Source organism: Thermobia domestica, chromosome 17 (genome assembly GCF_964235325.1).
Source record: "Thermobia domestica chromosome 17, izTheDome1.hap1.1, whole genome shotgun sequence".
In the NCBI taxonomy this organism is placed as follows: domain Eukaryota; kingdom Metazoa; phylum Arthropoda; class Insecta; order Zygentoma; family Lepismatidae; genus Thermobia; species Thermobia domestica.
In genome coordinates, this window is record NC_137470.1 from 160932866 (window position 1) to 161174972 (window position 242107).

At 36.3% G+C, this 242107-nt stretch overlaps 1 protein-coding gene across 1 annotated transcript; it reads right to left on the reverse strand.

Annotated features, from left to right (window-relative positions):
• Nucleotides 1–64982: 64982 nt before the first annotated feature.
• LOC145674446 (ribosomal RNA small subunit methyltransferase NEP1-like) lies at nucleotides 64983–169118 on the reverse strand. The gene is made up of 5 exons (XM_081744511.1): nucleotides 168690–169118; nucleotides 155737–155889; nucleotides 148139–148229; nucleotides 104359–104570; nucleotides 64983–65173 (listed from the first exon to the last, which is right to left on the reverse strand). Exons 1-5 carry the CDS (start codon nucleotides 168831–168833, stop codon nucleotides 65060–65062), a joined length of 714 nt encoding a protein of 237 aa, XP_081600637.1. The 5' UTR covers nucleotides 168834–169118; the 3' UTR covers nucleotides 64983–65059.
• Between the last annotated feature and the right edge of the window lie 72989 nt (nucleotides 169119–242107).

Consider the following 242107-nt stretch of genomic DNA (forward strand, 5'->3'; position numbering starts at 1 on the left):
GTATGTAAGTCCCTTACTCCACACTAGGTCTTCTTCCAGAACATTTTGTCCGGGGTAGAGACGGCAAAATCCAAATATGAGGTGGCTTCACTGGGTCTATTTAGGTATATTAGGATAGCAATTTATTTTTTCTTAGCTTCAAGGGGATGGTTGGCAAACTCCGGATAGGGAACAAGGCCTGACGAGAGTATTGCTTAAAGAAGGACTCCTCCACACAATAACTCTAGAACGACAGCGTATTTTTGAATTCTGTTTTATTTTTTTAATAAATATCTAGAACAATGATCTCGGCCAAGTTCGTTAATGGAGTCAATCCGTCAACATTTTCACGGGTAACGGTGCTCACCAATGTTCCATTTAAAAACCATGACACTCCATCATTCCCTAGCTTCTATGCAACCACCACGGTTGCAAAGAAATGTTGGTTGTCTATATTAAAGGGGTATGTAGTTTTTCTTACTGAAATTATCTCGGCAAAGTTCCTTAATGGAGTCAATTCGTTAACATCTTTAGCGGTAACGGCGACTATTCATATCCCTTTTAAAATGTATAGCATTCCCTAGCTTCTATGCAACCTGGAAAGTAGTAAAGAAATGTTGGTTGTCTATAATAAAGGAGTAAGTAGCTTTCTTACTGAAATTATCTCTGCCGAGTTCCTTAATGGAGTCAATCCCTTAACATCTTTAAGAGGTAACGGTGATTATTAATATCCCGTTTAATATCTATAGCATTCCTAGCTTCTATGCAACCTGGATAGTAGTAAAGAAATGTTGGTTGTCTATATTAAAGGGATATGTAGCTTTTCTTACTGAAATAATCCAACCGAGTTTTTTAATGGAGTCAGTCCGTTAACATCTTTAGGAGTAACGGTGACTATTCATATCCCGTTTAATACCTGCACTCCCTTGATTCTATGCAACCTGGAGAGTAGCAAAGTAATGTTGGTTGTCTATAATAAAGGGGTGTGTAGCTCTTCTTACTGAAACTATCTCGGCCGAAGTTCCTTAATGGACTCAATCCGTTAACATCTTCACGAATTACAGTGACTTTAACGGTGGCTACCAATATCCCATACCCCATACATGGATAACGTAAGTTTTGCAAGAGCTTCTTTACTGTCTTTAGCTGAGTTTATTATTATTATTATTATTATTATTATTATTATTATTATTATTATTATTATTATTATTATTACTATTATTATTATTATTATTCCCTAACAGCACATTTGATAGCCTCTACGTAGGTAAGGTTATACACAAGACAAGACAAAAATTTCGTAACGACATTCAAAACGAAACAGATGTTATGTTTATGAACCCACATTTAACCGACCGATCTCGATCATTTTTCAACTTAGATGAGGCTCAACTAGAATGGTCCTTATCATTTCACTTTGGCGGTGCAACTTAGGGGAGGGGAGAAGAGATATATAAAAATGATAGAAAATGACCGATACTAGTGTTGAATCCATAGGTTTCGAGGTCACTGATTTCAACAGTGATACTTTCGATGCCGTTTAAATCCAAATTCAGCCCCGCAACTGGGAAGGTAAGAGGGATATATTTGATTGAAATGACCAGTATGAGAGAGTACTTCAGTAATAGTAAAATATGACTGACTAACGGAACATATTAGTATCTTTTTTTTTAACCCAGCGAAGCGGCTAATTGACGCTAGTACTAGAATAAGATAGTTAATTACGACCCTTTTCTGTTTTCATAGCACTATGGAACCATTGAGACGATGGGAGGAACGAACAACAAACCATGAAGAAGAATGACGTTATAAATTGTGGGGACCTGCATCATAGTATCATCTAGATATATTTTGTCGATATTCTTCTAAAATAAAACAAACAAAAAAAACATCAGGAAAACGAATCGTAAATGAATCTCTACATCTGAAGTTCGCAATTATCGAAGAAGAAACTTAAAAGGATACGTTTAGACTAGAAACGAAGAACTGAATATGGAAAGAGAGAACTGACAGTTTTTTGGGGGGGTAAAATTAGTTGTAGGAGAGGACTGAGTCTCCTCGGCCACCCTTAAATACAAGACTAGTGCTAAGTGTTTGAATTTTATTGACTATAGGATATATTAATTGCAATAAAGAGGAAATAACACTAGTCTACTCTGAATAAAACTGACCCATTCTAACTGACAGCAACGTAGTACAGAATTTCTTCTTCTACTAATTACGCCGGCAAATTTTCCTCAACTTTCGCACTTCAAGTTACACAATTTTTACCCATAAATCGAAATTTCTCCTCATTTATCCCTCGTCTGTGAAAATTTCTCATTACTTGACAACACTGATACAGACTTTTCAAGTGACTGCTACAAGTTTGTTTCCTTTCATTCACATCAGAGGCGCTAGTAAAGCACAAAATCATGGCCGACTCGATGTCGCTTCCCTCCCTGTTCTTATAGCTGTTGTTTCGTACCTGATAATTGGCTAATTGATCTGTTTCAACGTTCCTCATTGGCCGTTCCATTCGCGATTGGAGAATGGTTTGTTATTATTTTTACAACTTCCATACTTTTTCACAGAATTAAAAACCAGAATCTGGTTATCAAAAACGAGGTAAACTTTATATGATAGGGACAGTTTACATACCATATTGTGCATGGTATGAAAATGCCTTATTTCGCAAACCGGATTACAACGGTCTTGTCATCTGACTCAAGCAAGCAATCTTATAGAAAGTAAAAAAAAAAAAAAAATGATATGATTGGCTCATGTTTATAATGGACAACTTTTTCGCATACATATATGTATATATTATTTATTCTAACGAATTTGATATAAAAAAGAAATTAATATGAATTTTACTTAAAAATAATATTTATCAACTTGATAGCTAAAAAACGCAGCAGAATAGAATGTGAAACTTTCCAGAGTTCTTACGTTCCTCCGCAACTAGTTTAGAACCATAATAATAATAATAATAATAATAATAATAATAATAATAATAATAATAATAATAATAATAATAATAATAATAATAATAATAATAATAATAATAAAACAACGGAAATAATTTCAATTCGTCTGGTTAAGTAAATTAACTAACTAACTAACTCTATGGCCTATGGAACCCGGAGATTCAATGTCGCGTTCACAAAAGCTCTCCACTGACTTCTATCCTTAGCCAACTGGATCCAGTTTCTACTTTATATTCCTAAATTGGTTAACTAAATTATCGTATTATATTATAGATTGTTTTTTGATGAGAAATTATTCTTCTTGATATATTACTGTACATAGGTTAAAGTTTCATACGATACGTATTTTCAATTATTATTTTCACAAAGGATCAAAATAAGTATAATAAATTAACTTATCTCATTGACATTTGTAAATAATGTTTCTAGTTTTTTTTCATATTTTCAATGTTTACATAATAGTGAAAGAGGCTGAATGTAACAATAAATTCATAGTTGGCAGAGGCGGATCCAGAAGTTAAAACTGGGGGGTTCAGCCAGAAGCCAGATTATGATAGGTATATCATGAGTTTATTATAAACTTTGAAAAAATATAAATAACACTTTAAATTAGTTTCATTACTCAAAAAAACTGGGGGCCTAGGCAGCCCCGGCCCCAGGATAGATCCACCGCTGACAGTTGGACTCCTATTGTAAATCTGCACAAAATATTTCAACTGTGAGCCGATTTTAGTTACAGTAGAGGAAATACTGTTAACTCCAAATGAAGGGTTAAGGGGGAAAAAGGAGGAATGTCACAAAACTGCATTTTCGAGAAAACGGCGTTTTTATATTTTAAACCGCGTAAAAAAGAATAGGATAGTCAAATATTTTGCCCATTTTTACATGGACATTTCGGCATCTACGCATGCATGGTATATACTGTCAAATAGTACCAAGTGTCACCAACAGAAAGCAAAGCACCCGATAAAGCACACACATGGACATTCCTTGTTTTTTTTTCAATACCCTTCTAATATGTTTTATCTATGGAATATACAGTTGAAGAATCAAGGACAAAACATATAGACCCCTATCTGTAATGTGAGAATATATTCTCTGTTGAAGACAATAAATAAATAAATAAATAAATAAATGCTAAGTTATTAGGGCATAGCAAACACACAAATAATATTCTTAAGATATCTAGATGCTCTATATTTTACAAAATTGAAATGGTGTGTTTATCACCCGTAATTTTAAACAGAAAGCGGAAATCACCTTGGGTGACAAATAGCATTTGACAATACAACACTTTTTAAGACTTCTATCACCGCGAAATTAAAATACTGCTAATTTTACAGTAATTATGTGTTATCTTCAAATATATAAAAGATAATCGAAAAGTGAATCAAGACCTCCCTAGACGATGTTATTTTGCATGAGGTACCGTTATCACGAGTCACCTAGTAGCTTTCCGTTTGCAGTTATTTAGAAACGCGAAAATAAATGCCCATTTTCTAAATGGCTGGAAATAGAAAGCAGATAAATGAGTCATGATAACGGTATCTCACGCAAAATAATATTGTCTAGGGAGGTCTTGTTCCACTTTTCGATTATCTTTTATCTATTTGAAGATATCACATAATTACTGTAAAATTAGCGGTATTTTAATTTCGCAGTGATGAGGCCTCTTAAAATGTTTCCTCAACAGCTTGGGTGATAAATAGTATTTGATAACGCAATACTTTAAAAAAAACTTTTGTCTTAACAGTAAAAAAGGAGGGACAATGGCTCAGTGATAGAATACTTGGCTCTAGTGTGTGAGGTCCCTGGTTCGATCCCCGAGCAAGTAAGTTTGTGCAAGACAACATCATGTCTGTAGGTTGTTTCCGGGGAACTCCCGTTTCCTCTCACACCATCATTCCACCAATTATTTCACGATCATTAAATTTCCCTAATCATCCGTCTCCTTTAGCCTAATGGAAATAATCGTGGGACGTTAAACTAAAAGATTCCACTACTTTAACAGTAAAAAAAAAAAGTTTACAATATTTATATTTTCCAAAAGCTAGAATTGTGATTGTTTTGTTATTATTTTCCCAAAAATACTAAAAAGACGATAAATTCAAGTTGAACTAAGGTAGATTTATTTGTTTACGGTTTAACATTGCTTTGAGCATGTAGGTTAAAAGGTTTAACCCTACTGCTTAACATGCGATTCTTATCAAATATACTACTTCCGTATATCGAACCTGATGTGTAATCGAATAATATTGGGGTTAAGATTTAGAACATTTACTGGCAAAATAATTACTTCACGAGCAAACTGGAACGCACGTGATTTACCTCTAATCAATGCTTGAAGTGAGCCGGTATGAGCCGGTTATGCATCCGTAAGTTAGAAAATTAGCCGGTATGGCATACCGGTAAACATAACTGATTTAAATTGTAATTTGTGTTTAGGAAAAAAAAACAGATTTTACACAGAAATAAGAATGACGTTGCCATTGAGTCAACAAATGTGTTTGTACTATCAAAGATTTCGTTGTTGCTGCTTCAAAAGAAATAACAGTTCCATATAACCCTATTCAATGGCAGAATATGTGATCTTTGTCAATATTTGTAGGAGCAATTCTACCCTCCCCATGAAAAAATTCTAACTACCATACCGCCAGCTTAAAATAATTAACCAGGATTCGCCCCTGGCATTGACAGGATCTCTTTTTTTAAAAAAAAAATCAAAATTATTATTTTCACATTGTCTGGACTTCTGTGTTTACAATTACAAAAATAAAAAAAAAGTGTTGACCACGAGAGAAGACAAGACCAGAAGAAGCTTTTGAAAATGGAAATGAGATTAAAATGAGATTAGAAAGAATCATTAAATAATAAAGACAAGACGAGAGTGCCTACAAAGCCTTGAAAACGAGACGAAAAAGCATATGGGCATAAATATATATAATCTACTTAAGGGCCGCGTTGGATCACTATGTTATAAATGCGATGTCTAAGTAAACGTACCATCCGTGTTCTTCCATATTTAAATCGCCGATATGCTCTAGCAAAATCTTGGAGAATCGAAATCATTTTATAAATATTTATTTCTGTTAGGCAGATGATAGTGGGGAATAAAACATATTAATCCTCACTCTCTCTTTCTATAGACAAGATATGGTGCAAAAATGTCAAGAGTAGAGATGCTCTTTAGAGATCTGTCAAAATTACTGCTCTATATGTTTATATTTGTCCCATACCGTCACCTCATCTAATGTCACTTTAAGCACTGACCCTAATAAGCTATAAATAAAGTAAGTTTCACTCTCAGATGATCTTCCCCATAGGGAATATTGTACACTTCATGTACACTTCAACAAATCAGACACATTTTACCGAGATGTTGTTTGTTCGTGACATTGATTGCGAATAGCACCCGCCTCTGTTCCTTCGGCGCCCAAATCTTGTGTGTTACAGGTTTCTTACTTATTCGCTTCGGCTCCCGCACTTACCAGGGAATCATAAAGAAGATTTCTTCGTGCAAGCATATCAACTATAAGGAGAAGTTTACACAAGGGAAAAGAATTTTTAAGGAATGAGGAGGTGTTTTATGTAAAGAAAGACTAGAATATTCGCTGTGTGATGTATACGCATTCTTTAGCAATGCCGGTATGGAAAGGGTAAAAGTAAGAAGTTGTTAATAAAATAGAACTTAAATCAACAAATGTTTACTGTGAAGAAACAATAAGTTTTCACTGAGTAAGAGGTGCCCTCCTATCAGGACCGGCTCTACCACATGTGCATTTGCACGGGGTGATAAGTTTCGAGGGGTGGCAAAATCTTTCATAACTATATTATTTAAAATTGGAAACAGACTTCATGATTATGGTAGTTAAATTCACTGTCATCTTCTATTTGAATACTACAAAAATTATAAATCATGTTTAGGTCGCATTAGTTTAAGGTCACATGGACTGTGCTAAAGCAAATTTTCAGGACCCAACATGAATTGCGTGATTGTTGTCAAATAGAAGAATTCAATTCTCGAACAGTAGCGAACACCTGTTTCATTTAGTTAGTTCTCACAGTTTTGATATGAAAACTAGTTTCGTCTTTGTCACAAACAAGTTCCTTATCATTGAAGGTGGAAACAAGTTTTTTTTTTTTAATTTTTAAGAGATGTAGAACGAAAATCAAGAAATAAGGATAAAAGAGCTAGTTGAACTCGAATTGCAAACTGATATATTGAGATTGAAGCTCGATATTGAATTATATATATATATATATATATATAAAAGGTGACCATCTTTCCTTCGCAGTCGTGTTCGCTTTATCTTTCAGTAACATGATAGATAATTATTTAAAGAAAAAACACACTACGAGATTGTATTTGTCGTGTTTAGGGCTTTCTGAGTGGGAGTGCTGTTTCCCTCCCCTTTGTAGTTCATGATGGGGTAGCATACTTAAAGTCGTGGCTTATAAGATTTATTCTTTCTGGAGAAAGGAGGAGGCGGTAAATGACGCCATTGCACGGGGAGGCAAGTTGCCTACAGCCGACCCTTTCCCCGAATGGTTAATTTTGCTTTTTTTAACTTGTTTTCCCAGGGGCGGACCAAGATAAAATTTTCACCCGGGAAAAGTGATATTTTGGCACCCCCCATAGTCCTAGCCTATATTTACTCTCAACAAAGGCCGATAGTTTGGCACGGCGGTGTCGTCTCTAAGAAATCAAAAGTAAGTGCTGTATATACTGTTCCCTCTCCACTACCACTTTAAAAGTATAACGTATATAAAATCCAATAACGTTCATTGCCTGGGAAAAGTTCACAAAGAACATGGACCGCTATAAACAATACCAATTCCCCCTCTATTCTTCCTTCTACATGCCATGTCTCCATTTGTTGATACATCCCCCCTAGTACTACGAAACTCTCTTTTTCCATGATGGAATGAAAAAAAAAACATAATTGAGGTTACTTTACAAGAATATAAAATAAAGAAGTCAGTTGAAAACACGCTATAAAATTTACTATTTGAGGCTCGTTTTCGCAGTTGCCCGGGTTGTCCAGCCCTTGGTCCGCCCGTGTATTTTCAGATTTCGGGAGCTTTTGGTATATTTTGTGTAAAACTTTTCGCTAAATTCGTCCCCATTTTTTTTTTAATTAGTAAATCATTTACAGGCAATAAAGAATATCAAATATGTAGAAAATGAGCCAGCTAGTATCTAGAAAATGGTATTAAATGACCTAAAACTATATGTAGTAAAACCTGTCTTTAACAGAGTCGAACGGGACTCGCAAAAATTTTCATTAAAGATAGCTTTCCGGTTAACGTAGGTAGTACCATGAAAAAAAAAATGCAAAGGGACATACGGAGATAAAATAAGATGCCGTACGTATCTAAGTCAATTTACAGTGTACAAAATAAAAAACAACAGTACAGATATTAATTTTTTTCAATAATCAAGGAGAGTTTTCTGTACACATCGCTGCTTATCTGCTGAACATTCCACAGAGACTTTAACCTGAGAAACCACACTAAGCATATCAGTGTAATTTTGAAGAAACGCAAATGCTATTTTAAACTTTTGATAGAATCTTGACAAGTCTTTAGCCTATACTCTTCTTTCAACTCAATGCCTTATCTTCTTCCTCCACCTTCTCTTCTCCTTTCAGACTTTCCGTTTAATTCTCAACTAAAGCATGTATATCCGTCGTGACTCATTCGATTTGCACACCACTCTCTATAGATAGATAGATAGATAGATAGATAGATATAGATATAGATATAGATATAGATATAGATATAGATATAGATATAGATATAGATATATATTAGCAAAACAGAGACTGATAGGATGTTTAAAAACTTTCTAAGTGTTGCACTTCGAAACTTCAAATTTTCCTTATTTAGATTTCCGTTGTCCTCGTAATACAGTTTCCCTTTAACGAAGGGAATTTAACACGATTTTTGCCATTAAATTCATGGGACCGTGAAATATTTCCCTTTAACACAAGTTTCCGTTCAATTAATAAAGGGTCCGTTAAAGACCCTTTATATTATATATTATATATATATAAACACGAATACGTAACAATTTCAACACACTATCTGTGTCTTGATCAGACTTCCACTCCTCTTATGAAGATACATCTGCTGCCTTCATAAGAAGTCTGACGAAGATACAGCTAGTATATTCAAACTGTTATGTGTTCATGCTTTTTTTTTGTTTGTTTTGTTTTTTTAAATATATTTTTACAACATAGCCTTGCCCAGTATATTGTATTTAGTTTTACAATACGGAAACAAGGCCTGATAGAATAGTTAAATAAACTAATAGCTGTTTTTAATTCTCTTCATGTAGACCAGAAGTTTAGGTGCCCAGTTTACGACGTCGTAATTGCTATGCACCCAGATTTATACTCTGCTAGCGTCAATTATCCGCTTCGTTGGGTTAAAATAAGAAAAATTAGCAATATGTTTCGTTAGTCAGTTTCTTTTTACTATCATTGAAGCGCTCTCTGATATCGGTGATTTTGGGTCACATTATATATCTCTCCCTTTCCCCAAGTTGCAGGGCTGAATTTGGATTTAAACTGCATTGGAAGTGTCACTGTTCATCACAGCGACCCCGAAAACTATGTATTCGGCATTAATATCGATCATTTTTATATATATCCCTCTCCCCCTCCCCCTCCCCCTCCCCAAAGTTCTACTGTCAAAGTGAAATGATAAAAACCATTCCCGGTCCGAACCTCATATATGTTGAAAATTTGATCGAGATCGGTCTGGTTGTTCAAGAGTCTAAGAGTCACAAACATTGTGACTTTCATTTTTATATACAATATAGATACGAAACGTCTTTGAAATAATAATTAGTTCAAGTAACAAAAGAAATACTGACCAAAGCATAAAAACACATTGTATTTTAAAACTATTATGTGTTACAGTTTCGGATATCTACCATATCCTTCATCAGACACTATGTATACACTATAGAACAAATGAAGATACAGGCATATATGAAGATGAAATTCAAAAAGGCCCTTACAAGGACCTAAAGTAGCGGCAGCACGTGATTGGTTGGAAAATGGACATGGGGACATACGGGATTGGTTGGAGGCTTCAACTAATAGAATTTACACTTTTTCATAAGGATGACTATATATATATGCCTGTATCTTCATTTGTTCTATAGTTGTATATAGTGTCTGATAAGGATATAATAGATATCCGAAACTGTAACACATAATAGTTTTAAAATACAATGAGTTTTTAAGCTTTGGTCAGGAATTATTTTGTTACAATATCCAATACAAAGCTATGGATAGTGTTATTATAGTTCAAACACTAAAAATTCTGATATACTACCTTGCTCACTTTTAAGTTTATAATCTTTTTCATTGTTTATAAGTTATCTACTAATATAATAAAATAGAATAGAATACTTTTATTGTCATTAAGCATATGATTAGGCAATGGACAGCGTTAAAGGATTGTACATGCATGTTTTAAAATATTACACTAGTTACATTCATACTTTACATTGGATACATATATATTACAATAAATTTCACATTCAAAGATATCACCAATAGACAAATAATTTTTGCGTTTCAAAAAATTCATTAATATTATAAAAAGGCAATGCCACTAGTCCTTTATACACCTTAGCTTTAAACTTCTCAATAGCCAAATAATGCATATAAGTTGGTAACATATGCATAAATTTTATACCAGCAATAATATAACTGTCTTTAACTTTAGATAATCTACTATAAGGTGTATTAATTAGTTTGCTCGATCTTGTATTATATGTATGTATATCTTGTCTATATAACATGGTTGGAACATTCTGTTTTGTGTAGATCAATACCAGATAAATGTAAAGATTAATTACAGTCATTATCTTCAGTTGAACAAATAGTGGCTTACAATGTTCATTGAAGGACAAATCACTAATTATTCTTGTGTAATAGTAACACATCATTTATATAACAGCTGTTACCCCAAAATGTTAAACTATACGTAATTATACTTTCAAAAAATGCAAAATATTCAGTTCGTAGATAATTATGTGACACTGTAGTTCTTAATGATCGCAATAAACATATTGTTCTTCATAATTTACGACACACGTGTTGTATATGTGGTTCCTAGGTCAACTTACTATCTAACATAAATGCCAAGAAATTTTATGCTGTCCATACTAATATTAGTGTAATCTTTAAGTGTAAATCTTTTATTTTTGTTTAGTACAAAACCATTATTTCCAAATCATTCTGTGGCTTACATCAGTGTAGCCCTACCTTGCTCGTCCAGGTCAGTCAAATTATTAGCTACGTTCAGAAAGGTTCACCAGCGCACAGGATAGAATTAGCTTCAGTACTGGTAGATTTTTTATTATGAGAATGAAAATTAAAGATCCTAAAACAGAGCTCTGAGGTACACCATATTTAAGTTCAGTTACTTGTAAAAAGTCCCCATTCACATAGACACTTTGTGTTCGAGCTCCTAAATATGTTAAGAAGAAATTCAAACTGTTATGCTGGAATCCATAACCTTTTAAATTTTAATTAAAACATGATATTCTAAACAAATATTTAAACAAGACTGCGAATTGGCTAAACAAAGACCCTTATTGCATCATATAATTAATTCGAGTTAAATAGGTTAAGCGTTTAGTGTTTACAGTCTAACAAAAGGACATTTAAACCACGAAACATCCATGCGCAACGTTACTTATTGAAAGTAGTTTCCAGAATTTCATGAAAGATGCCAAGTTCGTATCATTTCAGGTGCTCTTATACATACGAAGAGGTGATTTTACCCATACATTGCACCATAAAATGGTAAGTGCTTATTTTTCATAATATCTTGCTCAAGAAGGGTTCTTCTTTCTTTCCTCAACCATAGCTTGGTGGGCAAAATGAAAATTTCAGATTTTTCTCTCCCTTAGGAGATCTGTTTTAGACGTTGATAAGGTCTCTTTTTCGTAACTGTATCTAGATGTTCTATCCTTGGTCCTCCTCTTCCTGGTTTTCCTTCTGCCTTTCTCTCTATCAACATGATGATCCAATCGGAGTGCCGAATAAAATGGCCAAGCATACTGTTTCTTCTTTTTCCTATTATCTTCATGATCTGTCGTCCTTCATTAGCTTCCTTTAGTACGTCTTCAATCCTTTTCCTTTTGATCCATGATATGCGCAGCACTCTGGTCCAACAAAAGATTTCAAATGTTTCCAGCTTGGATATTTCAGCTTTTCAAGGAGGGTTATAACTCGTAATTCCCTTTGCGAACGCTACTGCTCAGTTCTAATTAAGCTTCTCGGCCTATAAAGTATCAGTGATGATTTCAGAGGTACTCCACGGAAGGAATCTGTCTGAGTTATATATAAAAAAAAAAAAAAGTCAGCAGGACACATCTCTGATCTTGCTCAACTTGAGGTGCCAGCGTTTTCGCAATACTACTTTCACCACCCGTATGTTGCAAGTCCGTAGGGACAAATGTTATAAAATAATCACTGTCTACACTTCCCTCATGTGAAGGTTCTTAAAGTTGGTTAGTGGTGCGCAAACTTGCAATTTCTTTTCATTTCCCGTGTGATGATGTATACCGGTATAGCTGGGATGAAATATAAAATTATGAACCCCTTTCTGCGCAAAATATCATGCTGTATGCATACCAGCTCTAACTGTAGGTTCTTTCTTTTCGTAGAACTCGGGTGACTGTAAATTAAGAAGTGATAAGAAAAATGTGGAACATTAAAAGAAACTCATCGCGAAACAATGATTAATATTAGAAGACTTTATCAGATGAGACAGGCTCGCCATATTTTTTCTTTGGCAGATATCGAGTCACCACACAAAGAAGTAATGTATGTCACTATACCATTAGGAGTACCCCAATAAGACCCTTTATAGTAAGGTTACCAGTTTTTTTTTTTTTTCAATGAATCCAGGGACGCAATATGAAGTTGTATTTATATTGTATTTTATTTTCAACTTTTTTCACACACTAACTACAAGGATACATACTATACTATGGTAGTCTGTGACTATACATACTGATAGTACGGTTCGGATATGTTATATAGTCACAAGCTACCATAATTAGTACATAGTATAACGTGTGTTCCACAAAAACACTACCTGATTTGAACTGATTGTACAGTGAAAACTTTTTGCAATATGTTTGTAAGTAAGATGTCAGATGGTGTAGTAACTGAAATTTCGTACCATGCAAATATCGACGGGGGGGGGGGCATTGTTCGATATACTCTACAATCATGGGCGCCCGAAGGGGAGGGCAGGGTGGGGCCCGGGCGCCCCTCTGGCTCACGAAAATGTATACGTAATATAGCAAACCACGTATATTAAATACCAGTATACAAGACGTGATACAGCAACCATGGAGATGCCCCTCCCTAGAAAATTTTCTTTGGGCCCCCCTGTCTACAATACTACCAGATTAACATTGCTGCCAACACAACACAAAGTTTTTTTTTTTTTTTTTTTTTTTTTTTTTTTTTTTTTTTTTTTTTTTTTTACTGGCATTATATCAGGTTATTAAATGCTTCAAATTTATATGGATAACGAAAACTTACAATTCGACACTTATTATTCAGTGTTTCAAATTCAAAGACACTACAAAGTCTCAAACATCGAAAAACAACCAAATTTTGGAGGGTTCTACTTTAACGATACTTGTATTTCATCACTCTTTATTATATCTTTATTTGTATTTGTGGGCAGAAGTACTTTTAAATTATGCACAAGCTGCTCAAGAAAGGAAGAAGAAGATTATGAATAAAAAAAATATATAGATGTAATTTCTTTTCTAGTTATCATAGCAACGAAAAAATAAACAATTCATAATTCCGGATCCATCTTGTGTAAACTACATGCACAACTTTTAAGGTGTATAAATGTTTAATTTGTTACACGATATAATAAAAGGTAATATATTGATGCAGTGTACGAAATGTTTTTTGCTGAATTAATAGCCTAGTAATTGATATATAAATTTATATGAACTGTGGGATCTCGTCGTTATATAATTTGGTGGTCCTCGCCGTAGGATTGCTGTTATACTACAACAGTAATTACGAAAATGACACGGACTGGGTAACGAAAACCAAAGTACCTTAGTATTGAATACTAAGGTCTTCATATGAGGCATTTCGAAAAAATAGAAACAAAATTTCAAGGAATTTAAAGCTTGACTTTTTTTTTAAAAAAAAAAAACCTTTATTTAGAGAAAATGTTTATGGAAGTATCACATCCAGATGGTTGACAATACACATAATTATCGTAATGCCGTTTACAGCAATTTTGTATCTCTAACCATTCCCAAGATATGGAAAAAAAAAAATTGGTAAAATTTGATATTGCTTAAAATGGCGTACTTGTGGGAACTTTTGAAAACACTTTTGGATTGTTCGCTTCTATGAAATTACAACAATACTTTTTGGTAGATGTAATTACAACAAATTCTCAAACTCACATAATTTTAAATAGTGTTGCGAACTTCATTAGTATTTGCCGTATCTCCAGAATGGTTTGAGAGTTGCTGTAAATCGCATTATGTTATGTTGTGCATACCTATTAAAAGTCATCTGTGCAATTAGGTACTTATCTAAGCAGTTCTTCGAAATAAAGGCTTTTAAAAATATGAACAAATTTTCAATCCCTTGTAACTTTCCTTGTATTCATTCGAAATCCATCATATTACAATCATAGTATTACACAGTAAGTACTCTGGATGTGCATTGCCCCGTCTATCTTACTTGTGTTGCTACTGCTATAGAGGCCACCAAAAGTTGAATCTTTATGATACTGTAGCGTTCTTGGTTGGCAACACTGAAAATCCGATATTGTAATTTTTTGTTTAACACGTAAATTTTAAATGCGTAATAACATTACGTAGTGCCGTTTGAAGAAATATAACTTTATATTGACTTGGCAACACTTTTAACATGTTGATATCACAAAATATGTCAAACAATGTCCCCTTGCCGCTATTTGAATGGTAAAAAAAAAAAAAAAAAAAAAAAACAGCGTTCTGTGTCTATTAGTTTAATGTTACAAGACTGTATCCAGTTAAAGGTTCACCCTATATATTGTAATAGTAGAATTCTGAGATTTTAAATATTCATTTACACAATTTCCTTAACTTTGCACTTACAATAAGTTTAAGTGGTCTTTTTGTTTGCCTTTACATCACTAAGATAATACACTAAAACGATTTATAAATCTGGTGATTGTCCCTGAGAAATGGGAACATCTGGTAGCCTTATTTTAGAGTGCTTCTACTTTTGTAGGGACTGCATGTTATTTGTTACCTGTTCATCGATTTAGGAACAGTTACCATATAAATGTTAGTATGGCCAGTTACAATTCGACACTGAGAGGAGAATGCAGAGCAACAAGAACATCATTGTTCTTTTCCAGAGATGAAATATTACACGCTACACCTTCGAACACAGTTTCGTGCAAAACAGTATATCTAATTAATAACAATGTTAGTTTTAATAGCTACACACTGCAATTAAATCTTAAACCCAAATAGCTGTGTGTAAGATTTTGTCAAAATTTCACTAGTCATTCACGATAGATTCTCTTTCCAAGGAACTTAAAAAATTCCTTACTAAATTCTCCCCCTCTCTCTATGTGTGAGTGTGTGTGTGTGTGTTTGTCTGTCTGTTTGTTGTTTGCGATTTTTTCAATTTTGAGCCTTATATTCGATAGAGCATCAAAAACTATCTGAGAAAATAATTGAATTCTTCGCGTCGCTCTTACCGTTCCCGAGATATTGGCCAAAAAATAGCCGATTTCCGGACATTTAAGGAGCCATATCCCGGGAACCCTAAGTTATAGAGAGATGGTATTGGTGTTGATCAGCATCTAAGAGGATGGTGAACATTTTGGTACTAAATAGTAACCGGTGGCCTTTGTTAATATCGGTACCAAAATGTTCACCATCCTTTTAGGTATTGATTAACACCAATATGATCTCTCTATGACTTACCGTTCTCGAAATATTGGCCAAAAAATAGTTCCGATTTCGGAAGATTTAAGGAGCCATATCTCGGGAACCATAAGGCATAGAGAGATCATATTGGTGTTAATCAATACCTAAGGAAATGGTGAACATTTTGGTACCAAATAGTAACCGGTGGCCATTGGTCAACTGGCTACCGTTCAAAGATATTGGTCAAAAAAATTTGAATTTCGGGAGATTTAAGGAGCCATATCTCGGGAACCGTAAGTCATAGAAAGATGATATTTTGCGAATTTTTGCGAGAAACAGAAGAATGTACGGATAAAATATTTTCTTTTAGATGTAGTAATAATGACAGTTATTCTTCCCGCTTCATCTCTTCATTCTTTTTAAGTTCGTCCTGGCAATGCTCTTGGAGCATTCTCAACTAATTGATATTCACTACATACACAACATATCCATCTCAAATCTGTTGCTAAGATTAAACGAATTCCTTAATTCTTTTAAGTCAGTAGTTAAGTCTGTGTAAGAACCAACTTATCATTACTTTGTATTGAAGAAAAATTCTACTTGAGATGTCGAACTTCCATTTTTATACCTTCAACTTCTGTGCCTAAAATTCATTTGCCATTTTAGGATTATAATCGTACTATTGTATGGTGAAATATTACAAGTAATCAAATCCGGCATTGTGTCTTGCGATGTACTAGTCTCGGTTCCCAAATCTGGTACTGTCTTCTGTACTGCACCAACTAATATGCTTGTATCAACATTTTATCTTCTACATTCCTGTTTGAAGTTTGTAGGACCTCTTGTGAATTCTCGAGCATCTTCCTGCAAAGATAAGAAAAAAAATATTTATTTTATTATTTTTATTTATTTATTTATTGCACAAATCAATAGATAAAACTTATACACACTACTTGACAATTGCTAAGGAACAACTGATTTGTGCCAGATAGCATTCCCAGCAGCCACCAATTACAGTCGAATGCAATGCAGAAGACGTTGTTGAGCAGGACCTGTTATCTGTATAAAAGGCCGTGCACGAAAGTTCTGTATTCACTCGAAAGTGCATGCAGTAAATAGCGCCCTAGGAGGTGGAACTCAGTTCTATGAAATTCAGTGTGGTGGAAAAATTATTAAGTGCAAAATGGCTTTAAGACAGCATTTGAGTGTGTACGATCATGGACGTGCAGTTGGATGGCTGGCAGCTAGTCAAACTGTCCCTACTGTGGCGACAGCAATGGGAGTGTCGAAAAGTGTCATCTCGCAATTGAAAAAGACCGCGGTGATGTGAAAGAATGCCGGTGGTCGTCGAAAAAAGGACATTCGGGATGCGGTAGGTACAGACCTTCTGTTTGTGGACCACAATGCGCACCCACACACAACCGCGGAAGTATCGGACACACTTAAACATGAATATATTACACGTATGCAATGGCCTGCTTAGTCTCCGGATCTTTATCCAATGGAGTATGCCTAGGATGTCCTTGGCAGACGTGTTTCTCAACCAACTCCCCTCCTCGAACCGTGCAAGAACTGACAAACGCCTTGCGAGAGGAGTGGGACAATATCCCCCCAAGGGCTCCTTCACTAGTCTAGTGGATAACATGAATAACAGTTGCAGAATATGCATTAGTGTCCGAGGAGGTCACGCAATCTTACTGACGTACTCATATCTGCGTCCTGGCAGAAAGACCCATTTTGCGTGGCTGTTTGGACATGCTCCAAAGAGCATGTTTTTCTTTTTTCGTTTTCTTCTTTTTCCATGTGGCGCTATATGTACCGTTTTCATTAGAATAATTGTACACTGTCTCTGTTGCATATGTTGTGCGTTTCATTTCTTCCCTCAAGTCTATTCTGAATTATCCGAAATATGGCACTGTTTTTTAGCACTTGTCAAGTAGTGTAATTAACTATTTTACAAAAATCTTCCTAATTTGAAAATCCAAAAATTAAATTGCAAAATGCAAATGTACCATGAATCAAACTGGGAATCCCATTTTGTTGTCCCAATGTGTATAACCACTATATTTCCCACTCACTGTAAATTTTCTCAAATCTGCAACTTACAGATATATTTCTCTTTCTAGGTAACAAACATTTTCATATTCAAAAAGGTTTATTCCTTTGTAAGTATTGTTAATTTCTGTGTATAATGTAGAAGAGGTGGGGGCATAATGGACACCCTAAGGTTGAAATTGAAATAGCAACGATGCTATGAATGGAAATTCGATGATTTGGCAGCACAATATCCTTTATTCTTTCTTCTACCAATGTAAAGAGTTGAAAGGCGTGAAAGTTTTATCAAACAAGTTGTATGTGCAAATAAATTGACCTATTGTGAATGACCGTTTTATCCCACCCCTGGAGTAAAATGGCCCCATCCTTGGAGCATATACGTATTAACCAAAATTATGTTCTGTTTCGATAAGGAAATGCTAGTTTGCTTATTCATTGAAAATGTTAATGAAACAATGTGTTGTACAACTATAAAACAATGGGCGGAAAACTATAAAAACGAAAATAATATTAAAATAAAAGTAAATGAAAAAGCAAATACGAAGTAAAATAGAGGGGCTATCAAAAAAAAAAAAATTCGAGACTAAGTCTCTAACATGCCAACAGATGACAGAACAAGGACACACGCTCGGTCACAGGGAGCACTGACCTTCATACATCAATGTGTTAAGAGATAGCCTACTGTGTGTATCGGTAGTTGTGCATACCGTGCTATTGCATGCGTCACGCCTTTTGCGATTCTAACATGAACGACAGGCCTGAATGGCATGCGTGTTTCCAGATTGGAAGAACATCAATGGAAAACAAAGAAAGATCAGGAAGACATTTTGGTCCCCTGTACTATTTTAAGGGGCCATTTTGCCCCAATCCTGATATAACTTTCAAAAACCCTTTACCTGCTATCCATCATCTTCCGCAAGGAAATCATGTCAGATTGTTTGATGGCCAAACCTTTCTCACTATCTAAGTGTGTAACATTTTTTATTCAAGTAATTACTTTCTTCAGCAACAGGTAGAATATTCACTACATACCTTATATCGACGTATCATGAAAATGGTGTTTTCCGCTTATTTCACACGCTATTCAAAATAGCGACGTCTCCCTTTCTCAACACTTCGCGCCACACTAACTACGGCTTTGCAATAGTACCAGTTCTCTGTCATCAGAAGAACACTGTTGTATACCGGGGTGACCATCTTGCCCTGGAGGTCATTATGCTCCCACTTCCCCTATAGCTGAAAAGATAAGAAAAGAAAACCTTCCAGTTCATTCATGAACAGAATATAACTGCGATTAAAAATTCAGCACACTCTTCTTTATTATACTGACAACATTTTCTCCCAAATCTAACTAAACATAAGAAAGTAATTTAATTTAATTTAATTCGTAAAAACAACAGGCAAATGACTAATTACAGTTTTCCATCATTGTATGGTAATACACTTTAACATACATACATAATAAAATAATAATATGAAAGCAAAATACACGTTTTATATGTTAAAAATACACATATCACGATAATACAGGATACAGCAAATTTGTATAGAATGAAAATTTTGTTTATAACTAAAAATATCTCTATTTGGATGCCCTTGTGACATCTTATTATACAATAAACACATTTTTCTGACAGGCGATACATCCAGTGCATTAGTCCTTTGTGCTGAGAGATGGAATATACCATAATAGGGTCTCGTTACTTAAGTGGAACGTGAATTTTGATTTCTGATTAAAAAAAAAATATTCTAAATCTATTGTACTATGAATTATTTTATATAAGAAATATAAAATGAAATGAATTCTCCTGCTTTTCAAGTGATTATAATGTATATTTGTTTCAACTACCATCGTAGTTCACAAATTTTGGATATATCTCTGTTTCTTTATATGTCAAAAAGCACACAAATTTATTTAGAATGTTTTCGAATTTATTTATATATTTCTTACTATTAGAACCCCATATTATTGCTGCATATTCCACCTTTTACTGTACATAGGCAGTGTATAATGTTTTGAGGACATTAGTGTTATAAAAATCACTTTCTAATCTCATCACAAAGCCAAGATTCCAGAAGGCTTCACCAATTACTCTATTGACATGGATATCGAGTGATAGGTTTGACTGCAGAGTGACTCCAAGATCAGTAACATAATTCACTCTCAATTGGCGTTTGATTAATAGTATACGCATTGCGCACGTAGTTCGTTTTCCTGATGTATGATACTACTTTGCATTTTTTAAATATTTAGCAGCAACTTGTTTGATTCACATCATTGGGAAATAGCATTAATGTCACTTTGCAAAGAAATAGCGTCTAATTCCGTGGAGATACTGCGATAGATTTTTAGATCGTCTGCAAACAATGGTTTATAGGCGGATATTATTACAGGTGATAAATCGCTAATAAATAGTGTGAATAAAAGAGGTCCTAAGTTTGATCCCTGAGGCACACCAGAGTCTACGACATATTCCTTAGTTAAAGTTATGTAATGCGAAATACTTAGTTGTTGACAAGTGTTCTTGATTAGATAGCTGAATAACATCCAAAATATTGGTAAGTTATCATTTATTCATCTAATCAAGAACACTTATTAACAAGCATTGCATACAATAATGTGTTATCTTGTTATCTGTCTTGATATCTAATCCTATATCATATTCCCATTTCCATGATCTTCTGTTGTAGAATAAATGAACTTAATAATCAAAGAAGAAACTTTATATAACTAGGCAAAATTTCAGAGACAAACTGGGACCAAGCAACGTTACTAACATTAAACCTTGAAATCTTAGTATTACATTAAGAGGAATAGTGGCTCACAGACTTTATAACATTACTAGCAGAAGTCTCTGTTCTTCGTACAGGGAGAGTAAGGTTTTATGAATATCACATTTATACACTCCCATGAGTTGCTTTTCATGGCACACTTTTTATATTCCATCCCCTTCCAAGTGGAAATTTCAGTAATAAGATGTGCATGTCAAGTTTACAGACATGAAATTTGGAATTTCTACCCGTTCTTCATACGGAGAAAATAGATTTTTGGAAAATATTTGAACCCCCTTCTCCCTCATCCCAATCAAAGCGTAAGGATAAAAACATCACCTCTTCACATCTCCATCCTTCACCCTTTCTCACCACATGCCGATGCAGGTTGGACTTGGACTTAAACTGCATCGAGAATGTCACTATTCTTCTCAGTGACTCCGAAAACCACGGATTGGACACTAATATTGCTCGGTTTCTATTATTTTCATATGTCAACCACTTTGTACTCCTACCCCTCACCCTTCACACCAATGAAGGATGAATATGAACTTATTCGGTATCGGGAGTGTCACTATTCATTTCAGCAACCCCGAAAATTATGGATTCGACGTTAATGCCAGTCACTTTTCACAATTTTTTGCATGTCACCCAGTGTCATCCCACTTAAGGGTAATAGGGATTATTAATCCCACAGTATGGCACTGTGTCACTATTCACCTCAGCGACCCCGAAAACTATGGATTCAACATTAATATCGGTTACTTGTTTTACATATCACCCCTTCGTACCCACTAGGGGTGCCAGAAGTGTTTTACCCCACAGTATTTCTTTCTAGATTTTAATTTATATGTGCGTCACGATTGGAAAATTCCTCCAGACATTCCAGAGTTATGCTGGAACATATACACATTCATTTATATATAATGTAGAGTGGTCGAAGTGAGACGGTATTCGGTAGTATGCCATACCGCCTCTGGTTTTTCAGTGTTCAAGACATACCGTCACAGGAGAGTAGATACTAAATACCTTTAATAAATACATTTTTTATAAGCAATAATTGATGAATAGCTGTGCACGTAAAAAGATTTTATTTCTTATCTAGAAATAATGTCTAAGTTGACAACATCAACATTTTGTTTATCATTTTCCTACTTTTGGTCTTTAAAATGAGGTGTCTTCAAAAAAAGTTCATCTAGTTTATATTTTGATGTGCCATATTGAATTGTTTCTTTCTTATATGTGTCTTCCTGTCTTAATCCATATAAGTATCGTGTTTTAAGCACGGGCGGATTTAGGGGTTTCTGATGTGGGGGACAGATCTTCTGGGAATTTGGAGTACCCCTCAGTCGGGTGATGGGTCCGGGAGTTTTCCCGCAGGAAATTGTTAATATAAAAACTCGGTTTTTGAACATTTTCGTGCATAATTCTCTATAATAACATGAGGGGATGTATTTTTTTTTTCCAGAAAGTTGTTCGCGGAGAATCAAAGTTTTCCATGTCCCCCGTAGTTAAAGAGAAGTTCTCCAATGGTTTTTAGTCTTTATGTAAATAGAAATGCAATTTTTTAGGCAACATACCCTCACTGTATTTCAACATTTAGATAGCCGGAATGTCGGGTCAAAATCGTAATAAAATCGTGCCTCTGCTTTTTTTCCACTTCGAACACTGACGTAGATATAAAATACCACCTTAGCCCTCCACGACCCTTAAAACAAAAATTTTCAAGAACGCTGGGACACGTTTCTGTTTATGTTTAATCAGGAGTTTCTGTACCGAGTGTCATGTTGCTAACTTGAGGGGTTCGTAAGAAACTCAATTTTTCGCTAAATTATGACCACCAATACCTCTCATGATATGAATTTTAATGAAAGTAACACGACAAAATCACACGTGATTCGATGACTAACAAGATTTTTTTTCATATATACAGTATATATGTAGATAAATGAGATCAAATATCAAATAACGCTGAACCACGTATTTAATTATTTTAAATAAAATAGCTGATTATCAAATATAAGTTCTCTAAACCTGAGACATTCCGAGATATGGGTGTTTAGAGGACCACCACCCCTAATATTTTTCTTGTCTTCTAGGTAAAATATTAAAAAAAAAAACGCTGAAAGACTTGTTTAATTATTTTAAAGGAAAAAATCAAAATAAAAAAAAAATCATGTCAGTAACTTTAGGGAATTTCGAGGAATGGACATACTATAATAATGAAAATCCCAATTTTCCGCTCTCCATCCAGGTCGAATTTTTAAAAATCTTTCCTTAGTGGTATCTTGCGTCACTACTCCACTGCAATGTCCGAATTTAAAGTTTCTAGCTTAAAAAGTTTGACCTAAGTGTTAACCATCAGTCACCCATTTACTCAGGACTTTTTATTTTGTTTATGGATATTTGAAATTTGTCTAGACAAAGAATACGTTTTATGTTGCAGTACGTGAAGAGCACAATTTTTAATGACTTTTAAGAATCTGGAATCCACCTAAGTTGCTCTCTATTTACTTTTGTAGCTAATAATTTCGGTGATCTATTTATTTGCCATATTCATAGCAAGAAAAAATTTATCCCTTCCAAATGTTCTAATAATTTTGCCAGAGAAAAAAAGTCACCGTAATTATTAGCTGTAAATGTTTCTATAGAACACAGCTTAATTGACTTTATATTATTGACCGCACATGTCTGTTAAGTTGCCGGAGCAAGTTTCAACGTGCCCAGGCAGCAGCCAAGTTTAACAGTGCTATACGCTGCGTGGTAACTTAATCATGTTTCGAGTATCAGCCACGAAAACACATGGCTTGCTACAGTATGCTTACGGATATGAAGCATTGTCTAGCAGACTTTCTTACACGAAATTTTGACCTGAGGCAAAATCACACCCTGAGAAGGCTGTACTAGGATACTATTTACTAATGGATATGCCCAGCACAATAGTACTATTTAATCCCAATTTAATTTATTTTAATTTTTGGGGTAAGGGTGGTTGATCAACTCCAGGAGATGGGAGAAGAGAGAAGCAGATCATCCCCCAGAAATATACCTGAAAGAAACACTGTTGTCTAGAATTAGCACACTTGAGCGGCACAAACGCTTTCTTGAGGGCCACAAGATGATGTCCAAGGACATGTACAGAGAAGAAAACTGCGAACTCCATAAGAAACCTTCTTGCTGCTGTCAATCATCTTAGCATACCAGAAACTAGCCGTATCCTCGACATCAATCAAAGAAATCATTAGGCATATCATTCATGAAGATTTGAGAAAAATGAGGCTGTGTCCCCATCTTGTAATACATTCTAAATGTTGAATAGAAAAGCAGCGAGCGTCAAGTAGCAAAGACTTGGTCAAGACATAAGATTCGTTGCCAGATTTCCACAGAGCCATTGTCAACGGGAACGAAACAAGATGTTTCAAGTACTTTTCTCTTACCAAGGGACAATCGTCGGCGTGGGTCAGTGAGTGCAGTGAAGCCAAGACCAACCAAAGTTTCCATGTAGAAGTCATGATTCAAATATTTTTTATTGCCTTTTTTGAGCACGGTGGCTCACTGGTAGAGCGCTTACCTCAGGTTTATGGGATTCCTGGTTACTCCCGGCCAAGTAAGTTTGTGGTAGACAACATCGTGTCCGTGGTTTTCTCGGGATACTCCTGTCTCCTCCCTCTTTCTCATTCCACCAATTCTTCCATCATCATTCACTTGTCTTAATGATCGTTTCCCTTAGCCAGAAGGCCACAATCGTAGGACGTTAAACTAAAAGATTTCATTTCGTCTGACTGTCTTTTGTGATGCCAAGGATCTTGTTTACCACGAATTTGTTCCAGATCATGAATGAAAGCTTCTTCCTAGAAGTCACGAAGCAACTCCTTTAGAGTATGATCTATACCAAGCCACAATTAATCAGCACCGGCAACCAGTAGCTCGGGGACAATTTGACACCTTGGCTTGCTGCTTGGCTTTCGAATAAAGAAACAAGAACTCTTGATGATTAAGACAAATGAACAAATATCTTGACTTGATTTGAGTTTAGTGTCCCGTTCAGCAGCGAGGCTAAATGAGACGTGGACCTAAAGCTTAAACCACATGAGCTCCCACTGGGAATTAAACTTGGGTCTCCCGCGCGTACGCTATTCACATAGCCACAATAAGTTCCAAAAACTGAACAAATATGACGTTATTGGACTACAATATTGAGTTTGATGCTACAAGTTTGAAATATATTACAAGACTGCATGTAGGATGGATCGAAATCAGTATTCGATTTTTCGGGAATTTCTCATAGTCTGTAGGAGCGAAAAGTTGTATATTATTCGACTCGGGACCATATATGCTATCACTAATTACAGTGATTGTGACTCAACTCCAATTCGACTAATATTCAAATCAAACAACCAACTTTTATGATATTTGTCAGTCTGCAAAGTTGTTTAGAATATTTTGAATTCGAATTTGTCAGCAATGCTTAGATGCTACTCTCTTTCTAAATGATAGGGATCTGTAATTTTCCCGAATCAATGTTCAGTTCAGCACGTGTTCGAACATACAAGAACACCTGGAATTGCGAATAACTGTGACTCGGCACCACAGTGTTATGCAGAAGCTTCTAAGAATTGTCACGTACCTTCCTCCAAAATATTCATTCCCTCACATTTTAGCATGGTAAAGCAGTTTACACATTCTTGTTTTTAAATTGAAAAGATGAGGTTAGAAATTTCGATAACATATTTGTTTATTCCAGTTGTTTCATCTAATTAGTTAAAAGAAAAATGTTGTTCTGTGGAAAAAGAAAAGAGTTGTTGCCAGAATATTGTTAACATCATAAATAGAAAGGAATTTTTAGAATGATCTTTCATAATATCAGAGAGAAAGAATACATACATATTAGAACTTTATCAAGTAACACTGAAATGTAAATAATAAGAGCCTTCGCTAACACTTTCATCCGATAGAAACGAGAATTACGAAATAAAATGTATAGTATCCCTGAAGTGATTAGATCAGTTCCATATAAAATTTATGCAAATATATAAAGAAATATATTAATTATTAAGAGAAATATCATATGTTAAACTACTGAGGAAGATTTGCTCTTCGTTTCTCCCTGGTAATTTGCACCTGCTCAAAGGTCACTTTGACAGCATGCATATAACACATGAAATTAAAACTGTTCTATTTAGACGTTGTAAGACGCTTATAGTGTTTCTCAGCAGATTGAATCTGAGAATGCCAAGTGTACCAAGTATAGCTGAGTTTACGATGAACCCGAGTTTTCTCCATTACAATGCCTCCTCATATAACTGTAACATTCTCAGGCGGTTTTCGAAAAACATAAACGGTATGATCCACCGCACTAAACTTTTTCGCTCCAATTCCTTAAACTAAATCATGTTGTGTTGCAGTTATTAATGAAACATTTTCTTGTGAAATGCGAACGAAATTGTAAGGTGTTTTCGGAAAACTTCACCCAAAGAAAATTTATCCCCAAAACTAAAATACCTCTTATTGACTTTCCATTAAGAAATGACTTATTCCATATGTTAGGGATATTATTGAAATGTTTGTTTATAAAATAGCAACAAAATCGCATGAGTAGTATTTTACAAATTAAAAAAAAAAAAAAAAAAAAAAAAAATAAAACTCACCCCAAGAGTAAACTATCGCTTGTGGATATTCTCATGGAAGTAATTTATGGAGCATTATAAGAACAATAATGAAATTTTTATTCATGAAATATGAACAAAATCGCTGGGGTCGTTCTTGAGAAAGTAGTCTGAAAAAAAATCACCCCAAGAGTAAACTATCCCTTGAAATTTTTTTCGCAAGGAATAACGTTATTGAGTTATTAATGAAATCATTATTTATGAATTATGAACAAAACTACCTTTGTCCTTTGAGAAAATTGTCTGAAAAAAAAATCACTCCAAGAATAAACGATCTCTCCTAGATTTTCAGAACAAACAAGTTATGGAATACTGTCAGATTATTAATAAAATATTTATTTTGAAACATGAATATAATCGCTTGAGTCGTTTCTGAGAAAATCGTCCGAAAATACTCACCCGCAAAAACAGATCATTCCTCGTAGATTTTTCCGAGAGAAATGACCACAGTATGGGGTTGTTATGAAAAATTGATGTATGAAATATAAACAAAATTGATAGAGACGTTTTTGAGAGAATATGAACTTTTGATTTTCACCCTTCAGTAATCTAGTCTTACTTTAGGGTTAGGAAGAAAATTTGAAAAACCCACCTGGAGAATCTCATTAAAACCTTAAGTTTAAAATTTAGTTGAGATATGTTAAACGATATGACCTCTAGGCGAGTGTACATCAGGATAAACGGATGAACACGACAGATGTCGTAAAATCACATTTTCGGTATCTATGAGCCATAAAACATGTAAATCCGTTGCAACCTCGAATGCGATTTTTTTCATGATTATCATACTTTCTTCTTTCCCTTCATTGCTCGATACTAAACAAAAGGTATGGGCCACTACACTACATTTTCTCAATCCAATTCCTTAAACTAAATCATGTTGTGTTGCAGTTATTGAGCATTTTGTTGTGAAATGCGAACAAAGTTATAAGGCGTTTTCGGAAAATTTCATCCCTAAAAGTAAACTACCACTCACTTGATTTTTCCTAGGAAATAACTTATGTCATATGTTAATGTTATTAATAAAATATTTGTTTATGAAATAACAACAAACTCGCAAGAATGGTGTTTTACAAAATTGTAAAAAAAAAAAAAAAAAAAAAAAAAAAGAAAAAGAAAAAAAAAGAAAAAAATCCAGCAGAAGTAAACAACCTCTTGTGGATATTCTAATTGTACAGATTTACGTACCATTATAGACATAATAATGAAATATCCTAACTATATATACAGCTACATGAACTGACATAAAATAAAGGGGTACTTCCGGTTGACGTGGAAAGTTGAAATTTGGCATAATTGTAGCTTTCCAGTACTAATTCAGAGGAAAATTGAATATTTTTAATTTTAGGGAAGTCTAAAAGGAGGATAAAGAAGTTCTCCATGTTATTGAAATAGGCCTTTTTTGACCTATAATCTCATATTTTAGGTACTTGGAATTCGAATAATACCTTAAAATTCGGTATGCTTGTATGTTTTCGTTAGCGTTACGTGAGTAAATCACCAAAACTAAAAATTTCCAACTTTATAGTGGTTTTATGGGGAACTAGAAAAAAATTTCCCATGTTATTTATATGGAAAATCTACACCCAAAATGTTTAGGCATTTCCAGCAGGATTAGAATGATGAAATTTGGTATGATTATAGCCTTCCGGGACTAACACACAGGAAAATTGCCAGAAGTGAATATTTTTTAAGGGGTCTAAAGGAAGGATAAAGTAATTTCCATGTTAACAAAAAATTGGCTACTTACTAATGAATCCTCCTTTGGAAAGCCTAAACACCGTTTTGATGTTTCGTAACTCAAATCTGGTTCCTTCCTCAGTGGCAAGATGAAAGGGATTAAAACGGATAGGAGATAAAAGGTGTAAAACAAGGAATACATACCACTAGATAAATAAATGTAACGTAAAGCAGTAGATCCTGAGATGAACGAGTAGAATGAAGTACAAAACGAGTGGACTGAATTAAAGAAAGCGCCGTATCTATGCTACGTCACTATTACCAGATTCAAAGTAGGCATCAAAGGTAGGTATATCAATGTTAAGGTAGGTATATAAGTTCTATCAATGTTACCAACATCAAAGTTCAATGCAGGTTTGTATTTATGAATAAAGAATGATTCCTTAATCTCTCGTGTTTTTTGTTTGTTTGTTTGTTTGCTTGTTTTTTTTTAACCTATTACCTTAACCTGTATTATATTATGTGTATGCTGTTTTAAATTAATTGCCAAATTATATAATTATAATTCCCAAGTTATTAAAATGGGTGTTTTCTTGGGATACAAAATCTTATATTTTAGATAGTTGAAATACAAAGGGAACTTGAAATTTGGTAGAACTGTGGGTTTAAGAAATGGGAGGCCGTAGGCCAAGCAAACGCGAGGATCTGGGGGCAGAGCCTCCAGCTAGCCAAAGGTTTATTTATAAAATATGAGCAAAATCACCTGACCCGTTTCCAAGAAAGTCGTCTGAAAAACACTCAACATGAGGAATAAACTAACCCTCGTAATTTTTTTCAGAACAAACGAGTTATGCCATATTGTCAAGTTAATAGCAAAATATTTATCTATGATATATGAACAAAATCGCCGGATTCGTTTTTGAAAAAAAATAAATAAAATAAAATAAAGAAAATGCCCCCCCCCCTAAATGAACCACACCTTCTCGATTTTTTTCCAAAGAAATGACTTATACCACATGATGTTTTTTAAAATTGATTTATGAAACACAAACAGAATCGTTACAGCAATTTTTGGGAAAATAGCTTTTTTTTTTAAAAGAAAAAATTATCCTTAAGCAAACTACCCTTATTTTTAAAGGTAGGAAGAAAATTCGAAACATTTCCTTGGAGAATTTAATTCAAACCTTAATTTTAAAATTTGCTGTCGATACGTTTAATGGTATGGCCTCAAGGCCTCAGGATGAACGGATGAACAGACAGACAGATGTCTAAACAATACTTTTTCGGTATCTATGGGCCACGAAACATGTAAATCCGTTGAAATCTCGAATTTGATTCTTTTTACGATCAGCATACTTTCTCATCTCCTTTCATCGCACGAAAATAAAAATAGGGTCACTATCATCAACTATTCATCGTATTGCTCTAGCGGAATACTTTCTCTTTCTGAAGTAAAACATGTTTGAGGACGTGGAGACTATCAAGATGGCCGTAATTAGTTAACTGAAGGGTGTATAAGAAGATGACTTCTGAGCAGCTTCCAGCTGCTCTACCAATCGGCAAAACAGTGCATTGACAGAATATGTGTCTACGTAGAAAGCTAAAAGGACATCACTCTTCCGCAGGTAATATTTCTCACTTAATGAAATCAGTCTGGGAACTTTATTGTCACTCTCTGTACTCGTACTTTCATATAAATATAATTCTTATCTGATTAATTCTTTCCATTTCTTCTTATAAAACACAAAATGCAATTACACTTTAATGTCGGTTTGCTGCTCCATTTTCGAACGAATTGGTTGGATTGGGTTTGAATTTAGTGTCCTGTTCAGCATCGAGGCTACATAAGACGTGGACGTACAAATTAAGTTAACATGGGATCCAAACCATATGACTTCCTGCTGGAAATCACATCACCTCCAGGTCTCCCACGCCAAGAGCCCGTACGCTATCTGAAATGAAAATATTAAAATCTTTCAGTTTAACGTCCCACGATTATGCCCTATAGGAAAAGGAAGACAGGTGATTGAGGCAAGTGAATTACAGAAGAATTGGTGGAATGAGAATCTGGGAGGAAACGAGTGTACCCGAGAAAACCCACGGACACGATGTTTTATACGCTGTCATCATAGCCAAGAGGGAGCTCGGTTTTTGAACCAAGAAATGTGTGCTCATGAAGATTTCTAGCAAATCAATGAATGTGATGTAAATATACAGTATTGATTTCGATATTTCAAGTTTAAAATACATAAGAAGACTGCGTAGTAGGGAACAAGATTCCAAATTTTTTCGGAAATATATCTATAATTTGCAGAAGCGAAACATTGCCACTATGTGAGATATTATTTTTCGAAATTTCATAGAGAAATATTAACTTTTAACCAAAACACTTAGCATAAATTTATTTGAATATTATTTCTGTTCGTGTAAAATTGCAGGAAAGTACAAATTTCAGTTCTTGTCTTGATTTAATGATGCAAGTTTATTTTATTTTATTTTGAAAGTAATAAGACTTTATGTTTAGGAAGAAACATAATTAACATACTTAACCCAGAACTAATTTCAAGGAGGCAACTCCGCATCAACTTTATAGGCTATTTGTTAAAATTCGTGAGAATATATGCTCTCTTTAGAAATTTCTGAATTTGCAATATAAGTTGAATTTGATATCCACATGCCATTGCTTATGTGTAATAAGAATATTAAAAAAAAAGTAAAACAAGCTTTGTTTTAAAAAGTAACGATCAAAGTAAAACAAATTGTTCTAAAAATTAAGAAATAAGTCAGTTTTCGAGAAAATTACTTTTCAAAGCACTCGACTTATGCATGACTAAAAAGAAAGGAGTGGAGATTCTCTAATTTAAGATCACTCGATAAATTTCTCAAATCTGACGTAATATTATAATATGATGATAGTATTATAACATTCATTTTCATTATTGATATAAATTAAGGTATATTTATATACAGGCGCGCACGCAGAAATTTTTGTTGGGAGAGGTCCGTAGTTTGGGGATCCAACAATACAAGACACTATGTTTATGTAGTATTAGGGTTGCCAGATTTTGTAAACGAAAAATGGGGACACCAATCTCAGACTGTATGTAAGGTTACAGTTCACATTCATTTGGTCAGAATCAATTAATTGCCTGTCTTTTCCAGGTTACTACTCTCAATTTTCCACTTCATTCTATACACAGTTAACACAAACGAAGCCTTACAAAGAACGTATAAAGAATGTGGAAAGGTAGCATAAGAAGAGCTCGCTGGCGTCGCTTATTCCTAATTCCGTTTTTTTTTTTTTTAATAGATCCTAAATATTGCTCCAATTATGACACACCTACCTATTTATGATTGAAGAGATACTTTTTTCCTTGTTGTCCATCACCTAATTCAGAAATATTGCTCTAAAAGAAATACAAATCTAGCATTTAGCAAGAAAAAATACATTTATGCTAAATTCAAAACAATAAACAAAAAGTAGATCTCTTTAGAGTTAGGCAGGCTCTCCAAAAGTTTTAGGTGAGACATCCTACTTCTTGCAGACTGAATGTTTTTTTTTTTTTTTCAATCTGCAGAACGAAAACCAGGACAAACAGGTGTCCCGAAAGCCTTTTTCGGGACGACTAATTCTTTCATTGAAAATCGAGACGGTCCTGGAAAACTGGGAATTCTGGCAATCCTATGTAGTATCGAATGGATGTTATTGTATAATGAAAAAAAACGATATGTAGTTTTTAAGTACTGTCACCTACATTCTCACAAAAAATGAAATGAAATGAAACGAAATCTTTGAGTTATAAATCCCACGGTTATGAAGGTTAGGCTAAAGGAGACAGTGATGAAGAGAAATGAGTGAAATGGTGGAATGAAGAAATTGGGAGGAAACGGGAGAACCGCGAGGAAATCCACGCACACAATGGTTGTCCACCACAAAGTTCACTTGGCGCGAGCTGGGATCGAACCAGGGACCCCAAGCACCAGAGGGCACAAAAATGATAGAGCTAGATTGTTTTTATCAGTAAAGAAATGTCAAATTTTTAGTCTACATCAATAATATTTCTGCTAAACAACTATAGTTTATTAAGAAAGTGTACAAATGTATGTCGATTTACGAAGTTTAAGGGGGTTCGAAACGGTGGACACTCCGCATGGGTGCACCCCAGTTTACATATAATATTGCATTAGAATTGAAGAATTTATAAATTGATCGTTTACGAGCGCCCTTCCCATGATTTTTTTTTCGTCATCCATAAATAGGAATATGTTCTAAAGAAATTTTCTTGAAATTTTTTTTTTTTTTTTTTTTTTTTTTTTACCTTTTAGTATGCATAGAATAAAATTGACCAAAGCACCAAACATATATTAATAATACTTGTGTAACAGTTTCGGCTATCTAACGTCGCCCTTATCAGACAATAGATGTTACATCGCCGAAAGCTGTTACACAAGTGTTACTAATACATATTTAGTGCTTTGGTCAATTCTGTTTAATTAATATTGTAAAATATCTCGAAAACTATTATAACTATAATGAACAAGATACTTTTAGTATAATTATTAACATTACTTTGTTCTTTAAATTTTTAAAAGAAAGTATGTTTTTTTAATATTTTCAACAAACTTAAAAAGTTCGTTACTGAATCTCTATGTCTGTGTGTCTGTCTGTCTGTTATTTGCGATTTTTTCAATCTTGAACCCTGCATTTGATAGAGCATCACAAACTATCAGAAAAAGTGATTAATTTTTTCGCGTCACTCTTACCGTTCCCGAGATGTTGGCCAAAAAATGGCCGATTTCCAGAGATTTAAGGAGTTATATCTCGGGAACCATAAGTCATTGAGACATCATGTTCGCGTTGATCAATATCTAAAAGGATGGTAAATATTTTGGTACCAATTAGTAACCGGTGGCCACTGTCCAACTGACCACTGGTTTGGCCAGTGGCCAGTTAACCAGTGGTCACCAATCAATTTTTGTACCAAAATGTTTACCATCCTCTTAGGTATTGATTAGGACCAATATCATCTCTCTATGACTTTACCGTTCCCATAAAAAGTCATTTTTTCCTACCCCTACCCCAAAGGGTGAGGTCGAAATTGAACATAATGAAAACTGATACCGTTAATCTCAGCGACCCCAAAAACTATGAATTTAACTCTAATGTTGCTCGTTTTCGATTATTTTTAAAATGTCCCCATGTTCTTCTTATCGGGAATTTTCACCACATATCTCAGCTCAGGTTTGACCTAGGGACCTGGAACAGGTCATTTAGATCATTTCCCTGAGATTTTAAAACATATTAAAATTTCATGGTTCTCGAGTTGAAAAGCACTACAAACGGACAGCTTAAAAATTAATAGAATGAGCTTTCTCTGGTGAAATCTACGTGAATAAATTACATGCCAGTATTGAGAGAATGTGTCCCAATGGATGAGTTGTTAAGCTCGTTGCCTTGTAATCAACGAGTCCTGGGTTCGATTACCGATGGGGACACAAGTAGTTTCGAACTCAAGTTAAGCTGTAGGTCCCGTCCTTGGTATAGGGTGACCAGACGTACTGATTTTCGCAGTACAGTACTGTTTTTTTAAAAAAGCTGTCCTGTGTGTTAAGAAGATGCCTAGAAAATCGTGAAATGTCCTTCTTTTTTAAAATGTTCTGCGATATGTCCTGAGTTACAGTAACATATTTGTAATATTTTAATGTTTCATTCTTTATTCATAACATTTTGAATCACATGCACTTTTTTCCTGAATGATGAACCGCTGTGTTTTATAACATTTCACAAAAGATTAGGAAAGGAAAACAATCAACAAACCATTGTTTTGCAGTACATTGTTTTTACTGAGGAGGGCTTGTTGAGATATTGGTAGGGTAGAAAGGATTTGTACAAGTTACGACAGTGATACTAACTAAGTTAAGTAGAAGTTCCCTCGTGTCGGTCTAAACTTTCCCTTATTCCTTAAAATAATCCCACTCCTTGAAAATCGATTTAAAAGAATTTTTAGCCCTACACGAAGTTTCACTGTACGTTCATAAAATTAACCACTTTGTCATTCATCAAAGCATTTGGAGTTCTGTTGAATTCCTTCAGTACTATTGTTGAGTACTTTTTTTTTTAAACAAAAATGAATGATTAAGTTAAGTTTAACGTTAAATGAAATAGGGATATGTGTATTGCTGACGCAGTAAACTAATTTTATCGCATACTATTATATTTGTGTCCTACTTTTCGCTTGCCAGAATCTGATCACCCTACCTTAGTACGTCACCATCCCATGGAAGGCAATGGCAAACTACCATGGGTTCGCCTTGCCCAGGGACCTCCGGGTCAAACACCTACCTTCGGGCAGAACACCATATCATAATCATCATTGAAAGAATTAGACCATTTAAAATTACGTTGTAACTTTTGTAACTTGTAGTATCTAAACTGCTACTCAACAAGAGCTGGTATGTTTGCAAAATCACGGTTTGATTAATTGTTCGAAACATAAGTTTGTGGGGGGGGGGGGGCAAATTGTTTAGAGCACAGGGGCGCACAATATATAAATACGGGCCTGTCCTCAAATGATGTTTCTTTTTTGATGCCAAACCATATTCGTAGATACATCTTCACAATCGATGTACGAAACAATTAACTGCTCCGATGAGGCTACAAGAGACGAATAATTTGGCGTGGTAATGTCAGCCTACCTGAAAATGACATTATTCGTAGAGCTCTCTTAGAAAAATATTCGAAAAACATCTCTGATAGCATCGAAGATGTACTTTTTATCGTTACACAATTCTTCAATAGTAATGCTATTGATTAATATTTGACTAGAAATTTATATAAAAGAAAGTACTCATTTTTTTTTTTTTCAAATTTCTGTAACGTTTTATCAACGTAACCTGCTTGAGGATTTTTCTCACAAGTTTATCTATCAGGAAATTGTATCAAATATGTTAATGGAAGTTCCTTCAAAGGTAATTGATGAATAATCTCATTTTCTTAAAATTTTGTTGAAACCTTTTGTGGTAAAGAGTGATGACAATTGACTAATTCTCGGTGTTAGAGAATTTTCAGTTTAAAGCATATGAGTTTTATTTTGCATTTCGAAACTCCGGTAAACTTCCAAATTATATGAACCTGGCTCAGATTTACCACTAGGCCAGGGCCTACGGGCTCCAAACGTTTGGGGGCGAATGTTGGTAGAAAATTTAATACGTTGATTGCCATGTGCCTTACTTTGTGGAGCCGTGTGCATCGAATGTGATTCACAGGTTTGTACCTAAATATAGTTTGAAGCCGTGTTCATCACCGTGCTACACAAGCACATGGGTTTATATGGTGAAATGCATTTCTGCGCCCTCAGAAAGTTGTTTGGTGTTCTTGTTTTTTTACCTCCTGAAAGCTTCCGAAAACGAGATACTGGAGTAATGTTTAGATTAAACTGGTCAAAAAAGTAAAAAAAAAAGTAAAAAAAAAAGCCCTACGAAGCATTTTACCGGATTTCACTGTGGCAGTTAAAATGTGTTAAACACGAAAAAAGGAAAAGTTGAATAATAATAATAATAATAATAATAAAAATAATAATAATAATAATAATAATAATAATAATAATAATAATAATAATAATAATAATAATAATAATAATAATAATAATAATAAAAAACTTGATTAAAGTCAGGGGATACGCTTTGCAATTTCATTTGTTCATTCATTCGTTATATGCCCCTGCTCGCTATTGCCTAACAATGGAACATTACTGATTTTCATCTCTCTTACAGTTCTACAATATGGTTTATTAGGGATTTTTTCTACAAAATGTTAATTTATTCACTATGTTGTGCTGTAAATAATCTGCACCGAAAATTATAATTCAACTAGTCGAAAAGGATAATCTTCCGGTATCATTAACTTTAATAAAATATCAAAGTAAACAACTGATATATATACAGTGTTTTATTTCTGGCGCTGCACAGCGAGACGGCGCACCGACACCTTTTTAATGAGAACAGAATATTTACTGATCTGTCCTTAAAAAGAGGTTGACGAGAAACTTCGAAAATTCCTTATACTAAACATACAGTTTTATTGAAAATCAGAGTTTTCATTCTTTGCCTTTTTATCTTTATAGAGAAAGAGTTGTGAGTCTTTATTCCTCATTGAAGTCAATTAATAGCATTCAGGAACTAGAAATATTTGGGCCTTTCTGTATCTCGGTCGCTGGCACGTCCTCATGCCTCCTATTTTAAAATTCCTTTTTCGCACTGTAATATAAACCATAAAGGTTCTGAAGCGATCAGTTTTTTTCTGAAAAGATTGACCTCTCAAAGGAAAAAAATCACAAAAAAATTGTCTGTCGCTGAAGCTGGACTAAACTGAAAGCCAGTAAAGAAAAAGAAAAAAAAAGAAAAAGAAACAAAGAAAGAAAGAAACCTGTTGGGACTCCACCTCTATACTTTCTCCGCGGAGGACCCTTTGCTCAGTTCCTGTTTTAATGTATCAATTAATTGTTTCTATTCATCAGTAGGAAGAAGATTAAGTGAAAACGTCCCCTAGATTTTTTTTCGCAAAGTTTATCCATTACTTTAATAGAGGTTTGTAGAACATTTTGATAGCATGATTAGCATTCTGAGAAACATTATGTGGACAATATACTGTATGTGTTTTGTTATTGAAATTCAGTATTTGTGAAACTTTTGATGCCTTTTGAAAATAAACAATAGCAGCTTACTTTCGCCCGTTTACAAAAACAGAAAAAAATCAAGAAACAAATCACTAAAAAATAATGGTTATCATTACGTTTATTGTATTATAAAATTAAAATGTAAGATTCATTTTTAAAGCACCTCTATGTATATGTACGTAAGTTTTTAGTTACAAGAGTGCAGTGATATGCTACTGGACATAATAATAATAATAATAATAATAATAATAATAATAATAATAATAATAATAATAATAATAATTATTATTATTATTATTATTATTATTATTATTATTATTATTATTATTATTATTATACCCTGAAAGGTATGCAATTTTTAACAATTACAAAGCTGAGGTCCAGCGTACCGGCACCTTTATTTTTAGAAATAAAACACTGTATGTATATATATTATCTATCTATCTATCTATCTCTCTCTCTCTCTCTCTCTCTCTATATATATATATATATATATATATATATACACTGAGAATCGACTTAAATCAATTTTTGACTTTCAAAATTTTGGTTAATAATTCAACTTTTGGGCAAAAAAACTCCTGTACACATTAGAAATTAGTAGCTGACATTTTAAATAATTTCTAATATATAAGAATATACTGATTTAAGTGTTTCTTGGCCTGAGTGACATGAAAACTGTTTCCTTGAAGGAAGAACAACTTGGAAGAGGCAATAGCCCTTTTCTCACAACATTTGTCACTGTAATTTGGAATGGAACTATCCGGTAACTAAATAAATTAAAATTCTGGTAAACCAAATCTATTGCCATTAAATTTTTAAACTGAATCACAAACATAAAGTAATTTATATACTGGTGTTCAATTATTTATTACTAGCTGAAAATATTCATTCCTCGCATGGGGGACGTATTTGGAAGTCAACGCCTGTGGGAGCATCACCATTCGTCTCAGCGACCACGAAAACTATGAATCTGACACTAATATAGGTCATTTGGATTATATCTACACTCCAAATAATCCCCGGCCCGTAGCCGAATGGGGTGAATGCGATCAGAGTTTCACCATTGATCTCAGCGACCGCGAGAACTATGAATTCGGCACTAATATCGGTCATTTTCTACTACTGTTACATGTCCCGGTAAACGCCCCCCCCCCCTGAGACCCTCTTGGTTCGAATTTAGAAAAGAACGCGTCGTCTTGGACTGGGGCCTGAACCAAGGTATCCATGACCAAAATTTGGCAACTCTTGGTCCACTCGTCTGGTCCCCAGGGCACACAGACAGACAGACAGACACACACACTAACAAGCTGTTTGTTTTATTTATATTAGATATTAGTTGAAATGTCCGTTCTCCCCACGGGTCAGATAAAATATCTTTGTAAACAAACTGAACAACGAAAGAAAAATTAAACATTTCTAAAATTGGATCTATTTTGTGTGGATGCATATCCGACAAAGTACAAATGTTTCCATTGGGATGACTTTACTAGTGAACAGGGTTTATACTTAATACAACCATTAACTAACCTGTTTTTAACCACAGTAAAACCATCTACTACTAAATAGAAAAAAAAAACGTGAATGTAGACAAAACTATGGATTTCACACAAATATCGGTCATTTCAGATTGTTTTACATGTCTCGGCATCCTTTTTAGTATGGGCCCCGTTCCTTAGCTGATGGGGGGGGGGATAAATTTAAAAGTAAACACTTTCTTGAGTTTTACCATTGAGCTCAGCGACACCGAAAACTATGGATTTGACACTAATATCGGTCATTTTGGATTCATTCTAGAGCATTCTGGAATATTCGATCAATAATGATATGTGTAGAAATAAAAGCAACATTCAAATTGAAAATTAAGAAATGCACGCATTGTCGTTAAAATTTATTTATTTATTTATTTATTTATTTATTTTAGCACAGTAACACCGTTTCTAGGGCGTTTTCTCCCTCTAGGACCCCTGCTGGTCCAAACCGAAACCTTCTTCATGGATGGGAGATACAGGGCTACAATACCATATAACTCCATGGGGCTCCAGGTCTTGGTTTCGGAGCCTCTGTGGAACGTACGGACAAACGACATTTACTTTTATTATATATATTGATTTCTTTTGATTCTTTTGAAACATTACTGCTGTATTTGGGAGCTCCCTCGTGGCTAGGCAGTTGGCGTACCTGTCTTTGGCGTGAGACATCCGGGTTGGAATCCCGGCGAGAGCTCATGTGGTTTGGATCCCACGTTAAAACTAAAGGTTCACGTTTCACATAGCTTCGCTGCTGAAAGGAACACTAAATTCAAACAAATCAAATCAAACCTACTGTATTTAAATATCTATTTTAAGGAGGTTGAAGTAATAAGATGCATTTTATTTTTAGTACAATATTTTAGTGTAACCAATTTTTTAAATTTACAATTACTAGATTTAAACAACATGCGATAGTCGTTTGGAGTATAATTGAAGTAGTATAGGCATAACATGCTTAACATGCTCTCTGCTGTCATGTGTCTTGTTTCTTGACATATATAATGGATATATCTTGCTAGTGAATTTCTGCATGTACAGACATATTTGAAAGCATGTTTGAAAAACGTTCATGTCGTACGTCAACCGCAACGCTAATAGGAAGCTTTGCTCTGTGGTAGCTTCTTCGATAACCTATCGGAAGAGAAAGTAAAAGAAATACTATTAGCAAAACGTATACGCATGTAATGTATATATAAATAAATAATAATAATCGTAGCGACGGCATGATTTATGGTAAAAATATTAATATATATAAATATATTATTATGATGCATATTATAATATCACATATCCCACCAAGCTGGTACAAGTGGTTCTCCAAATATACCTTCTTATCCGAAATATATTTTTCTTACCCCAGTAACTATTGGTGAAATATTAGCTATTATAAGAAAGATGAGAAACAGCAGTTTTGCAGGTCTTGATGAAGTGCCGTTCACCATTATAAAACAATCTACTTTGATAATTGCTCCCCATCTGACTCATATAAAAAATTCTTCTCTAGAATCAGGCATTTACCCAAAGCAATTAAAAGTGGCTAAAGTTATTCCCTTGTTCAAAAGAGGCAGTCGTTACAATATTAATAATTATCACCCTATCTCGGTTTTGTCTGTATTTTAAAAAATTTTGAGACTGTAATGTCAAATAGACTAAGGAATTACTTACATACCAATAATCTAATATCATTGTCACAACATGGGGTTTTAACTGGCAAATCTACTGACTCTGCAATTTTCAACAAACTTAAAAAGTTCGTTACTGAATTCTCTATGTGTGTGTGTGTGTCTGTCTGTCCGTCTGTCTGTTATTTGGGATTTTTTCAATTTTGAACCCTGCATTCGATAGAGAATCAAAAACTATCAGAGAAAGTGATTAAATTTTCCTTGTCACTCTTACCGTTCCCGAGATATTGGCGAGAAAATGGCCGATTTCCAGAGATTTAAGGAGCCATATCTCGGGAAATGTAAGTCATAGAGAGATCATGAGGTGTTGATCAATATCTAAAAGGATGGTAAATATTTTGGTACCAAATAGTAACCGGTGGCCACTGTCCAACTGATCACTGGTTTGGCCAATGATCAGTTGGCCAGTGGCCATCAATTAATATTAGTACGAAAATGTTTAACATTCTATTATGGATTGATTAACACCAATATCATCTCTCTATGACTTACCGTTCCCGTGATATTGGCCAAAAATGGCCAATTTCTAGATATTTAACGAACCATAGCTTGGGAACCATAAGTCGTAGAGAGATGATATTCATGTTGATCAATACCTAAGAGGATGGTAAATATTCTGGTACCATATATTAACCGGTGGCCACTGGTTTGGCCAATGGCCAGTTGGACAGTGCCACTAATTATCGGTACCAAAATGTTTACCGTCCTTTTAGGTATTGATTAACACCAATATCATCTCTCTGCGACCTACCGTTTCCGTGATATTGGCCAAAAGATAGTTCCGATTTCGGGAGATTTAAGGAGCCAAATCTCGGGAACAGTAAGTCCCACAGAGACCATATTGGTGTTGATCAATACCTAAGAGGATGGTGAACATTTTGGTATTAAATAGTAATCGGTGGCCACTGATTAACTGTCTGCTGGTCAACTGGCCACCGTTCCCCGTATAGTGACCAAAAAAAGTTTGAATTTCTAGATATTTAAGCAGCCATATCTCGTGAATTGTAAATCATAGAGAGATGGTATTTTGCTAATTTTTGCGAGAAAGAGAAGAAGGTGTTGATAAAAAAGATTTACTTTTATATCTAGGAACAATGACAGTTATCCTTCTCGCTCCATCTCTTCATTCTTTTTAAGTTCGTTTTGGCAATGCTCTTGGAGCATTCTCAACTGGTTTGTTTTCTTAGTACTGTTATGCACGCGATAAATAATAAAAAATTGGCAATTGGACTCTTTGTTGATCTTACTAAGGCATTTGTCACTGTAACTCATGATCTTTTACTTTTAAAATTATGCTTTTATGGCATAAGAGGAACTGCCAATAAATGGATCGAGTCTTACTTGAAAGATATGTATCAAATAGTTCAAATTACGAACGAAAATAATAGCAAAATTCATAAGTTTATTTCTTTTGGAGGTAAAATACTAACTGGTGTACCTCAAGGATCTGTGCTTGGTCCACTGCTCTTTCTTATATACATTAATAATTTGACACAAGAAATGTTGCCATTAAATGTGTTTTATTTGCTGATGACACCAATGTTATTATTACAGGTAACTCACGACATGATATTGAATTTAATCTAAATACTGCATTTTCACGATTAAGTAGCTGGTTAAGTAGCAATAAATCAGTTTTGAACAATGATAAAACTTCCTTGCTAAATTTTTATTATTCTCTTCAAAATAAATTTATTCCTTATGTAATGGTAAATAACAAAAAAGTCGTCGACTTCTCTATTTCAACTAAATTTCTTGGCGTCACAATTAGTTCGAAACTAACTTGGAATGAGCATATTTTACAATTCAACAAAAAATTAAGTAGTATTTGTTTCGGCCTCCGTAGTCTAAGAGGTAATGTCACAACACAGGCTTTAGTTTCAATGTACTATGCAAAATTTCATTCTTTAATAAGTTACGGTATTATTTTTGGCGGTTATTCTACTGAGTGTATTCGCACGTTTCGCTTACAAAAGAAAGCACTAGAGCTCCTTCGTGGCTATGCGGTTAGCGTACGCGCCTTTGGCGTGGGAGACCAGAGCTCAATTCCCGGCGGGAGCTCATATGGTTCGGATTCTACCTTAATCAGTAGGTCCCGTCTCATATAGCCACGCTGCTGAAAGGGACGTAAAAATCAACTCGACTCAAAAGAAAACAGTAAGGGTTGTGTTTGGATTGTCACCAAAGACTTCTTGTAAGCCCATCTTTCGAGGACAAAAAATATTACCATTACCTTGTGTGTATCTATATAAAGTTATCTTGTTTACTGTAAGTAACAAACACTTATTTATATATTGAAAACAGTAACGTCCATGAATACAATACTCGATTCGTTGATAATTTGCATATTATTCCCCAAACTTTCTCTCTCTCTCTCTCTCTCTCTTTTTTTTTTTTTTTTTTTTTTTTCAAAAAAGCGTATAAATTAACTGTACAAAACTTTTCAATAAGTTACCTGACTTTCTAAAGCAAAATAAATCATATTCTATGTTTAAATCTGATCTTCACAAGTTCTTAGTAGATAAATGTTACTACTCGGTAAATGAGTCTTTTAAAGAAAATGTATAAATGTCTTTTGTTAATTATATTATGAATGTGTAAGCTTATAAAAGTCATGGTTAATTATGTATTGCTCTATTTGTAAGTTTTTGTGGCATATATATAATTATTTTGTAACTTTGAGAACTGTATGCGTACTCGAAAATTCTCTCGTTTGTATGCAAAACAGGCAAATAAATAAATAAGTATAGGAAAAGGAATGCATACTTACCGGAACAACTGCTGTCTTCATAAACGGCATGTGCGTAATGATACCACGAATGTCCTGAATATATTAGTAAACTAATTGAAAGAGAAACGAACCTAGCCTACATTTAACAACTATAATATATTTTACAGCGGCAAATTCTCCATGAAACAGAAGGAACAGAATGTTCCTTCTCTTGTGTGCCTCTCTAAGTAAGATTATAAAAGCTGCATTTTCTAGGAGAACCAAAATTCCATTGGTTGCATTAGTGCAAGCAAGCTCCACGTCGTCTGCTCTGTTGCTGTTGGTGGTGAGAAGGATGTTTCTTCCGAATGAAACCGAGCAGACACGAACATAGCGACGAAGCAGAGAAAGCTTTGTGTTTGGCTTATTGCTACCAGTGTGTTGGGCATAGCGGAATTTAAGCACTTTCTTTATGTAATTTTTAATTTGCTAAGGAATAACGGAATTTTTTCATTCTTTTGTATAACGTTGCATGTGATATTGTATGAATCAGGAAGGCTTAGGTTTCCTTACTGCAAGTTAAACTTGTGCAAATAAGACGACTACGGAGAGGTGAGTGGTAGTTGTTCTCGGTTTAAGAATTCTGAAATTTTGTTTTACACAGAAGTGAATTAGCCAGTGCATGATAGATCAGGTAAAACTGAGTACTTTTCTTCATTGGATTTTATAATAAAGTATGGTTATTTTAAATGGCTGGCCTACTCCTCACCTTACAGAATTTAAAACGAAAATAAATCTTACACTAGGCATTTCCTAAGTAGCCACCATAATGCTATGAAACGGTTAACAGTTTTTATCAACTGAAAATTGGCATATTAGCTGTGTTTATTTTGTTACTAAAAAAGCGTTTGGAATGTTTCAGAACCCAGTGATCATTTTTTTTGTGTGTGTGTGTGTAAATAGTGGATTTTATGAGCAATTTCGAAACCATCTCCATTCAAATATTGTGTAATAACATTCGATTGCACAAGGAATGACGGTCAAGCAAATTATCGACATTGCTATTAGACAGTTAAAACTAATGAAAATGTAAAAGCAAACAGGAAAAGGGAATATTTGATTAGTGCCAGAGGTTTTCTTTAGCAAAGCAGGGATTGGAACATAGATGACATAGAGAGAATAAGAAGGCAATGAACAAGAGCAACTATATTGTATTGCTGAATTTAATTGTAAGATATGACTAGCAAGTTGCAATCATTTGGTCAACGCAACTATGTTTGCTAGAACTTCGAATATAATTCAAAATGGCCTAAGCAGCTCTGTAACAGAGGAAAAGATTAACGAAATAAGGCATGAAATTTTTATCTGTTCCTTTGTTGCAATATTACCTCACAAAATAACAGGCGTAGCAACTTCGAACTGGTGGAAAAAATTCACAGATGTTAAGTTGCAGAATTGCAAGAGCATGTGTAAAAATGAAATGAAAGCTTTTCAACAACCCACGAGTATGTAATTTAGGCTAAAGAAAACGGATGATTTGTAAAGAATCCGTAGAATGATAATGTGGGAAGAAATAGGAGACGCTCGGGGAAGTCCATGAACATAATAATTAATCCCATCTTAAACGCATGCTAATATTACCTTGTGATTGACAATGTCTAAGAGTGTATTAATATACATGATCTGTGTTCCCCAATCGGCAACAGCACAGCACGCCACTGATATTCTATGATAGAATTACATTTGAGAAACCTAAACTAAAATAACAATGCATTGACATAACCGAATTAACCATGAACTAAAGTACGAGTAAAATATTAACTAGTAACTTCTAGCTTCTATATAAAAATACTACATTGCATCTATACCTGTGGTGCGTGGTGTCCCTGGTTCGATCTCCGAGCAAGTAAGTTTGTTGTGGACAAGCGTGTCCGTATGTTTTCTCGGGGCACTTCCGTTTCTTACACATTCTCATTCCACCAATACTTTCATCAACATCATTAATATGTTTTAACACGGGTAGGAGAGAAGAAGACGCTCTTATCCAGCATCCTTCTTAGAAAGACCAATTCGATTGGATACATCTTGCAGAGCTCCTCTGTGGCTAAGTGGTTAGCGTACGCGCCTTTGGCGCGGGAGACCCGGGCTCGATCCCCGGCGGGAGCTCATGTGGTTCGGATTACACGGTAATCAGTAGGTTCACGTCTCATACAACCTCGCTGCTGAAAGGGACGTTTACATCAAAATCAACTCAATGGACACATCTTGCAAAGAAATTGTCTTCTTCATAACGCTATGGAACGAAAGATGGAAGGAAAGAGAAAAGTAGGAAGAAGAAGAGAACAACTGATGAATGATTTGAGAAACAGAAGAAAATATTGAGAGTTAAAGCAGGAAGCTGAAAATTGAGAAACACGGAGGAAACATTTCCAGATCCGAAACTAAGAAAATAAAACACATTAGTTCCAGGACCTGGCTTTACACTTATACTATTACCGTTTTCTTTCTTTCTTTCTTTAATTATTTATCTTAGTTTAACGTCCCATGATTATGCACCAATTCTAAGAAGTTAATTTATTCTTATTTGTCCTTGCTGCATGATGAAGCATTTAGCGAAGGTGTTTATTGTGTGTGTTTTTTTAAATGTTGTTAAACTTCCAAACTATGCTATGCATATTACGTAAGTATCGGAAGCATTAAGCTTAGCTACGGGGTATGCTGGATGTACCTGTGCACACCCTAATAAAACGGTTTGATTCTTTTATTTTCTTTCTTTCTTCAATTGTCATGCATTGTAAAATTTTATACGTAGTTTTTCAGTTCATTGTCATAACATTTTATCTGATTTTTAATACACTTAAAACCCAATAAAATGAGCACATAAGCATGTTAGAGTGAGAAGATAAGTGATCTATAACTATCTTTGTGCATACACATATGAGAAGTTCTGGCTACGCCTATGATCGGATATCTTATAGAACAGCTATGCTGTCTGTCGACAAGTACCAGAACAAAATAGATAAGAAATATCGAGAAGCGGGTTTTGAATTGATTCAGTATAATATGTCTTACCTACTACTCCGTTGATGGTGTATTTAAATTAATAATTACTGTTTCTAACGTTGATCGCAATGGATCAAAAACTACAATAGACGGCGACAAGCAGTTCTTTGAAATCGAATCAGCGGCTGAATAAAAGACATTATCCTCACCCGCATCTTTCTACTAAAACCACAAGTAGTAGAAATAAACATTTCATTTCTCAACGTTGATTCCCATGTCTCAAGAACATATTCTACCTTTCCACTAATCTCTCAATAAAAAAACAAGTGGTATAAATTCACTGCAACTTTCGGTTTCAAAGGACAACAAAAACAGTGCGATGATATAGCGAAAAGTAGTTTCTTTTGAAATTGATTCAGTGTGCCGAGAATAGGTTCTATCACATCCGCAATTATCTATTAAAATCTTAAGTGGTGTAAATCAAGCGTTACCGATTTTAACGTTGATCGCCATAGACCAAACTGGTATTAGAAAGAAGGGGCTTTTTGATATGGGTTCAGCGTCCCAAGAGTAAGTTCCCTGCATTACAACTGAGAGTTATAGATCTACTACGTCCGATTTCAGTATTGAGTTTGCATAGTTCGGAAGTCTACCACAGTTTCACAATGTGAAACCAAACTCACTTTTCCCCTGTATTATTATAATAGGTTATTCCAAATTTCTTTCTACTTGTGATGCCCCTTAATATTATTCTATCAGCAACGCTTTTATTCCAAAACCATACATTCTTTAATCAATTGATGAAAGAGCTGGTATAAAGAGGTGAAAGTTGTTTGAAGATTTAACCTTGAATTTTTTAACACCTGTAGATACATTTTGCTCTACGCGTATAATGCTAAAATTTTGTCAAGTGAATATATTGGAAGATTGTGTGTAACAATTCAAATCTCAGAATGCGCGTGACTTAGCATATGGTGGGGAGTCCTAGCGCCTGATATGTTCGAACACATGCTCGAGTGGCTTGCTAAGGGCTCACAGTGGCTCAGCGGTACAGCGCTTAATTCTGATGCGTGGAGTCCCTGTTTCGATTCCCGGTCAAGCAAATTTTTGGTGAAAACCGTGTTCGTGGGTTTTCACGGGGTACTACCGTTTCTTCCCACTTTCCTATTCCACCGATTCTTCTATCATTATTCGCTTGCTGACAAGTTGACTCAATCTTAACAGAGTAGCAGAAAAAAGTAATATGTATGTGAATTGCGCTGTGGGTGGAGAATGAGTGACAGACATCTGGAGTAAATGATTAGCATCAAATTAAATTCGTGCGATTTCCTACCCCAGAAATTTCTTCAAATAAGTGGCGGCTCTTGAGGAAAGACATCGGTAAAAAACTGATATTTTATCGTTACAAGCTAAGGAAAAAAGACTTTCCTAATGTCCTATTTCTTGTATATACAAGAAGTAGGACATCAGATATAACTTACCGATATGACTTCCCTCAAAAGCCGAACCTGTTCAAAATTTGACCATCCATTCTTCCCTTGCCTCTTTAAGTTAAAAAGAAAGGCGGATTTCAGTAATGAGTTAAATCAATGAAGGTAAGAAATCAAGAATTGAACACAAATTAATAAATAGTTTAAAATAAGGAACATACGTGTAGTATAATGAATGGAAAGAGCTTTGTTGAGTGCATTATTATGCATTGCAAAGTGATTACTATAGTGATGTGCTAAGATTTTTTTTATATGTATCAGTGCAGGATTATACCCGATGAATAATGAAACAGAAGATGCCCACAGTGTATCAACCTACAATGGACTTAAAAGGGAAAAAATAGTAAAAAGCAATAGTTTTCAAACATTATATTTCCATATGTAACCTCCAAGTATTGGGTCGATGCATAAGCTCGTGCGGTATTCTTTTGGGTTGGCAACAATGCGGCGTGAAGCGATTGTTTATCGTTATTCCGTTGTTTTACCGTAGTTCGGAGTTTGTGTGTCGTGAAACACAGGTTTTCTTCATTGTGAACGTATTATTGTATATACAGGGTGTTTCAAAACAACACCAACAACGTTTGGGAAGTCATTCCTGACACCAAGAAGACAAAAAGTATAGACTAACCTGGGTGCACAAATGCTTCCTTTCGGAGTTGTAGGCTGCCGAAAACATCAGAAAATGAAATTTAAAGGTCCAAATCTCCAAAACTATGGGACCTACCATAGGCGGGTCAAGACTTTACTTAGGAACTAATATGTGCCGTATACAAATATCCATGTTTAAGAATCCTGCGGTACTTCCGCAACAATTTTTATAAAGGTAGTTTGTGAGTACTGCAAATTAAATACCCATTGCCAAACTCCCTCTATAAAAATTGTTGTGTGAATACCTTAGGATTTTGAAACATGTATTTTTGGATAGGGCACATATTAGTTCCTAAGTAAAATCTTGACCCGCCTACGGTAGGTCCCATAGTTTTGGAGCTATGAACCTTTAAAATTAATTTTCTTATGTTTTCGGCACCCTATAACTCCGAAAGGAAGCATTTGTGCACCCAGGTTGGTCTATACTTTTTGTTTTCTTGGTGTCAGGAATCGCCTCCTAAACGTTGTCGGTGTTGTTTTGAAACACCCTGTATTTCAGACAAACTAATATGGAATGTCAAGTTGTGAAAAGTGATCATTTCCGTCACATTTTACTCTTCGAGTTTAACCGAGGATCCAGTGCAGCAGAAGCTGCGAGAAAAATTTTTGCAGTGTACAGGAATGAAGCAACTGCTGAAAGAACAGCACAGAAATAGTTTTCCCGCTTTCGAACAGGACGGTTTGACTTGTCTGATGATCCACGTTCTGGAAGACCTTCAGATTTTGACGAAGATCGCTTGAATGAGTTGCTTCATAGATAGTGGAAGTGAATACATCGCTGAGTGATTGTGAGTTAATATGAGTGGCAGTAAAATGTATGCAATGTATAGTTACACTCGTAGAATATGTTAATGTTATGTCTTATATGTTGTATTTGTATTTTAATTAACAGAACAGCAGAATAAAAATAAGATATAAAATATAAGAAAAGCACGAACTTATGCATCGACCCAATAAGAAATCACTCAGAAATAACAACAAAGTCTAATACAAGACAAACTGTCCGTACCACTCCTTAAACACGCAATACTGAGTCGAACATGAAAAAAGTGTGTTTTTCGCGTATTAATCTGACTGACGAATTTCCTTTAAAGGAAGAAATCATTAATATACAGGAACTAAAACATTAACGAGGAATATGAATCTAGTCGCAACCCGCAAACCAGCGTCGTCATCAGTTGTGAAAGGAATAGCACCTCTTTCCAGTTTACATCTCAATCTCTCACCTGTAGGTACATCAAATTGTTTCCAGATTTCAAACGGTGGAGTACAATGAAATTCCACCAAAGAAAACAAAGGTAGGTCAAGTGCAAAACAGGTTAAAGTCAAGTTCCGGAAAGAAAGTATCTATTCAGAAAACAATGAAGGTGACAAGTGGCAATAGCATCTCTTTCCAGTTTACATCTCAATCCCTCACCTGTAGGTACATCAAATTGTTTCCAGATTTTAAACGGTGGAGTACAATGAAATTCCACCAAAGAAAACAAAGGTAGGTCAAGTGCAAAACAGGTTAAAGTCAAGTTCCGGAAAGAAAGTATCTATTCAGAAAACAATGAAGGTGACAAGTGGCAATAGCATCTCTTTCCAGTTTACATCTCAATCCCTCACCTGTAGGTACATCAAATTGTTTCCAGATTTTAAACGGTGGAGTACAATGAAATTCCACCAAAGAAAACAAAGGTAGGTCAAGTGCAAAACAGGTTAAAGTCAAGTTCCGGAATGAAAGTATCTATTCAGAAAGCAATGAAGGTGACAAGTGGCAAATCTGTGCTCAGTAGCAGAAACAGCTGTGTTACTAAAAGTGATGGTGTGTTAGGTAATGAAAGTGCTGGACCGAGAATTGAAAATGAAAGAAAAGGTAAAGCTGAAGGAAAGAAATGTATTTGTGTTTATGGCGATAGTCATGGTAGAGATTTAGCAAATTTAATTCAAGAAAATGACCTATCAGTGTTTGTAATTGGGTACGTAAAATCTAGTGCTAAAAGTAACGAAAGGTGTTTATCCATGCAAGAATCCTTCTGACACTATAATTATTACAAGTGGGTCAAGTGATGTCGCCTATAATATAATGCCCATAGTGTTCCTTATTTCCTACTCTGAAAGAAATATAGCAAATGAAGTCGTTGTAAGACTACCACTGAAAAATAATTGATTATAAAATTCCTGTGTTAGTCTTTCAATCAGGAAAATAATAATAATAATAATAATAATAATAATAATAATAATAATAATAATAATAATAATAAATGTATAGAATAAATGACACAGAATAAATGTATATTTTGACATAGAATAAATGTATAAAAAGTATTTCACACCACACAGACAATACCTAAATAGAACAGGTAAAGAGAGTTATTGAAAAAGTTTTCCAAGCCATTCTGAACAAATAGAAACTAATGCATATTTCATTTCTCCTATCCCTGTTTCGTGGCACAAACAGGGAAACACATAAGAGACTCTGAATTGTCCTCCATGCAGAGTTCAATTCATGGGCTTGGAGACCAAAGTAATTCAGACGAAAATAGATTTCAAGCTTCGATTAAGAATAATAAGTTTAATGAATCATTGGTAGTCTATCCAAATATACAACCAGCTCGGAATAAATAAATTTATCTGGAAATTATGTGAGAGATACACGATATAGATGTATTATGCCTATTAGTACATTGGGTTGAATTAAACAAATATTTATAGTCTAAATACTGTAGAAATACAATGAAATGTAGAAGTGCCTATACATCAATAAAAAACACGCCAAGAAGCTCATGCCCCAAAGTAATAAGCAAAATAAAAAGCATTGATAGACACTTTGAATATACAGCAATAGAATTAATAAGCAAGTCATTATTGTAGTATATCGCACACCAGACTCAAAAGTGTTTCTATTCTTCGAAAAAGCTACAACAACTTTTAAGCGAAGTTATCAGTACATATAATACAGTTGTACTACGCGGTGATTTAAATACAGATACAAAAGAATCAAACACAATGTGCGATAGATTCCGCAACATCTTGTCAAGCTTCATCTAAATTGTAATAGATCTGAAATTCTAAACATGGCATCGAATAATCACGCAGGACAAGCGTTGTATTTAAGATGTTTCTCCAAAGATAGTGAACATACTGTAACGATATTAGGGAAAATACACTATAATGATACAAAATAGCGAAATTTCTCTCTCTGTTTGAAAACGAAAATTTCTTAAATGATAAAAATGTGAAACATAACGTCAAAAATAACAAGTACAGATATTTCATTCATAAATTTAAACTATTATTTGAAAACACGTCCCCTTTGTCTAATGGAAAAGTAAATAACATAGATAACCGTGGATTACAAACGACTAGAGTTTCTAGTATGAAATTAAAAGAGTTGTTTAATCTTAGCAAACGTGCAAATAACTTAGAAATTATTCAATATTAAATATGCCATTATCAAAATCCTGACGCAAAAAACGAAAAAGCACACATTTTACCCCCCCCCCTCCCTCCGTCCGACGTGGTATCCCGCACATACGCAAAACGCATATCGGTGAAACGCTTTGTCCTTCAGGAATACATCGATACCAGAACTGTCTTCCTAGCTTAATTAGAGTCTGAGTTATTGAGGTTTAAATTGAATCACATTGATGGACGACCAAAATATGACTATTTCACACCGTCAGGCGGCTCAATGGCCGTAACTCTGTAAGGATGTATTTCCCGACACATGGTCATATGAACTTTTTTGCTTGTCTACCCATAAGAAATCTACACTTTTGGTCAGTTTCAAAATTAAAATCTGTATTAAAAGAAAGACAATTTAGTGACATTCCAAACATTCAGCGCACTACAACAACAAACTGCGTGGCGTTGCGAAAAATGAGTTTCGGGAATACTTCTGACACTGGCACAGTCAGTAATTCCTTTATATAGGGACTATTTTCAAGGTGACAATACCTACTAGTATATAGGCATGTATTTAATTTTAAAGAGCCTATTATCGGAAATTAAATTTTCTTGTATATTGTCCATTTTTATATCTTTCCCTCATCTAAATCCCCACACTTAAAATATTTCCTTAATTCACTGCCTTTAGGTAATGAGGAACCGCAAAGGAACATCCAAATCGAAGAAGTATGTCTGCATCGATAGATTTCATGTAGAACAATAAAATTATTATTATTTGCTGAAGTAATAGATAAACTTCCGCCATAGCATCTTCAGGACCTGGGAGCTTTAGTAATTATATCATTAAAACATTCTAGAAAGAAATAACTCCAGTTTCGTCAAAAATATATAATACCTCATCAAGAACGTGGTAATTCCCATCTAAATGGAAACATGCACATGTGGTACCGGTTTACAAGAACAACGACAAGTTAAACCCAAACAACTTCAGGCCGATAACCTTATTGAACACATTCCCTAACATTTTTGAAACTATCATTTACGAACAGTTGTTTTTTAATGTAAAAAAATTTTGCAAGAAATGGTTCTTACAAAGAGAAATCAAGAGTAACCAACCTTTGTGAAATAACAGATTTTGGCTACTATGCAATAAAAAGTAGATCATAAACTGATGTTTATAAACATTGACATGAGTAAAGCTTTTGATTCAGTTGATCATAGATTACTTTTTAAAAAACTGTCAAACATAGGTGTATTTCTCTTGTATCTAAATTTTTTTTTTAAAGCTATTTGACTGGTAGAACATACCAAATTAAAATTAAAAATGTTCTGTCAGATTCAACCATTATTAGTAACGGAATGCTTCAAGGCTATCCTCTGGGTTCATTACTTTTCTGAATTTTTATTAATGACTTGCCAATAGTTTTAGATCATTCCAACATTTTACTTTATGCTGATGACATTAAGCTTTTCACAGTAGTAAACAACTTTGGGAACAACGTTAGGTACAAGAAGACTTAAGTGGAATCATTATATGGGGCAAAGATAACGGTATGAATATTAATTGTTTAAAAACTAAATGTATGAACTACAATAACAAATCACAATACTATGTGAGTCAATAAGAAATACTTTAATAATACAGAAAGTTGGCACAATGAAGGATTTAGGTGTAACATTTGATAGGTCATTACGTTTTAGTGATCATATGTAGAATATATGTAATGAAGCAAGAAAAATAATTGGTTACCTGTTTAATCAATGGCCTGCATTTTGTTAGTCAGATACTTATGTACTCTTATATAAATTAGTGGTAAGATCAAAACTAGAAATGCATTGATGATTTGAAACAGCCTAACAAATACTGTCGTGAACAAATTCGAAATAATCCAAAAGTGTTTTCTTAGAATACATGTACTTTGTTTTAAGTTAGGACTGGATTATTACTCTAGCATGAATACCGAAAAACATATTTTAAATTGGAACCACTGGCTGACAGGAGAAAATTAATTGACTCTATATTTGAAGAAAAGATACTTGACAAACAATGTAAGTCGGAATAGATATATTTTTTAAAAAATGTAGATTTTAAAGTCACAATTATACGGTACAAGGGTAAAAATATTATTGCAACCACATAATAGGAAACATATTTTAATCTCTAGGATTTCAACAAACTATAATAAATGCATACCTCAAAATGTGACTTTATTTTATAATTTTTAATATAACTTAGTAGTTATTTTTATTTTCACTTTTAATTTCTCATGTCTCAGTGTTTTAGGAATTGAAATAGACTACACTGTCACTGTTTATCTTATTACCAGCATCAATTAACCGCTTCGCTGGGTTAAATTAAGAAAAAAAAAATAGTAATATGTTCGGTTAGTCAGTCACTTTTTACTATTACTAAAGCGCTCTTTGATATCGGTCATTTTCGATGATTTTAATATTTCTCTCCCCTCCTCCCCCCTCCCGATGTTGCGTGGCTGAAATTACATTTAAACGGCATCGGAAGTGTCCATGTTCATTACAGCGACCCCGGAAACTATGGATTCAGCACTAATATCGGCGATTTTCAATGAGTTATATATATATATATATATATATATATATATATATTCCCTTCCCCTCCTCCATGTTGCGGGGCACGGCATCGGAAGTGTCATTGTTCATCTCAGCGACAGCGACACAGAAAACTATGAATTCAACACTGATATCAGTCATTTTCGATCATTTTTATATATATTTCCCCCTCCGCCAAATTTCGGGACTGAATTTGGATTTAAACGGCATCAGAAGTGTGACTGTTCATCTCAATGACCCTGAAAAGCATGGATTCGACACTGATAATGATCATTTTTATATATATATATCTCCTTAATCCCCCTCCCCGGCGGGAGCTCATGTGTTTCGGATTCCATGTTAATCAGTACGTCCCGTCTCATATATCCTCGTTGCTGAAAGGGATGTTAAACTCAAATTCATCTCAACTCCTCCCTCTGCCCTACGTTGCGGTGCTGTATTTGGACGAAAAGAAATTAAATTCAAGAATACGTTTAAATATTTAATAATGCTGAAATTTTCGATGAGAAGCACCACCTTCGTCAGTGGCATGTTTATTTACATAAGCCCGCACTGTCGATTCAATCACGTTGTCATCATTTCCATTATATTATTAAAAAAAATCATTATAGGTTCGGTAAAGCTTACCGTTAATATTTGGAAAACAAAATACATAGACCATAGAACAAATGATAGTTCTTAGCATATATAACTGCAACTACACTAATGTTTCTGTTATACAATTGACGTATCATTTTCAAATAGTTCGAAATAACAAATGTGACTTGCTTCAAATTTCTTTATCATCGAAGATCACTTGAGCTATTTGTCCTCTTGAAGTGATGGTTCTTATACATGTTGTACTCACTTGAATCCATTTAAATAGATATGAAAGTGGAGATTCCCATAAAAAAATTCGGCATTACCTAAAATTTAAACACATTCCTGAGTTTAATTTATTAATCATGTGTCAGTTTAGTTCCTTACAGAAAAGGAAATTCATTTATTGCACATACAAAAATTGTGCACATTAGTGAATAACCACCTTCCAACTTAAAGTGCTCTCAAGGTATCTTAAGATTAAACTTTACTTAAAAAATCAAAGCTAATCAGCTAAGTCTTGCAAAGCGCCTAACCTAGTAAAAATTGTCGAACTTATATTGTCAGCTACAGTGAGAACTGAACTTGTTTATTTTTTGATAAAGCAAAATTGTGAAACGGATGAGGGCAATAAACTTTACGTGATCTCAGTCCAAGCATTTAGATGATCTATGAAATATTTAAGATTTATGCTAAACCAAAGGGAACAACTAAATAGCGAAAAGTAAAAATGTTAAATTTAAATGAAAATAATGGCGAAATAAGGTAAAAGACGGTATTTATTTTCCTATTGCATGTGTAAAGTCGGTTAGGTGTCTAGATTTCATTTTTTTATTTTTTAACTTACTCGTCAGACGCTAGCCAGGTGACTTAAATTTTCATCCTTCATTATTTTTTCTGAATATATATATATATATATATATAGGGTGGAAGGTAACAAGACTGAAAAACTTCGGGAGGTGATTCTACAGCTAAAAACAAGGAAAAAAGTTCAAATAAACATAGGCCCAACGCGGTGGTGTTTTCGAGCAGCAGCCGTGCAACGTTTCGCATGCCTCCTACTTCTAAGTGCGATATCTGCCCAACAAATAGAGATATTGGTGTCTGATCAAAAGAATGTAAAGGAAATCATATCCCACTAAAATGATGACGCAAACAGAAAGGAGCAGAGCGAACTGCACAAGGGGACTCCCCAAAGGGATAAGGGATTCACCAAATGAGATGCAGTAGGGGACGAGAAAATGAATAATACGTACAAACGTAAAATGACCTGATTATGTTTAGCATATGTAGTGAATGATCGATTGGAACGTGCAAATGGGCATCGGGGAGCAATGTGTACGACAGATTACACCACTTGACAAGTTTATTGTGTATATGAAATATTATGATATACAAGCTTTTGGTTTCTGAGTTATAAGCCATCAAACTTGGTGTTTGAACTAATCACATTTTCGAAAAAAAAAAAAAAAAGAAAGAAAGAAAAAGAAAAGAAAAGAAAGAAAGTTGAGCCCAACTCACCCGATCTCGATGAAATTTAGCACCGTGGTACACCCTCGCCTGCTATACGAACGTGCAAAATATCGTATACAGGATTTTGGGTCCCGAGGCCATCAAACTTGGAGTTTCAACTTGGTGAATTTCTTGCGAAACAATTTTAATAAAAACTTGTTTAAAAGTCAATGACGAATGATTCTTTTTCCGGCAATCTTCTAATAATTGCTGTGAAACCCTAGTTCCCATCACATTGACTTTTGGCTTACTTGATCGAAGTGATTTATCTAAAATAAATGTATAATGAACTAATTCTTAATATTCTTAATATGTTTTATGCTCCCTTCTCTTGTAGTAGACACAATTATAATGGCTAAGGTAATGTTTATATGCATTTTGAAGATTTAACTTTCGCTGGTATTTTGCTGTCTTTAACGAAATGCGAAAGATCTAGTCCCGACAAAGTATATAATATTATAGGAGAAAACTCTCCCTTCTACGGACTCTTTCAGATGTGGACACAACCGCCATCTTTAAACCCAACGTTTCAGTAACTTCTTCGTAACGGACATATATTGTTTTGAGCTCATACGTATTTAGCACAGAAAACGCTTTCTTCAATTAGAAAATATTCAATCGATCCCTTCAACTGATCCAGCAGTTACAAGCAATATCGGATGAGAAGGTAGTGTCCACAAGATTACACAGCAGATAACTATTGTAGACTTTACCAGAAAACAAATCCATAAACCGCCATGATTGGTTAGTTCTGTCTACATTTTCATAATTTAACATAAATGTTGCATGCTCTTATTGGGTTACTCTTACTTTTAACACAGTGTTTGAAGGAATTAAGGAACTTTTATAGAGGTATGAACTCTACTTGACAAGAAAGTTATTACACAAGCCCAATATTCCCCAGTACACACTCATATAACCACAACCCCCAGCGATATTTCTGCTTCTTGACAGAAGAAGATTCCACTCATTCTCCTAGTAATTTGAAACCGAAGTAGAGTACAGTATTTCGATATTAGTCCATATTTACTTTTATATTTAATGTATTTACTGTATAATGCATACAATTACTACAACAGCTGTGAATAAATTTGGTTAACCTCTCTAACGGACACTTCTCATCATGTCCCATCGTTGTCCGTTATTGAGAGGTTCCACTGTATAAGCAGAAACTTTGTAAAATAATTTGTCTCATTGAATTTATTTAGTTGTTTTGATGTCGAGATGTGTTGTGTGTGTAATTTGTGATTTTCATTGTTATATTTTTGTATGTGGTGATAAGTATTTTTCGTTGTGTACTTTCGTGTACTTCTTTCAGATTTTGAGTTAGTTTTGTGCCTTCATGTGAGGATTGGGGAAATATTGTGTTGTGTGTGGTTGTCCTTTTCTTATGCAGAAGCGGTGAGGTTTGCTATTATGCTGCTAAGTTTGCGTATATTCAACTCTTGTTGGCAATAAAGTGTTTTGAACAATTCTAAATTTTGGACTTTTTCTGCTGTATCTTGAATTTAGTCGTTCTATTTCTTCTTTATTAGGTGAAAGTCTTGCCATTTTGTAAAGTTATTGTAATTTTGTTTGGAATTGTTTGAAGGTTAGGCTTAACCAATATATTTGTTATGCTATATATTTGATGGCCGTATAGGAGGATAAAAAATGAAATGAAATCATTGAGTTTTACGTCCCACGGTTATGCCATGTAGGCTAAAGGAAATGGTGATGACGAAAAATGAATGAAATGATGGAATGAAGAAGTTGGGAGGAAAAGGGAGAACCCTGACGAAACCCACGCACACGGTGTTTGTCAACCACAAAGTTCACTTGCCGCGAGCTGATATCAAACCAGAGATCCCAAACACCAGAGGTGAACGCTCTATTACTGAGCCACCGCGGCCCTATAGCAGGATTGACCGGACGAGTGTTCTGTATATATGGATTTTATTTCTTAGGGTTGGAGTTGAGTGGTACATTGTTTTGTTTATTCTTGACATAATTTTCTTGGTCTTTTCTCTTGTTTGTTTGACTATTGAAGTAATTTTAGTCGTCTGTCAAACATGACGCCTAAATAATTCTTTGCAGTATTTTTTTTTGTCAAAGTCTCTTTTTAATTCCCTTCTGTTGGATCAAAGAGGAGAACTTGTGATTTTTTAAAGCATTTAGTTGTTACATCATTCGCTGTAATTGTTGAGTTCTTTCTGTAATTGTATACTAATTGAATATGTTTCTGGTGTAGTTATCCAGAACACTGTATCGTCAGTGAAGAGACCATCTTTGCGTTCTATCTTTCGTATGGAGGTATATTCGTTGATGTGCTGAATGCAGAGGGGGATAATGTTGACCCTTGCGGAACCCCATTCTTGTATTGTTATAGTTTCAGGTCGTTACCTATATACACAACATTTGTGCGTCTATCAGAATGCATTTATCAGAAAAGTACAATGTAAATTTCCTTGTTTCGATGTGAGAAACATGAATATAAAGATTATTGCTCACATCAAAACAATATAAACGTTTATATTGTATTTTGTTAAGAGAATGCGTAGTAGCTACGGAGTTATATATGTGAAAAATGGTGTATCGGTCAAATATATTATCTCGAATATAACTGAAAAGAAATGGACAAACCATTCACATATGCTCCGTACATCACAGAAAAAAGAAATTTTGCACTATATTATTACAAAAATCAGAGAAAATACAGCATATCACTGTACTTTTTTATTTCAAAACATTTTAGAATTTTGTAAACAAAATTAATTTTCGATAAAATTACCTAATGGCGTAACAGGACGTACATTAAGAATTAGAAATTGAAATTTTATTAGCTGAAGCGCCAAAATGTTGACGCTAGGTTTCAATGACACCTTTGTCATCTTCCCCATGTATATATATATATATATATATATTTAAAAAAAAGTAACGCATCTTGCAAAATTACGCAAAGTATGTTGTTCTACATACTGTGTTCACTTTCTTTCACTCTAGAGACAATGTAGAAGTTCCTTGAATCACATTTAAATTCTTTATCGAACACCACTCTTCTCTCTTACAATACTTTTCAAAAACAGGTCAACAACCTATTATATTGTTTATAAATATCGGAGTTACTTTTCACCAATGTTTTTCAAACTGTGTTGATTTAACAAATGAGTCGTCCATTTTCAAACTGCATCTTGTCCACCAAATGAAATTTTCCAGAAATCGAAAACAAAAAACGTTCTGGAGCGACAAATTTTCACTAATATGTGCTATTTTTCGCAGAATCATTGATCAGGGGCAAATAAATGTTTGCTAAAAATTTGAGCAAATTCTATGCAATAGTTTGAAAGAAAGATTAAAAAGTAATTTGGACAAGAGTCGTTTTGCAACTTTACGAGCCATTTTGTCATGTTTCGGATACAAAAGTGATATAATGCTATAATGTAATTATTTGTTTATTATAATGGAAACAGGAGTAAAAGTGAAGGGTAACGCGGGGGGACGTCGTACCCCCGCGTGGAAAGAATATGTACGGCGTCTCCCCAGTTTCTAAAAAAATTACAATGGGCAAAGATAGGCAAGGGGAACGCCATGACGTCATGCCGCTACCTACCGCCTCCCCACCTTTTCAGATCCACTTTTATCCCTGAATGGAAACAGGATAAAAGTGATAGCTATAAAAGAAATATTGTTGTAATACCTGAAATAGAACGGCTTACGAATAAACAAAGACTGGTTAGAAACGTTTATCAAAGCAGGTGATAATATTATTAAAAGCAAATCACAACTCCTCTTGAAAGTTCATAAAACTACACTTAAAGAAAGACCGTGTGATCAAAGCGTGTTTGAATGGTAAACAACAGTTTCTAAAGATGATTGTGTGTGTGAACCATCATCTCGTTGTATACTGTATATCAAAATTCCTCCATTCTTCGTCCGGCATAATCATTTTCTGCTTCTTCCTCTCTAAGGATATCATCACATTTGATATCCATATAGAATTTCAAGGAAGGAATATCCTGCCAATTTGTTCCAAAATGTAGTTGAAGCAATCGTTTGGTATCCCCTGTTCTTACCCGGTTACGATATAAGATACTGTCCTTAGAACCTATTGTGTTATGAGAAAACGATACATTTTTAACTTCTCTGAATCTAGCTGTGACTTTTGAACAGAGTCACTTTGAAATTGTTTTTATTTACACACTACAGATGTCTAAGTAACAAGAAGCCGTTTGTGTATGTAAATATAAAGATATTTTTTCCGCCATTTTGGTTTGTTGGATGTGGACAAGAGCCAGTTTATAACTGTATGACAACATTTCCCACATTTGAGCGTAATTTGCAGCGCTTATCGGATTTTTTAAAACTATAAATCATGTCATATGAAAGCTATCAATACTATTGATCCAATCGTGCCAAAATCTCAAAATCGAATTTTCTTGGACAAGATAGCGTTTGGAAATGGACGACTCAAATGACTTATTTAAACGTGTATCAATTTCTCCTTACAATTTACTTTTAAAATTATAGCATATTTGAGTCTACTCATTCACTTTCATTAATCATCCATCTCCTTTTGCATAATCGTGTTACGTTAAACTAAAATTTAATTCCATTCATTCATCTCTCTTTTATCTCCTTTAGAAGAAATTATTTAACTTCTTAAAACCAATTTTCACACGATGTAATGTCATGAAATCAATACCTGTTACACCATTTTCAGATTTACTTTTGTTTCTGTTTCGAACCTGCAGATGGTGTGCGCATTTGTAAAATCATCCCTGACGTTGTATCGCAGTTTAAGAACTACCTAGGTATCAGATTAGAACACCAAACCAATTTCATGCTTTTATCATTTCTACAAAATATTAAATTAAAATGAAATAATATACGTTAATACGTGATTATCTATTCTTCAGCCTAATTGAAAAACTTCACTTCTTGGTAAAACAGTGTTTCAATTAGACTGGAACACAGATAATCATGTGTCCACGTACATTATTTCCTTTTAACAGACAGAAGTAGTGAAAGCAATGACATTGGTTTGGTGTTCAAATATTGTACCCTGGTACTTTCTAAAAATTGTTATCTGAAGAGGTTAGAAATCAGACAGTTTCCCCAATAGTATTGAAAAAATAACATTTGGTATAATTGTTGGACTCATTTTCTCCTACTTTCACCGTAGGGTAGTTTCCAAGCTTTTTCCTTGATATTAGCCGTAAACTCTTTGTTCACGATATACAAAGGCTGAAAGTTTTCATATAGACGACTTTGAAGTGTTCAATCATCCACGACAGGCCACCTCCCACCACTGATTGTGTTCTATGTGATCAACAGCTCCGTTGATTGCTCGACAGGGCACTCTCCACTAGAGAAGAATCCTTTGCATGTCTACAAAGAATATTGTCTTCCATTTCTGTTGGGACGATTTTCAGAGGCCAGAAATTGTGTGCATCTAACAAGAGGAGAAGCCGTGTTTCAGAGATGCAAAGATAGATTGGACCATTGGTGTGGTATCACTGGGATGTTGGTGAAGGGAACAGTAAACACTCCGGTCCTAGCTAAAATCCATCTGTAAAATATCAGGGTGTGTGACTGGACGCCTTGTTCTTATGCACTTCTATCCAGTTGGTGTACATTGCATCAATGTAAAGACTTCGTAATGGTAAACACCCGTCAAAATATGTTCCTGTTAATGTCCAGCATTGATCTGCACATGTTGTTAACGCGGCATAGCTTTAATTTTCCCCTCTAACAAAATTTAACCATAATCATGAAAACGTGTGGATAACTTACGGTGCACTGATGAACAAAATAGCTTCGTTCTATTACATTGAGACTTCTATACGTAATTGCTCAAATCTTTCTTCAGTTAGTCAGTTATATTCACGCTTCGTGAACGGTGAATACAAACTTCCAGCAATCTCCCACCAGGTGGCACTGGTATAGTTTACTGCAGTTGGTTTTCTCTTAATATGATTGGCTTAATAATTCCTTTTATATAGCATATTGGATTCTTAATTGGGACACCTGTAACAGGCTGACTATAGCACGATGTGTCGCTAAATTCTCCGACGATATCGATCCCTTAATTTCGCACAATATTAAACGTGTCAGCTTTATTGGGGTTCGTTCCGGATGTACTATAGCTTAATCGGAGAAACAGTCCGGGAGCAATCGCATTACATATTGTCACACTATGACATTCACAGTGAAGCATTCAAGAGCAAGTTTTTGTAATTGACACTGTTTAACTATGCTGGAACATCTAAAGCGTGCAAAGTACTACAAGGTGGTATTTTCAGAATCCATTTACTTTCAGCGACACTAGACTTCGCAAAACATGATTACTACACTGGCAGACACATTGGACATTACTTTCTAAATGATGAAAATTTCACGTTTCTGAGCTACGCTTGTGTTGAACTTTGTCCTTTAATATTCATCTGTATGGAAGGCTGTCTGTAGAAATATTGATTCTGTGGGTGCTAGGTTTGTAATAACTTTTATACGGGGCCGCGGTAGCTCAGCGGTAGAGCGTTTACCTCTGGTGCATGGGGTCCTTCTCTCGATCCCAGCTCGCGCCAAATGAGCTTTGTGGTGGACAAGCACCGTGTGCGTGGGTTTTCTCAGGGTTCTCCTTCCACTTTCTTCATTCCACCATATAATTCATTTCTCATCACCACTACCTCCTTTAGCCTAGCTGGCATAAGAGTGAGACGTAAAGCTTAGATTTCATTCATTCTTTTAAACTAATTGTTCTCTGTTACTCGCATCTTTTCGCACAGACTTTAATTTCCAACCTAATCATGAGTAAAAAAGAAAGAAAGAAAAAAGTTGGTCCTTCTTCCGTTTCATATAGTTCATAGCATATACAAAACATATCTTTCTTCCTTTCTTTCCTTAATTTCTTATTGAACTCAATATGTTCACTATCCACACCGATTGCTTTCCGAATTCTAATGTTTCTGAACTACTTGTTTGAAATCATCCTTTAGTATTGCAAACTCTTCGTTGTCGTCACTTGTTTTATATTCACAAGGATACGTACTAGCAAGTCTTACTACTATCTTATCGTTCCTCAATACATTCTATCCATCAAACTAGAATTTAATTTCGCTATCTACATAGAAAAGATTTCGCTATGTTTTATCTACATAAATGATATGCCAGACCACCTTGGAGAGGCTAAACTTATTTTATATGCAGACGATACAAACGTCATTATAAAATCAGAACCACCTATATCCAATAGAAAATAGATAACAGTATGTCACAGATAGTTTCCTGGTTTGCAAATAACAAACTGTTTCTAAACTCCGATCAAATATACTGTTTATACTTTCATTCAACCAAGCTAAATTGGCATCACATCCAGTACCTTCAAAAGACGACAAAATGACGGAGCCAGCCGAAACAGTTAAGTTTCTTGGTCTTCTGATTGATAATAATTTGTCCTGGTCTCAACATATTGCAAAATTATTTCATGAATTATCCTCTGTAATTTTCCTAATAAGGTTACTTGTTCCAATTTTAAGCAGAAAAGCAGTACTAACAGCTTACCAGGCACTGTTCCACAGCAAAATTAGATATGGAATATCCTTTTGGGGTTCATTCACTGAATTTAAGGAAGTTTTTATACTCCAAAAGAAAGTGATAAGAATAATCACCAATACTTCATATTATACTTCTTACAGGACGCTATTCAAAGACCTATATATTCTTCCACTTCCTTCCTTGTATATATACGAAACATTACTTTTGGTCCACAAGAAGCAAGAACTGTACAAAAAGAACTCGGATAAACATGGGATAATACGAGAACGAAGTCACATCTCCAAGTTCTTCTTCATCATACCCTTTTGTTTTCGAAAGCAATTGCATACAAAGGTGTACAACTCTCTTACCAAACACGAAAGTTTCAAAAAGTCAGTACGTACTCTGTTGCTAAATTATTGCTTTTACAGTGTGGAGGAATACTTGCAAACTGATCTAGGTTCTACGAAGTCGTAAATGTAATTTTTGTGCATATTATATTTTTTTTTTATTTGGAATAAAAAATCTATACTTTCTGCATAAGGAAGCCACAATATTTTATCATGTTTTTTTATCATCTAGGAAATATTGTAAAAGTAGTTATGTTTTTAGTATAATGTGAATATATATTTGTATAATCACATCACTGATATGTTCTATACCATATGGCAATCAGACACTGGAAATGGTCATTGAACACAGTAAAAATTCAATTCAACGTTTTTCAAATTATCTGCCGTCTCCTTCACAAGATCTTCGAGGCCTGTCCTTGTGGTACATTTAGGTTGAACATTAGTTCAAAAAACAGAGAAATTTTTTTTAAAAAAATCAAGTGAATTGCGTAAGTCGTGTGCATGCTCTCTCGTTTCAAACAAACATAACTTTAATAAAGTTTGAGAAGTAATAATTAAAAGTTTAATGAGCAAATATAACTAGTAACATACAAGAAAAAAAGACATCTCCACTGCAGTCTAGTGGACAAATAGTGAACCTCATTAAAAACGTGTATTTTGGTGCGGTACCCCTCCCCATCCAAAAGAATCCGTTGTTTCGGAAGCGGCGAAATTGTTTTTTCCTTTATGTCAGCGGGAAGGTGATAGCAGGTAGCAAGCAAGACGACCCAGAAAGTTGCACATGATTTGACACCTTGCAAGATGAAAAAAAAAAAAGTTGTATGTCCCTTTCAAGACTACGTTTAGATGGAGAAATATTGTAGGGTTTCAAGATTTTTTTTTAATGACAGCTACAAGATTCATGTAATTTGGCAACACGGTCTTATTTGTCTTCACTGGCGGGATGTTTCTTTGAGGAAGGTTTGAATAAGTTGGTAACCCGCTCTGACAAGTGTTTGAACATTGGTAGAAATTGTCGGAAATAGTTTAAAAGGAGCTGTTTCATGTAAAAATATATTTGGCTTGAACAAATCTGTTTTAGTATTAAAAAAAAGGTACTTATTTTCCGGACACGCCTCGTATATAGATAGATAGATGGATAAAAATCTTCAAGTACTTAAACGACATTCCTTGTGTCGTGCAGATCAACAATTCATGAAATTATCAAAAATTAAAGTATACAAAAAAACATTATATCTAACTTTTGAAATAATTTATTAAAAAATTCATCTGAATGCTCAAAAATTAGAACAATTTACACATCTTATTTTTTGGCTATATAACTCCCCATTTTTCTTCGAAAGCTGAGCATATCTTGGTACACGTTAGGGCTGCAGAGAGTGGGTAATTACTGATTGAAACTTCTTCTTCCGTGTAGTCTACGTCCACCTGAAAAAAAAAAAAAAAGAAAAAAATGATGTAGACAATGTAAATTACGTAAAACTCTCTACACAAAATACCACTGTTTCTTTAACTAAATTAATAATTGTCTAACGCAGAAATGCTTTGCATAACGCAGTTAACTGGTTCTGTGGTGTGCAAAATCGCATTGTTCGACCTCTGTTTATAATGAGTTTTAATTGTATTTGTTCATCACAAAATAATAATAATAATAATAATAATAATAATAATAATAATAATAATAATAATAATAATTATAATAATAATTTTTCTATTGAAACGTTCATTTTTAATTGTTATAGCGAGTGAACTTCAACACAGCCCTCTCTTTTCACTCCTCACTATCTACTGAACTACTGCACACAGCACCACAGGACTGACGTTGCTCTTCCCGGCTATATCTCGCACATACGCAAACGGAGGTTTTTTTTTTCCGATTTGCCCTCGTATTAGACATATATTTACGAAGCGGGGATAGATAACGAATCAGTTACCATATAGAAACAAAACATTGACATCCACACTTAAAAACACATCCGCTACATGTTTCATCAGACAAGGAGAGGGAAACATTGGGGATTATTTTTTCCCAATCTTTAATTTAACATTCGACTGTTATGTTCCTTAGGTTGAAGAAAACGGATGATTATAAAAAAAATGTAAGAGAATCGGTGAGAGAAAATTATGCAAGGAAACGAGAGAATCCCGAGAAAACCCACAAAAACAATCATGTTCACCTCAAACTCATATGTCCTAGGATCAAATCTTGGACCCCTCACACTCCAGGTGAATGTTCTACTACTGATCCACTGTAGGGTTTGGACAAATTGGTGCAGCGGCGAGACAAATATCGGAATCTCAATGACGATTATGTGGAGGGGTAAAGAAGGACACGCCTACACAAGTAGGTATAGTTTACTAGTGTATCTTGAAAAATAAATATTTTACAGCTTAGGGAACTTATATGTTGAACGATCCACGTATATATAGATGTACGAGCAATGGCTTCGTCGTTGTCCCCGTAACACACTCTTTCTTGTCTAAACTTGGGCTTAAATGTCATCGAGATTGCCACCCAAGAGCATAGAACTCCTAAAACTATGGATTCGACACTAAACTCGGTCATTTTTCAACCCTTCACACACACACACACACCTCTCCACGCTGATCGGGGCTAAACTTGGACTTCAACACTATCGGGAATGTAAGTATTAGTCTCAGCAACATCGAAAACTATGATTCGATACTAGTATCGGTCATTCGCGATTATTTTTACATGTTATCCCCTTCCCACCACTCTAGGGATTCTAATAGGAGCTAAACGTAGACTTAAATAATATAGGAAATCTCGCTATTCATCTCAAAAACTCCGAGAACTATGGATTGCATGCTAATATAGTTTTTTTTTCGACACTAATATCGATCGTTTTCAACTATTTTTAATGGCACTGTTTCCCCTCGAAGGGTGTTAATGGTTACTGAACTTCGAGTTAAACTGTATCAGGAGTGTCACTATTCATCTCAGCGACCTCGAAAACTATGTATTCGACTTATTATCGGTCATTTTTGATCATTTTCACATGCCACAATCCTTCAGGGGCACGAAAGGGGGCTCAACTTACATTTAAATGTCTTCGGAAGTGTCAGTATTCGTTTTTGCGACCCCGAAAAGTACGGATTCGATACTAACATAGGCCATTTTTGATTATTTTTATATGCCACCCCTATGCTCCCACCTAGATGTGCTATGAGATTCTTGCCCCGACTGGGAGGTGAACTTAGACTTAAATAACATCGGAACTGTCAACAATCAAGTCATGGAACCGGAATACTGTGGATTCAACACTAATATCAGTCATTTTCGATCATTTTGTCTCCCCTCTCACTTCCCTCTGGTGTTCTAGAAGAGTAGTATTCAAAATATCCTCTTCTAGAGTGTGAGTAACATGCGTATGAAGTTTTGTTAAAATTACGCCAGCCGTTCCAGAGTTATGCGGCATTAATTATCTAATGTAAATAAAATAGAGAGTTTGTGTGACTGTGTGCGGCCTGGGGACCAGATGAGTAGGCCGAGAGTTACCAAATTTTGGTCACGAGTACCTTGGTAAAGGCCGCAGACAAAGACAAAGTGTTTTTTTTTATTTTCAAAATTTGAAGCAGGGGGTCTCGGAGGGGGGGGGGGAGGGTTTACCAGGACATGTAAAAGTAGTAGAAAATGACCAATATTAGTGTCAAATCCATAGTTTTCGCGGTCGATGAGATCAATGGTGAAACTCCGATCGCATTAACTTCCAAATTCACCCTATTCGGGTGTAGGCCGGGGAGACACCGGGAGGGGGGATATCGAGACGTAAAAATAATCCAAAATGACCGAGATTAGTGTCAAAATCCATAGTTTTCGCGGACGCTGAAATGAATGGTGACACTTCCATTAGCGATGATTTTCAAGTTCAGCTACCATTGTACGCGGGCCAGGGTCTCCTGCAGGGAGAGGGTTACCGTGACATGTAAATATAATCCAAAATGACCAATATTAGGGTCAAATCCATAGTTTTCGCGGTCCCTAAGATGAATGGTGATACTACCACAAGCGTTGACTTACAAATACAGCCCCTATCGGCTGGGGGCCAAAGGCATTTTTTTAAAAAATTCGAACCAGGGAGTCTCAGGGAGCTTTTACGGGGATATGTAAATGTAGTTGAAAATGACCGTTATTTTTTTCCTTTCGTTGTTCAGTTTGTTTACATAGATATTTTATCTGACCCATGCGAAGAATGGATATTTCAGCTAGTATATATATAAGGATAGTTTACTGAAGGTTGAAATAAAAAATTGCATTTTATAAAGATTGTGTTCATCTCTCTCTCTCTCTCTCTCTCTCTCTCTCTCTCTCTCTATATATATATATATATATATATATATATATATATATATACAAGGTCTGTATGATAAGTAATGAGACTCGCCGCGCCGCGGCGCGCGTGTCGCTGGAGCGGGTTTGTCGGTGATGGAGGATGTAGGGGGGGGTCCGAGCAAAGCAACGCACCGCGCGTCAGTTGGCTCCGAGCCTTAGTGGAGCGCGGACAAGCCTTGGACAAAGCCCTTGTGAACATTCTTGTCACGGCGGAAAATCAACAAACATGGAGGGTTCCATCGAACAGCGTTATGCGATCAAATTTTGCGTTCGCCTGGGGAAAACGGCTACTCAGACGCTTTCTCTCATCACGGAGGCCTACAAAGAGGAAGCCCTATCCAAAGCCCAGGTGTTTCGTTGGCACAGTGCGTTCCGGAACGGCCGGGAAAGCGTTGAGGATCTGGAGAGGGCTGGACGCCCGACAACAGTGACTAAGGACGAAACTGTGGCAAAAGTGAGGGATCTCCTGAACTCAGACCGTCGATTATCGTTGAGATTGATTGCTGATGAACTCGATATGAACCACACAACAGTGCACAAGATTGTGACGGAACAATTGGGAATGAGAAAAATCTGTGCGAAACTGGTGCCGCGAGTGTTGACTGACGAACAAAAGCAACGACGTGTTGATTGTTGTCAGGAACTGTTGAACCTCATGAACAGTGACCCTAACTTTGAAGATGACGTCATAACAGGTGACGAGTCGTGGGTGTTCCAGTACGACCCTGAAACGAAACGTCAAAGCGCGGAGTGGCACACTCCTGCGTCCCCGCGCCCCAAGAAGGCCAGAATGTCGAAGTCAAAGGTGAAAACAATGTTGATTGTTTTTTTTGACAATGTGGGGGTGGTCCACAAGGAGTTTGTACCCCAAGGACAAGCCGTCAACGCCGCCTTCTACAAACAAGTCCTTGAGAGACTGCACAGGAGCGTCAAGCGGAAAAGACCGGCGATCACTAGCCGGTGGAAGTTGCATCACGACAATGCCCCTGCCCACACCGCCTTCTTAGTGACCTCCTTTTTGACCCGGATTGGGGTGGAAGTCCTTCCACAACCACCCTACAGCCCAGATGTGAGCCCGGCCGACTTCTTCCTCTTCCCGAAGCTGAAGCCACGCTTGAAAGGAACCCGTTTTGCAGACGTCACAGCCATCCAAGCAGCCGTGACCACATTTCTAAAGGACATGCCGGCTGCTGACTTCCAGGGGGCGTTTGCAGCGTGGAAACATCGATTGCAGAAGTGCATCGACGCAAGAGGAGAGTACTTCGAAAGCTTTTAAGTCCCTGTACAGATCAGATCAATAAAACAATGTTTCCAGACCTGGTCTCATTACTTATCATACAAACCCTGTATATATATATATATATATATATATATATATATATATATAGATATATATATATTCGGGTGTATCGAAAAAAACTTTTTTTCGAAATCCGGTTTCGGCTAGTGCGGATTTTTGGCCAAATGGCATCAATAAAACGTATAAAAAATCTCAACTCGGTCAGATAACTCCTTCTGCTGCCGAGTAGAGCCTAAATATTAGAAAAATCAACAAAAGATTCACTTTTCAACTGATTTTCCAAAAAATATTTTTTAAATATTTCCTATATTTTTCGATCTTTTAAATTATTGAAATAGCATTGGAAAGGAGAAATAAATACAAAAAACAAATTTATTACGGTTATTTCTGTACACCACAAGCATAAAAACCTAGTAAATTATTTGTAAAAATGCACTGATTTTCTGGCGTATCGTACAATTAAATTTTAATATAAAATTATTGAAGTCTCTTGAATAACGAAGAAAACACTTTAGTGCTAAATTCTAAGAGCAGTAATAGTATAAATAATTTGCTCCCAATGCCGTATGCATCTGCTTATCACACTAGATCACCTGCCGCCCACCTCTCCCCGAACGCCTCTTCTCTTGTACTTGCCCAGCTGAAAGGATCGGTCTTATCAGTCGCCAGTAGTCAACCAGCTGTTTCGAACCTGATTGTCGCTGCTTGAGTTATTTATTAGTGCTGTAGGAAATTTTAACTAAATAATTTGTTTTCGTGTGAAGTGCAGTATGTAGAAGTGAGAACAGTGTTTCAGTTGTGTTAAGTACTTTTTTATAGGAAGAGAGTGACAGATACGCTGACATTATGGCATCGACAAGTTTGTTACGGTCTGACGTTAGGAATAGCATTATTGGGACACCCAAAGAATTGGGTAGAACACAGCTACCAACCGTTGAAATGTATTGAGACAATACCTATGGGAGCGAGAAGAAAAAATGAGAATTTCGGGATCCCGGCAAGAGCCTTCAACAAAGGATTTATCTTCTATCGTCGCCAGGAAGATTGTAGAAAATTGAGATTACGCCTCAATCAGCGGCGAAGCAATTTTCAGTGTCAGAAGGATTGTTGCAATGATATTGAAGTACCATAATATTGTCCGTGACTTGCAAAACTCAGCAAAGTCCGGTTTCCAAACTTCTGCGAAACGAATTGCTGATTTTCAATAGTCTGCCAAAAATATTTCATTTGATATAGCCTTTTGTAAGTGTTCCGATCCTCTTGCCTGCAACTGCGAAAAAGGAAGAAAAGTGCCAGTGCTAGAGGCGCCTTTTCTTCTAGATCAAAGAACCACAAGATTTTGGCGTAATCTCAATTTTCTACAATCTTCCTGGCGACGATAGAAGATAAATCCTTTGTTGAAGGCTCTTTACGGGATCCCAAAAGGCTCTTTACGGAATCTCTTTACGGAATCTCATTTTTTCTTCTCGCTCCCATAGGTATTGTCTCAATACATTTCAACGGTTGGTAGCTGTGTTCTACCCAATTCCTTGGGTGTCCCAATAATGCTATTCCTAACGTCAGACCGTAACAAACTTGTCGATGCCATAATGTCAGCGTATCTGTCACTCTCTTCCTATAAAAAAGTACTTAACACAACTGAAACACTGTTCTCACTTCTACATACTGCACTTCACACGAAAACAAATTATTTAGTTAAAATTTCCTACAGCACTAATAAATAACTCAAGCAGCGACAATCAGGTTCGAAACAGCTGGTTGACTACTGGCGACTGATAAGACCGATCCTTTCAGCTGGGCAAGTACAAGAGAAGAGGCGTTCGGGGAGAGGTGGGCGGCAGGTGATCTAGTGTGATAAGCAGATGCATACGGCATTGGGAGCAAATTATTTATACTATTACTGCTCTTAGAATTTAGCACTAAAGTGTTTTCTTTGTTATTCAAGAGACTTCAATAATTTTATATTAAAATTTAATTGTACGATACGCCAGAAAATCAGTGCATTTTTACAAATAATTTACTAGGTTTTTATGCTTGTGGTGTACAGAAATAACCGTAATAAATTTGTTTTATGTATTTAATTCTCCTTTCCAATGCTATTTCAATAATTTAAAAGACCGAAAAATATAGGAAATATTTAAAAAATATTTTTTGGAAAATCAGTTGAAAAGTGAATCTTTTGTTGATTTTTCTAATATTTCGGCTCTACTCGGCAGCAGAAGGAGTTATCTGATCGATTTGAGATTTTTTATACGTTTTATTGATGCCATTTGGCCAAAAATCCGCACTAGCCGTAACCGGATTTCGAAAAAAAGTTTTTTTCGATACACCCTAATATATATATATATATATATATATATATATAGAGAGAGAGAGAGAGAGAGAGAGAGAGTGAGAGAGAGAGAGAGATAAACACAATGTTTATAAAATGCAATTTTTTATTTCTAACCTTCAGTAAACTATCCTTATTTTGAGGGTAGCAAGAAATACCAAAAGCGTCTCCAAAGAATCTTGTAAAAACCTTAAGTTTAAAATTTGGTCTCGATATATTAAATGGCATGGGCTCTGGGTGAGTAAACATATTTACATCGGGACGCAGTTTATAAACATCTACAAATCATTTTGTACCATGTAGGGGCCACGAAACGTGTAAATCGTATCTATAAACTTAAAGTCACAGAGGTTGGTGATTTTGAATGAAGTTGTTTATAACTAAGTTCCAATTTTTGTCAACATTGTCTTTGTCCAAATTTAACGTTTTTTTTTCCTAATGTAATATGACACAAATACATTTCTTTCTGCTGGTGAGGACGTTCTCTTAATAACTCTGACCTCCAAGTTGTGTTTGGTTATACTTAGATGTTTTGATAAGCAAAATCCGAGGAGGATTCCTGTACTTCTGCGTCTCTTTTACGTTTAGAATTTCTCTTATATGTCATACCACGATATAATAATACGATTAAAATTGTCAGGACACATAATAAATGATTGTTAGCAAATCCTTATATTCCTGTTTTTGATTGTGTAAATTCAATCTTGAAACATGCTCTACTAAAAATATATTCTAAATGTTTATCAGCTTAGAATCTGAATACCGAATCAAACTATTATTTGTTTACCTCTACATATTTCTATGGATTATCGGCTCTATATCCTTAAGCCTGTCACGTACGAGGGATGACGTTCCTCGAGCACACTATCCCGGGAAGGGGGAAGGAAGGAAGCGGCCTAGGACCTGTATGTTAGGTATCATCCCGGCATTTGCCTGGTGTAAATGAGGAAAACCTAGGAACAACCTCAGTCAGGATGGCCAGCCTGAAAAAGCTGTTACATCTTTTTGACAGTGTGTCCCCACTTGGGAAGGAACCTGGGACAACTCGCACCAAAGGCGAGTCGGATCCAACTATAAATGTAGTAGGAAGAAGACTAACTGAAGATATCAAGATGACAGAATAGACGAAAAATAATGGATAAGTCTCTGAGAAACACAAGAGACCATTTTCTTTCTCTCTTACATGCGGAAATTAAACTATGGGTCGCAAAGTGGAAGAGCCAATCATGTATATGATCACAAAATTTCAGCAAAAGCTACTATTAATAAATAATGCCTTAGACTTTCACCACAATTGGTAACATATATATCTCAAGTACTCTATATATGGTCGGGTTTTAACGTTATGTTCACTAAATTCCTTAATCCCAACAAGTGTCTCACTGAATTTTCTGCTAACATATAAAAGTACCATGCACAACAATTAAATCTCATATACCAAACTTAAAAGAGTTTAAATTGAGTTTAATTTAGACTGTGAACTTAAGTGTCTGTAAGTGAATTGTCTTATGCACTACGAAAAGCCTAGCACAAAGAGATTTCTCTGACACATGCCTGATAGATCCTGATGATGGTGAATATTCCAATTCCCTGCTTTTGGTTATTGTTCAGCTCCAAATCTGATATAGTCTTGATTGGTGGCGGATATTTATCTCAGAAACGAAGTAATGATGGCTAGTAATCTTTTAGTAGTCCTGTAATAATAATGCCGAACACCCTCCGTTTCGGCGGTGTTGAACTTGAAATAAATACCGTTTCACATATAGAAATATCAGCCTATTTCTGCTATAATTTAAATCAAAGTCGGTAAACGCAGATCTTGCGTTGTGTATTTTCTGAGTACCACTGGACATCTTTAAAATTAAGTAAGATTTTAAATCAGGATCTTTGGTGAGGTTAATAATCTAAAAGCTCGTGGACGTGACAAAATTTTTCCGAGCCCGGTTTCCAGACGTTCCACAAGAAATTTCGGCATTTCGGAAGTAAGAAATACGTCTGTGCCAGCTTTCCGTAATGAGTTCTAATTATGTAAGTGAAGCTGTCATCAGCGCATAAGACGAATTCACAGACATGATTGTGTAACAGAGTGTTTACATCATGATTCAATTCTTTACAAACAATTGTTTACAAGTAAACTTAGTTCCCTATTTTCTGATGTTTCGTGAACTTATACCACTAAAATTAAAATTAGATTTGACTCAAAATAAAATTTAAGACTAGGACTACCACAATATATTAGCTTCAGTGTCTGCTAACAGCTGTTCATGTTTATTTTATTTTTGTGCTCATTTCTTATATCCACATCCACCAATAAAAGATCCTTTTCTACGCTCAACTTCATTAAAGCTTGGGTTCGCAACAGAACTGGACAAAAACACCTTACAAGGGAACCTTCCGAAAATGATAGTTGCAGTGAAAGATGTGGCCTATGCTAATTGAAAGAGCTGTAACAGAGATGAGCATTCCCAAAAAATTAGCTGCCCATAGCAATAGGTCCAAGAAATATAAGGGGTGGAAGTTCGGGAAACAGCAAGGTTGGACAAGGGGGAAAAGTGCAAATTCCACAAAAAAAGGGGGCACGGCAAAATAAAATGCTGACAAGTGATGTATAGAAAGAGACTTGCCACAATAGAGAACAAATGAAATGAAGTGGGGTTAACAGTGTTGCCAACTGCAAAGAAAAGTACATATTTTGCAATGAGCGCTATATGTAGTGAGTGCAATATTCAGTGTCATGTAGAACATAAGATATGACGTGTATAATCAGTGGTACAATCTAACAAAAGAGAATAGAAAAAACAGAAGTACGAAAAATACGGAAAAGACGAAGTTGGCCATAATGCGCCACATTTGATCACGAGCTGTGCATATTAGAATGAATAAAACAAGAAGCACCAACTATGCAGGAAACCGACGTACCTAGAGTCGAAAAGAAAAACGAGTTCCAAAGTTGGCAGCACTGGCCATGAACATCCAGACAAGTCTAATATAGTTAGAAAACTCGCTTCACAAAAAGAAAATTCCGGCAACAGGCATCACTCGGAATGCATCAATGCTAGAGTGATTGAGGCAATGCCAAGTAGGGGAACATGAAATGGTTGGGTTGAGCCAACAACCTATAATAGAAGTAAACATTATGTCATGGTTGGGTCGTATGTGGGAATATACAGGGTGTCCCACCAAACTTTGTGACCTGAAAGATTTGAGAAACGAACAAAAATGTGACGGATCCAGTTGTGCAGGAATGTACCAATGTCAGGGGATGATAAAAGTCTGTGAGAAGCAAGTGCCCCCAGGATCCCCATCATAGGGCCGCAGGAGCCAACTTCAAACTTTCAAATGACAACAGGGACCCAGTGGTATCTCTCTCGATAGATCATGGAATGTGCAACAACACATATAGGAAACATTTGCTATATGAAGCATGTTTTTCAAAATGGCCTCCACAAATATATGTTGTGACTTAACATGGCATCGAACATTGTGATCTCAAATTGCTGCGAAGCGAAAGGAGATGTTCCAAATCCAATTGCACAGGAATGTACTCATGTCGAGGGCCAAGAAAACTTTGTAAGAAGCAAGTCCCCAGGGTCCCCATCATAAGGCTCGAGGGGTCAACCGCAACATTTCAAATGGGAACAGGGGGTGCATGATATTTCTCTGGATTGATACAACACCGCCTATAAGAAACATTTGCCATATGAAGCACGGGTTTCAAAATGACCGCCAAAAATGCACATTGTTCTTGTCACCGAGTATATATTTTTGGCGGCCATTTTGAAATCCCATATAGTAAATATTTCTGATATGCGTTGTTGCATATTCCATGATTTATCGAAAGAAATATAACTCGACCGATGGTGCTATTTGAAAGTTTGAAGTTGGCCCCTGGGACCCTATGATGGCGGACTTGGGGGCACTTGCGTCTCACAGAAGTTTCTTGCACGCGGACATGGGTACATTCCTGCACAACTGGATGTGTCACATTTTTTTTTTTTCGCTTTGAAACTATTTCAATCGCAGAGTTAGGTGGGATACTCTGGATATATCATATAGGCGGTGATAGTACTGCAGACAGCAACACACAGCAGATCAAGCCTTTGATTATGTTTGCTTTCTACTGGTGTGGATATGTGATAGAAAGACCACCAAAGGTTCCGACACCTCTAAAGTACTGTTTCGAGACATTCACAGGCGATCATTGTACCATGTATGACAGATTGGCAGTATTCCGCTGTGCTCACTGCAAATGTATCTTCTGTTTGAACCATTGTCTCATCGAACAATTGCACGTACAATGTGGACGAGCATGTACAAATGATGCGAAGGCTAATGCCTCTTGCCGGAATTTTCTTTTTGTGAAGCGAGTGGCCTAACTTTATTAGAATTGTCTGAATTTTCATGGCCAGTGCTGCCAACTTTGGAACTCGTTTTTCTTTTCGACTCTAGGTACGTCGGTTTCCTGCATAGTTGGTGCTTCTTGTTTTGTTCATTCTAATATGCACAGCTCGTGATCAAATGTGGCGCATTATGGCCAACTTCGTCTTTTCCGTATTTTTCGTACTTCTGTTTTTTCTATTCTCTTTTGTTAGATTGTACCACTGATTATACACCTCATATCTTATGTTCTACATGACACTGAATATTGCACTCACTACATAGTGCTCTTTGCAAAATATGTACTTTTCTTTGCAGTTGGCAACACTGTTAACCCCACTTCATTTCATTTGTTCTCTATTGTGGCAAGTCTCTTTCTATACATCACTTGTCAGCATTTTATTTTCCTGTGCCCCCCTTTTTTTTGTGGAATTTGCACTTTTCCCCCTTGTCCAACCTTGCTGTTTCCCGAACTTCCACCCCTTATATTTCTTGAACCTATTGCTATGGGCAGCTAATTTTTTGGGAATGCTCATCTCTGTTACAGCTCTTTCAATTGGCATAGGCCACATCTTTCACTGCAACTATCATTTTCGGAAGGTTCCCTTGTTAGGAAGCTCGCATCTGTGAATATTTATAGGGATATACAGTCTCACTAAAATGCCTTGCGATTAACCACGTGGTGACTTGTTGCTGTTAGCTGGGTAATTGGGATTTAATGTCCTTTAACACTGAGGTTGTTTGAGGCGGGATCTAATATTTTTAAAACATGATCTGAACGGCTATTCAGTTTTCTACCCAAGACCCCATCGAATGAATCCAGGAATCTAATCCGCAACCATGCGTACAGAAAGTATGCAGCTCAGCTATTCGATCACAAAGAGGTATATCATCTTTAGTTACGTGAACTAACACCCTACTCTGGAAGATGCTACACTGCCGCAGTATACTGTATCCTGCACAGCTTCAAACATTTTCTTAAAGCTCTCAAATCTTCCAGCTGCAAGCTAATTTTTGGTTCATTGCATATACGTCAACCAAAAATTAACTCATAAAGGAGGTTGAGAAAAAAAATTTGTTAAAGTTGTTATGGGTAATCAAAATCACCCGTGCTTTTTGTTACGAGGTTTTGGCGATTGTAACTTCCAATTGGCATTACTATAAACTTAAAATTTAAAAAAAATAAATAAAAAAATAAAAAATAAAATAAAAATAAAAAAGCCAATAGTGATTTAGCAGTATACATTGGAAATTAAAACATGGCTGCCTCAAGACAAGCATCTAGTTTTCTGTCAACTTTACTAGTTTCTAAACATTTTTTTTTTTGCTACGTCACTGTTCGTTACTTTGTTTTTGTATGAAAAAATAAAGCTCTATTAAATAACATGTAAACTTAGTTCCATTAACTACCATGCATTAAATAGTTCTGTCCTTTCTCAGGTAAAAGGGTGCAACGATAATCCTGCGGGCAAGACCGTGCAGTTGCATAAGATATGAAAGCCACAGACAACACATAGTCAAGCTCACTGCGAAATTTAAGGAGACAAGAAATACGGTGAATCACAAGAACATGCATTGTAACTGATGAGACAACATCGACAATGGGGGTAACAGCAATGTGTAAGAATCCACACAAGACAACTCGGCGATTTATTAGCCGAATGTGGGATCAGGCAAGCCAGTATCGTTTCCATTATGCAGGGGCACAAGTTGCGTCACTGAGAATGGTCCAGATAGACGAATAGAATTTTCTGGATGGGTACAGCTGGAGCTCCGTGACGATCTGGACTTCACCCATGGTATATTTTTCATAGAAAAGACGAACTTTTATGTCACTGGTGAAGTCAATCGCAGTAATGGAGTGATGTTATTTTCATCGGACCAACCCTCCCAAAACGCAATATGGCGGACGAGAAAATTATGGTGTGATGTAAGAATAGAGAGCACTCTCCTGGAACTTAAAACCGATGGACTTTTATCTGTGAAGACGCTTGGAAGACAGTCGTTTATCAAGAAAAGTTTATGAACGTTTACTACCTTGCAAGACTGTATTCTTGATGCATGTTCTTAGAAACATGCCCAGATGCAGCCATATAGTGCTAACTGAATGGATTAAGCGTACTCATATCACGGGCAGATCCAGGATGGACTTCTGCAGGGAGTGTTGTAATGGTGCTACTTAGAGCTACTTTTAAAAGCTCCAAACTCTGGGATGGGTTTTATTTATATATAAAATAAAAGTTTCCTCTTCTGGGGGGGGGGGGGATCGCCCTCTCTGTATCCGCCACTGACTCATATGTCCTTTCACAACAACGGAGCCTATACTAGACATATTTCGAAACCACATTCCTAATCACCTGCTTTGAAAGCCTTTTGTGTGACGAATTTTGAATTACAACAAACAACCAGAGTAAAATGTAATAAGATTGCAGATAAGAAGGAAAAACATTAACGCTATGCGATTGTTACTTGTTTAGTTTTCTACTTTTAGATGTAGTGAGTGATTCTAATTCTATACTTTCGAATACAAGTGTAGCTGTTTTCAAAAGAAAAGAGTATAACTTGAAAAAAAAATATTTAAGAACATTAAAAACGAGTTCAATGCTCCAAGAGCATTGCCAGAACGAATTTAGAAAGAATGGAGAGCGGGAAGGATAACTATGATTGTTCCTACATGTAAAAGAAAGGTGGCACGGTGGCTCAGTGGTAGAGCGTTCACCTCCAGTACTTGGGGTCTCTGGTTCGATCCCAGCTCGCGCCGTGTGGACTTTGTGGTGGACAAACACCGTGCTCGTGGGTTTTCTCGAGGTTCCCCCGTTTCCTCCCACTTTCTTCATTCCACCATTTCATTCATTTCTCATCATCACCATCTCCTTTAGCCTAATCGGCATAACCGTAGGACGTAAAACTAAAGATTTCATTTCATTTTCATGTAAAAGTAAATCTTTCTATCCGCACATTCTTCTCTTTCTCGTAAAAATTAGCAAAATATCATCTCTCTATGACTTACGGTTCCCGGGATATGGCTCCTTAAATCTCCCGAAATTCGAAATCTTTTGGCCAATATCAGGGGAACGATGGCATCTTGGCCAGTGGCCACCGGTTACTATTTGGTACCAAAATGTTCACAATCTTATTAGGTATTGATCAACACCAATATGATCTCTGACTTACGGTTCCCGAGATATGGCTCCTTAAATCTCCCGAAATCGGAACTATTTTTTGGCCAATATCTCGGGACCGGTAAGTCATAGAGATGATATTGGTGTTAATCAATACCTAAGAAGACGGTCAACATTTTGGTACCGATATTAGTTGCTGACCACTGGTCAAACCAGTGGCCAGTTGGACAGTGGCCACCGGTTACTATTTGGTACCAAAATATTCACCATCCTCTTAGGTATTGATCAACGCCAATATGATCTCTCTATAACTTACGGTTCCCGAGATATGGCTGGTTAAACCTCCGGAAATCAGTCATTTTTTGGCCAATATCTCGGGAATGGTGAGAGTGACGCGAAAAATGTCATCACTTTCTCAGGTAGTTTTTGATGGCCTATCGAATGGAGGGATCAAAATTGAAAAAAAAAAAAAATGCAAATAACAGACAGACAGACAGGCATAGAGAGTTCAGTAACGAACTTTTTTAAGATCATTGAAAAGAGATCTCAATGAAACCTTCATCTGACCTTACAGACAACAATGAAACTGATGAATATTGCTAAAGATGGAGACCGAAGTGTGAGAAGCCACTGTTAGATTTAGAATTCCAGAGTTATGCATTTACTCGAAACAAGAACTAACGAATTTAATGAAGTTCCCCTGAAAAACGACGCCCCGGAGCTGATTTACTTTACCTCTATAAGATCATCAATGGCAAAAATTATTCTGAATTTTTACTATCGCAGATTAACTTTCGTGTTCCTCGGCGAACTCGCTCTCTCAATTTGCTAACGTATGAGACACCTAGGTTATCAATCGTTAAGCGCTCCTTGTTTTACAAATTAGCGCATGAGTACAATACAATATTAACAGGATGTAACAATTTTACCTCTGAGGAGCCGTGGTGGCTCAGTGGTGGAGCGTTCACCTCTGGTGCATGGGGTCCCTGTCGATCCCAGATCGCGCAAAGTGAACTTTGTGGTGGACAAACATCGTGTGTAGTGTGTGGGTTTCCTCGGGGTTCTCCCGTTTTCTCCCACTTTATTCATTCCACCATTTCATTCATTTCTTATCATCACCGTCTCCTTTAGCCTATAAGGCATAACCGTGGGACGTAAAACCCAAAGATTTGATTTCATTTCATTTTTACCTCTGAGAGAAACTTCAGAACTCAATTGATGAGAACCTTGTATACTGGGAGATGAATCTTTTTTTTCTCTATTTCATCTTTTTTTTCTTTTTCTCTTTATATTGTACAGTTTTAGTTAATTGGTCTAGTGCTGTATGAAACTTTGAGAATAAATAAATAAATAATTCATTTTTATTCAATTTTTCCCACTCGGTAACAACTCCATTAAATGGGATGATCTCAATTTTCGGAACGTGAAAGCAAATTTAATTTCGTTTTTAATTTTGAAAATTCATTACGAGAAGATTTAAGGGTCTAGATTAAAAAAAGAAAAATAGCTTTATTTGGAGCTTCCTGTAGTCAATTTGAGTATTTTGGGCTCCGATGTACGATGTGGCCTTGAATCCGATGCAGTTGACGGCTGTACAGACAAACCATCCAGCAAGTTCAACCCTCAGAGTATAGGCTGTTCCCCACAGAACTATTTCGCCTTTAAAAGAGATGGATTAGAGAAGCTTACCACTAGACCTGGCTTGTGCAGCTATTTCCATTAACAAAGATGCTTCTTACAACATATTATACTAGTGAGACCTCTGGTTATCTCGATTGTTTCCAAATTGCGATTGCTTCTATTGCATACGTAGCTCCTCGGGCCCTGAGACAAGGGATACCTAACTCCGATTTATTTCATCTTTTGCTATTGGGAGTTTTGCTCTATTCGGAAGCTAAGCTGTTTACATCAGAGCAGTTGCCTGGGGTTCATCATCGCTTGGAAGATCATCGCTCCTTGACGTCACGACAGGAAGGCAACGTCTTCTCTTACCTTCGTTAGCCAACATTTATTATCAACTTGTTGTTATTAACCCTTAACGAGTTTTCGTAACCATTTGGTTACACATTTTTTGATTTTGCCTATTGGGTTGAAGAGTGTTATATTTCCGTATTGTTCGTTGTAGTTATTTGTGTACATACTTTCTGCGATGGGAGAGCAGCTATTGCCCCCTTGCGACAACTCTGGTGAATTTTATGCGCGAAATAGTGTGTTTATATGTTGTTGTTTTGCAAGCAGTGCTGGAAGCAGACAGAAAATATTAAATACTGAAGGTAAGCAGTTTATGTTTTTATTTTTCTCGATATGTTCTTGTTTGTAAGTCATTGCCCAACAATGTGCAAGTATGAAAACGGCATAATGTCAAAAATTGATTACTATTTACGATAAAAAATTACTACGTAACCATTTGGTTACATTGTCCGGTAACGGATCAAACGTATACTTTGTACAGGAAAAAATACAATATATTGGACTAGCTTATATTGATGTATCATTTGATATTTTTATAGAAAATCTAACGTGAAAAAGAAACATAGTGCTCTGTTTATTAGTCAAATTTTAAATTTCATACAGAGGCTCAGTATGGAATATATATATATGTAAATCTATATGTGTGTATAAATAAGTTTTACTGTCAAATCTCATGTCAGATGCAAAGGAGAAATATTGTGATAGGCTATTTACATTTTTGCAGGTGACTGTGTTTCGTCAAAAATGGATGAAGAACTTACCTCCGTTGATATATCCTATGGAAGGAAACTAAGCATAAGGCCAACAGTAGTGATCTCTTTCTCTTCTAATCTATCGGATTTCGGAACCTCGGATTCAGAACCTAATCTTACTTTCAGTGATTCAGATCCAGATTATATACCTGAGATATAGTATAGAGTGAGGCATCAGTCAGTTAAGACTCCTGTAGCACAGGAACATCTTGCCATTCACATTTGGTTCATGGTATATGTTTTTCGTGTGGGTGATGGATCATATTATTTGACATGGTTGCCCTGGCGGCCATCTTGGAAGCCGTAATCTTGGATCCAACTTTGTATTTTTTAAATGGAAGGGGATAGGTGGGGTATCATTTGATACGACTTCAATTTCAAGGAAACAGTGATACAGACTACTTCACCTACCGTTATTGATTCAGAAGTTATTTTGTCACAAAGTGTGAAAATTTGGCATTACAGCATTATTTGCTCTATGTGCTATCCTTCTTGAGCAAGACAAACTGCAAAGCACCTCTGCCAATCCGCATGGATTCGCAACAGCATGTCAAAGGTTTCACAACATTTCAAAATTCTCTGGATATCATGGTGGATATCATGGATGGGTTCCTCAGATGATAGCAGAGGAAGAGCTCTAGTGGCGTAAAATCTGGGCCACTCTATCCGTCTTCGTCGCCCATTCCAATGTCTCAGAAATGGTCTATCGAGCCATTGGCGTGAACGTAAGGCATAGTGAGGTGGAGCCCGTCTTGCTGAAAAATTATGGGAAATCACCGTCCTCCTTCAAGAGAGAGGAGTCTGAGTTTTTGTCGTGTACATTGATAACTTTTTACAAGTGTGAAAATAATGCAATATTTGGAAGGATGTAATGAAAATCTAAACTCTTCCAACAATGAGACAAAATCGTTTAGGAGGATGTCCTATGGCAGAAGATAAGATTTTGTCAAAGAAAGGAAGAGGAAATTATGATTATTATAGTGGTAACGATATCATGTTGTAAAGTGGATAAACAATAGGTGAGTAACGATCGGTAGCAGGAATTCATCCATTAGAGTATGTAAAGAGGTATGACAAAGTGGGAAAACGTTGTGTGTGTCCTGACATCATCAACGTTATAGCAAACACATGAGAAGTATAGACAAGTCAAACATGTTCATAGAACTCTGCCGTACACCAATGAAATCAAAACGATGGTGTCTTAGAATTTTTGGGCACATGCTAAATTTAGTTGTTGTAAACAGCTGGTTACCTTACAAAAGAGAGTGTAACGTACTTGGGAAATCATCCAGACATCTTAAAGTGTTTCGGGCTGATACTGCATCTGCACTAGTATCATGCAGAAAGCCTAAACAAGAGAGACCATCTTTAGAAAGCTTGGGCGAATCTCAAGTGAAAATATGTCGACCTGTTGCTACGTGACCATGTGCTAATACAAGGAAAGAGTTTGTTGCTCACTGGCCAACCCCCACATCTAAGGGAAGATGTCGTTTTTGTAAGTCGGGAGTAACAAGCTCACTAAAGAATTCCTTTATGCAGTTCCATCTGTAAGTATATGTATCACGATAAGGAATGATTTTGTCACTTGGTAATTGATATCCTTTCTAGACCCCTAAGTTACTGTTACACTGCGTTGATATATTCAAATTTAAAAATATAAAAAATGAAATAAAAAAGAAGAATATTGTATAAAACTACGCATATATTTGAATATCATATTTATTCAATCTGTATTTTCAGCGAAATGTAAATATTATTATTTTTTCTATGTACACTACATTTTCTTATAAATTAATATTCCAGAGTTAGATATTAAATCCTATAAAGTAAACAACTCTTACCATGTTTCATTTATTTCTCCTTTCTTAAGAGACTACTTTTCTTTATACTGTATGGCTAAAAGTACTCAAAAATCACTTTACGGAAAACTGTCCAAAGTAACCATTTGGACACAGCTCAGTTCTCGAAAACTATTGGCGGGAAAATTTAGAAAACTACTTTCGAATGATATACAAACCAAATAGACGACATACTGCAAATATCATAATTTTTTGATAATTTTCAAAGGTAGTGAACTGTTAAGGGTTAAGAAATCGAAGAAATTAGATTAATTGTAATTTTTGGTAATAAACCTTGGCCAGCAGCTTTTCTCACCTTCTGACATTCACCTTTGTCTCCTTAATTGCAACTTTTACTTAGTAAATCCTTGCCCGTTCAATGGTCTGTTCTTTGCTCGTGTGTTTCACAAGTCATGCTACATTGTGCTTTCTGGTAAGCCACCTCTCCAATTCTACAGGATGTCCTGAGATCAAGCTTAGAAGAACTGCAAAGCTTCAAATTCCTTCCAACATGTTTGTTATGGTAAGTTTCCTGCCACAAACAGGAGAACGCTTACGTCATGTCTTCGTGGAGTTTTGGATATGTGGACTTAGTAACCGACAGGACAAAGAAGGCAAGCTGATTTTGTAGTTTGAAATATTCCATGGTGACTTTTGGCCACACGTGGAAATCTTTCGACGCTTCTATCTGACGTAACAAACGAGTCGAGAATAAAACCATTGAACATGGGCTTCTTGGGGGAATTGCGATGTGATTTGAGACAGGACTGTTTCGAGTCTGTTTGAGTGTACAACGAATTCCGAACTTAGATGCAGAGTGATAAATGCATCAACGGGTGAGATCGTAATAGACTATAAGTTGCATTCCCTAAACCTTAACACATATCAGCTGCTACCAGTTCTTATTTTAACTTTTTCTATTTGTTCATACCCAGATGCTCTATCTTATTGGTGAATTTTGTATTTAGCTTTTAATGAGTTCATTTTGACTTTAACGTCCCTTTCAGCAACGAGGCTATATGAGACGGGATCTACTGATTAATGTGGAATCAGAACCACATGAACTCCAGCTGGGAATCGAACCCGGGTCTCCCACGCCAAAGGTGCGTACGCTAACCGCTTAGCGACGAAGGAGCTCCGTATTTAGCTTTTATTATTCTTACAATTGTGAGTGATGAAGTTCGCCTCCTTGGCAGTGGAATGCAATTTGTTACAGTGGAGGCGCCGTGTACCAAGTTCACATCAGGTTACACTTCTTTGTTTGCGAAATTTTGAGACGAAAAATAATACTGCTTTGAAGAAAAATCAGACATACAAAGACGTAAAACACTAAAAAATAAACAAAAGTAGCATTGAATCAAGTTCTCAATTCGAACACAATTTTGTCTTCAGTATTCTACTTGAAATGCCTAATTTTCAGTTCTGCTTGAAAAATTAGAGCAATGAAATGCCATTTTGGGTATGCTGTTAGTCTAGTATGGTAGAACAGTTTATTCATAGCATCTTTTCCCTCTTTACTGATATACCGTGTCAGCATTTGACACAGTGCAACATGCTGCTATAGTTAAAGATTTGGAAAAGAGGGGTATCATACGGAATGAAGTTGTGCAGTTAGTTCAGAATCTTTATGACGGGAGTAAGACTGTAATAGAAGACTATGGTATTCAACTGCTGATTAAACGTGGAGTAAAACAAGGCGAACCTCTCAACCCGCTCCTCTTTAATGTAATCGCCGAATTATTGCAAATGTTGGAGAATTTGTCTGGTAAGTTCAAGATAGGATGATCCAAAAGTGCAGTTCTGGCCTACGCTGATAATTTGCTACTCGTATAGAGAAATCCGGACGATTTGCAAGAGGCATTGAATTATGTTCATATATATATATATATAGAGAGAGAGAGAGAGAGAGAGAAATTTTAAGTATGCAACTATCGATGAAGAAGTCAAGTTTCCTGATCGTAGCTACCAGGAAAGCTTGGTATGTGCTATGTGCGTAATCCTGAAGTTAGGATTGGTCAAAAGCGAATTAAATCGTTAGAAGTTTGTGTGAAGATTTTAGATATCTCAGGAGCTTCTTTACAATTCAACATGGAGTGTTTATCTATTCAACGGAAGAGTATTAGGAGTTATTATTACAAGATTAAGTAGATTAAGACTCAAGCCTAGGCAGACGATAACGTTGCTTACAGTGTATTTTCTACCACGTTTTTTCTATGGGTGGATAATATACGAGATATGCAAGGCAGTTTTAGAATCGTTGGACAACAAGACCCGTAATTTTGTGAATAAGATCCTGTATTTACCGATTTCTAGCAATCTCTAATGGTCTAATATATATAAGAACAAGAATTTTAAGAACGATCCAAAAAAATCGATCAAAAGATTGCGATCTTCGCCAAGAATTAGAGTAATGATCGAAACAAACGCATGAAAAGATAGCGATCTCAGGCAATAGTTAGTTCTTGGATCAGGGGCCACAAAATTTTTGAACGGTCCCTAAATCGAGTTAAAAAAAATAAAAAATAAATAAATAAATAAAAAAAAAAAACACAGAATAAGCACATCATACTGAGTAAAGTGAAAGTTTGGGCTTGGCTACATTTGGCTCTCCAGAAATAAGGCCTACAAGAAATTTTTTGCCTGTAATATACTGGATCTTTTGATCCAAAAATAGACGGTGGTTTGGCCATTCCGAAGGTGGTTAATATTGTAACGAAAGGAATTCTACGAAATTGGATTAAATTATTGGAGAATAGCGATGACGTGATTAAGATATTGCCACATAAGTGGAATTAGATGAGTTAGAATTAACAAAAAATTGGCTACTTATCAATGAATCCTCCCTTGGGAGGCATAAATATTCTCCATACGTTTCGAAACGTCAAACTGGTTCCGTCTTCAGTGGCAAGATAACAAGGATAAAAACGGATAGGAGATGAAAGGTGTAAACAAGGAATACGTACCACTAAATAAGTGTAACGTGAAGAATGGATCCTGAAATGTCAAGAGTAGAGCACAGCGCAAAAAAGAGTGAACTAAATCGAAGGAAACGCAGTGTCTGTTATGTCACTATTAGCAGATTCAAAATATGCATCAGAAGTCGGTAGCCAAATTCTATCAATGTTGCCAGTATCCAGATTTAAAGTAGATTTATATTTATGAATGATTCTTTAATCTCCCGTCGTTTCTTTGTTTTTGCTGAACCTATTGCATCAACCTCTTTTATATTATATGTATGTTGTTTTAAATGAAGCGCCAATCTTGACATGCCCTCTTCTTGTGACTCTTTTGATTGTCTAATTTGTTCTTTAGTTCGAGTGTTAATATTGCGTTTCGTTTGTCCTATATATGAAGGAATCACATTCGCACTGAACGTGACAAATACCTGACTTATTTAGTGGATCAACAAAATAACTTTTAAATCCGGTGAGATGTTTTTCTAGACATTTTTTTGGGGAGGGATATTATGAAAAAAGAGAGGGCCGTTGCCATAGAAACCACCGTTTCCATAACAACGAATCCTGTCACCGCTCGTCAATCTAAAACTGATTGAGGGAAGAAAGAATCTGCAACAAATGCGATGCACGGAATAAGTCGTGAGTGGGAACCCTTCCCCCTGGTGGGGATATTCATGAAGCTATCAGCTTATGTCTAATTACATTGGAATATATTACCCATTTCTTAATTTCGAACATACTAGGTTCGATCGAAACGAGAAAACTTTTTATCGGACTTCTAAAGAAAAGAAAATAAAATAAATAAATACATGACCGTGTTTATTACATATAGAATTCCCAGTCACGACCCCCTTTTCAGTTTTATTTAAAAATAGAAGAAGAAGATGAAGAAAGGAAAAGGAAGATAGAAGAGAAAAGAGGTAAAGTAAGAAGGTGATAAAGAGGAAACTGTTACTGGATATTTTGAGAAATATGGTAAAGGGAAAGTGAATAATTATCGAATTGGGATCATTTCCAATAGCTATTGGGTGAATGTTTGGTATTAAGGTGATCAAAGGTAGACACATGTTAACCCATACATCCCAGATCTAGATCCATTTAACCCCAACTACCGAATTATCCCAATCTAGCTCTGAGATAAACGAGAAAGTTTAATTTTACCGTTTATTCAATATTTCCAGAAGTTCTAGACTAATATCCAATATTTGAAAAATGAACGACGAAGTTGATGGCATGTTAGAATCGACCACAGAGGAAAAAAAAAAACATCAGAGTATCACATATTTGTCGAAGATTTTGACTTTCACAGTTCTCCCATGATGATCATTTGTTCAGGCTACTTCGGTCCTTTTTACTTCCTTCATAGAGCCAACTTAAATTAAGTTAGTATTAACATTCAATGAGTTTAATTGCTAACTACCATTAATTATAATAAGTCACACATATATGTCAAAATAATTGGTGCACTTAATACTAAACCTACATTTCACTCACACACACATTCATACAGGACAATGTATGCTTCGGGTTGTATTTAGTTGAATTAAACTAACCTAACTACATTTCTATAGACATTTATTACATTTCAATAAAAGAAAACTTAGTTTGACATAACAGGAAAAATTTAACACATGAAAAGAATGTTTCATAAGCATGCACAGAAATCCGCTACTTTCAACAAGATCAAATAACACATTTCTCTTTCTAGATATATTAAAAGTTGGATTACATAAAAAAGAATTCGACAAAAGACGAAAGACAAACATAAAGGAAAAAAAATTCAAAGGTCAATATATTTAAGATTCAGTGCAATGAATACATATCATTGCGGAAAAAGAAAGAAAAAAAATATAATTGGTTAATCATTCTTTAAAAAAAAAAACACTTTAGTAGCATTTTATTGAGTCTCTGTCCCAAGAGGAGACATTTCGACAATTTTATGAGTCTTTGTTCTCACGTCGATAATAACTCCTTTTTCAACTCTCTTTACGCACTGTGATTTGTGTCCATGAGAGTATTTAATCGTTTTTGTTTTAACTATAGACAAATAGTTGCTTCATATCACATATATATTTATATTTCTCATTTCGTCACTTGACGCACTTGATATAAAATTTCAAAGTTTATCGAGATTTAAAATATCGAGTCCAGTCCCAAACATTGGGAACATATTTCCATATTCCTGTATTCACACTACTAAATTATTAACCTAATTTCAGTTCGTTGAATTTAAGATCACTATTTTTTTTTTTTTCTAGTATAGATCGTGTAGTCAAAAGATTCTAGTCACTGAATAGTTAGGTTTCCGATCGTAGGGGAAGGATTTGTTTCATAGTTTACTGATAGAAGGATTCGTTGGTGGGGCACACTGTTTCGTAGCTTACTGATTTCACTATGATCTCGCAAAATAAATTTGGATAAGGATTAGGGTTATTTTTACTTTTCTTACGACCTGCTACTTGTTTTATTTACATGCAGTATTTAACATTATATTCAACTTTAATAGTCACAAACATCAATAACAACTCAACAAAATGTAATTTATTACAATTTACGCGGTAATACTATATATCACAAATAGTTGGTAAATGTCGGGTGTCAAAAATCTATGGCAACCTAAAACAACCAGGGTAAATACCGAGCCCTTCACATACATACTCGCATATATATATATTCATATTACTCAATATAATAAATTTCATTTTAATATCCATCGTAGTATTTCGTCGACATTTAATATCTACATAACCTTTTTATATTCAACAAGTATTCATATTTTATTGGCTCAAAAACAAAACAAAAACCCTGACTATCAAAATTCACTTTTTTCCATCATAAGGTTGCAACATTGTATTTTATATGTAAACCCGATAATCAATAATCATTCTCAATTTACTAAAGATCCGCGTATATAAAAAAAAAAATAGTTGGTATTATTGAATAAGTTGACATAAGAGGTGGAAATACAACAAATCGAGCAGGCACGTAACTTTTAAAACTATGTAAGTACATATATAGATGTATATACAGAAAAAAATCAATGTTATTCGAAACTAGTGGGCCCAAACTATTAATACATACACACTATATGACCAATCAATAGAAATAAAACCAGAAATCAGTCGTCAATGGATATAATTTGTACGATCAATGAATAACAAATGTTTTCAGGAATCTGAAAGCATAGTGTACCTTCTCGTCAATTTCTCCCGTGGTGGATTAAATATCGCGAAAATGGTCCTGAGATGTGCTGCAATACCTCCACGAATTGCATCCCTCGATGTCTCAGTTAGTACATACGATCGAAATAAGTGATATGAATATTGTACATTTTCATGAGTTTCAGAAACCGGGGGGGGGGGAGGTTGAAAAATTTGAAAAAGAAAAAAAAAAATCTCGAAGTAATGAAGACAGAGAGAGAGATAGAGAAGAAGGAAGACGAAGAATAGGGGCGCCAAAGATTTAAGTGGGAAATAACTAACGCTACAAAGATAAAAGTCGAATTTCGCTCTCAACAAAATCCATAGCCAAAATATTCTTAACATGCCAAAAGGGTGGTCTACTCAAATACGTAGACTCAAGGAGCGCCCTGCTGCCAAGGATGCAAGTTCTGTGTCCATCAGATCCCAATCCCACAAGAATTTGCTTGTAAGATTGAAATCCGATCCCCGTATCCGGCCCAAACCAGCAGGGTCCCGAAAATCCTCCGGAAGGTTAGAGACGGTGTTAATTTAGAATTTCAAAAGAAAAAAAAATCATCCGACCTCTTGGAAACTAGAAGATTCCAGAATAGTAATGAAATTAGAGTAATAGCTAAGATATCCCTAATTAGAATTTGCCAAAATAAAAAAAAAAATTAAAAAAACTGAATTTTGGATCGGTGATTTCTATGCCAAACCTCACCGATGGCTACCCTGCGCAGACATGCCACCGTCTGGGATGTCGTTAATTTCCCTCGTCTAATTAAACTAAGAAAAGAAATGAAAATACTTAAAGGGACTAGGGGTCGACATCCGGGTACGCGAATGACATAAATATTAATTTAGTAGCAGTTGATTTAATCGGATAGTCCGAACTGAGTTATATGAACACTGCACAATAAATAAATAAGGTAAGCAACGGAAAAAAAAATCTCGGAGAGGCAATGAATGTTAAAGGTACAACTGACCGAAACCTGTACTTTTCGATGATCACAGGAAATAGCAGTTGGTTTTCTTAATTATCATTTCTGTCAACCTTTAGAAGTAATTCCCACATGATGCTACCCTATCTATTGAAAGGCTTAAGATCTGGGGCTGTTATTATGAGGTACATAAATGCGAAGTAACACACAATTTACTATCCAAGTAGCAAACTCGGTTGGATGAATGTACTGGTGTAGAAGTCAAAACGCGAGAGATTTTTTTTTTTTTTAGTAAACGTATTCATATTTTCACTACATAACATTCACTAGGCCTATCCATTTAAATGTAGGGGTCATCATATCATTCATATTTTATATCATATTATTAATATATCATTACATTCATTCATTATCTACTAATTTTCGCGCGAAGTAATATTTTACAGACACCCTATTTCATACATTTTACACGCAGGCCATACACATATTTATATTACACACTAATAAATATATAATTATCACAATCTATCACGCTCAAACTACTACACGATAACATTCATCGAACCACGTACTCTTTGTTTCGAAGCACCCAAATTGTATTTACTTCGCAGTTTTAAAAAAAAAATCATACGTATATTCACTGAAAGTTAAATTGTCAACGATTAATCTATTTCCAATTTGCTGATAAAACTAAAGCAACAATGGAATTTTCTACAGCCACGGGAAAAGAGAATTTAATACTACATTTTGAAACAAACAGTAATAGCATATGGGCTTTACTTCTATTAAGAAAATAGGTATTCTTTATTTTAATGGATATTTCGGGTTCTAAACGACATAGCAAGCTGTAATTTTCCAAATAGTAAGATCTCATGCTATCTTATATGAATGTATACTCATCTGAACCGAAAACCATGTCCACGGGATGTAATTTAGAAATAAATGGCCAAAATCAAACAATCTAGATCACTAAGTCATGCGATGTCGTAATGTCAACAAACAATTGACTACCGAAAACAGACACTATGGCGCTGTGGTGGAGGCATAATTTACCGTGTACTGAAATATATACTTGTACTCATTAATCAGAAATTTAATATTTACTCTGGTTTATTTATGTTAGAAAAATGGTACTAAATTAACGCATATTTATACACTGTCCTAACCGAAAATTCACACACTCACACAAAACTACTAACTACATACATCACTGTAGTACTATACATAAAGACAACTAACTAAACCAAACATGCACCATTTAATTACATGCATGTTGACGAAAAATACTCCCTTGTTGGTATATACAGTCGGCTCTATTTAATTTAGGGGGCAAAATGAGAAAGGTAACCCTAGGTCCAATTGACCTGACCAATTGTTTACATAATTATTGCCAAAGATTGATGCCCTGGGGGCACCTTAACGAGATTTATGGAGGGACCCTTCCCCTGAAAGGGGAAAAGGCCCTAAAACAAACAATAACTAACCCATTCCCCCGCTAGAACTGGTTCAATTTGGAAAAGGGGATAGGAGCCCTTTTAAGCTAACTTAAGCTGCCATTATGATTATTTACATTACAACTATCAAACCTACTACGTACATGCAATTACTAAATAAATAATAAAAAATCACATTTACTGTATACACGAACAACATGCACTAAACAGGTCGTAATTTCCCTAATCCCTAATTGAGTTTGAAATAAAGAGAAAGTAAAGTCACTATTTCACTCTGTCTATTCTAGTTGGGCAGCAAACATGGCTTCCTAGTAAACAGAGATCCGGAATTTGTTATTTCACTGAATTGCAGCTTCTTTACCAAAATTTGTGGATTTTCCGGGCTCCTATTCCGTTGTAAATCTTTAACTATTGAATTACATTATATGTTACCTTAGTTTTCCTTGGAAATTGGAATCCTTCCCGAAAAATATGTAGCACAAAATTCACAAGCTGCTCCTGCTAGTGTGTCTTCGATTATTCTGATAACATTGCGCCGAAAACGCCAGAGGTAGGAGAATTCCTCCAATCAGAACGAAAACTTTAGCCGCGGAAATTACAAAGCAAATAGAAATTTGGCAAATCCAGATATAACCGGATCTGAAAGTGACTATGGACTAGTGAGAGGGGGTGAGGGAAAGATTAGGTACCTGACTAAATTCTACATTGGTCTGAAATTAAGAAAATTTATATCCAATGACGGAACTATGTTTCGGTATGACGTCAGAATGGTAAACCTTGTAACTATTCGATTTATATATCCGAAAATGGGATTTACACTTAATCAAAATATAAATAAAATATATTATTCAGTGGGAATATGGTTACTAATGAAACCTTTCGATTCATTATATTTAATTCGAAGTAAAGAGAGTAAATAAATTGTGTAACTAAACCGAAATTGAATAATAAAAAAATTACTAGGTACAGGGTGCGTAAAAAAAAGTTGCCATTACTTTCAACTGTAATGGTACATTACAGTTTTCCCCGGCCCATTAACAAAATTTTGTTAGAATAACAAAATTTTGCTAATTGGGAATACTAACTACTGATGCTTGTTAAGTTAACACACTCATTCATCCCATTCAAACGTTACCAGTCACATTAGGACAGTATATTATATCTACTTGGGGTGTTGCGCGAGTAATTCACTACGTTTATCTTCTGTACAATTGAAAATCTTTAAATTTCGAAAATTGTGAGTTCCGATACTTTTTTTTTTCAGTAGTGTTCATATAGCAATAGAACGGACAGAAGTTCTAACTGAGAAATCGACAGAGACAATTCGTAAGGCTTCAGCCGTCAACTAGCATATCAGATGACATTAGGCCACAGTTTCCCGTCTATCACTGCCATTTAATATTGTTCTAGGCTCACCGTTACCACGCACTTGCGAAGGGACTGAATTCTGGGGTCGATTTACATTATTGTTACTATTATTGTTATTATTATTGCCCTGACTATTACCGTTCTCCCTTCTTCCGTACGTCCTGTTAAAATTCCTCCTGGTGTTATCGCCCCTATCCGGGTTCGATTCCATGTTGGTACGGTCATAGGGACGATAACTCCGGCGATTGTTGAACATGGGCCGATTCCTAAATAGTCGCCGGCCATTATTGTTGTTTTCTGAGCCGTACCCACTAGGATAACGAGATCCAGCTTGGGTATAACTCAGGAAATCTGTCTGGCAACTTGCCGTTACCTTCGTCTTCGTCGGTTTTAGAATCTTTGCCTGTCGGGCGAAGTATCGTTTTGGTGGACCACCAACTTCCTTGCCGCACAAGGCAGCTAAACGTGAGGTGACTTCTCGCACCGTTTGGCACAAGTGGGACGCTATGGCCCGGGACTCATCGGGTGGAAGAGCGTTAACTATAATATCTACCAGTTCGGCCTGAGAGGGATGTTCAGCTATCTGATAATATAGTTCAATGATTTTCCAAGCATAGTCCAAGAGGGACCCATACTTGGAGCGATCATACCGGAGTGATTGTAAGTTTCTCTTTTGGAGCCGCTCGATGTGCTCATTACAATACTCTTCTTTGAAAAGAATCAAAAAATCACTGAACGTCCGGATTTGGTATTTAACCGAGGCAAACCATGCGCCCGAAGCGGCGATCAAACATTTTTCGACTATTTGTAGGCGTTCCCCATCAGTAAGTTTGTACATATCTAGATATTGCTGCAATCTTCGCAGGAAAACTCGAGGTAACCCGTTAGCAATGTTCCCATCGAAAGTGGGAAAACGTTCAATATCCCGGAGGGAAACTTTAGAGCTCATACTATACGGGGCAGGAAAAGAATCTATTGGAATCAACGCGTTATCCTGAGCGGTTGGGGTTGTCACCGGATTTGCCACCGACGGAGTGGTCACCGAACTGAACGCTCCCATATGACCAAGAGAGGTTTTATAATTAGTGTTGACCATGTGAGGTTCGAACTTAGGACCCACCACGGCAGTAACTGACGGTCCGGCACATCTCCTTTCCCCTCCTGGCAGCACGCTGTAAGATTGTACCATTCCAAAGGTAGAGTGAGCATTTACGCTAGTGACTGTTGTAGTCACAACACTCGACTGCATCGGTACATCGAAATTACTCAACCATGATTTCGAGGTTGGCTGATGCGGGGGACAATACATTGCTGTGTCCCGTGCATCAGGCAACACTTGACTCTTTCCCGGGAGGACGTTACTTGTTTCTGGGAAAATTTTCCCTGGAGAATCGCCATCAGGAAAAGGATAGGAGATATCAGACTTGACGAGTTCCAATTTAGTAATATTCCCCTTAAGACTGTCTACTTCGGTTTGAATTTGACTAATTCTTTGATCAACCGACTCTAGTTTAGTTTCTATTGATAGGTTGGATATTGCAACATTTAATTTACTTATTTCAGCCTGCTGCTGTTCAACCTTTTGTTCGATGTTACAAAATCTTTTGTTTGTGCTCTCAAACCTTACATCTATTTCATTTAATTTTTCATTTGTTTCGTCTCTGAGCTGCTCGGTAGAGTGTTGGGCCTGGTATCTAACCTGCTCTAGTTCAGTAGACGTTTGCTCTTTCAATTTGCTAATCGAAGAAGCAAAGTCTAAACAGATCTGGTCAAATTTATTGTTTAATACCTCGAATCGAGCATCGGTCTCTCGTTTCGAGGTATCAAACTTTTCATTTATTTCACGTCTCATTTCTGCATTCTCACGCCTCAGATCTGCACTATTCTGATCTAACTTCTGATTTATCTCACGCCTCAGATCTGCACTATTCTGATCTATTTTAACTTCCATGTTAGTGAATTTTTCGTTCATATTAGAAAATTTTTCATGCATCATTTCCATCATCTGGCGAATTAATGCAGACGTGTCTGACCCTCCAGATGACATTCCTTCCTTCGGGTTTGCCGTCTGATCCCGAGAATCACTGTGATTTCCATTCTTTTCCTCATCATCGAGGTCAGATATCTCCGCTGGAGATATTTGGCCTCGGTCCTTTTCACAATCCTCACAGTATTTTATTATTTCGCCGGTTTGAACCTTTTCTGCATTTTCAGCAGTATCATCCAAATTGGAGCAAGCAAAATGGATCCATTTTAGTCCACAACCGGTGCATCTTATTAATCTCCGCGGGGCGCGAGATCTTTTCTCTTTTTCATCTAATGTGCATTGAGTGCACGTGACTTCACATTCGCCCTGTGACACAACCTTTTTTGTTGCCATAGCTTTGAGACACTTTACAAAAGACAAGATATATATCAAAAATACACATATACTATAAAATACTTATTCGCTATCCAGACAAGTATTATTCATGAATTAAAGGACTCCCATTCTCTTTCCTTCCTTGAAACCCTTCTAGCGTTTAGTTCCAATTTAGAAAAAATTTTGACACTCCTTCTCTTTTTCCCCCTTAGAAAAGGAAACAAAAATGACAAAGTAGCCAACGACTCTACTTGTTTCACTTGACTATAAAATTTCTCTTATTAATTTCAATGTTGTAATCAATTCAACATGCCTTCAACCTCACTCTTTGACATTCTTAAAAAAATTCAGATCTATCGGTCGCCATTTAAACTGAGATCTGTTGCCATGGAAACAAACGTTGCCATGACAAACCATTCTTGTCGCGGTTCACCAATTCAAACTGATTGGCATGATAACTTGTATTATTCAATAAGCATTTTCAGATCCGTTACCACAGCAAACATGCGTTACCATGGCAACAGTCTTGTCACGTGTCGCCACTCTAAAACTGAAAAAAGAGAGGGCCGTTGCCATAGAAACCACCGTTTCCATAACAACGAATCCTGTCACCGCTCGTCAATCTAAAACTGATTGAGGGAAGAAAGAATCTGCAACAAATGCGATGCACGGAATAAGTCGTGAGTGGGAACCCTTCCCCCTGGTGGGGATATTCATGAAGCTATCAGCTTATGTCTAATTACATTGGAATATATTACCCATTTCTTAATTTCGAACATACTAGGTTCGATCGAAACGAGAAAACTTTTTATCGGACTTCTAAAGAAAATAAAATAAAATAAATAAATACATGACCGTGTTTATTACATATAGAATTCCCAGTCACGACCCCCTTTTCAGTTTTATTTAAAAATAGAAGAAGAAGATGAAGAAAGGAAAAGGAAGATAGAAGAGAAAAGAGGTAAAGTAAGAAGGTGATAAAGAGGAAACTGTTACTGGATATTTTGAGAAATATGGTAAAGGGAAAGTGAATAATTATCGAATTGGGATCATTTCCAATAGCTATTGGGTGAATGTTTGGTATTAAGGTGATCAAAGGTAGACACATGTTAACCCATACATCCCAGATCTAGATCCATTTAACCCCAACTACCGAATTATCCCAATCTAGCTCTGAGATAAACGAGAAAGTTTAATTTTACCGTTTATTCAATATTTCCAGAAGTTCTAGACTAATATCCAATATTTGAAAAATGAACGACGAAGTTGATGGCATGTTAGAATCGACCACAGAGGAAAAAAAAAACATCAGAGTATCACATATTTGTCGAAGATTTTGACTTTCACAGTTCTCCCATGATGATCATTTGTTCAGGCTACTTCGGTCCTTTTTACTTCCTTCATAGAGCCAACTTAAATTAAGTTAGTATTAACATTCAATGAGTTTAATTGCTAACTACCATTAATTATAATAAGTCACACATATATGTCAAAATAATTGGTGCACTTAATACTAAACCTACATTTCACTCACACACACATTCATACAGGACAATGTATGCTTCGGGTTGTATTTAGTTGAATTAAACTAACCTAACTACATTTCTATAGACATTTATTACATTTCAATAAAAGAAAACTTAGTTTGACATAAAAGGAAAAATTTAACACATGAAAAGAATGTTTCATAAGCATGCACAGAAATCCGCTACTTTCAACAAGATCAAATAACACATTTCTCTTTCTAGATATATTAAAAGTTGGATTACATAAAAAAGAATTCGACAAAAGACGAAAGACAAACATAAAGGAAAAAAAATTCAAAGGTCAATATATTTAAGATTCAGTGCAATGAATACATATCATTGCGGAAAAAGAAAGAAAAAAAATATAATTGGTTAATCATTCTTTAAAAAAAAAAACACTTTAGTAGCATTTTATTGAGTCTCTGTCCCAAGAGGAGACATTTCGACAATTTTATGAGTCTTTGTTCTCACGTCGATAATAACTCCTTTTTCAACTCTCTTTACGCACTGTGATTTGTGTCCATGAGAGTATTTAATCGTTTTTGTTTTAACTATAGACAAATAGTTGCTTCATATCACATATATATTTATATTTCTCATTTCGTCACTTGACGCACTTGATATAAAATTTCAAAGTTTATCGAGATTTAAAATATCGAGTCCAGTCCCAAACATTGGGAACATATTTCCATATTCCTGTATTCACACTACTAAATTATTAACCTAATTTCAGTTCGTTGAATTTAAGATCACTATTTTTTTTTTCTAGTATAGATCGTGTAGTCAAAAGATTCTAGTCACTGAATAGTTAGGTTTCCGATCGTAGGGGAAGGATTTGTTTCATAGTTTACTGATAGAAGGATTCGTTGGTGGGGCACACTGTTTCGTAGCTTACTGATTTCACTATGATCTCGCAAAATAAATTTGGATAAGGATTAGGGTTATTTTTACTTTTCTTACGACCTGCTACTTGTTTTATTTACATGCAGTATTTAACATTATATTCAACTTTAATAGTCACAAACATCAATAACAACTCAACAAAATGTAATTTATTACAATTTACGCGGTAATACTATATATCACAAATAGTTGGTAAATGTCGGGTGTCAAAAATCTATGGCAACCTAAAACAACCAGGGTAAATACCGAGCCCTTCACATACATACTCGCATATATATATATTCATATTACTCAATATAATAAATTTCATTTTAATATCCATCGTAGTATTTCGTCGACATTTAATATCTACATAACCTTTTTATATTCAACAAGTATTCATATTTTATTAGCTCAAAAACAAAACAAAAACCCTGACTATCAAAATTCACTTTTTTCCATCATAAGGTTGCAACATTGTATTTTATATGTAAACCCGATAATCAATAATCATTCTCAATTTACTAAAGATCCGCGTATATAAAAAAAAAATAGTTGGTATTATTGAATAAGTTGACATAAGAGGTGGAAATACAACAAATCGAGCAGGCACGTAACTTTTAAAACTATGTAAGTACATATATAGATGTATATACAGAAAAAAAAATCAATGTTATTCGAAACTAGTGGGCCCAAACTATTAATACATACACACTATATGACCAATCAATAGAAATAAAACCAGAAATCAGTCGTCAATGGATATAATTTGTACGATCAATGAATAACAAATGTTTTCAGGAATCTGAAAGCATAGTGTACCTTCTCGTCAATTTCTCCCGTGGTGGATTAAATATCGCGAAAATGGTCCTGAGATGTGCTGCAATACCTCCACGAATTGCATCCCTCGATGTCTCAGTTAGTACATACGATCGAAATAAGTGATATGAATATTGTACATTTTCATGAGTTTCAGAAACCGGGGGGGGGGGGGAGGTTGAAAAATTTGAAAAAGAAAAAAAAATCTCGAAGTAATGAAGACAGAGAGAGAGATAGAGAAGAAGGAAGACGAAGAATAGGGGCGCCAAAGATTTAAGTGGGAAATAACTAACGCTACAAAGATAAAAGTCGAATTTCGCTCTCAACAAAATCCATAGCCAAAATATTCTTAACATGCCAAAAGGGTGGTCTACTCAAATACGTAGACTCAAGGAGCGCCCTGCTGCCAAGGATGCAAGTTCTGTGTCCATCAGATCCCAATCCCACAAGAATTTGCTTGTAAGATTGAAATCCGATCCCCGTATCCGGCCCAAACCAGCAGGGTCCCGAAAATCCTCCGGAAGGTTAGAGACGGTGTTAATTTAGAATTTCAAAAGAAAAAAAATCATCCGACCTCTTGGAAACTAGAAGATTCCAGAATAGTAATGAAATTAGAGTAATAGCTAAGATATCCCTAATTAGAATTTGCCAAAATAAAAAAAAAATTTAAAAAACTGAATTTTGGATCGGTGATTTCTATGCCAAACCTCACCGATGGCTACCCTGCGCAGACATGCCACCGTCTGGGATGTCGTTAATTTCCCTCGTCTAATTAAACTAAGAAAAGAAATGAAAATACTTAAAGGGACTAGGGGTCGACATCCGGGTACGCGAATGACATAAATATTAATTTAGTAGCAGTTGATTTAATCGGATAGTCCGAACTGAGTTATATGAACACTGCACAATAAATAAATAAGGTAAGCAACGGAAAAAAAATCTCGGAGAGGCAATGAATGTTAAAGGTACAACTGACCGAAACCTGTACTTTTCGATGATCACAGGAAATAGCAGTTGGTTTTCTTAATTATCATTTCTGTCAACCTTTAGAAGTAATTCCCACATGATGCTACCCTATCTATTGAAAGGCTTAAGATCTGGGGCTGTTATTATGAGGTACATAAATGCGAAGTAACACACAATTTACTATCCAAGTAGCAAACTCGGTTGGATGAATGTACTGGTGTAGAAGTCAAAACGCGAGAGATTTTTTTTTTTTTTTAGTAAACGTATTCATATTTTCACTACATAACATTCACTAGGCCTATCCATTTAAATGTAGGGGTCATCATATCATTCATATTTTATATCATATTATTAATATATCATTACATTCATTCATTATCTACTAATTTTCGCGCGAAGTAATATTTTACAGACACCCTATTTCATACATTTTACACGCAGGCCATACACATATTTATATTACACACTAATAAATATATAATTATCACAATCTATCACGCTCAAACTACTACACGATAACATTCATCGAACCACGTACTCTTTGTTTCGAAGCACCCAAATTGTATTTACTTCGCAGTTTAAAAAAAAAAAATCATACGTATATTCACTGAAAGTTAAATTGTCAACGATTAATCTATTTCCAATTTGCTGATAAAACTAAAGCAACAATGGAATTTTCTACAGCCACGGGAAAAGAGAATTTAATACTACATTTTGAAACAAACAGTAATAGCATATGGGCTTTACTTCTATTAAGAAAATAGGTATTCTTTATTTTAATGGATATTTCGGGTTCTAAACGACATAGCAAGCTGTAATTTTCCAAATAGTAAGATCTCATGCTATCTTATATGAATGTATACTCATCTGAACCGAAAACCATGTCCACGGGATGTAATTTAGAAATAAATGGCCAAAATCAAACAATCTAGATCACTAAGTCATGCGATGTCGTAATGTCAACAAACAATTGACTACCGAAAACAGACACTATGGCGCTGTGGTGGAGGCATAATTTACCGTGTACTGAAATATATACTTGTACTCATTAATCAGAAATTTAATATTTACTCTGGTTTATTTATGTTAGAAAAATGGTACTAAATTAACGCATATTTATACACTGTCCTAACCGAAAATTCACACACTCACACAAAACTACTAACTACATACATCACTGTTAGTACTATACATAAAGACAACTAACTAAACCAAACATGCACCATTTAATTACATGCATGTTGACGAAAAATACTCCCTTGTTGGTATATACAGTCGGCTCTATTTAATTTAGGGGGGCAAAATGAGAAAGGTAACCCTAGGTCCAATTGACCTGACCAATTGTTTACATAATTATTGCCAAAGATTGATGCCCTGGGGGCACCTTAACGAGATTTATGGAGGGACCCTTCCCCTGAAAGGGGAAAAGGCCCTAAAACAAACAATAACTAACCCATTCCCCCGCTAGAACTGGTTCAATTTGGAAAAGGGGATAGGAGCCCTTTTAAGCTAACTTAAGCTGCCATTATGATTATTTACATTACAACTATCAAACCTACTACGTACATGCAATTACTAAATAAATAATAAAAAATCACATTTACTGTATACACGAACAACATGCACTAAACAGGTCGTAATTTCCCTAATCCCTAATTGAGTTTGAAATAAAGAGAAAGTAAAGTCACTATTTCACTCTGTCTATTCTAGTTGGGCAGCAAACATGGCTTCCTAGTAAACAGAGATCCGGAATTTGTTATTTCACTGAATTGCAGCTTCTTTACCAAAATTTGTGGATTTTCCGGGCTCCTATTCCGTTGTAAATCTTTAACTATTGAATTACATTATATGTTACCTTAGTTTTCCTTGGAAATTGGAATCCTTCCCGAAAAATATGTAGCACAAAATTCACAAGCTGCTCCTGCTAGTGTGTCTTCGATTATTCTGATAACATTGCGCCGAAAACGCCAGAGGTAGGAGAATTCCTCCAATCAGAACGAAAACTTTAGCCGCGGAAATTACAAAGCAAATAGAAATTTGGCAAATCCAGATATAACCGGATCTGAAAGTGACTATGGACTAGTGAGAGGGGGTGAGGGAAAGATTAGGTACCTGACTAAATTCTACATTGGTCTGAAATTAAGAAAATTTATATCCAATGACGGAACTATGTTTCGGTATGACGTCAGAATGGTAAACCTTGTAACTATTCGATTTATATATCCGAAAATGGGATTTACACTTAATCAAAATATAAATAAAATATATTATTCAGTGGGAATATGGTTACTAATGAAACCTTTCGATTCATTATATTTAATTCGAAGTAAAGAGAGTAAATAAATTGTGTAACTAAACCGAAATTGAATAATAAAAAAATTACTAGGTACAGGGTGCGTAAAAAAAAGTTGCCATTACTTTCAACTGTAATGTAAGAAGCAGATATGTTATGCTTGCAAAAATACGTTTAATTTTTGTCGATAATTGTAGAAAGTAAGGAATTCCTATCCATGTTTCTGCTTTTTTGGAAATAACTGCACCGATTTACGTGTTTGATTAAACTATTTTTGTAAGGTACGCAACTTATAACCGTTTCTTGTTCTATTTAATATCAAAACTGTATTTCACCATTAAGATCACTTGAACGATCACAAATTAAAAATTCCCTACGAAAGAAACTGTTCCAAATATTGGCCTTCTACAGTGGCGGATGAGCTGACTGTTGATGTATGTAAGTAGTGCCTGCATTAGGTTTTCGACATACTTTTGTTATAAATTTATTGTGTGATCGGGTAATCAGTAATTCTAAAAAAGGAAAACAGTTATCAGATTCCCGTTCGAAGGTGAAATTCAGCCTAGGATGCTGATTGTTAAATTGTTCAAATATTTGTACAAGTATAATTTTCGTCACGTACAAGTAGTAAAATATCATCAGGTTAGAGTTTGAAGGTTGGTGCATGATCCAGGGATCGAAGGAGATTGACGATCAAAAACCTAGTCAAATTTAAGGACTTGGAAAACGACAGAGTTTACAGAGTGGTTAAATCAGTATTTTACAGTATCTCTCATCTCTAATAAGTTTTGTTTGATAATACAGGGTGTCCACAAAGTCCTGGAACCGTTAGAATGAAAAATAGCTCGTAAACTATAGCAGGAAAAGATATGCGGTTTTTAGCAACGTGTTTTACAACTCTCCAAGTTTTATTCACAATAACAACACTTCCACTCGCGCCTCGTTAGTTGCCCTCAGGACGTCGAGACGATATTCAATCTCCATCCATACGCGTTGCAGCGTATCAGCATCAATCTGTTGGATAACGTTGGTAATTCGAGTACGAAGTGTGGCAACATCTGGAACAGGGGTTTCGTAAACACGATCCTTGACGTACCACCAAAGCAAAAAATCCAAGGGGGTGATATAAGGGGAGCGTGGTGACCAGGAGATTGGTACATCGTGGCCAATCCATCTCCCAGGGAAATGTCTATCCAAAAGGCCCCTCACATCAAGAGACCAATGAGGAGGCGCTCCATCGTGCCGGAAGATTATGTGTGGCTGCAGTTCCAATACCTGAGGGAGTAGGTACTCATGAATCATGTCGTAGTAAATATGCCCTGTAACCGTGTCCTCAGTAAAGAAAAATGAACCAATTACCTGATCATGCATTAGAGCACACCAAATGTTTAGTTCTGGGTTAGACAGAACATGTTCACGAATTACGTGAGGAGGTTCAGAACCCCATATCCAGTTAACATATTCAGACACGTGGAACGTGGCTTCGTCCGATAAATGTTACAACATATCAACCATTAATACAAAAACATGTGAACCATTAATTTCATTACAATGATCAGAATATTAAGAATAATACCCAACTATCCCAACTTAATAAAACTTGGAGATTTGTAGAACACGTTGCAAAACACCGCATGTCTTTATCTGGTATAGTTTACGAGCTGTTTCATTCTAACGGTTCCAGGACTTTGTGGACATCCTGCACATTAGTGAGTGACGATAGATTTATTGATACGTTGACAGTTTCGCATAGACATTGGTCAATCAGTGAGAGCTACTTGTCTTATGATATAGAGATTTAGAAAGTAGTACCGCACCTTTCCATGAGGCATTGCTCCAATGACGACTGTAAGTGGTTCCTCATCTGCAGGCACGAGTTCCCGAGGATTGACCAATCTTTTGGATGAAAAAGAAGTTCCAATTTTCCTACAGCCAACAGGAAGGTGCTTTGTCACCGGATTCTGGATGACCTTCATCAGTTTTATCGGACCGCCAGACGCTCGCACGTGTAACTTGTGAAGAACCTGAACTGAAAAAAGAAAATATATTATTAAGAATATGCTATGTAAATAATTACTGTTATTTTATTCAAATTAATCACGAGTAGCGTGATAAAAATTTACTCTAGTTTCTCCTACTATCGTTATTAGTTGTAGCGCCCAAACCTTCAGTCTGTTGTACACTATAGGTTAAAATGGTACTTAATTAATACTCTAATTTCTATGAGTTTAACCACCAATTAACATGCGGTTATACAAAGATTAATACTCAAATCTAAACAGTTACGAACCTTATCGTAATAATAAAATGAAACTTTTCAGTTTAAGGTCCCAGAAAAAAAAATATTTAAGTTTTACGACCCATCGTTATGCCGACTAAGCTAAAGGAGACCGTGATAATGAGAAATGAATGAAAATGGTGGAATCAGGTGGGAGGAAACGGAAGAGCTCCGAGAAAATCCACGCAATGGTGTTTGTCCACCACAAAGCTCACTTGACGCGAGCAAAGTCCCGCGATTATGTCCTTTAGGCTAAGGGAGACGGATGATTAGCCCTACGTACACCAAGGGGTAACGCGTAACACACCAAGGAAGGGTTATAAAATGTCCCACCATATAAATGATTATTTTCTATCCCAGAAAATGTCCCACCATATAAATTATTATTTTCTATCCCAGAAAATGTCCCACCATATAAATTATTATTTTCTATCCCAGAAAATGTCCCACCATATAAATTATTATTTTCTATCCCAGAAAATGTCCCACCATATAAATCATAATTTTCTGTCCCAGAAAATGTAATATTCTTCTCTATTTTATACTAACTATAAACTAAGGCAACTGAAGGCACAAAATAGAAAAGAAAATTACATTTTCTGGGATAGAAAATAATAATTTATATGGTGGGACATTTTCTGGGATAGAAAATAATAATTTATATGGTGGGACATTTTCTGGGATAGAAAATAATGATTTGTATGGTGGGACATTTTCTGGGATAGAAAATAATGATTTATGTGATGGACATTTTTATCCTTCCCTTTGGTGTGCGGTGTTACGCGTAACCCATGATTCCACTTTTAATATTATCACTCTGAGACTAGCAGGTGTTTTCCGTTAGGTGTACCCGTAGCGCTATCTAGTATCAGAATCTTCAACTTTAACTGGAAATAACCTAATGCACATTATGGTAACACTTTACACCAAGAGAGGGTACTTTATATCAACCACGAAAACCTTCTTTTTTTAAAATTGGGGTTATTTTCTAGAAATTAAAAGAATGACAGAAAATAAAATTTATATTATCTATTATATAAAAGAGAACGTACAAATCCTTTGTTCCCTCATCACGCTAATACGGCTGAACCAATTTCTTTCATTTTTGGGGGGTTATTAGGATTTGGACCCTAGATGGTTTTTATCATATCACTTTAATTTTTAATTACCAGTGTCTTGAGATAATTGACCATTCAAGTGTCCATAACGTACAAATCCTTTGTTAGTTCATCATAGGTAAAAATAAACGTATTTATATGCAACCCGCATGACCGTGTCACTCGGCGGGTTAACATAAATGACAGGCGCTATAATGTTAACATTTACTGCAATTTGAAAGCGAAAAAGTAAAAATTATCTAAGTAACAAAGTTTATTGCGTTCCGGGGTGACCGCAGCGAAGCGGGGTGAACGCTGCTAGTTTTTGATACAAATCCTGAGTTATGACATGATACTAAAGAAATATCTATTCAAGTTCTTATCTGAATAAAAGTGTGGACAATTTTTAATTCACCTTGGTACACGTAGGGTTAAGACAAGTGAATGATGATGGAAGAAAATGAAATGAAATCTTTAAGTTTTACGTCCCACGGATATGCCGGTTAGGCTAAAGGAGACGGTGATTATGAGAGATGAGTGAAATGGTGGAATGAAGAAAGTGGGGAGAAACGGGAGAACCCCGAGAAAACCCACGCACACGATGTTTGTCTACCACAAAGTTCACTTGTCGGGGACTGGGATCGAACCCGGGACCCGAAGCATCAGAGGTGAACACTCGACCACTGAGCCACCGCGTCCCCATAATGATGGAAGAATTGGTGTGAATGAGAATGTGGAATGAAACGGAAGAACCCTGAGAAAACTCAAGACACGATGTTGTCCATCATAAACTTTCTTGGTAGGGAATCGAACTAGGGACCCCACAGGTAAGCGCTCTACCACGGAGCCACCGTGCCCTCGTAATAAGCAACAAAGCATGTTCATGTTTAGTGTAATCAGTTTCCATTTTCAAAAAATTAAAATGAAACAATAGTTTTTAATTCACAATTAAATCGTTACAATTATTTTACATTCGCAAATGGCTTGCACACTAGTGACATCTATTGGCAGCAGGTAGGTTGATGACAGAGGCAGCGACATCTCTTATCATGATTGCTTATTATCAGAAATTTGCATGAAGTATAGACTGACACGTTTCCGTTTTATAACTAGAATTGCAAATTCACGCTACTCATGGTGTCTACTGGAGTTGACTTGGATATTCCAGCATCCTGCTAGAAAAAATTCCAGTGTACTACGGTGAATTAAAAAAAGGAGTAAGTCACACATACGACTGTGTGCTATGATACTTAACAGAAAAAAAAAAACAAAGTCGTGTTCAATATTGTAATGTAGTAGTAGAGATAGTATACAGGTTTTGTTTCTTTCCCCCCCTTTTCTATTACAAAATGTTCTATACAAGTAATATGCTACAAATAATTAGTTTTCTCTATACAACAGTAGTTTCTCTAAGAAGTTAGATCTTCTGCCCGAAGCACCGTGGAGGTCTTTGAAGTTGATGGTTAGGGACCACCTGGCCGAAGCAGCACGGAGTTGGGTTGGTATCTCATGCTTAATGTAGCGCGGAAACGAAACGAACCTCCTATCCAGTGCAGCGAGACGTAGGTAGTATCTTCTGCGCATCGCAGCGCGGAGATAGGACTGGAGCTCTTTCCCGAGCAGGGCAGATGTAAGGTTAGGAAGTCTCTCCTGCCTAGAGCAGCGCGAATAGAAAGGTAGGAATGATCAGTTGTAACTGATGATTTCTTGGTCTCGACGTGCTCTTTTATAGCCGTCCTTTGGAGGGAGAGCCTATGAAGGGGCAGACGGAGTCCTTCGTGCTTTTCCGTGTCCTTCTTCGTACTTCTTCGTAAGTAACTTCTGTCGGCTGCTTGGTGAGCCTCATGGAAAAGCACACGCTGTTGTAAGTAAATATGAGGGGATAGTATAATATTCTAGTAGAAACATTGCACAAAAACTAGTATGTTAAAACAAAATAAAAATATAAATAAACAAGATTTTTAGGAAACCTAAATTGGATCAAAAGATGCCGATATTGGCCCATAATTAGTTTTTGGATCAGAGGCCACAAAATTTTTGAACGGCCCCTAAATCGAGTTTTCGTTGTTTCTGCGAAATAAGCACATCATACTGGGTTAAAGTGATAGTTTTACTACACTATATGTAGTTCTCTAGATATAAGGCGTACAAGAAAATTTTTTACTGAAATATATTGCATCTTTTGATCCCAAAAGAGTGTTTTTTGGACGTTATTTCTCCCAGAATGACTGTTGTGATAGCCACTCACTTTTATTTGTTAGTGTTTGTACGCGCGCGCGCGCGCGCCTGCTTCCGCTCACCATTGCCACCCTGTCAACTCATTCCTCACCTGGTTGACCGTACTATATACATTTAGACTCTTTTTTATTCGTATTACATTTGGTACAGAAAACACTTAAACAAAAGACCAATTAATTACAAATACAAAAAAAAATAACACGTTTAATGTTAATGCTTACGCATTTAGATGTGCTACTGTCTTGAGACTTCAAAAATATTAAATGAATACAAACTGCATATAAAATAAGTTAAAGGACGACATTTTCAGATTATGATTTAACTATTTTTCTCGAACTATCCATTTCTATTTAGTTTCTCCTTCCTCTTTTGCACGCTGGAACACAGATTTGCGTTTCGGTTCCAGTTTTCCGATCTTATCAGCGGCAAGTTTCTCAGTCATTGGCCAGTTAGCGGTATCATCAACTACACCCAGATGATGGGTTGCCATCTTGAAGGGTCTTAAAGGAAATGTTTACATTTCTCCAGTATTACAGAATAATTTCTAGTACATTTTCAGTATTTCCAATAGCTATACAAATTTCCAGTATTTCAAGTATCCGTAGACTTGTAAATTAAACATTATTCTTCTTCCTTTACTTTGAAATCTTCTACACATGCTGACATCTCGTTTATTATTATCTTCAAAGTACTAGGAAAAAGACCAAAAATACGAAAGTACTGGGCAATATCCCACAAGAACGTATTACTAGTCTGATTTTTCCCTGCATGCGGTGAAGTTGGGAACTAACTTCCTTGTTTACAAGTGGTAGGAGCAACATGGCAGAGTCGCCAGAAGTACTAGTTTCTTGAGATTTCTTTTATGGTCAGGTTTTCGAGAAAATCAAAAGGATATGAGCAGAATCAAATTTGCGTGAGAGTAGTGTGTACATATTTCAAGTCGTTTTGCGAGGAATATGTAAAACTATCTGATGTGGAATCAAACATTAAAATATCTAGATGGCTGCCCGACTTGAAGTCGTCCTGGAAATCCTGTAGAGGAATACAGAAAACCATTCCTGCCTTCCCTCCTACCACTCCCTTCGCCCAGTGCCAAAACATAAACACAACAGCAGCGCCACTACAAAACAAATGCACAGACTCGTGCGACGGGTAATACAATACTGCTATATTGTGTCATAAATAAAAAGCAACTATAACTACAATTCTTTGGACTATTTAAATCATTATTAAATCAATTTAAATCTTGTTAAATTCATTAATTGTTTCACAAAACTTTTAACTGTAGATGTGTATTGTCAGACAAATATACAGGGTGTTTCAAAACAACACCGACAACGTTGGGAAGGAGATTCTCGACACCAAACTAAGACAAAAAGTATAGACCAACCTGAGTGCACAAATGCTTCCTTTCGGAGCTATAAGCTCCCGAAAACACACACACACACACACACACACACACATATATATATATATATATATATATATATATATATATATATATATATATATATATATATAAAGAACTTTAAAGGTTCAAAGATACAAAACTATGGGACCTAGTGTAGTCGGGTTAAGACTTCACTTAGGAACTAATATGTGCGCTATCCAAAAATATGTTTCAGAATCCTGTGCTACTTCTGTAACAATTTTTATATAAAGAGAGTTTGGCTGCAGCCATATAATTTGAAGTACTCACCAACTAGCTCTATAAAAATTGTTGAGAAAGTACCGTAGGATTCTGGAACATGTATTTTTGGATAGCGCACATATTAGTTCCAAAAAAGTAAAGTTTTGACCGACTACGGCAGTCCTACAGTTTTGGAGCTATGGACCTTTAAAGTTCATTTCTTTCATATTTTCGGCAGCATATAACTCCGAAAGGAAGCATTTCTGCACCGAAGTTGGTTTATACTTTTTCTCTTATCTTTGTGCCAGGAATCACCTCCCAAACGATGTCGGTGTTGTTTTGAAACATCCTGTATATAGAATCATTGAATTCACTTCCTCATTGTGTAAATTAACCAATAAAAGGAAGACTGACCATCATACGACTTCCTTTAGATTGCACGAGGTTTGTGGTTGAAAGATCTCCAACCTCAATGCCCTTCTTTTAAAAAACTATTGGAGGCACGTTTCTAGGAGTAGTCGTGCAACAAGAAGTAGAAAAACATCCAAATATATTGGAGCTAAAGGTTAACTCTAGACCACCGTCCCGGACCTGAGGCGCTGAGGTTGAACGCAGCAGGAAGTCCATGAGGAAAATTTAGGCCATCACCTAGCGATTATAACTGAACTGCTTCAGAATTAAATTCATCGCTCCTAGCAGACTGTACGGGATAAGAATCCAGACGTCAATTCCTCTGGCTTCTACATTTGCCAACCAGGAAGTGGGAAAGTACTTCGAGGAATCCATCCATCAATTTTCACATCAACATTGTCATCGAGAACTAGGAATAACTAATTCAAGTGCTCATTCCTGTCCTTTTAGTTAAATCCCTTCTTCTCTTCCTCTTTTAACTTCCACCTTATCTAGACGCTATTTTATCAATTTGAAATAGTTGAATTGCATTTACACATCCCTTTGTTTGAATTTTATAATAATTTATTGATTGTGGACTAACATCTAAGCTAATAGAACTGACGGCCCGCACCTGCCCAGAACATATAGGGTATACAGCAAATGAAAACGCCTAAATAGTTGCGGATAAAGATGTTTGTCCAAATGTTGAGAAGAGTGTTTCTATTTCCGATTGAACGTAGAAAGAAAGATGACAAACTATTGTACATTTCATTGTGAGTCTAACGTTTCCTCAGTTGTAGCCAGCCTGAGCCTTCCCAATGCGAAAATTACTGTTTGCTCAGTGCTGGGACAGAAAGCGTTTTTCAAAGTAAGACTGAACCATTTTGCATGTATTCTATTTTCTTTATCGATCGTTAGGTTAAGTTGCAACAATATCTTAATTGAGGCAACAAGTTAAGTACTTGGTCTTTCGCTGAAGTTCAGGGTTCCCACAGATTTTGTGAACTGTTTTCCCTGACAAAGGTTTACCTATTTCCTTGACAAAAGTTTGTTCAATTCTTGAACTTTTTCGTAACCTTAAAGCTTAGTTAGATACCTAAACAAAAGGCAGGGCACTAACTTTCTATAAAATGGCTCAGCTTAAGAAACATGCGTGACCAAATATACAGGGTGAGTCAAAAGTCCTTGGACACCTGCATAAGTTTGAAAATCGACGGGAAAAGTAAAAAGTGATGATGGAAACAGAGATTTGAGAGGGGCCGCAACAATATATACGGCTTAAATTGAGACATTTTTTCTTTTTTTAAGTCAGTTAAAAAGAGGTATGATAGCTCAGAAGATCAGAGACGCCACACACTGTCTACATTAAGGGATTCAAGATGCTGTAGCTCAATTGATTTCAAAGTTAAGAACCTAACAATAAATCATGGCACGGCACACCTTGATATAACTCAATGCATCTGTAACCTATTTTCTATATTGTTCTATTGATTGGTTTCTAAATCTCGAATAACCTTTTATTTCAAAATTGCCTTCATTATCTCGAGTGACTAGTTTGTTTCCCTGACATTAAAGAACTTTTAAATAATTTCCTGATTTTCCAGGTCTGTGGGAACCCTGAAGTTCATATTTATGTAGGTTTGAACACTATATAAGGTTCAATTCTTATCTACAACAAACATCATGTATTTGCAGGATATATTAAGTGTGTTGGTGAGGTGTATAAAAAGATTATTAATAATAAAAAGGTATATATTATTAAGACGGTATTCTGGCTTGGCTTTGCTATTCCAATTACGGTACTGATATAGCTCCATTTACAATTATATATAAAGTCTAACTAAACTTATATTTACAATTCCTAATATAGAGAGCACTTTTTCTTCGCCCTCCTGGTCGTAGCCGTACACCCTACTTCGATCATTTGTGATGACTCCGATATGAAGGTGTCATCCAGTATTTGCTGATGAAAATCCGATAGAATCTCAATACATTTAGGGTTTGTGCTTTGGGAATTCGTTTAGGCCAACACAATATATACGGTATATACGTATATGTATGTATACACAACAATGCATATAATTATCTAAAGTTTATGCTGTTAAAATTAATTTATTTACTCAAATATAAGTTCGACATTTGATTCTGGGACAATTTGTTTTATCTTCTGAAGTTTTATCTCGATATCTCTGTCAAGAACCTGCCTTAATGCAATGTGAATGAGGTTTCCAGATTGCAGGAGTGCACCCCGATGGATCGTGTAAGGCCAGCGGCTACTGAAACGTATTGTATAGGCTAATAGAGATGATGAAAAATAATTATTAACTGGAACATGTAAAATCGAAGGATCATCTACAACAAGGGATATATGGTATGTACACTCATGTCCAAAATTATTGTCGCATGTCTATAAATATGTTTTTGTAGGAATATAATTTGTTAACGAATTCGCCCGGTATTTCTTATAATGTTAGTGTGTGTATAATCGGCAAAGACATGTATGTGGCAAATTTCATGCCAAAAGAGCAGTAAATAAGAATAAAACGAAAATAAAAGTTTCTTGTTCATTTAGCAACATTTTGTTTTACTCATTCTAATTTTCGTATTTATATTTTTTTCTATGAAATTTACCAGAAATATACTTTTCCCGATTATATACTTAGTATCAGCATTAAAAGTATCCTGCAAAATCATTATCACATTATATTCTTACAAGAAGACAGTTTTAGATATGCGACAATCATTTTGGACATGAGTGTACTAGATCAGACATGACCAACTGAACGAGCGCGAACACTTATTACGTGGATCATGCAAAGTCATCTCAACCCCACGGGTTTTCCTATACGAGATATTTTAAAATCAGAAATTTATTATATGGAAATCGGCGATCTGGAATGGGGTCATCTCCATAGATAACCTCTGGAATTGCTGTTCTATACCTTCATATGCTGATAAGCGTTCAGAAGGAAAAATGACGGAGCCTTTGGGAGAGCGTCGAGAATAGTAATATTCGCCAAAACTGGCAATATGTGTAAACACTCGAATTTAGCCACAATTTACCTTACGCAACTACCTGTCTCCTGTGATACGCTACTATCAGCACTTTTGTTACTTCAGAAAGTTCACCTAATGTTTTGTTCCCGAAACAAGTCATAGAGCGCTTACTTCTGGTGCGCGGGGTACTTGGTTCAATACCCTGTCAAGTAAGTTTGGATGAACAACATCGTGTCAGCGGGTTTTCTCGGGATACTTGCGTTTCCTCCCACATAATTCCACCAGTGCTTCTATCATTATTCATTTGCCTTAATTAACCGCTTCCTTTAGCCTAAAGGACATATTCGCGGGACGTTAAAATGTAAAGAATTCATTTTATTTTGAAAGGAGTTAAAAGCCTTCGATTCGACATGGATCTCCTCCACACTTTCAAAACAGCTATCGTTCAGCTTGAGCTCGATCTTCGAGAAGAAAAATTAAGTCAACTTCTGGAAGTAGGGCTGGTAGTGAAAGATGGGCATGATGGTGCGGCCGATAAACTCATAATCTAGTTTCCAAAACTGTGTGAGTGAGTGTTTTGCCGCAATGAAGCATCAATTGACATAATACAATATTTCAGGTCTTTGGGCCGGTTATACTTCATCAGATGCTTCCGAACATTGTAGTCAAACTAAGCATTGAAGTTTAAGAGGTCGAAACGAATTTTCAGTGCGCAAACCCCGAATGTAGAAGAAAGATGATGATGATGTTCTTGATAACGCTCCTATCGTTTGTTCGGTCATAAAGATACTAACCCACCCCCCTCAATGCGGAAATTATTCTTTGGTCTTCTTGTAGTGGGGCAGATTTTGGTAAGTACTGTGCTATTTGCGATAAAAGCGTGAAACTTGCAGGGATTGCTTATGACATAGTTCTAAGTAAATTTCAAAAAGCAGGCCAACAAAAAGTTCACAAGAAACAAGATGGCGGCCCCATTTTTCAAAATGGCTGCCAGATAACTAAAAATTTCAAAAATCAATGAAAACTATCATCTTTGTATCGATCTATATATTTTTGAGGCTCAAAAATTCAAATCCACTATTTATTCTTATGTAGAAGTGTTAGTTTTTGACAGTCGGCCATTTTTCCAATATGGCTGCCCTAATTTTCAAGAAGTTGGAAAAACAGGGATAATCGCAATCTTTATATGAAACTATAGGTTTTTGAGGTTCAGAAATTCAAACCCACCATTTATTTTTATGTAGCAGTGTTAGTTTTTGATATTCGGACATTTTTTTCCAATATAGCTGCCATAATTGTCAAAAAGTTGAAAAGACGGAGATAAACGCAATCTTTATAACAAACTATATGTTTTGTGTACAGTTTTAATGTGAAATCTAACAAATTAATTGACAATTAACAATGTTCTTATGAGTTACAACATCATTCTTCAGAGTTCAGACTAGTTTACACAGTTTCCTTGGCATCTACACAATGATGTACACTGCACTGAAACACTACAACATTTGCAGCGACCTGTGCACATTTGATTGTTAGACATGCAGGCCATTACTTACTTCAATACAAGCTTTAACTGCTTCTGGTAGTGTCATCCATATTGGTTGCCAGCCATTTGGACCTGAAGTCCAGCCCAATTCAGACGGTGAAGGGATAGCAGGCTGTTTGACAGTAGCCTGTCCCCAGACACGTGCAGCTTGGAAGACTGTTCTCTTAATGTGCAGCAGTAGTGCATCTTCAGTTGGGGGTACGCTTTCAATTGTACGGTTTTTCTGCGTAAAAAGGTAGCGTCTTGCCTCATTCACACTAGTTTCTGGGCATGTGATATCATACATTACTATCACAAATCGTTCCAAGGTCTTGATCAAATCACTTTTTAATTCTGAGCATGGCTGAGAAATAATATTAAAGGCAGCAGTAACCTCAGGACTTTGAGTCCATGCTTTCCAAGCAGACTTTCTGCCTGTAGTTGCGAATGCTGACATAGTATCACAACCTGAGAAACAGTGAAAGGCAGGCAATGATGATGCCATTTCAGTTCCAATAGTGTTTGAAAGCCCTGGGTAGAAATTACTTTGAAGCTCTTTCCTGCTCCTAACTCGATCCACAGTTTGAGATTGGTGTGTTTACTGGCAAAAGCAATTCCTAATACTAATACATCTGAATCAACTGTTCTGACTACTATTTGTGAACATCCTTCTTGAATGACAGCATATGTATGCAAAAATAACCGCGTATCAGCCTCTTCATGGCTGCACGGGCTCACAGATGACAGGTTGATATCTACATTGCTTATTGCATTTTCTCCCACAGTTGACACAACAGTTCCAATATCGGGCTTGATGTTTTTAACATAAAAACTGAGGAACTGAAACAAGTCTGTCTTATTTTCGTTATCTCTCAGGAAGTCATCCCACTTCTTCGGTAAAGGAGTTCGGGAAGTGACGAGAGTTTTAATACCTGTCCCACGTTTCTGGCGAGCAAATGCTTTCAGTGAGTTAGATTGGTAAGTATCCCATACAATGTCTACTCTTCTGGCTCGTTTTAACTGGTTTATGATAAAAGGAAGGAATCCATGCTCAGCATAATCTGGAAAGGTTTTCATAGTTTCATTTGACCTAATAAAGTTGACAATAGCTGCTCCATCCAATAACACTACGCCCACAGCTCCAGGCTGATCATGGATGTCCAAAAGCTTTTCCAGACATGGAATGATGTCGCTCTTTTTTGACATTCTAAGATAACCATATTCAGATAGTGATGGAGGCCATACATGATTCTTATGTCGGAAAAAGTCTTTAATATTGCCACCTCGCGCTACACAACCAAGATATAACCGAGCAAAAAGGTTGCAATCATTGCGCACAGATTTTAAAATACTCTTTTGCTTCGAATTTTTAGGGGCTGGAGTACTCATTCGTGGAAGTTTCTGCTTTTCCATTGGCTCAGAAATTAATACTTCCCGCTTTTTCAATCTCCTTTCAACATACTCATGGAAAAGATCTGAACTGTGTTATTCAATTATCATGGGTGTCCTCTTCACTTCATCTGATACAACTTGTTTAGTGGCAATGTTATAGAGTTCACAGCTTTCATCAAAAAAACGATTACCAAGCTCTTCAAAAACTTCAATAATATGCGAAACATCATGAACAAAACGACTTTGTGTGGCAGGATTTTCATCATGATGTTTGGTTCTTTATGGAGTTTCGAAGTTCATCATTTTTTCAAACTCCATCACAAGGCGGGATACCTCAGGGCCAGCAATTGTCCATCTTCGTAATGCAGAGGGATTCTCCGTTAATCCAATAGCTCCTCCTTCTCCTTTGATTACAGCATTATGTTGTTCATGAGCTTGATCAATGGGCAGAGCAGAAAAATTGTGGTTTGTAATTTTAACCACAAAATTCCCCTTTAAAAATTCTTCTGCAACACTTGGGTGTGTCTACTTGAGAGTTGTCATGTCTCTTAGGTGTACTGGAAGCCACCTTGCATAGTGGATACAATCCAGTGCAAAGATCCAGGGAATCATCTTTGTGAGGCAATCAATGTATAAGTGAAAGTTTCCAGTACGAAGCGACTGAACAAACATATTCAAGTAACAGTTCCATGCTCAAAGTTAGATGCCAAAATTGGAACAGGGGACTTTCCTTCTTTTGTTCCTCACACCATTTGGTGAAGGTTAATTGGTTTTCACAGTCTTTAATTGAGTTCTTGAATGCATTTTCCAGTAAAGCATTCAATGCGCAAATAGTGACCTGGTTAGCTCTTCTGATTCTCATAACATGATCTGCGGTTATAAAAGAGGCAGCTGTTCTTGCAGATGCAACCCCAGCAGCTTCCAACACTTGGCTCCAGCCACTCCCTTCCAACCAGGAGCCAATGACCTTTAGGAAACCTTGTTAAATGTGGAGTCCACCAAACATGATGACAAACTTGTTTTCAACAAACTGCATTGACTGACTCCATTGCAACTGTTTTGCTATGGCAAACAATGGTTGATCAAATGCTACAACAGGCATTTGGCTTGGATTAAAGTAATTGACAGATTGTGTTACTATTTTCAGTATGTGGGCTATCATTGCTGGTGTATTAACACGCTCCTTCAGAAGTGGTAGTAATGCACGTACACTTTGAATGTGGTCTTGAGTTGGAGTTTTCTTTGCATGATATGCGGACCAAGAAAGTGTTTCCCCATTTGTATCAGCATTGCCATCCAAATAGTTTTTAACATGGAGCAATCACTGAGACTCTTTATCTTCTGCTTCTTTTATTGTTGACAAGCTTCCTGTGTAAGGCCCTTCAGCAGATGGAATAGACACATTTTCCGGTAACTGCAGAATCGGAACAACATTTGTGTAGATGTCTGGAAGATGAGGAATAGATTTTGTTATTGATTTTTCAGTAATATCCACTTTCATTAGCTCTTCCCCTGAGTGGTTGAATGGTGGGTGCTGGAAAAGCGAAATACCTGTACCATGAAATGAGGTTTTTGCTGTGGTAGAAGAAAGATTATAGTCAATATTGTCACCTGCTGATGTTGTGAAGACAACTTTTAACAAGTTTGGAGGACAAACAACATTCTCTTCTTTATAACTTTGGCAAAGCCCTTGTGCAATACAGCTGGAGATCTGTAGGATCCTGTCATAAGACACACATAAACCAAGGTGAAACATCATGTCCAACAACTGTCTTTGCCGTGTATGAGTATGCATATAAAGTGCGAGTCCCACTAATATAGATGGCTCACGGGTTTGTTTATGACACATAACTTTGAGGTTTGCTCTTGTGGATTTCATATTGAATGCCAGTAGTTCTGAAATTGTAAGTGTAGGCTGTGTAGCGGTGTCAATACTTCTACGTTCTTTAATATTGCTTCCATATAATATCATACTGACTAGTGTTTGAAGAGAATTTTGCTGCTGTTTTCTCTTCAAAGGTGTATTTGAATTTGACTTCACAGTTTAAAATTTCTTTGCGAACAATATCAGCAGCCTTGGAAAGTATGTAAGCATTATCATCGAGTTCTTGCTGGTATAATTTGAAAACATCATTCTCAACATCTCTATCAAATGCAAGAAAGCTGTCTCTTCCTTTATTGAAAGAACGGAGATCACTTATTTGGAGAAGTATACGTTCCTTAAGCTTAGTTGTATGTCGGCCCTGCATCGTAACTCCTAATTGCTGTAGTCTGTCTGTGTACATTTTTCCTCTGCAACTTGTTCTTTTGATCTTGCGTCTTTAATAAATGAGACCAACTCTACCAAGACAACAGCCTCAACTTTGACATCATTATTATGATCAGGTTCCTTAGCTTCTGCATCTCTATACCTGTTATACAAATTCACTAAACAACGTGTCTGGCAAACAACATTCTGAGCCACCATGTCCCCTTTGCTTAGTTTTCCAATTAAGATTTCATCTCCAAAAAATTTTGTACAATTATTCACCCTCTCATTTAACTCCAATGTTGAAGCAGCATATACATTGTCATCTGCTTCCCTTCACAAGAACAGAAGAAGCAAGCATTTGCTGGAGGACGGGTTTCTGACTTTTCTCTCAATTTTCGTTTTTTTCTTGCTGTATCACTAGCTTCCAGAACACAACTTTCTTCTTGTTCTGACTTTTTTTCTGTAGTCTTTTTAATGTTTTTGAGTCGAGTTTCAGACGGCAGGATTTATGCCAAATAGCATTATGTTGGACAAGTGTTTCCATGAATCCATTTCCTTCATCTAACAGAGAGACGTCCGCACTTATCGGTAACTTAACATCTTCTTTTAAAAATTCTGCTATCACATGATCTATTGCTTCATAGAATTGTTAAGGTTTAATTTTTGTACTATTTTTCAGATCTTGCAATTTTTCATGAGACGTACATTGACATAAGGCACATTTCTCCCAATCCATTTGTCAAATTATTTTACTTTTGCAGCTACTAGATGACCCTGAATGAAGAAAGTGGAGTGACTAGACCGAACCTTAAAAAAATTTAAAGTACATCTCAAGCGAAAAGGCTTTAGTAGCATGTTACTTAAAATTTCTTCTAACTACATATTTCTTTTCTATATTTCTACACACTTTTAACTTTTCATGACGAATATAAAGTGCCAAATAAACTGGTGGAAATCTGTACGCAAACTTTTAAAACGAAGCTAAACTTTGTTTGTAATTTTTGTAATTCTGCTACCATCTTAGGGTGAAAATTAAAGCTCTAATTAATATCGAAAAACAGTACTTAACATTGAGTCCACTATACATTTTCTGGCAACGCCTTTGCTCATTGTGGTGTCCAGCCAATATATTTAATGAATATACTGTTGTGTTTACAGCCTTAATTATGACAGCAATATTGAAAAAAATGTCCCAATATCAAAAACTAACACTCCTACATAAAAATAAACAGTGGATTTCAATTTCTGAGCCTCAGAAACCTATAGTTTGATATAAAGATTGCGATTATACCTATTTTATCTGCTTTTTGAAAATTATGGCAGCCATATTGGAAAAATGGCCGACTGTCAAAAACTAACACTCCTACATAAGAATAAATAGTGGATTTGAATTTTTGAGCCTCAAAAATATATAGCTCGATACAGAAATGATGGTTTTCATTGATTTTTGCAATTTTTAGTCATCTGGCAGCCATTTTGAAAAATGGGGCCGCCATATTGTATCTTATGAACTTTTTGTTGGCCTACTTTTTGAAATTTACTTAGAACTATGTCATAAGCAATCCCTGCACGTTTCATGCTTTTATCATAAATAGCACAATTGTTCCATTTTTTTAAATACCAGAATCTGCCGCACTACTGGTCGTAGCCGTAGACCCTACTCAGGTCATCAATGATGACACCCAATATGAAGATGAGTTCTGTCTTCTGTTCGCGACTAAGAATCGTGAGCACAAAATGAAGGATTTCCTGTATCGTTCCATATGACACAATGAGGTAACGTCGTAAGGCAAATTCCTAAATGGCTCCTACCAACTCTTATACAAATTCTATAATTTTACAACTATTAGAGATAGAAGGGAGTGCTCGTGGAAGTTTCTTATTAGTTAGAAAAATGCTCTTTAAATTTTCCTCGTTTCCAATTGAGTTGTGCTATTCTTAGAGAGCAAATGGAATTGAAACATCTTGCATGACTTAACTTTTCATTGTTATAATCCTACTGAATCATTCGAAAGCTTTCCAATCGACATTTGTCCGCTTCGATGAAAAATATTGTGCTAGCTACTTGTTCCATTTTCCAGTTAGTGTTGAAAATACAAATGTGCCCATGCTATTACAAAAAGTCACGTACCTCAACTATTAAATGCATACATTCGGTTTGAAAAAATTTGGACAACAGTTTAGAGTTGAATGTATCGAATGTAGTCAATGGCGTATTTAGAATTTTGTTTCGAGGGGGCTACACACAACACGGGGAAGCTATTGCCTACCTGAGTTTGAGAATTAAACACATATTAATCGATTGTTCACTGATATACTAGGAAAAAACGTGAAACTCGTATGTCGGTGGAGGATCTTAACCCCCAGACAAATCTGAAATGACGCTCCTGCAAACACACGTTGAATATTGGCAAATATTCAGTTTTATCTGTGTACGTTTTTACCTGAAACAAAATGTTGAGACAAGTTGAAGCTGAAATACAGTGATTATAGTTTTAGTTGGTGTGAGAGACCAGTTTCACATACCAGCTCCTCTTAGTTTTGATGTTACTGACAACGACCCTGTCAACGACAAAACTTCGTTTCTGTTTAAGGTATTCATCACAGCGTCTCCGAGCTGAACAGAGAGAAGCATTCTTCGATCAACAGGAACAGATTCTACATCTCCATAGTACATAATTGCATCATACACCAGCCTCTGTGCTACCAGAGAATCTTCGGTTTGGTTTCCTACAATATGTCTTATTGACTAAGAACCCGACGTCCACTGCGACATTGCCGTGGGATGAAATTAAACATTTTCACAACATGCCACAAATCAGAATATTCTTGTCTCTTGGACATTACCTTTGCAAAGAAGTCATCTAATCTGACACTGCCCCATCTTCTCTTCGTGTTCTCTGAAGTCCCATAATTTCAGTATAGAAAGACATAAATTGACACTTTGCTTTCTCAGCTACAGAACCAGATATTCTGTTATGCTCATGCTAAGTTTGTAAGATGCTTTTCACTCTAGTTTTTAGCAAGTTCTGGATTGTTCTTTTGTAGCCTGGGCTCCAAAGCTGACAGAGCACGTACTAGTTTGTACTTAAGAAGGCTCCTTTCCACAATCTTTCCACAATCTCCCAGTAAAAAGTTTCGACAGTCAAGCCTGAAAGCTAGTTTATCCTCATCTGATGCTTTCAGTTCTTTCAGCAGTTTTCCTGTCTTAAAACCGATGTCCACGAAGATGACAATTCATACTTCGATTTCTGATTTTACATGCATCTTCCTCTGTCTCTCCTACAAACACACACAAACAGTATCCCAATGGGAATTCTGTATCGTTGATCCTCTTCACATGTCAATCTGTACAACTGATAGAGAGGAAACAAAGTTAGATTGAAGAAAAGAATGTTACACTTGCACATTTACGTTCGCTGACTTTCCATGACATTTTATGCAAAATGCATGATTTCCCTGACTTTCCTTGACATGTTTTCATTTCCCTAACATTCGCTGATTTTCCAGAATGTGGGAACCCTGTAAAAATTTAAATTTTGGGTATTTGCAATTTTTTAATTTAGAAATTAAACGTGGAATTACTATAGCCCCCAACGATCCTCGACAGAATCAAAATTGGTTCCTCTTTTAACCAATGAGGCAATAGTTTCAACATGCCATTTCAATTCAGTGGCAGAATTCTTATCGCTAGCGTTTCTCCATCGGTCACACCCATTCCATCCTTAGGAATTATAGTATACATATACTTTTAGGCTGGAACCACTGTATTGTGGATTTTTTGTAGTAGAGTAGTACGCGAAAGGCGACCACGGAGCATAGTGGCTGCTCAGATCCCGCACATTCAACCCTTTGTAATTGGAGTTCATTACCTCTTAATTCAGATAACTTCCCAAGTGCCGCTTGATACTGGGTCAACACCGAAAATACTATGCCCCGCCGGGAATCAAACACAGAGCCACGTGAGCTGACAATTAGTCTATATGAAAACCCATAAACAATTGAATAAAAGTTAATAAATTTAGATTTTAAAATATAGGAGATAAACTCAGTCATTACAAACTAATTCAATCCACGGAAAGTTAAAATGAGAACTATAACTGGAATACTCAAACGCTAATACATAAATATATTGCAAGGTGTGTTGGCTGTGAATACATTTCACAAAAGAACCACGAAGAAGACGCCATCAATCATCGCCAACGATCGGCAAGTGAAGTAAATTCAAGCAATCAGCAATATTCCTTAATAAAAGGAGATAGAACACCACAAAAGACATCAATCTTCACCAATTGATCATCCGTCACTTTCTAAGATGCCTGGTCATTGAGAGGCACCTACCTACACCTTGGATGCAAATGCCTTGGTTCCTACCGCTCTAAGACGCATGGTCATTGGGGTTCTACTAATTCACTAACAAATCACCAAGTTATTTGGAGGAACTTATATCAACGAACTTAAAAAGTTAGTTACTGAATTCTCTATGTCTGTGCGTCTGTCTGTCAGTCCGTCTGTCTGTTATTTGAGTTTTTTTTTTTTCAATTTTGAACCCTTCATTCGATAGAGCATCAAAAACTATCTGAGAAAGTGGTTAAATTTTTCGCGCCACTCTTACCGTCCCCGAGATATTGGCCAAAAGATGGCCGATTTCCAGAGATTTAAGGAGCCATATCTCAGGAACCGTAAGTCATAGAGGGATCATATTGGTGTTAATCAATACCTAAGAGGATGGTAAATATTTCGGTACCAAATAGTAACTGGTGGGCACTGTCCAACTGGCCACTGGCCACCAATTAATATCGGTACCAAAATGTTTACCATCTTCTTAGGTATTGATTAACACCAATACTATCTCCCAATGACTTACCATTCCCGTGATACTGGCCAAAAAACAGTTCCGATTTCGGGAGATTTAAGGAGCTAAATCTCGGGAACCGTAAGTCACACAGAGATCATATTGGTGTTGATCAATACCTAATAGGATGGTGAGCATTTTGGTATCAAATGGTAACCGGTGGCCACTGATCAATTGGCTACTGGCCAACTGGCCACCGTTCCCCGTATAGTGACCAAAAAAAGTTCGAATTTCGGGAGATTTAATGAGCCATATCTCGGGAACTGTAAGTGATAGAGATATGATTTTTGGAATTTTTGCGAGAAAGAGAAGAAGGTGCGGATAAAAAGATTTTCTTTTACATGTACGGATAATCCCATTTATCCTTCTCGCTTCATCTCTCCATTCTTTTTAAGTTCGTTCTGGCAATTCTCTTGGAGCATTCTCAACTGGTTTTATCTGTAATATTTATTACTATTGTATACAAGAGAAAATTTTTATAATAAAAAGGTGATGGGAAAGTCCAAAACTCCCGTGTACCATCTTTTAGGTCTATCCTAAAAGACAGAATCTTCACAATATAGAATACAATGAGGTAGTTCAGAATTTATTAAAAATACATTTCCTTCACGATACACAAGTACGGAGTGTATTTCCATAACAAACCAACGATTTGCGTTACACTTATCCGAGGGTTAGGATATAGGGGAAACAGAAATGTTCGAAAAGTTCCATGTAGTCATTGGAATTAATTAAAAATACTGCATTTATATATGAAGTAGGTGTTTCAACTTAAACGCCATGATTTCAAATAATGATTGACAAAGTCTAAAATTTAATTTGTATCTGTGTTTTTCAGTTATTTGTAGTACAGAAATAGAGGACAGGAGACTTTTACTGCAGTAGAAGATTCAGTTGGTGACCCAGATTATTAAGTTACGCTCTCTTGTTTCTGTCCAACGACGTTTCCAGCTGGAGAATAAGTGTACATGGACACTATCTACGAACTCGGGAACGCTGTCCAATTTGTCGGCTATGGTTCCAGCTAGACGGAGATAGGTCACATACAACTGAACGTATCTTAATCCTCTTCACTCAAAACTCAACAACCGTGTGATTTCAAATTGCTTACACACATTTCCTTGAAAATGGTTTCGAGTGGCCTCCAACTAGCCCAGATTTGAAGACATGTTATTATTTCCTAAAGCAGGAAGTTTCCAAACAAAGTGTACTGCAAAAGTTAGTCGTGCGAACCTTGGTCATGGTCACGTATTTCACAACATGTGCAACAGAGCGAGAAAAGCGAAAACTCGTCAAAATGGATATTTCGAACATGTTTTCCACTATGCATTTCTCTATCAGATTACATAATTTTTATTGTATGTAGTTATAATAAATATTTTAAAATGGTATTTGAAATTACAGCGTTTTAGTTAAAACACCCAGTATGTTTAAATGTACTGATAAAATACAGAATCAAACATGTATACATAGCTTTGGAAATATTCGACAGTATTAACAAAATACAACTAATCAAAGCAATAAATAACACTTATGTCACATTGCCGAAACTGTTATACAAGTGTTATTATTATATACGCATATTTAGTGTTTCGGTCATTTTTGTTTTATTAATACTGTTGAATCAAACCTGTCTTCTGCTGGAAAGTCCGAGCACATCGTGTTCGCAATATCACGTGCTGCGATGTTTATTTCACACCTACACATGCAAAAATGTGAAAAAAACCGTGACAAAATACACTGCAACACGCGTTATTCCGAACACGAGGAACTGTGCAACTGACTGTCGCTAACACTTCCAACTTCCCGTTGAAGCATTCCGTCCAAAATGTGTTTGTCAGTTTTCTTTTAGAAATGAGTTTACATACCGAGTTTCATCTTCTTAACGTGAGGAATTCCTGAGATATTCTACTCTTTATACATAAATTTTAAGCTATCTTATCCCCTCTGAGGTCTTCCTCCTCCCTAGGATACGAACCAAAAGTTTTATATAGTCTACGGTCTCTTCCAGACTACTGTGTCTTCGATAAAATTACTAGTGATGGGTAATTCAGGAACGATTCGTTCTAAAAGAACGAAACCTCACTGGAATGAAAGGATCGAATCTCTGAAAGAAATCGGATTGATTTTGGGCGAATCAAAAGACGGATTCACTTAGGGCAATAAAACGATGGATTCACTCAGTACAATTGGCAGATTGAAATGAAACCTTTAAGTTTTACGTCCCATAGTTAGGACGGCTAGGCTAAAGGAGACGCTGATGATGAGGAAACGGGAGAACCCCGAGAAAACCAACATACAAGGTGTTTGTCCACCACAAAGCTCACTTGGAGCGAGCTGGGATCGAACCAAGAACCCCATGCAGCAGAAGTGAATGCTCTACCACTGAACCACTGCAGCCCCAATTGACGGATTGACTCAACTGATGGAATCATATGACGAAACTAAACGACAAATAAATGGACCCAGTTAATAGCTTAATAGGACAGAAGCGGACAAAAACAATACTTTAGAACAGGAGGTTATATGACGAAGAAGCATATAATGAACCTACGGAGCATGCATAGAAACAACCAAACTTTTCTTCTTCGTTTTTGTGTCTCTTGTTTGCACATCTAAGAAGAGCCAAAAATCAGAAAGAAATGGAACGTTTTTGAGACATAGCAATCCTTCCTTCTACTTATTCCCCTCTCTCCTACCAAAACAAACCTTGCAATATCTTATCTGTTGATAAAGCGGCTTGACTAAAATGGCTAACACGAGGAATCCTACTGAAGAACCATATTATTCAATTCATCGGTATCAAAAGATTCGATTCTTGCTTCGAATCGAATCCTTGTTTCGAGGAATCAAATGAAAAAAAAAAAAAAACTGAGTCATATAATTTACCGGAACCAAAGGACTCAATCCAGAGAAACAAATATTTGTTTAGAATGGATTGAAAGAAATCGATTCCGAAAAAAGAACCAGACTGCACATCACTAAAAATTACTTTCAAGTATACCAAGTAAATGGTGTAGATTTGTACACCAGACAAACCCATAAACACACAAATATTCATTTTTATATCTTGTTACATATATATATATATTCGTTCCTGGCAGAACAAACCTCGCTGTCTTCGCTGACCATCTAGTTGATACATTGGAGAGTAATAATCAAATAGATGTAGTTTATACAGATATTGCGAAAGCATTTGATAAGGTAAACCACACGCTGTTAGTGAATAAACTTAAATTTCTCAACTTTTCTGATCAGTTAATTGCTCTTATGAAGTCGTATTTGATGGACAGAAAACAATATGTGGTTTATAAATCCTGTAGATCATTTGAATATATTCAATTTTCTGGAGTCCCACAAGGATCTAATTTAGGGCCGTTACTTTTTATAATATTCATTAATGTCCTTCCTAATTGTATTAAAACATCACATAAACTACTCTATGCAGACGATTTAAAATTATATAGGAGAATTACAACAGCACAGGACTGTGTCAGTTTGCAGGAGGATCTAGACAGAGTAAATGAATGGTGCAAGAACAACTTGTTAAACATAAATTCAGATAAATGCAAAACCGTGTCCTTCACTAACAAGTAAACCTTACGTTTGGGTGAATCGAGTTGCTGACTGAGACACATATGAGAAAGCAGTACTAAATGTGGTCAGTATTTCAGTGAAGTTGTAGGTGCGAAGCTCCAGGGGTTTAGGAGATATGGCTACCAGAACATCACATGGAAGTACAGAATAGTCTGCATACAGTTGGAGGTAAAAGCCCTGCAAGACCTCTTGTAACGACAAAAGGTGAATAAGAAATATATGGGTACATATTAGGACTAGGGACAAGTCATATAGTAAGGGTGTACCTGACGGTGGCCATCTTGAAATCCGCCATTTTGAATTAAGGTTAAGTTTTTAAAATAGGAATATGGTCATGTGATACATGATTTAAGGCCCACCCTGAATCAGAAGAACAATGGTGACGTTAATTTTGATTTACGCGCAATTGGTAAAAAGTTACAGGGAAATTAAATATTGTTGCAGCATATGTATTAGTCCTTTACCTCACCTTGTAAATTATGTGGTAATGATAATAATTAAATAAAAAGCAGGTGGATAAATATTAGGTCTATGGTAAGAGTTGCCTTGATGGCGGCCATGTTCAAATCCGCCAATTTTAATCAGACAAAAGTTTTAAAATAAACGCATAACAGTGACACCTTATTAATAGCAAATTTTACCATAAATCCAACGGTATAACCATTTTTGCTTTATCATTAACCAGCACAAAATTAAATGGGAATAGAGTAATGCAATAGATGACTTCGGGCTAGAAGTTAGTTAGAAATACAATGGTGCCGTTACAATGTTAGTTGTTTGATGCTATACTTGCACGCCATTTTTTTTGTTTTTCTTGTATCCTGTTCACATCTATTTCCCGCTGCAACAGAATTTCCCTGTGACTTTTTACTAATTGCGCGTAAATCAAAATTAACGTCACCATTGTTCTTCTGATTAAATTTGGGCCTTAAATCATGTATCACATGACCCTATTCCTATTTTAAAAACTTAACCTTAATTTAAAATGGCGGATTTCAAGATGGCCGCCGTCAGATATACCCTTACTATATGACTTGTCCCTAGTCCTAATATGTACCCATATATTTCTTATTCACCTTTTGTCGTTACAAGAGGTCTTGCAGGGCTTTTACCTCCAACTGTATGCAGACTATTCTGTACTTCCATGTGATGTTCTGGTAGCTGTATCTCCTAAACCCCTGGAGCTTCGCACCTACAACTTCACTGAAATACTGACCACATTTAGTACCGTACTACTTTCTCATATGTGTCTCAGTCAGCAACTCGATTCACCCAAACGTAAGGTTTACTTGTAAGGAACGGAATGTTGTTAAATTTCAATATAAGATAGATGGTAAAGAATTAAAGGGGGAACAAACTATCAAAGATTTGGGTGTAATATATGATAACAAACTATCGTTTGAGCATCATATAAATCAAACTGTAAATGACGCAAACAAAAATCTTGGATTTATTTTGAGAATGGGAAGGGAATTTAATAAGTCGAATGTTTTACTGAAATTATATTTTTCATTTGTTAGATCAAAATTAGAATATGCGTCTATTATATGGAACCCTCAGACGAAGAAAGACTCTATTAGAATAGAAAGAGTTCAAAATAAATTTCTGCGGTTTCTTGTGTACAAGTGAACAGGCATCTTCCCCACATATGAAAATAGTACTTCTCTTAATGAAAATTTTAACACAATGTCTCTCAATCACAGAAGAGTGTTAAATGACATGATATTCTTGTACAAAATATTAAATAATAAATTAAATAGTAAGGATTTGGTCTCTGCCTTTCATCTCAGGGTACTTAATGGAAACATACGTGTGAGCAATGGAAATTTCTTTTATTCTAAGAAATCTCGAACAAATGCAACAAAACAGCCACCAACGTGGAGGATGGGTGCAGTCTACAACAAACTGAGTAAATGTAAAAAAGTTCTGGATATACACAGTATGAGTCAGAATAGATTTCGCAAATATATTATAGATATTCTATGTAACTCTGGTATGAACACAGTAATTGGGTAGAATAACCTGTTGTGTTCTTCTTCTTAAATAAATAAATAAATAAATATATATATATATATAAAATGTATGTTTACTCAGTACACAAATCCACGCCGTTGATTTCGTATCATTTTAAAATACAGTGTAGCAAGGGCATAAATACACTGAGCTCCTGCTCAAAAATTACCAACACAAAATTAAGTACTAGCACCTTAACAAGTAAATAGGCTATTACCACTTACTGTTTTTTTTTTTAAATCCTGTCCTCTGCCAGCGAAGAGAAGCAACCGTTAGAAGGTTGCGCCTTTTGTGCGGTAAGAGATTGAAATAATTCACTGGAATTCAATAATTTTCTATGGTCTAGGGGATGTTCCTAAAGTTGGAGCATGACGTTCTATTTTATTTTCATTAAAAACAAATTTCGGCGTTACGGTATTGAGTTTCTATTTTATTTTTAACGGGAACATGAGAGACGGAAATGAAAAATAAGAAACATACACTGCACTGTCTCAACACAACACAAAGGTAAGATTTAGTGGAACAAGTAAAAGTTATCTTCTGTTCAGGGGCAACTCTGGACGTAATGAAGACAAACAGGTGTCCTGTTAAGACATAAGGTTCTTACTGTACAGAAAATGAGGGTGCTATACAATGAACGATGGATGATGAAAATGCTACAACTGTATCCAAATCCGGATGATCCGGAGGGAGGGTATATCGGTAAAGTGCAAAGTGCCACTTAAGTGGAAAATGGCGGACGATCACAAATCTTCATTCAGTTTTCGGCTAATTTCTCAAAAACGGTTAATTTTAGAAAGGAAATGAATAGACCAATTTGAAAGAGTAGAAAGTTTCCTATTAGAGCTTCTACATTTCTCTCAAAAGGTAGGCATTCTATCACCATCTACACGGCACTTTTTGGTGAGGTGATGTGTGGTCAGCTCATCGACACCCCTTGAGATATATTTGTGATTTTCTTCCTTGCTCGTAAGTAATGAAATTTTCTCTTCACAAGATTGTTGTAATTGTGGTCCTCATCAACATACTAAAAGTCCTGAATGATCCAACTTGTCCTGAGGCTGCCATCTTGGAAAAACGGCGGATGATCAGGCACCTTCATTCAGTTTTTGGCTAATTTCTCTAAAATGGCTAACTTTAGAAAGAAAATTAACTGGTCCATTTCGGAAGAGTTAAAATATTCTATTAATTATCGGTACTTGAACAGAACTTTCACATTTTTCTTCAATACTCATGGCTCTTCAGAAATTGTGGTCAGTTTTCCTGTCCTGAAATTACGAATCAGCCGAAAATTGTCTCTGTTACTGGAATATTGTATTTTCATAGGATAATTGACTATTATTCAACTCTAATTGATTTTTTATTATAAAGGATGAATTGTAGAATATTTCTTGAGTATTTGAGCTCAGAGAAATGCTCCCTTCCTTATCTAGTCAAATCACCTTTGCTAATAAAGATATATTCACGTTTCGTGATTTATAAATCGCACGAGCAGATATTACTTATGTTTGTAAGGCCTATTTCCACATCACCTTGCCCATATTGGGAGAAAAGGACAATTGGCTTTATTTTTATTTATTATTATTATTATTATTATTATTATTATTATTATTATTATTATTTTACATGGTGCCTAATCTACGAATGTAATCATCATTTTAATTTTCATCTTCATTCTCATCATCCATTATTTCTATTGCAGGTTGATTACTACATCCCATGCCACTGCAGTAAGCGCAAAGATCAGTGCATATCATACTTGCTTTTTAGCATAAACAACAACCTTCATAGTTTTGTATGCAGGGTCATGAAATTAGTTTCATTAATTCGTCAGGTGCCGGTGCTTGAGTCATTGAAATAGGTAGAAGAATGATTCCATAAGCTTTCCATCCCCATTTTTGGAGATCAAGTTGTTTTCCTCTCCATAACTGCACTTGATGGAAAATCCTCAACATGTGCATGAAGGCTGCATCTGAAGTCGGAGGAAGACTACGCAACTTCGCTTCGATTTTCGGGGGCGCGGTGGCTCAGTGGTAGAGCGTTCACCTCCGGTGCTTGGGGTCCCTGGTTCGATCCCCGCTCGCGCCGTGTGGACTTTGTGGTGGACAAACACCGTACTCGTGGGTTTTCTCGGGGTTCTCCCGTTTCCTCCCACTTTCTTCATTCCACCATTTTACTCATCTCTCATCATCACCGTCTCCTTTAGCCTAACCGGCATAACGTGGGACTTAATACTTAAAGATTTCATTTCATTTCATTTTTTTCGCTTCGATTTTCCTTTTTGCAATTTCTCTGTTAAAACATTTAGACCTGTAGTCATCAAGACATTTATCTGATTTGTCAGCTCCGTATAATCCAAGGACGAACATTTCTCCTATTCAAAAATCTCATTTTCTTGGTAGTATCAGAATTATTGAAGATACTTACAGCATCTCGAATGTCTTCTCACTTGTTAAGTAGTGCAATGGTCTTGGTCTTTCCTTTGTGAAAGAAGGCTGAAGTCGTGTCAGAATCAGAACCATTTACAGCATGAGCGAAGAGGAAGTGTTCTTTGAGGTTAGGATGCTTCTCCTTCAGTTGAATGGCAGAGTACGTTTTAGTGGGTACCTTTCCTCTTCCTGGCTTTACGAAGGTACCCACTGCCGAAGGTACCATCTACACTGACACTGTCGATAAGGATAATAATTCCTTGCAAATGGACAGTGTATTTCAAGCTAACTCACAAATATCTTCGTATCTTGATCGAGCTTTCCCATTCTTGTTTTTCCGATATCAACATGTTGGCTCACTGTGATCGGCCTTACATTGCAAAATTCCTCGAAGCTTTCAGCCGTCTCAGATGATACTGGCGCGTCTTGTATCCACTTTGGCACAACACCTTCTGACACTTCACTTCCTCGACTGAAAACTCCAACAGTTTTCATGGTTCTCATAAGTGTCTGTTCAATAGTCATATCGGTCTATAGACCAGTCCACAGTTTGTCTGTCCTTCTAACTGCAAAACTTCTCAGGAATACTTCCATCTCCACTTCGGTTAACTTGGTATGAAGAAATGCTCATATGTTGAAAGTACACTTGACAAGATTTGACATATGCTAAGTGGCCAGCAGCGTACAGGAACGGCATCATTTGTTTCACACATATCAAATCGCTCCTTTCTGCCTTTATGAAGTTCTTTAAAATAGTCATTATATGGAAGTATAGTATGCAAAGTTTTCAGTTGGTAATTTTTCAGCTGTGGACGTAAGGCAATCTTGAAATTTGTTAGAAGATTCTTAACTACTGCAGAGCCACTAATGGATACGTAAGTACCTAATCCATTGATAGCTTCTTTGGCAATGTTTGATATTTCTACTTTCCTCTCATTGAGAATGTCTATGCTATTCAGCAAAATATGTGCCAATGCTCTTTGTGTTAACAAATGAGCTCGAAAAGAATTTGCGTAGTGGTGACCAGACATCATTTTATCAATTGAATTTGTAACATAAACAGTGACCCATAATCCTTCAAACCGCTGCCTGACATGGTGTGTCCGATGCCGCATATGAAAGACATTAACATATGGTAACATCCAAGTCATATCGTGAAGTTAGATAAATCTGAAGAGAATCTACGATATGGCATGCTTTTGCGTTAAGTGGCTGATCGAACGTCACAACAGTTTTTGCTTTGTTTCTTGGAACATTTTGGAAGTGTAGTGAAGAATACTGTTTGTGGTGTCGCAATTGCTTGCTGGCATATACACAAATGGTAGAAATTGGACTTCGGTAACTTCATAAGGTATATGTTCCGTTATCTAAAGATGGCAGCCCGGGAGTATTTAGCCACTTATATTCAATGTGCGTCACTAGTCATCGGATTATTTATTTATTGCCTTTTATATCTTTTTATCTGCACCTTGTTCTGTTTCTCGCAAAAATTTGCAAAATATCATTTCCCTATGACTTACAATTTCCGAGAAATAGCTCCTTAAATCTCCCGAAATTCGAAGTTTTTGGCCAATATCTGGGGAAGGGTGGCCATTTGGCCAGTAGCGAGTTGATCAGTGGCCACTGGTTACTATTTGGTACCAAAATGTTTACCATCCTGTTAGGTATTGCTCAACACCAATACGATCTCTCTGTGACTTACAGTTCCCGATATATGGCTCCTTGAATCTCCCGAAATCGGAACTATTTTTTGGCCAATATCACGAGAACGGTAAGTCATAATGAGATGATATTGCTGTTAATCAATCCCTAATAGAATGTTACACATTTTCGTATCGATATTAATTGATAGCCACTATCCAACTGGCCACTGGGTTACTATTTGGTACCAAAATATTTACCATCCTTTTAGATATTGATCAACATCAACATTATTTCTCTATGACTTACAGTTCCCGAGATATGGCTTCTTAAATCTCACTTTTTGGCCAATATTTCGGGAACGGTAAGAGTGACGCGAAAAATTTAATCACTTTTCCTGATAGTTTTTTGATGCTCTATCGAATGCAGGTTCAAAATTGAAAGAATCGCAAATAACAGACGGACAGACAGACATAGAGAATTCAGTATCGAACTTTTTAAGTTCGTTGAACACGATACATTGATTCGCATTACACATGCATATACATAAACCAAAAAAAAAAAAAAAAAACATACATATGTTTAGTAAGAACACAATATAAGAATAACTAATACAATACAAAACTATATAAATATGATAGTGCAAAGAATCTTACAAAAGTTTTTGTGCTATGTTTTTCAGAGAATAGGTATGTTAAGTGGATAGGTTTTGCTTTAACGAGTTTTCAGTTTCTAGGGCAAATTTTGAGTTTGATTGTGAGTTCCTCAGACTGAGGGGTAAACTATTTCAGAGACGGACACTAGTAGGCACGAATGATTTGCCACGTCTCTGTGCAATGCTTACGAAGTAGCAAAGAATTACCTACTCTAGTGACGTGGCCGTGACGGCAATGAATTGATAATTATTGTTTAAATATGGAGAGGTAACGATTCTGTTTGTAACGATTCTGAACAGTTTTACAAAAATCTGATGATTCCTGCGAAGATGGAACGGTAGCCAGCCAAGCCCATTCAATACCGGGGTAAATATGGTCGTAGCGACGGAGGTTAAAGATAAATCGAATGCATGTGTTGTACATACGTTCCGATTTAGCAGAAAGAGTAGTGGATAGGCCATTATATACTACGTCACAAGTCAAATATAGGAAGCAGGAGCGCCTGAACCAACTTAACTGAAAAAGTGTTTTAGTTTTTTTTCAAGAGAATTCAATGTACAGTAAACTTTCTTGGTTGTATTAATTACATGTTCGTTCCACGTCAGGTTATTATCCATTGTAATACCTAAATTTCTCACCTGATTAGCGTAATCTATTTGCGTGACGTTAAGCATGATGGGAGGAAGGGTTGATACATCCAGTTCTGTAGAGCGGCTTTTATTTTCTGAAAGAATGATGGCCTTTTTTGCAGGTTTAATCTGCAGATAACGTTTGTTAGTCCATTCTGCTAAAGCCTGTAAGTCTTTATTCATTGCTTCCACTGCAATATGGACAGAAGAATGTTTAAAATGCAAATAAACTTGCAGGTCGTCTGCGTAAAGGTGATAGTTACATGTAAGAAGGACTAAGAAAGTGTTGTTAATATAAAGACTAAAGAGTAGTGGTCCTAAAATGGAACCTTGAGGTACCCCTGATGTTAATTTAATCTAGGACGATGAAGCATTTTCGCAAGTAATGCGCTACTGGCGGCCTTGGAAGGAGGAAAACCACTGGATTGTAATTGGTGCAAAGTTGTAAGAGTGCAGTTTTAGCCAATAAGGTATCAATATGCAGAGAGTCAAAGGCGCGACATGCGTCAATTAATGTTAATATAGTGGCTTTCCCTTTATCCATCGTGTGCTTAATATCGTCTGTGGTCTTCAAAAGAGCGGTAGAGGTGCTATGTTTGGGATGAAAGCCTGATTGATAGGAATCGAGTACATCATATAAGGTCAAGAAAGCTGATGTTTGTTTATGTACAACTTTCTCCAGGACCTTTGATAACGCTGGAAGTATACTTATGGGCCTTAGTCCTTAAGTTTGCAAGCATTTGGTTTCTTGGGTATTGGCAAAATTATCGCATACTTCCACGATGAAGGGAAGTATCCGATAGTGAGTGATTGATAAATAATATGTGTAATGATAGGGACGATGATGTCAGCTATAAGTTTTATTAATTTAATGGGGATCTTATCTACTACACAAGCATTTGTTTTTATTTCTTTTAATATTTTCATTATTTCATAGTTTTTAACATTTTTGAAATAAAACTGATCGAAGTGGCTCTGGTGTGGGGGTTAGAAAACAGGGATAACATTCGGTTGCATGGTTTGGTTACATGTAGCTTGTGTGAGTTGGATGAAAAGCGTGTATATCTTGCACGATCATTGCTCGTAAGCCCTCGTCTATATCCTTGTGAAAATTCTTTATTGGTACACTTTGAGTAGACTCAACGGTTTTTAATGATAATGTAGATTTTGACCTCACCATGGTCTGCGATGATCCTTTGGGTCTCTAAAAAAATATGCACCTTAGTTGAAGAGTTGAATAATGATGAATTAATCCCCAAAACATTTCAATAATCCTGCAAAAGTGACATTTTTTTTTTTTACCAAATATATATTTTGATCCGAAAAGTGGCCATATTTTAAGAGAATTCTTACTTTTGCAAGAAATATAAAAGCTCTATCTAATAGGAAATCTGTTCTTTCAAATTGGTCTAGTTCATTTTCTTTCTAAAATTAACCGTTTTCGAGAAATTTGCCGAAGACCGAATGAAGATCTATGATCGTCTGCCATTTTCCAAGATGGCGGAGTTAGCACAAGGCGGATCAGTCAAGATTTTTAGTGTAGTAATTAGGACAACTACTACAACAATCCTATGAAGAGAAAAATTCATTATTAATTATGTCCACGAGCACTATATACGAGAATCTCCTAATTCGACTGGGCTAATCCTTGTACTCCACGATGAGACATTTGAGCGACACTAAGTAGTTTGAAACCTAGCTTTGTGAGTTCCTCCTGCAATTCTTTACTATATGTAGTTATTGGTAGTTTCCGTATAACCACTTTTAAAGGTCTTGCGTCTTTCGATATGCTGGTGGCAAATTCTGTGTTTGTTTGTTCGCAGTACACTTTGTTTTTATTGAAATCTTCATTGCTTCGGAGCTGGAACTTCATGCGTTCCTTGTTATGCTGAACTTCAGCAGGTTCTGTAAGTGTGTATGAGAGAGTTTTAACGAAATTGTATGGACGCCATATATAAATATTAGTGGTGGTTTGCGGACTGCTTTGAGATGTTGGTACAGAAGCTGTGGGTCCTGTGTCCACAGTCTATGAATTCTGAGAGAGAAAGAGGTTTAAAAGAGTTTCTTAATGGTAGCGGAGAATATTTTTTCAACTGCTGGAGATTTGAGGGCCATTTTTACTTCTCGAATTTACTTTTGAACATTTCTGTGAATTCAGCAAGACAGCTTAAACACGGAATGGTTTTATTACTCCAACTCTCACTATTGTAAAAAAGTTGCTGACGATGGGTGAAACATCAAAATTTATGTTGTTTCTTTTTCTCCAGAAAAAGGAATGAAATTATGCTAAATTTCAGCAAACGCTAAGTATGGTTTCACTGGGTAAAACTGTGCAACGTTCAACTAAGAAAGCAGAAAAAAAATATTTTAAAGCCAGCGTAGCAGTGAAGCCAGCGTTGCCAGACTACAGAAATAAATTTATCGTCACAATAACTAAGAATTATCAAATATCAGAATAAATTACTGTATTTCTCGTGCGTACACAAAGTATATATATATGTGTGTGTGTACTTTTTTCTTTCTTCTCTACTCTGTACATATGACTTGTAAAGCTGTATAATGGGAGGGAAAAGTGTAAAAGTAGTTAGGATCGTCAATTCCCGATGTTTGATGTACCGCTATTCTGTTGGATTTGCCAGAAACCCTGCTCTCTGTTTCTTGTGTCGAGGTACAGACAGGGAAGAACAATGCTACACTTGGTCCCCACGCCTACCAGAAAGAGAATCGAGTTTCACTGCGATTTTATGGTCATCTTCCTGTCCTAAGGTTTGTCCGCTGAGTGTCATTTTGTTTGCTCTTTGGTTTTACAGTCTTCTTTTTGTGTGTGTGTTCCTGTCTATCTTCGCACAAACAGCTTTTTTTCTTTATGCACAAAAATAAATAAATAAATAAAATGCCTGTGGGAGATGTATATTCTATCCAATCCTAAAATTATCGTACGCTTTATAATTATTATTTCCTATCAACGGGAGCTCAAAATTATCGTAGGATTTTGATAATTACCGTCTGAGTGAAGCAAGGGCATAAATTACCCTGTTTTGCTTCTCAAAAAAGTGTTTTAAGTTTAGTTAGTGCATAGACTGTAAGTATTCTTCTTGGTAACGGGAGCTAATATCTCCGATCTGTCATTTTACGATAGTGTACTTTTATTTTCGTGTTTCATACATGTAGGAATGCTAAGAAGACTACCTAGTTTAGACGTACCAGCTAACTGTAAATAAGAATCTAAAGTAAATTCGTGAATAAATATTTACGCAGACAAGAAAACGCATGTCACCTTTCTGAATTATCACAGGTGTGTTTGTGCTGCCATCTGTGGAGCACAGTTTAAACTTTTAATGAACTGTGAGTGAGTGAAGCCGGGACAACTAATTTTGAACATTGAAAATTCTCAATCAATGATGACTTCAGGGGTGACTCGGAGGAACATTCCAATTTCGACATATTTCCGATCGTGCTTAACATGAATTACCAGCATTTTTGTAATTCTACTCTTAAGAGTCTTCATCCCGGCGAAATTAAAATACCGCTAATTTTACAGTAATTATGTGATATCTTCAAATAGATAAAAGATAATCGAAATGTGGAACAAGAGCGCCCTAGACAATATAATTTTACCTGAGAAACCGTTATAACGACTCACTTATCTGCTTTCGATTTCGAGCCATTTTGAAAATCGGCATTTATTTTCGCGTTTCTAAACAGCTGAAAACGGAAAGCCACTAGGCGATTTGTGATAACGGTACCTCACGCAAAATAATATTGTCTAGGGCGCTCTTGTTCCATATTTCAATTATCTTTTATCTATTGGAAGATATCACATAATTACTGTAAAATTAGCGGTATTTTAATTTCGCCGGGATGAAGACTCTTAACCCTTTGTGTATTAAGACTTGGGGGACAATTTTCTGAAATCACCAAACCAAACAACTTGGCGTAACAGCCCGATTTGTGGGCCTGAGCCGCTCCACGCCATCTATTAGCGATTGGTGGAACTACGTTCAGCCTAGCGTCAAATGTGTGGTCAGTGCGCGGCGTCGCTCTATCGTTAACCGGTGTATCAAGAGCTTTCTAGACCAAATGGCCGTGACGCCTTTTATTCACGTGACTTCTCAATTTCTCTCACGAGCCAGGCCTGTATTTATATATTGTGCGCCCCTGTGCTCTAAATAATTTGCCACCCTCCGTACAAAATTTGCCGCCCTTTCCCCGAAAATAACCAATATTAGAATGGAATTCATAGTTTTTGGGGTCACTGAGATAAATAGTGGCAGTTTTAATCCAATCCAGCTTCAAGGTCATAGTCCATTCCTCAGGGAGGGGGGCGAGATTTAAAAAGTAATCGAAAACGACAGATATTAGTGTTTGAATTCATAGTTTTCGAGGTCGTTGAGTTTAACGTTATCAGTTTAAGTTCATCTTTGCCCCTTGGGTTGGGGGTGGGAGAGGATGACCTTTTAAAAACAAAATGAAATGAAATCTTTAAGTTTTACGTCCCACGGTTATGCCGGTTAGGCTAAAGGAGACGGTGATGATGAGAGATGAGTGAAATGGTGGAATTTAAAAAGTGGGAGGAAACGGGAGAGCCCCGAGAAAACACAGAGCATGGTGTTTGTCCACCACAAAGTCCACATGTACTTTTTAAAAATAATCAAATAAGGTAGCTTAATTAGTAACTACTACTACTAGAGCATATTAAACACATTAACATATTTTCTCGTGCTTACGCGGAACTATGGGTTGCTAGTTTTAAATATCACTTTATTGTGAAACCTTATAAAGAGTTCCAAAATTTTGCCGCCCCCTAAATTGTGTCGCCCTGTGCTCGAGCACAGAATAGCACTTACTTAAATATGGCCTGCTCACGACGCTGGGTGAAAACCGAAAATTGGGGAAGCACCGGCCGGGAATCGAAGCCGGGACCACGTGGACATGAATCCAACTCTTACCACTTGAGTATAATGTCCATCCATCTGAAATCACCACTGACAATAAATCACTATTATTATTATTATTATTATTTATTAAGTGATGCTACCTTGAAGAAAAAATCATGAAAGCTTTGATGGTAAGAAGTACAGTATATATTTACATTGGTGCTCACGATATTTGAGGCTGTTTCGTTATAAAAATCTATTGTCATCTCGTAATCGAGAAGAATTGCGAGCAACGTCCCCTCTCGTGAGCAACACTCAAAGTATTCCACATTACTGCTTATTTCTCATGACTTGCTTCCCAGCCTAATCAGACCATAGTTTCAAAACGAGTTAAAATAAGCTGAATGAGAGAGCAATTTATCAAACTCGACTCAATTCGAAACTCGACCTCAAAAACAATGACTCGGCTCGGAACTCGAGTCGAGTTTTAGCTCAACTCGTGCCCATCTCTACTAACCACTTAGCAACGAGGAAGCTGTAACACTGGTTAGTGATAATGACTAGCGATGTCATGACTGTTTGCATGCCTATCTTGTTCGAATTTGCAAAAAATATCATCCACTTATGCTGTGATTTACGCTCACTGCGAGGAGAACCTTGGACCTGAAAATCAATTCATCTTCACGGTCCAACACCTTATGTCTGTTTATAAGAATTCCAACCTCTTTTGGACACCTACTAGTTTCAACTGTCAGTTATCTAATGATGTTACATCCGACCCACTGCGGCTCATGCACCTTGAGATTTGGGACACTAAAGTTAGATAGCGCGCAAAATGTTCAAGAGGCCCTTCACATATTACGTAACGCTATTTTTGACCAATTTTCACCTCCTTCCAACCCCTCTTGTCGCACTTCGTAACGAAAGGCCGAACCCCTTCCCCCCTTTGTCACGTAACTCTGTTTCATTTTTGTTTTATTCACCAATTTTGCTTATTTTATTACAAAAAAAAAAAAAAAAAACTAATTTTAATGGCAGAAATTTTTACTACAAAATACTTGCATCCTGAATATTTTTGAAGTGTTTTTCATAATCAAATCAAATCAAAGTATTAGAAAATGGTAGTACCATAAAGTACGGTTGTGTTTACTTGGCACGCTTCCCGCCTAAAAGATAGATCCGTCTGCAAAACGTTGTTGCCACGGTTGAGAGTTACAATATGCTAGGAAGCAAAGCAAAACGCCACACTACTTACAAATCACTGTAACACACTTGTTAACGCGTGGCAACTAAGCACTTCAAATACCCGCCAAACAGCAATGACCTCATTTGATGGGCTGGCTGACAACTAACGACACCTACACAACGAAACCAAAAAGATAACGTTCACGTGAGTGCTAGCAAAAAATACTTTAAAGGCCAACCAAGTGCATTGGTGGGAAGCGTGCCAAGATAAAACAAACGAACTCTAATAATATTTTAACCAGTCTTAATTCTTCAAAATTACATACAATCGTTTTCCAAAGAGATTGCACTCATCGTTTTAGGTAACCGACGACTGACAAGAAGGAGGTACTGTTGGAAGATGCAGGTGGAACAGGATCTAAACATTGATCTCTTCTTCCGGGATCCAGGATGCTTCCTGTATTTGAAGTTCGCCACTGTCCACGATGTAAACAAGTTCTCTTTCTCGTCGATTCGATGCGGCTGCACACGAGAATGAGCAAGGACATCTCGATTGTGAACAAGATTTCGAACATCTTCTTTGGACTTTGGACTTCTGTTTACCCCTTTTCAAATTCTTCTTGTCCTAAATTAGTGTCCGAATGCTAATAAACTCGATTTCTCGACGCAAATTCAAATCCAAAAAGCAAAATCAGTACGAGATAACTATCTGACGAATTCGGGTTTTAATTTCTTATTTTGCTCTGCAAATCGTGGATCATTCCGTCGCGGAAATTATTATTATTTTACTGAAAAGAGATTCTTCTGTCTCACATGTGAAACTCCTTAGAGAGCCATTCCATGTGAAATCAACTAAATTTTCAGGGAGAAAAAACCTCGTCGTCTTAGAATTGATTGAAACTTGATGTACTACACTCATGTCCAAAATGATTGTCGCATATCTATAGCTGTCTTCTTGTAAGAATATAATTTAATAATGTTTTTGCAGGGTACTTTTAATACCGATACTATGTGTATAATCGGGAAATGTATATTTGTGGTACATTTCGTAGGAAAAGAATTATAAATACGAAAATTAGAATGAGTGAAACAAAATGTTGCTACATGGATAAGAAAGATTTATTTTCGTTTTATTGTTCTTATTTACTACTCTTTTGAAATGAAATTTGCCACATACATGTCTTTGCTGGTTATACACATACTAACATTATAAGAAATACCAGGCGAATTCGTTATCAAATTATGTTCTTACGACAACATATTTACAGACATGCGACAATAATTTTGGACATGAGTGTACATGTAGGCCCTTATGAGAGATGATCATGCATCAAATTGTAGGCCAGTACCCCCTATAGTTTCAGAGTACATGGTGGTAAAAAATGGACAAATTTGATGTTTTTTGTAGAATCTTATTAGCTTCAATTGTTATTTCTCCCGTAAATAATGAAATGAGCTAGAGAAAAAAATAAATGTACCATTTTGAAGAGGAAAGAATAGGCTACAAGATATGTCAGGAACATTTATTTGAAAATCAAATATTTTCCGGGACTTCCCGGAAAAAGTTTAGATCAGTGATATCTCAGAAAGTGCCCATTTAATTTCCTCGAAATTGGGTACTAAGGAAGCTACATATGTCCGGCATAAGTGTGCCAAATATCAACCTTGGCCAAGAATGGGCCTGGATTCTACAATTACTTTCGCGTAACATGTCTGGAGAGACACCTGGACGGGTTCCACTTTGCGTTACGAAGTGTAACAAGAGGAAGGATGGGATTTGCGTCTTCGTTACGTAACGTTTGTTTAATCTTTTAAACAAATAATTTCATTCAATTCTTTTCTTTTTTATAAATAAATACATATTTCTATTGTTTTGGGGAATTGCGAACATATAGCCTATATAAAATGAATCATGTAGAAGGGATTTGAAGACGCTACGAGACATCAGCATGACTGGTAACGAACCCTGCGTGTATTACAAAACAATAAAGCTCAGTTTTGTGACTGTCGCCGCATTGCGTTTACGGCACGCGAAGCTTTTCTGTAGTTAGTTGTTAGCGATCGCAACCACCGCTTGAAAATGCTCTCGCGTTCCTACTCGTATCGCTATTTCTGAGAATATGATTTAGAACTTTTGATTTGAATCATTACCCATTCTATTCTTCTAGGGGTCATTCCATTTGAAATCAAGCAAGCCCAAAACCTTATGGTTCCAGATTTCGATGAAACTTGGTGCACATGTAAGGCTCTATGAGAGATGATCATGCACCAAATTGTAGCCATGTATCCCCTGTAGTTTCAGAGTACAGGGTGGTAAAAAAAAAATGGACCAATTTGTTTTTTTGTAGAATCTTGTTAGCTTCAGTTGGACGACCCCCAATACTTTTCCGACCACCAGTTATGGTGAAACTTCTCTCAGTAAAAATACTCTTCATAACTATTTTTTCCAGGAAAAGCTCTGAAATCTGGCAAGGTTAACGTATTTAAACCCCTATTCAACGATTACCCCTCATCCCGATAGCCAGATGATGACAAAAATCAACTGAATTTTCTCATATAAGCGACCACTTCTTGCTTTCATCTATGAAACAAATCTTGGCAACAAGAAGCACTGACCATAGAACATCAAGTGCTCGGACTTCCTTCGGCCCACTTGTTCCCTCGAAGTGCTGTCTTCCAGGAAACGTCAATTCATGTAGAACAGCTAAAACTGAATATACACTAGTGAAAAGAGGTGCAAAGTGGCTCAGTGGTAGAGTGCTTTCCTCTGGTGTGCAGAGTCCCTGGTTCGATCCCGGCCAATGAAATTTGTGGTGGACAACACCGTACCCGTGGTTTTTCTCGGGATATTCCCGTTTCCTCCCACCCTCACCAAGTCTTTCATCATCATTTACTTGCTTTAATCACTGTCTGCCTTAGCCTAAAAAGCATAAACGTGGAACGTTAAACTCAAAGATTTCATTTTTCATTTACACTAGTGAAAAGGCATATAAAATAAAAAGGTACAGGCCACCGCACTAAACTTTCATGTTCCAATTTCTTAAACTAAATCACGTTATGCAACAGTTATAACTGAAACATGTATTAGTGAAATACGAATAAAATTATAAGGTATTTTCGGGAAACTTCGTCCGAAGAAAACTTCTTCTTAAAAGTAAATACCTTTCGTGGATATTTTCATAGCAAATAATTTACGCAGCATGATAGGTATTTATGAAATATGTAGAAAATCATCTGAGTCATTTTCGAAGAAATGTCCGAAAAGGAACTCGCCTTTAAAAGTAAATTACTCCTTCTTGGTTCTTTCATGAGAAATTACTTATCATGCATATTGCGAAGTTATTAATAAAAACATATATTTAAGAAAGGTGAACAAAATTGACTAAGATGGTTTCAAGAAAATCGCCCGAAAATATCCCCAAGAGTAAACTATTCCAAGTGATTTCTTCATGACAAATGAGTTATGCCATATTGTCAGGATATTAATGAAATGTTTATTTATAGTGTTAACAAAATCGCCCGATTCGTTTCTGAGAAAATCACCCGAAAAAGTCACCCTTAAAGTAAACTACCCCTTGCGATTTTTTTAAAAGAGACAAGCGAGTTATGCCATACCGTCAAGATATTAACGGAATGCTTATTTATGAAATATCAACAAAATCAGCTGAGTCGTGTTTGAGAGATTCGTCTTGGTCTTGGTCTTGCATACAAGACTCTTGCACAAACTGCAAGACCAAGACTCTTGTGCTCATCACTTGATTCCTGACACCAAGATAAGACGAAAAGTATAGACCAACCTGGGTGCAGAAATCCGTCATTTCGGAGATATAGGCCGCCGAAAGCATGAAAAAATCAACTTAAAAGGTCCACAGCTCCAATACTATGAGACCTATCGCAGTCGGGTCAAGACTTCGCTTAGGAACTAACATGTGCGCTATCCAAATATTCATGTTTCATAATCCTGACGTACTTCCGCAACAATTTTTATAGAGGGAGTTGGTGAGTACTTCAAGTTCTATGCCTCTAGCCAAACACCATCTATAAAAATTGTTATGTGAGTACTGCAGGATTCTGAAACATGGATATTTGTAAAGAGCACATGCTTGTTCCTAAGTGAAATCTTGACCCGATTACCGTAGGTCCCATTGTACTAGAGCGGTGGATCTTTAAAGTTCATTTTGTCATGTTCTGCACCCAGGCTGGTCTATACTTTTTGTCTTATCCTGGCATCAGGAATCACGTCCCAAACGTTGTCGGTGTCTTTTCAAAACACCCTGCATAAGCAAAACGGGGAGAAAGAAATTTCATTTCCTAAACAAAAGTCACAATTTTCCCTGATTTTCAGGTTAAGTACAATTTTCCCTGAATTTTTAATAGCATTTTGTCTACCATTATTTTCAGATTTGTAAAGAATCCTGTATATAGAAGTATTTGGAGTTTAGGCTAGTTTTAGCTGGTCTCTTTAAAGTGTTTTTAAAACAATTCCCCAGACTCTTTAACATCACTCAGAAAGATGGAAAAACATATTACTGTCCTAAAAGCAAACAGCTCCCTTGTTCTTAGTCGTCTATAATCAGTGTTGAATTCAGACATTTTCATGCGGGGGGGGGGGGGGAAATATGAACTCCTCGGGGGCAGGGGAGTTTCGGTGAAGTAATTTCTACATTTTGTGATTGAAATTTTGAGAGTTTCTAAGGGGGGGGAATGAATTTTCTTCGGGGGAGAGATTCCCCCCCCGGGCTACCCCCTGAATTCATCCCTGTCTATAGTACAGGAAGGAGCAGAGGAAACATGTTTTTTTAAACCGCTAATACTCGGCGACGAGCAGGGGTATTGATTTTGAGCGACCTTTGGCAGACAGCTCAGACAATGGACTTTCAGTCGCTTTGGAGCGTAAATCATCGTGTATTCGCGGTCGAGTAGTTCTTTGGAAACAATGATTCTGTAGTCAAAGTTCACCGTCTTTTCCGTCGTAAGTTTAACGTCGAACGTCGAAGTACAGTCCCAGATCGAAACACTATACTCCGATGGGTTGCAGCGTTCAGAAGTACTGACATTTATTAACTAGCAAATTCTATGGTTTATGGAACCCGAAGGTTCAATGCCGCATTCACAAAAACTCTCCAGTGACTTCTCCCCTTAGCCAAGTATATCCAGTTTCTATTTTGCCTTCCCATTTCTGTATGTTCCATCTTAATATTGTCCTCCCATCTACGCCTAGGTCTTCCTAATCGTCTTTTTTCAATTAGGTTTCCAGTTAAAATTTTGAAAGCATTTATACTTTCCTCTATTCTGGCTACATGATCTGTCTACCTGAGCATCCTAGAATTAATGACCCAAATAATGTTAAGAAAACGGTATAAATTATGCAGTTCCTCGTTATGAAGTTTCCGCTAATCCACATCACTTTTCCCTCTTGGGTCCAAACTTTTACCTCAGCATTATATTTTCATAACTTATTATTATTATTATTATTATTTAATTCTTACTTTCTCCATTAATCTATATTCTTCTGTTCATGAATTCTTCCTTCCCTCTTCTGCACTCTTACCGAGTAACACGTCCCATTACTTTTATCTTCTGCAATTGAACTCTACCTCCAGTCTGGCTACACGATCACATGACTCTGAATTTCAAGATTGCGCCGCTCACCTGGGAGCTTTAAAGCGGTTTCCCTGCTACTTAGTATTTATTCTTCTCTTCTCCCTCCTTATTTGATGAAGTAATTAACGAAAGAGCTTACAATTTATTTAGTGTACTTTTTCAGTGCATGACTACATTTTCTCTACTTTCTGCTGAGTAGCTCATTGTCCATTCCCATTTCGGGATCCTTTTGCTCAAACGGCTGAAAAATCTCTCTAATATCATTATGTAAAGGAAACAGCTTTGCAGCTTCCTTGAAGTAACATATGTACATTTACATTTGCAACACTAAAAACACTGAAAGAACAGATGCCAGAGTCTGTAATTTATCCTACGGATTCCCCACCCCTGTCAATGAATGGAGATACTTAGCCACCCCAATGCTATACGAATTTTCTGTATGTTTTATATTTGACTTAGTGCAGAGGCTGACTTACATTTCGCTTCCAAAGTTTTACCGGAATAGTTTGCGGCTTATTTGTATATGGAATCGTGACCCTGATGATGGAATGAGATGATTTCATGCCTACAAGGTGAAAAACCAAGATAGAGGCCATATCCAAGACGGCCACCAAAGCATACGCCTTGCTAATAACTTTTCACTTGCAAAGCTTTATCGGAGCTGTTATCTGTACTTGGATTGGGACCCTGATGATGGAATGAGACTCAAGTACTTATACCAAACAAATGACAGTAAACGCGCGTTCGCTAAGTACTGAGTAAATCCGTATCAAATCAGCCAATCACAGTTGCTGACAGTTTGTTTCTTTATTATTGCACAAAGTTGTACTATATTTAGAGAGGAGAAAACAAGCATCTATTCATTTCTTAAATGTTTATTTTTCTCTCTCTCTCTCCCTTTCATGGGCGACCATTTTGTATACATGCGTAAGTATATTTTGAACTTTACAAAGGTTTGCGGTAAACGCTGTAGCTCCGGTATTTTTGAAGATATTAATTAAAAAAAAAAACAAACAAAAAAAAACAAACAAAAAAAAAAAAAAGAGAGAGAGTGGTGCACACTTAAACCCAATATACTACAAATAGCTTTAAAGCACTGTTGAAACAGGTGTTTTTATACACCTATGTTTCCTTTTTTGGTACCGAAAGGTATACAACACTACGTCCTACACCTAATTAGTAAGGAAGTTAGACGAGGGAAACAACAACTAAGTCCATTAACGTATAGAGGTAAAGAACACAATAAAATTGCTCTCCTGTAAACTTAGATATATGTGACATAGTGTCCTATACGTCCGTATACAAATCATAGCTTCTTAGGATACGAATCGCGAACAAAAATCCAAAACAGAGCTAATATAATCAGCCTCAGCAGTTCTGCTCTGATATACAATCTGATGGAAGAAATTTTGCAAATGGGGCCTGCCATGCAGGTGTAAGAAAATGAAACGAAATCTTTGAGTTTTACGTCCCACGGTTATGCCGGTTAGGCTAAAGGAGACGGTGATGATGAGTAATGAATGAAATGGTGGAATGAAGAAAGTGGGAGGAAACGGGAGAACCCCGAGAAAACCCACGCACACGGTGTTTGTTGCCATGCAGGCACGCACACGGTGTTTGTTGCCATGCAGGTGTGTAAAGTGTTTGTTTTGCTAAAAGATTATAAAGAGTTACACTTCAGCTCATAGGAAACTGAAACCTCTCTTAATACTTTTAGCTTTATTTAATGGATGATTATATGATGCTATTGAAGATGTTATTGTTAAATGTGCTGGACATGACAAGGCAAGTTGAATATTAGATTTTTTCTTAAACATGTAATGACGAAAAATTCTTTAAGAGTGAATTATTAATTTAATCTTATAGCTAAACGTGTTATAAATGTCCCCTTGAATCCTTATTCCTTCTAGGGAAATGAAATGAAATCTTTGAGTTTCACGTCCCACGATTATGGCGGTTAGGCTAAAAGAGACAATGATGATGAAATAATAAATGAAATAGTAGAATAAAGAAAGTGGGAGAACCCCTAGAAAACCCACGAACACGGTGTTTGTCCACCACAAAGTTCACTTGACACGAGCTGTGATTGAACCAGGAACCCTAAACACCAGAGGTGAACACTCTACCACTAAGCCACCGCGGCTCTTTCATTCCTTGTAGTTACGCACTATGAAGACAATTATACAAAATAAAATTCACCCTTAAATGGATGATCACTGGCACATTTACACTGTATACAAAGGCAAAAAATTGTAACAAAACAGCAATAGTGGGGATTCTGACACTACAATTTAAATAAAATGCACTTACCCATAAGCGCAGCAAACCGTTTGTAAGTTCGGGGAATCCTCGTCTGGGGATGAACTTCAATTAAGACATTTTTCGCTGTGTGGATGTAAACCTAGAAGAGGAATTACCGTAGAACTTCGTCAATACATTTCTTCACTGAAAAATGATACAGTATAACAACATAAAACTACATGTTATTTTCCAAACTTTTGTTTAACCTTCAAGTAAAACAGAGAGCGTTTTCCATAAGCCTATTTTTACTTTAACCTTTACAACTTGATAAAAATTTACAAAATTGTACGAAACATCGCCAGATATCAAGATATGTTCACATATAAATCTTTCTAAAGTCTCGTTGTCGTCCTTGACGAAGGAAACTAGGGTTCCATTTCCAGTTCTAATCATGAACTATTTACATTAAATTAAATATCAATGTAAATAGTTCATGGACCTACAAAAGGGATTCGTTCGAAGCGGGTTTTGACGTGGGAGACCCGGGTTCTATTTCGGGCGGGAGCACACGTGGTTCGGTTTCCATCTTAAGTTGCAGGCCCACGTCTCATATAGCCTCGCTGCTGAAAGGGACGGTAATTAAAAATGAAATGAAACCTTTAAGTTTTACGTCCCACGGTTATGCTCGTTAGCAGGGTTGGCAAAAACCATTTTGGTTTTTTCAGCAGGGTTGGCAAAAACCATGGTTTTTATTGAAAAAAAAAAACAAAAAAACGTTTTTTTTGTTTAAACCCGGTTCTTTTGGTTTAAATAATTTACTCTATGTATTTATATTAGATATGGACAGAAATTAGTTTGTTTCGCCTTAGTGTTATTATGCAACAACAAGGTTATGCTGGAAGGGGTCACATAAGCTTAAAGCGGAATCCAAACCGCTTCTCGACTTACATCGAAGAGAAATTGTCCATTTGGACACGAATCCGGACTAATTGGTCACAAATGCGATTGCCGACTCACTTACGAAGGACTCCTGATAAAAATACGTTGTACTGATCTTTACATAGGCGTACTTCTTAATATAATTGTCAAGAGTCATTTCAAAAGGACAAAAAGATAAACAGTTACACAAGTAGAATTATATATAAATCGGGAAACTCCCACCTTAGCCATTGGGAAAATCCTGTTATTACTTTAAATGTATGTGTATGTAAAATTTTAAGGTCAACGTATCATAATCACTACGCTAAAACTGAGGTATTAAATTACAAATTTGATATGTAGATATAATTCAATAAAATTAAAACAAAGTCATATTCAAGTTGATGTTGGAAGCTACGTAGGCAGTTGATAAATTTTGTCAATTTCTATCAATAAGAGGCAAGCTTGGCTTCTTTATAAAACAGGCATTCATTTAAGCAGAAATATATAATTTGGTTTCATTTCGTATGTTTAGGCTTAACATTCTTATGAAATACCAAGGTTATCACGGAGAAGACTTTCGCTTAAAGGGACACCTCGAACCGTTACTTGGTTCACACTTGAAAGATGGGATGTGGTTCGACCGAGAATTGAACACGGGACCCCTTGATTAAAAGATGAAAAGTAGATAAACGTAATGCGGATGGTTTGATATGTGGAAACGTCACCATTACGTTCACACGATTTAAAGAATTTTTCGTTTTTCTTTCTTCTTTGTTTCTTTTTTTTTTTTTTTTGTTGTTGTTGTTGTTTAAACCAGTTTTTTTTTTTTTTTTTTTTTTTTTTTTTTTTTTTTTTTTTTAAACAGCTGGTTTAAAGCAAGGTTTAGACCATGGTTTAAACCAGCCAACCCTGCTGGTTAGGCTAAAGAAGACGGTAATGATGACACGGCGTTTGTCCACCATAAAGTTCACTTGGCGAGAGCTGGGATTGAACCAGGGACCTCACGCACCAGAGGTGAACGCTCTACCACTGAGCCACCGCGGCTCCAGGGACGTTAATTGAAAATCAAATAAAATCCCAGTGTGGCATGAATGGAAGTACGATCTTTCTTGTTTTGGAAGTAAGATTTTTTGTCTGTCACAAAACTGTTGCAAGAAGCTACGATAAACTTCACGTTCATTGTTGATTCAGAGAACAATGGACCCACTATAGGTGTCCCTGAAACTGCACACCAAACACTAATATTTAGGTCATGGAGGGATATTTCGTGCAGGATGTGTGGGTTATCAGCATATCAGTGTCGCATATTTTGCGCATTCACGTAGCCCAACAAATGGAATCACTTCGTCGGACATATAATACAGCAGAGGGTCCAAACGTCCGTCCGTAATCACTGTCAGTAACAAATTACACTACGCAACTGTTTTATGTGTGTCCGGTTTCTTCACTTCCTGGACACATGTTACTCAGTATAGTGTCAGTTTCAGAAACTTCAGCACCTGCTAACACGTTGTGCATGACACGTCGACCTGTTGGAATAATTTCCGAGTAGATTTTTGCACGTTTCGTGTTATCTGCTGCTCAGTATCACGACCTCCGCTGTTCAGAGACAACATTTGGTTGCTGCCTACTCACATTAGCTACAGACCCGATTTGACGCCATTTCTACACCAGGTTCTGAATATAGCATTTCGCAAGTGGTTTAAGTTCCTGTGTGCCTGGCAGTGAAAGCCTCTTGTGTGGTCTTAATTGACCCAGCCCGCGCATATTCTTCCACTATCACAATTTGCTGCTGCACGGGAAACCTTTTCGACGCGACTTGTATAACAAAACTGAACAAGAAGGGAATTCCGGCTAAATAACTGCTAACTGGACGGCACACCGGCGCCAGGCAGCATAAAACACAATTATTTGTTCATCTTTGGTATTACTCAGTGAGGCTACTTATGTGGGCCATCCTGTAGTAAGTAGTATCCGAGGCGACTAGGTGTGGATTCGGGTATGTAACACAACACACAGTGCTGGTGCAAAATGGAAGAACCTAACTGATTTTCAGAGGTAAATTGTAGGTGAGTTTAATTAAAGCAAGTGTATTCCAGACTAACAGTATGAAGATTAACAATGTCCACAGTGATGACGACATGCATAACTCATGGCAGAACGTAATCAAACAATGGGGTGGGCCGAAAAATTTCAATTTTTTTTCCAAGTCGTAATACCACGGAAAAGTTGCGAATTGAGAAGACTAAAAAAGGAGTTTAAAAAAGAAAAAAAGGAAGAAAAAGAAATAAAATCGGTTTATATCTTTCGGTCACGCATGTGCTCTAAAATTTGCCGAAATTTGGGAAAATCCACATTTTTACGATAATTTTTTATCTTACTTGTCACTATTTAACTGTAATAGCTCTACTCAAACCGATAATGGTTTTCAAAAAAGAATTGCTCACATCGGTCAAGGTATTCTGCTCACGCAATGGCTGTCAAGTCTAAGAAATTCAGGCGCTCGTTGTAACTCGCTCCACCTACGACGCTCCACCTACTCATAAATCAGATTCCAAAGTACCTTCAGCTAAGAATGAGTGAAAACTGAGATGTTCAATTGTTCAACATGAGCTTGGTCTTACGACTCTTCACACAAACACTAACTTTTGTGAATAAAAAATCTGCTTATAAATATTATTAATGGTCTAAAATAATTTTTTAAACTTGTATTCAATAAAGGAAAAAAGCATTGTATAGCTTTTTAACCCTGAATTGTGATCTAACTTTATTTGTAAATTTTGTTTCAAACTTTCATTAATTTTGAAGGCAAGTGAGCGACCGCAAGATGTTGATGGATTTAAACAATATTTGAACACTATTTTCTATAGTTCTAATACATAAGAATTTGAGCCAATACATTCGGGAAGAGGCTAATTTAAAAATGTTAAAAATCAGAATATACAATCACCTCAACATCTGCTGTTGGGTTGCGAAAACAATATATGTCCAGAATATAAAACACTGACCGCTAGTAATTGGAAGAAAGTAATACAGGCTGATAAATCATATTTCCCCTTGTTTCCGACAATAGGTCGGGTTTATGTTTGGCGGGGACCTAAAGAGGCCTATGGTTCGGACGGTCTACTTCCCACCGTTAAACATAGCGCGCCTCTGTATTGGTGTGAGTTACGTGGTATTCAGTTCGTCCTACTGTAACCTTCACAGGACGAATTACTGTCAGTAATTAAGTGGACAGTTTGAGTAGTCACAAACAACAATGCGCTAATACCCACAGGAGAGAAGACCTGTTCAAGTGTGGTTTGAAAAACAAGAGGATGAAATTCAACATATTACCTAGCCTGTTCAAGGTCTAGACATGAACACTACTGAACATCTGGGGTTACTCTAATAAAACAAAATAAAGAGTTTGTTTGTGTGTCTGTCTGTGTGCGCTTGGGGACCAGACGAGTGGACCGAGAGTTACCAAATTTTGGTCACGGGTACCTTGGTCCAGGTCCCAGACCAAGGCGAAACGTTTTTGTCAAAATTCGAACCAGGGGGTCACGGGAAGGGGGGAAGGCGTTTACCGCGACATGTAAAAGTAATAGAAAATTACCGATATAATTAGTGTCAAATTGATAGATTTCGCGGTCGCTGAGATGAATGGTCATACTTCCACAGGCGTTGACTTTCAAATACAGCCTCATCGACTGGGAGCCACAGGCGTTTTTTTTTTTTTCTTTCTTCAAAATTCGGTCTAGAAGGTCTCAGGGGACGTTTACCGGAATATGTAAAAGTAGTGGAGAATGACCGATAATTTTTCCCTCGTTTTTCGGTTTGTTTATATAGATATTTTATCTGACCCATGCGAAGAATGGGTATTTCAGCTTGTTTTAAATATAAGCGAGTTTGGCGCAGATTTTCTCTTCCACTGTCATCGCTTCTGCACCTGAGTGTTGTACTACACGAATAGTACTCCCTTATTCCTCTGGAAATGATTCACAAGTACTACTAGGGCTCTCCCGTAACTATATTGTTAGTGTATGCGTTTTCTGTGCGGAAGACTCGGGTTCGATACCCGGTGAGAACTTTGTGATTCGGATTCCATATTCAGCTGCAAGTCCAAGTCTCGCATAGCCTCGGTGTTGAAAGGGACGCTAAACTCTAAACCAACTAACTAACTAACCAACAAGTACTACAGGTTGTAAGATTGTCCTGCGACAAATAAAAAGGTTGGTCGGACTTCGTTAACGACGCTTCAATCATTTTGACAGTTACCGCATTCCAAGATAAATTGGACTCGCACGCTGTATCAGGAAATTTGTTGAAGAAATAAATTAAACTCTGGTACACAGTTACAAAGATCATGTGAAGTTTCAATTTCGTCCGATAGATCTTAACCGTTAGATAGAGGATGCTTACTGGCATTTAAAGGCGCGATATGTAACTTCTAGCACCTTTGTTTCAATAGTAGAAATGGGATACAATTAGCCATCGTTAAAGTTTCTGTTACCCGTGAAGATGTTAACGGATTAATTCCACTAACAAACCCGGGTGACATAATCGCTCCAGCTACCCACTGCGAAAAACACAATTCAAGAATTCGCTTTAGTTCAAGAGTTATCGTGACGAATAACGGTCGTATGTACCTACTAACAGTAGAATCTTATCAATCTCACTGTGGGATCATAATAGGTAAAACTATAGGATATATTGGGGCACCCTTGTCATTATCTGTTCAAGTGACAGACGAGGAACACCAACGTCCCCGCTGACCAGAAGAAGGTATGAACATTATGTAACGTCTCTATCGACATCATTTTCGGCTGGACAAATTTTCTCTCTTAGCTTGCCTGGAGTTCTGTGGTTTTCCGGCCCGCCTAGCTTGCCTGGAACTCTGCGGAACATTAACCCCTCTTTGCTTGCCTAGACCACTGAGAATTCCTTAACCACCTCCACATATACAAAATGGAAAAAGGAAAGAACCGCCTTTTTATACACCACATCCTCTATAGGTGTGAATTCTCTAACACACAAAGAGTGAAAAAGTAACTGATTGGATCGGAACTCGAACCCTGGACCTCCGTCATACCGTGCTGATGTGTATGCATTAACCACTATGTCACCCAGTCCGCTTCCCAAAACAGCCATCCACTCTCTCCCTCTTGAGGTCTGTGTTCTCATCTTGGACCAAGATTCCAAGGGAGAGTCGAAAGCTTAGAAGCCTAAAGAAAGCCAGGAATTACAGAAATCTGTAAGTAGAATTATTTTACTGGACTGAAAAATTTAAAGACGTTAACTCTCTTAACTGTGGGTTCTGTTAGGGAGAAAGCGTTACCGTTACAAATAATAAGCTTTGGCTTTACAGTTAGACTAGCCTTTTGCTAGCTGGGAGCTTCGCCCCAAATCCCCGCGTTTACTCGCCCTACAGCCTCACATCTCTTCAACCACAATTTTTACCAAATTTCACGTTTATTTTCGTATTTCAACTATCTATAAGATAAGATTTTGTATCACCAGAAAACGCCCATTTAAATAACACGGGGATCTTTTCATCCCTAATTTAGACCCCTTAGAAACTAAAAATATTCACTTTTGGCAATTTTCCTGTAAATTAGTCCTGGAAGGTTATAATCACGCCAAATTTCAACTTTTCACGTCAACCAGAACCACCCGTTATTTCATGTTAGTTCATGTAGTTTTATATATGGTTAGGATAGGATAATATTTTTTATTACAGTGATATAGGTTATCATAGATATGTTGGTTTGGGAATAATTCAACGAAATCGCAACTCATGAAGATATTAGGGTAGAGATGTCTGGGAGGAAGTGTAATGCGAGAAATTAGGGATTGAACATGAGTTTAAAATACTTAAGGAAGAATTAATTAGAGAAACAATGATATCGTCCATTTTTTTGCCGAAATTATTTACTTTCAAGCTTCTTCGTTTATAAATTAAAATTACATTTCAGGATGATATTTAATGAATTAATATGTTTAAAAAAAAACATATTTACTGACATACTTTTATAATTACATAAGTCAATTAATTTTTAGCAATTAAGGATATTTGTATGATAAAAAATATATTGTAATAACGGAATTTGGCTGAGAACAAATAATAAATTATTAATATCATCGAATTACTATTATATTTGAGCTGGCAAATATTTTATTGTTTATGAGAATTAAGTTTATAAGTCTTTTCTAGAGATATTAAAATTTAATAAGTCTTGTTCCTTTCTCGCATTTGTTTACTAGTGGTGGAAATTTAAGTAACGTTGAGCAGCATAAAATAATTATACTGTTTGCAATGAAACATTTGTTTTTGGACTCCTGATAGCCTTGTTTAATTACGCCGTTTTAATGGAAATACATTAGAATCAATATTTTTTATTTTCACATGAAATTCAGTCTGTTTCTTCCGTTTTCCTCCCGCTGTCGAAGAACCACGTACTCCGCCCTGTGTTTGACTTCTAAATTAAGGGAAAAAAATGTAAGCTATAGAGATTTTTTTAAAATTATGAACATGCTAATATCATATATATATGAGCTAGAAGGGGCTTAGTGGTTAGCTTTCTTGTTTTGGATGTGGAAAACCTATGTTCGACTCCTGGTGAACTGCACGCTCAGATTTTATGCAGCGTCGATGTTGAAAAGGGATGTAAAACTTCAGACAAGAAAGAAAATATAAAAATGCACTACCGGTATATCAAAAATAAATTTTAAAAAAAAATAATAAAAAAAAATCTCGGACTTACCTGCAGTAAACCTGCTCTGTTAAGTGGACTATCCATAAGCATCAGAAGACACTGATGAGTTATATCTGGACGAGCAGATCCTCGGTCCCGGTTATTCTTCACTAAAATGTTGCTATGATCGTCAGAGTTCATTAACTCAAAATGATTACCCACCTGAAATATACATCTATGTCTAAATAATATGTGTAAAACACAAATTTAATACGCGGTACATGCCACCACATTAAATATAATCATTTTCCTTAATTGAACCATAAATGTAATGTGATAGTGTAGATATGTTATTAAATATTTACAAGGGTTGTTACATAAATTCTAAAGTTAATCAAGAAATGTTAGAATTAGACACTAATACTTTTAGCCCGTATTCATTGAATCTTGCTATGATCATACCAGATTTTGTATTAATAATGAATTTTATTCTGTTGTTACAGGTCCAGAAAGACAGAAGAGTGAACAAAGTGTGACCAAATGGAGAAATTGAAGCGAGAGCTTTTATTGAATATCTCCACAAGAAAGGTTTAAAACCGCAGGAGATCCACGCCGACACGGTTGCTACTTTATGTGATAGTGCGCCTCCATATGCCACGGTGAAGAAATGGGCAGCCAAATTTAAGAGGGAAAGAATCTCCATTGAAGATGACACTCGATCAAGAAGGGCCATGAAACTACTAACTCACGTGAACATTGACAAAGTGCACAAAATCATCATGAATAAAAGGCGAATGACAATTAGGAAGATTGCTGAGACAGTGGACTTATCTATTATAAGCGTTAACCGAATTATCACCCAGCATATGGGAATGAGAAGGGTTTCCGTGAGATGAGTGCCAAAACTTTTGACACTTGATCAAAAGCCCACAAAACGCAACTTTTCAAGGGACAATCTTCATCTCTTCCGACAAATACAGAAGACTTTCGCACTCGATTCATAGCAGTAAATGCGATCTGGGTCCACCATTACCAACCAGAGTCGAAATGAATTTCCAAGCAGTGGAAATACCCTTCATCCCCTCCTCCGAAGAAGGCAAAGTCAGTGCCCTAAGCTGGAAAAGTGATGGCTACAATGTTTCTAAGATTCAGAAGGGATAGCGATGGTGAATTATCTTCCAAAGGGGCGAACAGTGACTGAGAAGTACTACACAGGCCTTCTACGACAGCTACATGATATTATTCGGCAAAAGCCTCCTGGGAAACTGATAGCAAGAGTGCTTCTCCATCAAGACAAAGCCGTAGACACAGATCAGTCATCGCAAAGGAAGCAATTCACGATTGCGGCTGCGGATTGGTTCCCCACGCACCTTATTCGCCTGATTTGGCACCTTCTGACTTTCATCTCTTTCCAAAGCTCAAAAAGAAGTTGGAAGATACTCATTTTTATACTGATGATAACGTCATGCATGCTGTAGATGAAAGTCGCCTTCGACAAACCATTTTTTACCAGTGGCATTACCGCATTTGAGTATCGATGGGCAAAATGTGTTGACTTGTCAGGGGACTATGTTGAACAGTAACATCACCCATAAACACTCTGCTGCTCCGTTCATAGGTAGGCTTAGAATTTTTGTAACAACCCTCGTACAAGAAATATGTGCTTCTCAGTTAGAAGTATGTGTGTCATTAATAGGAATATCTGTGTCACGTTAGACAACGATAGATAGCATATGCTACTTTTATTTTCAGACATACTGTACATAAGTAAATAAATGATCTGTACCAACATAATAAAAGCTATCAAAAAATTATTAGTGATAACAAACGACATATACTTTAAGCATCATAAAAAATTGTTTTCGTTGATAACTAAGCACGAGTATTTTACCTCGGACATTTCATTTTGTTCAACGTGTCACTTATTAATTCAGACATGTTTCAATCTTTGCACAATGTTAAAGTTGTTAACGCTTAAGTAAAATTTTGTGCTATATATCTCATTGACTGTAGCATGTACTACTTCGTAATTTTGGTACAAGTTTTAAATATTTGTCTGCAGATGTAACACTCTTCACCTGCTAGAGAAACAGGTCATAAGGTCGAAGTAATTACGTGAAATAACCGAAAAAGTATTAGCGAAATGGAAGATGCTAACATTAAGCAAGCAGAACACAGACGGTGAATATAACTCAGAAGCCCCCGGCGTGCAAAGTGTGGGAAATAGCCTTTATTGCCAGGCTACTTGCACACCAAATTTCATTCAGATCCATCCAGTAGTTACAGAGAAATAAAGTACGATACACACACACATACACCTGGAGTAAAAGTATAGATCCACGTGTACTTATGACGGGGTTCTAGTAATTGACTATTTTTTTCTCTTTCCTTCTCTATAGAGTGTAAATTAACTACTACAAAACTGCTCCTGTACCTGTTTGGATCAATAATCAGTCCAATTCTCGAATAGGTTTAACTTTCTCGAGTCCTAGCAGAAGTAAGAAAACCATATGGAACCACTTACATATACAGGGTGGCACACGAAATGTCATACTATTTGTTTTGTTAGTTGCACATATAGGCCCTATTTATCATTAAAATATTACAAAATTAGTGCAGAATTAATTGTATGAGCACGGAAATTTAGTTCAATGTAGCATGTGTTCAATGTGATCATCATTTTGTTTCACAACTTCTTGCAAGCGAATCTTTACATTTGTCATAACCTTCATGCACAAGTCTTTTGAAATTAGACGGCACAACTGCATGATGAGAGCCCTGAGTTGAGCTGCACTTGCACGCTTTCTTCCGAAGACATTTTTCTTTCAAACAGTCCTACAAGAAAAAAATCACATGGATTGATGTCAGGGCTATGCGGGGGCCACTGTCTCCCACTTTGGTGACGCTCAGGAAACAGACGTGACATTACCCGCTCTTCAAACATGTCATACAGGTAATCAAGAACAACATTTGCAGTGTGTAGGCGGGCTCCGTCTTGCATGAACCATTAAATTTGTAACGGGAGACCTATTGCAGACTTTCCAATGCTAATGTAAAAAATATAGAAATCACGACGAAAAAATATAGGAGGTTTCGTGAAGCTGTGAAAAAGGAAATTTCAATTATTCAATACGTAGGAATAAATAAATAAATTAAAAAAAAAAAAAAAAAAACAATGGAAATTACACTAATTGCTATATGTCCAAGTTAAAGAAATACGACGACTTAATTTCCATATCAGTAAGAAAAGTGAATAAAGATACGAATTATTTGAGTCCACTTTGGCTCGGACACATTTATACATAAATAGATACCAAAGATACTTCTTATTTCATTAAATGACCCCCCCCCAAAAAAAAAACAAATAGGTATTTCGATGAATTTTATCAATAGTAAACATTATTAAAACGAAACAATATTTAGAATTTTTCATTGATTGCAATTGCATAACAATAATAATAAACTATAAAAAGAAACAAAGTTGCTTTTGCAGTATATTCTCAGAGTAATGAATGGGGAATTTAGGTCTGAATATAATACGAATAATATGCGCGGAAGTGACACACGATAACCCACAAATGTGTGTTCATCAAGATTTTACGAACACTTTTCGCTTTTTGGTTTAAACCAGTCTGTTTTTTTAAACCAGCTGGTTTAAACCAGCCAACCCTGTTGTTGAGTGAAGAACACTATGACAAACCTGTAAGGAAAGGACATGATTAACATTTTCATAACCAAATACAAATTCTGTACTGTACACAGGTAAACAGACTTCAATGGATCATTCTAAGTGCAAATAGTGAAACAAGTAGTGAGAAGTAAAATACCAAACAAGATAAATCTTCTCTAGAATACACTTTACACCTTAAAAATAAACGGACATAGTTCGAACTGTTAAATGTTAAATACGTCCTAGTCTTTTGTGGACACTTGGAGTGTTTCGTTATTGTAAGATTAAAAAGCTTCATGTTTCAGTGATTTCTTACAGTTTGCGGAACAAATTGATTAGAATATTCTATATAACAAAGCTTCATTGGAATATCCACGAGGGGTAGTGTACTCTTGTCAGAGAGTTTTTTGACAGTTTTGTGATTTTGCTATTTTTATATACAAATATATCATTAATAACTTTAACATATGACCTAAGTCATTTTCGGATGGAAAAATTTACAAGAGAGAGTTTACTTTTGGGAATGAGTTTTCTTTGGACGAAATTTTCCGAAAACGCCTTACGGTTTTGTTCGTGTTTTTAACGAGAAAATGTTTCATTAACAACTGCAGCATAATATGATTTAGTTTAAGAACTGGAGTCAGAAAGTATAGCGTGATGCCGTGTATCTATCATTCTAACATCACTTAATAAAGAAACATGAATGCCCCGTAGATTACCAATTAAGAAAAAAAAAAAAAAAAAAAAAAAAGAAACTTCATTGAAATTTTATAAGCTTTTTTAAAAAATCAAGTGCAAGTGATTTGAATAAAATAATCGATTTAATTAAATAAAATAAAAAAAACAGGATGGATTGATTTAAATCAGTCTTATTTAAATCACGATTTAAATCACTTGATTTTTTAAATAAAAATTGTTGATTTAAATCAAATTCCGAAATAAATTAATTTGGAGTGAAAAAAAGTAAAATCCCGTTTCTGTTCTCTTATTTCGATTGTGGAAGTTAATAATCATAATACAATGAGGCTCAAACGTACAGTATGGTATGAAAACAAGTGTCATGCAGAAGATGATTAGGGAAAATCCCGTTTTGAACAAGTAACGGGGGAAACCTGCTTTCTTCTCTTCGTAACATAGAGTTTTTAAATCGTTAACTACTGCAACGGAGAGATCACTATGGACATTTAAGACGAAGATTATTTTGTGTCCATGTCTATTTGTTTGTTTCCAGATAATAGGGGCTTGATCCCCTCTGAAACAAAACAAAACAAAACAAAACAAAAACTAAAACTTTAGGCGAAATTTATGTACTAAATACATAGAAGTTCCTCGGGGATCGTAATACGGCAAATTTTGGATGCGTTAAAATATCGAATAATACTTTTGATAAAGTGAATACTTTCAAATATCTAGGATCAATATTAACAGACGAAAACGATATTTACGAAGAAATTAAATGTCGACTAAAAGCACGGAATTCGTGTTATTATTCGGTTCAAAATCTCTTGTCGTCGCGATTTCTGTCGAGGAATTTGAAACTTAAAATATGTAAAACGATAATCATACCTGTAGTTCTGTATGATTGAGAAACATGGTCACTTACTCTGAGGGAAGAATATAGACTGAAAGTATTTGAGAACAAGATCCTGAGACGAATAGTCGGACCCAAGAGGAACGGGAATGGGGAATGGCGGAAACTTCATAACGAGGAACTACATAATTTAGACGGTTTACCAAACATTGGTAGGGTCATAAAGTCTAGGAGGCTCAAGTGGGCATGTTATGTACCCAGAATGGAAGTAAGCAGGATCGCTTTAAAAGTTTTAACTGGAAATCCAATCTGAAAGCGATCATTAGGAAGACCTAGATGCAGATGGGTGGACAATATTAAGATGGATCTCGCAGAAATAGGAATACAAAGTACAGGGCTCATAGCGAGTCACTTTTTTGGGAGGTAAAGGTCATTTTTTTCATGTGATTTATGTTTTGCATTGGCAGTTTTCTAAGAAAAGTATTATAAAAATAAGTGGAACAAGAGAGAAATTTATTACTCATCTGAAAACTTCAGTACTTGCTGTCATGTACAGCTCTGGTGCCACATGTGAACCAAGTCAGTTTCATTCTGACTTCAGCCTATATTCTTTCTAATGCACAAAGGTGGTTGGTGGATGTTTATGCTCTTAAGGTAGGTTTGAGAGCCCTTCTGTGTCTATTCTTTCTTCTATCGTAATGTTTAGTAGTTTTAGTTTTCTCTTGTAATAGCTAACGCTCCGATCCACGTTGTGTGTGTGTGTTTGTGAGGTTCATCATGTTCGCCTTGTATTTATGCTTTCAGTATATTATTCTTAGGGTAGGTGATGAATTTTAATATTTAAATTTTGTCATCTCAAGTGCAAAACTTTTCAAGGATATCACAGAACTGCTTTAGGAGGAGGAGTACTTTGTGTATGTTCTGTTCTCTAAACTTCAAACTGTTACCAAGGTTTTGTTGTTGCGATTTGTGAAGAAAAAAGTTGTTACATCTTTGACTGAACTGGACGAAAGTGCTGTAAGTGAGGAAAATCCGTTACCTGTTGGTGAAGTGGAGAGTGGAGAAGCAAGGTTAGCATTGAGGAGCTGGAAGGAAAAGGATGTGTTTAGTTTAAAGAAAAATGTAAAGTCTCACTACGTGGCAGTATATAAATACAGTGAAAACCATTGAAATTTCTCTAGAACTTAAAAATATTTGTCTTATCCGGAAAATATGAAGTCTTCTGAGAATGTCACGTATATTACAAATCTGGTAAAACTTCTTCCACTCAACATTGACTTGGATTTACTGAGTCACAACTGATGGTTATTTCAGCTTGAGAATTTCTCAGGAAGTCTTTGCAGTTGCCGAATAGATAATTCTGGAGTAATTTTATCAAGATTCCTACAGTGCCAATGGTGGTGAAAGTTTGTCTCTAAGTCATGGCAGTGCCGATGTGAAACGCGAGTTTTCACTGTCACGTTCTCTTATGTTACTTTTTTTTTTTTTTTTTTTTATGAGATTTTGGTCACTTTTCAACTATTTACAAGAGACCAGACCACTATAAGCCCTGAAAGTAGAAACTGGATCCAGTTGGCTAAGAATAGAAGTCAGTGGAGAGCGTTTGTGATCGCGGCATTGAACCTCCGGGTTCCACAGGCCATAGAGTTTGTTAGTTAATTTCAGGGTGGAAAAAAATCATGATTTTTTTTAAAAAAAATCATTTTTGTTGATTTTTTTGATTTAAATCGATTTTTTTGATTTAAATCAAATCTTTCTCCTCGTAAATTACAAGTCGCGAACTCAAGAAAAAGCATTAGGAATTAGTATTAAATGCTAATTATGCCATTTAAGTGAAAGTATTAGGATTGAATTTTGAAAATGAAATGAAATGAAATCTTTGAGTTTTACGTCCCACGGTTATGCCGGTTAGGCTAAAGAAGACGGTGATGATGAGAGATGAGTGAAATGGTGGAATGAAGAAAGTGGGAGGAAACGGGAGAACCCCGAGAAAACCCACGAGCGCGGTGTTTGTCCACCACAAAGTTCACTTGGCGGAGGCTGGGATCGAACCCGGGACCCCAAGCACCAGAGGTGAACGCTCTACCACTGAGCCACCGCGCCCCCCGGGATTGAATTTTGAATTAATCCCCAATTGTTAACCTCTGTTAATCCCAATCATTGTTTCTTAACCCTTTTAAATTATGGCTTTTTTAAAAAGGAAAATTATAGACTTTCAGTCAAGATGCTACATCATCCCTATTTATCCTAGGATCATGGTTCATACCTCATTCTCTTCAGAATAGAACAGCTTTTGAAACGGTAACATTCAGATTTCCCTATCATGCCCCTGAAGCGGGAAATTTTGAGAGAGAATGTTTTTTTCCTGACTTTTTTTTTCAAATTTTGATCCCCTCTGAACTCCCTTGTGTTAACGCACATTCCTCAAAATGAACTGGGAAACACTAAGGAGTGTACTAAATGTGTGTATAAAATTTCAAGCTATCTTGAATAGTAAGGACGGGGAAAATATTTAACAATGAGCTAAGAACATCCCCACAATGCCCCAGATAACACGCATGTAATATAGAAATTTTCTCAGACATCTCTATTTATCCTAGGGTCGTGATTTGTATATTATTCTCTTCAGAATAAAGATGGTTTTCAATCGTATCATTCAAATGTCTCCATCATGTATCTGGGGCGGAAAAATCAAGAAAAAAGAGATTTTCTGTTAAAAAATATCCTTTTTTCCTATTACCCCTCTGGACCAACCCCCTGTTTTAAGGTACAGATCTGAAACACTAAAAAATACTAAAAGGTGCATTGAATAAATGTGCAAAATTTCAATCTGCTAGATGCAAAAGTAAGCCCGCGAAAAATATCCCCCACATCCCCAGATTCCCTTATAAAACAGGATCTCAGGCAACAGTTCCGTGAAACATCCTTATTTATCCTAGGATCATGGTTTGTACGTCATTCTCTTCAGAATAGAACAGCGTTTCAAATGGTACCATTCATATGTCTCCATCTGAATCGCGGTTTTTTTTTTTTTTTTTTTTTTTTTTACATTTTTCCTTTGGACCTCCCTGTTTTCACGCAGAGATCTAAAAACATCTGAAAAATACTAAGGGGTGCACTGAACGAGTGTACAAAATTTTAGTCTTTTGAATGCAAAATGTAAGCCTACCGAAAAATAATAATAGGCATTAAAAAAAATATTTTTTTAAAAAAATTTATGATGTCATCACACACTATGTCTCGACGCAGAAAGGCGTGAAAGCATATGTAACATATTCTACAGTGCCTTCAGTCTTGGAAAAGAAAACGAAGTAAAAATGTTCATTGGTACTTTTTTAATCGAATAATGAAGATTCGATTTTTAATAGGATAAAAATATGTAATATAATTTAAAAGGTTAAGCATTAAGGAAAAAGTATAGCAACATTTATCAAAATGTCACTTTTTTTTCACAAAAGTTACTGATATTTGGTAGGGGCATATTTTTAAAAAAAATTAGAACTAGCTTGAGGCACGAAATACATTAATTTCACCTAAAGTTATAAATCTTTAAAAAAAATCGGAGACGGGATAGGACCCCTCTATATACGCCCTATTATCTGGGAATAAACAAGCAGACGCGTACGCGAAAGAATTTTCGTCTCAAATGTCGATGGTGATTGTCCCGTTGGAATAGTTAACGATTTAAAAACCCAAACTCATTGTTACGGAGAAAAGAAAGCAGTATTGCTCCGTTACACGTTCAAGACGGGATTTTCCCTAATCATCCTGTGCATGACACTTGTTTTTATACTATGCTGTACATACTGTACATTTGAGTCTCATTGTATTATAATTATTAACTTCCGTAACCGAAATAATACACCAGAAACGGGATTTTACTTATTTTCACTTTAAATTATTTTATTTCGGAATTTGATTTAAATCAGCGATTTTTATTTAAAAAATCAAGTGATTTAAATCTTGATTTAAATCAGACTGATTTAAATCAATCCACCCTGGTTAATTTTAGCAGAAATTTATGTACTTTATATGTATTTCGTGCCGCTAGCTAGTTTCGATTTTTTTAAAATATGCCCCTGCCAAATATCAGAAACTGTCGTGAAAAGAAATGTGTCATGGTGATAAACGTTGCTCAACCTTTTTTCCTTAATGCTTAAGAAACATTGTTTGGGAATGAAATAGGTTAACGATTGGGGACTAATTCAAAAGTAAACCCCAATACTTTCACTTAAATGGCGTAATTAACATTTAATACTAATTCCTCATGTATTTTCTTCAGTTCGCGATTTGTATTATACGAGAAAGATTTGATTTAAATCAAAAAATCAACAAATATGTTTTTTTAAAAAAAAACATCTTTCCCACCTTGCAAAAAAAAAAAAAAAATCGTGATATTCTTTCAACCCTAGTGCAAACTGATGTACCCGGAAATGATAATAGGATGTGTTATCCTATTATCCGTAATTATTTCACCACGAAATTCACTTATAGTGCCTTAGAAGTTGCTTCTCAGGCTAGAATTGCATTCATCTGTGCAGATTCACTTTACGAGAGCTTCTCTTTATGGATATAAATACGTGGGAACGTACGCCATAAAAACGACTGTGCAAAAAACATAAACCAACTATTGATAGATGGCCACAAAAAAAAGCAAGAATGCTATTTAACAGACTCAGGGCAAGAGCGGAGCAGAGAGGCTCGTGCGTGGGTGCATCCGTAGGGAATAGGCGCTTTAGAGACGAAAGGAATGCACATAAATGAGGAAGTGCAACAAACAATTTATATCACACTTACTCATTTTAAGCCCACAATAGCCCTTGCACTGTTTTGACAATAGTAACATTACACTTGCATAAACATTAAAGACAGGTTTCGTGCATTATGCAGAAATGCTCCAATGTGGAAAGTAATATCCTAAGCAACCCTATTTCATACGAACTCACTCATTTCATTAACGACTAGGTCCCTCGCGTCAAGCTCTGCAGTTTGGAGCAGGATAAACAAATCTACGGTTTTATATATATATATATATATATATATATATATATATATATATATTGAAACTAATTTAACCTAATATAACATATTTCGTGTTTATTCGAGCAGACGGTTCTACCAAAATAGAAAACTGGCTGAACTGCCGCAAATGGGATCATGGATGTCTTCAACGTTGTATTACTACTTATCTGTTCTTACTTTCATATATCTTACTCACAATTACCCTGGTTTCATTTCAGGCCTTCACTATTCACTGTTAATCACAATTCTTTTTTTTTATGCTTCCTTTGCTCTTTCCTACGCCCTATGCATCTATATAGTATTACTGCGTAAAACTAGTACCTTCGAGCCTGTTAAGTGTAGCAAACTACGCACTACTCAGAAACTACTAAAGCAATGAAACCTTACCTTCTCACTGCGATATAGCTTCGAAAAGGATACTAAAAATTCGTGAATCATATCAACCTTCATCATTGCGTGTTTAAACAGATATTTTGCCGAACATCCATCGAAGTGTTCCGTCTTTTGCCCTGTGTGGGGACGTAATTACAAACTATTCTCCGTATTGACTCAATCGACTGCGTATGCACTTTTACAGGGGTGTTTGGGGATGCAGTCCTCTATCAATGACAGATTACTAGGACATTAAAAGTTACAAAATGCAGAGAAAATACTTCTTTCCTGCGTGCAAAGCATTCAATGGGCGAACACTTACAATCGTGATTCTTTTTTTTTTTCAGCGCCACATGCACTCCTACTGCCTTAGAAAATATTTCATATAGCAGAAGTCACATTAATAGCTTCAGATTGACTTCACGAGGGTTGAATGTAAATACCGTAAATACAGTGTACGGATGTATGGACTAAGAACAACAGTGAATTAACCACAAAGTTGCTGGTGCTAGGTTGCCACTAAAATGCACGAATGCTATCGAACCGACTTAGAGCAGGAGCGCAGCAGGGAGTCACCGCCGTAGTTAGCAGGCGTGTCAGTGACGGTGCAAGCACGTCCCCCTAACATGTGATATCAACCAACATTTTGCGTAATTTGGTACATTTATTTCAAATGGAAATTACCTCTAACTAGATGCCGCTTTACACTTATGTATTCCCTTTCATTACCGCTTCATACACATCCTTTCTTACTTAACAACATAGTGCGTTTGAAACATTATCATATTATGCTCTACCGACTGTTCACCTCATATCGCATCAATCCACAAACACACAGTCCAGATTTGAACGGTTTTCTCACTTATTAATCAACCTGCACTGATGACAATTAAATTTTTCCTTACCCGCACGCTGACATTCTGTAAGTTCCGTACTTCGGGGCTATTATCTGCGGCAGTTAATCCAGAAAATTTTGAGGTAAAATAAGATGTGAAACATTTTTCTGAAGGAATGAGAATTTGAATATAAGTAATTACTTTCAGTGAATAGCATAATGAAATGAATTTTGACTGATACTGAAAGTACTGTATGTGTAAGAGTGCACTTGCAATATCCTCCTTTATGCGTACACACCCGTCGCTGACGCGCCAGTTCCCTACGAACTGACCTCCTCGCTGCCTTTCGCCTTCCCTGCTGCGCTCCTGCCCTGACTTGGTTAGATAGCATTCATGTTTTTCTGTGGCCATCTAGCACAAGTTGGTACGTGTTTTACGCACTGTAGTTTTTATGCCATACGTCGACATTGTATTTATCCTGAGCCCTCCTGAAATCAATATGCAAGTAGAAATGCCATAACTTAATATATTTCTACTTACTACTCTACACGCACTGGAATCTACATACATTTCCGAAGGTGTGAGCGAGAACTTAAGCCAACAATTGTAACCTTCATGAATTCTTAGATTTTCAGGCAATTTGTAGCGTAAAACATACTAGCTCACATGTAATTAACTAACTCTGTGGCCTATGGAATTCAGAGATTCAGTACCGCGTTGACAAAAGCTCTCAACTAATTACCGTAAGGAAACTATCCCGTCTGTTTTCCTAATGACTCAAAACAAGGCCTATGTTTAGCAAAAGGGGTCCAGCTCTTTTCTCCAAAAAATGTTACAAATTTGGTAATTTCTGTTCACATTCGGTTAGTTTACGGTAGGTTGGTTAGTTTAGCTTATGTTACATTAGTGTAGGTTTCCCGCATAATTTTCCAAAATATGATAGAATTTCGCTTATTTCTACTAATATTAGGTGCAGGTTAGCTTAGGTTAGGTTAGAATTGGTTACGTTATGTTACGTCTAAGTACTTGCATTATTCATTTCTCCTGTAAATTTTGTGTTTTTTACGTGCTTCTGGACCCCTTGCACTAAACATACTCCCAAAAGAAATACGAACATAACTTTTTTAAAAAATAAATGGGTTAAATTCCAAAGTTGGGCGTCCGTTTCCAGCGAAATTTTTAAAATTTACAGGAAAGATATGGATAATTTGATCGTTTGTGTGCTTGATAATATATAAGAGTCTCGAAAAATCTGTTTATTTGTTATATATAAGCGGTTATAAACATGGGACTATACGGCTAGCGGAGGGAACTACTTGGCGCAAGGTAACCGAACAGTTGCATTGTGGGAAAGAAACGAGCATTTATGTTATCAACATGGCGAATGTACAAGGGCAATGAACTAGCAGTCTTAATATTTTGAAGCAATACGTTGATAACGAGCAAAATCTTTTAAAAGTTTGTGAAGAGCACGGATTAATGAACCTATTAATAAATTGCAGAAAGTGTGGAAAGGAGATAACAGCGAAAAAACTTGACGAAAGCGGACGCCCAACTTCGGAATAAATGCCAAATAAATAATAACACTTACTTTAACAGTCTCTAATTGAGCATTTTCTAAAATTACAATTAAACGCTTCTCCTGGTTACGCTGATGTGAAACTGTTGCAAGATGTTTTGGAGCTAGATCGTATTCCTCATCGTCCTCCTTTCTAAATTTCCTCTTCTTGTCCATTTTTTGATTTGATTATATTAGTGAATAATAGTAGTAGTTTCCTTTTCAATTTTATAGAAAAGTTCACTTGCACTAGCCACTGTCGTTACCTGTCGCCCTTTGATCCTTAGAATGTTTCTATTTTGATTAAAATGCACTTTTCCTTACATCCACACTCATACAGATATTATTCATTCATTAGGCAATTATTAAGCTTGTAATATTACTTTGAACAGTTTAAAACTATAAATGCATCGAAACACATGTTCAAACACGACGTAAACAACAGTGTAAATGTAAATCGAAAAACAGAAGAAGAACAATATTCTTCTTCTCGGAATAGCTTCTCATTCTTCTTTTTCTCCTTCACTAATATTATATGAAAAGTGGCCACATTCCATAGTAGTATGTAGGTCTACTTTTTCAAATTTGCGTTCTATTTTGCGATAGTAGGAAAATGAGTTAAAATTACTTATTATATCATTTGCGTTGCGATGCAATTTTAAAAAAGTTTTGCAATGACAGATATGGTTCCTTACTCCGAACTAAACATAGCAAAAATCTTGGAACTTATTGAAACGTAAAACATAAAAAGAAAACTTATAAGTGCAGTCTCAAAATAGGTAATCAAATTTAAAAATACATATGTAATTCACTTGGATGGTTTTAGGTTATTATCTAAGACATACTGCACTTTTATTTCCTTGGCGCATGGGCAAATAATTGCGTAAAGATTGACAATACATCTCCAAACTCATTTCCCATTATGACAATTATTGCTACAGTAAACATTACACTAATGTATAGTATACTCAGTTACAAGAGTCCTTTCCATTTGGTAAAATTTATTTTGAGAATAACTGTGCTATGGCTGGAACTTACAGGACAATATATTCTTTTTAATTTACTAAAAACTGTAATCAAATGTTCTTCCATTATGAAGTTACATACGAAACTTATTCCATCAAATGGAACATTTGTCGCTGACTGTACAAGTACACTAGAATAGAGTAAGGTAGACTTAGGCTAGGTTAGTAGAATATATTAGCTTAGTAAGGTAGAGTAGGTTATGTTGGGTTACAGGCGTATAAACTTAAATTAGAGTAGGTTAGCTTAGTAAAGTAAAGCAAACTATGTTAGGTTATATTAGTAGGGTAGGTTACGTTAGCAAGATATGGAGGTTAGGTTGGGGTAGTCGGGTGCGTTAGGTTAGGTTAGTAGACGAGGTTAAGTTTTTGCAATGATACGAATTTCTACAGCACTTGTAATTGTTTCATACCAGTAACGCTACAGTTTCACATGTAAAATACAGCTTCCTATATTGTTCAGACATAATCCACTGCCGGAAAGTAATATGTAATACAGTTCTCTTCATATGTACATGCTCAGTTTCGCCGTGCTTTAGCACTTTTCATTGTTTGAGGCAGGTAACGCTATAATTTTAAGCATAAAATACAATTTACTACACTGTGCTGAGACACTCTGCCGACGAAAATTAATATCTAATGCAGTCCTCTTTTATATGCAGTTACTCATTTTAACAGTAAAATTACCATTTTAATGACTGACTCTCAATCTGCACCCAGTTACAACTGTTATGCTTATTATTGTAAACTAAAACACTGATTTTACTATACTTTTGGGTAAACTGTGAACTTTAAATTTTGCAAAATGTTTTACATTCTGAAGACCAGCTCTCGAGTAATTAAAGATGAAATCAAAATCTTACAAAATCCAGTTTTTGAATACAAATGATGAATAGATTTAAAGTACCAGAAAACAAATTAATCCAGAGCTAAAATGTAACAAATATTGATTTGCATTTATTACAATCGTTTTTAAACTCTGGTGTGGCACTCTGCTCTTGAGATTTTACATCCTTGTGCTACGGAGTCTTTACAAAATCAAGTTCAAGTAGTCACACGATATGTCATTTGGGAAGAATATGTCTCTCCTCTGCAGGGGCACACCCACAGGAGAGGTCCACAGGGTCCGGACTCCCCCGAAATAAAACCTTCAACATACTTTTATATTCTTTCTCATTAAATCTCTACCCGCCTTATGCAGAGTTATTTGAACGCATGATTAACGTCATACTAAAAGCCTGACTACAGCAGTAAACATATTTTAGTCAAATTCTTTAGTATGGCACTAATCACGCTTCAGAACGACTCTGCATAAAGCCCAACTTTTTTACCAGACAAATGATCGATGTATCATAAAGATTTGATCTGACCCTTCGTCTGTACTCTTTGTCTATATATAAAAACAATCTAGTTGTGTCATTTTCTTCTGAAAATATAGGTGGTAGTAGTTTACAATTACTTATCGCCTTTTTGGGTGCAAAATAATATCTGCTCAAAACTACATACACACGTAGCGATTTATAGAATTGGACCCGCTCCACAAACCTTGTATACCTCCCAACAAACATTTCTGGGTGAGAGTCTGCTCGTCTGCATAAACCACAATTATTAAGAACAAGGAATACCTAGTGCTAATTGTGATAGAAGATGAAAGAGGCACTTTTCATCAAGAGATATAACTGTTTTTCATTGACAATGGTAAAACAAAGAATAATGATATGGTAATGATTTACTTTCCGAGGATGAAGTTATTTCCAATCATTACATACATTCAACGTATATATGAACTCATCTTGACAGGATTGATACCGAAATTGGACGCTTCCGGTAGAAAGAAATTTGTATTTCTGTCATATTATTACATTATCATTAATATTGTTTGTTTTTATTGTTAAGCATTTTTGTTCTAGTGTAAAGTTACATGAAACAGACCTGTAATTTAAGATGGAACAAAAACTGGTCAGATAAGAGTTTGGTCCACATTTTTATCTCAAAGGCATAATTTATATAAATTCCTATTGTCAAACTGAAGTCAACAATGGTAAAGTGCCGATCGAAAATTTCAAGCTGGCGACCAATTTGATACATAGCAATAGATGTTTTGGCCTTAAATTAGATGGGCACCAGTTTTGCATTTCCAGTTGCCATGACGTCCCCTTGATGAGTTTCTGTCTACGCCACTGGCTCACATCCCATACATGCAAGCGAGTTTTTGAATTATGTTAATTTTGTAGTAGACAGCAACAGCGATTATCTTGGCCCGGTTCGATAATGGAATCAATCAGTTAACATTGTACTATGTAACTGCGATTTCCATTGTGGTTATCTATACAGGGTGTTTCAAAACAACACCGACAACGTTTGGGAGATGATTCCTGACACCAAGATAAGACGAAAAGTATAGACCAACCTGGGTGCACAAATGCTTCCTTTCGGAGTTATAGGCCGTCGAAAACATGAAAAAGTGAAATTTAAAGGTCCATAGCTCCAATACTATGGGACCTACCGTAGTCGGGTCAAGACTTTATTCAGGTACTAGTATGTGCCCTATGTAAATATACATGTTGTTTCAGAATCCTGCGGTACGTCCGCAACAATTTTTACAGAGGTAGTTTGTGAGTACTTCAAATGATATGCCCGTAGCCAAACTGCCTCTATAAAAGTTGTTGCGTGAGTACCTTAGGATTCTGAAACATGTATTTTTTTGATAGCGCACATATTAGTTCCTAAATAAAGTCTTGACCCGACTACGGTAGGTCCCATAATTTTGGAGCTATTTATCTTTAAACTTCCTTTTTTCCATATTTTCGGCAGCCTATAACTCCGAGAGGAAGTATTTGTGCACCCAGGTTGGTCTATATTTTTCGTCTTATCTTGGTGTCAGGAATCATCTCCTAAACGTTGTCGGTGTTGTTTTGAAACACCCTGTATATAGCCTATATACCATGTATGTAAGTGAAATATTGCATGTAAATGAATTTTTGAATTCTGTTTCTGTAATAGCCAGAACGATTATCTCGGCCCATTTCGTCAATTGAATCCGGCCCAGTTCGTCAATTGAATCAATCTTTTAACATCGGAACGGCTAACGACGACCATCTGTATTCCATATCAAATATACGCAAGCGAATAATTTAATTCTGTTTTTACAATATTAATGGTGGTCCATTTCTAATGTTAGTAGTAAGTATCTGAGAAATCGTAAAAGACAGAGAAGCGAAATTTTGCAGGAAGAAACTTTACTGAGGGGGGCAATATCCTAGGTATTTTGCAACATTACTGGATGAACAGGTTTGCCAACCCAATAAAAGTTATATTTTTCAAATAGCACTACATCAGGTTAGTACATATTTCAAATCAACGTGTCAAACAAAAACTTCAAATACCGCTTTTGTTATTCAGTGTTGCAAACTGAGGATGTCTATCAGGTTACCGTCGCCAACCATATCGCTCAGCCCGTTCTTTACCTAAACGTTCCCACAATCAAGTTATCGCAATGTCTTGTGCATCGTGGCCAGTGAACTGTAAATTAACGCCAATTCTTTCAACATTTAATTTGCATATACATACAGGTGATTTAACCTGATTGGATTTTAGAATGAACTGCCAACATTGACCAGTCGGTCAATTCGGCTCGGACCTCTAACCTCTCAGCTCGGGGAGTTTACTCCACGTTTTCAGGCAACCACCACGTTCATTTGATTTGGCACAACATTATGTAAAGGGGCATACGTTAATTAGCGGGTGAAGGACTTACATTACGGCTAGCCCCATTTAGTGAAGTCCCGGGTTCGCAAACCCAGTGCCTATCAGTTGTAAACGGGCCCTCCAATATTCAAAATTTATTTAGTGCCTGTTTGTATTCATTTACTGGAAACCCTAGTCAACTTCTGCGGATTTGTGCAGCAACTACAAAAATACCTCGTGGGATTATCCCAGTGTTACTCCCACAGTGCTAATCCCCCGTGTGTAGTAATATATATAGGTGATAAAAGAGCTATAATATAATAAAAGTAAAGTGCAATTTTATGTTAGTGGAAATATTTAAGTGTTCAGCGTTTAGTGTTGTGATTGTTTTTTTTTCTCCTACATTTTTTAAAATAATGTTTTAATAAATAAGCATAGTGTCATTTTATTCAATATGTTTTTGTTTCATGTATGAATGATTTTTGTGTGTTGTGGTCTGAGTGACCGTCTGAACGTCCGTGAGGATTTCGAGACGAGACATCCGAACCTCTCGGTGCTTAATGCTCATCTTATTGTTGAGAGAGGGCGATCAGGGAAAAGTTCTGTAATCCCTTTTTTGGTAACTTCAGGTCTCCTTAAAGTACTCATTGGTGGGACAAGGGAGGGGGGCAGATCCGGAAAGCGGTTGCAGTAGCTAAGCATTAAATACTATGTTCATGATATGACTTGTTTCGAATGAATATGAACGAAGTTATTAGGGCTTGAAAATGTTATTTTATTAAATACTTTATTTAAAAAATGCTTTGATAAGTATCGTATCTAGTTACTTGTGTGGTTTGCAATCGACATACAAATTATTTTGCCGTTTACTGAACTTCGACATCCCAAACCGTTCCGAAGATATGATAAACATTGCTGAAGTTTGCATCATGTTTAAATTATGTAGCTGCGAGAACTTGTTGTAATTACAGCTACTAAAAGTTATTGCTGTAATGCTGAAAGAGAGAAAGAAAACAACAATCATTTTTTTATATTTTCCACAAATACGCCATATTTCGCAGTGTTGCGAACATTATCAAATTTATCATATCTCAGGAACGGTTTTAGATATCGAAGTGCTGAAAACGGCAAAAATAATTTGTATATCGATTGCAAACCACACAAGTAACTAGATATGATACTTATCTAAACATTTTGTTTCGAAATAAAGGATTAAAAAAAATCACATTCTCAAGCCCTAGAAACTTCGTTCCTATTCATTCAAAACAAATCATATCATGACTATGGTATCCAACGATAAGGTACTTTTGATAGGTATTATTCTGTCCATCCCCGTTGTGCTGTATGTGTCTTAGGGGCTTCCAAACTTTGGATGTTTCTGATACTATAACATCCTTAGTTTGCAACACTGAATAATAAATGTGAAATTTTAAGTATTCATTTGACACGTTGATTTCAAATATGTAATAATCTGACGAAGCGCCATTTAAAAAAATATAACTTTAAATTGGGTTGGCAATACTGTTACAAAATACCTAGGACGTTGTCCACCTCCCTATAGCTTCTTGACGCAAAATTTTGCTTCTCTGCCTTGCACGATTTGTCAGATATTTACTACTAACATTATAAATAGACCACCCTGTATATTGTAAAAACAGAATCCCTAGTAGCAGACACAACTTGAAAACAGCTTCCTGTAAGCTTGAATTGCAAATCAAACAAGCTTGTATCCAGCTTCATTGGAAAACGTACAAGCATGTTGCAAGCTGGATACATGGGGGCAACATAGCATTCAGCGTTCCATTCAAGCTTGACGCAAGCGTTTTACAAGTCAAGTCAATAGCGAATGAATGGGCAGTGATTCTATGACGCTCCCCGAAGGGTTTGAAGCATCGATTGCAAGTTCAACAAAAGGCAGAGCGGTCCCGGGTTCAATTCCCAGTGGGGGCACTCGGTCGAAAAAGTGTAAAACGCTTTTCCAGGCCAGCCACCCTGAATTATGTTTTCCTGGGTTTTCCTTATTCACACCAGGCAAATGCCGGGGTGGTACCTAACTTATAGGTCCTAGGCCGCTTCCTTCCTTCCTCAATCCTTTCTTCCTTCCCTTTCCCCGGATTGTGTGCTCGCCGAGGGACGTCTTCCCTCAAATTGTAAAGGGCTAAATGGCCTTAGATGCCGAAAGCCCAGAAATCTAAATCCTAAATCTTAAATCCTACAACAAAAGGCAGATTGTATGAAAGCATGCGTTTCAAGTGCAAGCGTAGAAAGCCAAAAGCCAGGCACGCGCCAACTGACCGAAAGCTTATTTGCTACCAGGGATAATATATACATGGGGGCAACCTTGTATTTAGTGTTCCATTCAAACTTGACGCAAGAGTTTTACAAGTCAAGTCGATAGCCAATGAACGGCCAGTGACGCTATGACGCTCTGCGAAAGGTTCTAAAGCATCGCTTGCAAGTACAACAAAAGGCAGATTGTATGAAAGCATGCGTTTCAAGTGAAAGCGTAGAAAACCAAAAGCCAGGCACGCGCCAACTGGCCGAAAGCTTATTTGCTACCAGGGATTAAATTATTCGCTTACATAAATTTGGTATGGAATATAGATGGTCGTCATAACCCCTTACAATGTTAAAAGATTAATTCAATTGACGAACGACATTTTTTTCTTTTTTAGATTGACTGATTAGAACCATGGATCTGAAGCTTAAAAAAAAGGTCGTCATAGAATTTCTGGCAAAAGAAAATTGTCCACTTAAGAAAACCCATAATAGATTAAAATTTGTTTATGGAGACGCTGTAATTGACATTACCAATGTGCGTCGTTGGGTGAAGAAGTTTCGAAACGGAGAAAAAGAAATTGCAGATAAACCGAGAAGTGACCAATCAACAACATCAGTCACAGATGCAAATCAAGAACGTAGGAAAGAAATGGATAAGATGATCCCCTTAATACTTATTGGCCTCCAGATCAGGAGTTTTACGTCCCACGGTTATGCCGGTTAGGTTAAAGGAGACGGTGATGATGAGTAATGAACGAAATGGTAGAATGAAGAAAGTGGGAGAACCCCGAGGAAACACATGCACACGGTGTTTGTCCACCACAAAGTTCACTTGGTGGTGGTTGGGATCGAACCTGGGACCCCAAGCACCAGAGGCGAACGCTCTACCATTGAGCCACCGCGACCCTTGACAATTGTGTCGGTAGGATAAGATCTTATCTCATGTTTCTAACGTGTAATTTTGAACATTGTAATTAACATCTTCGATATTATTTTGACGCAAATTTGAACCTATTGCGAAAGGATTATTTTGCCTTAGGGGGTAGGTAAAATGATCCCTCCATTCAAAATAATACAAAAATCTTATGAATTTACAAAAATGATTATATTTTTAAGCAAATGGAGGACAGGGTGTAGTAATACTGTGTTAGGGTATGTTAGTAATAATAGTATTTATAGTTTGTTGAAGTAGGCTAATACATTGTTCAATATAGAAAATGTTTGTTGAACACTCCGAAAGGATTTTAATGATCTCCAAGGATTTCATTATCGTGCTCATCTGAATTACCTTGAGTCAAATATACGTGCATAAAAAAAACCGGCAAAATGATCCCTAAGCAAGTGGGTCATACTAAGGTAAATGATCCCGGAATCGTTTCACCTTTTCATATGACTTCCATTAAATGCGTTCTTGTGTGACAAAACACGGAGAAGACTTCCACCTGCATTGCTAAATGTATAGTGTTACGCATTGACATTTCAATAAATAGTGTATCATTTACATTCTAATTCATGCGTTAATTCGAATACAGCAAACAGTAGTACTTACCTTATAAACAATGTTATGAAAATGTTATTTTTTCGTCTGGAAGACAAACAGAACGTTTCACATCCAAAAAGAACTGATAAGCAAGAACAGCTTCTTTTGTGTGACGTAGCAACTACGTGATACGACAGGCAGAGCCACTAGTTTCCGCTTAAGGAGGAAGGAATCATTTTACCTGCAGAGATCATTTTACCCACCTTTCCCTTACTGATGAATTGATTCGAGGAGACAAGCACATTACAGTTCAGAATGTTGCTGATGCATTGAACGTCTCGTATGGCTCTGCCCAAGGTACAATTGTTGACTTAGGATATCACAAAGTTTGTGCTAAAACAGCTTTAGAATCAACAGCCAAGAAGCACGCCAGTCTGTATATGATAAATGAATGATACGGTATGGATATTTTTATGTTATGTGTATTATCTGTAGTAGGACATATTGGATTAATTTCTTACTTACGATCAATTATGCAAAAATGTACAGTATATCCTAACTTTGAAGTCATTTTTCGCGTGACCCTATTGACGGATACTTTAAAAGTAGTTCTATTGGATTTATTACCTTCAAATTAGTGTAAAAAAGCAATTACAAACGTGCAGAAATGTGGGGACATTCAATATTGACATATAGACCGAGAGCTTTGTCCTTCCCCCTAGGGTATTTCTTAAACTGGAATTTTCAGTTACTTCACTTAATTTGAAAAACGATACAACTTGTTTGCCTTCAACAATCTTGCACGTTAAGTTACTAGGCGTGCCAGTGTTGCCAGATATCAACTTTTTATTTATTTTTAACGGCATGAAAAGTTTTGTCTTTATATCGTTATAACTGATGATTTTGTGTATTGTCTTGAGGTTATGAAATTTTTATATTTATTTATACGACTCGTTGTTCAACGCGCTTAACGTCCCTGGTAACAAAAAAGGAAATTTATAGGAATTTTACAGGCATTCCCCAGACAGTTGCAAAATTCTTGTCTCAAAATATATTTTCTAAATGAAATATGAAACGGGTTTCTTAATAGTGATTTATTATTTAAAAATGAGTTAATTTGTGACAATTTAACTTTTCAAACAAAATAAAGGTAATTTTCCGGGAATTTCGGGGTATTACGGGGAGTAAGTTTCAAACTCTAGTCTTGTAATTTATTCTTGGAATGAAGTTCGTTGGCGTTCTTATGATATATATTTTATTTTTAGAATATTTAATCTTCAATTTGACCCTATAATCGAAGAAAAGGGAAATATCAGGTAGTTTTAGGGGAACGTTTCAAGAAAGTTCGAAAACTTTTGTTTTAAATTTGTTTTTAAATTGGGGAAAACATTGTTAGTAATCGACAACACATAATTACTAACTAATGATTCATTATTTACTATGCAATATATTTATCTGTACATATATCAATATTACAATTTAGATTCAACTCAACCTGGAGGAAAAGAATTAATGGGAAATGGAACATTCACTGAGTCGAGATCAACAATTAAAGGATGCAGAATACCTGCGGATATGGCAATAGAGTAAACAATAAATCGTCATGCGAATACAAGAGGAGGAGTTATTGGATTTAGCAGAATCTTTCCAGCATATTTTCAATGGTGTTCAACACGACATGAAAGAGCAAACTATACCAGTGCCTTGATGGAAATTTGTAACATGGATGACTCTTCCGATGGTTTCAAAGACTGCTGCGTATCTTCCATCACACGTAGCGAATAAGATATATGTAATATATTACGTTCAAGAGAAAATTTCATCAACCCATTTGACATTGATGATAAGAATGCCTTGTTCTCAATTTCTTCTGAATCCCTGCTACACGGGGAATTGAAAATAATTTGCTCAATGCAGATAAAAAAGGAAAGACTGTCTTTGAAAAATTTGTGGAGAAAAGATTATAAACAAATGAAGAAAACTTGCATGCTCCTTTCAAGAAGTTAAAAATATTCGCTGAACTTACGAAAGTAAAGAAAGTAACTTGAAGTGAAAAGAGATTTGTACAGTACTCAGCTCAAAGAAATGTATTTTGTCAACTCGTTCTGCTTTGTGAAAATAAAAATGTAAATTTGCAAAAGTGCTATCTTATCCATTAAGTCCTGTGCCATTTAATTTGGGAACTCCAGATGGCTTTCGAGTCAAAACTGATAAATCAAAACTTCTTCATCAACTAGAAAATGGAGCAGTTTGCACGGAAATTGACTCAGTGTCAGATTCAGTTCATATAATTAATGGGAATTCTGTAATACATTCTTTGACACAGCTACCAAATACATTTGGAGAAGTAGCTCAAAACATATTCAGTCTCCTTCCCAAAGCTAGAAGAGTAGACTTGATTAGTGATAATTACTTGAAACTGTCTATAAAGTCGTGTGAATGAAAAAGAAGAGGAAAAAGTTCTCCATACGCTGTGAAAGAATCTACCGCGAAAGTTCCTAAGAATTGGAAATCATTTCTTTCGAATGATAGCAATAAGTTGAATTTTCTGAAGTTTTTATTTTCCGAGTGGAGACAGGATAAGTACACTCCACAATTGAAAGGACGTAAATTATTCTTTGTTCTTGAAGAATAGTGCATGAGCTTAACCAGTTTAGATGGTGTGAGAACACTTGTTACTTCTGTTAAAGAACTACATTCTGCTCAAGAAGAAGCAGATCCAAGGTTGATTCTTCATTGTTATCATTCGTTAAGAGAAACAGAATCTAATAATGTTGTAAGATCTCCCGACACTGACGTGTTCCTCTTATTGCTTCATCATGGTTTTAACTGACCGGAAAAGAGAATTTGTTTTGACAGGCACGGGAAACAAACGTCGGTTGATAAATATAAACACTGTGATGGAAAAGAATGGAGAAGATATTTGTAAAGCTCTTTTGGGATTTCATGCTTCACAGGAACTGATAGTATAACTATGTTTGTTAGAAAGGGAAAAGTCAAACCTAAAGATTTTGTGGAAAAGAAGCCAGAATTCGACAAGTTATTTCAAGAACTGGAAAATAATGAGAATTTATCGGAAGAGCAATATGGTTTGGCCGAAGAATTTACTTGTGCTTTGTATTGAAAACGGTTTTGTGACGAAATCAACAAATTAAGATACAATATGTTCATGGAAAGATATAACTCTCGAGAAGACGAATTCTTAATTCCACTACAAGGCATTGATATTGATCTTAGCCTGATACCTCCTTGCAAGTCAAATCTTGCCTTGCATGTTCTTCTTGTTAACTATCAATCGTTAATTTGCAAGAAGGCTAATATTAGAAAGCCCAATATACCGAGCTCTATTGGACATGGCTGGAAGTTGGGAGATAATCAGTTAGAAATAATGTGGACAAATGATGATATTGTGTACAGGGAAATTATTGATATTCTTTCTGAAAATTTTGTAAAAAAATCCTGACGATTCTGACAGCGATACTTATAACGGTGATAATGTTTTGCCGGAGAGCATGGCAGATATCATATTGGACACAGCCTTTGACTGAAACATGTTATTTTATAGTTGAATTCAGATTATGTGTTCTATATTCCTTTTATGTGCCTATTAATATGTAAAATGTGTAAACTAACATTGCAAAATTTATTTTTGGCTATAAAAATTTTAGGTGCCAAAAAGAGCCTTTCATATGTATAAGGACTTTATATATCAGTATGCACGTAGAAAATGTCAGTTAATTGGCTACAAATGTATATTAATTTTATTCATATGCATACGCAAATAAAACTTGCATTGATAGCAGATTTAAGCTGTCGCTAAAAGGTATCTTAAACTAATATTTCATGTGCATTGCGTTATTTTGATCTTACTATGTGAGTTGTAACATGTTGAAAATGTTTACATTGCTATTACTCACTACGGGGGAACATATTTTAAAATGAAACTTACATTGATAGTATATTTAAGCTGTTGCTAAGAGGATTCATAAACTAACATTTCATGTGTATTACGTCATTTTAGTCGTAATGTGTGAATTTTAATGTGTTTAAAGAATTACATGTCTATTATTCAGTGTGGAAAATATATTTTAAAATGTCCGTTATTTTTTGACAGATAGTGTATACAGGGTGTTTCAAAACAACACCGACAACATTTGGGAAGTGATTCCTGACACCAAGATAAGACGAAAAGTATAGACCAACTTGGGTGCACAAATGCTTACTGTCGGAGTTCTAGGCTCCTGAAAACATGAAAAAATGAACTTTAAAGGTCCAGAGCTCCTATACTATGGGACCTGCAGTAGTCGGGTCAAGACTTCACCCAGGAACTAGTATGTGCACTATGCAAATCTCCATGTTTCAGAATCCTGCGGTACTTCCGCAACCACTTTTACGCAGGTGGTTGGTAAGTACTTTAAATTATATGCCCGTAGCCAAACTGCCTCTATAAAATTGTTAGGTGAGTACCTTAGGATTCTGAAACATGTATTTTTGGATAGCGCACATATTAGTTCCTAAGTGAAGTCTTGATCCGACTTTGGTAGGTCCCATAGTTTTAGGGCTATGGACCTTTAAAGTTCATTTTTCATGTTTTCGACAGCCTATAGCTGCGAAAGTAAGCATTTGTGACCCAAGTTGGTCTATACTTTTTGCCTTATCATGGTGTCAGGAATCACCTCCCAAATGTTGTCGGTGTTGTTTTGAAACACCCTGTATATGCGCATACATGATGTTCTTTTATGTCTTATGAAAAGTGTTTTAAGCATTTTATTGAACTTTCATTGTAAAGAAAAGAAAATATAAAATATAATCTTTATTTATGTTGGCATGAAATACTTAATAATTCTATTGTCGAAAATAAAAAATGTATTTCTATTCAAGTTTGACTCTTACATTAACGTGCAACTTATTTTTGGGCGAACAAGTAACAATACATTTCTTAGACCATCCTGCATCAGGATACATAAGTGAAAAAAAATCCTAGAGTGGGATGGCGTTCCCAAGCTGGCCCTCGGTCTAATAGGAGGTACTCCAAATTTGGAGTCTTCTTTTTCGTGACGCAATGGAAGGATAAGTTTTGAAAATAGCTTCATTCGATTTAGGATCCTCAAATTAGTATAAGAAATGCACTTAGAAATGTATCCAAGTGTGGACACTTTTACGAGGGAGGATCAGAAACTAATGTTACAATACCGATATTTCTGGAGTTTTGTCTGTTACAGAGGAATGAGAAGTTGATTGACGTGACTGTCCCTTTCAGCAGCGACGCTATATGAGATGGGACCTACTGATTAACGTGAACTCCGAACCACATGAGTTCCCACCGGGAATCGAAGCTAGGTCTCCCACGCCATAGGGAAATGAAGAGTGTGTGGTAATTTTAGTGCATGGAGTTGGCAACTGTGCAGAGTTTCAGTCACCTGCCACCTATGACGCTAGTTGTGGGTAAACACAAATGGCGACTCGATTGGAAAACTGGTCTCGCGAAGATGTTAGCTCAGTTATTAGATTTCTGCGAGCGAAACATGTAACCGCGGCTGAAATTCACCGGCAGCTGGTACAGGTTTACATAGAGGCTGTAATGTCTCGTTAGCATGTTGCCGAATGTTGTCGAAAGTTTGCAGCTGGTAGAGAAAACGTCACTGCCGAGGAGCGCAGTGGCCGTCTCAGCACGGCATCAACAGATTTGAACACAGCTCACCTGGCAGAACTGATTCAGGACAAAAGGAGGATAACGTTACGGCATCTGATGACAGAATTGGTAATATCGTTCGTAAGCGTTCGTTACATTGTGCTTCAGAGAAGGAGGTGAAACACTTCGTGACAAGGTACTGAACACGCAAGGACAGGATGTTTAGTAGGAGGGAATCTTCAACCTCACCCCACGATGAGACAAGTGCCTTAGTGATGAGCGCAAGAGTCTTGGTCTTGCAGTTTTTGCAAGAGTCTTGCATACAAGACCAAGACCAAGACCAAGACCAGGAATCCCGGTGCAAGACCAAGACCAAGACCAAGGGGTGCAAGACCAAGACCAAGACCAAGACCATACCTGCAAGACCAAGACCAAGACCAAGACTCTTGCGCAAGAGTCTTGCACAAACCGGCATTACTTGATCTTTCCCCTCTTTTTCATTCTATAAAAAATTCATTACATCTTTTACTTGGATTTCTTGGCTTCAGTAAAAATGCTACTGGAGTGAATGGGTTTCGAGTAGTTTATGCAATCCGTGTGAGTCGATCTGCCCCTGTAGCATATAGCTGCAGTATGTCGTTTTCTGAATTGGTTGTTCGCGTTTTCTGTATACATTGCTCGTTTTCAAGCCCCACAGGTGTGAATTTTCTCGGCGTTTTTCCGTTTCCTCCTGCGTTCTTCATTCCACCATTTCAGTCATTTCTCATCATCACTGTCTCCTTTAGCCTTGGTGCATAATCGTGGGACATTAAACTAGATACTTCATTTCATTGCAAAGCATATTAGTGGTGGTGTTCTTCCAAAACTAAAGAGAAATGTAGTATTGAACATCGGTAATTTCGTACACCATAGGTGTCGATTACAGGGCTATGGCCTTCGCTCTGAGACTCAAACATCCGTTGGAATTTTTTAATGTGTACTCATAAAATTAATATCGAAACAACATTTTTATGACATTAGCAAAAACTTAATGCATTTGACCGCAAGTTTGATTTCATGGGTGGATGCTTATACCTTGAATAATTGTTTATCAATATAATTTTTAGGCTCCTTAGGTATACGGCACATCGAGGATTGAGCGATATAACATTATACTACAACAACAATAAATCTATATCATAGAATTGAAAATGACTATATTTGTGACTGCTTATCTCTTGAACCACCAGACCGATCTCGATCAAATTTTCAACGTATGTGAGGTTTGGGCCTGGGATGTTTTCATCATTTGACTTTGACGGTAAAACTTAGGGAAGGGGAGAAGGGGGAGTTATAAAATAATAAATAAAACTTAATAACTCTTGAACCAAAAAAAAAAAAACAATCTCGATCAAATTTTCAACATAGATGAAGTTCAGGCCTGGAACGATTTTTATCATTTTACTTTGATGGTGCAGCTTAGGAAAGGGGGAGGAAGGACATAAATAAAAGATAAAAATAAAAATATAAGTGACTGCCTTTGTGACTTCATCACTCTTGAACCAGCCGATCGATATCAATCAAATTTTCAACATAGATGAGGTTCGGACCTGAGATGGTTTCTGTCATGTCACTTTGACGGTACAGTTTAGGGAAGGGGGAGGTGAGAGGTATTTAAAAAATGATCGAAAATGACCGTTCTTAAAGTGGCATCTTGGGGTCGCTGAGATAATCAGTGACACTTCCGATGCTGTTTAAATCTAAATTCAGCCCGATAGCTTGGCGGAGAGGGGCAAGATATACAAAAATGATCGAAAATGACGAATGTTAGTGTTGAATCCATTGTTTTTGAGGTCATTGAGTTGAATACTGACAATTCCGATGTCGTTTATGACGAAATTCAGTTCGTAACTTGGGAGAGGGGGAAATACAAAAAACGATAAAAAAAATAACCAAATATTAGTGTCGAATTCATAAGTTTCGGCGTCGCTAAGGTGAACAGTGATACTTCCGATCCCATTTAAATGCAAATTCAGCATCGCAACTTGGGAGAGGGGGAGGAAGGAGATATATAAAAAATATTTAAAATGACCATTATCAATGTCGAACTCATGGTTTTCGAGGTCATTGAGATGAACAGTGATACTTCCGATGCCGTGCCTCGCAACATGCAAAAGGAGGAGATATATAAATTTATTGAAAATGACCGATATTAGTGCCGAATGCACAGTTTTCGGGGTCTGCGAGAAGAAACAGTGACACTCCTGATGTCGTTTAAATTCAAATTCAGACCCACAACTTGGGGAGGAGGAGGAGAGAAAAATATAAAAATAATCGAAAATCACCGATATCAGAGAGCGCTTTACTAATAGTAAAAAGTGACTGACTGACGATTTCTTCTTTAAATTTAATAAAACGAATTGGGTAACTGATGCTAGAAACCTACGTATATTCACAAGTGAGACTTCAAATAACTTGGAGTTTGATGCCGTTATTCTGCATTTCTAATATAGGTCAAAAGTATTTTTATAAATTGAGTTTAAACAAAAGACAGACAGTTTAAACTCAAATTACTCTAAAGTATGAAGAGGTTTGATTATAATAATTATTGTTTTAATTTTTCTCTCATTTTTGGAGAATATTGCTAAACATATCATCATCATCATAGCTATTCTGCTATTATTGGCAGGTCACGAGCAGAAACTGAGAAACTTAGATGTATGGTGGTCCTCAACTAGTATCTTTGTCTTTGACGTAGCAATTTTCTGTTTTAAAACCTTCCTTCAACTACAGTCTCCTTTGTTCCCTCCCTCCCTAGTAAAATTTCTCTATCAAGAACATAAGATTTCTTAAATGCAAGACTTGCAAGACTCTTGCAAGCAAGACCAAGACCAAGACCAAGACCAAGACCAAGACCAAGGGTTCCAGTGCAAGACCAAGACCAAGACTGGATGTGCAAGACAAAGACCACCCTGGTCTTGGTCTTGGTCTTGCATTTGCTCATCACTAACAACCGACATGGAGACTATGTCTAAATATAATGTATGTACTATACGTTGGCTGTATTGGTTGTACCAATACACGTTTCACTGCAGGTTTTGTAACCTTACTTTCTGAACACTCTTCGTATTATTGGTACAGGAGGTACTTCAAAGACCCCAAATTTGGGGTCTTTTTTTCTGATAAAATGGATGAACAAGTTCTAAAAGTATCTCCATGGATTCAGAATCCTCAAATTAGTATAAGTAATACAATTAGAATTGTATCCAATTGTGGACATTTTTACTATTGATATAAATGGTACTTCAAAGACTCAAACTTTGAGGTCATTTTTTCATGTGATGCCATTGAAGAATAAGCTTTAAAATAGTTTTTTTTTTTGATTCAGAATCTTCAAATTAGTAACAAAAGAGCAATTAGAAATTTATTGAAGCGTGGACTCCTATTACTAGTTCCATAACCGGGTGTTATGTAATGCGTCCAATTGGTATACCATGATACATGGCACTAATATTTACATGAATAATACAATAGAAATATATATATATACCGCATAATTCATCTAAAACTTGCAATGTGAGTAGGTCGGAATTCAAAGATACAATCGATTTACTGTTTTTACTGACGTCAAGCGTATAGAAGAACAATTAATAAACATAGTCAAATGGCGTTTTGTGAAGAAAGAAAAAAAAACTGTAATTTTTAAAACGGAACAATGCTTCGGAATATCCCGTATTGAATTGGATTGGATTTACTAATCATTCTGTAGACCATATTACATGTACTTTCTTATCATTACTTAAAATAGATAAAATAGATATGTTTGTATTTGTATTTACCATCTGACGCATAAAATAGGAATGTAATTATTTTTCGAAGTTCACAATGAGTTGCTTTACTCACCTACTGTATAGAATGTGTTGTTTAACAGGAATTTATGCACTGAGTTGACAAATGGACTCCTTTTGTGAGTATTTTTATATACCGAGGTATCTCATTATACAGTTTTACACCCATATAGATATGTAATTTTTTTATATGCAGATGTTCTATGATAAACAGTAGATAAGTTACTTTTCTATGTGTAAGGTAGTTGTGAGTATATTACCATCTATTTTAAGATTTTCCAAATAATCACAAGTAATTTAGAGTAGCTCAAATATGTACAAAGAAAGAACCGTCATCATATTTAATTATTCAAATAGTTTCTTAGAGCTGCTGCGTTTCTGTGATTTTTGTTATGATTCTTACGACACATATTTTTGTTGCTTGAATATATTCTGAAGTCGTGGCGAAGACCCCCAGAAAGCAATTCCATATTTAATATGAGAATTGAATATGGTAGGCCTATAGTGCAGAGACATAATTATTTATACGTTCAGTAGCGGGCCTGGACTAATTTTTTGCTTACTTTGTCTATGTGTTCTTGCCCTGAAAATTTATCATTTAGATACATACCTAAACATTTTACAGTGTTTGTAAATATACATACTTCCTGATTCATGGATATCTGCGGTAGTTGGTGTGATTTTCTGTGAAATAAATGGTAATAGACACACTTTGTTTTATTTGCATTTAGTTTTAATTTATTTGCTGAAAGCAAGTGCATAAGTTGGGATGTAAGATCAATGGCTTCTTGCAAACTATATCTGTCTTCTTCAACTACAATTTCATAAGCAAAAAGGAGTATATTACTCTTTTGTATATTTAAGGATAAAATCATTAGAAGAAAGATACAGGAAATGCAGAAGAAAGAGCATAGTTACTAGAACTGACCCTTGTGGAATACCTTTTCTATTTATGTTCATTTGAGTCTATTTTGCTCAGATCTTTAGTCGTTTCATCCGTATGAAGGATTTCCACGATTTGTTTAAGATTGCGCAAGTATGATTTAAACTAGTCCAGAGCAATACCCCTAATACCATATTTTTCTAACTTATCAAAAAATATATCATGATCTCCACAATAAAAGGTGTCTTCCCTTTCTGCCTAAAGGCCCTCCAGCACTTTGTAAAAAATCTTTTAAATGATCTTATCTTTAGGCAGAATGGTAATTCCCGTTCAGCCTGATCTTTCAGGACGGGGAATTCTGTGCAAAGATGGATTTTTTCTAGAGATGATTTCTTTAGTGATTCTAGCAGATTCTGTAAGAAAAATATCTATTTCTTCAAGTTTCATCATAAATTTAGGTGTTATTCTACTTGTTTTTCTCGAAAAAATGACTAGGATTCAATTCTGTTATTAGTAGTGTTATTCACATCTACTTTAGTGAAGATTAATGTGAATTTAGGAAAAAAATAACTACAGGAAAATGGAAAATTCACTGAGTTGCAAGAAAGCCGTTTGACATTGTAACTGAAGCGAGCAGAAAACAAACTTACTTCAGTTTAATATCAAGTCATTTCAGAACAAAATTTTATTCAGTTTTCCAGTAGTTCATCTCCAACATGCAAAGGCTCACAGCATGTAAAAGGTGCTACAGTTCACATCCCAAGACATGTTTGGCCATATATTAAACAAATAATGTAAGAGGACACATAAGACGGGCCTTTAAAAAAGAGTTTTTGTCTTAAATATCACAGCTCCTTTTTTCGGAGTCACCTATCAGGTGATTTGTCTTCTATACATGATTCTGTACTAGATGCAATATATCATATATACTTATATTGTCAATGTAAGTAATAGCAATACTAAATACCACAAGTCGACAATATAGCCAATACAATTTAAAACAAGAACTCATCATCATTGCTCTAAATATAAACAGTATGCAACACTCCAAGTCCCATTACACGTGATTCAAACATTCCAACCTCCTTCTTAATGATTTGCTTCTCTGTTCAACTCACCTATATCGTCGGCTGATATTCAATACCGCATAAGTAACATTTCACCAATTTTACAGGAGAGACAAAAAACTGTTTAAAATCTAGCTTCAGCCTTATTGTACGCGATATTACTTTGAGGGAATAACAGAGTCGTTTTTCGTAATATAGGTGTACTACTTTAACAGATTGTGCTTCATCATATTCTGATTATTAGTGGTATCAAAAGCTCAAATTCTCCAAAATTGGAGATACGCGGTGTTGAATCTCAGAATACGATATTTAAACTTTGGTTCCTACGGATTCTTTCATATCTCCAACATTTCTTAAATTCGCTTTCACTTTGTTCTTGCAAAAGTTGCACTAATGCAAAAATATTTGGGCATTCTTTTGTCAATTTTCTGTTTAGTTTAGAGTGCCATTCCTCGACAATATTAGTTGTTCTTTCTTCAACATTATCATAATGGTCCATATATCTCTGGGAAAGAGCTAAAACAAAACAAATCAAAGCTTGACAAAAGGCAGTCAGCAGTGATTAGAGGTTTTACTAAACATAGTGTCAATTGTTTGTTGTTAGTAACATGTTAAATTTGTAAGTATTAAGTTTTGTAATCATTACTCACTGATGTGGGGTTAATTTCAGATCCTTTGTATGAGCAGGTTAAAATTTCGTATTGACAACCTGATCTCTAAAATAAATGGTTATGGAATGAGAATAATGATTACGCTTACTGTACTCCATTAAAGGCATTATCTACCATTTCCTATCCAGAAGCTTATGGTCTTTTTACAATTTGTAGAACACATTAGGCAATACAATAATGTCAAACGAAACTAGTTGAAGAACGTACCTAATACTAAGTAAAGGACTAAAAAGATTGAATGAGTACAGAATAAAATGCTAATCACTGCTAACGTAGATTTCGTTTGTTTTGTGTTCGTTTCAGTTACAGTGTCAAACGTCTTTCTTATAACTGAGACAAACCAATTTTCCATTTCCCTGCACTTATATATATATAAGGACAAAATCCAAGAGGACAAAAACTCATGAAAAATTCTGACAAAACAGACAAAATTCAAGGGACAGAATCATAGGCGCAGCCTAATAAAAGGATTATTATTCTTTTTAGCCAATCTGCCCTTTTATTATAACATTTTTTACGTTTTATTGGATTTTCAGTATTTTTTTTTTTTTTTAAATAAAGTTATTTCAATAGATTGAAAATTTACAGAAAACGTTCTAAAGTATACGTTGTATGACAATTGAAAGGAAATAAAACTGATCATATAGGGTGTGCACTGGTACAACCAATATATACTCTTATGATTCTGTCAGTTGGATTTTGTCCAGAATTTTCCTTGGATTTTATCCCCCACCCTCGTTATTACAGCCATTATATACACAAGTTCCAATCTGCATAAAAACACGCTTGGAGTCAAGCATTTCGGTGTTGCATTTCTCTAAAAAATTGCTTCCCGTATAAAATTCTCTGTCTTCAAATATTAAGCAGAACTGGAATTCCCGTTCTGCCTAAAGATAAGATCATTGAAAATATTTTCTACGAAGTGCTGGAGGTCTTTTAGGTAGAACGGGAATGAATCTAATCAAGATTTTGAAAGATTACAATCTATGCCTACAAGGTTGATTTTTGATCACCAGATGTTTAACTATTTGATATGTTCATATATCGCAGTAATTGTGGATTTATCTTTTATAAAGACGTACTGGGTAACTCCTGTTCATTAATGAAACATAGCAGTCGCTTACATGATAGTTCTTCAACAAGATTTCAAAAAATAGAAGAAAATGAAATGGGACGGTAATTTTCTATTTCTTTTCTACATCCTTTTCCGAACAAGGTTTTGATGACTGAGAGTTTTAATGCATCAGGAAAGATTCTTGAGAAAATGGTATTAATTATGTCCGTTAATGCAGACGAGATAATATGGATACATTTCTTTAGAAGAACCTGTGGAATATCATCCATTCCTGCATATCTTTTATTATTAAATTTACATACTACTTCTACGATCTCTTGTGGGGAAGTTGTGGTAAGGAAAAATGACTTAACAATATAATTAAGCGGCTGTAGTCTACTTGTGTTATTTGGGGTAGGTATATCACGAATAACTTTCTCTGTAATGGTACAAAAGTGATTATTTAAGTACTCAGAAACAGTTTTCGGTCATTTATAGCTCAGTTGATATCTTTTATATACTTTTGTGTTTTTGATTTACTTTTCCTAGTTCACACTTTATGTACCACGATTCTTATTTTGTTACTGTAATAGTTATTATTAGCATTATTAATGACTTTATTGTACAGGGATTTATAGGTTTTATAATATTCAAAAATTTCTAAGTTATTTGCATGTTTGCTAAGATTAAACAGCTCTTTTAGTTTCATACTGGAAACTCTAATGCGATTTGTAATACACGGTTTGTTATGCGTGTTATTTACTTTTCCATTAGACAAATTGAATGCGCTTCCAAATAATATTTTAGTTTAAGTTTATAAATAAAATATCTGTACATGTCATTAATGTTAGGTTTCACCATGTTTTGCCATTTACGAAGTTTTCGTTTGCAAGCAGAAAGAGAAAATTTGCTATATTGTGTTCATTGTCGTGTCTTTTCTGTAACATCCTTACAATTTGTTTGCTATATTTGGAGAAACGGAAGGTACAGGAAAAAAAACGTAAATGAAAGTATAAGGGGTGAGAATTTCAGTATTGTTTAACGCACACATCTAGTCCAAATACATCAAGAGATATCTTCGAGTGAAACCAAGGAAGAGTGCTAATGCTTCATTCAACAGGACAAGCACGAGCCAGACTCCATGGGCCAATCGATGTTGTCCATGCTTTGATTTGGGGTCGGGTGTACGATTAATGGTGCACGGAGACGTCACAGTTGAGGGAGTTCAGTGAAGTTGGACCTGCTGGAATGCCTGGGTATACGGTACTTTCATATATTGAAAAACTGACATGCTGTTTATGTATGACAAATGTAGAAAGAATGCTGTCTTGTACTTGGGCCACTATTTATATTTTGAGCCTAATAATGATAAAACAGTGATTCGTCATTGAAAATTCATTTATTGTTTTTCGAAATATTCTTCTTTATGATAAATACACTTTTGCATTCGTTCGAACCATTTGTCAAAGCAATTTTCCCAATCTTCTTGAGACACCTCCATAATATGGATTTTGAACGCATCAACGGCTTCTTCCGCCAAAGAAAATCGCTGTCCAACCAATTTATTCTTGACATTCGGGAATAAGAAGAAGTCATTGGGTGCCAAATCAGGACTGTACGGCGGATAACCCATCAATTCGATTTTTTAGTATTCAAATAGTCGGTTGTTACACGAGATGTGTGAGAGCTTGCATTGTCTTGATGAAGAATTATCCGATGGCGTTTGCTTGTTTTCCGTATTTGACCAAAGACCTTCGGCAAACAAATTGTTGTGTACCATTCAGAGTTGACCGTTCTACGTTCCTCTAAAGGCACAGTTGCCACATGACCAGTTTTCCCAAAAGAAAAACAGGCAACCATTTGTTTCGATGTGCTTCGAGCGCGAACAAATTTTGTTGGATTTGGTTCATCTTGAAACATTCATACAGTCGACTGCTGTTTACGTTCCGGCTCATATGTATATATCCATGATTCGTCACCTGTTACAATCTTATATACGTCTTTTGAAGCACCGCCATTGTATTTATTGAGCATTTGTGTGCATCAATCGACGCGAGCTTTTTTTTTTTTTTTTTTTTTTTTTTTAGTTTTTGTCAAATTATGTGCGATCCAACGAGAACAAACCTTTCTCACAGTTAAATGATCAGGTAATATTTTATATATGCTGGTGAAACTAATGCCGAGGGTTGCCTCAATCTCACAGTACGTCACGTGACATCTTACAGTAATAGGTTTTGCACAGCATCAATGCTTTCTTGAATAACAACTGATTTTGGACGACCTTTGCGAATTTCGCCAGTGAGCGAATGGCGGCCACGAGTAAAATCGTTATACCAGCGTTTCACAATGGCAAAGGATGGAGCTTCATCGCCAAATGTGGAAGTAAGTTGATCGATGCACTCTTGTCTTGATAATCCACGTCGAAAATCGTAATAAATCATCGCACGAAAATTTTCACGAGTTAATTCCATTTTTCTGTTGTCACGCAATGTTCAAGTCAACGTAAACAACACAAATAAAACTATTGACAAAACATTTGAAGTACGTTATGGTCAATAATGTCAAACGTTTCTATGCGAACAAACAATGACAGCTAATTATAAACAGTGTTGCCAAGGCTCAAAATATAAATAGTGGCCCTCGTACGGTGAATTCTGAGAGATACCCCAATGGACGTGAACCAAGCTGATAGTTGTGGATCTGAGTGCAACAGTGATCTAACCAACATCCTCACCTCTAGATTCACAACATAAATATAAAACAAATACAAAATAAATCTCAACTTCTAATACCAGGGCCGCGGTGCCTCAGTAGTAGAGCGTTCACCTCTGGTGCATAGGGTCCTGGGTTCAATTCCTGCTCCCGCCAATTGAACTTTGTGGTGGACAAACACCTGTGCGTGGGTTTTCTCGGGATTCTCCCGTTTCCTCCCACTTTATTCATTCCACCGTTTTATTCATTTCTCATCATCACCGTCTCCTTTAGCCTAGCCAGCATAATCGTGGGACGTAAAACAAAGAAATTTCATTTCATTTTATTTTTTCAACTTCTAATACAAATCTACAGTGCAGCGTACAAGTTGAGAGTTTCATTATGCTGACTGCCGACCATAGGGGAAGGTTGCTTAAATCACACCAGTAGTGTTCTTACAAAGCTATTGGACGTAGATGACATTTACCGTGGTAGATTCTCGACTTGCCAAGGGACGACCTTCCACCGATGTTAGAAGACATTCCACTACAGACCAGAAGGAGCATGTGGTTTCAGCACGACGGCTACCCAATCCACAGTGTACGACGCACCAAGGTCTGCCTTAACGGAATGTTTCCTCATCGTTATATTAATACAAGGGGGCCTACTAATTGTCCAGTCCGTTCCACCGATTTTTCTATTTAGATTTTTTGTGTTCGGAATGGCAAAGGACGCCGTGTACAAGAAGATATTAACGACTCTTGACGGTATGAAACGCCATATTACTGCAGCCTGTTTTACCATTCCGAGTGAAAATCTATAAAATGTATAATCTTTACATGCTAGACTAAAGGCTTGTTGTGCAGCCAATGGACATAATGTTGAACATAGCATGTGACTATGTGTGTTGTGTTGGTAACGTTAGAACGTCGCTTGTTCCATGGTGTTTGCCAGTGGCGTATTTATGATTTGTTTCGGAGGGGCTCTGCTAGCTTTCGGGGGGGGGACTTTGCCTGAAAATGTGAAAATTCAGCAAGATATTTCATATACTTTACTATAGTAAGTAAGATTTCGGGGGGCTTAAGCCCGGAAGTCCCCCCTAAATACGCCACTGGTATTTCCTAGTACTTGTACTATTGAATGGTGCATTAGGACTCATTCTTGGTTTCCTTCGAAGATATCTCTTAATATACCGTATTTGGACTAAATGCATTATTGATATTCCACTCACTTATACTTTCTTTCACATGGCATTCCGAGAGATTGTTCCATACATTTTTTTTTTTTACAAAATCCCATTTGACTATGTTCTTTCTTTCAAATGTGCTGCAAATATCAGTCCTTTTATATACTTGACATCTGTGGGAATAGCACATCTATTGTATCTTCCATTTGCAATCTATTCGCGGTGCAAGTTTTAAGAGAAAGAATGAATAAAGTTTAAAAGAAACAATGAAATAGATGCTCATACACTCTGGAGGGAATGCTACTCTATAATTCACATTCATATAGTGGCGACTCTAGAATTCTATGTCACATAGGCAATCGCAGAGATATCGGCTTTTTCTCTGCAAGTCCTCCAGCCTTAGCATTGGGCTCTGTAGTGTTTTTTCACTTTGAAGGCATTGTTTAAATTCTGATGGAAAGCACAAATATTATAGCAAAAATAACAATGAGTTGCATAATCATATGATCAGTATGTGTCTTGCGTACAGAAATATTGAACTTAACTTTAAATACGTTATTCAACATAAAGAATTCAAGCTCTTCAAGAAATGGAAAATAATTGTTATTGCCAACACTGCTCAACCTATTTCTTCAAAATTAATTTCTGTATCGACTGTAATAATCATTTGATTACATACTCATTAACATGCTGATACTTACTCTTAACTAATGGTTAAAAGTTAGCTAACTACATTTCTTGAATATTTATAATATTCATTAACTTATAAAATAGAAAGATGTTAATACTTTCATGATGCGTTGAGATTCAAATATGTATCCGACTTCAGTTGTTTATAAAACAAATGAATAATTCATTTCACCATTCATTTTTCCATCAGTAAGTCGTAGAATTACTGTTTAACATAGAATATGAATCGCATGTGTTCCTACCTCAAATTGAACCCATGCAAATTAAATTTGCCCCCTCCTCCGCCCTAGAGAGAGGGAGGACAACTTCATTTTATGGTAGTTGAATAGACCTTTTAAAATGATTGGACACTTGTTTCGTGTTCTTTTAAGTTGCAAGTGTATTTCTCGAGATATTTAGTTTATTATCAGCCTCAGGCAACGTATGATGATATTCAGTGTTTGTGATTACAGTACTATCTAGTAGGATGACAAAAAAGTAATTCAAGTAAAAGTTGCGTATATCTTGTCGCAGAATCCAAATCTGCAATAAAAGTAGACGGTTTCCATTTCAAATTTCGAATTTTGAACCCGGGTTTCTATAATGAAAACCTGGAAAATTGGCTGTTCACATAATTTTAAAGGCCTTTGACATGGGTATATTCTTGCATAACTAGATTTCTCACATCATTTGTCATTTTAGAAATATTTCAGGTCGCAGAGTTAGGTGAGACCTGTATATACATGCGAGGGAGATGATAGTGCACAGCCATATAATATTTCATTTACTGTCAATCTGTATCCTAATATAGACGTCATATTCTCATATGACATCGTAAAGTTCATATTCTAAATCCAATCACGCTGGTTTAAAAAGTTACTAAAGGAGGCAATTAACGTACAAGTACACGAAACTTTATCATTTTGACATGAAATACTTCCATGTGTAATGGAATATTTGCACTAAAATGGATGTCGGAAAAAAATGCCATTTGTTTCTGGTTATTCGGGATACATCCAAACGTTTTCCCTTCTTTTTCTTACAATATACAAATAAATAGATATTTTAGTTCCATTGTGTTGTATAGATAGACAGATATAAATACACCAGAAAGTAGATAAATTAAATAGGAGCGCTACAACAATTAGATACGAGAAAAATAAAGTAAAAGGAAAAATATAAGGACTTTCGCTGATGTTTCATCAGACATGAAATAGAAGATGGTAGAAGAAGCATATTATAGAAAAGAGAAATTTTGTAAAGCGTCAGATAGGATGCAATACTGGGTTGTGGATACACATCATAATGTTTACAGATTGAAAGTGAAGAGAGTATAGTAGACGTAGATAAAAGTTTATTGAGCGTGTTATTTGATGGGAGAAAAATAAATTATTTTGAGAAATACATTAATTAATACAATTGAATAAAAAGTGATTGAAAAATAAGACAATAAAAAGATTATAAATGTGTCGATATATCCACCTGAGTTAAATTAAAACTAAAAATTAGGTCTTTAGTGCAAATGTATATTCCCAGTCATTTAGACCTTCACGGTTGGCTTAGTGGTAAGCGCGTACACAGTTGGTGCACGTTGTCCCAGGTTTAATTTACGTTGGGAGAGCATTGAATGTAACCCTTTTTCAGACTCCACCTTAAACAGCGTACGTCACGAAAACTCGGGTGATGGAAAGGGGCGTTAAATTTCAACAATATATATATAATATAGTAGAAATAAATGCAGAGATCTTATTAAACGCTTGCAGGGACATGGGTTTAGAAGTAAATGCAGAGAAAACTAAATACATGGAAGTGCGTCGGGACCGTAATACGGCAAATTGTGGAGGCGTTAAAATATTAAATAATACTTTTGATAAAGTGGATACTTTCAAATATTTAGGATCAATATTAACAGACGAAAATCATATTCACGAAGAAATTAAATGTCGACTAAAAGCAGGGAATTCGTGTTACTATTCGGTTCAAAATCTCTTGTCGTCGCGAATTCTGTCGAGGAATTTGAAGCTTAAAATATATAAAACGATAATCATGCCTGTTGTTCTGTATGGTTGTGAAACATGGTCGCTTACTCTGAGGGAAGAACATGGACTGAAAGTATTTGAGAACAGGATCCTGAGAAGAATATTCGGACCCAAGAGGAACGAGAATGGGGAATGGCGGAAGCTTCATAACGAGGAACTACATAATTTATACGGTTTACCCAACATTGTTAGGGTCGTCAAGTCTAGGAAGCTTAGGTGGGCAGGTCATGTAGCTAGAATGGAAGAAAGTAGAAACGCTTTCAAAGTCTTGACTGGTAGACCCATAGGAAAACGACCATTAGGAAGACCTAGGCGCAGATGGGAAGACAATATTAAGATGGAACTCGCAGAGATAGGAATACAAAGTAGAAACTGGATGCAATTAGCTAAGGATAGAAGTCAGTGGAGAGCTTTTGTGAACGCGGCACTGAACCTCCGGGTTCCATAGGCCATAGAGTTAGTTAGTTAGTTATATATATATATATATATATATATATATATATATATATAGGGTGTTACAAAAATTTGTCACAATATTTTGGGAATAGATTCCTCACATGAAAATAAGAAAAAAGTTTATATGGACTTGTGGTCAAAAGTGCATAGTTTTGTAGTTATAGGGTGACGAAAACGTGAAAAAAATTAACTTTGAAGGTCCATAGTTTCACTACTATAGGACCGATCGCAGTCCAGTCAAGACATCACTGAGGAACTAGTATGTGAACCATCCAAATATCCATCTTTCAGAACCTCCGGTACTTGCACAATCATTTTTAGAGAGACTGTTTGGGAGTACTTGATCACTCTCCACCTACCTCTCTAAAAATTGGTGTCTAAGTACTGGAGCATTCTTAAACATGGATATTTGGATAGTTCACATACCAGTTCCTCAGTGATGTCTTGACCCGACTACGATAGGTCCTATAGTAGTGAAGCTATGAACTTTTAAAGTTCACTTATTTCATGTTTTTGAGACTCTATATCTCCGAAACTATCCACTTTTGAGCACAAATCCAGATAAACTTTTTTCTTATTTTGATGTGGGGAATCTGTTCTGAAAACATTGTGACAAATTTTTGTAACACCCAGTATTTTGTGTTGTTAATAATCAGTGTAAATGATCGAGATAGGAGGCATTCTATAGGAATTAAGAAAGGGTTTTCCAGGAAGATAATTGTTCAATTTTGAATACACAGTATGCACAGTTATTTTAATGAATGTAAATGTTATTATCAAAGTTACTTCTTCCTATTTTGTGTTTATCTTAAATACTATCAATTAATCGTTAGCTTAAGAATTTATTAAGTTACCCTTGTAACTGCTAGCATAAATCATTCATTCGTTTTGAAAAGGCTATATTTTCTATAGTCATGTGCGGCGATTAGGAGGGCAAAAGGGGGCAGTTGCCCCAGCACTTTCTTGAAGTATTCCATTAAAGTATATTGTTTCATTTGGAAATGTAAAGATTTTGTATGTGTTACTGGTTCATAGAAAAATGGAGCCATATAATATTTGCCGTTGCATGAATACGTATTGGTTGTCTTCCCGTTGAGTAAAGAAAACTGCAGGAATTGCGTTTCAATTGCCACAGAAAATAACCCAAGAAAATAACCTATTGGAGCACAATTCCAGCAAACTTTCACTTCTTCTTACAGTCTTCTTAGTCAGCCGCTTTGAAACTAATTTTTTTCACAAGTATTTCACAAGTTATTTTTTAATTGCACAAAGATTGACAGTTCCTAAAATGTCTTTTCTTCCTTCTAAACTAAGGAATATTGATTAAAAAGAGCGTGATAAGAAACAACTTCTACCTTTCCATTGTTTTGTAGTGTAATATAGGAGTGAAGTGTAGTGTTTAGGGGTGTACGAGTGTATATACAATTAAATTTAGTAAATTCAACATAATTCTAGGTTTTAAGGTTATTTTGTATAACTGAAATGTGGATTGATTCTAAGTATTGTTGTGTTTTGATGTGTTCCAAGAAAATGAAAACTTCACCTAATGGCAACGAACATGTTTCGAGAAGTTGCAAAAGCAAATATTTCTTTAAATGTCGTAGCATATGCTTGTAGTATTTACTGCCTTTCATTTTCTAAGAGTAATAACATACATTTAATAGTATGTGTGGAATTAAATATTAAGTTTTCCATTAATCCCCAGTTTCAATATAACTTTTGCAAAACAAGCATCATTATTCATTACTATGATTAATATTATCCTTTCTATTTATTTGTTTTGCAAATTCATTATTAAATAATCTGATCACACGATTTTCCAGAGAGAATTTTAAGATATTCTTGACTAGCAGCGTTCACCCCGCTTCGCTGCGGTCACCCCGGAACGCAATAAACTTTGTTACTTAGATAATTTTTACTTTTTCGCTTTCAAGTGATATGATAAAAACCATAGAAGATTGCACTAATGTTAACATTATATCGCCTGTCATTTATGTTAACCCGCCCGCTTCGCTGCGGTCACCCCAACCCGCCCCGCTTCGCTGCGGTCATCCCCGAACGCAATAAACTTTGTTACTTAGATAATTTTTACTTTTTCGCTTTCAAGTGATTTATAGCGCCTGTCAGTTATGTTAACCCGCCGAGTCACAGGGTCATGCGGGTTGCATATAAATACGTTTATTTTTATACCTATGATGAACTAATAACAAAGGATTTGTACGTATGGACACCTGAATGGTCAATTATCTCAAGACACTGGTAATTGAAAATTAAAGTGATATGATAAAAACCATCTAGGGTCCACATCCTAACAACCCCCCAAAAATGAAAGAAATCGGTTCAGCCGTATTAGCGTGATGAGCGGACAAAGGATTTTTTGTACGTATTGACACCTGATTGGTCAATTATCTCAAGACACTGGTTATTGAAAATTAAAGTGATATGATAAAAACCATCTAGGGTCCAAATCCTAACAACCCCCCAAAAATGAAAGAAATCGGTTCAGCCGTATTAGCGTGATGAGCGGACAAAGGATTTTGTGCGTTCTCTTTTATATATATAGATCAAGAAATCAAATCTCTTCTTACACTTTCGTTGTTTAAGAGTACAAAGGGCTAATACCTACTTGCGTTGCTCCTGTCAATTTACTTAATAAATATGAAATGAATTTACTTATGAAATACAATATACGGTATTTTAACTATAAAAGATAGCATCCTATTAGTTATACAACCTTTCGTCAAACAAAGTGTTAGAAACAACCAGGAAAACTAACATTGATATACAAATATTCAGATCATGTCTTGCCCCCTCACTTTTAACGCCCAACCGCCGCCACTGTCTATAGTATTACACATACACACATGAAAAATATATGAAAAGAACCACAACTCACCAAGTTTATACACCCTCTACAAATGTTCAATATGTGCCCCTTTGGTGACACGACACACATTCAGAAGATACTCGAGTTCATTCCACACATTTTGTTGCATAATCCTGTCAATTGTCTGCACTGCAACACTGATGCGTTCTTTGAGCTCGACTAAGGATTGCGGTACTGGAAATACGTAAACAAGGTCCTTAAAGTACCCCCATAGGAAGTAGTCGCAGGGCGTTAAATCAGGAGATCTGGGAGGCCAATATCTTTTCCCTTTACACAAGCAACCAGTATCCTTGAATTGTCGATACCACCGTAAAATGCTTTGTTTACATGGCGGTTCTTTTCCATACTTTCTTCTGAAAGCGCGTTGGACAGCTGTAACAGTGGAACATATGGCATATTCAAGCACACAAGTTTTACTTGCATTCTCTCCACTATCGGCAGGTATTAACTTTGTACTGTCACACTCGATCAGAAAAATAATAGACTCGTGCTGTCACACGGTACAAACTTGGTTAGTTTATGTTTCTTTTCATATATATTTCATGGGTGTACGTGTAACACTTTCGAAAATATAACCTTTTCAAAACGAATGAATCCTTTATGCTAACCCTGTACTATGTACACTTTTGCTACCTATACTATAATATTGTTTTATTGCTTTTTGTATGTTTCAGGATAAACACTGTGTGGTGCTAAGCAAAATCTCAATTTACATTCACCACAAATAATGGCAGTTAAATTAAATTTCTAAAAAAATTGTGGTTGTAAACACTTGCATTGGGAAGCAGCAGCAAAATTAGACAGTTTGTCGAATATAGTGTTCCATATACAGGTACTATTAATGTATGCCTGATCCTAAAGAGAAAACTCAATTGGAGCTTAAGCACACAAAATTGAAACGTTTGTAAGCTATTTAATGCTAAATAAAATCATGAATGGACAAAGTTGGAAATTAAAAAGAATTAAGAGAATATTAGAAGGATTTCAGATAAACAGGATATCTTTTAGTGATGCAGAATCAGGTGAACTGTATTGGGAAAAACGGCATGATTTCTCTGATCCAAACATGGACCATCAAATAATATTGCCTTCAGAAATATTAAATTCTAGTGCTGTTGTGTGTGAGGTAAACTTTTGTTCTGTTGAACCAATAGGAAAGTTGAGGGTTGAACAATCTATTTTTTACAAAAGAACTTGCATGGAAAAGATGTATTTTGAGTATGGATTCGTTATACCCAACACTAACAATACGTGGAGGTTTCTTATTAAAGCTGCGCCAGAAATTTCATGTATGGAACCGCACATACTAAATGGAAATTTAGTAATACTCAACGATTTCTATGACAACAACTTACATATAACAACATCACATATTCGTTTATACTATGAATAATTATTTGTAATAGTAGCTGAACTTGCGCTCTCTGTACAGCGCATTATTCACATATAAAGGGTAAGGGGAAAATACAAGGAATACCCTGTGTGTGCTTTAACGGGTGCTTTGTCCTATCTGTTGATGACCCTTTGTACTATTTGACTAGATATGCCATGCGTGCGTAGATGTAGAAATCTTCAAGGAAAGAGGAAAAAGATTTTACTAACCCTATTAATTTTCTACGCGGTTTTCAATATCAGAACGTAGTTTCCTCGAAAATACAGTTTTGTGACATTCCTTCTTTTTTCCCCTTACCCTTCATATGAGCATGTATTTCCTTGTCGTTCCTCACAACATCTGTACATGTCCCTTTACAGACACATGTGAAAAACGTCTTGATAAAAATCGGCAAGAGACATCATAAAGGGGAGATTTTTTTTTCAATTATTTTTTCAATATCTCGCATCGTTTGCAAGATTGAACCTACTTACGATTAAGTTTCTAATTCGTGTATGATCAGTGTTTTCTTTCTTCTTGCATGCAGTATGTAATAAGCAAGTACATTACATACATAATTAACTATAATATCATTGATGTATGGTGTTCATTGAACAAAACACTCCAAACAATAAAGATTCATCTTAAGTTGGAGAAAGGGTTATCCTTCGTTTATCATTATCACCTTGCCATGAAATAAACGCCTGTGAGATATTCAACCACTGTACACAAATATGTTGTGTTGGTATGTATAACTCATAGGATATGATGCTTTACTTTTTTTTAAAAATTTCAACACTTCCAGTGTACCCCTAAAAGTGTAATAAAGAAATAACAGCCACTTTTTTTAAATGTGATTAGAACTGGACAATCTACACAAAATTTGGAATCGACAAGCGAAAACGGCACGATTTTAGCGCTTGTGTTTTTCGAGATCCTATTGTCGAAAGGATTTGGACACAAACATATAAACTTAGCATTTTAATATCTAGATTCTTTATAAATAAAGTTAGGTCAAACCTATATTCAGAATGACACAAATACAGGGTGTCCTAAAAGTAACTAGATGATTTTAAAACCCAAGAACTTTTTAAAGAAATTTATTCTACAAAAAGGGGTGACACAGAAAGATAGCAAAACCTATTGAGTTTTTTTTTTCATTACATCTTAAAGATAATATTCTTCAAGTGTCTGTCATTTTCATTCTTGCACGTTCTTACTCTTTCTCGGCTGTTTTCATTACAGATATTAATGTCTCTTCATTTGAAAGCCTCATTTTAGCTCCGATGTTCTCTTTCAGCTGTTTCTTGATGTAAACCTTTCCCTTGAAGTCACCTCACAGGAAAAAGTCGAGAACTTTCAGGTCGAGAAAACGTCGCAGATAAATAATTGCCGATTTTTCCGAAATGGTTCGGTCACCAAAGAGTTCTATTGCTGTTCTGGACGTATGAGATGTAGTTCCACCCTGTTGGTACATTTTGAAACCAGGTCTTAAAACTTTTTGAAGCACGGCTTTACACTGTTCACCAGTATCAGTTATAATATGTTCATCTCTTTCAAAAAAAAAAAAAAAAAAAAAAAAAAGAAAGAAAGAAAGAAAGAAAGAAAGAAAGAAAGAAAAAAGAAAAAAGAAAGTTCAATGATGTCTTGAGCAGTGACTCCACACCAAACTGAACATTCTGTGAGATGAATTTTTTTCATGGACAACTCTTGGACTTTCAGCAAAATCTAGTTTTGTTTATTTCCGAATCAATTCAGATGAAAGTGTGCATCATCACTCATATTAAAATCTCAAACGAAAATAAGAAATCAAAACTTCCAAGTTTTAAGTTTCCAAATCTGGAACAAAATAAAATAACTATTTTAGAAATTGTTTTCTATTATTGAAGAAGACTTCAAAAAGATCTGGGTGTTCTCGTTGATAAAAAGCTCTGCTTTTACGGATCACATCTGATCGATCTTATCCAGAGCTATGAAAATACTTGGCCTCAATAAGTACGCCAGAAATTTTTACTTGGAGAGGGGTGTTCAAAATAAAAGGGGGTTCTCTCAGAATAGTGATATACATTTTTAAATTAACTCAAAGAAAACAGTATATTTTGTTACACAACTATTAGCAAGAGTAACTGGTTCCATGCCCTCCCTTCCCCTCGCAGCTTTCGTTTATGGAGCTCAGTCTGATTAAAAAAAAACTTATACTGTGTAATATTAACACGAATAGGAAACTAAGTTCAAAGATTTCATATTAATACAAAGAGAAAACGAAGTTCAAATCCGTTATTTTCTCCTGCTAAATAAATAAAAAAAACAATAAAAAAAGACTCACCTGATCTTGAGTTATGATATTCCCCATCTCGATACTTGAGCAAGTTGTACTCCACACTCAACAGAAATATCATTTCGTCTTAATTGAAATACTGTTTCTTGAAGAAAATACAGAAATATTTGGGCACTTTTGGCAGTCTCACTATTTACACTATAAATAACGTCAATTTTTTTACTAAATCTTGCAACATTTCAATTTGATTATCTTGCATATACAATATTTTCCACACTATATTGTCAAATTTTTCCTTATTGAGGAAGAGGTAGGTGAATGACCGCTCAAGACGTTGCCAATTTCAGTCATCTGCATCTGTCCATCAATCTCTTTTCTCGGAAACGACCGCGGAGCCCAGGAGGGTAGGTATGAGTGGGTCTGTTTTGTCAATTGTTTTGATCGAAACACCGCCCGAAACAATTAGGTCATGTGGTTTTCGAAGCCGTACATGAGAGCGAGGTCGCTTCTATTTTGAAGTGAGCCTTCTTTCCTAAACGCTATTTTTTTTTTTTTTTAACTTGATGTAATAAATAACCTATATGATACTGATTGATACAATTGGATTTGGGGGAGTATTTCTTTTCCATCCAGGGGTGTGTGTAAAGAAATTGCGGGGATATGGGGTGTTGGGGGGTGTAGATTACTCCCTGCTTGGCCTACTTTATAGATTTCCAGAAATACAAAGTCTTCCTGCCCTTACAATATTGAATATTGTTCATCTATTTGGAATATGGCAGTACCTACTAATCTATCATTCATTGATTCGGTCTCAAACTTCTTTATAGCCATGGTTAGATTTAGAATTTCCGAGTTTCGTGACCACACGAGACCAAAAATAAGGTCTTCAATGAACTTATGTAAACCAGACAAACGACGCCGAGCTGCAAAGCTACTTTATCTATATAAGATTATAAATGATAAAATTGTTTGCGAATTTTTACTTCCCCCAGTGAATTCGTTCTCTTAATTCGCTAACTTTCGAGACACCTAGATTATCAATTGTAAAACGCTCTTTGTTTTATAGACTAGCGCATGATTACAATACATTGCTAACAGGATGTAATATTTTTACTTCTGAACATAACTTTAGAACTCAGCTAAAGAGATCATTGTAAATTTAGAGGTAAACTTTCAGTGTGTTTGTTTTTTTAAAGTTTTTTATTGTTTTTATTTTATTTTTTATTTGTTATTGCTATGTTGTTGAATTTCAGTCAATTGGCTTAATACTGTATGAAACTGTGAATAAATAATTTTTTTAAAAAAATACCATAGTTAGTTTTGAGACACCCAGAAATCGTGTCAAAATTGTAGAAGATATCAAAAAGTTGTACAGATACTTTGAAAAAGTGTGTTTCCTTTCATAATATGTTTTCAATTGATTATTTCTGATCGACTGAATAATAGGAATAATTGCTTTAACATCTTTAATTAGGTAAGTTACCGTAATTTTGGGTCATGGTGGTCTTGCCGGAAAGACAACCCTGTTGACCCAGGTTTAATTTCCTGTACAAGTGGAACTTGTTCTCTCGTTCTATCTTCGATTAATTGTGGCTCAAAAGTTACTAATTTTCTCTGCCAAATGATTAACTGGGCAAACTAAGGGACTAAGTGCCGTGGTCATGAAAATGCTCATTATTCCTTAACCCTTGGGTATTACCGTGAAAAATATAGCATAGGAGATACCATGGGGTTCCTTAGAGACCCCAATTAAAAATATGTACAGTAAATCCTGTCAACTTGGCCACCTCTCTAAGTTGGCCACCGGTTTATCTTGGCCTGGTTCGTCTTGAACCTGCATTTTTCCATAAGGGATTCGTTACTTATTATTCTGTCTATCTTGGAAGTTGGCTGCATTGAAGCAATGTTTACCCTATGATGATAATGATAAATTTACCTGCGTATCTTGGCCACGCAAAATACCGTTTTGTTATTTTTCTTTACTCTTTCGTATTCCCATACGAGAGGCAGATGTTCTGTATTTGTGGCTGGAGGAAGAAAGCATGGATACCCACAATTTGTTCTTGGAGGTCAATGCCAGAACACTACTCTGATAAAGGGGTGGTGAAGGAAGAGGTGTGAATAAGAAAAAGCACGGACAGGATTTCAGGAAATGGTTGTACATATTTGTTTACCCTGTCTGTTTTGGTAAAACCATTAACTATATCGTCACCTTTCATCAGTGGGGAACTTGAGCAATTTCGGAAAATTCTCAAGATTAAAATTAACCATCCCAATTGTCAACTATTGGCACGTAACGGCTTGTCGAAAGGTAGCGGAGGTTTTCAGATATGAGTTTCACTAAGATTTTCTCAAAACATCTTTACTTGTTTTGAGCCAAGTAGCCGAGAGAAGTACTTGTACCTCATTAAAAAGAGGTAGTTAGCTACAAAATTAGAATATGCATATGTGCCATAAAGAACAAACGAAATATTCTACAATGGACCACCATAAACAAATTTGATATTAATAGTGCTAACTGATTCGCTATTTTTCGAAAGATATCTACAGAAAATATTCGTCTCTGTTTAATCAGTTCAGATGAAAGTTTCTTACTTTACAGACAGCAAAAGAGCTATTTTTTGTAGTACTCTACAATTGTTATGATTGCTCTATATACATTATTTGAGAGTAGCTGTTGTGCTATTGCTTACTAAAATTTTACAATCAAGTAACACTGGAAATCCTATTCTAAAAATACACCAATCACACTTATTTGCTGTAAGTTGACCACCTACTTGTCTAAGTTGGCCACTTTTCAATGGAACCATTGGTGGCCAACATAGACAGGTTTCACTGTAACTATTGGTGTTTCATACGGAAATTTTATACAGATAGATTTGAAAACAATACTTCATTGCATTGCAACTCTAACTCAGACTGTCATCTTCAACATCATTGACATCATCATCATTCGAAACAGCAAAGAAATCCTTGATAACCACGTCACCAAATAACAAGCACAACTACAGTCCAGAATGGTCCAATGATGTCATCTTCTTGGGATTATTGCTTGAAGTAACGGGCTTCAGCCCTTCGAAACTAGCCACTTTGTCATTCACAAGCTGTTCAAAAATGTGAGTAAGATTCAAGATATCTATTGCTTCAAAATAGTAAGCTTAGGAAGAGAGACAAGGTCAGAAAGAATGTAGTGTAATGTGAGAAAACTTTCATTTTGCTACACATTCAACTTACTTTATTAGGTCAATAATGAAGTAATTTTCGGGAACAATATATTAGTAGTTCCTGTCATCTATTGAGCATTATGTAAACTACTAATTTTGTTCGTTTGGTAAGAAGAAACAAAAAAGAAAAAGTAATTGACTACTTATATACGCATTACCTGTTGTCCTTTTATGACCCCAGTGGTAAACAATCATTTTTTCCATAAAAGCAAAACAACAGGAAACGATATTTTGTGTTCATTACATTAAACATACACTGGGGAGAAAATACAAGTACAGGCAGAATGATACGTTCATTTAAGATATATACTGCTGGGTGTCACAAAAGGGCCCCACGGTAGTACACAAGGATTAATACCACGCTTGAGTCACAGTGACTTATCTCGAATGGAGAAAATTCTGTAATCTTCTTTACTATTTAATTTAAAAGAAAATGTAGGCCTATAAAATTTATTCGGAAGTTATTAAGACGTTCTGAAGCACGATTACTGTCATACTAACTGTTCAACTAACATATGTTTCCTGCAGTAGTCAATCCTTTAGTATGACGCTAATCATACGTCAAAACGACTCTGCATAAGGCCTGTATTATCTAAGGAAATCCACTTTTTCGTACATTGCTACCAAACTGAGGTTGGACAGTAAGTTTGTGAGACAACATAAAAAGAAGTGGAATCATGAATCAAACTAAATCTAAAGTTAATTTAATTTTTATGCTGGAACGGACTTACTGTAAAAAAAAAAAAAAAAAAAATGTTTGCAATCATCTTCCAGTACGTAATGAATTGCAGACATTGTAATTGACAGTTTTTCCGCGTGATGGCTCCCTTGATAGACTGCTTTTATGAACTCTTAAAGACATAATACCATCTATCGGGAGGGTAATGAACTATGTTATGCTATGTTTAGGGAACTAATGTTATCCTGTGTTTAGGTTGGTGCGAAAGCGAGTGTAATCTGGGTCAATATAGCTAAAAAAGTGACAGAAATGAGCCCGTATCCTCAGCAATTTTGAAACACTATTAAAACACACTCCTCACAAACCGATTTATTTGTGTGTTTGTATAAACAGAATATATAAAACTGCTATTATAGTCTTACTGCTTGTAAGGATTTACCCTTCCTTAGAAAAAAAAAATCCCTTGAAAAATCTTTTCTTTTACTAACGCCCACAATCGATATGTAGCTCCATTTTAAATCGTTTTTAAGTTTGATTAGTCTTCCCGCCACAAAAGCATCTCTATTAATAACACTGGTATACAAAATTTTGCTTATTATTATTTCTTGATGAATTTTTATGTATTTTGACCCCCTGAACATGAATCTGGCACTTATTTTTATGTAGTGTCAATATTTTCAATGATATAAGCATGTTTTATTTTTCTCCTATACTGATTTATGCAGAGTAATTTGCGTCTTTTTACTTCGATACTCGCTAGGTGGTATCGCATTTGTTATTAAAGATAATTGTCCGGAGTACGAAACAGAGAATATAGATTCTAAAGATACATAGCAGAATTGTAAATTGATTAAATAGAGTTATTCAAGTGTGAAGCTGATTTTGGAGAAAACAAAATATAAGGAACATCAATGGGACGTGTGTGGGGATTTCAAAATTATTGGTTTTCTTCTTGGGTTGCAAAGTGGTTATACTAAATACTCCTGCTTTCTATGTCTGTGGGACAGTCGGACAACTAACCATTATGATCAAACTACGTGGCCTGAAAGAACGGAGCTTATTCCAGGAACACATAATGTGATAAATGAAGCATTAGTGCCCAGGGAGAAGATTCTCATGCCAACATTACATATTAACCTGGGATTGGCAAAACAATTTGTGAAAGCTCTGGGTCGCAATTCACCTGCCCTACAATGTATCAAACAAATGTTTCCAGCTTTATCAGAGGCAAAAGTTCTAGCTGGCATTTTCACAGGACCTCAGATTCATGTCATGCTTAATAGTGGTCCACTTAAACAAAAAATGACGGAGTTGGAAAGTAACGCTTGGGGGGGGGGGGGGGCTTTCATAAATTGGTGACGGGATTTCTTGTGCAGAACCGAAGTGAAGCGTTTGAACACCAAGTTAAGACACTCATTGATCAATATCGAGCATTGGGATGTAGAATGTCTTTAAAATTACATTTGCTACATTCGTGCTTGGATTTCTTTAGGGAGAATTAAGGAGATGTTAGCGAAGAGCAGGGGAACGTTTCCATAAGGGCATTGAGGTAATGGAAAGCAGATACCAAGAAAGGTGGGACTGTGCAATGATGGGTGATTATATTTGGGGGTTAGTCCATGACGAAGTGAACGTTTCCCACAAAAGAAAAAGAACCACTAACTTTCACTTTTGACTACGGAATTCCAGTACTTGATGAACATTTTCCTCCAATCTCAGTACTTTTGTATATAATTTTTATAAGAAATGTAATATTCATATATTTTAGTATTTATGTATTGTTATGTAGATTTTTGTTACCCAGAAAGTTGATGTCCAAAATGTGTTATGTTTGTAATTCCATGTTCCTATAAGACACAATTGTATAATATATTACTGTTTGAGTAAAATCTAATATGCTTATAGCACCACAAATTTTGACATTACGGGAAAATAACTGCCATACTCGTGTTCAGCGGGTGCAAATCATTAAGAAACCGAGGAAGGACCAACATAAGCACAACCTTGATCAAAATTTGTATACCAGTGTAATTCAATAAAATATTTTGCTTAATTTCATCTGTTTGTGTCTCATATGTTAGAAAAGATAAAGGTGATTGGCGTGTCAAAGAAACGGGAGAACTTCAAACATGTCAGCTACAATACAGGGCGTTACAAAAACATGTCACAATTTTTTGGAAACAGATTCCTCACATCAAAATAAGAAAAAAAAAAGCTCATATGAACCTGTGCTTAAAAGTTAATAGTTTCGGAGTTATAGGGGGCCGAAAACGTGATAGAAGTGAACTTTAAAAGTTCCTAGCTCCACTACTATGGGATCTATTGTAGTCGGATCAAGACATCACTGAGAAACTGGTAAGTAAACTATCCAATTATCCATGTTTAAGAATGTTCCAGTACTTGTACACCAATTTTTAGAGAGGTAGGTGGAAAGTGATCAAGTATTCCCAAACAGCCTCTCTAAAAATGATTGTGTAAGTACCGGAGGTTCTGAAAGATGGATATTTGGATAGTTCACGTACTAGTTCCTCAGTGATTTCTTGACCCGACTACGATCGGTCCTATAGTAGTTCCTATAGTAGTGGAACTATGATCCCATCAGGATTCTGCCGCCTACAGTCGGACAATTTGTCCATGCCGACCGCTATTTTCAACCGCGACGAATATTTGCCTTGCCGAGCAGTCGGCAAAGAGCCGGAAATGAGCATTAAATGCGCCGGCACCACCGTCGGAAAGTTGTCTTGCCGAGAAGTCGGCAAACAGCCGTAAAGGCGCAGTAAATGAGGCCGGCATAAGGAAAAAAATGAAATGAAATCTTTGAGTTTAACGTCCCACGTTTATGCCGGTTAGGCTAAAGGAGACGGTGATTATGAGAAATGAATGAAATGGTGGAATGAAGTAAGTGGGCGGAAACGGGAGAACCCCGAGAAAACCCACGCACACGGTGTTTGTCCACCACAAAGTTCACTTGGCGGGAGCAGGGTTTGAACCCGAGACCCCTAGCACCAGAGGTGAACTCTCTACCACTGAGCCACCGCGGCCCCCGCCGGCATAAGGAGTCGGCAGAGGGTCGGAAAGAGGCCTTTCCGACTGTTTTGCCGACTCTGACGGTCGGCAACAGTCGGCAAAAGGCATTTTATTTTACGATTTTCGACCACATGCCGCCTCGGCAAAAGGTCGGCAACTTTGAACAAGTAGATCGCCGTGCCGCCGCGGACGGGTGCCGACTGCCTCCGGCAATCCCTCTTTCCGACCGCGACTTCCGGTTGGGGGAACTTTAAAGTACTTTTTGTCACGTCTCCAACACCCTATAATTACGAAACTATATACTTCTGACCACAGGTCCATATGAATCTTTTTTTCTTATTTTGATGTGAGAAATCAATTCCCAAAATATTGTGACAAATTTTTGTAACACCCTGTATATTTCACGGAATCGAACTTGAGATTCTTCCAATTACAGATTAGCTTCCCTTCTTAGTCACCGAGTTCAACGCGGAATACCAAGCACATGTTTCAGATCAGGAATGAAACCGCCAACATCTTCGTGACAATTACTACAGTGCGCATTAAATCAATTCAAAACTAATCGCATTTAAAAGTAATTTTACCATTAGCATAGAGCGCTTTCTTGTGCAAAATTCAAGTTCGGGTGAACATTTTTATAAAAAAATAACTTCAATCAATTACGTTGAGAAGTGGTGCTTTGTTTCTCTCCCTCTCTCTCTCTCTCTCTTTTTTTTTTTTTTTTTTTTTTTTTTGTAACACTCTTCGTTATGAAAGAGCATACAGGGAAATACCACAACTTTGCCCTTGAACTGTATTGTCTTTATTTATTTGCCACATGATGCTTTGATTAGAATTTAAATTTCCTAAAGTCTACGAGCAAACTCATTTACTATACCCTGGCCGGTGAACGATGATTTCTGACAGCTTTGTACCAGGCCACGGCGAGCGAGCAGAAGACAGCAGGTCAACCAACCTAAGGCTCAGAACCTGTCGCGTCTCTATTAGGGATCGCCACAAAGTTCCGGTTCCGGCGGAACCGGTTCCGTGAAGAACCGGTTCTCGGAGATCCGGTTTTCAGAACCGTTTCTGGAACCGGTTCCGGACCTGGGTCCGAAAACCCGGTTCCAGAACCTGAAAACCCGGTTCCAGAACCGGATCTTAGGAACCGGTTCCAGACCTGGATCCGAAAGCCCCCAAAGACCCGTAAAGGAGGCATAAAGTTCACCTTCAAAAATAATGCAAAGAGGACCATGCGCTAGTGCCTTCCCCGCCCAGACCCGCTTGTGCCCCCAGAAAAAAATTTGGTCCACCAGTGGATGTTTAGCCAAATGGGTTGGCCAGTTTGCCTGTTTAACCAATGAGTTTGCCAGTTACCCAGTTTATTTAGCCAAATGAAACAAGCTGCCGCCACCTGGGCGCCTACCTGTCGCTTCCACCATTTCATCCAGCATACTGTTCACAGCTTGCCAGCAGCTCGGGTTTAGCGTAGGGATGGTCACAAAGTTTCGGTTCTAGCGGAACCGGTTCCGCGAGGAACCGGTTCTGTTTTCAGAACCGGTTCCAGACCTGAATTCGAAGAACCGGTTCCAGACCTGGATCCGAAGAACCGGTTCTAGACCTGGATCCGAAGAACCGGTTCCAAACCTGGATCCGAAAAACCGATTCCGGAACCGGATCTTCTAGAACCGGATCCGTTCAGACCCGAAAACCGGTTCCACCAGGAACCGGTTCTGGCCATCCCTAGTCTCTATGGTAACCACTGCACATTGCCAAACTTTCACTCACCCCTTCCCGCCCTCAAGGAGGAAGCAGACGATTCTTCCCTTGCGCGAGAAGCACATGGCAACACCGCACTCCTCAGTCGTCCTCGCGAGCTGAGCTGTCAGAAATCATCGTTTGCCTTTTTATTTCAACTGTGTCCCTTCTGGCGCTACTGTAAATATGTGATTTCCCGTACCTCCCTCGAAAGAGGAGCGACAAGTAGCTGCGGCCGCGATTTTTCAATTGTTGGATGTGGGAGCGTTGCCACAATGAATTAGTTCACGGACTTCGCTTCGCGCTGTCTTGTTAGCCATTCTAACAAGGGACCTTTTTCCGGTGTCACACTAAATGTAGAACGAGACTAGGGTCAATCGATTTGTGTTAGAGAACAAGAAAATCCGTAGGCGGGAAAAACCCTCGATTCCAACCATTACGTACGTGTATTGGACTTTCTCTGCCTTTCTTCTTTGGTGCTTTGTAGTGCATTCACACACTGGCGTATATTGTTGTCTTACTTTTGTCATCATTATCATAATCAATCATTGTCGATCTACTGCTGGATGAAGGTCTTTCCAATACTCCTCCACAACCATCTATCGTGGGCAGTCCATTATGCTGCACTACATTTCTTTGTTTTTTTAGTCATACATCTCGATCATTCTTATTCATGTTTAACGTATCCTTCTATCCAGGCACGTAGCAAGTTAGGACTTTAGGGGCGGATGGAGGATCCGAGCAATGTTGAGGGGATATACAGACAGTATCACGTGCGACAAACACATGAAGATGAATGCCTACATGTATACAACAGCCTATACACATCGGACGTTACGAGAGGAGGGTGTCCGGATCCTAAGGACAATGTCCTCCGTAGCTCTCTTTCCTCCATTTCTGCTTCATGGTGTCGTTTACAGGTTGTCTATAGTTTGTGATTGATTACTTGACCATGTGTGGACCTGTACTATTCCCCTGACAACTGGCTTCTCCGTTTTCCTCAATTATATGGCCACTTTTACTTTCGCTTACCCGCCCCCTCCTCTGTCATTACGTGCTACGCCTCTGTCCTCACCAGTGGCGAAGGGTGATAGTTTCAAGAGGGTAGGCCCAATGTTCTACTACTACTACTACTACTACTACTACTACTACTACTACTAATAATAATAATAATAATAATAATAATAATAATAATAATAATAATAATAGTAAAATGAAACAGATTAGACATAAATATTTTACTACAGAAATACAAGAAGATGAATTCACATAAATTTAATGCAGTTGTAGTTCATTGACAGCACTTATTCGATCCGGATCTCAATTTTCATAATGAAATTGATGTATGTGACTCATAGCTGATCTTAATTCGCCACAATGCCATTTAATTGCTTTAATTGGCGTGATCGGGTGGGGAAGATGGATTATCGCATTATCTGCGCTTCACAAGAAATATATGCTGAAACAAAAACTGCTTGTAAAATTTATATTGTTGAAAACATATGACACGCATTAAATCAAGATATTTTGTGTGTCATTTAATTCCCCTTTAAAACCAGAAGCAGATTTAAATATTTACATACGCTCCTCTTTATTTCAACAATCCCACACACACACACACACACACACACACACACACACACACACACGCACACACACACACACACACACACACACACACACACCAACTTATACTATACCAACCAATACATGCAAAACTCTCTTGACCTCTGTTTGTTCCATTTTCAACACAGGCGTTAGTCTTCGTTCCTTAATAACACTTTAATTTTCAAAAGACCACTAACATAGAAGGCTTTTTAATAGCAATTATATTACGTATATTCATATTTTCCACTTACTGACATTTTCTCTCATTCACTTTTGCAAATGTAAGAAAAAATCACTCATAATATCTCAAAAACACACACTCTTTCTAATGAACTCAACAAGTCTGATTTCGTACAGGTTTGCGCCAACGCAACGGAATAAAGGAGCAATAGTTTGTGATAATAAGCGTAGCGCCTTTAGAATTTCTTGTTCCAGTTTTTGCGTTGCGCTAGAGCAAAATTAAGCAAAGTTGGAACGGAATGGAGCCCACTTCTCTTGCTCTTTATTTGTTTGATATATCGAATCGAAATCGAAGGTCTCGAGGAAAACTAGTAGGTAGAAACGAAAGTCGATAAGCGCTGAGGCCGGTCTCTTTCGCAGGTTATACGCTGGTGAAGAAAACGTCATTTCCAACACGTTCTCTCGCGGGATTTTCTGAGTAGCTTCGCGGTAGTTCTTCTGCCTCCTGAGACACTGCTCGGTGAGCCTCCCAGCAGTGGTGCCAACCACGATTTCTTTATCGAACATTTTTTTCAACTTAGAAAATATCATGCATTCTGTGCAAGGAAAATGAATTAATTATAAATTGTAATTTCTGAAAGTAAATGGGTAGGCCGGGCCTCAGGGCCTCTTACCACCCTTCGCCACTGGTCCTCACTTGTCAGAGTATTGTCGAATGTAAGTCACATTGTAGTATATGTTTAACTGCGCTTCTATGCATTTTTTCATCGAACGCGCTCCATATTTCGTCTCGTTATCCACAAGAAGTTGTGTTAGGAGTGCCCCTACTCTCCCCCGATAAGTACGGAACGGTTGCGATCGAGGGTTTTTCCCGCCTATGGATTTTCTTATTCACTAACACAAATTGATTGACCATAGTCTCGTTCTACATTTTCTGTGACACCAGAAAAAGTTCCCTTGTAAATAGACTACGATCTTCACTCGTCAAGACCAAATGACTGAAAGACAAATTGGCAATACAGCAGAGGTCATTCACTTCTTCCCCCAAAGCAAAGGGAGGATTTCATCCTTAAGAGGGCGGTGAGAGTGGGGCCGAAGTATGTTTCACATATTTTCCGAGGGCACACTTGAAATAGAAAGGCTCTAGCAAGATAGCAGAAACTTTTAATCACCTGTGTTCAGTAGTAGCAACAGATTGTCAAGCGAGAGATGAAATCTCAAGGTGATTAGAGCAAAGACGAATACTTTACCGAAGGTTAATGCCTTTTGATATGAGATAAGAACAATGCGTGATATCAATAAAATGGAGAAGTTACTCATTACGCCCAATTTTGAAGTAGTTACTCGCATTGGTATCAATAAAAAGAGAACTGAGCACTAGTCGTCTCGGCTGACTTCGGAGAAGCCCCGCCCTTTTGACGTAACCACACCTCTGTTCTCGAGCCGAGTAACTACTACGCGTTTGATATCAATAAAAATCAAAGGCTCCTCTGTGATGCTAGTAACTTCTCCAAATTTGTGGAGCAAGCTAAATAGGTGACTCCGTGCGAAATATGGCAGAGTATATGATTGTTTTACTACGTAGAAAAACTTATAAACTGCATAGAAATGTTGGAAATGGAGATTACAAAAAGCATTATAAGTTTATGAAAGAAAATGTGGTGATTAGCACAACATTTTTTAAGGAGAATCAACCGAAATTCGGGGTGGTGGACTACGTAATGATGAAAAGATGCGGATTTTCTTCAAGGGCGCCGATCCTGTGGGGGCCAGGGGATCCGGGCCCCCCAAAACTCATGTGGGCCCCCTATTGTATTTATGAATATACAATATTTGGCATAATTAGAGTGTAATTTGTCTTAAAATCCTGATATATATACCTTCTACATCTGAATTCCCCCCCCCCCAATTTACAGAGAAATCGGTGCCCTTGATTTTCTTGCGTTACGTGAGTGATCCGGGATTCAAGGTCGAATGTCAGTGGATTCTGGTGTGGCTCAAAGTACTGTCTATGACTACCTGAAAATGGATTGTTTCCGGAAGTGTGCGTAATATACAAACAGCAAAGGCAGAGTGGCAAGAACAATATACATTTCCGGGTGCTATCGGAGCACTTGACTATACACAAGTGGCATTAAAGAAACCTAGTATTTTGGAGAGTAATACGTTAATAGGAAGAGCTATTTCGTGGCTAAGCGGTTAGCGTACATGCCTTTGGCATAGGAGACCCGCGTTCGATTCCCGGCAGGAGCTCATGTGGTTTGAATTCCACGTTAATCAGTGGGTTCTGTCTCATATAGGCACGCTACTGAAAAGGACGTTAAACTAATAATCAACTCAACTCAACGTTGATAGAAAGGGTGTATACATGAGAATGTATTTTGTTTATGTCAAGGCGAAAGGGGACACGTATGGTATGGAAAACGCAATCAGATGGACGTGATTTATGACGTGGGTGGCTGGACTTTATTAAAAAGAAAACAAAGGAGCCAAGTGTCTGATTTCGTTCTTAAAGCCAAACAATCTACAAAGACCTTGGACAACACGTGATATGCGCTTGTCGTGTTAATCTTGATATTGCTGGATTCCAATCAACATCCTTTGTTATTTTTGTTTTATTCTCGCTCGAATATTAAAGATTCTCTTTTGAATTTGTGTCTTAGTCGTAGATGTATTTGATATTTCGTTGCATTTCACTGTAATTACCTTCAAAGTTTCGGCTTTCCTTCGTTTACTTCCTGGTAGCTGTGACTTTGAAAGTACCACTGGAAACTCTTTTAGAATATCCACAAATGCACTTTGATTGAAGCTATCGTTGCTACTTGCCCGTTTCATGGCTTTTAAGATACACGCCATAGGTTAAAAACAACAAAATGACTGCGCGATGAATGGGAGAAATTAGTAATCACTTCTTTTATTGATACGACTCAGTGCTACGTGCAGAGGAAGCGCGAGTAAACGTTCATAAATCTGGAGCAGACTAGACCTGAGTAGTGGCTTGTTTTATTGATACGAAATTGAGGGAGGAGATTACTCCAGGTGTAGTAGTTACTCCGATTCTCGAGCAGGACTTCTCAGGAGTAGTTACTTATTTTTATTGATATCACCCAATGTCTTAATTACGAATTTTCTACTGGGTGGCCAGCAAGTCCTGTTACCCTTTGATAAATGTTAATGTAAGTTTTCCCGTTACCTCTTGATAAATGCTAAAGTAAGTTTGCCCGTTACCCCTTTATAAATGTTAATGTAAGGTTTTCCATTATTTCAGATTGTGTGAACGATGACTGATACTTCCAGTTACAGTACTGAGGAAAACGCAGCAAAGTTATCTTTACCGAAGAGTGTGCAACTTACAGGAGTTCTCGCGCACGCAACGTGGTCATTCGGTTCAAGGACAATCCACATTTTTATGAAGAGTTGGAACAGAATCCCCCGCACGTGATGATATGGGCAGGATGGACAGTAGACACGTGATTGGGCGGTTCTTTTCCGCCCCGATACCTAGACATGTTGCAGAACTGGTTTGTTCCTCTCTTGGAGCATGGAATGAAAGAGACATGTTGGTTTCAGCATGATGGGGCACCTGCCCATTATGTCCTAGCCCTGCGCGAATATCTTGCGGAAATCTTTCCTGGGCGTTGGATTGGTCATGGTAGTCCGGATCTGCCCGCAGCACTTGCCTGGCCACCACGAAGCCCAGACCTCACTACATGCGACAATGCGCTATGGAGGTTCATAAGGGGCATCGTTCCACAAAACCGTTACGATACCACTGCCGAACTGACAGCTGCTTCGAAACAAGCTTCACTCAAGTGACACTTGCAGTGCTCCACAAAATGTCGCACAGAACCTGGTGGGGTATTACCCTTTGTCGTGAGAATGACAATCGACAGAGTGATCCTTTGGACATTTAATGTTTAATATCTCAATAAAATTTCTCGAAAGCATTGTTGTTCATGTCATTCCGTTCTTTCCGCGTAGTTATTTACGTACGTTTAGTTGTTTATGTTACTTATTTTCAGGAGTAACGGAACTTTGTGACCACCCTGTATAGGGCGGAAATTGAATTTTGTGCTAACACTTAAAAATTTATCAATGGCAGACCTCCCACATCCTGACAAGTACAAAGTGAAATATGGATATTTTCTCCAAGACTATTCGATAGGTAGTTTCATAACTGTTTTCTTGATCATATAGAATTTCACGTACAATACCTTGTATTTACTTGGTGCTAGAATTCGTAGAATTAGCAAGTAACCATTTTTATAATTACAACTATGCAGAGAAGCAGGAAGACATAACAAGGGTAATATTAAACAAAAAAAAAATAGAAAATATGACAAATATGTTTATGTTATCTTAAGATATTTTTAAAAAGTAGGAAAAATTCAATGTCTTAAATGGATGTTAATCCAGAGCCTTACATAATGATCATAAACTTACATAAATATCAGTCCTTACCTCAGAACACTGACGATATTGGAGACTGGTAAACATCCAATGTTGATTCTTTGCCAGAGTGTTTTTGGTCGCAGAATGCGAACACATTTGATCCATTTTGCAGCATAATCTTCAGGAGCATTTAATGAAGAAACGTGGGTGTATCAAAAACAACTTTACAACTTTGAAAACTCATATTGTTTTATTCATTTATCTTAAAGACATGGTTTTGGTGTCATTTTGTAGCTAAATACATCAAGTTTTGACTCACGTAGTACACTAGCTCAGAAACAAACGACCTCAAACGCTAGCAGCAATTGCTTCAAAGATGGCTTATTTAACTGGTCCTGAGCGTGCTAGCAACATGTTTTGGTTTGAAGAATCTAAGTCTGCGACAACTGTGCAACGTAATTTTCGTACGTAAAAGTGGATCTGAAAAGGTAGGGGCAGTGGCGTAACTAAGAGCTTGGGGGCCACCCCGCAGACAACGTGGAGTGGGGCCTCTTCTCTACGTACTACTTCACGATTTGGAGACCCCATGATGGCTTGAGGCCCCCGCAATGCGGGGCCTGCGGGGCCCATATTTACACCCCTTGGTAGGGGGACGGTAGGTAGCGGCATAACGTCACGCTGTTCCCCCTGCTTATCTTTGCCCATTGTATCCTTTTAGAAACTAGAGGGACGTCGCACATATTTTTTTTCGAAGTGGGGGACGGCGTTCCCTTGCGTTCCCCCTCATTCTTACCCCTGGTACCAAGGGATAGGTGCTGATTGCCACGGGTGCTGACTGCCACAGCAAATTATTGGTGCTGACTGCCACGACTGTCGCTGATTGCAAATATGAAGGTGCTGACTGCCACGACGGCGTGCTGACTGCCACGAGTCTGGGAGAAACTGTATTTGGAGAGGAATTAATCCCTCATACTAAATTTATGATTATTAATTAATTTAGTAGGGATTAATTTAGTAATCATCACAGCAAATCTATGTGGCATCCTATAAGTTACAAAGTTGCTCACTAAGTGGAACGACATACACTTGGATGTTTATAAAGGGATTGTCTTTTCTGTTATATGTACAATTTGCAGATTTCATTGTTTATATTAATTGTTTTATCGTATTATTTAATGAATATGATAGTCTGAAGCCAGGTGACAAGGGAAGTTTGGGAGAAGCACTTGCCTGCAGAGAAATAAGCATGTCATTTGAAGGACCAATTCATGCTGATTACAACAGGTAATAAAACTCCAGTACGTTGAGAACTGTTCGAGATATTCAGCTTGGAAATTTATATGAGAAAATGAGTGGATGCACTTTTCAATGCGTTAAGTATTCTCACCCATGGCGAAGCCTGATGGTTTGAACTTGCTATTGCTTGATCACTGGGGTCTATTCACAGACAATTTGTCCACTACAAGTTGCATGACGGATGGCAAAGACCTAATGGTTGAGAATATACCAAAGAATTGCACACGATTTGTGCAACCATTTGATGTGTTTTGATTCCGATCAATCAAAGATTATGGCAGGAGATTTGTACATAGTATGAATCTTCTTCATCTGGATGTTATAATGTACCAACGAAACAATCAAATAAAGTTCATGTCCATACGAATCACTTCCGATCACCGCGATACATTGGATTGTTTCAGTTTGTGTTCTGCAAGGCATGTTACGAACAAATTATAGGCCTATAACTTTTGAATCACTTGTCGAATTTGCTTTTTGCTTTGGTTCTGCGAACTGTTCCCTTGACGGATGCAACACAATTGCACATATAAAATGTTCATGGTGCAAGGGAGTATTTTGCCTGCGTCATTTCTTCATAAAACAGAAGAACAACAGTGATCAATTTTCATCTCTAACCTATGATTATTGTGAACAATGTAATGACTAATTGTATCTAACAGACCCGTTAGTTATTGTGAAACACTTTTTTTTCTGTTACTTCCAATAGCTTTCAATTCGTATGTCAATATTCGTTACTAATTATGTTGTACTTAACGCGTATAAATGCGTATATTCTCATTTTCTCATATAAACTTCCAAGTTGAATATCTCGAACCGTTCTCAACCGTACAGGAATTTTATTAGCTTGTTATAATCAGCATGAACTGAGACTTCAAATGACATGCTTAGTTTCTCTGCAGGCGAGTGCTTTATCCTGAACTTTCCTTATGAGGTTACAGCCAGCAGTGCTTTTTTGATGGAACTTTCAAGAGCTGCTCGAAACAATTTGCACAGCTGTACACAGTTCATGCTGACATAGGGAGTTCAAGTGAGAATACATAAATCGTACCAATTTTGTACGCACCGCTCCCTGACAAAACTGAAAGTACACTCATATCCAAAATTATTGTTGCATATCTATAACTGTCTTCTTGTAAGAATATAATTTGATAATTTTGCAGAGTACTTTTAATACTTATATTATGTGTATAATCAGGAAATTTATATTTGTGATAAATTTCATAGGAAAAGAATTATAAATACGAAAATTCATAACGAGTAAAATAAAATGTAACTAAATGGACAAGAAAATTTTATTTTAGTTTTATTGTTCTTATTTACTGCTCTTTTGACATGAAATTTACCACATAATTGTCTTTGCCGATTATACACATACTAACATTATAAGAAATACCGGGCGAATTCGTTATCAAATTATATTACTAGAGCAACATATTTATAATCATGTGAAAATAATTTTGGACATGAGTGTACATACAGAGACCTGTTTACCTTTGTTAGGTGTTGGTCTGAACAACACGATCCTAAGGATCATCTAGTTTCTTTCATGCTTCTTGGCGTCCGGCAATGTTACGTCTAGCAACTTTCTCTCAGGCTCGTGGCAGTCAGCACGCCATCGTGGCAGTCAGCACCTTGATATTGGCAATCAGCGCCAGTCGTGGCAATCAGCACCATTAATTGGCTGTGGCAGTCAGCACCCGTGGCAGTCAGCACCCCACCTTACCAAGTATGCTAAAGATCCTCCAAGTAGGCCTACTATTGTATTTATTAGTGGCATATGTGTATTTCAACAAGGAAATAATTATACTATGATAATTTAATTGAAATTCATCGTAATTTGGCTAATGGCAAACAGCAGTGTGGTAATTGAAGTTGAAGAAGGAGGGAAATTCCCATTCACCTCTAAACACTTTCCAGGAAACTCGTTCCCTTTCGCTTTCTAGACGGGGGAGGGAACTTGGTAATGGTATCAAACCTTCATGTGTAATTACAAAAATTAAATTTATAAATAAATAAGAAATCATCAGTTTATCAGGCTTTAATTGATAATTTATTCACAAGATTCCCTATCAAAGGCGTGGTAGATGAAGTTTCTGTTCTCCATGAGTCGACATTGCCAACTAACATGGTTGATATGGAAAAGATGTTGTATGGTGATAGAGAGATGATCGTTCTTGCTGAGTATTTCAAACCTGACCAAGAAAAATCGTTATCAGACTTAAGTCTAACAAGCAGATTGTCGATGAGAAGTTGCAGAAATCGGGTAGAAGTATTATCAATTTCCACGACAGAGTGCGAACGGGGATTTCCCCTAATGAATTTACAGATGACTGATATTAGAAATAGACTAAGCGTTCGAACATTGTCTAACTTGTTGCTCATCATTCCACTGCGGACGATTTACCTCGAAAAAGTTAGCAACAGGAAATAAATCCGATCTCAGATTTGTTTTAACGTGGAAAATTACGAGTTACGGAGAATGTATACTTGTATTTCTAATGGCTTATTTTTGTTATTCAACTTTATACCTAATTTTTAGTAAGTCTCTTCTTTGCTTTAGGTAAACCACTTTGAATAAATATTCATAATAATTGCAATTATGCATATTTGTAACTTAAGTTTAAGTTGTTGTTTTAGTGATTGCACAAATTACAATTATGAGCATACTTTATGGAAATGCTCTCACATAGGGTACCCGAGCACCTTTATACCCTATGAACAACTGATTTTTCAAGTCTTTTGTGAGAAGAATACTGTGAACTGAGAAACCATAACCTTTTCCATATTGTATAGGGGTATTTTCCTGCGAATAAAAGTTTCTTGTGGAATGCGTTCAGAAATTAACACTTGCAAGAATACTTTCTTAGTACAAGTATATTTTAGGCTCACACTAATTTCCCCCCACCTCGAACTGTTTCAATTTCCTCACTGACAAACACTTTCCCATTTTATATCGTAAAGGTCAGATCCACCGTTAATGTAACAGAGTGGTGCTTGAGCGATTGATTAGAAATTTATCTCCGATTAGTGACAATTTCACAGTCTTCTGTTATTACAAGTGTAAACTCTTTAGTCAGTTCAGAAGAGGCCGTGCATCGTGTTCAGAGCTAATGACGATGGATTTTGGTGAGTCAGAGTAGGTCAAAGTGGATGAGAGTGGTTCATGGTGGATGGTGGGTCAGAGTGGGTCACGGTGGGTTGTGGGTCACCGTGGGTCACCGTGGGTGGTGGGTCACGGTGGGTGGTGGGTCAGTGGGTCGTGGGTCACGGTGGATGGTGGGTCAGTGGGTCGTGGGTCAAGTTTTCATTGACAAACGCCAACTCTGGTGCAAGCATCCTTTTCACCACTTCAATTTACATTTTGTGCAGAAGTGTCATGGAAATGATGCCGACCGACGACGAAAATTATGTGAATGGTTTATACGCACACAACATGAACAACCCACCTTCGCAGGAATTATTTTTTCCGACGAGGCCACATTCCATCTTAATGGAACTGTTAATAGAGATAACAGCGTGTTTTGACACAAGCAATATTGGAACCTTATTTGGACATCTTGTCTCGCGAAACTCCAGCACTTTTACTTCCAACAAGATTGTGAGCCACCACATTTCAGTGTCAATGTTCGAGAATGGTTGGATGCAGCAGTTCATGGACATTGGATCAGGCGTCGAAGTCCGGTGGAATGGCCACTAAGATTTCCTGGGTTTAACACCGCTTGATTTTTTCCTGTGAGGCCACTTAAAATAACTTGTTTACAGGAATCGTCTGCGTACAATTGCTGCTCTACAACACAATATTCGCGAGGCCTGCGCTGCTATCACCACTGAGACTCTGCAATGGGTGAGGGTCAGTTTGCGACAGCGTGTGGCAATTTATGCACAACAAGGTGGACATCCCTTCCGAACATCTACGCAGAGCACAGCGCAGCATAGTTTTAAATGTTTTAGAATGTTCCAACATGTAGGTGACTTGAAGTGAATGGATTAGGTTAGGTGCGGTATCCCCTGTGTGAGTGTCGCAGTACTTTCTCCAGATATCATTCATTTCTCAAGGAGCAACGATGACCATTTTCGCCAATCAGACAAATGCTGGGATGGTAGATCTCGAATGGCTAGCTTTTACGTGCGTTTATCCTTTTCCAATGACATAAGTAGTACGTTCACGAGACCAGAAAATTCTTGTGTCTCGTCTCGTTTCGAAAACCCATACTTTCAATGGGTACGAGGATAGACAACCATTGAACGAAATGAGAAGAGACAACAATTTTACGAGTCGAATCGAGACCAGCGTATGAATAATGATGATCATCAGAACAGAAATTTTATTTATTTACTTATTTGTTCAACATAAGGACACAAGGAGAGATCGAGGCCTCCATTGCGAGGTAGCATCGTTTTTTTTTAGGTAAGTCTATGACTGAAGAAGGAAGCAGCCCTGGCCTGAGAGAAGAGACCATCCCAGCATGCACCCGGAGGGCTGAGGAAAACCAGGGAAAACCTCAGTCAGGATGGCCGGTCGGAGAAAGGATTCGTGTCCACTTTCGACCTATCCAAATGCCGTGTGGCAAGCAAGTACGCAACCCTACACCACCGGCCGGGTACGAGACAATTAATGTCTCGTTTTAACTCGTCTGGAAACGTGACTATATGTGTGCTTCAGTTTCTAAACGAGACAATAATTGAACACTGAGACAGGATCTAAGTGTCACAATAAGCAGAATTGAGTTGTATCGTTCAAAGTTGTCTTACAACCAATCAGAATGGAATTATACTAGTCAGGGGTCCAGGTACTTACGTGGGTGACTGTACATCTATAACTACTGGTTACGATAGAGGGGTAAGTTCAGAGATAGAACGTATTCCTCGGATAATGAATTCATACCAAAAATGCCATCACTCGCTATCTTTTATTCTTTTGGATGGCGATAAAAGATGAAACTGTAAATTATTAATTTGGACCCATTCCGGTTTGAATGGAATGGCAAGAAAGGAGATAAGAAAAACCTAGTCTTGGGAAGCTGAATTGATTTTAAAAAAAGTTTTTGTCCTACAGATATCAGTATTAAAACCGGAAGTTGTAAATTTCATCCACTTCCGTTTTTGAAAAATTGTTGCGGATTGTGATGATGCGTTCTCTTGAGACCTTGAATTGATTGTGGAAAACCGTTTGTCGTTACTCATCATTTTTTCTATAGCAATAAATATTGAAACCGAAAGTGGTTAACTTGAACCACATCCGGTTTGAATAAAGGGTTATCAGAGAAAAGAGAACTATCTTGGGAAGTACAATTGATTGAAAAAACTCACCTCGATTTATCTGACCGTTTTTGCTATCCGGAAATCAGTATTAAAAGTGACAGTAGTAGTAAATTTGAACCACTTCCGGCTTTGGAAGAGTGTTGTGGGATTGGTGGTATATACTATTTACATTCTGAATCAATTGCAATAAATAACATCTGTCTTACTCTTCTTGCTTTGGGGAATCAGTATTAAAACCGGAGGTAATAGTGAATTTGAACCATGTCCGGTTTTGATACAGTGTTGGAGATGCCCTAATATGTTGCCTCGAGAATCGTTTGCAAAAAAATCTCGCTATTTGTTACCGTTTTCTTTCTTTGGCGATTAACGTTGAAAACGGAAGATAATTTGAACCACTTCCGGTTTGAGTAGTAGTCTGACTATGGAGATGGAACCTCTTTTTGCAAACAGAATCCATTACAAAACAATCACATCTCGATATCTCTTATTGTTGTTGCTCTGTGGAAATAAATAATAAATCCGGAAGTAAGGGAATTTGAACCACGTCCGATTTTGACAGTGTGTTGAACATAGTCCTAATATGTTACATTGGGACACTGAATAGTTTGCTAAAAAATAGCTTCTCACTATCTGTTACCATTTTCTTCCACAACAATAAACAATGAAACTGGAAATTATTACCAGTAATTTGAACGACTTCCGGTTTGAATAAAGGATTAACTATGGAGATGGATTGGGATAATGAATCCTTTGCAAAAAAACACATCTCGATATCTCTTGTTGTTTTGGCTCTGTGGAAATCTGTATGAAACCGGAAGTAATTGAATTTAAACTACATCCGGTTTTGGTAGAGTGTTGAAGATAGTTATGGTATGTCGAACTTGGACGCCGAATAGTTTGCTGAAAACAGCTTCTCACTATCTCTTACCGCTTTCCTTCTACGGCGATAAACGTTGAAACTGGAAATTATTAATTTGAGCCACTTCCGGTTTGAATAGAGGACTAATTATGGAAAATGGACCCTATTCTTAAGGTAATGAATCTATTGAAAAAATGATATCTCGAAATCTCTTGCTGTTTTTGCTCTGTGGAAATCAGTATTAAAACCGGAAGTAGGTGAATTTGAACCACGTCTAGTTTTGGTAGAATATTGGAGATAGTTCTGGCATGTTGCTTTGGGACGTTAAATATTTTTTTTAAAAAAGTGTCTCTCTATCTGTTACTGTTTTTGTTTACGCCGATAAACGTTGAAACCGGAAATGGCTAATTTGAACCACTTTCGTTTCGAATAGAAGTTAACGTTAAGCCTGCCATACGTCCCGTAAAAAGAAAAAAACGGGATACTCTTGATTTTGGACTTGAGTGTTCTGTGTTCCCGTAAATTTAGTCGGGACATGCAAATATCGCGTATTTTAGTCCCGTCTCATTTCTGCTGTCAATATCAGCTTATAGACTGGGAACCAGGTTATTAGTGAATGAAAATAAGTTGTAACATGAAACAACTTGGAGCTAGATATCACTATATCACCCTTTCCGATTCCATAGCGAGCAAACCAATAGAGTAAACTCGTTGAGAGTGTTTAGCTACGCTCATATAATTTGAAGTAGTACTCACTAACTACCTCTACAAAAATTGTTACGAAACTCCCTCAGGATTCTGAAACATGTAGGAGGGCACATACTAGTTCTTAAGAGTCTTCATCCCGGCGAAATTAAAATACCGCTAATTTTACAGTAATTATGTGATATTTTCAAATAGATAAAAGATAATTGAAATATGGAACAAGAGCGCCCTAGACAATATTATTTTGCGTGAGGTACCGTTGTCACAAGTCACCTAGCGGCTTTCCGTTTTCAGCTGTTTAGAAACGCGAAAATAAATGTCGATTTTCAAAATGGCTGGAAATCGAAAGCAGATAAGTGAGTCGTGATAACGGTTTCTCATGTAAAATAATATTGTCTAGGGCGCTCTTGTTCCACATTTCGATTATCTTTTATCTATTTGAAGATATCACATAATTAGTGTCAAATTAGCGGTATTTTAATTTCGCCGGGATGAAGTCTCTTAAGTGCAGTTTTGACCCGACTACGATAGGTCCCATAGTTTTGGAGCTATGGACCTTCAAACTTAATTTTTTCATGTTTTCGGCGGCCTATAACTCCGAAAGGAAAACATTTGTGCACCCAGATTGGTCTATACTTTTCGTCTTCTCTTGGTGTCAGAAATCACCTCCCAAAGGTTGTCGGTGTTGTTTTGAAACACCCTGTATAAACAAAACCCATCCCAGAGTTTGGAGCTCTTAAAAGCAGCAGTATTATAATCCCCACCACCACCAGCACCACAAGTCCGTCCTGGATCCGACCCTGCTGCGTACTAGAATCGTCAGATTCTGTTAAGTTGAACATTTAATATAGAAAACAAATACGATATATTGCTATTATCCAATTTTAGTTTTAACGGTCACGTCAACAATGGTACTGAGAAAACAATCTCAACAATTAGAATTTGAATTGTAAGAAAAAGAAAAAAGTGTTATGTTTCATTATTTATACGTCGTGGCGCTCACAGTTGATTAAGAATTCTCCAATTGCACAAAAGAATTGTTTCCCTTCTGGGACACGTGTTGTGTTGATTATAATACAGTGTAAGGTGATTTTGTTTTGGACTTTTCAACAAAGTGGAAGAGAATCGTATTACCTTCATTATCGCTGCAAGCAGTAAGTATTTTTGTTATACATATTTGAATTGATGTTGTAAATTAATAATGCTTGGAATAATGTAAGCGTTCATTCGTTTCAAACTATTGTGAACCATAATTGCAATGGTTGCTTCAATCATACCGTAGTTGCTAGCATTTTTAAAAAAAATCATTGTATGGTGTACTAAATAACTATATAAAAATTATTTGCTTATTTCTTTAAGTTGAGCATCTCTTTTCGACACCGAGGCCCTGTGGGATGTAGCCCTGTTAAAAGGGAGTTACTGTGGCCTCGTATTCTTCAACATTTTTGGGTTTAAAACATAGATTTCGATGAGCTGTCTAAAATGGCACCACTTTTGATTTCTGGAACCGACTGCTCCAGATTTGTGTTAATTTTCGAGGTCAAAATAGAATTTTCGGGAAAATTGGATATGAATTATTCATGTATGTATGTATACGAATCGAATAACATCCATTTCGTTAACGTCGGTCACTGGTTCGCATTGTTAAAAAAATTCGGGATTTTCGTTAATTTTCGGGGTCAAAGTAGAATTTTCGGGAAAATTGGATATGAATTATTCATGTATGTGTGAATACGAATCGAATAACATCCATTTCGTTAACGTCGGTCACTGGTTCGCATTGTTAAAAAAAATCGGGATTTTCGTTAATTTTCGGGGTCAAAGTAGAATTTTCGGGAATATTAGATATGAATTGTTCATGTATGTGTGAATACGAATCGAATAACATCCATTTCGTTAACGTCGGTCACTGGTCCGCATTGCTCAAAATTCGGGATTTTCGTTAATTTTCGGGGTCAAAATAGAATTTTCGGGAAAATTGGATATCAATAATTCAGGTATATGTGAATACGAATGGAATTATATCCATTTCGTCAGAGTCGTTCACTGTTCCAGATTGCCCAAATGGACCAACTTTTATTTTCTACCCTAATTTGACCTTGAAGTGGTCTGTTCCAGAAATCAAAAGTGGTGCCATTGGACACAGCTCATCGAAATCTACATTTTAATCTAGGGTGACCAACCGTCCCGTAAAAACGTGATTGTCCCTTTTTATCACTACCATTCCCGGTGTCCCGAAAAATTTTCCCCGGGACGCCAAAATGTCCCGTATTTACGTACATCGTATTCAAAAAACTTTCCAATCTAAAATTTCCTAATTTATATTATTATTTTCTAAGGTATATGATTATATTGGAATTTGTCTAATTACTGAGCAACGTCATTAAGACGTTTGCGATGTTGGATGTGGTGGCTGCATTGCTTTCACTCCTAGACCTCTCCCTCCAAGGCTCCCACTCCGCAGACGACAGTGCAAGGGGCTGAAAGTCTTATGAAAACCAAAGTTTTTTACTCTCTGTTTCGGGCGTTGGAACACTGTGGCGCTGTCATCAGTACAGTACAGTTTTTCCGTGATTTAACTAAGTTGTTACATACTGCCATTTACGAAAGGGGAACAAAGTATAGAACTATAAAATTGAAAGTAAAATGAAAACTAGTTTAAGTGAAATAATGTTTAAAAGTAAGAAAAAAAATAAAGGGAGTTGGAATCAGGGGCGGATCCAGGACCGACTTCTGGGGGGGGGGGCGGTGGGTTGTCATAGTGCTACTTTTAAGGGCTCCAAAGTTTGGGATGGGTTTTATTTATATAGGTATATAAAATAAGAAAGTTTCCTCTTCTGGGGGGGGGGGCGATCGCCCCGATCGCCCCTTCCTGGATCCGCCCCTGGTTGGAATCCAATGTTGAGAGTAGTTTGTTATAAATTCTACCGGTGACAGATTTTGTTGATTGGCAGATATTGATGAATGTTTCATATATTTTTGGTCTTCTTGTTCACCTCAACCATAGGTTGATGGGCAACATAAATATTTTAAAACTTTTCTCTTGCTTGGGAGACCTAATGTTTTCAAAATTTCATGTTTTGTTAGTTGTTGATAGTTACTTGTTATTTAATTAATTCCACAACCTTTTCAATATGTTTTAAAACGAAAAATTGTAAATTTGCTCTTTTTTGTGAGAGATACAGAGAGAGAGAGAGAGAGAGAGAGAGAGAGACAGAGAGAGAGGGGGGGAGAGAGAACGGAATAGAAAAAATAAATATTTAGAGGAGCAATCTATCCAAAAGTAAAAAGTTGTCCCGTTTTTTGTAGTTGATGATTTGGTCACCCTATTTTAAACAAAACAAACAAACAAAAACAAAAAAACGTTCAAGCATACAGGGCCACGGTAGCTCCCTTTTAACCTGTGACCCTACAATTTAAGAAGCAGAAGTATGCATAATTAGTATATTCAATGCTTCCTCGCCGGGAATCGAGTCCGGGACCACGTGCACTAAATGTGCGCGGGATAACCACTAGTACAGCGAGGAAGACCATGTATGGAAATGGAAAGAACGTTGTACGTTGTTGCTTGAAGTACTTGAAATGTGTTAGCACCAGTGTGTCAGCAAGATCTACTAGGGGGAGGGGCATGACTCTTTCAAGGGGACTGGGCCTGTCACATATTAAAATCACTCCAAAAGTCATCCTTCCAAACATGAAAAAATATTTATAACTCATCATTGAGTATATTATTATTATTATTATTATTATTATTATTATTATTATTATTATTATTATTATTTATTGGTTCTAGTGCTCGCGCATGGTGGTGAGCACACGTCTTTTGTGCGTGAGGTTTCGAATCACACCGGGAACTTAAATACGGTGCTTTTGATGTGTGCAATGTGTGCACAGACCGTTAACCTTCCTACTACATGAACTGACATAAATTAAACGGATACTACCGGCTGACGTGGAAAGTTGAAATTTGTAGCTTTCCAGGATTAACCGACAGAAAAATTGCCAAAAATGAATATCTTTAGATTTTAGGGGATCTAAATGGGGGATGAAGAATTTCCCCATGTTATTTAAATGGCCTTTTTGTGGACCTATTATCTCATGTTTTAGGTACTTTTAATCAGAATAAGAACTTGAAATTCGGTATGCTTGTACCTTTTTGTTAGCGTTACCTTAGTAAATTAGTAAAAATAAAAATTTCCAAATTTAGTGGTTTTATGGGAATTGAAAAATCTTCCCATATTATTTATATAGTACATTCTCTACACCTCAAAATGTTTAGGCACTTACGGCAAGATTAGAATAAGGTGACCATCCGTCCCGTAAAAACGGGATTGTCCCGTTTTTCACTACCATTCCTTGTGTCCCGAAAAATTTTCCCGGGACGCCAAAGTGTCCCGTATTTACGTATCTTGGGTACAAAAAACTTTCCAATCTAAAATTTCCTAATTTATATTATTATTTTCTAAGCTATGTGATTATATTGGAATATGTCTATTTACTGAGCAACGTCATTACGACGTTTGCGATATTGAATGTGGCTGCACTGTTTTCCCTCCTAGGCCTCCCACTCCAAGACTACCACTGCGCAGACGACAGTGCAAGGGGCTGAAAGGTTTATAAAAAACAAACTGTTTTTACTCTCTGTTTTTGGGGGTAGGCGCTGTCATCAGAACAGTACAGTTTTTCCGTGATTTAACTAAGATGTAACATACTGTCATTTACGAAAGGGGAACAAAGTATAAAACAATAAAACTGAAAGTAAAAAGAAAACTAGTTCTAAGTGAAATAATGTTTAAAAGTAAGAAAAAGAAAATAAAGGGAGTTGGAATCCGATGTTGAGAGTAGTTCGTTATAAATTCTGTCGGTGACAGATTTTGTTGTTGACATATTGATGAATATTTCATATATTTTCAGTCTTCTTGTTCACCTCAACCATAGGTTGGTGGTCAACATGGATATTATTTAAAACTTTTCTGTCGCTTGGAAGAGCTGTTTTCAAAATTTGATTTTTTCTTAGTTGCTGATAGTTACTTGTTATTTAATTAATTCCACAACATTTTCAATAGGTTTAAAACGAAAAAGTGTAAATTTGCCCTTTTTGTGAGAGATACAGAGAGAGAGAGAGAAAGAAAGAGAGAGAGAGAAATAGAGAACGGAGAGTCAAAATATATATTTAGGGGAGCAACCTATCCAAAAGTAAAAAGTTGTCCCTTTTTTTCTAGTTGATGATTTGGTCACCCTAGATTAGAATGATGAAATTTGGCATGATTGTAACTTTCCGGAACTAACTGACAGGAAAATTGCCAAAAGTGAATACTTTTAGTTTTTAAGGGGTCTAAAGGGGGGATGAAGAAATTCCCTTGTTATATAAATGAAGAGCAAATGCACGAAATTCGCTGTTAATACAAAGGCTGATACATAAGAGATGCAAGGCCGTAGGCGAGCAAACGCGAGGATCTGGAGGCAGAGCTCCCAGCTAGCAAAAGGCTTGCATATATATATATATATATATATATATATATAGGGTGTTTCAGATAAAACGTCCAGTGCTTATAAATCCGAAACGGCTGAGAATAAAAAGATGAAACAAAAACTGAGATAGGAAAATGTCATAGGACACATCACATGATGTTGTTGTAGTTACCCCCAGGGCCCTCCTTCAAGGGGGTCCACGGGCCAACTTCAAATTTTCAAATAGGAACACGTATTGAATCATACCTCGTTTAATAGTACTTGAAAAACGAAACAACTTTTGTAGGAAACAATTTTCGATTTGGGGCACCGTTTTCAAAATGGCCGCAAAAAAGTCCTGTATCAGCTTGAAGTTGGCACCTGGGCCCCCTTGAAGGAGGACCCTGAGGTCACCACAACAACACCATGTGATGTGCCCTATGACATTTTCCTATCTCAGTTTTTGTTTCATCTTTTTGTTCTCAGCCGTTTCGGATTTATAAGCACTGGACGTTTTATCTGAAACACCCTGTATATATATAAAGCATCAATTACCCGCTTTACTAGGTAAAATTAATAAATAAATAGTAATATGTTCCGTTAGTCAGTCACTTTTTAATATTACTAAAGCGCTCTTTGATATCGGTCATTTACGATGATTTTAATATAACTCCTCCCTTCCCCATGTTGCGGGGCACGGCATCGGAAGTGTCATTGTTTATCTCACCGACCCCGAAAACTTTGAATTCGACACTGATATTGGTCATCGATCATTTTTATTTATATTGCCCCTCCCTCAATTTGCGAGGCGGAATTTGGATTTAAACGGCATCAGAAGTGTCACTGTTCATCTCAATGATTCCCAAAACTATGGATTCGTCACTAATATCGGTCATTTTCGATCATTTTTAAATGTCTCTCCGCTCCCCTACCTTTAAGTCACAACGTCAAAGTGCTATGACAAAAACAATCTCAGGTTTAAATTTCGCCTAAGTTGTAAATTTCATCGAGATCTAGGTGGTCTAAATTTCATCTTCCCCTCTCCTAAATTCTACCATAAAAGTGATATGATAAAACCCACCCTAGGTCCGAACCTCATCTACGTTGAAAATTTAGTTAAGACCAGTCTGGTGGTTTAAGGATGATGAAGTCACAAGGACAGTCACTTTTATTTTTTTAACACATATCTCCCCCTCGCCATCCCTTACGTTGCACCGTAAAAGTGAAATGATGAAAAGATCCCAGGCCCAAACCTTATCTATTTTGAAAGTTTGATCGAGATCGGTCGAATGGCTCAAAAGTTATTAAGTTTTATTCATTTTCATATATTTACCCTCCTCCAGTCCCACTCCCTACTATCTACCGCCAAAGCAAAATGATAAAAAATACTTCCCAGGTTCGAACCTCATCTGTGTTGAAAATTTCATTGAGATCGATGGGGTGGTTCAAGAATTATTAACTCACAAACATGGGCACCTTTATTTTTCAGTGATACTTTCGATCCTGTTTAAATCCAAATTCAAACCCGCAACTTGGGGGAGGGGGAGGAAGAGATATTTAAAAATAATCGAAAATGACCGATATTAGTGCTGAATTCACATTTTTGGGATCGCTGAGATGAACGGTGACACTTCAGATGCCATTTCCCACAACATGGGGGAGGGGGAAATGCATATATGTATGTATATAATAGTCAAAAATGGCCGATTTTAGTGTTGAGTCTATAGTTCTTGCGGTCGCCGAGATGAACAGTAACACTAATTGAATTATGGAAAAAAATTAGTTATTTCTGAAGTATTAGAACACGAATCACACTTAATTTACAACTAAGAGAAAAGGTTGTTACTACTTCATAATGTTCCCAAACATTTACATAAACTGTGTAAACATGCTTGCTGCAATAAACAAAAGTTAATGGCAATAAAATACATGACATACACAGATGTGGATTTAAATTATTTATTTCAGCCGAGAGAAGCGGGTAATATATACTAGTATATATATATATATATATATATATATATATATATATATAGTGTTATTTCGGGCAACTGTGGCTCAATGGCAGAGCTCTTACCTTTGATGTAATGGGTCCCTGGTTCGATCCTAGCTCTCGAAGTGTGTTTCGTTGAGGACAAATACCGTGTGCGTTGATTTTTCTGTTGTTTTCTCGTTTCTTCTATTTTCATCATTCCACCATCTTTCATTACATCATTGTATCCCTTAGTCTGGGTGAATAATCGTGAGACGTTAAATTCAAAAATATATTATTAATTCAACGTACCGCGGTAATGCCCTGTAGGTTAATGTAGAGAAATAATAAGTAAAAATTGATGAAGATGGAAGAATTAATGCTATTAAGATGTGAGGAAATGGGAAAATCCCAATAAGTCTACCAACACGTTTCCGTCACAAACTTGTAAGGGTTTTAATTGAACCATGGGCCACCGTATATTCCATATGTACAGGTTGTTCAAAACAACACCGACAACGTTTGGGAGATGATTCCTGACATCAAGATAAGACAAAAAGTATAGACCAACTTGGTTGCACAAATGCTTCCTTTCGGAGTTACAGGGTGAAGAAAACATGAAAAAATAATCTTTAAACGTCCATAGCTCCAAAACTATGGGACCTACGTAGTCAGGTCAAGGATTCACTTAAGAACTAATATGTGCGCTATAAAAAATACATGTTTCAGAATCCTGCGGTACTTCTGCAACAATTTTTATAGAGGTAGTTGGTGAGTGCTTCAAATTATATGCCCGTAGCCAAACTCCCTCTATAAAAATTTTTGCGTGACTACCGCAGGAATTTGAACCATGTATATTTGGATACCTCACATACTAGTTCCTAAGTGAAGTCTTGACCCGACTATGGCAAGTCCCATAGTATTGAAGCTATGAACCTTTAAAGTTCATTTTTTCATGTTTTCGGCAGTCTATAACTCTGAAAGGAAGCATTTGTGCACCGAGGTTGGTCTATACTTTTCGCCTTATCATGATGTCAGGTGTCACCTCCCAAACGTTGTCGGTGTTGTTTTGAAACACCCTGTATATATCACTGCCGGATTTAGTAGAGAGATTAGAGTCGAGGTGGAATATATTCTTATGACGTTTAATTCTTTTAGGAAAGCGTTTTTCTCTACCTATTATGATTTTTACCTTATTGCAATCACTGCTAAAACTGAAAGTGATTGATTTCCACCACTTCCAGTTTGGATAGGGGTTCTTAAAGCGCTAAAATTGATTCCATAAAAGCACTCCTCGTTTTCTCTTATTGTTTCCCTCAATGTAGATCAGTATTGAAATCGGGTTTTGTACTGGATTTCTACAACTTCCGGTTTTAGTAGAAACTTAAAGATGGGAATGAAATGTACTCTTTTGACGCTTAATTGATAACAAGAATCCGCTTCTCTCTATCTACTACCGTTTTTATTGTATAGCGAACACCATTAAGACCGGAACTGGTTGATTTCTTTCACTTCTGGTTTTAATAGAATTGTTAGATTGCAGAAGAAAAATATTGGGCTCAGAGATCTTGGGTTCAGAGTAGTTGGATTGGTGAGTTGGATTTGAGTACAGCGTTCTATTCAACATCGAGACTATAGGACATGTGGATCTAGAGCGTAATGTGGGATCCGAAGTACATGGGTTGTGGAAAGCATCGCGACCAAACTGTTCTGCTTATTTGACTTTAAATAGCAAAATTTATATGTAAAAATCGCGTGAGGGTACAGTTGACAGCAGAACTTCCTCCCTCAATCAAACTCCGTCTATAAAAATTGTTACATGAGTACCGCAGGATTCTCAAACGTGTATTTTTTGAATAGCGCACCTATTAGTTCCTTAGTGCTTTTTTTTAAAAAAAAATGTATGCACGTGGTTAAGTGCTCGGAGAAGGCTGCAGAACCTTAACTTTGCCACGTAAAAGAAGTCATAAATAAATAAATAAATAAATAAATAAATAAATAAGTGAAGTCTTGACCCGACTATGGTAGGTCCTACACTATTGGAGCTATGGACCTTTAAACTTCATTTTTTCATGTTTTCGGCAGCCTATAACTCCGAAAGGAAACATTTGTACACCCAGGTTGGTCTATACTTTTTGTCTTATCTTGGTGTCAGGAATCAGCTTCCAAACATTGTCGATGTTGTTTTGAAACACCCTGTATATATATGTATACTGTATAAAAGGCAAGGGAGGTGATAGTGCACTGCGTGAAGCTCATATTCTAAGTCCCTCAATCCGGTTTTGAAAGTTACCAAAGGAGGCAATTAACATGGAAGTACGTGAAACTTTACCATTTTGACATGAAATGCTTCTGAGTGTAATGGAGTATTAGAACTAAAATGAATGTGGACATAAAATGCCATTTTCTTCTGGATATTAGCTTTGTATCTCGATATCTAGATATTTTGACTCCTTCTGTTTTATAAATAAATACATATAAACACACCAGAAAGTAGATAAATTGGATACGAGCGTTATAACACGGAGAAAAATAAAATAAAAGGAAACTTAAGTACTTTCGCTGACATTTCATCAGATATGAAATGGAAGGTGATAGAAGAAAAGCATATTATCAAAAAGAGAGATTTTGTAAAAGTTAAACATGATGTCATATTGAGTTGTGGAGATACACTTGATAGTGTTTCTAGATTGAAAATGAAGAGTTTAATAATGGAAGATGAAAATTTACTGAGCGTGTGACGTACTGTGAGTTAAGGAAGAAAATAATTTATTTTGAGAAATATATACATTAAATAACACAAATGAATAAAAAGTGATTGGGATTGGGTATTTTGTCACTTTGATATTATTGAATCTTGGTCAGTAAAGAAACACGCCATGAGATTCAAATACATGAGAATGGTCTACGTGAGTTAACAAATAATACACAAAGAGGTACAGAAAATAAAAATAAAATCAAGATTTAGCAAAACATTGCTCTATAATTGCTAGCAAATAAAAACATATTCAGCCATAACTTTTGTTCAGAAGATTCTGTGTCTCTCTATTGTTATAAATATACTACTAGAGGGGACCAGTGAGTCGATATGCCCATCAATAGAGTCAAACACGCTCTATGAGTGTCGTTATCACGAAATTACTTCGACACTGAGTGGAAATGTGACATTCAGGAGGTATAGTCAAATAGGGGTCATGATCAGTGCAATACTATCGTACACAGAAAATAATCTGTTAGAAGATGATGGGAACGGTTCATATAAGTGATTATAATTGTGACAGAACTGCTGGTCAGCTTGAGATAGGTCAAAGTATGCCAAAGATTGCACGTCTGATGAGAGTATTAAAATGAGTCATTTCCTCTCTTCAGAAGGCTGTTGTTACCGGAGGAAAAGTTGTGTATTTATGTGTGTGTATGGTGGAGGTCATATAATAGAAGGTGTAGAATAGTTAGACAGAATCAGTGAATGGTTAAAAGAAATCTATCTGCCACTGCAGACCAAATTACTCATGCATTTACTTGTGCAAGAACAACTGCATACTTTCGAAACAGGATAACTTACTTGAAAAGGGTATCATACCTATATCCTGAAATGCTATGCTCTCTTTTCCATGGTGCAATGCATCACGACTTTGTTTACATGGATGACAACACGTCCTGGGTTTAAGAACTGTGGAGACAGTTTACTAATTATCACAAAAGAACAAAACCTTGAGCCATTTATTCACAGGTGATCTTTCTAAGCAACCAAGTTTTGCGTTTGTCATTAGTTGGATGTGAACTGCGGAAAAAAATAGTCTAATCTTCATCTCACAAGTTCAGATTTTAATACCGATTATAAACATCTTTCTCTGCAGTTAATTTCTATAATTATAGTGTTAGAATTCATGCAATATCTTCAGCTTTTGTTTTAACACATATTGGATGAACATCGATAGTTAGTGTGCGTTCTTGTAACTTTACACTAGTTGTTCACTTGAACTCAATACAACCTGCTGCCTTAAGTATTGCAGTAGATCTAGAAGAACATTGCAGTGGTATTTCTTCCATGTATGAAAGAAGCAGAGCATATCCTTAAAATTTTAAAATAATAAAAAAGTTGCGTTGTATCTCGTTAGAGTTTATTTGACTGTTATTGCATTGCAGAAATCATTTCCTCACAAATCTCAATAAAAAAAGAAGTTTATTTAATAATCTGATTTGGATGATACAGGTAATTAAAATATTTGAATAAGTATTTTGATATTGCATTAGGTACTAGATAAGCTTTCTATACATATGCAGCAAGACCCCTTTACTTTTGAAACAAAGAAATTAGGTTACGGTCTGATTACTCTCCACAGAAAAGAGAAAGCACTACGATAATACCTTCTCAAGATCGGTCATAAAATTATAGGATCGTAAAGTGACTGGGAAAGTTAGTTAAAAAAATTGCGACTGGACACTGACTTTTGGTATACTCCGTACTGATAGTTAAGGACACTAACTTGTGGTTAAATGCGAACAGTCATACTGTTGAAGATAGATCTCCTGCCTCAACCACTACCCGTTTTCCCCCACACAACCATCGGCTGATCTTAGGCAGCACGTGCGCTGTCATTATCTTCAATATTGCCGTACTTCCGTAACCTTTCATTAACTGAACAAAATTCAGCATTTTTAAAAAAAGCAACGAATTTTATTTTTATTTTTTATTTTATTTAACAATCACCAAATACAGCTCAGAGGCCATTTTACACTGGATATCTAACAACAACAATAACAATGGAAAGGATTTGGGAAGGTATCGGCCAGGGCCTGTTTACAGGGGTCATAAATCTCTAACAAATGTCTCCAAGAACAGGTGGCAGAGTTTTGAGGACTTTCCAGATTCCAGGAAAAAAGTATCTTTATCTGTGTCTGCTAGTTTAAATGATATTCAAGTAATCGAAATTAGACACATACTTTCTTCTAGAGTGCTCTTTGCAACTGATTCTTGAAAGAGCCTATCCGGTTGTAATGATGTAAACAGACTTTGGGAGAGAGGGCTGAAATGCAGCCCAAATTTAGAAGAAACAGTGTAAATTCTATATTCCAAAAGTAAATTGTTCTAAAATGGATGGAACATAGAAAAAAAAAAACCGAAACATTAACATTAATGTCAATGGAAAATCAATGACAAATAAATAATTCCTCCACTTATCTCAAAAACTAAAAGAGGGAGATGGCTGAAGTTCAGCTTAAATATAGAAGGGACCATATAGATTCTATATTCTGAAAACAAATTGTCCTAAAATGGATGAAACGTAGTCAAAAAAAGCACGAAACATGAACATTAAATGCAATAGAAAATCAATGACAAATAAATAATTCCTCCATTTATCTCAAAAACCAAAAGAGAGAGATGGCTGAAGTTCAGCTTAAATATAGAAGGGACCATATAGATTCTATATTCTGAAAACAAATTGTCCTAAAATGGATGAAACGTAGTCAAAAAAAAGCACGAAACATGAACATTAAATGCAATAGAAAATCAATGAAAAAAATGAAGTCTCCACATATCTCAAAAACTATTACTGAGTTTTTGAGATGGCTAATGAAAGCTTATTGCAAAGATATAATGAAGAGCTTAAAAACGTTGTATAGCACGTAAGGTAAATATGGATAGAACATTGTCAAAAGTCGTTATTTGAGTAAAATCAATATTAATGATAAAGTACGTATATGCATCTTCTGCGAATTACCCAGGGCACCCCATGCTGAAGTTATGTACTTGAAATATCTCACATCTGGATTTGGAATTTCCAAACTCGATTTAGCATGCAACGTGACTTTTGACCTGATCACGTGATGCAGTCTGGCCCTTACGGCAAACGAGACAGGACCTTTACATGTTTTTTTTATTATTATTCTGGTATTTAATTGCGTCGGTATATCCACATGAGTTAAATTAAAGGTACAACTTAAATATTTAGCGAAATTTTTCTATTCCCAATTATTTAGATCGTCACAGTTGGTCCATTGGCTAGCTTGCATAGAGTTGGTGCACATTGTTCCAGGTTCAATTTTCGTTGAGAGAGCATTGAACGCACTATGTTGGTTCACACTCCACCTTGAACAGCCTACGTCGCAAACAGCCGAGTGATGGAAAGAGGTGCTTAACTTAAACGAGGAAAAAAACATTATTTTTATATTCTATGTTCAATAATGATCACAGTAAGTGAACGAAATAGAGAAATTATATAGGAAATAAGAAAGGGGTTTTTAGAAAGATATTTGTTCAGTTTTTTAGACAGAGTATGCACATTTTTTTAAATGAATATAAATGTTATTATCAAAGTAACTTCTTTCTATTTTGTGTTTATCTTAAATACTATCCTTTAGTCCTTAGCTTAACGATTTATTAGATTACTCTTGTGTTCTATTATGCACACTTTTTCCTACCTATACTATAATATTGTTTCATTACTTTTTCTACGTTTCAGGATAAACACTGTGTGCTGCTAAGCAAAATCTATGTTTCATTCACAAGATATAATGGCAGTTAACTTAAATTTCTAAGAATTTGTCGTTGTAAACAGTCACATTGAGCAATAGCAGCAAAATTAAACGATTTTTAAAGTGTAATGTTTCATGTACATGTATTATTAATGTATACCTCATCCTGAAGAGAAACTCAGTTCCAGTTTAAATAAACAAAATCGAAAAGTTTGTACTCTATTTCATGGTAAACAAAATCATGACTGAACAGAGGTGGGAATCGGAAAGAATTAAAAACATACTAGAAGGATTCCAGATAAACAAGATTTCTTTTAGCGATGCAGAATCAGGTGAACTGTATTGGGAAAAGCAGCATGATTTTTCAGCTCCAAACATTGACCATCAGATAGTTTTGCCTTCGGAAATATTAAATTCTAGTGCTGTTGTGTGTGAGGTAAACTTTTCTTCTATAGAACCAATAGGAAACTTCAGGGTTGAACAATCAATTTTCTACAAAGAAACTTGCATGGAGACGATGTGTTTTGAATATGGACTCGTTATGCCTAAGACTAACAATACGTGGAGATTGCTTATAAAAGCTGCTCCAGAAATTTCGTGCATGAATCCAAATATACTTAATGGAAATTTGGTAATACTCAACGACTTCTATGACGAAAATTTACATATAACATCATCACGCATTCGCCTGTATTATAAATAATTTCTTCGTAAATAAAGCAGTACACAGATTTACGCAAAAGGAAGTCGGTAATACTCTAGTTTTTACACAATTTGTATATTTTTAATGAAAGGAATTTTTTTCTGAAATGTTCCCACAATTTACACCAGAAGATAACAGACGATACATTCGGTTGTTCTGGCAAGTTGTTACATTAAGTGACTGTGTGTTTATATTGTGCAATAATTTTAATACTTGTATGTCAATATTTTTGTATCTTGTGCTAATGATATTTAAAACTTATTGTTTGTCTTATTGAATATTCTGGTTTCAGAAGTACATTTTATTTTTTAAAGAGTAAAATTGATTTAGAAATTAGGAATATATTCATGGAAAATAGAGATAAAAATTTTAACACTTTCCATGAAAAAGAAGTGCATTCCATACAAAATTTCGAAGACCATAAGGATTCCAAAATCATGGTGAATTATCTCTATAGTATTTAGCAGTGTAAATATGATAAGATTTCTTCCATGGTAGTGTTTGCATTTGAGGACAGAGGATTACAATCAATTAGGAATCTTACCGTTTCTATGCCTTTTTATACAAGGAAATGTATCCAGTAGTTTCTTATCTATTGCAGTCTTAAAAACGCTTCACTTTTTATTTATTTAAATGCATTTTACATTTGTTACAATCTTAGTTAGAAAAATAATTGTGTCTATGTATCCATTGAC

Coding starts and splice junctions, on each gene's coding strand:
- LOC145674446 (XM_081744511.1), bottom strand. CDS start 168,833: ATGGACAAGAAGAGGAAATTTAGAAAGGAGGACGATGAGGAATACGAT. Junction 155,890..168,689: donor CTCAATTAGAGACTGTTAAA/GTAAGTGTTATT, acceptor TGTATATTTCAG/GTGGGTAATCATTTTGAGTT. Junction 65,174..104,358: donor GAGCAATGCCTCATGGAAAG/GTGCGGTACTAC, acceptor TTTTTTTTTCAG/GTGGACGTAGACTACACGGA.